This window comes from Bubalus bubalis, chromosome 2 (genome assembly GCF_019923935.1).
Source record: "Bubalus bubalis isolate 160015118507 breed Murrah chromosome 2, NDDB_SH_1, whole genome shotgun sequence".
Lineage (NCBI taxonomy): Eukaryota > Metazoa > Chordata > Mammalia > Artiodactyla > Bovidae > Bubalus > Bubalus bubalis.
This window is the reverse complement of record NC_059158.1, coordinates 176497590-176779940: the sequence shown is the minus strand read 5'-3', so window position 1 is coordinate 176779940 and position 282351 is coordinate 176497590. Positions and strand designations below refer to the sequence as shown.

Sequence of the window (282351 nt, the reverse complement as noted above, 5' to 3'; positions counted from 1 at the left end):
AAAAGGACAGTGTCCTGCTTAGACCATGTCCCAGTCATGGCCTCGGCACATGGCAGCCTGAGGGACAGGCAAAGCAGCCCCCTTTCCTGAGGTCTTAAAACGTTCAGGATCATACCACACTCCAGTTCTGAGACTGTCTTCTTCCCTAGATGCTAAAGTTTTTTGAGGTCAGGAACTGCATTTGTCTTGTTCACCAGTATACTTAGAGCCTGGCATAGACGTGATGAGAAGGAAATGGCAACCTACTCCAGTGTTCTTGCCTGGAGAATCCCAGGGACGGGGGAGCCTGGTGGGCCGCCGTTTATGGGGTCGCACAGAGTCCGACACGACTGAAGCGACTTAGCAGCAGCAGCAGCAGCATAGACGTGATGAAAGAATGAATGAGAGAACAATTTGCGTGGAAAGCCCACGATCAGGAGCTGTCATTTCCCATCTAGCCAGGAGGTGGCGTCAGAGGAGCATTTTCTAAATTGTCGGTTCCCTCCAGTCTTGAGAGTAGAACTGTATTTTGACCAGGGACCTGGCGGAGGCGGCAGGTACCTGATTTTTTGACAAACTTACTAAGCAGCTCTACTAGGCATTGAGGGTTGTAAGAAGAGATATAGATGGCAGACAGAAGCCTCACACGGAAATCAACACTATGTAGGAAGAGAAAAACTATTTCTGGCCCTTAGGAACTCTGAGAATGGAGGATTAAGTTTGAGGCATTTGGGGAAAGTTCACAGAGGAAGTGACATCTGAACTGGGCCTTGAAAAGGAGGGTTTAGGCAGTTGGAGGGCATTATGGGTAGAAGGAATGGTTTCATGAGAAATTGTGAGACTGGTGAATTGCCAAGAATAGCTGAGTTATCCCAATTTGGTGGGAGACATTCTGCTCTGAGAATTTACCCTTTTGTTGAAAGGACAAAAGACTCGTGGAATTAATGCGATGCATGCCCTAGTAGCTCAAGAAATAGTCAATGGACTGAGATCTTTGTGTCAGGTAAGTAGTAGACTCAATACATGTGTTGTTGAATGAATGAATCATGGGGCTCTGGTTTTTTCCATGCTATGTCACATGTCCTTGCTGATGCGTTATGAGTGTGTTTTCCAAGGCTCTTTCCTCCTGTATCTGAAGCTCCTCACGGACAGCTTTTCTTTCTCTCAAAGACAGAAAGCCTGACCCCAAAGGGGAAAGAATTACAATTAACCTGTGAGGTTCCCAGTGTCCAGAGCCTCCCTTATTAGAGGGTTCCCAAGTCCTGTTTCTGGAACATAGTCTCCTTCCGTGTGTGTGCGTGTGTGCGTGTGTTAGTCGCTCAGTCCTATCCAACTCTTTGGACTGTAGCCATGTAGACCCCATGGACTGTAGCCCACCAGGCTTCTCTGTCCATGGAATTGTCCAGGCTAGAATACTGGAGTGGGTTGCCATTTCCTTCTCCAAGTCTCCTTCCTTAGGACTGAGATAAAAGTAATCATCACTTACATTTTTATAGAAACTGATGTCTTCCATAGCTTTCCTATTGATACACCCACTGGAAACATTTCAATCCTCATTCTTAATTCAGAAGACTGCTTCTTTCTTAAAACATTCTCCTTCCAACTTGTGTGACCCCGTGCTCTCTAGTTTACTACCTGCCTCTCTCCCCTTTTCGTTTCATCGACTGACTTCTCTTCCCGTGTGTAGCTACTTCAGGCTGAGTTCTAGGTCCTAGCCTCCTCTTGCTTTGTTCTCTGCGTGGGTGATATTCTTGCCTGTGGTTTCAGCTATCTAGATGTCAGCCATCCTCTGGGAACCAGCCCACACATCCCACAGCCTACTTGACTTTTTTGTTTGGATGTTTCTTGGGCATCTTAATTTCAGTATGTATAAAAACTCCTCATTTTCTCTACCTGTTCCCCTACCAGGGTGAGTGGCCGCATCACCCAGCCTGCTGAGCCAGCCAGAAGCATGTGTGTGTGTGTGAGTCATCCTTGTGTCAAGTCCTGATCATTCCACCCCTCACTCTCCTGAGTCTTTCCACGTTCTTCCCTTCCCATCATCACTACTGTCACCTCCAGCTACCTGCTCTGCCAGGCCATCCTCTCCTCAGTAGCCAATGCGACTGTTTAAAAATGCCATTAAGATCATGCCACAACTCAGCATCATTCGTATCCCTTCCCATCTCTTTGAGGTCATTATTGTTGTTCTTCCATTTCCCTTCTATAAAGTCCTAGTTAACCATGACCTTCAAGACCCTGCATGATCTGGCTGATGCCCACCTCTCAGACTCCTTCTCAGGCTGATGCCCACGTCTCAGACTCCTCCTTCTCAGACTCCTCCTCCACTCTACTTCAGCTAGGAGGAATTTCATATAAGCATTCACTTTATCATTCATTCAGGCAGCCAGGTATTTATAGAGCGCCTCATTGGTGCCAGGTGTGGTACTATGTGTTTGGATGTGAACAAGGTGAATATCTCTGCCCTTGTGACCCCTCCCGAGGTTCCTCTTCCTGCTTCAGGCTGTTTTCATACACCGCTCCCTCCGCCTCAACTGCCTCCTCCAACATACACACTCTACTTCCCTCAACTACTAACCCCAGCTCATCACTCAGGTCAAAATTGAACATCACTTCCTCTCTGAAGCTCTCCTGGGGCTGCCAGGCTCCGTTAGGACTCCTGTTACAGATCCCAGGGGTCCTGACCTTGCCTTCATTGCACATTCTGTTTCCCCTGCTGGACCAGAGGCTCCATGAGAATGAAAACCAGACCTCCGGTGTTCACCAGTGCCTGGCACGATGCCTGGCTCACGTCATGATTTCAATACAGAAGAATGAAAGGGCACAGGCATTTCCTTTGGGTGTGCTCTTTTAGAATATTTGAGGATGACACCTTAAAGGCTCATAGACAGGCCCACCCTAGTCGCAGCCTCGCACAGTCCAGTCTACCAGGTGCCAACGCTGTGCTTTAAAGGAGGCCTCTGACTGCGATATCACCTTGGTTCAAGGAAGCAAACACCCAGGCTGCACAGAGATTAGCTGCTAAAGCCTTTCATGTAGTCAGCCTGTCCTGCAGAAAGGCAGTCAGCGGTGTCAGACAAAGGACCAGGGCTTTCCAGGGGGAGGCATTCTAGCTTCCAGTCTTGGCCACTTGTTAGTTTCTGCCCCACAGCCTTCCCACCTGTGGGAAAGACAGGCATAATCATGTGTGTTGCTGGGCTGATGGGAGGAGTTTGTGAGCTGTCACAGAGGACTTGGGAGCCATTCATGTCAGTCTCCTTCGTAACTTCAGGGCAGTGCAGGTTATTTGTTAGCATCTTGGTTCTGGGTCAGACAGACCAGAGTCTGAGACCTGGCTCTGTCACTTCTTAGTGATCTGACCTTGGGGAAGTCATGTCACATCTCTTAATCTTAGTCTGCATGCATGGAAAATGCAGACAAAGTTGTACCTACATCCAGTGAGTGCTTATGCGAAGAGCATGTATATAAAGAGCTCAGCCCAGAGCCTGGTAGTGCTCCATAGATGCATACAGCATCAAGACGGTGATGGTCAAGGAGACAGAAAGCGCACCTGAAGTTCTGATCCTCACTGGTGAGTTCATTTCAGAACTGTTTACCAAGCATCTAACTTGTGGAGCATCTTATGGAAGGGTATCATTCAATATAGACCCCCTCTCTCCCAAGTCTAGGATGGGAGAGAGGACATAAATAAGAAAGCGTGCGCCAAGTGATAAATGTTATTTTATCAAAGGTTATTAAGGGAGTTCCCTGGTGGTCCAGTGGTTAGGACTCCTGGTCCTATTGAATTGGATTACTGGTCAGGGAACTGAGTGAGATGCCACAAGCTGTATGGTGTGGCCAAAAAAAAAAAAAAAAAAATACTAAACTAAACCAAACCAAACCAAGAGACTCAAAAACTTGTTGAATGAAAGAAGCTAGAAGCAAAGGAGTCCATACCACATGATTCCACTTTTATGAAGTTCTAGATCTGGTGATGGAGAGAAGTGTGATTCCCACTGGGGCACTGGCTGGGAGAAGCATGAGGGAACTTTCTGGAAATGTTCTGTCTTGATCTGGGTAGTGGACCCCTGGTCGTATGCAAAATATGCAAAAATTCCACGATTCAGACTTGTGGAAATCTTATATACAGTAAGCTGTATATAAATTATATTTTTAAAAATTGCACCTGAGTAGTTTAGAGAAGGGAGCAACTTCTTCCAGACATATGGGAAGGAAGGCTGCATGGACTGGAGACGGAATAGCAGAGAGGAAATGACCCTTTTGTCTCTCTTCGTGGCTCAATAACAAAGCATCTAAACAAAGCACTTAAATGGAGTCAGAAATCACCAGTAAGTGGTTTTGGAGATTATTTGCTCTCTGTTTACATTGGAAAAAAAAAAGTTTGAGATTATGTAATTGCCAAAGTTAAAGTCAGGGAGGTAATTATCAAGTGTAACATGAGTGCTCTATTTTTGGCCTCACTGCTAGCTCTTCTGGCCCTTCATTCCCTTCAGCTAATGTGATTGCAAGTTGTTTTGCTGGTTCTCTTCTGTCGGAGGCGGCTGGATGATGGGAGGCAGTGGATGGGGAAACACAGAGTGGAATGATAAATCACGTCTCTGCCAGGCTTCGCTGTTCACAAAGCACCTGTGTGTACAGCGTCTCACTTGATGATAGCGATCTAGGAGAGGGGCGGGGGTATCAGTCAGGGTTATCGATTGCAAGCAACAGAAACCAATTCTGGGTAGCTTAAGCAGAGAACGAGTGTATTGGGAGGTCATTAAATAGCTCACAGAATCACAGGAAAACTGGAAAACTAGGGTCAGAAAATAGGCAGAATCAAAGGAAGCTTACTTAAGTCTGGGTATTTGAGGCTGTCTTTGCTTCAGCAGCTTAACTATCATGGTTACATTTGGAAATCATCGAGACAGATCTTCATGTAAGTGGTAGTGTGGACATCGCTGATGGAAAGTAATTTGACCAGCAAAGAAGGGAGTTTCCAGGACAGACTCATTGGATGAGCAGAGGCAGGGAGGTAGGAAGAATGTTGAAGGTGTGCTTGGGGAACTGAGTTTGTTGCAAGGTAGCAGAGAGCTAAAGCTGGGAAGGGAAGTGGAGGCTGTACCATGAAGAGCCTTGTGTGTCTGGGTGATGAGTTGGTACTTGAGCCAGTGGGCAGTAAGGATCCTTGGAGGTTTTTATTTACTTATTTATTGGGCTGCATCAGGATTTATTTGGGGCTTCCCCAGTAGCTTGACTTCCCTGGTGGCTCAGATGGTAAAGCATCTGCCTACAATGCAGGAGACCTGGGTTCAATCCCTGGGTCAGGAAGATCCCCTGGAGAAGGCAATGGCAACCCACTCCAGTACTCTTGCCTGGAAAATCCCATGGACAGAAGAGCCTGGTAGGCTACAGTCCATGGGGTTGCAAAGAGTTGGACACCACTGAGTGACTTCCCTTTCCCTTTCCCCAGTGGCTCAGCTGGTAAAGAACCCACCTGCCAATGTAGGAAATGTGGGTTTGATCTCTGGGAAGATCCCCTGGAGGAGGAAATGGCACCCCACTCCAGCATCCTTGCCTGGAAAATTCCATGGACAGAGGAGTCTGGTGGGCTACAGTCCCTGGGGTCATGAAGAGTCAGACACGACTGAGCATGCACACATGCACACAGGGGTCTTATTTGCGATGTGTGGGCTTGGTTGCCCCGTGGCATGTGGGATCTGAGTTCCTCAACCAGGGATCAAACCCACATCCCCTGCATTAGAAGGTGGATTCTTAACCACTGGACCACCCGGGAAGTTCCCCCTTGGAGGTTTTTGAACAAAGGAATAAGAGTTTCTATTCCACTTTAGGAGGAATAACCTGGTACCCACAAGAGGACTGTGTGAAGCAGGAAGAGTCTGGACCTGGGCCCGCTGACATAGGAAGTGACACTCTCCCCCACTCCTGAGATGCTGAGGCTGAGGACCCTAGAGGGCTTCAGTGCCTGGGTCACTGGAACCACGAGAAAGCAGTTTCAGGAGTGCGCTGAGGCCAGTGTGCAATGTTAGAGGCTGAGTTGAGGTGAGGATGCGGGGTTTCAGGCAGATGAGAACACAGGCCCTAAGTCCAAGCTTTCCACCAACTACCCCCCCAGCCCACCACTGTCCTCAGCTCCTTCTGGGCTCCCCGTATCTCCCCCTACCCCACACTCTTCCCCAGTCTCAGGGTTGAGTCCCTCTGGATTTTGCTCTTTCATCCTGTTTCCCCAGCTTGATGGAGAATCTTAGCGTCTGGGCCACCTAAAGACTTTAGATGGACCAGCGGAGGCTTGGGGAAGGGACCGGACTAGCCAAGGACACAGTCAGGGAGAGGCAGAGCCAAGAGTGAAGCTTCGTCTCTTCTGCCCTGTTCAGGGCCCCGACTAGACACTTCTCTTCTGAGACACTGTCCCCGACTGAGCCCTGTCATTGGGTTATATCATAGCGTCATGGTGGCATGCATTCAGTTTGATTGCATATTCCGTGAGTAACTTAAAATTCCTGATTTGATGTGTCTTCCAATGAGATGCGGCAGAGGCCTATTTCTTCGTCCTTGGTGTTGCCTCCAGAACTAGAGTCCAGGGCTCTTCACGGGGAGCTCTTGGGCCCGGGGTTGAGGCCGGCTCTCCATCTCAACCTGGGGAAATTTCTGAGCACAGACCCTGCAACCTTCAGACTGATTCCCAAAGGCAGTGCCCCGTGAGAGAACATGAAGCTAGGAGGTGCCCTGGTAGAAGGCTTGAGCCAGCCTTCTGCTCCTTGGAAGTCCCTCTAGAGACCACTTCACCTTCCAGGGAATAGTCTAGCACTGCCCCCAGGCTGTACAGGCCTGGTATGCTGTGTCTTTCTAGAGTATCCTTAGGGGCCCAGGACACATTTTATGTTCATCCTTCAGCTTGTGCTTCCAAGATCATGTGAGGAGTGTCAAGTCAAGCCAAAAACCTGACCCTGAGGAGTTTCCTGGTGGTCCAGTGGTTAGGACTTGTCACTTTCACTGCCAAGGGCCTGGGTTCAATCCCTACTCGGGGAACAAAGATCCCACAAGCCACAGGTGTGTCCAAAAAACAAACATACAAACCAAAGACCAAAAAACAAGCCTGAGCTTGGATTAGAAATTCCCAGGGCAATACCCACCCTCCACTCTATTGCAGGCCAAGACATACCCATTTCCTTGTTTTTCCCTGTGCCAGACGAGAGATTTTTTTCCCCTAATCTCCTCTTCTGCCAAGGATGTAGTCCTGGGAGGGTCCTGTCTCATTTCTAACTCCTCATCCTGTATCATTAGAACCTGGACTCAGCTACCCCTTGTCATCTCTCCACTCAATTCCCTACCCTGAGAATCTTCCCCTGCTGTTCCTCAACTTCACCCTGGAGGAATCTCAGCATGGCTCTGATCATGCTCAAGAACCTTCAGCGGCTCCCCATGGATTAGAAACGTAGCACATCATTAAGTAGCGTTTCAGACCTCTCATCACCAGTGATCCCCCACAGAGAGGCCACTGGGCAGGTAGAGCAGTAACCCAGGGGGTATCAGGGAGAAGTGCCTGCCACCTGCTGGCCCTTGCTTGGCAAAACGATGCCCCCTTCTCTGTCACTCACATTCTCCTCAGATTTCTTGTGCCTATTTTATTCATAACATAGAAGGGATGAGAAAAAATCCTATTTTAAAAAAGCTGCCCCAAATGGTAAATTTTATGTAATGTATATTCAACAAGGGAAATAGTGGGGGAAATGGAAAGGGGAAAAGTGGAAGCAGTGATGGATTTTCTTTTCTTGGGCTCCAAAATCACTGCGATGGCAACTGCAGCCGTGAAATTAGAAGACGCTTGCTTCTTTGAAGAAAAGCTTATGACAAACCTAGACAACATATTAAAAAGCAAAGATAGCACTTTGCCAACAAAGATCCGTCTAGTCAAAGCTATGGTCTTTCCAGTAGTCATGTATCCATAAAGAAGGCTGGGTACCGAAGAATTGATGCTTTTGAACTGTGGTGTTGGAGAGGCTCTTGAGAGTCCCTTGAACAGCAAGGAGATCAAACCAGTCAACCCTAAAGGAAATCAAACCCTGAATATTCATTGGAAGGACTGGTGCTGAAGCTGAAATTCCAATACTTTGGCCACATGATGCAAAGAGCCAACTCATTGGAAAAGACCTTGATGCTGGGAAAGATTATGGGCAGGAGGAGAAGGGGTCAACAGAGGAGAAGGGGTCAACAGAGGAGAAGGGGTTGGATGGTATCACCAACTCAATGGACATGAACTTTGGCAAACTCTGGGAGATAGTGAGGCACAGGGAGGCCTGGCCTTCTGCAGTTCATGGGGTTTCAAAGAGTTGGACACAACTTAGTGACTGAACAACTATGACAGTATTCAACAAGAAAAAAAATCTGCCAGGTTTCATTTCATCTTGGTGTAAGACTACCTTTAAAAATTTTTTTTAATGTTCTATTCACATTTGCTTTTTCATTTTTAGTGTGCTCACAGAAAATTGGGACACCTTAAGCAGTTTAACAGCAATTTTTGTAAGCAAAGTTACATTCCATCTTTATGTCAAATTAGTCAAAGCTTCTCCAGTATTTACAAAACATGATAGACAAGATGCTACACAAAACCACTGCATCTGAAGATCTTTTCCTTTGTTCTGAAAGATCACTGGAAAAGAAAGCATTGTCTGCAGAAAACTGCCTTTTGGGGGACAATATTCCTACTCTGCCTCCCGTGATGCCAAGCAAGTCTCAGGATTCAAGTGCAGAAGGAAGCTGAGACCAAAAGACCAAAACGTGTCCCACCAGGAGATAAATGGTCAGCCTCTGGCTGATTGTTTCGTCGTTACTGTTTGTTTTTGTTTGATTATAGATGCTGTTCTGGTTCTTTCTCTGGAGGACCCAAGAAATGGGTGTGCGGCAGTTTGGACACAGTAAAGTAGGGGCAGGCACCGAAGAAGGTCTTGATTCGAGCAGGGAAGTCCCCTCTCCTGTGGCAGAGGCTGGAGTGGGTGGGCTGAAGGACCGGAGGGGCGTGGCCGAGGGGCCTGGTGACGGCTGTACTGAGTTATCTAGCAGGGCATCAGTTTCCAGCTTTCATTAACTGAATTGCAATTTCCTCACGACGTACCCAAGCTGTCAGCAAGGCTTGTGAGCGCCACAATTAGCTTGGGGCTGGCGCTGTCTTGGGGAATGAAGGGAAGAACCGAGGCTCTCTCTGGGTGGAGGTGATTGGGAGGGCGGCAGCAGCCTGCAAAAGTGATTACAAGGCAGCCTGGAATGATCGGGAAGCAGCGAAAGCAGCTGTGCAGGTTACATGGCAACAAGACATAACTGTAATCTATGAGTGTTTTTTTCGGCCATACTGCATGTCTTGTGGGATCTTAGTTCCCCAATGAGGGATCGAACCTGGGTCTCCTTTTCACAGTGAGAGCACCGAGTCCTAACCACTGGGGTGCCAGGGAATTCCCAACCTATGACTTTTGGATTCAGGCAGCTGGTTTTGATTCATGGTTGTACCTTACAAGCTTTGTGACCTTGAGCAAGTTAACTAACCTCCCCGAGCCTCCATGGTATCCTCTGTTAAATGAGAATAACAATCCCGACCTCACAGGGCTGTCATGAGGCTGAAATGAGATACAGCACTCCCCACCTCATCTCTGGTTCTGCTTTCTGAAGTTTCAGTTACCCATGGTCAATCACAGTCCGAAAATATTAAATGGAAAGTTCCAGAAATAAACAATACAGACGTTGTAAATTGTGCCATGTTTTGAGTTTGAGATGAGGTCTCATGTGGTCCTGGAGAAGGAAATGGCAACCCACTCCAGTATTCTTGCCGCCACCCCACCCCCGGAAAAAAAAAAAAATCGGCTCAGAGATCTCAAGTGGTCTAGCTCAGCCTATCCAGTCGTGAATCATCCCTTTGTCTAGCGTATCCTGCCTGTTACTCGCTCAATAACTGCCTCCGTTATCAGACTGACTGTCGAGGCGTCTCAGTGCTTGTGTTAAGTAACCTTTATTTTACTTAATAATGGCCCCAAAGCTCAAGAGTAGCGATGCTGGCAATTCAGATATGCCAAAGAGAAGCCATGACGTGCTTCTTTTAAGTGAAAGTTCTAAACTTAATAAGGAAAGAAATCATATGCTGAGATGGCTGTGACCTACAGGAGGAACAAACCTTCTGCCTATGAAGTTGTGAAGAAGGAAGAGGAAATCTGTGCTACCTGTGGTGTCCACCTCAAATAGCAAAGGTTGTGGCCACAGTGTGTGATAAGTACTTAGGAAAGATGAAAAAAGTATTAAATTTGTAGGTAAGATATTTTGAGAGAGAGTTATGTGCATTCACATAACTTTTATTATAGTATATCATTATAATTGTTCTATTTTATTATTTTTGTTAATTTCTTACTATGCCTTATTTATTTATATTTACTGTGTATAATTTATAAATTAAAATTGATCATAGGTAAGTATATATAAGGGAAAAAAATATCATAGTGTATATCTGGTTTGTACTATCCTGTTTCAGACATCCACTGAGTGTCTTGGAACATATTCCCCGAGGACAAGGTGGGGACTGCTATGCTGTATGTATAATTCATGTCACGTAGACCTCAATTCAACCATATAATATCCCTTTTTTGTGTTCAAATGGGGTTAAGAGGCAAATTGATATTGTTAGGCCTAACAAGGACCTGAGGGGCATCCCAGGTGAGTCAGTGGTAAAGAATCCGCCTGCAATGCAGCAGACGAAGTTCCGATCCCTGGTTCGGGAAGATCCCTTGGAGAAGGAAATGGCAACTGACTCCAGTATTCTTGCCTGGAGAATCCCATGGACAGAGGAACCTGGTGGGTCCATTGGGTCCATGGGGTCACAAAGAGTCAGACATGACAGAGCAACTACACAATAAGGACCCAACAAGCACAGGACATTATTTTTATTGTTGTTGATATTAAGTATCTCCTCTCCGGAAACCCTCAGAAATATTGGCAAGAAGACTGGACTCCCTGCAGTTGTTCAGAGGGAAACTGGAGCGGTTTGGTTCTGATAGTAAAGGGAAGGGGAAGCCGGGGAGCTCAGGAAACAGGGGACTCTCAGGTGACAATTGTTACCCTCTTGAAAATAACTTATCTTACTTGGACCACATACTAAATGTACCTTGACCTTTAATTCTAGGTATTTCCCTTTCATGGCCCCTCTAACTCCGTCACCCAGTCCCACCCTCATGCAGATTTTACCTGGCCCATAGTTATTTTTAAAAGTAATTTATTATTTTCTTTTATTTTTGGATGTGCTAGGTCTTTGTTGCTGCACTTGCAATTTCTCTAGTCGTGATCAGCGGGGGCTACTCTTCGTTGAGGTGCATGGGCTTCTCATTGCTGTGGCTTCTCTTGTTGCGGCCTGTGGGCTCTAGATCTTGGGGTCAGTAGTCGTGGCGCCGGGCTTCGTTGCTTTGAGACATGTGGGATCTTCCCGTACCAGGGATTGAACCCATGTCCCCTGCACTGGCAGGTGTATATCTATCCACTGTACCATCAGGGAGGTCCCTGGACCATAACTGGAGGGGGAGGCTGGTCCTATGGAAGCAGGTGAGGCAGAGCCTGGGCTGCAGAGAGGAAGCGTGGGTGGGGGGGTGGGAGGGCAGGGTTGGCGAGGGGGGTTTCCAGAAGGAGGGAGGTGGGGGAGGCCTGGCTCCCTCTTGGCAGCATGTTCTGACAGCAGGGTCTGCGGGCAGGAAGGGCTGGGGCCTTCAGGAGGGCACTGGAAGCTGCAGAGAAAGGGGGCCTTCTCCAGAACACAGACCTCGGCATGAAGCTGGGAGGGGAAAAGATGGAAATGAACACCCCCTCCCCCAGCCCGCATTAACTTTCCTGGCCTTGAGGGCAGGTGGGAGGTGTCTCTGGGGCTGGTGGGCAAAGGGCCAGGAGCTGGCTCTCTGGAGAGAGCCGGACACTTGGGTTCCCCTCACTCTCCCTGTGGAAAGAGACAAGGGAGAGATGGGCAACTTGCAAGTCCTTGGGATCTCTGTGCTCATTTCACAGACGCTTGAAGAGCAGTCTGAGTCACGTTGCCAAGTGCAGTGAAGGCAGGACACCCAGCCTCTGTCTCCAGGCCACCCCCCCCCCCCCCACCCTCTCTGCTGTCTCTGCCACTTCAGCCAGACTGGCAGCAGGAGGAGATTCACTGATTTCTAAGAAGAGGAAAATAGCTTTGTTGGATTTTTTTTTCTGTTTATTATAAAAGATTTAGACAGTGACATAAAGATATCTGTCTTTCTTTCCTGCCTTCCCTCCTTCCTTCCTTCCTTTCTTTCTACCTACCTATTTATCCATCTATCTATAAGTAAACAAAATCACGTGGTCCCTCCAGCCTCCAGACGTAGCTCCCATTAGCATTTTGGTGGCAAGCTTTCCACACTTTGTTTTCTTATGCATTTATATGCAGGTCACCCAGAAGTCTGTTGGGGTCTTAAGATGAAGAAAAGGCGGGCTTGAACCCTTCATCCCATGCCCATTGGAAATCTAATTCCCTCCTCGAAACGGAGTTTCCCCAGGGAGAAACATGAGCTCAGTCACCTCTGTCTCTATCTTCCCAGCTCCACCAAATGGCTTCCGTGGTGGTTTAGGAGTAAAGAATCTGCCTATAATGCAGAAGACACAGGAAACCCAGGTTTGATCCCTGGGTCTGGAAGATCCCCTGGAGGAGGGCATGGCAACCCACTCCAGTATTCTTCCCTGGAGAATCCCATGGACAGGGGAGCCTGGTGGGCTACAGTCCATGAGATCGCAAAGAATCAGACACGCTGAAGCGACTGAGCACACAGCACATGAGTAACATATCCAGGTGGTAGCTGAGACTTGGAATTTAGCTCCTTTACTCCATTTCCAGAAAAGTTCCCTTCACAAGAAGCCATGTGTATCCATGTTGCAAACATTTCTAAGGTAGGAGGGATAATGGTGGGGAGTAGAAGCCACTGAAGACTGAAGGTTGACATGCTGTTAAGTCCTTGGTGCCCATTCCGCCCTCCTTCCTTTTCTTGTTCCTTCCGCCCCAGTTCACGTTCTTCTTAATGCATCTCTCTCATAGGCTGGTCTGAGAGTGAATGCCCTTGGGTACACGCTTCCTCCTCAAGTGGTTTACCAAAGTGTTATCTTAAAGAGTGACAATTCTCTCTCCAAGGAGCCGACTGCCATCTGTTAAGATGACAAGTCTTTCCATCCTGCTAGACATATCTTTTTTTTTTTCAAATGAGCTCATTCTACGCATCCTCTATGACAACAAAACTGATATTTCCCCCCCTCCATTTTACAAAAGAGGAAACTGAAATGAATCTTGGCTCTTGCCTAAAGGCTGCTTTGCCCAGCTCTTCACGTGGCCAGGACTCTGGGTCAGGCAGCTCTATCCCTGGGGTTGCACACACTTCTGAAAATATCTCTCATTAGTGTGTTTAATATTGTGTTTCTTTTTCCTCCTTCCTCCAGAAGGTAAACTCACCGAGGCCACAGACTGTCCATTTTGTTCACTGCTCTGTCTTCAGAATTAATCACGTAGTAGATTGTTTCTTCAGAGAAACGGAGTCAATAGGATGTATATATGCAGAGAGACTCAGTTATTTTAAGGAATTAGCTCAGGTAATTATGAAAGCTGGCAAGTTGAAACCTGTAGGGTGGGCTGGCAGACTGGAGGCCCAGGGAAGAGCAGTTCAAGTCTGAAGGCTGTCAAGCTGGGGAATTTCTTCTTGCTTGAGGGTGTTTAGACTTTGTTCAATTCAGTCCTTCAACTGATTGGATGAGACACCCCCCACCCCCCGCCCCAGCATTATAGTGATTCCAGATGGCACAGTGGTAAAAATCTCCCTGCCAATGCAGGAGATGCAAGAGACACAGTTTCGATCCCTGGGTCAGGAAGATCCCTTGGAGTAAGTTAATGGCAACCTACTCCAGTATTCTTGCTTGGAAAATCCCATGGACAGAGGAGCCTGGCAGGCCACAGTCCATGGGGTGGCAAAGAGTTGGACACTACTGAGCGACTAAGCATGTATGCACACTCACATTACGGAGGGCAATCGACTTTATGCGAAGCCTACCAACGTACATGTTAATCTCATCCAGAAACGCCCTCAGAGAAACATTCAGAATGATGTTTGACCAAATATCTTTGCACAGTGCCCAGCCAAGCTGACACATTTTATGTGTCACAATAGGGCACATGGTAACTATTGGTTGAATGAGTGACAGACTGAATGAATGAATGAATGAATGAACTTAAGGAGGGTGAGAGTCTTCCCAGGTTCACACAGCTGGTAAAAAAGAAGGCCCAGGTCTTCAGAACTCAGTGCAGGCAGCTGTTCTTTCCATCCTACCGCAAGGCGTCTAGGGATGCTGACCAGAGCCAGCCCTGTGTGGTTCCCAGGACTGCTTGTCAGGGCATACAAGACATTCTCCTTTCACGTCCCACAAAGGTCTTCGCTCCTGTCTGCTGTTATTACAAAATGACTCTTTTGATGGAAATTTTCACTACCTGTGTGACCTGAAGGGCTTCCCAGGTGGCGCTAGTGGTAAAGAACCCACCTAGCAATCCAGGAGATACCTTAGAAAAGGGTTCGATCCCTGGGTCGGGAAGATCCCCTGGAGGAGAGCATGGCAACCCACTCCACTATTCTTGCCTGGAGAATTCCATGGACAAAGGAGCCTGGTGGGCTATAGTCCATAGAGTCATAAAGAGTCCGACACGACTGAAACAACTTCGCACGCATGCATGCGTGTGACCTGAAGCAATCAAGAACTTATTCTTTTACAAATAGGAGAGCCTCACCTAAAACCTTCTCCTGCAGGTATGAATAAGCTAAGAGCTAGATGCTCTGGTGTGGAGATCTCACTCTAACCCACTAACCTACTCACTGGATCCTTGCCTACTTCCCTTCCTGCTCTCTCCTCTCCAGTCAAAATAAGCTACTTCCTGTGTGAGGTACAGGCCCTGCAGTTAATTCTCTCTGCTCTTGTGTTTCACCTGGTGCTGTTATTGCACCTGGAATGTATCTTCCCCTCCTCTATATTTTATCCATTTATTTATTCATTCAACAAAAATTTCTTTAGCATCTACAACAGGTTGGGTAGTAGGACTTAGCACTGGGGACACAGAGATGAATAGAGAGATAAAGTGCCTGCCTTTCTGGAGCACTTACATGCTCGTACTGGGAAAACAGACACAACTCAATCGAGGAAGCAAGCAAGATAATTTCATGTGGTCATCAGTGCTGGGAAGAAAACCGGGAAGTAATAACAGGTGACAAACAGGCTGATGTGAAAGATGGTGCTAGGAATGTAATTTAGATGGAGCTTAGGGCTGGTGTTTGAGGTGAGACCCCAGCCACGTGTGGAGTGGGGGAAGAACACTCTAGGTGGAAGGAACAGTAAGTGCCAAGGTATAAGGTAGAACAAATTTGATGTGTTAGAGAAGAGAGAAAAAACTCATACCTATTACACAGTTTCTGTTAAACATGTGCTAGGCTCTGGAATACAAAGATAAATAGGCCATGGTCACCGGCGGGGGCGGGGCGGTGGGGGGTACTTCCTGGTGGTCTAGTGGTTAAGACTCTGAGCTCTCAATGCAAGAAACACAGGTTCAATCCCTGGTTAGGGAACTAAGATCCCCTATGGCAGGACCAAAGAAAACAAAACCCAAAAAAGTAGGGCATGGTCCTTTCCCCTAAAGAGTTCATTATTGGGGGAAAGACAAACATGACAGCTGCCACCCTTTGAGAGATCTACCCACGCCATGAACCAATGACCGCATCCCTGGCAGCCATATTTGTACTCTGTGGCCACGGCTGATTGGTTGGGAAGGGTGGTCACCTGACTTAAGCAGGACCAATCAGAATTCTTTCCCTTAGGATCCCTGAATAGGGGGTCAGATACTACCCTTGCTTGCAGGGTAGTGCTAGCTGGTATTAGTTATGTCTTGAGCAGGTATTGTCGGGGTGACTCAGCCTCCTGACTTTCCCAGGACTGAGAGGTTGCTGTGGAAAAACTTAAGAGCATCCCAAGATGGTCGGTCCATCATCCTATCTTCAGTGTGCCGGGTTGACTGTTAAACCTGAGAATTGAGGAGCTGGTGAGGAGGGGGTGTCAGACCCGTCACTGTGGCTGGAGCAGCAGAGGATGCTTGTCTGTAGAGGGAGGAGAAAGGAGGAGTGATGAGAAGCAGAGATCGAGTTCCTGGGATTCTATTCTTGGACCAGGGTCTTTCCAGGGACCATCTACATCCCTGACTAGGGATTCTCAGACACCCTTGTTCCCCTACAGAAAATCTCCTATGTCTGCTTGAGTCAGTTGCAGTGGGTTTCTGTTCCTTGCAACCGCAGACTTCTAACTGATAGAGACAATGACTATAAACAACTATAACCCAGGAGGTGTATGTTTGATGGAGGTGTCTGCAGCCTGGGGTACACTGAGGATGTGGCCTGCCTACTTGGCTAATCCCCAGGAAAGCCTTTCCCGACTCAATCTATGGTCTCTGTCTCTCACCTCCCAACAGCCTCATCTGACCCTCACTCATAACACTCACTCCTCCCCTATATCTTCTGTCACCTTCTAGCCTGTAAAGACTCGTGTGAAAAATCTTTGTACTTTCTTCCAAACACAGTGTCTTATGTGGCTAATATCTTGTGCTTTTGCAATGCTGCATATATAAAGCATTTTTTTTTTTTTTGGCCAAGCAGTGCGGGTTGTGGGATCTTTGTTCCTCCACCAGGGATTGAATCTGGGCTCTCAGCAGTGAGGGCACAGAGTCTTAGCTGCTGGATTGCAAGGGGATTCCCTACAAAGCATTTTTAAGTTCATTATCTGATGCGCATCCAACTCTTCAAAAATGTGAATATTAGCATTAATAATAGCAGCTGCTGTTTATTTTGTGCATACTCTATGTGCTAGGTGGAGGAAAAAAAACTTGAGACTTAGAGAGGATACGTGGTTTGCCCAAGATCTCTAAATTTATGTGTCACAGATCTGGCCATAGAACGTTATTTTCAGGCTATAAACCCATGCTGTCTCTGCCCTGCCAGCATCTTGGGGGCAGAGTGCAGGCTGCGGATCCCTTCCCTGGACCCTCTGACTCAAATCATTTGGGCTGGCCCCGACTCTGCCTTGACGTTTTCCAGTAGGGCAGGTCTCAGGTCACTCAGTTTGCCAGTCTGGCCAAGTCAGGCGAATTCGGCTCCCTGGAGCCGCTGTGGTTGCCATGGCACCTTCCTGGGCTCCTCTCAGTGTAAACCTGGGGGCGAGCTGTTTTGCAGCAAATAGGGGTGAACACAGAAATTCTCCCATGAACATGGGCAACTAGCGAACAGCCTGCCTCTCCTTGGAATTCCTTTTGATGCCTTGCAGGTGGGTTTTTAGGGCCATGAACTCTAATTCCTCCATTTCACAGGTGAGGAAACTGAGGCCCAGGGGCTTGGTGTTTCACAAAGAGATTTTGTGCTGTGGCTAGGAGGTCTCTGGAGTCAGAGAGACCTGGGTTCCAATCTAGCCTCTGCCTGACATTGGGCAAGCTCCTGAACGGCTCTGAGCCCTGCACTCCTCATCTGTAAACTGGGGCTCATGACACTCCTTCTCTGAATGAGTTAGGGGAAGGGTTAAATCATATTTTTTCATATGTATACATAAAAGTGCTTCCCAAGTGCCCGGTATGTGAATAGATGCAACTGCCCAAGGTCACCCTGCCAGGAGTGGGGGAAAGTATGTTGCTACAAGATTCAGGAGATGTAGATTCTGGTCTTGACGTTGCTGCTAACTTGCTGTGTGTAAGTCTCTTCACCACCTTGAACCTCAGCAACTTTTTCTGTAAGCGAAAGGTGGGTTGGATGAGATGATGCCTCAGTTTTCATTTCCCCAGCCCTACAGTTCTGTGCATCTGCTGACAGAATGCTGGTTCCCGGGGCTCCTAAAGCTGTGCTTGTTCACCACACCACCCTGCCTCACCACCAGAGTGGCCCTGGGATCCAGTCAAGAGCCCCAGAGTCTTTGGCGGGAGAGGAAGGGATGCTCCTGAAGGTAGGAACTCTCCATGAGTGCCGGGGCTGCACTCATTCTGACTCCCCAGCGTCCTCCTCCAGTTCAGAGTCCTGCCCAGGCGTTATGGGGAGGACAGGGCTGAGTGGAAGGGAGAAGAAGGAGGCTGGGGACTTGCTGGTGAGGGAAGCCCATCTGATGAGGTCAGCTGAAAGCAATTTAAAATGCTGTCAGCATTAGTGGGTGGAGATGAGAGGTGGGCAGTGTGGAAGCTTGAAGCTCTGCTCAGATAGCAGCAACGACTGAGGAAAGAGGAGGAGAAACGGGAGGGGGTGGCATTAGGGATCCAGTGGAGGAAACAGGAATCCACATTCGGGGGAGGAGGAGGTGAGCAGTGGGATGGGGAGCTGGAGGGAATGAATGGAGGAGAAGTAGAGACAGGAAAGGGAAGAACTGCTTTTTGTCTAAGGAAAAGGATGGCTTGATAGGAAAAACTGGAGACAGAGCACGCTCGCTCCCACCACGGCGCTTGCTCACTGTCACCAGGAGCCAGGCTGGGAGGCATTGAGCACCGTCCTCGGAGGGGAAGTCCGGTGGCCCTTCTCCCCCACTGGGCTGCCCTGGATGGGCTGGCCTGCTGGGGCCCCGGGCCCCTGAGGGGCCTCACCTTCTGCATGTAGCACCAGGCTTCTAATCACGGATGAGCTGGGGGACTCGGAGCCTGTCTTGCACTCTCTTCCCAGCCACCATCCCTCCCCTGCTGCCGCCCAGGGAAAGTCCCTGAGCGGGACTCAGAAGTCCCTTCTAATCCCTTCCTCTCCTCCACTCTAAACAAACACATCCTACAGTTTGACACTTGGGAATGAACTCAGCCCTGGCTCCTTGGGGGGGTGGGCCCGTCTAGATCTGGGATCACTTTGCCTCACAAGATTGAGAAAGGAAGCTTGATATAAGCATGGTCTTCTTGTTATTAGTATTGGGCATGGTTATTGTAACAGTAGTACTAGTTAAGATAAGAACTTATTGAATGTTTTCTGTGTCAGGCACACAAGTTCTGTATTTGCATTACCTCATTTATCTCCTTCATAACCCTAAGAAATATGTATTATTACCATTTCCTCTTCATAGATGAGGACACTGAGACTTGGTGAAGTTGAGAAACTTATCCAAAATCATAAATTAGATGTGACCAACCCAGTGTTCAAACCCAGAGTCCATACTCTTCAAGAATTCTACCTCGCTCAGTCTCCAAACAAAGTTGTAGTCATGCAGTCAGCCATGCCTACTCATTCTTGTGTCATTCTTGGATGTTACCCTTGGATGTTATCCTAAAGGATGTTACATCCTTTAGGAATGCTTTAAGCTACAAGTAAACAAAAAGCCATCATTAAGAATGTCTTAAACAAAAGATCTTGAAGTCCAGAGCCAGTATACTTAGAGTTCAACAACCTCATCAACTATCCAGGCTTATCCTTTCTTTCTATTGACAACCTCATCGTTTTGGCTTTTCATCCTCATGCTTATTGCTTTGTAATTGCAAGATAGCTGCTATAGCTCCAGGCATCACACCAGCATCCCAAGGGGTCTGGGCAAACAGATTTCTTCTGATGCAGCTTAGCTTTTTATCCTGAAAAAAAGGATGTCAGCAGATTTCTCTACACATTTCATTGGTTTCACATCCATCCTTAGACCAAGCACTGAGGTAGGAAGGTATGTATGTACCTATATATCATGATGGCTCCTGCTTAACGGATCATCACAAAACTTAGGGGCTTGAAGAAGCATTCCCTAGGGCTATGAATCTGTGGATGGCTGAATGGTTCTGCTGATTTGAGCCAGGCCAGACTCATCTTGGTTGGGTTTCCTTCTGTGCCTGTGAAAGTTGATGGGTCAGCTGGGAATTGCCTGGTCTAGGACAGCCTTACTTACTCACATGTCTGGTGCTGACTGTTTGCCAGCTGGGGTGATGGAATGACTAGGTCTTTCATCCAGCAGGTTGGCCCAAGCTTGTTTCCATGGCAGCGGTAGGGTTCCAAGAAACTGGGTAGAGTAAGGCAAGGCCTCCTGTGGCCTGGACTCTGGACTGGCACACTCATTTCCATCGCATTCTTTTGGGCAAAGCAAATCACAAGCCAGGTCAGGTGTGGGGGTGGGGAAATGGATTCCGCTGTTTGATGGGCGAGCTGCAAGGTCACGTGGTAAAGGGCTCAAATGCAGAGAGTGATGAAGAATTGTGACTGTTCTGCAGTCTACCACAGATTTGTTGTTTCGTTTAGTTGCTCAGTCGAGTCCAACTCTTTTGCAACCCCATGGACTGTAGCCCACGAGGCTCCTCTGTCCATGGGATTTCCCAGGCAAGAATACTGGAGTGGGCTGCCATTTCTTTCTCCAGGGGATCTTCCCAATCCAGGGATCGAACTGGTGTCTCCTGCATTGACAGGTGGATTCTTTACTGTTGAGCCACCAGGTTCATTTAGGCCAGTTCATCCCCTAAGGGTGGGAAGCGCTCCTTTCCCCCAAATCGAGGGAATACCCCTACCTCCTGATCAGGGTAGAGGTGCAGGGAATAAAGGGAGGACATGGCTGTGGGTAGACTGCGTCTAGACAGGGGCCAATCCCAGGCACAAGGTGGGGAAGGGAGATTTTGCAGCTTCAGTTTCTGCAGGTCACCTTCCTTCTTCTGAAGAGGGTAATTTTCATCTGTCTTTTGTTGATGCTTGGTCTGGGCCTCATGATGCTTCCACTAACAGGCATATGCATTTCCTTGACACTCAGATGCAAAAACCAATTTACAAAACTAAATAAAATGAACTCTGCCGCCATCCACTAGTTGTGGGAAAATCCACTGTCAGTCACTGAGGACAGGCCAGGGGATTGTCTAGTTCTTCTCCCTGAGGTTTGCATGATTTAGGAAACATGAGGCAAAGCCTTTGGTATTTGGTGCATTAAAGTTTCTTGTGAGGTGCTTTTGTCCAAACCCCACCCAGGTGTCCATTCAAAAGCAAGAGACTCTATCTCTGCTCCCTTGATCCTCTCTTGTTGCAGAAAATTTCCAGGTTCATGAAAGTTCCCTGGCAGTCCAGTGGTTATGATCCCACACTTCCATTGCCAGGGGCCTAGGTTTGACCCTTTGTTGGGGAACAAAGATTCTCCCAAACCCCACAGTGTGACCAAAAAAAAAAAGACCTCTAGGCTCTTACTATCCATCAAAATCTTCACAAAAGGAACCTACAAACCTTCTCTGCCCTCCTTTTCTCAAAGAATACAGCTCTCTCCTGCCTCCCTATTCAACTCCATTCCCTCTTTTTCCTAACAGACCCAGGCCTCCCCGACAATGTCTGGGTGGGATTGTTTTCCAGGAACCCAAGACCTGACTGTGCTTCCTGGAAGAAAAAGCACCCCGAGAGAGCAGACAGTATGTGATAGAAATGAGTCTGAGGGATCAGGGAAGGAAGACACATCTCAGCTGAGATGGGCAGGAGTGTAGGAGTGGGTTAGGTGACCAAGGGGCTGGGAAGCCTGCAGTAGAGTGTTCCAGGCAGAGGTGCCATCCTTACCGCAAGAGCCAACATACTGAGCGCTGCCTACATGCCAGGTTCCATGAAGCAGATGCTTCTGTTGTCCCCATTTCATGAAACTGACAGAAGAAGTTAAGGAACTGGCCCAAGAACGTGCAACTAGTAAGGTGCTGAGCTTGGATTTTCAATCCAACCATTTTGATGCTGAAGCCCCACTCTTAATTGTTTGGAGAACCAAAGGGAGTTTATTTTGGCTGGAACATAGCATGTGAAGGGGAAGGTGGTACAAGAGGTTATGGAGGTAGAGAGAGATGCCAGCGTGGCGACTCCTGCTGCCACGTCACCGCTTGGAGGCAGCCAGCCTAGAAGCATTTCAGAGGCTATTTCAATAACTTTAGCAGGAAATGATGGTGGGTCAGTCTAAGCAGATGGTAATAAAAATAGTTTTTAAAAAATAAAGGACTTCCCTGGTGGTCCAGTGGTTCACTGCATGCTCCCAATGCAGGGGGCATGGCTTTGATCCTTGGTCAGGGAACTAAGATCCCACGTGCTGCCAGGCATGGCCCAAAAGTTAAAAAGAAATGGCAGGATTTGTGGGTTATTAGGAAGAATGGACAGCCCTTGGTGATTACGTAGTGGAAGGGGATTTGGGGTGGGGGAAGAGACAGGAGTCAAGAGTGACCCTCAGATTTCTGGGTTGGGAAACTAAATGGATGTCCTGATCCTATTCACTGGCTTGTTTTGAAAGCATCTCTCCCAGGCTCTCTAGCTGTCTGTTTTCCTAGCTCTAAAATGAAGATAATGAAACCTGACCTCCCCATTATCCAGATGGTGTCAAGATAACATGAAGTCATCAATTTGGAAGTGCTTCAGGAAAGTCAGAAGTACTTTGCAAATGCAAGTGGTTATTATTTTATGGTTATCGCTAAGGTCCTGCCCCTCCTGGGGCTTGCAGATGGAGCCAGACTCAAGGCAACCCAGGGGAAATGCCCGCTCGCTCTCTCACTCACTTTCTCTCTCACTTGGAGGCAGTCTCAGCGTTCCTAGCAGGCAGTGCCTCTTTGGCAGGTGGGAGCCACAGTCCTACGTACTAAATTGTTAATAGCTTCCCTGGGGAGTTCCTTTCTGCTCTGACTCCTTCAGTAATTTCTGTTTCTCTACTGCTGACGCCTTCTGATGCCCTGGGTTGGCCCAGGATTCCCCATCCATTTTGGTTTGTGTCTTTGTTCTGACCTGAAGTCAAGGATGCGGTCAAGCAAAATTGAATTGTTTGGCTGTCCAGGCATGGAGGGCTGTGTATTCTGTGCTCCACCAAGAGCAGGGACGGACTTAAGAATCCCCGATGTTCAATGACTCATCGCCCTTCACAGCCCGGGAAAGTCTGCTGAACAGAGACAGCAGCCACCGGTTCTTGTGTTTTGGGGGGACTGACCTTCTAGGTTTCGCTCTGAGCAGCAGGAGTGAGGTGCAGCAGGAGCGAGGTCCATCAGGAGTGGCTTTTGGGGTCACACAGACCTGGCTTGACATCCCTGCTCCGGCATCAGCATATCACCTAAGCTCTGCCAGATGGAACCACAATAGAAAGCTCTCACATTTCTAGGGCTGCTGAGAATTAAATGAGATAATCCATAGAGCACTTGGCCTCGGTGCCTGGCACACAGCCGACTCTCTCTAAATGGGAGCCAATGGGATCATTTATGAGTTATGACCACAGAAATGAGACTGTCTTTTAAAGATAAGTAGACCAGAATGCTCACATCCGAGTAAGAATTGATGTCTTCAAAGTCTTCACTTTGGGAGTTCATTGGGGAAACTCCTTTGAGATGCCATTCAAGTTTCCATGTGTCCTTCCAGTGTCCTCGGGGCGGGGTTGGGGGAGCTCAGTTCACATGCACTGGCATGAGCCTTAGTCATCTAAGGCTGCTGTAACAAAGTACCATAATGGAGTGGCTTATCAGCAACAGACATTCATGTCTCATAGTTCTGGAGGTTGAAAGTCTCGGGGCAAACAGGACTGGGTTCTGATGAGAAACCTCTTCCAGCTTGCAGACTGTTGCTGTCTCATCGTATCCTCCCACGAGAAAACAGATGGCAAGCAAACTCTGCAAAGGTACAGCCCATCACAGCACGTGTGGTGTCTTAGCAATCATGTCCCTCATGTACTTGGTCATTTACTTATCTGTCACAGCTTCTTGACTGCGAGCTCCTTTAGGAGGGCAATGGTCTGACTCATGCTCTTGGTTTCATAACTGGTACTCATGCAGCCCTTTCTCAGTTGGCACAGCATCTGTTGTTTCACCAGATCCTCACACCAATCCTGCCTCTCTCTACTTTCTGGATGAGAAAACTAAGGCTCAGAGAACTGAAGGGAAACTTTCTGTCTTTTGCCTCTACCATAGCTGTGACTTTCCTCCATAGCATTTCCTTACCCAAGAGGGACTCAAAAAACATGGTGGAATGCAATGTTTAAAAAGTCCCTCCAGCCCAGTATGGAGAGGGGGTGGAGTCAGAAGAGGGGAACAGTAAACCCTGGGTAGGACCAGACTGGTCCCTGTGTCGTTCACTCATGTCAGATTCTTTTGCAACCCTTTTGGATCGAAGCCCACCAGGCTTCTCTGTCCATGGGATTTTCCAGGCAAGAATACTGGAGTGAGTTGCCATGTCCTCCTCCAAGGGAGCTTCCCGACCCAGGGATCAAACCCATGTCTCCTGTGTCTCCTGGATTGCAGGCGGATTCTTTACCCCCGAGCCATCTGACTAGGAAGGGCCTCAAATGCAGTGCCTAGGGGTGAGGGTAGACCTGCTTGGTGACAGTCAAAAGCCAAGGAGGCGATGGAGTTGGGAACTAGTACAGATGTTCTCTGCTTTGCAATGGTTTGATTTAAGATTTTTTGACTTCACAGTAGTGCAAAACTGCTACACATTTAGTAAAAACTGTGGTTTGGATTTTGAATTTTGATCCTGTCCAGGCTTGTGCTATGCAGTGTGGACAGCATCAGTGAACCACAGCTCCCACTCAGCCAGGAGATCACGACAAACAGCTGGTATACTTACAACATCCTGTGCCCACACAGCCGTTTGCTTTCAGTAGAGTATCCAATAAATTAGTGAGACAGTCAACACTTTATTATCCAATAGGCTTTATGTTGGCTATGCCTGACTGTAAGGAGTACGTCAAGGCTGTATATTGTCACCCTGCTTATTTAACTTATATGCAGAGTACATCATGAGAAATGCTGGGCTGGAGGAAGCACAAGCTGGAATCAAGATTGCCGGGAGAAATATCAATAATCTCAGATATGCAGATGACACCACCCTTATGGCAGAAAGTGAAGAGGAACTAAAAAGCCTCTTGATGAAAGTGAAAGAGGAGAGTGAAAAAGTTGGCTTAAAGCTCAACATTCAGAAAACTAAGATCATGGCCTCTGGTCCCATCACTTCATGGGAAATAGATGGGGAAACAGTGGAAATAGTGGCTGACTTTATTTTTCTGGGCTCCAAAATCACTGCAGATGGTGATTTCAGCCATGAAATTAAAAGACGTTTGCTCCTTGGAAGAAAACTTATGTTCAACCTAGACAGCATATTAAAAAGCAGAGACATTACTTTGCCAACAAAGGTCTGCCTAGTCAAGGCTATGGTTTTCCCCGTGGTCATGTATGGATGTGAGAGTTGGACTATAAAGAAAGCTGAGTGCCTAGGAATCGATGCTTTTGACCTGTGGTGTTGGAGAAGACTCTTGAGAGTCCCTTGGACTGCAAGGAGATCCAACCAGTCCATCCTAAAGGAGATCAGTCCTGGGTGTTCATTGGAAGGACTGATGTTGAAGCTGAAACTCCAATACTTTGGCCACCTGATGCAAAGAGCTGACTCATTGGAAAAGACCCTGATGCTGGGAAAGATTGAGGGCAGGAGGAGAAGGGGACGACAGAGGATGAGATGGTTGGATGGCATCATCGACCCGATGGACATGGGTTTGGGTGGATTCTGGGAGTTGGTGATGGACAGGGAGGCCTGGCTTGCTATGTGGTTCATGGGGTCACAAAGAGTCAGACACGACTGAGCGACTGAACTGAACTGAAGCTAATGTAAGTGTTCTGAGCATGTTTAAGGTAGGTTAGGCTAAGCTATAATGTTCGGTAGGTTGGTTGTATTAAATACATTTTTATTTATTTATTTTTTGGTTGTGCTGGGTCTTGGTTGCCATGTGGGCTTTTCTCTAGTTGCAGTGAGCAAGGGCTACTCTTGGCTGTGGTGCACAGGCTTCTCATTGCAGTGGCTTCTCTGATTGCAGAGCACAGGCTCCAGGATGTGAGGGCTTCAGTAGTTGTGGTGCGTGGACTCAGTAGTTGCGGCTCACGGGCTCTAGAGCAGTGGCTCAGTAGTCATGGTGCATGGGCTTAGTTGCTTGTGGCATGTGGGATCCTCTCGGACCAGGGATCGAACCTGTGTCTCTTGCATTGGTTGGCAGATTCTTTACCACTGAGTCACCAGGGAAGCTCTTAAATGCATTTTTTAGTTACCATGATATTTTCAACTGACAATAGACTTATTGGGACATAATCCCATTGTGAGCCTTAGTTCAGGGCTGAGATTAAAGCCCTGGAGGTGCTGGGATGTGCTGGGCGTTCAGGGCCAATACTATGGGCACCTGATGCAAAGAGCTGACTCACTGGAAAAGACCCTGATGCTGGGAAAGATCGGGGGCAACAGAAGGGGGCGACAGAGGATGAGATGGTCGGATAGCATCACCGACTCACTGGATATGAGTTTGAGCAAACTCTGGGAAATAGTGAAGGACAGGGAAGCCTGGCGTGCTGTAGTCCATGGAATCACAAAGAGTTGGACATGACTGAGTGACTGAACAACAACAATCCCATTGTAATTGAGGGAGATCTGTACTTAAGTTCCAAATAAGATGTGACTGCAGAGTTTATGCAAAGGGTTTTGAGTTGCTTAAGAGAATTCATAGGTCCTGTATTAAGCTGTAAATGCTCTGTCTCCCTTATCAAAGGGGGAGCTCACCAAAGGTGGAATTGAGCTTTCTAGTCAATCACACACCAAGCACTAAGGAGGAGGTGCAGAAGATCTATTGTAGAGGCGATGCACACAAATCCCGTGATTATCCAGATGAATTTCTGTGAGAAGAGGTGCATGATGCTGTGAGAACAAACGATAAGGACAGCTTGATCTAATTGCATGGGGCAGTGGAGGAGGGCAGTCAGTGAAGGTTTCGTGGAGGAAGTGATATTTAAGCTGAAACTTGAAGGATGAATAGCATTTAGCCTAAGGAGGTGGCGGAGCCCTTCCCAGTGGAAGAAATAGAATATGCAAATGTCCTGAAGTGGGAAAAAATTTGGCTTGTTGGAGGAGTTGGGAGGGGGCTGGAACTCTAGTAAAACAGCCCTCCTGCGTCCTGTCCCAATTTCTTTCCTCTGGCACCAGAAAAGTCTCTGAGTATACCAGGCCTTTTGGGACAAGGGAGAGAGTTTTGGCAGCAGACATGACCATAGAGTAAAAAAATCACCTGTCTGATGAGTCCTTAGATGGTTGGGTGGGAAAGCCTTGAGGAGTGGGGAGTCTGCTGTAGCTAGTAGGGGGACTTGGACGGCAGCTGAGAGGGACAAAAACAGAGAGGAGAGCTTCGCTGGTTCCCCTTCCAGTGGTTAAGAATCTGCCTGCCAATGCAGGGGACACAAGTTTGATCCCTGGTCTGGGAGGATCCCACATGCCATGGAGCAGCTGAGCCTGAAAGCCGCAACTACTGAAGCCGTTGCGCCTAGAATCCATGCTCTGCAATAAGAGAAGTCACCTCAATCAGAAGCTGTGCATTGCAAGAAAGAGTAGCCCCCACTCAGAAGAACTAGAGAAAGCCTCTATGCAGCAACAAAGACCCAGCACAGCCATAAACACACAAACAAATAAAGCTGTTCTTAAAAAAGAAAAGAATGGAGAGGAGGATGATCTTGGGAATTCCGGCTTTGTTCTTTCTGGGAAAGGGTAAGAGTCTTGTGCATAGATGGATGACTCAAGCCAGAGAGTGAGGGGACCTTACCCAGCCACTCACAGGGCCAAGAGTATCACAGCAGAGTCCAGAGCTCAGGAACTCCAGTATTGTCCCATTCAAACCACCCCTCACCCCCACTCCAACCCGGGTCCTTTATTCATCCAACAAGTATTTCCTGAGCACCCACTGTGACCCCAGCCCTCCATTGGGTTCAGGGATCAATCAAGCCTGGTCTTCCCAAGGAGGAAACAAACTTGGCTAGAAATAATTACCACATGGGGGTCCAGTGATTTAAGACTTCTTGCTTCCACTGCAGGGGGCATGGGTTTGATGCCTGGTTGGGGAACCAACTGAGGCCAAATACAAATTATCATATGAGAATATTAGTCTTCTTGTCTGTAAACTGTGTGTGTGACTTCTTTGACTGAAATGCTCCTCCCCAGTCTCTTTCCTGAGTCAGTTCCTCCTCACACTTCACATCTTACCTTAAGCGTCATTTCCTCAGGGAAGCTGTCCTGACCCCTGGCTTTTGTAAGTCCCGCCAAAGCAATGCCCTGCTTTCCTTCCCTCTCCCCCATGTGTGACCAGATCTTCTTCAGTGTGATCTTGGGATTGATGTCTCTCTCCTCCACTGGGCTGTAAGGAGGCAGGGCTTTATGCTCCAGCGGCCTCTCAGTTGGGCTTCCCTGATGGTTCAAATGGTAAAGAATCTGCCTGCAGTGCAGGAGACCCAGGTTCGATCCCTGGGTCTGGAAGATCACTTGGAGGGAATGGCAATTCACTCCAATATTCTTGCCTGGAGAATTCACCTCAATAGTAACTGGCTCTTATAGTCAGCACCCAAAAAAGATCTGTTGAGCAGATGAATGGGCCGCAAAAAAAAAAAAAAAAAAAAGGATAATAATGGTTATTTATGAACTGTGTACCCGGCACTGAGCTAAATTCTTTAACCGCATCATGTTAATCTCCCCAACAACCCTCCGAAGGAGGTGGTGTGATTATTCTCACTTTACAGAAAAGGAAAATGAAGTCGAGGGATGTTAAGTGACTTGCTCAAGGTCACTCTGCTTGTTAGCACAGGGCTGAGGGGCGGGATTCATATACAGGTCCTTCCCACCCCCAAAGCAGTGAAAGATGCGGAGGTGAGTCCCGGCTGCGGTCCGCGCGGACGCACCCGAGCCTGCGGAGCATCCCTAGGGAGGGAGTGGGCAGTTTCCCCCGGCTCCACTCCGAGCCTGTGGTGCAGCGCCCGCCCCCGGTCGCGGGTGCAGACTGGCGGCCGCCTCCGGGCCACGTGGTGCGCGCGGCGGGCGCGTCCGAGGAGCCCGCAGCGGCTCTGGGCTCAGAGCTCTCCCGGCTTGGAGAGCGGGCGGGAGCCGGGGGCCGGGCCGGTGCGGACGGCGAGGCGGCTGAGGAGGCGCGGAGGTAGCAGGGAGGCCGGGGCTTAGCGTCCGGCGGCGTCGGGGCCGCGGCCTCGTCCCGGCCGCAGCCTCTTCCCTTGCCGCGTTGCTGGCACCGGGTCTCTGCGCCCAGGGCGCACGGCGGGCAGGGACGCAGCCCGGCCGCTTGGCCGCCATGGATCCGGCCCCCTCCCGCGACCCCGAGCTGCAGTCCCAGCTCCTCGCCAACGCGTCGGACGCCTTCCCCAGCGCGGGTGCCAACGCGTCGGGGCCGCCAGGAGCACGGAGCGCCTCGTCCCTTGCCCTGGCTATCGCCATCACCGCGCTCTACTCGGCGGTGTGCGCCGTGGGGCTCCTGGGCAACGTGCTCGTCATGTTCGGGATCGTCCGGTGAGTCCGCTGCGGGTTGGAGCGCGCGGCAGGGCCCCAAGGTTGAGGGTGGGGACCGCGGACCTGGGACCCTGACCTCGGACTCCGCACACCCGGGGCCTCTGGGCTTCCTGAAGGGGGCGCCCGGGGGCCCAGCAGAAAGAGCGCTTCCATGGCAAGGGGGACCGTGGCGTGTGTGTGTGTGTGTGTGTGTGTGTGTATGTGTGTGTGTGTGCGCGCGCGCGCGTTTAACTAACATTGGATAATCTGTTGGCCTCCCCCTATTTCTGTGTCAGACTGTGTGGGACAGTTTGGTGACAGTTGTGTGTCTGTCACAGTTTGTGAGTGCGTGATTCTGTGTTTGTGACAGTACCGATGCGTGTTTGGACCTCCACAATCCTGGTAGTGGTGGGCAGAGATGCCCGAGGTGCGCTGGGCCTCGGGCGAGACAGCGGTGTGTGGGCTGAATATGCAGGTGAGGGTACAGGAGCGCTTGTGTATCTGCATCATGCTGACAGGCGCTTACCAAGTCACATTTGGGGACCATCTGTTGGGGTTCCAGTGTTGGTGTATGTGCTTGTCTCACACTGTCAGTTGGTGATTCTCTCTGTAAGAGCGAGTGACAACGTGACTGTTGTTTCTTGTCGGACCCTGAAGCCCCCATGGGAGGAGAGCATCCAGAGTGGCTCTGGACACTTGTGTGTGCATCTGCTGAGGGGTCGCCATGGTTCCCGGGTACAGTGGGCCAGCCAGTCGCTCTCTGCTTCCTTCCCCGGGGCCATCTGGTTCTGAGCTCTGGACGTGATTCAGAGAGGCCACAGATCCTCCTCACAAATGTCCCCTCTCTCACCTTCTCCTCTTCTCCAACAGTCTTTATTTATTTTTTTTCCTGGCAAAAGCAAAAGTGATGTGGTTGGGCTGGACTGGAGTTTGTACTTTCATCTCAGGAAGTCAAGTTCTCTTCTATGTGTCTCTGTTCAGTGCAGGGACCTTCTCAGAGAGTCTAAAGCATCATGGGCTTGCCCAGAAGCAGTCTTCCTGACCCAACCCTACCAATGCAGACACAGGCAAAAGGGCTTGAAAGGAAACTCCCATCCTGGTTAACTGGAAATGGGTCATCTGTGCTGGCTGACCAAGGGACAACCCTAAACCTCTCTGGGGCCTGGTGCCACCAGACAGGGCGGAGGGCAGGGGCAGATGTGGATTCACATCTGGAGATGTGAACTGTGGTCTTGGCCCAATTGCTGATGCCTATCACACTGGGGGCCCTTTCCTCTCACCCACCTGCCTCAGTTTCCCTGTCTAGAGGATAGAGACCCAGTCTCTGCAGCTGGGACCATGAGTTCCAGAATGAGAGGTCTCTGTTGGACAGAGCACAGTACACTGGAGTGTTGTGTGGTGTTGGGGTGTTGTGGGAGCTTTGGCTTGGATGATTCCGGGGGAAGCTTTGCTCCCCCAGGAGGAGTGGAGGGCACAAGAATTTCCTGTTCTTTCAGTGACTCATCACCAGCTCCAGTGGGAAAATTCCCCCAAGCACAGGCAGGAGCAATCTTTGCTTTGTCAGTGGTTCTCCCCACTTTACCTTGGGAAGTAGTCCATGAACTGGCTCTGCCACTGGGGTAAACTGCTTGGCCTCTTTGAGCCTCAGTTTCTTCATCTATAGAATGGGGAAGTAATAGAGTCTTGACAGTGTTTTTGTGAGGTGGCACTCAGAGAGCATTATAAATGCAGCTGGCATGGTGTCTGGACCCAGTAAGTGTGAGGAGGAGGAGTAAGATTCCTCAGAAGGAGAGTGAGGGGGTGCTTTTCCTAAGGTGGGCCTGGGAGTAGCTCTGATTCCAGGAGTCCCAGGTTCCTGCACTTGCGCTCTCGGGGGCTGGGGCGGAGGTCTCAGTGCTCTGATCCGGGGAAAGCCAAGTGTCAGTGTGCTCACTTCCACCTCCAGTCTCTTTCCTGGGGCCTCTGACTGGTCGGCTGATGAGTGAACCACCCCGCCCCCGCCCCGCCCTGCTGAGCCAGGGGAGGGCCTCTCACTTCTGAGGGTCCACTGAGGGTAGGCTCTGGGCTCCATGTGCTAGGGTGCTGCCCATCAACCTTCCCCAAATCACCCTGTGTCAAGTGCATCTTGCAAGCAGCATAGCGGGTCCCTTAGGTCCCTGTGTCGCGCACACATTTCCCGGAGCAGCCATCTATGTGATCACTGGGCCTGACTGACTGAATCCTCTCCTGCAGCCTGGTAGGATAGGCATTAACATCCCCATCATTGTCACTTCCAGTGTACAGGTGAAGAAGCTGCAATTCAGAGGGAGGCAAGGTGGCTTGTTCCCCTAGGTCCAGAACTTTTTCCAGAGCTGCCTGGGGTAGGGGACAAAGAATTGCATAGAAGGAGGGGGCGGAATCCTATCCCTCCTCTTGTCCTAGGGTTCTCAGAGAATGATGGAGACAAAAGCACGGTGACTACACACGTTATTCAGCACATGTGCTTTAGGCGGCCATCCTTGGGGAGGGGAATGACAGGCCCTGGCACTTAGTCCTCCCCCACTGAAAGGGAGGCTAGGGACAGGGCAACTGTCTGGGGCTCAACTTCTGCTGGCAAAGTCCCAAGAGCAGTGTGTATACAGTGGGGAGCCAGGATGAAGAAAACCTCCGGTGTATCCATGGTTCTCTGAGCATGCAGAGCTCAGCCCCACCAGTGAGTGAGTCAGTTGATTGGCTGAATGAATGAGTGAGTGAATGGATGAATTCTGCCTGTGAGTCCTGAGCTCAGCCTACTTGGAGAGCAGGGGAGGGTTTGCAAAAATGATCCAGAAGGCCGTTGGGACAAAGAAGGAGGGAGGTGAGCGGCAGAGCTGGGGCTCTGAAGCCAGACACTGCTGCTGCTAAGTCACTTCAGTCGTGTCCGACTCTGTGTGACCCCATAGACGGCAGCCCACCAGGCTCCCCCGTCCCTGGGATTCTCCAGGCAAGAACACTGGAGTGGGTTGCCATTTCCTTCTCCAATGCATGAAAGTGAAAAGTGAAAGTGAAGTCGCTCAGTCGTGCCCGACTCTAGCGACCCCATGGACTGCAGCCTACCAGGCTCCTCCATCTATGGGATTTTCCAGGCAAGAGTACTGGAGTGGGGTGCCATTGCCTTCTCCAGAAGCCAGACACATCAATGTGCAAATCCAGAGTTCAAAGCCACTTACTTGCTGTGTATTTGGACTAGTGACTTCACCTTTCCGAAGCTCGTTTCTTCGCGTGTAAAGTGAATGTAACAGCAGCGCATCTGGGCTGGTGGCGAGGATTAAAGGAGACATGTTGTGTCTGAGCCCTTTAAGCCCTTTGAGAACAGGGAGGGTTTCTATGTGAAGGAATGAAAAGAAATAACTCATTCAATAAAAATCCATGCTAGATGCTGAGATGTGATGGTGGGGAAGAAAATCCACCATCCCTGCCCTCGTGGAGCTTAGGTCTGGGAGAAATAGACATTCATCCACTAGTCATCCAACAGCTAGAAGTTTGCAGCTGTGCTGAGGGCCATGGAAGAGTGAGCTGTGAGACCCAGGATCGGGGAGGGTCTCACCTGGTCTGGAAATTCCAGGAAGGCCTCTGAGGAGCTGAAGGGTATGGAGAGGGTAACTAAGTAAAAAGGTGAGGAACAAGGCTGACATACATGAGGGGCTGGGAAAAAAAAGATCACAGGAATCTCAGAATCCCAGAGCACAAAGCACTCCCTGTTCCCCCATCCCAACTTCCAAGGATATGCTTGGGAAGCCTGTTCACCCTCTGGATACACAAGAGGGGCCTCTGGGAATTGCACTCTTAGCCAACAGCCTGTGGTTTCTGAAGTTTCCATGAAATGTGAGCAGGAGTTTGGGGATATGTGGTCCCCAGGCAGATGCTCCCTCCCTCCCCTTGCTGGGTGAGTTCAGCCAGTGCGGGGACTTGGGGAGTCTTTACAGCAGATGCCCGACAACCCCTCCTTCCGGGTCGAGTCATGCCCTGAGCAGGGCTGGCATCTCAGAGTTCCCATCCCAGCTCTCTAGGTGGAGTGGAGTGTGAAGGGCTTAAGGATCCCTGCATCTCTGATGACTCTGTCTTTAGAAGTCATCAGTGATGATGCCATCTTCCCTGTACGTGGCCCAGAACTTCCTGGTTTGCCTACCCCAAATTCAGGGAGGAGAATGGAGTCGATGCTTCTCCGGTGTGGCTGCTCGTCCGCCTGCCCTGTCTGCTGCCTCCTCCTCTCCCTGACTCTGGTTTGGGCGTGTTTATACCTTGCTGTGTCTCTCACCAACCCCCCACCAGGCCTCCCTGTCTCTTCATGACTCTGTCTCTTGAGCTCTTCCTGGGCTGGTGTCTCTTCTGACTCTTCTCCTTGTATCAGGTGCCAACTCTGCCACCTGCCCAGATCTTTAGCAGGCCGGATGGCTGCTCTGCCCTGCGGTTTCATCATTTATAAAATGTGGATCGTAGCACCTGCCTAAGAGGCAGCTTTGTCCTAAAGATGACAAGATGGTGTTGCTAGAGCATTGTGTTTTGCCTCCCATCCCAGGGAGCTGCAGCACAGAGCAAGCAGGGAGGGGAGGTTGGGCCTGGCAGCCTGGTGTGGGGCAGGGTCACGACAGATGAGTGAGGCATTCTGGTTGTCCCCTCTGTCTACTGCCCAGGTGCCAGGCGTGGCTGGGACAAGTGCTTGGTGGGGGGAGCCCTGAGTTCCTGTCTTGCTCTTGGAGACCCAGTGTGAACCTCTTGCCTTCTGGTCTCCCTCCCCTCTCTTGCCTGGATTGAGGTCTTGCAGACCCTGGGGCCCTTGGACCAGGAGAGATCCCAGTGAGGTGAGACGGTGCAATGGAGAAGGTCACACCAGGAGGTCAGGTGGTGCTGGTCTACCATCCCTGCTCTACCATGTCCAGTGGTGTGGCTTTGGGAAACGGCTTAACTCTCCTGAGCCCCCTTTCTGCATTTGCAAAATTGTGGTGATCAGGATAGGCTCTTGGGAGGTCTAATTGAGATCATGCATGTAAAGGTCATAGCACAGCACTGGGCACAGAGTAGGCCTTCAGCACATGGCAGATGCTGAGATTAACTGGCACCCCAGTGGCTGTTCCAGGCAGGCAGAGCTGGTGGCCATGAGATTGTCTACACTTTCCACCTTGGGTCCTTTCCTGCTTCCTGCATCATCTGCACATTTACTCATTCAACAAGCATTTGCTGATACTGATCCTGCTGGGCTGGTCCAGCTGCAGCCCCCACGGCCCAGATGCTCAGCTGAAGCCGCATCGTGGGCCCTGGCTTCTGACACAGCCATGCGCCCTGGACCCCCTAGTAAGTTACAGTTCCAGGGACAATTGCAAATTTTCAGAGCTGACGGAGTCTGGAGGCACCCAGCCAGGGCAGGTGGTGTCTGTGCTGAGTCGTGATGTGGGTGGGAGCAGTGGGTTGGCTCCACAGAGAGGTGAGGATGGAGCATTCCAGGCAGGGGGAACAGCATGAGCAAAGAAATCTTCAGGAGATGATCAGAAGGCAGCACTGCAGAGGGCAGGGAAGTTCACCGTGGCTGAACGAGGAGTGCTAGGGGGCAGGGCTGGCAGCCAGGTGCCAAAGCGGGAAAGGTCTTGCAAGCGGGTGTCCGCCTCAACAGGGTTGTCAGGCACGCCTGCTGAGTGCTGAGCTTCAGCCAGGCCCTGGGACTGGTGATGAACCACCGACTACAGTCTCTGCCTTCCAAAATTCCTGGGGGAGTGGGATGCACATATTAGAGGAACTCCATGAGCCAGCCCCTGGGAATTGGAGGGAGTCATTCTGGTGGGGGCTTCGCTGGTGGCTCAGATGGTAAAGAATCCGCCTGCAATACTGGAGTTGTTAAGTGTGCCCATTCGTGTCTGACTGTTTGGACTGCAGCATGCCAGCTTCCCTGTCCTTCACCATCTCCCGGAGTTTGCTCAGACTCATGTCCGTTGAGTTGGTGATGCCATCCAACCATCTCATCTTCTGTCACCCCCTTCTCTTCCTGCCTTCAGTTTTTCTCAGCATCAGAGTCTTTTCCAGTGAGTCAACCCTTTGCATCAGGTGGCCAAGGAATTGGAGCTTCAGCTTTAACATCAGTCCTTCCAATGAATCTTCAGAGTTAATTTCCTTTAGGATTGACTGGTTTGATCTCCTTGCAGTCCAAAGGACTCTCAAGAGTATTCTCCAACACCACAGTTCGAAAGCATCAATTCTTCGGCACTCAGCTTTCTTTATGGTCCAACTTTCACATCCATACATGACTACTGGAAAGACCATAGCTTTGACTATACAGACCTTTGTTGTCAAAGTGATGCCTCTGCTTTTTTAATACACTGTCTAGGTTTTGTCTTACCTTTCCTTCCAAGAAGCAAGCATCTTCTACTTTCAAGGCTGCAGTCACCGTCCACAATGATTTTGGAGCCCCATTTTTTCTCCCATCTATTTGCCATGTGATGGGACTGGAACCCATGATCTCAGTTTTTTGAATATTGAGTTTTAAGCCAGCTTTTTCATTCTCCTCTTTCACCTTTCTGGGGTCAATCCCTAGGTCAGAAAGATACCCTGGAGTAGGAAATTGCAGCGCATTCTGGTTTTCTTGCCTGGAGAATTCCATGGACAGAGAAGCCTGGCAGGCTGCAGTCCAGGGCGGGTCTCAAAGAGTCGTACAGGACTGAGCGACTAACACTGTTACTACTATTCTGGTGGGGAGAGGGGAGGGAGAACTTAAGAGAAGCCTGGATTCAGGCCCAGCATGGCTGTATGAGGGGCTGGAGGCTGTGCTGAGGCTCGAGTTTTGAGACTGGACAGGTTCTTGGGCCCACGGTAAGGCAGCCATGCTGGGAAATGCGGGAACTTGGAGTCACAGGACATGGGGAAGAGGACTTTGGAGCAGTCTGTGCAGAATGGAGTTTAAGAGGATGAATTTGGTGTAGCAGGGCATGGGGCGGATGGAAGGGGTTGGATCAGGGCAATGGAGAGCTGGATGACCTTGGGCAGGCCCCGGAAATCCTAGCCTTGGTTGTCCCTTTCAAACTGCAGTGTTGTGGGACCTGAAGAAGGCAGGAGGCTGGGCCAGATGAGCCCTGGTGAGGCTGAGCAGGGAGGGCAGCTGCAGTCCTGGCCAGTGTCCCTGTGCCTCCTGGCCCTGCCCCGGGGCCCGGCTTCCTAGCCTGTTGGGTTTACTTTCTGGGGAGTGTGTATGACTCATAGGCACACCAGGGAGAAGCCAGAGGAGTCAACTTCCACATTCCTGCCACAGGCCAGAGGCTCCTCTGAGCCACAGTGGGCCTGCAAGGGAGTGAGAGATGAGGACCAGAAGGCTCAGATGGAGCAGGTGGCTCTCACAGCCAGAAAGGGGCAAACCCAGATCTTCCTGGCTCCCAAACCCCTCCAGACCCACTCTACCACTGCTGTCCGTGAGACACATGGGCAGTGGAGGCGAAGGCTGGGCCTGCCTAGTTAGAGGAGGGAGGACCAGGGCTGGGGCGGAAGGCAGATTACTGTCTGCAAACCTCTCAGGCCTCTGTGTGAGGTAACAGCACTTGAGAGCCTGGATGTCAGAGCCAGACTGATCTGGGAATCACATTTACTAAGAGAGGGAGCTTGGGAGATACATGCATGACCTTTCTTGGCCTCAGTTTTCTCATCTGTAAAATGGGAGTAGAAATAGACCCCTCTGAGACCCCAACCCTCACAGGGTGGTTATGAGAAGCTCATGAGGCTGGATGTGAAGGAATTCAGTACAGAGCCGGAACTTGTTAAGTATGGTATACATATTTTCCATGATTTTATCTATTTAGAAGAAGAGTGAGACTTGCATCTCATTCATTTGATTGACATTTCTTGAGCCCCAGAGGAACTAGAATTTTGGGGTGGATACTACAGGGAAACTATCAACTCAATACTAAACATTTTCTTTTACAATAAACACAGTAACACATGTTGCTATAAGTAACACTAGTTATTTCAGAAAATACTGAGGCAGTTAAGCAGAGACAAATGTTACCAATGATCCTACCGTAAAGAGAAATGCTTTGTCATTTTGATGTATTTGCTTCCCATCTCTTTCTGTGTCTCTCACTGTGTGTGTGTGTTTTAATGACATTGGAGTCATACTGTATTGAAATAATGGGCACATCATATGTAATATTTTGCTAGCAGCCTTCTCACATCGTTCAGTTCAGTCGTTCAGTCATGTCTGACTCTTTGCCACCCCTATGGATTGCAGCACGCCAGGCTTCCCTGTCCATCACCAACTCCTGGAGCTTACTCAAACTCATGTCCATTGTGTCAGTGATGCCATCCAACCATCTCATCTTCTGTTGTCCCCTTCTCCTGCCTTCAATCTTTCTCAGCATCAGGGTCTTTCCCAATGAGTCAGTTCTTTGCATCAGGTGGCCAAAGTATTGGAGTTTCAGCATCAGTCCTTCCAATGAATATTCAGGACTGATTTCCTTTAGGATGGACTGGTTGGATCTCCTTGCAGTCCAAGGGACCGTCAGGAGTCTTCTCCAACACCACAGTTCAAAGCATCAATTCTTCAGTGCTCAGCTTTCTTTATAGTCCAACTCTCACATCCGTACATGACTACTGGAAAAACCATAGCTTTGACTAGAGAGACCTTTGTCGGCAAAATAATATGTCTGCTTTTTAATATGCTGTCTAGGTTGGTCATAGCTTTTCTTCCAAGGAGCAAGCATTTTTTAATTTCATGGTCGTAGTCACCATCTGCAGTGATTTTGGAGCCCCTCAAAAAACAAAGTCTCACTGTTTCCATTGTTTCTCTATCTATTTGCCATGAAGTGATGGGACCGGATGCCATGATCTTAGTTTTCTGAATGTTGAGTTTTAAGCCAACTTTTTCACTGTCTTCTTTCACTTTCATCAAGAGGCTCTTTAAGTCTTCTTCACTTCCTACCTTAAGGGTAGTATCATCTGCATATCTGAAGTTATTGATATTTCTCCCAGCAATCTTGATTCCAGCTTGTGCTTCATCCAGCCCAGTGTTTCCCTTGATGTTCTCTGCATTTAAGTTAAATAAACAGGGTGACAATATATAGCCTTGACATACTCCTTTCCTGATTTGGAACCAGTCTGTTGTTCCATGTCCAGTTCTAACTGTTGCTTCTTGACCTGCATACAGATTTCTCAGGAGGCAGGTCAGATGGTCTGGTGTTCCCATCTCTTGAAGAATTTTCCACAGTTTGTTGTGATCCACACAGTCAAAGGCTTTGGTATAGTCAATAAAGTAGAAGTAGATGTTTTTCTGGAACTTTCTTGCTTTTTCTATGATTCAGTGGATGTTGGCAATTTGATCTCTGGTTCCTCTGCCTTTCCTAAATTCAGCTTGAACATCTGCAAGTTCATGGTTCACATACTGTTGAAGCCTGGCTTGGAGAATTTTAAGCATTACTTTGCTAGCGTGTAAGATGAGTGCAATTGTGTGGTAGTTTGAACGTTCTTTGGCATTGCCTTTCTTTGGAATTGGAATGAAAACTGACCTTTTCCAGTCCTGTGGCCACTGCTGAGTTTTCCAAATTTGCTTCTTTGAAGACATGATTTTATTTGGCTGTGCTGGGTCTTAGTTGAAGTACGTGGGGTCTTCCATTTTCATCAGGGCATGTGGAATCTTCAGTTGCAGCACTCAAATTCCTAGTTGCAGCGTGTGGGATCTAGTTCCTTGACCAGGGATGGAACCTGGGCCCCCTGCAGTGGGATGGCGGACCCTCAGCTCCTAGACCACCAGGGAAGTCCCTGCAGACATGATTTTTGATAGCTGTGTTGTATGAATGTCTTTTATATGGGGGTACTTATGCTATTTCCCATATTATGCCAATCTGAATAATGTGTCTGTGAATGTTCTTAAATCCATATCTTTGTGCACATCTCATATTATTTCCTTAAGGAATTTTCTGATAGAGCTCTTCAGGGAGGTATGGGCCACTGTGTAATACAGGGAGTTTCCTGTCCATGAAGCTGTGCAAGAGGGTTCTGGCAAACCATCGTGTGGAGGCTTGGCACTGGAGATTCAGGTAGAGAAAAGATAGACAGACATAATTTCAGGCTCCTCTTCCCGCAGCTGGGACTGGAGGAAGAATGCTTCTCAGATTTCCCTTCTCCCCTTCCTGGAGGATGATGCCTGAACTTTAGAGGAAGAGGGCTGTGCAAGGGCAAGACATGATTTTATTAACGTCAGAGTCCTGGGACCTCTAAATCTAATTGGCTACCCGGAACATCATAACATGCACAGGAAGAGGGATAATCGAGGGGTAGAGCAGAAGCCAGGCTTAAATTAGCAATTTACCATCATGCAAGCTGCAGCGGCCCCATTACCAGCTGAGGGGCATGGAGTAGGATGGGGTGTCTGGGTTGTGTTCTATTGATTCAGAGCTCCCAGTGCAGCTGCAGAAATCAGCAGCTTTGTCTCTGGCCTGGGTGGGTGTGTACAGCAAGAATTTTTTCTTCTGTAGCTTCCCAAGTCCTTCTTGATAAGTGGAAGGAACTCAAACTTCAGAGTCCTTTGAAGTCAAAAAGTCCCATTCAGGGGACTTCCCTGGTGGTCAGTGGCTAAGACTCCATGCTCCCAATGCAGCTGGCCCAGGTAAGCCCCATTCAACAAACATGACACAGGGAGAGGTGGAAATGGCCTCGCTGTCCTCCCCTGCAGAAGTAACCTTTTCACCAGGGCATAGAATTTTGAATCACGGATGATGATTCTCTTTATTGAATATTTATTTTGTGCCAGGCGCTCTGCTTAGAGATGTGTATATATTATCCTGTTTAATCCTCACCCTATTAGTGAGTACTGTTTACCCCGTTTTCTAGATGGGGAAACTCAAGGCTCAGAGAATGTTTGATATAATAACATCCTCAAAGTCCTGGAGTCGGATTGAAGTCAGGTCATTCTGATTGCAGAGCCCACGCTCTTTTTGTAAATTGAAGATTAGTTGGTTTACAATGTTGTGTTAATTTCTGCTATTCAGTAAAGAGATTCAGTTATATATATGTAACTGAATATATACATATGTTCTTTTTTATATTCTTTTCCATTGTGGTTTATCTTAGGATATTGAATGTAGCGCCCTGTACTATGCAGTACAGTAGGACCTTGTTTATCTATCCTATTTATAATGGTAATAATTTGCATATGCTAATCTCGAGTTCCCACTCCATCCTTCCCCCACGGCAGTCACAAGTCTGTTTTGTCTGTGAGTCTGTTTCTGTTTGGTAGATATGTTCATTTGTTTCATATTTTAGATTCCACAGAGAAGTGGTATCCTATGGTATTTGTCTTTCTCTTTCTGATTTGTTGCACTTAGTATCATAGTCTCTAGGTCCATTTGAGTTGCTTCAAGTGGCATTATTTCATTCCTTTTTTATGGCTGAGTACCATTCCATTGTATATATGTACCACATCTTCTTTATCCATTCATCTGTCGATGGATATTTGGAGTTTCCATGTCTTGGCTGTTGTGAATAGTAGAGCTACATGCTTAGCCACTGCCTTGTCCTCTGCCATCTTGTGTGTCAAGTTCAGCCCCTCCGATTTACCAGTGAGTAAACTGAAGCCTGGAGAGGTTCTGTGTCTTTTGAATCAGAGGCCAGTGCAGGACTGGAACTTTGCTTTCCCTCACTTACATCTCTTTCCATGCTTGGGATTATCTGAGCCAAAGGGTGTCTGGAAACAGGAGTAGCTGGGAACGTTACAAGTGAGTTCCTACACAGGGCAGCCCAGCCTGGGGGCCACTGACAACACAAAATGGGCCCAATGAACCCAGTTCCCCCAGGGGCAAGGCCAGCAGCTGGTGAAGCAGCCTATCCTTTAGAGATGGGATTCAAATCCAGGTCTGCTTCTTGTTGGCCTTCCACCCTTGGGCTCACCTCACTGAGCCTGTTTTCTCCTCTGAGAAATGGGGATGATAGAAAAACACCTGCGTGGCAGGTAAACATATATTTGGCAGCTTGTCCTAAGTACCACGCAGGGTTCTAGGTGCTAGGTGTGCAACAATGATCAAGACGCAGTCCCTGTCCTCATGGAGCTGACATTCTAGTGGCAAAAAGTTAGATGATAAAGAAATAGATGTAAGGCCAATGGCATAGGCAATGAAACCAACTCAAGCAGGCTCAAGGAGAGAGAATGGCGGGGCTGCTGGTAAAGATGGGGAGGATGGTGGGGGACAGGGGAGGAGACCATTGAGTAGAGGCCAGTTGCTGGGAGGAGGTGTTTTAGCAGAGACAACAGTGAGAGCAAGCTTTAGGGGAGATGATGCAGGGCCTAGCGCAGGGCCTGGCCGGTATCAGGAGGTTATTGGTGAGAACGATGCCTTTTGGCTGGTTGCCTGGGACTTGGGAGCAGGGGTAGGGATTAAGCCAAGGGAAAGAAGCTGCTTCTCCCAGCCAGGCCAGATGCCCCTGCAGGACAGATGGAGGTAATCTGTTTCCCTTGGTTACAAAAACTCATCCTCCTGAAGTGCCGGGAAATGCCCCACATTTAGTGATTTTCCATTCCTCTCGGTGAGGAGGGCAGGAGCTCACACGTGGTCACAGGGCTGCCCTGTTGGGAGGGGCAGGTGGCCCCAAGACATTTCTTCCATGGGCTCAGGCCTGGTCATTCTGGATAAGCGAGAGGTCTACAGCAAAGCATGGCATATCGACTTGTCGGACTTAACATCAAAGATACCACTGTTGACCTTTCTCGAGGGCTGACACAGTGGGCAGCTCTGTACCGAGTGCCTCACATACATGGTCTCTTTTAATTCTCCCAACTTTTTGACATACATGGTCCCTTGTTTCTTTCCATTTGACAGATGAGGCCACTGAGCCTCAGAGGTGGTAATTTGCTTGCTGAGGGCATCAGTGGGTAAATGGCAAAGTCAGCCTTTGAACCGAGGCCTGAGATTCCTGAAGGTCAGTCATGCAGTGCCCATGAAGGAATGTCCGTGAAGGAGGTCAAATTCAGGATACTCTCTGGTCCCAATTGTGGAAAAATGACTCTTTTGTACAGCAAGGGATTACAAGAGGCTGTGGAACGGGGTAGGTTGATTTATAGTTACGAAAATACTGAATTGTTGGGGACTTTTCTGGTGGCCCAGTGGCTAAGATGCTGCTCTCCCAATGCAGGGGCCTGGGTGTGATCCCTGGTCAGGGAACTAGATCCCACAGGCTGCAACTAAGAGTTCTGCAACAAAGATCCCACAACTAAGACCTGGCACAGCCAAATAAAGAAAGAAATAAAAATAAATATTAAAACAATAAGAATAAAATAAAAGACTGAACTTTTAATAAATAAAACAAAAGTGAGACTGCTGTGTGTCAGGCAGAAGGAGGTATATATAATAAGGAATGCTCAGCATGGCCAAGGGCCTGGAGTGGGGAAGCCTGGGCTTTTCAGAACATGTGACTTTAGACCCTGGTTCTGTTCCCTCTGTGCTTCTTGACAAGCACCTCTCTGTGCTACAGTTTCCTTCTGTGAATGAAATGTATTGATACCCACTTCCTAGGGTGGGTGTGAGTCAGAGGAGACTGAGTGTGAAGTGCTCTGCACGAGGCCTGCCTTGTCCATCGTCCTCCAGGAGTGGCCCTGGGTGTGAGGTCAGTGGAGGGACAGATCAGGCAAGGTGTGTAGCATTCATATAAGATCACTAGGGATAATAAAGTTATGGGCATTTTTTACACTGAATTATGGGATGGGAACATTCACTTGGCAATGGCAACAACTCAAAATAATTAAGAATCCAACCAGTTAAAACTGTGGTAAAAACGAGCTTGTGCTTTGGCCGTATTACAAGGTGCCATGCTGGAAACCTTCCATGCAAAATCTCACTTAATCTTCATAGCACTTTTATGAGAGAGGAACCACTGAATATGCCTTTACAGATAGTGAAGTTGAGGCTCAGAGATGTAAGACTTTTGCCCGAGGACGCCAAGGTTAGAAAGTGTTTGCCTGGCCAGGCCTGCCCTCTCTCCACTGACCACTGCCCTTCATCACACTCGACCCCCTAAACAGCCTAGCACTCTGGTGGTTGTCATTGTCCTTTTCGGGGTGAGGAGATGGTGGCTTCCTGGCACCAGCCTTAGCCTACATCATGATTTTCAGGTCTGTGTCAGTCAGAACCCTACCAGAAAAAAAAAAAACCAGTGAGATATAGTTCAAGGAATTGGCTTATGCAACTGGGGGGTATGGCTAGGCAAGTTTGAAATTTGTGGGCAGGTTGGCAGGATGGCAACTCTCAGGCAAGAGCTGATGCTGTGATCCACAGGCAGAATTTCTTCTTCTTCTGGGAAGCCTTAGTTTTGCTCTTCAGGCAAAACTCATTATCATGGATAACCTCCTCAAAGTCAACTGATTGTAGATGTTAATCATATCTACAAAATCCCTTCACAGCAACAACTGGATTAGGGTTTGATTAAATTTGTTGTTTAGTCGCTAAGTAGCGTCTGACTCTTTGCGACCCCATGGACTGCAGCATGCCAGGCTTCCCTGTCCTTCACTATTTCCCAGAATATGCTTAAACTCATGTCCTCTGGGTCGGTGATGCCATCCAACCATCTCATCCTCTGTCACCCTCTATTCCTCCCGCCCTCAATCTTTCCCAGCATCAGGGTTTTTCCAATGAGTTGGCTCTTTGCATCAGGTGGTCAAAGAATTGGAGCTTTGACTTCAGCATCAGTCCTTCCAATGAATCTTCAGGGTTGATTTCCTTTAGTATTGACTAGTTTGATCTTCTTGCTGTCCAAGGGACTCTCAAGAGTCTTCTCCAACACCACAGTTTGAAAGCATCAATTCTTCACTGCTCAGCCTTCTTTATGGTCCAACTCTCACATCCACACGTGATTACTGGAAAAACCATAGCTTTGGCTCTATGGACCTTTGTCAGCAAAATGATGTCTCTGCCTAGATATGCTGTCTAGGTTTGTCATAGCTTTTCTTCCAAGTTGCAAACATCTTTTAATTTCATGGCTACAGTCACCAGTCTGCAGTGATTTTGGAGCCCAAGAAAATAAAATCTGTCACTGTTTCAATTTCTCCCCCATCTATTTGCCATGAAGTGATGGGGCCAGAAGCCATGATCTTAGTTTTTGAATGTTGAGTTTTAAGCCAGCTTTTTCACTCTCCTCTTTCATCTTCATCAAAAGGCTCTTCAGTTCCTCTTTGGTTTCTGCCATTAGGGTAGTATCATCTGCCTATCTGAGGTTGTTGATACTTCTCTTGGCAATCTTGATTCCAGCTTGTGATTCATCCAACCCAGCATTTTGCATGATGTGCATATAAGTTATATAAGCAGGGTGACAATATATAGCCTTGTTGTACTCCTTTTCCAATTTTGAACCAGTCTGATTTTCCATGTCCAGTTCTAATCATTGCTTCTTGACTTGCCTACAGGTTTCTCAGGAGGTAAAGTGGTCTGGTGTTCCTCTCTCTTTAAGAATTTTCCAGTTTGTTGTGATCCACACAGTCAGTGTTTAGTGTAGTCAGTGAAGCACAAGTAGTGAGTTTTTCTGGAACTCCCTTGCTTTTTCTATGGTCCAATGGATGTTGGCAATTTGATCTCTGGTTCCTCCGCAATATTGATTAAGTAACTGGGCACTGTAGCCTAGCCACATAGACACATAAAATTAATGACCATCACAGGGTCAAACAGACCTGGGATTGAGTCCTGGTCATATAGCCTACTGGCTCTATGATCTTGGGCAAGTTTCTCTGCCTCTTTGAGCCTCAGAGTCCCCTGGTCTGCTAAATGCAGTGATAATGCTCACCAGAGTAATTTGTCATGAGGACTAAGTGCAATGATGGAAATCAAGTACCTTCATCCAGTGCCTGTCATATAGGAAGAGGGGAGACACACACAAACATCAGTGGTCTTGAATTGGGCATTTTCTGGCTGTAGTGTAATCGCACGTTCCAGCGCTTGTCTTCCCTTTTATACTGGTGGCTCTTGGAGGGCAGGGACTGCATCCCATTCATCTTCTATCCTGTTTCCTAGCTCAATCCCTGGCTCTGAGGAGGCTTCACTGAGTGTTTCTTAAATATCTAGTTGGCATTTTGTTAATGAGATTCCCTCTGAGGGGCTGGGATGTATAAGAAAACTCTCCCAACGACAAGACAAGAGGGAAAAAAGATGTGCAGGAACCTCAGACTTCTGTTTGCTCTACAGTAACACCCCTTCCTTTTCAGCTTCGTAGGGCTTCCCTTGTGGCTCAGCTGGTAAAGAATCCGCCTGCAATGCAGGAGACCTGGGTTTGATCCCTGGGTTGGGAAGATCCCCTGGAGAAGGGAACAGCTACCCGCTTCTGTATTCTGACCTGGAGAATTCCATGGACTGTATAGTCCTTGGGGTTGAAAAGAATCGGACTCGACTGAGCGACTTTCACTTTCACTTTTCACTTTCTGCTTAGTAAGTCTTTTCTCCAGGGAGCCTTCTCTGATGCCTCCTCCGTGTTCCCACAGGGTCCAGTGCATGCCGCATCGGAGACCCATACAGTTTTCAAACCCCTGATCACTCATTCCTCTCTCCCCAGATGAGGGGGTGCAGTGAGCATCCTTTGGAGCCCCAGTCTAGGGTCTGATACTCAGGTAGCATATCAGTAGGTGTTTGGAGGAGGGACATGTTCTATTTCCAGAGACCCATGGGCTGATACGTCACATCTAAGGAAATCTGCCTCTGGGGCAGTGTCCAGCTGCCTCATCCGCTGGTCCAGTCATCCTTACACTAGAAGCCAGGATGGAGAAGAGTTTCTCTTCCCTGCCTCCCATGGGTGTGTTGTGGTTCTTGAACTGAACCGAACAAGGTGCCTGCCCTGTTTATTGCTGAGTGCGCTCTGGAGGCCACCCCACCCCCCTCACTCATGTGCAGCTCAGGAGCCTTGTATTTCTACGTTTCAGCCTTTAATCTTCTCTTTCTACACGCTTGCTGGGCCTCGTTGTCATTAACCACTTTCCTTCTTCAGGCTTTGCCAAAACTGAGATAGCTAATTAGTTTCTGGCTACTCGCCACTAAGATGGTGGGCAGGGTCGTAGCTCGCTGCCCTCCCTGCCCACCACGACTTGTTTTGCCAGTGAGAAGAGCAAGCATCCTTTGTTTACAAATACAGGGAGCCTCAGCTGGACTGCTGGGTGGCCGTTACTTTATTTAAGCTGTTCACCCCTGTAGCTATGCCTTGGTTTCCTCATTTGTAAAACAAAGGGATTGAACTTGACCAACTGAGAGAAGATGGGGTAGAGGTCAGGACTCTGGGTTCTGGAATTAACCCAAGACTTACCCAGGCCCTGCCACTCCTAGCTCCAGGATTTTGGGTGAGTCACTTCAGCCCTCTGAGCCTCAACCTTTCTCACCTGTAAATGGGGAGAATAATGGTCACCTCCTGTGGTGGTTATGCCCCTTCAGTGGGATGGTGAACACACATATGGCCCTTAGCAAGGCAACTGGCACATAGTAAATGCCCAGTAAATACTCTTATCATCTTTCTTTCCAGTGCTAGCATTCTATATTTCTGATGAAAAAAGTCTTTTTGCCAGGCTTGCAGGGGAGTGGATGTTGCTTCTGTGTTTTAGGCCACTGCTGGCAAGACGGTTATCCTTATGTGTTCATTCCCTAGGGCTGCCGTAACAAATCACCATAAACAGGGTGGTTTATTTTTACTTTCTAAAAAATATTTATTTTTATTTGGCTGTGCTGGGTTGCAGCAGGCAGGATCTTAGACATTCCGTGTGGCATTCAGGATCTTTAGTTTTGGCCTGTGGACTCTAGTTCCCTGACCAGGGATTGAATCCAGTCCCCTTGTCTGGGGAGCATGTAGTCTTAGTCATTGGACCACCAGGCAGTCCATAAACTGGGTGGTTTAAAACAATAGAAATACTTTCTTTATAGTTCAGGAGGCTCGAAGTCTGAAATCAACAGGACTCTGCTCCCTGTGAAGGCTCTGGGGAAGAGTCCTTGGTCCCTGAGCTTCTGGTGGTGGCCGGCACTCGCTGTTATCCTCTGGGCTTGTAGCTGTGTCCCTCTAATTCTTGGCTGTGTTGTCGCTCTGTGTGTGTCTCTGTTCTCCTCTTACAAGGACACCAGTCATATTGGATTTAGGGCCCACCTTAATCTACTCAATAGTACAACCATTTCTTTTTTTAAAAAATAACTTTGTTGTATTCATTGCAGTGGTTTCTCTTGTGTAGCGCGGCTCTAGGGCACGGGCTCAGTAGTTGCAGGGCATGGGCTCAACAGTTGTGGTGAATGGATATAATTGCTCCATGGCATGTGAGATCATCCTGGACCAGGGATTGAACCCGTGTCCCCTGCATTGGAAAGTGGATTTTTAACCACTGAACCACCAGGGAACTCCTTAGATGTGAATTTTGAGGGCAACTATTCAACCCAGTATGCTCTCCAGGGCTCACTTTCCTCCTCTGTTATGAGGATGATAATAGTAGCAATTTCATAGGGTTGTTGGAGTGATTGAATGAGATAATCTATATAAATGTCATGGTAGGATGCAATGTAATACATCAGACTCGTGTTAAGTACTGAGTCTGTGTAGCTGCTGTGTTGGAGATGGTGGCAAAGATGCTGGCAGTGATGGGGACAGTTGCATCCATGGACCCCCCCCCTACACTGGTTAACCACTGGACACAGGGACAGACAGTGTAGGCAGCAATCTTGTCAGGAACTCTGAAGCCGTGGACAGGAGCATGTTTCCCTTTGGCCTCTTACCTTGAACCCTCATCTGAGATTTAGCTCCTGGGAGGGCGGCTTCAAGAAGTAGAAAGAACTTGGGCTCCTAGAAGTCGGGGGAACTGCTATTCTGTGTGACCTTGCACAATTGTCTTTCCCTCTCCAGGCCTCAGTTTTCCCATCTGCAAAGTGGGTGAGGAAGTTTGAACTCAGTGTTCCAGATCAGAGCCTCTTCTAGGGAGGAAGTTCCAGAACAGGGCTCTGTGTTTCATCTTGATGGTGGTAGGTTACCAAAGGGCCAGAAAAGGAGTCAGGAGCCTGGGACCCCAGGGATCATTCTGGGCCCGTCTTCCTCATCTGGACAAGAAGAGAAGCCATATGATACGAATGTGCCAGGAGTGTGCTAGGGAGATCATAGGCATGAACTCATCCCACACTCACCACACCCTCAAGAGGAAGGATGGTTATACCCAGTTCACAGAGGAGCAAACTGAGGCTCAGAGAAGTTAGACCTCACCCCGGGTCTTACGGTTAGAAGTATCTGTTGTTGTTCAGTCGCTCAGTCGTGTCTGACTCTTTGCAACCCCATGGATTACAGCACGCCAGGCTTCCCTGTCCTTCATCATCTCCTGGAGTTTGCTCAAACTCATGGCCATTGAGTTGGTGATGCCATCCAGTCATCTCATCCTCTGTCATCCCCTTCTCCTCCTGCCTTCAATCTTCCACAGAATCAGGGTCTTTTCTAAATCTGACTTTCTGATGTGAAGTCAGCTCTTTGCATCAGATGGACAAAGTATTGGAGCTTCACCTTCAGCATCAGTCCTTCCAGTGAATCTTCAGGGTTGATTTCCTTTAGGATTGACTGGTTAGAAGCAGAGCTGGGGCTTAAATCTAGGTGTGTCTGGCGCCAAAGTCCATGCTTCTCCTTGGCTGCACTTTTACTGTATCATTTCCCAGAGGTGCTGTAATGCATTGCTGCAAACCCAATGGCTTAAGACAACAGAAATGTAGTCTTTTATATTCTTGGAGGCCAGAAGTCCAGAAAGTGTCTCCAGGACTTCATTCCCTCTGAAGGCTTTTGGGGAAAAATCTTCCTTAGCTCTTCAGCTTCTGGTGGCTCCAACAGTCTGTGGCTTGTGGCCACATCAGTGTAATCTCTGCTCCCATCTTCACATGGCCTTCATTCTTCCTGTGTGCTGTGCGTCTCTTAAAGGGACACTTGTCATTAGAGCTAGGGGCCCACCCCAATAATCCAGGATGGTCTCAAGATCCTTAACTTCCATGGTGGTCCAGTGGTTAAGATGCACTCCCAATGCAGGGGGTTCTATCTCTAGTCAGGGAACTAAGATCTTACTTGCACAACTAAAAAAAAAAAAGTATAAATTAAAAAAAAAAACAAAAAAAACCCGTAATTACATGTGTAAAGACCCCTTTTCTAAATAAGGCCACTTTCACAAGTTCTGGGTGTTGGGATGTGGACTTGTCTTTTTAGGGGCTGCCGTTTAACCCACTATGGTTGTGACTGAAACTTTGGTAGTGACCCTACCTGCTGGAGGTGCAAGGAGCTCAGGGAGAAGTAGAAGGAGAGGAACAAAGTTGTGAGCTGGAACAAAGTTGCCCGTCTGGGGTGCATGATGTGATGGGAGCATGGCTTAAGCTGATGTTCCACCAGCAGTGATGTCAGTGAAGTAAGAAATACACAAAAAACACATCTGGGGGAAAAATAAAAAGTAAAAAAATAAATAAAAGGAGAGACCCCACCACGTCTATGTATGGTGGATGCAGCCAGCCAAGGGGCAGAAACTTGAAAATGTATCCACAGAGGCCACCCTTCCTGGTGTGGCCTGTGTCCACGTTAATGGCTTTGGGGTTATAGATCCCACTGAAAGGAGATTCAGCCTCCCTTACCTGCCTGGAGAGATGGGAGAAGGCCTGAGTGTCTGTGATGTGGTTTACCTGCATCGTCTTGGCCCTCCCTTAACCCAGAGGGTGGTACCATCTTTACTCGGATCATTCCATTTTTAAAAAGATTTTCTTTGTTTCTTTTTGGCTGCGCTGGGTCTTCATTAATTATGGGCCTTTCTGCAGTTGCAGCGAGCCGGGGCTGCTCTTCCTTGAGGCGCACAGGCTTCTCATTGTGGTGGCTTCTCTTGTTGCAGAGCGTGGGCCCTAGGCACGGGCTTAGCAGTTGTGGCACACAGGCTTAGTTGCCTGGAGGCGCGTGAAACCCTCCTGGACCAGGTATTGAACCCATGTCTCTTGCATTGGCAGGTGGATTCTTAAGCACTGGATCACCAAGTTAGATAATAATATTCTTGAATGCCTGAGGCCCAACTGAGATGGGGGCTCCAAGGAATGGCTACTCGGTGTGAGAAGGCAGCTTACCAACCAGCCATACCGAGCACTTACTCTTCTTCATATTAACTCAGGTCTCACCAAGCTGGGTGAAGGGAGTACCATTAACATCTTTATTTTCCAACACGTGGACAAGAGAAGGGTTAGGTTTAGAACCTGTGATTTGTGAGTGGAACCAGGAAAAATGGTGCCAGGTGACAAGGAGGGAGTTTTCAGCTCAGATAAAACCAAGAACTTGTTTTCCTGTGAGTTGTCCCCAATGGGAAGGACTGTGCTGCAGGTGGTGAGTTCCCCATCTCTGGATGTACACAAGCAGAAACTGCGTAGTCATTTGTCTGGAGTGCCACAGAGGGAATGCCCTCACTGGGAAGTTTCCTTCTAGCTCTGAGATCCTAGGAATTTCCCAAGGAGACCATCAGATATCTTTGTGCACAAAGTCATTTATCACAATACTGTTTATAATACCAAAAGAGCAGAAGCAACCTATGTGTCTTTTAATCGGAGATTTATTAAGTAACTATCTTTGGGAGCATTAGTGTCTGTAAGTGAGACTAGCTCCAGCTTGTAGTCTGTTCTTTTATAGTCCTGGAGCTAAAAATGTTTTTTTTTACACTTTTCAGTTCAGTTCAGTCGCTCAGTCGTGTCCGACTCTTCGCGACCCAACAGGAATTCCCTGGTAGTCTAGTTGTTAGGACTCCACACTTTTACTGTTAAGGGCTGGAGTTCAATCCTTGTTCAGGAAACTAAGACCTCCACAAGCCCTGAGACCAAAAAAAAAAAAAAAACAACCCGAAACACACAAACACACACACATTAAACAAAAAGCAGAAGAATATGCATCAGAGACCTTAAGGGACCAGCTAAGTCACTTCAGTCGTGTCCAACTCTGTGCGACCCCATAGGCGGCAGCCCACCAGGCTCCCCCGTCCCTGGGATTCTCCAGGCAAGAACACTGGAGTGGGTTGCCATTTCCTTCTCCAATGCATGAAAGTGAAAAGTGAAAGGGAAGTCGCTCAGTCGTGTCCGACTCTTTGCAACCCCATGGACTGCAGCCCACCAGGCTCCTCCGTCCATGGGATTTTCCAGGCAAGAGTACTGGAGTGGGTGGCCATTGCCTTCTCCATTAAGGGGCCTACAGAGCCTAAAATAATTACTTTTTGGCTCTTTACAGAAAAAGTCTGTTGACCTCTGGATTAGAATAACAATCAGTCCCCCCAAATTATATTAATTTGTGTCTGTGGATATGGAAAGATGATTACAGCATATTTTTGAGAAGAAACAGGTTATATAATAGTATTAGAGCCAGATCCCATTTATTTAAAACAGGGCCTGTATATTTGCCTGTTATCTGTCAATGATAGTCTGTCCTACTGATGGTTTTTAAATTTTCTTTATGAAATGATTCTGTATTATTTGGACCTTTTATAGTGAGCAGCTGTTATTTCTGAGATCTGACAAAGCACTGGGGAAGAAAATTAACTCTGAATACTTCCAACAGTCCATGCTGTTTGGGACCCACTGAGTTTTGATCTAGGCTGAAGCATTTTGTTTGATTTGGTTCCTAAGGTGCCATAAGGTCGATCAGCCTGATTGGTGCCCTTACTTTGTTGCTGTTATTGTTTTTAGGTCTCTTGCCCCGTGAGCTCTTATGCATGAGAGGTAAAAGAAAATAGCCCTCAGCTCAGATAAAAACAAATTCGCTCCTTTCGGTAAATGATTTGACAAGATTTCCTTTTGCCGAGGCATAGCTGAGTCACTGCAGATTCAGGGCAGGTAGGGTCAGGCCCAGATGTCCTTCAGGGACCCTGGGTTGGCCTGGGTGGAGGAGAGAAGGGATGAAGGGAGCACCGTGGTCTATCTCAGAGCTCTTGGGTCTGTGGTTGGTTACTTCCAAGGATCAGGGTGCTGACCCTCCGTCCTCCCGGGAATCCCCCAGTAAATGCGATGTTTATGACACGGTTCCTGCCTAAAGGCTGCACTGTCTAGTGTGGCGGACAGATGCAGCGACATTCATTCATTCAACAGATGTGCTTTGAGCACCTGCTTGGAGCTGGGAAGTCCCAGGCTTAGTGGTGACCGAGACAATGCCATGCCTTTGGGACTTAATGTTTTCCTTGTCAAAGAGAGTATGTGAAGGGTGCGCACTCTGGGTTTGCAGGGGAGAAGCTGAAATGGAAGTCCAGAGGAAGGCACCAGGGACTTGGAGATGCCCACAGGGGTGGAATCTCTGCTCAGCCTCTTTCTGCCTCCGCAGCCTTGGGCAAGTTCCTTTATTGCTCCCCATAAATCAGGAATGATAAATCCTATCTACCCCATAGGGTACTGGGAAAATTAAATGATGTAAAATGCTTTCCCAGTGCCTGACACAGAGTCAGTGTCCAACAAATGCTTGTTATCTATTAAAGAATAAAATGAAGCACAGGTGTAAGAAGTACCTAAAATCATGCCTGAGAAAAACCTTGGATGTAGCTGTAATGCCACAAATTCTGGCTGCCACCCTTGTGACCAGAAGTGGACATATTGTTCTGAACTGACCTCTTTTCCTTGCCCCACCGGGCCCCATCATGACATCTGTGCCATTGTTCTGAGGTGTATAAGTCTCTCTCCCCTACCCTACCTGGATTGTGAACAGGTGGTCTCCAAACTCCAGATCATAGCAGAGTTGAGGAATGTGTGAGGGCAAGTGAAGGCTCTGGAACCAACCCACCTCTGGACCAGTTCCCTCCCTTTGGTCCCTGCCTCCAGACTTGGCCCCTCTGCCATGGCTGATGTGTGATAAGCTAGGTCTTAACACTCAGGGTTGCAATGAGGTTGAAATGAAATCATGCATTCAGTGCATTTGGCATACTGCCTGGTACATGCGGGCTTTCCTGATAGCGCAGTTGATTCCTGGGTCGGAAAGATCCCCTGGAGAAGGGATAGGCTATCCACTCCAGGATTCTTGGGCTTCCCTGGTGGCTCAGCTGGTAAAGAATCCACCTGCAATGCGGGAGACCTGGGTTTGATCCCTGGGTTGGGAAGATCCCCTGAAGAAGGGAAATGCTACCCACTCCAGTATTCTGGCCTGCAGAATTCCGTGGACTGTATAGTCCATGGGGTCACAAAGAGTCGGGTACAACTGAGTGACTTTCACTTTTACTGGTACAGGAGAGAAAAGACACTTAGAGAATATTGCTTTAAAAAAAAAAAATGAGCCACCCAAAGCTGTCAGACCCATCCCCTTGGGGCCTTGTACATAGGAGGGAATGTTTTAGTCTTCTTCTGGGCACTGGGCATTAAGATGTCAACCAGTCTAACCAACCGCTCTGGGTTTCCCTGGGGAAGGAAATTCTTACCAGGAGCTTACTTGTCATGAAGAAGCCCAGCTCTCCAGAGACCCAGGAGCGTGTGTGGATTTCCTGTGGCCCTGGCTGTGCGTTAGACACTGAGCAAGGCCAGTCTGTATCAAGTTAAAGGGAAATGGATAGAGGTGGTGCCTGTTCTTCCCTGCCTGGGGCCGGTGGGGAGCGGGGCTTGTCTGACAGATGGTGGAATGGGTTTAGGGCTCTGAAATCAACATGGTCAGGCACTCAGTACTTCCTATAAGGGAAGCCTCCCTGAGGTCTGAGGATTGTTGTTGTTTAGTCAGTCGTATCTGACTCTTGTGACCCCATGCACTGTAGCCCACCAGGCTACTCTGTCCATGAGGTTTCCCAGGCAAGAACACTGGAGTGGGTTGCCATTTCCTTCTCCAGGGATCTTCCCCACCCAGGGATCTTCCCCACCCAGGGATCGAACTCACGTCTCCTGCATTGGCAGGCAGATTCTTTGCCACTGAACCACCAAGGAAGCCCCTGAGAAGGATGGTTGGGAGGAAATTCCCTAGCAGCTGTGTAATTCAAGATGCACTAAAGGGGATTTTGACCTAGAAAAAAAGAAAAGCAATGAGTTTCCCAAGGCATCTTAGAGTCAATAGAGTTCATCCCCAGGGTTGGGCCCAATTCAGAGAGGATTGAATTCTATGAGAAAAATAAGCATAAAAATATCAGGGAAAATAAACCCTTAAAGGCTGCTAATTCTTACCTCTGTGCTGGCTAGTAAGCTAGAGGCTTTCACATGTGTTGGCTCCAAAAGTGTGATAACTCTGAAATTACCAATGAGGAAACGGCTTCAGAGAGGTGAAGTAATTTATTCAAGATCACACAGCTAAGTGTGTTGAGGAGCTAGGATCTGAATGGCATTAAAGAACTTCCTCATCAGACTCTCTAGCTCAGAAAACGGGCACAGTGAGAGCACTTGATTAGCCACAACTTATTTATTGCAGTAAAATACACGTAAAATTTAACCATTCTTAAGTGCACGGTTCACTGACGTCACGTATATTCACATTGTCATGCAGCCATCACCAGCATCCATCTCTAGAACTTTTTTTCATCTTCCCAAACTGACACTTTGTACCCATTAAATAATAACCCCTCAATTCTCTCTTGCTTCCGTCCCTGGAAAGCACCATTCTACTTTCTGTCTCTGTGCATCTGACTACTCTAAGTACCTCATATGAGTGGAATCACAGAGGTCTTTGTCTTCTTGTGACTAGCTTATTTCACTTGGTGCATGTCCTCAAGGTTCATCTGTGTTGGAGCATGTGTCCGAATTTCCTCTCCTCTTAAGGTTTGATGATGTTCCATTGTATGTATAGACCACATTTTGTTTATCCATTCATTCATCTGTGGGTACCTTCGGCTGTCGTGGATGATGCTACTATGAGCATGCGTGTACTGATTTCTCTTCATGACCCTGCTTTTTTTTTTTTTGTCTTTTTTTAGAATTTATTTTTAATTGGAAGATAATTGCTTTACAATGTCGTGTTGGTTTCTGCCATACAGGTATACATATGTACCTTCCGTCTTGAACCCCTCTCCCACCTTCCACCCCATCCCACTCCTCTCTAGGTTGTCACAGAGCCCCAGGCCGAGCTCCCTGGGTCATACAGCAAATTCCCACAGGCTGTCTATTTACACTTGGTAATGTATATGTTTCAGTGCTGCTCTCTCAGTTCATCCCACCCTTTCCTTCCCCCGCTGTGTCCACAACTCTGTCCTCTATGTCTGCATGTCTATTTCTGTCCTACAAATAGGTTCATCAGTACCATTTTCCTAGATTCCATGTATATGTGTTAATATATGATATTTTTCTCTTCCTGACTTACTTCAGTCTGTAAAACAGGCTCCAGCTTCATCTACCTCATTAGAACTGACTCAAATGCATTCCTTTTTATGGCTGAGAAATATTCCATAATATATATGTACCACAACTTCTTTATCCATCCTCTATAATGGACATCTAGATTGCTTCCATGTCCTGGCTATTGTAAATAGTGCTGCAATGAACACTGGGGTACACGTGTCTTTTAGAATGGTTTTCTCAGGGTATATGGCCAGTAGTGGTATTGCTCATTACATGGTAGTTTTATTCCTGTTTTTAAAGAAATCTCCATATTGTTCCCCATAGTGGCTGTATCAACTTACGTTCCCACCAACAATGCAAGAGGGTTCCTTCCCTTTTCTCCACATCCTCTCCAGCATTTATTGTTTGTAGATTTTTTGATGATGGCCATTCTGACCCATGTGAGGTGATACCTCATTGTAGTTTTGATTTGCATTTCTCTAATAATAAGTGATGTTTAGCATTTTTTTTTTTTTTTTTTTAGTCATCTGTATGTCTTCTTTGGAGAAATGTCTGTTCAGGTCTTCTGCCCATTTTTTGATTGGGTTGTTTTTTTCTAACATTGAGCTGCCTGAGCTGCTTGTATATTTTGGAGACTAATCCTTTGTCAGTTGCTTCATTTGCAATTATTTTCTCCCATTCTGAGTATTGTCTTTTCATTTTGTTTATGGTTTCCTTTGCTGTGCAAAAACTTTTAAATTTAATTAGCTCCTATTTGTTTATTTTTGTTTTTATTTCCATAACAACGCTGCTTCTAATTCTTTTGGGTATATACCCAAAAGTGGAATTGTTGGATCATATGGCAATTCTGTTTTCAATTTTTTGAGGAATCACCATGCTATTTTTCACAGTGGCTGCACCATTTTACATCCCCACCAATAGGGCACAAGGACTCCAATTTCTTCACATCTTCATCAGCACTTGTTACTCTCTGGTTTTGTTTTGATTTTTGATAGTAGCCATTCTAATAGGTATGAAGTGGTATCTCATTGTGGTTTTGATTTGCATTTCTCTAATTATTAATGATGTTGATCATCTCTTCATGAGCTTATTGGTCCTTTGTATATCTTCAGAGAAATGTCTGTTTGAGTCCTTTAGCCATATTTTAAAGCTGGTTGTTTGCTTTTTTATTGTTGAGTTGTAGGAATTCTTTAAATATTCTGGATATTAACCCCTTGTCAGATATGTGATTTGCAAATATTTTCTCCCATTCTGTGGGTGGCCGTTTCACTCTGTTGATCATGTCCTTTGATGCATAAAAGCTTTGAATTTTGATGTAGTCCAGTTTATCTGTTTTTTAATTTGTTGCTTTTGGTATCGTGTCCCAGATTTTGTTGCCAAATCTAGTGTCATGAAACTTTCCCCCTGTTTTCTTCTAAGAGTTTTATAGTTTTAGTTCTTACATCTAGGTCTTTCATCCATTTTGAGTCAATTTTTAAATCAGGTATGATATAAGGGTCCAATGTCATATCTACAACTTTTTGAAATAGGAAAAAAAAAAGAATTAGAAACCAACAGTAGGATTTTGAGATGTGGGGAGATAAAATTTATCTTCCTAGGAAGTTCATTTTCTCAACCACTTTTGCTCTGCCCTCCAACTAGCCCCCACACGGTCGTCAGAATGATCTTTTGAAAAACACCTAAGTCAAACCCCATCACTCCCCTGCTTAAAAAGTGCAGCAATTTGTTCAGTGTCTGCCCCCTCCCTAAGATCATAAGTTTCAAGAAGTCAGACTGCCATCTTCACTCCTATAGCCCTTCCTCAGTGCCTGCACGTACCAGCTGCTCCATTGATACCTGTTGGATGAGTGAACAAACTTCAGCTTATAATAATAAGCTCACATTCTTTGACTTTTTCAAGGAATGTGGGGGAGGAAGGAAGTGGAGGAGGAAGGAAGGTAACAAGCACTGAGGGGCAGAACAGCAAAGTCATTACCAGCTGTTGGCACTAGACTTCCTGATTTAAATACCAGCCCTGCCGTTTCATGGCCATGTGACCTTGGCAAATCGCTTCACCTCTTAGGTCTCAGGTTAAGGGATGGCAGCACCTATTTGGGTGATGAAAAGCAATTTGAACAGGAGGAACAGGCCGAGCAAGGGTGAGATGTGGGGCTGAAAACAGGGGTAGGGAATCAATTACCTATAGACGGAACAGTGAGACCCTTAGTTCCCCATCCCTTGTACCCTGCACAGCCAGGTGGCCGCCCCTCCACTCTGCAGGAGGGTTTTTTCCTTGGAGAAGGTAACCTAGGGGGACTGAATTTGCAGCTGCAGACACAGGAAGGGTCACAGCGAGATACCAAAGGAAACAAAAATGGCTTTCCAGACCCCTTCTGCTACAAGGGGTAGCTCTGCTACCAGAATCCTGACAGCCAGAAGTGTGCTCTCCAGGGAGGAAATGGCAGGATTCTTTTCTGAAGCCCCCAAAGAAGGGAGCTACAGTCACTGATATTTAAGTGTTCCTAGAATAAAAGCCAGATCTCCATTCAGTCCACCTAGAATGAAGCACACCAGTTAACAGCCACTCCCCAGCCCCCAGTGTTGTCAATTAATTAATTAGTGCTTCACTCAAATGCCAACCTTTAGGGACTTCTCTGGTGGTCCGGTGGCTAAGACTTCACACTCCCAATGCAGGGGGCCCAGATTCAAACCCTGGTCAGAGAACTAAACTCCACATGCTGCAACTAAAGAGCTGGCATACTGCAACGAAGATTGAGGATCCCGCATTCTACAACTAAGACGTGACACAGCCACATAAATAAACACTAAAAAGAAAAGGGCAACCTTTGATCACATATCACCAGATATCCAAGTCTCCGGGATAAAAGAGGGAGGCCAAAGCAGACAAATAAACAAAAATGTGTGAAGCAGATAGACCATGCAGAGAGCAGAAAAAAATATAAGACAAAAATTGTCAGTATCCTTAGAGACAAAAGAGAAGATATTACGTTCTTGAAATAAGATGCTATAAATGCTATATAAAAAGGAATAATAAGAGAAGAAGAGGCACTGGGAAATAAAAATGAGAGACAAAATAACGTTTTAAAAAAGTCAATAGAAAGGTTGAGAGGTAATGAAAAGGAAAATTCTCAGAAGATGTACTGCAAAGACAGCAAATAAAAAAGAAGAAAAGGAGACAATCAATCTAGGAGGCCCAATATCTGACTACCGGATTGTCCAGGGATTCCAGAGAAAGCAGAGGGGAGGAAAGGACTGAAGAACTGATGAGGGGACATTTTATACTGAAGGGCATAAACCTTTGGACTGAGAGGGCCCAATAAAAATGAAAAAGAGCTGTCTTACGGCATATCATCACAAATGTCAGAAATCTAGGAGTAAAGAGAAGGTCCTAGGACTTCCCCAGTGGTCCAGATGTGCTCCCAATGCAGGGAACCCTGAGGTTCGATCCCTGGTCAGGGAACCAAGATTCCCCCATGCCACGTGGTGTGGCCTACAGCGATAAAAAGAATTAAATTTTAAAAAGAGAGAGAGAGAGAAGCTCCTAAAAGTTTCAGAGGTGGGAAGCATATACTACACACAAAACATCAGAAATTAAAATGGTTTCAGACACCTCAGTGGCAACACTGGAAACTAGAAGACGAGGGAGCCATGCCATCAATTTTCTGATGGAAATGATTTCCAATCTACTATTTTATGTAGAGTCAAAGAAATCAGATGTGAGGCTAGAAGAAAGACATTTGCTGGCTTGCCAGGGTGTAAATTTTTTCCTTCCTATGTACCCTTTCTTTAGGAAGTGACTAGAGGATGTGCTCCACCAAAACAAGGGCATAAACCATGATAAACAAGACTTGTAATCCAGGAAACAGGGGCTCTAACACAGGAGGACAGGTGTTCAGCGCTCTGAAAAGCAACCAGTTCCAGATTGAGAGAGGAGGAGGGAAGCTCCGGGAAGTGGATTCACTAGAAAAGCAAAAGGAACTTGATAGATTATGTGAGTGCACGGAAAAGGCTTTTTGTGGGTCTGCTGGAGTGTTTGAAGAGATTTATCAATGTGTACACAGAAGTAAGCAAATTTAAAAAAGAAGCAATTGTTTTTTTATTGAGATACCGTTGTTTTACAACGTTGTATTGGTTTCTGCTGTACAACAAAGTGAACCAGCTTCGAGTATACCTATATTCCCTCTTGTCCCTCCCTCCCGTCTCCCCATACCCCACCCATCTCGGTCATCACAGAGCACCGAGCTGAGCTTCTTGCATTATACAGCAGGTTCCCACTCTCTGTTTCACACAGGGTAGTGTATTCATGTCAGTCCCCATCTCCCAGTTCATCCCACCCCCCTCCCCCCAGCGTGTCCACATGTCTGTACTCTATGTCTGTGTTTCTATTCCTGCCTTGCAAATAGGTTCATCTGTACCATTTTTCCAGATTCCACATATGTGCATTAATATATGATATTCCGTTTTCAAAAAGAGGCAGTTTTTAACTCCACAAAAAACAAAAATTAGTACCAAAAAACAAATACAATTATAGTATACCATTTGGCTCAGCAGTGGACAGTACCAGAAAGTCATAAGAATGTAAGCCCTGGGGACTTCCCTGGTGGTCCGGCGGCTCTGACTCTGTGCTCCCAACACAGCATGCCCAGGCTCGATCCCTGGTCAAGGCACTAGATCCCATATGCCACAACTAAAGAACTCACATGCCACGACAAAGACTGAAGATCCTGTGTGCCACAACTAAGACCTTGGCACAGCCAAAGAAATATACATAAATAATTTTTTTTTAAACCATGAATGTAAACCCTGGAAAAAAAAATAAACTCTGGATATCAACTTGACTAAACAATTTTAAATTGTGGTAGAACTATATTGGGAGGATGGAGAGGAAGCTGGGTAGATGAAGAGAGTTCATCCTTATTGTGTTGTGGGCCTTAGTGGGGGTTTCCCTGGCGGCTCAATAGTAAAGAATCCACCTGTAATGCAGGAGATTCAGGTTCGATCCCTGGGTGGGGAAGATCCCCTGGAGAAGGAAATGGCAACCCACTCCAGTGTTCTTGCTTGGGAAATCCCATGGACAAAGGAGTCTACAGTCCTTGGGGTCGCAAAAGAGTGACACGATTCAGCAGCTAAACAACAACAAGGAGGAATTAGTAGTATTCACCAATACTTGGTTCTCCCTCCTTCTGGGCGCACAAAAGATTACTTTTCAGTCCCTTGCAATTGGATGGGGCCAATATAACTACTTCTGGACAGTCAGCTTCAAGAGAAAGTGCTGTGTTGCAGCTAGACTGAAGCTTAGATGACTCTGTGTCTGTCCCCTCTCCCTCTGTGGTGGCCAAGGCAGCCTTGGGTTAAGATAGCAGAGCCACAAGATTGAAGCAGGCTGGAACTGCCTCACGGAATATCGATGTCCTGGAGACACTGAATGGATTCTGCAAGGGTAAGAAATAAAGCTTCTTCATGTGTTAAGCCATCAAGATTTTGGGATTGTCTGTTACTGGTGCATACCCTGACTTTGTTATTTTGTTTAGTCACTAGGTCATGTCCAACTCTTAAAGCTCTATGGATTGTAGTCCCCCCAGGCTTCCCTGTCCATGGGATTTCTCAGGCAAGAATAGTGGACTGGGTCGCCATTTCCTTCTCCACTGGATCTTCCCACCCAGGGATCGAACCCACGTCTCCTGCTCTGGTAGGCGGATTCTTTACCACTGAGGCACCAGGGAAGCCCATAACCTGACTTAACTGAATACAAACTTCAACAGCTACTGTCTAAAATAGATACATCAAGAAATAGACATTTAAACATATTATTTAGAATTATGGAGATAATCACTAGAAGAATAACTAAAAACATTAGAAGTGGTTGCTCTGGGGAGCAGGGCTGAGAAGTAGAGACGAGGTGGGGCAGCAGGGCAGCTGTTTTCATTACAGTGCTTTGACACTAGGGTGTTGTATTACACTGGCAGAAACCGCGTGTATGCAGTCGGGAGGATTCCTGCCAAACCAACACAGCGGCCGGCTCTTCAGAGGGAGGGCACGCTAGAACGAACAAACGTCTGAGGCAACCACAGATGGGATTGGACAGGGTGGGCGGGCGCAGTGGGGAGGGAGGCCACCCAGATGAAATGCCAGTGTGAGGAGTTTGGTTTTTATCCCCATGGCCATGGGGAGCCATGGAAGGATCATAAGGGATAGAGTTGAATCTGCCTGAGCAAACTCACCTTTACTGTGGGCATCCTAACTCACGTGGAGGATGAATGGTGGGGCAGGAGGCTGCTGTGATGGTCCCCGTGAGAGCTGAGGAGGCCTGGACTGAGACATCTGTACCACAGATGTTGATGGAGAAGCTGCTATTCGTCTGGCAGGCCTGATGATACAGCAGGGTAGGAGATGGGCAACGTGCCCTACCTTCAGGGAGCTTATGTGGGTGAGAGAGACAAAGGGGGAGAAAAGAAGATAAAAGACAGGCGGTGGTTTGTACTTCAGTCTTCGTAAAGAAGACTGAAGCAGTGTAAGGAGATAGAGGGGTTTCCCTGGTGGCTCAGCAGTAAAGGAGTCGTGGGTTTGATCCCTGGGTCGGGAAGATCCCCTGGAGGAGGGCATGGCAACCCACCCCAGTATTCTTGCCTGGGAAATCCCATGGACAGAGGAACCTGGCAGGCTACAGTCCATGGAGTCGCAGAGTCAGACACGACTGAGTGACTTAGCATGCACGCACGCAAGGCGATGGAGGGGAGAGAGGGTACCAAGATATTGGGGCAGCAGCTCCGAGGAGGAGATATTTGAATAGAACCCTGGATTCAGTGAAGGAATGGAGGACTTCCCTGGTGGTCCAGTGGTTAAGACTCCGAGGTCCCAGTGCAGGGGCCTGGGTTCCATCCCTGCTCAGGGATCCCAGGTGCTGCAACTAAGACTTCTCGTGCTGCAACCAAAAATAAAGATTCTGCATGCTGCAACTAAGACCCAACACAGCCGCAAAAAAAAAAAAAAAAGAAGAAGAAGAAGAAGGAACAAGCCATGCAAAATTTGGAAGATGAGGGTTCCGGGCTGAGTGAACTGCAGTCCGGTGGCCCTGAGGTGGGATGGGCTTGATGTGGCCAAGGCACAGCAAAGAGGCTGTTTGTGGTGGGTAGGGGGTGGGGGCGGGGGCGGTGGGGAGCAGAGAAGGGACACCCACCAAGAGGAAGATTCTGGGAGCTGAGGCCTGAGAGGTGGTAGGGGCCAGTCTGTGGAATGTGGAGAGGACTTTGAGGAACTCCTAGGGGACTGAGAATCCCATGGTCAGAGGAGCCCGGCGGGCTACAGTCCATGTGGTTGCAAGAGTCGGACACGACTTAGAGGCTAAACCACCGTCCCTAGGGGGCTGAGAGCCGTCAAGTGGCAGGACTGGTACTGAGGAGGCAAGGAGGACCCGGCTTGGCAGCCAGTGGGCCTCCCCCTCCCTCTACTAGGCCCCACCGACCCCCCGAGTCGGCCGTGCCTCAGCCCTGTCTGGGCCAGCTACAGCAGCTTCATCACCCACTCCCCTTATCCCAGCCCCCTCTGGGAATTGAAGGATCCTTCACAAATCAAAATAGCAGGCAGAGAACAGCCTCTAATTGTTCTGCGTAAAAGAAGTGAAATTAGACGAGTCAGCTGCGGGGTTGGGACCGCCTCCCACACAGCTGTGATCCCGCACCCGCTGAAGGCAGACTTCCCGAGACTTGAAATTCTGCTGTCTCCGAGCAAAACTTTTTGCTTCTCCAGCCCCAGGGCAAATGACAGCTATTTTGGGAGGAAGGAGACAGATGCTGGCCCTGGAGGACAATGAAAGAGTCCTTTTTATTTTTTAGCCAAAAAAGAAAAAAAGAAAATCAGTCACTTTGTGAAGGAGCAGCCTTAGGTGATGTGAGTTCGTTCAGTCATTCAAAACAGTGGGCGCGCTCATGCTGGGGGCACCAGACTCGGCCGCTGTCAGGCAGGTTCGGCCCAGAAGAGCAGAGGTGCGCGGTGTGGCTCCAGCCTTGGTGGAGCGGGGAGAGAGCACTATCTGGGCCCCAGGAGGGCCAAGTTCTCCCCTGGTCTGCCACCGTCGCTCTGTGGCCTCGGATCACTTTCTCACCTCTCTCCAGTGTGGGCTTTAGGTTGCATTGTGGCTGCTTAGTCTTTCAGTTATGTCCGACTCTTTGTGACCCCATGGACTGTAGCCCACCAGGCTCCTCTGTCCATGGGGTTTCCCAGGCAAGAATATTGGAGTGGGTTGTCATTTTTTCCTCCAAGGAAACTTCCTGAAGCAGGGATCAAACCCGTGTCTCCTGCATTGGCAGGTATTCTTTACCACTGAGCCACCAGGGAAGCCCTTTAGGCTACATAGTGTTTCTCAAGCATTAGAGTCCATGAGAAGCTCGCGCACGTGTGTGTGTGTGTGTGTGTGTGTGTGTGTGTGTGTGTGTGTGTGGTGTCTGGTTGAAGATGAAGATTCTCCAGGCCCAATTTCCAGAGATTAAGATTGAGAAGATCTGGGGTGCAGTCTAAGAATCTGTACTTCTCACAGACTCTTCTGGTAATTCCCTCCAGAGTCCCTGGACCACAGGTAGTAAAAACTTTCCCTCAATCTCTCTGGGCTCTTCTTGCTGTGAAATTTGAAGAGTTGCTCATGCCTGGGTTTCTCAGATCATTCCAGGATCATGGAAGTATCCTAATCCCTGCCTTGGTGTCTGTGTGTTTCTGTGATGATCACGCTGCATGGGGATGGTCTGTTTCAGTGTATTTCGCCTCCTCCAGGCTACCTGGTGCCCAGCCTGGGCCTCCCCAGGAGAGGTCATGACTGTAAACGTTGGCCCAACAAGAGGCCAGCTGTAGGGCTGGCAGCTGGGCAGCAAGTAGACCAAGGAAGGATGCTGCCGAGCTCTGGGTGCCCGGCGTGGCTGCAGACATCTGGTTTGGACACCTGGACTCATGCCCTGGGTCAGGTGTGTGACTCTGTCACCTGCTTCCCTTGCCCGCAGCTGGGGAAGTCCAGCCACCTGGGGCTAAGGTGGCCTGGATAGGCCCACCGACTGGGAGCCCTGGTCAACCCTGGAGAACACCCAGGCAGTCTGAGGCCCCAGCCAGTTTGTCTCGGCTTCCTCAGAGTTGGCTAATCATATTCCCCAAAGGCCAGGTCAGTGGCAGAGGCCAGAGGGTCAGGTCACTCTGGTCTAGCCCCCAGCTTCATTTTTATATATGGAGAATAATAACAAATGTCATATACTGAGCACTTACCATGCTCTGAGCTCAAGGCTAAATGCTTTATCATCTGTTATTAAATTTTATAACAGCCCTATGAGGTTGGTAAAAGTATCACTCTTTTTTTTTTTCTTAACAATATGAACACCAGGGCTTAGAGAGGTCAAGTTACTAGCCCAGAGTCACTCAGCTAATAAATAGTAGAGGCAGTATTAGAACTGAGACCTGTTTTCCTCTGGAGCCAAGTTTTATCTTTAAGCATATTGCTTAGAACCCCCGAGAAGATAAGGGTTTTTCCTTGAGTAACTTCCTACTAAAATTACTCCCTGTTGGAGAACTCCTTTTGAATGTGTTATAGTGGAAAGGAGTGATGCTGAATCAGATAGGTCAGGGTTCTAGTCCGACCTCTGCCCCTGACCTTTCCCGTCACTTTGGGTCAGTCATTTCCCTCCGTAAGTTTCATGTGAAACTGAAATCCGTGAAATGGAACAATTATATATGCACTTCCTTTTAAGGTACACTAAGATGAAGACGGCCACCAACATCTACATTTTCAACCTGGCCTTGGCAGACGCCCTGGCCACCAGCACACTGCCCTTCCAGAGCGCCAAGTACCTGATGGAGACATGGCCCTTTGGGGAACTGCTCTGCAAGGTCGTGCTCTCCATTGACTACTACAATATGTTCACCAGCATCTTCACACTCACCATGATGAGCGTTGACCGCTACATTGCCGTCTGCCACCCCGTCAAGGCCCTGGACTTCCGCACCCCTGCCAAGGCCAAGCTGATCAACATCTGCATCTGGGTTCTGGCCTCCGGTGTCGGTGTACCCATCATGGTCATGGCTGTGACCCGCCCCCGGGGTGAGTGAGGAAGGGAGCCTTGGTACAGATCACTGACCACAGGAGGCAGCACACAGGCTTCTGTGGGTTTGTAGACCTTTTAACAGGGTGGGTGTAGGTGGATCACCAATGGAGTATGGGTTGCTGATCAATGAAAGGGTGGATGGCTGGCCAGTGGGAGTGTGAATAATCAACCAATGGGAATGTGAGTAATGGACTGATGGGAGAATGAATGACTGGTCAGTGGTCATATGGGTGGTTGGCCAAAGAAATTTTATGAATGGGATTATGGATGGCCAGATGTGTGGATGGATAGCCAGTGGGGTAAGGGTGACCAGTGAGCAGTGGGGGCCATAAGATCTGCAATCCCATCCCAAAGTCCCTTCCACCCCATTGGCCCAGATGACCAAAGCAGGGCCTAGAGAATGGCCTGCATGGAATGACAGGCGCATTTCCTCAGAGTGAAATGCTGTACCAATTAGTGTAGTATAGTAACTACCTGTATCAGTCAGGGTGGCTGCTGTAACAGCCATAGCTTAACGCAGTAGAAGTTTATTTCTCACTCACATCACAGTCCAGTGTGAGTAAGAGGAGGAGGAGCTCTACTCCACACAGTCAGTCAGCGATCCAGCCTCCAGATGATGGTTGGGGCTACAGTGTGCTGGCATCTGGGCTTCCATGGTGGCTCAATGAGTAAAGAACCCATCTGCAACGCAGGACGTGAGGGTTTGATCTCGGGGTCAGGCAGATCCCTTGGAGGTGGGCATGGCAACCCACTCCAGTATTCTTGCTTGGAGAATCCTATGGACAGAGGAGCCTGGCAGGCTACAGTCCATGGGGTCACAAAGAGTCAGACATGACTGAAGCGACTTAGCACACACACACGTACTAGCCTCTGGCCAGCAGATGAATATGGGAGTGGTGAGAAAGCACAATTACTTGAAATGCAGGGTCCATCACTTCCTAGTGATAGCTGGTTAGTTGTTGCTTTAGTCATGTCTGACTCTTTTGTGATCCCATGGATTGTAGTCCTGCCAGGATCCTCTGTCCATGGGATTTCCCAGGCAATAATACTGGAGTAGGTTGCCATTTCCTTCTCCAGGGGATCCTGCATTGGCAGGCAAATTACCAGTGAGCCACACTGGAAGTCCAGTGATAGCTGGTTACATGACCCCAACTTGATACAAATGGGAGAAGTAATTTAGCAGGTGTCAGAGACACTGGTCACTAACCTCTCTTGAGCCACGCTCTGTCATGGGGTGTTGAAAAGATTAAATGAGATGATAGGTTGTAAAACATTTAGGACAAGGCCTGGCTCATTGTCAAGGCCCAATAAGTAGCAGCTATTAGAATAACTGAGCCTGTGAGATAGACAAGGCAGGGACGCCTGCTTCCATTGGGCTGAAAGCAAACTGAGAGTCAGAGAGGTCAGGTGGTTTGTTTAGCAGGCATCTGGGAGAATCTGGCCTAGAGCCCAGGGTTCCTGTCCCCATAACTGTTGCTCCTTTTTGCCGCCAGGGTGAAGGTTTGCATTGTCGTAGGAGAGGGAACAGGCCTGGTGGGGAGTTTCTTGGCCACCCTCGACCCTCACAAGGGTAGAGTTCCCCGTGCCCTTATATAGTCTCTGAGTGATTTGTCTTGACTCAGCAGCTGGACCTCATTCCTCACTGTCAGCCTTCAGTTTACAGGCCATTAACTTCAGCCCTCCTGGGGGCTGGGCCAGATGGGCCTCCTCATCCCCTGCCCCCTACTCACTTTCTCTCTCATACACACACACACACACACACACACACACACACACACTCCCTAAGTGTGTGCCATTGGCACTCAGTTCTATAAGCCACTTGCTGTGTGACCTTGGACAAGTGCTGTTCCTCTCTGGGCCTGCTTCTGCCACCTGTACCATGAAAGTCCTTGGGTCCAGTTGTGGCTGGTGGTCTGCCAGCCTGATGTCCTGTGGACCCACTCTGTCTGTGGACCCCAGCCCCTTTCTCACAGCTCTCAGGCTCCAAGTCCGCTGGATGGGTCCTCAGATTCCAGGATCCCAAGAGGTCCTGGGAGTCCCCTGGGCCAGCCTCAGCCCTGTATCTGAATCCTATAACATCCCCAAGGTGCTCATGCAGCCTGAGCCCACACTCCAGGAGAAGGGAGCTTATTCCATCCCCTCTTATCTGTGCACAAGAGTGGCAGTCAGAACGTTCTTGACATGAAGGTGAGATCTGCCTCCTTGGCCCTAGCTCTGACCCCTGGACTCCCGTGTTTCTGCCCTGTGAGTGCACTTAGTGTTTGAACCATTCTGTGCTAAATGCTTTCCACACCATGGCCCATTTGATCCTCACAACAACCCTATGAGTTTAGGTACTGTTGTTAGTCCCACTTTATGGAAACTCTGGTAGAGGTTGAACAATTTGCCCAGGCCACATCACACAGTTAGCAGGGCCTGAGTCCTACTCTTAACACGTGCTTTCAAGTCAATCTTAGCAGTACTGTCCCCACTGGAGCTACTTTGTAAATGTGTGCAGTGTTTTCAGTTATCATCATGATAGACATTTAGTGGGCTTGAGCTAAATTCTATCATTATATCACTGCTCCCCACGGGCACAGAGGCTGATAAAGGGACTGGGAGAGACTATATAGAAAACAGACCTCCTTGGTTAGGGCCAGTTTGCTGGGGTCTTGAAGGATGAGTAGGAGTTCACCAAGTGCAGAAGTGATGGAGGACATTGCAGGGAGGAGAATCGAAAAGGCCAGGAGGAGGCAGCGGGGCTTGGCTAAGCCTAGAAGGGTGGGTGAGCAGGGAGACAAAGTCCTTAGGCCCACCAGCCCCTCACCCAGTGTCTTTCCTTGTTCTCTGGCTCAGACGGAGCAGTGGTGTGCATGCTCCAGTTCCCCAACCCAAGCTGGTACTGGGACACGGTGACCAAGATCTGCGTGTTCCTCTTCGCCTTCGTCGTGCCCATCCTGGTCATCACCGTGTGCTACGGCCTCATGCTGCTGCGCCTGCGCAGCGTGCGCCTGCTGTCGGGCTCCAAGGAGAAGGACCGCAGTCTGCGGCGCATCACCCGCATGGTGCTGGTGGTGGTGGGCGCCTTCGTGGTGTGCTGGGCCCCCATCCACATCTTCGTCATCGTCTGGACGCTGGTGGACATCAACCGCCGCGACCCACTCGTGGTGGCCGCGCTGCACCTGTGCATCGCGCTCGGCTACGCCAACAGCAGCCTCAACCCCGTGCTCTACGCCTTCCTCGACGAGAACTTCAAGCGCTGCTTCCGCCAGCTCTGCCGCATGCCCTGCGGCCGCCGGGAGCCCAGCAGCTTCAGCCGCGCCCGCGAAGCCACGGCCCGCGAGCGGGTCACCGCCTGCACCCCGTCCGACGGCCCCGGCGGTGGCGCAGCCGCCTGACCCTGGGCCGGCCGGCCCGCCGCGCGCCCCTCCGGAGGGACCCGGCGGTTAGGCGGAGTCCTAGTTGGGGCGGGGGCCACGACGCGGGGTGGGGCGGGCGGCGGCCCTGCCGTGGGGTGGTCTGGGGCCGGCTGGGAGTGGGCTGGTCGGCGGGGCGATGCCTCTAGGCCGAGCTCAAGGTCAAAGGCTTTGGGTTGGGGCAGGGGGAGCTCGCTAGCCCCAGGGAGTGGACCTGTGGCTCTGGGATTGGGCGGCTAAATGGGGGCCCCTTCGTTCTAGCTGGAGCTGGGTTGGCGGGAGTGAGAGCCTGGTCTGAGACCCGGCCCAGGACCAAGGAGGGCCGGTGCTGCGGAAGGTGGAATCGAGCTTCAAGATCGGGCCCGGTATGATGGGGAGGGGCCTCCTGTGGGGGTGAGTTGAAGGACGGGACGGTGAGGCTGACGGTCCAGCTCTGGACGGGGCTGGGAGAGAGGGCCTGTGTACAAACAGTGGGGCTGCAGCTTGGAGTCCGGTCCCAGCCCGGAGTTCCAGAAAGGGGAGGGGCTCGCCGAGGTCCAGGCCCAATTTGCCATTTTTATGAACGAAGAGAAAATAAACTAGAAACGATACACCTTTTCTCTCCTCGACAGTCGTTTCCCTGGAAGGGGCAGGGAGGCGCAGCATCGAAGTGGAGCTTGAGATGGGACAGTGGAGTTGCAGGACAGGGTAGCAAGCAAGACAGGCCTCAGCTGGGGCGGGGTCCCCACGGGGAGGAGTCAGGAGGGCTTGCAAATCCCAAACCAGAGCCTCCAGTCGGCCTCTGTGCCAAAGGCTGGTGAGGGGGGCTGAGGCAGAGGGAGGGGGCTTCTACTTTGAAGTTAGGTCCTCAAGCCACAGGGAGGACACTTTGGGGGTCCCCACGGCTGTGGCTTCTCTGGCCCAGATGCTGGAGGACAGAGGGCCACGCTAATAGCTCCCTGAGTGTAGGAGGCCCCTGGCTCTGGGTGTGTGTGTGGGGGGGGGGGGTTGGTTTCTAAAGCACCAGGGTGGCATTTTCCTCCTATCAGACACTGGCACCCTATAAGAACCTCCAAGAAATCCTCTCTCCCTTCTCCCAACATCTGGCTACTACACCCAGTATGTCTGATGAACTGCATCCCGGCCCTGGGACCTGACTTGGAAGGGACTGGGGAGAAGAAGGCTTTTATAACCGCAGTGCCAGCATCAGTCTGTGTCCCCAGGTCCCCAATCCCTGCGCGAGCTGCCCCATTCAAGCTGCTGAGGGCCAGGTCCACCAGACTTAGGCATAGAAGTTTTCCTTTTCGTTTGGCATTTTATTCCGGCATCCCCAGATCTTTGCTTCCCCCTATATGAGGGTCTGGTCTGTTCTCTGTGTCCCCCACCCCAAACTTCATCTCCACCACCCCCCCACCTCTCTCCTCTCCCCACAACACTGCCTCTGTCACATACACCCTGACTCCCTATTGAAGCTGTGTGCTGACATCTTTGTAAAAACAAATTTAATTTTCTTCCCTTTTTGGGACAGATGGAAAGAAATTGACGTCTTTGTCTCAAACAGGGGGAAAAAAAAAAGCGATATACCTCTTCTCTCTTTGACAGTCATTTCCTTGGAACAAAAGCCTTTCTCCTCTCTGGGAGGCTGTCACTCCAGCAGGGGCTGAACTAGCATTCTGGGGGTTGGGGCTCAGGCACCAAGGTGGGCTTTGGGCACCTTGAGGGGCAGGGATGCCCTTAGTGGGCAAAACATAGTCACCTTCTCAGGATGAGAAGCCCCAGACCTGGGAATGTCCTTCCTTCAGGAAGTGGCTCCACTAGTGTTCTGGAAGATGTGGGATCATAGCCAGCACTCCGATCAGGCTGCTAAGCTACCAAGGCCTGGGGTCCCAGTCCACCTGGATCGCTGTCACCATCCAAATGGAGCTTGTGACTATAAAGATCTCTGTGTCTGAATAGGGTGGGGGGTTCAGCAAGGCAGGGGACACACTCCAGGACACTTGGTATCATCACTTGGGACCCCCTCCTGCTAGTGCCTTCTGGAGATGTCATAGAAAGGGGACAATTTAGGAACCAGGGAAGACTCTTGAAGGCGGTGATTTGGAGCCAGGGCTGTTTATTCTCCTTGCAAACACTGGGTCCCCTTCAACCCCTCTGGGACAGGTCTGTCTTGAGGCTGCTCTAGACCCAGTCACTGCCATTTCCTGTGGCTGTCTGGATCTGCCTGCTTGTTACCAATCCTGGTATATAATTTTGTCTTGGAGTCAGCAGGGGCTGGGTCCTGACCACGTGCATTTAAGGTAAAGCAAACATGTTGAAATCTACTTCCTGTGCACACTGGGCTCTGGGACTCAGAAGTGAGTCCAATATGGCCCCATCCTCAGAAGGTTCGAGCCAATGCTTGGACCAAAGCATAAATGAATCTTTGCATCTCAGTGTGATGCATGTGAGGTGATAGGGAGCCCCAGGATGGGCGGGGGTGTCACAGGGAAGTGCCTTTTCTAGCTTTTTACTGAAACCCATATTTGTAGCAATTTTGAGAAGGGTGGAAAGGGTCAGAGGGCCTTAAAAGATGACTAGGAGCTAGCCACCAAGAAGAGAGAACAGTGTGTACAAAAGCATAGAATGATCAAGCGCTTGGTAAACCCAAGAAGTTGTGTGCAGCTGACGCGTGGGGCTCAGTCGAATGCTTCCGTGTGCTAGCCCCCATGCCATGAGCTTGATGCCCATCATTTCTCTGGTCCATGACAGCCCAGTGGAGCAAGTAATACTGCCTTTATTTTAAACAAGAAGTCAGGCTCAGAGAGGTCAAGCCACTTACCCCTAATTCACAGAGCCCATTTGTGGTCGCAGAACTCAAGTCCGTGGAACTCCAGGGTCCAAGTTTTCAGTAAATTCCAGGCATCATTGAAGTAGAAGAGCCTTAGTAGCCGGTATCCTGGGGTGACATTTTTGAAAACTTAAAACTAAATGGAAAAATCTGAGGGAAAGGGGCAATTTTCCATGAACTTTTGTTCCTCCTGAAGCTCTCCAAATCTTCAAGTTTCAAAGTGTATTGTGCATGATGCATTTTAAAGCTGCAAATTGACAATGTAATTCTAGATCATCACCGGGCTCTCAAAGCGGTGGAGTAGGTCTGATTTCCTACAAAATTTCCACTCCTCTCTTTTCAAGAGGTGGGAGGAAAGTTTTCGCTTCTGGTTTCAAAATGTCCTACAATTTCATATCTCTTCTTGTAATAGAAGTAGTGGTTAAAGCTGGGGTCAGAGCTTGGTTTTCCCTCTCTGTGTCTGTTTCCTCATCTGAAGAATGGACTTCCTTCATGGGATTGTTGTGAGAATTTAATGAATTAATGTATGTACAGGGCCCAGCACATGAGCTATTAACATGTGTAAAGTATCCATTATTACTCAAAAGTAGAGTTGCTGTGTAAGGTCAGAGCTGGAGACCCAGATGGAAAAGGAGGTGAGCTTTCAGGGGAAGTGATGAAGAGAGAAGAGGTGGAGGACCCAGCCTGGGGATCCCCTGCTTTTTAGGCTCAGGCACCACTATGGAGAGTGAGAAGCTGCCAGAAAGGCAGGAGGAGGATGGGGAGAATGTGCTACCATGGAAACCGGAGGAGGAGGGCGTTCCCAGGGGGAGGGAGTGATGGATAATGTCAAGTGTCATGTAAGACAGGTTGGGTGGGGAGGGCAGGAGAGTGAAGGGAGTAAACTGGAGCCTTCAGGTTCCGTCTTCGGTGTGGCCTGGAAGCCTCGACAGTGGATTCAGAAATCAGCTCTGACGTTAACTGTCTGGCTGTGTGACCTCTGTAAGGAATTTGCCCGCTCTGTGCTTCTGCTTCCTCCTAGACGTAAGACAAGGGAATGAGTCAGCCTCTAATATGATGCTCCGTTTCTAGTAAGTGTCCTGATTTTGACGGATTCTTGACCACTTCTAGCATTAGGATCTTAAGCAAGTCACTTCACTTCCAAGTGCCCTCTCTGAAGGTCGGACAGGGCACATGAAAAGTGAAAGTGTTAGTCGCTCAGTCGTGCCCAACTCTTTTCGACCCCATGGACTGCAGCCTACCAGGCTCCTCTGTTCATGGGGTTTTCCAGGCAAGGATACTGAAGTGGGTTGCCATTTCCTTCTCCAGGGGATCTTCCCGACCCAGGGATCGAACCTGGGTCTCCTGCACTGCAGGCAGATTCTTTACTGACTGAGCCACCAGGGTGCATAGTAGGCCTCCAAGCCAGGGTTCTTCTGTAATAAGAATGGGGGTGCCAGAAGCTGCTGTCTAGGGAGGTTTGCTTGGCTTGGAATTTGAGATGTTCCCCAAGATGAAGAGGGGTCACCATGTCCTAAGAGAGGAGGAGCAACAGTCCAGGTTGGGCCTCCGCTGGGCCCCTGACCCAAGACCAGCCCCTTGGTTGTCAGCAGCAGATCCTCAGCCTGGCCTCTGCCTGCCTTCCTGCCTGGCAACTACCGCAGATCCAGGCTGGGAGTCAGCTCAGGGACTCCAAAACCCCTAGGAAGTGCTCCCCGTGGATCCTGACTCCAGCACTCACACACACACACCCTTTTCTCTTATCATTTATTTACTCATGATCATCTCTTCCTTTATTTCATTTCTGGGCACTGCGCACATAGTATGGAGTCAGGGGAGGTGATGGGTGAGGAGTCTCTAGCAGGGGCTCGAATTGCAGGCCGGGTGGTTCTCGGGGAGGGCAGCTTGGAAATTCAAAATGGTAGCTGGAGGGGAGCTGATGCGGTTAGGATGGACCTCCTGATGGAGCAGAGCGCTAGGCTTGGGGCTTGCTCAGTCTCTGGTTCACCGGCGGCACCTGCCACGAGCCCCACCTGTGTGCAGCTCTTCCTGGACACGGAGTGCCTTCGCATCCCCTTCTCGGTGAGAGGCCAGTGTCATCACTCCAGGGAATACAGACAGCACGTAGGGCCCTTCGTTGTTCTAGGCACTAGACGTGGGGTAACACTTCATCTTCACAGCATAACTATGAATAGGCATTACTGTTACCCCTATTTTATAGGTGAGAAAACTGAGGCTCAGAGAGGGCAATGACTTGCCTAAGGGCACACAGCTGGTCCATGGCTGATCCGGCTAGAATGCTGTCTTGGGTCTGTCAAGTCCACTTCCTCTGCATGCCTGACTCCCAAGCGGACACTCTGTGATTACACAAAGGGGTACTAGGGAGACCCTCGCGTCCAGGTCACAAGTGTGAATGGAGCACCCTCCCTGGCAGGCTCTGTGTCTCATCACCTGGGCGGCAGGGGTACTGGCTGGGCCGCCCGAGAAACTGCTGTGACTTTGGCAGTTGCTTCTCTCCCATCCAGTCACCCTCTGCCTCGGAAGACTGCTTTGCTCTGTGAATTTGTGGACTGCCTACCATGTCTGTGCTGTGTGACCTCAGGAAGTCACTTCACTCCTTGAGCCCATTTTGTCCATCATGGACAATGATGCTCCCCTGGTAAGAAGTTGTGGGGATTTACAAAGAAGCTATGAGTGAAGGACCTGTCTGTGTGGGTCACACAAGCGTTCCTGGCAACTGAACTGCAGTGACACACAGTAGTTGTTCTACTGAGTGGAGGAGAGAGGTGCTTGGCATGCAGTGAGTCCTCAACAAATGGAGCTTTTTTTTAACATTATCTAATGTTCTTGTTTATCCCTGCTCCGACCCCGTCTCTGAATGCTGTAGGTTGGTCAGGAGCAAAGAACTTTCCTTTTTAGCCATCTGCTTGAGTTTGAGTTTCAGAAGGTGGGACAGCACACATTGGAGAAGCAAACTTCAAGAGGATATCTTCTCCCCAAGTACCTTCTACAGAGCTGTCTCCTTTGATCCTTGCCAGGTCTCCGAGACCCTAGATTGGGGCACAGCCTGGGAGGGAAGAAAGGTCCCCAGGTGGCACTGGCCTGGGCCTCCTGGCTTGCATGGTTGAGTCACGGGGATGGAGTCCCCGGGCAGGTGTCAGTGCAGGCGACATCCATCCAATGGGCTCATCTTCTAGAATCTCCTCTTGAAACGAGTCCCAAGCCAGTAGACAGGGAACGTGTTTGACTCTCCATCTCCCACTTGCTGTGTGCCCCTGGGCAGGGCTTTTGTCCCTCTCTGAGCCTCTGCACCATGGACATGGGTTGATGGATTCTGAGGGCACTGCCTTCCTGGGAGAGAAAGAGATGGTTCCCTCATGTTCCTCGATCCCAGAAACAGACATCTATTGGTAAAATGCCCTGGGCATTTGGCAGAGACTGGGAGAACCAGAGGCCCTCTAGGGGTCCAGTGTGTGTCATTGGAGTTGGCCCCCTTTGTGGGTGAGGGAGGCAGGCATGTCAGAAACGAAGCTTGACTCAGACACCTGGCTTTTGCCTCTCCCAGGTTCCATCTGGGGACCAAGGACCCGACTTTCTGTTTTCCCAATAAAGTGAGCCCTGTTCTCAGTGTCTGCAATCTCTGGCTGTTTCTTTTGCACACCCACTGTGGTCCTCTCATGAGGGGAGCCCAGTTTGTGGGGGGATGACCTAGACCTGCCTGCTCACAGAGCGAGAAGTATAGCCCCACCCTCAGGACCTGACTCAGAGGGTGATGTGACACTGTCCTGAAGAACCCCGTCTGGGACTTCCGTGGTGGTCCAGTGGTTAAGAATGCAGGGGACGTGGGTTCCATCCCTGGTCAGGGAAATAAGATCCCACATAACTTAGGGCAACTAAGCCCACTGCAATTACTGAGCCCGTGTCATAAACCGATCTGATGGGAGAAGGGGACACAAGAGACAGCTGTAGCCACTTCCTAGCATGTGCCCCACCCCTTCCCTCCAGATTGACTCCGCCTTCTTCCCTGTGGCCCACCCCCCTAATCTAAGGCCCACATGCTCACAAGCCTGTTGGGGCTCCCACTAATCCCCTTTCCCTCCCTCCCCCTCCCACCTGCTCTACAAGGGCCCTGCCTTTGGTCATGAAAGTGAAAGTCTCTCAGTCGTGTCCGACTCTTTGCGACCCCATGGACTACACAGTCCATCGAATTCTCCAGGCCAGAATACTGGAGTGGGTAGCCTTTCCCTTCTCCAGGGGATCTTCCCAACCCAGGGATCGAACCCAGGTCTCCAGCATTGCAGGCAGATATCTTTACCAGCTGAGCCACCAGGGAAGCCTTTGGTCATAAAAGACCCAAATCTCCTCTGTGCGCGTTCAAGGGCACCCTAGGAGCGGGAGTCAGAGCCTGAAGCCTCAGAGAGCATCCCCACCTCCTCAGGGTTTTCTCCTCAAATAGATGCTGGCCCCGAGGTTACTGTAACTTTGGAAGGTGGACTTCCGGTCCCAGGACCTGCCTCCCCGCCGTGTGAGACCAGGTCCTGAAGAAGGCATCGGGGCACAGAGCCCCTCTTCCCCTCGAGACAGCCTCCCTTCTGAGCCCGGAGCCCTAGTCCTGGGCTGCCCACCTGGGGCCTGCTGTGTCGAGGGGGTGAGGTCCAACACGGGGGAGACTCGGAGCTCAACCGCGACCCCCAGCGGCAGTGTGGGCGGCAATGGCAGCGGGGCTACCAGGCTGCTCCGGGGAGGAAGGGGGCCTGACTGCTTGGCCTCACCCTCCTCAAAGAACCGCCCAGAGGCTGGAAAGAACAGCTCTGAGGGTGTGTGTGGGGGGAGGGAAGAGGAGAGGGAAGCGCGCACCAGAGCTTTAGGCGTTTGAGTTTGTGCACGCTAGAGATTTTCTTTCTTCACCGCTGTATGTATGCCCCGAGGAAAAGCATATCTGCGGGACCACTCCGGGCATCTCTTTCCTTATTTGTAAAACAGGAGAGCAGTTACTGTAACCAGGATTCTCTTCAGGACCCCACAAGACAGCAGCTGTCTTGTAACGAGGGCGCATTATTATTGATGGGGAAACACACTCTGCTTTTCACCTTCAATAGCTTCCAGTTGCCTCAAAAGTCCAGATGACTTCTCCGTGCTCCTTCCCAGTGGAGGATGCTAGGAGCCTGAGCTCAGTCTTGCCTGTCCACCACCTCAAAAGCCCTTGGAGAGAGAAGGGGACCCTCTACAGGGACGGGGCTGCCGAGGCCCAGCCCAAGGGCGGGCAGTTCTCAGAAAAATGGGGCAGGTGGTGCAGGCTCCTCTCAGGTGCCAACGTCATCACACTTCCAGGTCAGCGCCGCTTCCTCTGCCTCCAGGGAGCCTTCCTGGATTGCTCTGTGCTGACTCTTGGCCCTGCTGGGATATCTTGCAGCTGCTATCAGACCCCCACCCCACCCCCATGCTGAGCAAGACCTGCCCTTTCTCAGAAGGTGGCTGGGCCCCCACAGCACTGCCCAGACTCGGAAACCTAGCTGTTTCCTAACGGGGGCGTGGGGAGGGGGAAGGAAATATGGTGGAAGGGAACACAGGTTTTTTTTTTTTTTTTTCCCCTTCAGTGATGTTTATAGTCATTATAGAATGCTCATTATAGAGACTGAGAATAAGCTTAAAAAGAAGGGGAAAACATCACCCATAGTTCCCCATTCTGTTGACATTTGAAAGTACTCCCTTTACCCAGGGGAGCCCCTGGAGGTCCACCATGATTCTAGAACCCTCTGAAATGGGGTCCGCACTCTGTGTCATTAAAAGACGCTTGCTCCTTGGAAAAAAAGCTGTGGCAACAGCGTATTAAAAAGCAGAGACATTACTTTGCCGACAAAGGTGCGTATAGTCAAAGCTATGGTTTTTCCAGCAGTCATGTATGGATGTGAGAGTTGGACTATAAAGAAAGCTGAGTGCCGAAGAATTAATGCTTTTGAACTGTGGTGTTGGAGAAGACTCTTGAGAGTCCCTTGGACTGCAAGGAGATCCAACCAGTCCATCCTAAAGGAGATCAGTCCTGGGTGTTCATTGGAAGGACTGATGTTGAAGCTGAAACTCCAATATTTTGGCCACCTGATGAGAAGAACTGACTCTTGAAAATACCCTGATGCTGCGAAAGATTGAGGGCAGGAGGAGAAGGGGATGACAGAGGATGAGATGGTTGGATGGCATCACTGACTCAATGGACATGAATTTGAGTGAACTCCAGGAGTTGGTGATGGACAGGGAGGCCTGGCGTGCTGCAGTCCTTGGGGTCGCAAGGAGTCAGACTCGGCTGGGCACGACTGATCCACTGAACTGAACAAGGAGACAAGCTCATTTCCCAGACGCTTCTGCCACCTACTGGTCTTGTGTGGCATTAGCACCCTTATTTGGTCCCCACTTTCCCCTGTTCTTGGAGAAGGCAGTGGCACCCCCACTACAGTACTCTTGCCTGGAAAATCCCATGGATGGAGGATCCTGGTGGGCTGCAGTCCATGGGGTCGCTGAGAGTCGGACAAGACTGAGCGACTTCACTTTCACTTTTCACTTTCATGCACTGGAGAAGGAAATGGCACCCCACTCCAGTGTTCTTGCCTGGAGAATCCCAGGGACAGGGGGGCCTGGTGGGCTGCCATCTATGGGGTCACACAGAGTCGGACACGACTTAAGTGACTTAGCAGTTCCCCTGTTCTGCTGTCCACAGCTGATCCACCTGGCAAGCTCTCTCATCCCTGGAAGCTGTGGACTGGAACTGGTTCCTGAAAGAGGGTCTTGAACGAGGTGGGGCATTCTGTTGGGAATATTGGATGAGCATGGAGAACTATGACTGACCATCCATTATGTACCAGGCACTCTTATCCTTTCAAGTTATTACCTCTTTTATTCTTTCTACCCCATGGGCCTTATGCAGTGCCTGGCACATGAAAAGTCATAATAAATATTTAAAGTGAATAATTAAAAACACTTTAAAGTGAGTATTTTTGACAAAAATTTCTGAGCTGGTGGCTCAGAGAGGGGAAGTGACTTGCCCAAAGTCACACAACAGCTTCCTCTGATAGGACATTGCTCCAGAGAGAAAGAGAAGGAAGACACAACGAAGCTGAAATATTTACTAGGACCTACAGGAAGTCCAGGCCAGATTCCAACCCCCAGAGGACCAGAGGAAACACCCAGAGATGGATGAGGTCAACCTGGAGGGATGATTTCCCCACCCAAGAAGAATCCCCTGAGCTGCTAACTCAAATCCATTCATTCAACTAATAATGCCAACAGAGTGGCAGGCTCTGTGCTATGACAGAGGATAAGCAGTGAGCAAACAGACAAAAGTCCAGTCTTTCCCCTTATTCAGCATGGGCTCCAAAAGGGCCCCTCTTCCTTGCTGTCCCACTCCCATGGCCCCTGGGACCACTTTGAGCCTCTCTTCACCGTTCTGGCTTTGCTGAGTGGATACAGAATCCAGAATGAGACTGGAGGGAGATGTGAATCAGGGGTGGGAAGGATGTTTCAGCCCTGACTGTCCAGTACTGAGGCTGAGCAAAGACAGCCTGAAACCTGGGCAGGCAGACTTAGTGCTACTGAACCAGGTTCATCTGCTTGACATGCAGCATGTCAGATGCTGAGATGCAGAAGTTTGCAGCAGTTATTGCTGTTCAGCTGCTAAGTCATGTCTGAATCTTTGCAACCCCATGGACTGCAGCACATCAGGTTTCCCTGTCCTTCACTGTCTCCTGGAGTTTGCTCAAACTGGTCCATTGAGTCAGTGATGCCATCCAACCATCTCATTCCCTGTCATCCCCTTCTCCTCCTGCCCTCAGTCTTTCCCAGAATCAGGGTCTTTTCCAGTGAGTCAGTCCTTTGCATCAGGTGGCCAAAGTATTGGAGTTTCATCTTCAGCATCAGTCCTTCCAATGAATATTCAGGGTTGATTTCCTTTAGGATTGACTGGTTTGATCTCCTTGCCATCCAAGGGACTCTCAAGAGTCTTTTCCAGCACCACAGTTCGAAAGCATCAATTCTTTGGCACTCAGCCTTCTTTATGGTCCAACCCTCACATCCATACATGACTACTGGAAAAACCATAGCTTTGATGGACCTTTGTCAGCAAGGTAATGTCTCTGCTTTTTAATATGCTCTTTGTCATAGCTTTTCTTCCAAGGAGCAACGTCTTTTAATTTCATGGCACAGTCACCATCCATAGTGATTTTGGAGCTCAAAAAATACAAAATCTGCCACTATTTGCAGCAGAGAAAGGGTTTATTAATAAGGCAGCCAAGTGAGGAGACAGGAGAAGAAATCTCAGATCTGCCTCCCTGAAGGTGAAGGGCTGGGGATGTTTATGGGATAAAGAAGCAGAGTCTCAGCATTGGGAAAGGCGGTTGGAGGTGGGGAAAAGGTGAGGTAATCGGGGTTCTGTGCAGGTGCATCTGAATGACATGGCTTCTTTCTAGGATGTATGCTCAACAATGGAGGTGCTTAGCATGATCTGCGGAGAAGGCAATGGTAACCCACTCCAGTACTCTTGCCTGGAAAATCCCAAGGACGGAGGAGCCTGGTAGGCTGCAGTCTGTGGGGTCACTAGGAGTCGGACACAACTCAGTGACTTCACTTTCACTTTTCACTTTTATGCACTGGAGAAGGAAATGGCAACCCACTCCGATGTTCTTGCCTGGAGAATCCCAGGGACGGGGGAGCCTGGTGGGCAGCCATCTATGGGGTCGCACAGAGTCGGACACGACTGAAGCGACTTAGCAGCAGCAGCAGCAGCAACATGATCTGAGGGTGGAGTTTTTGGCCTCTGTTGTCCAAAGGTCATTCATCTGACTTCTGTGCAGGCCCAGTTTTAGGGTGAGTGGTCTGATCCAGTCCTAGCCAGCTTGAACTGGACGGGAGCTGACTCCAATCTCCTGGAAAATAACATAAGCTCCTGTTACCGTAGTGACCCATATCTCAGAGGTGTTATCTATAGGGGTGATTAAGGAGTCAGAAAATAATTAAGTGAGCTTGGTCAGTGGAGGCAGGTTACAAGCAGAGGGTTGTTGTTGTTGTTTTTTTTTTTCAAACCATTCCTTTACCTGCTGTTCTGTAAGACAAGCCCAAGAATTTCTAATAGTTACCTGTTTCTGTTAACCCTATGTGGCATGGTTTCAGGATTTTTTTAATCCTATGGGGTACAGTTTCACTAGGTTTGACTACATCCTTGGCTACTAACTTGTTCTGTGACCTTGGTCACATCCGTTATCCTTGCTGCTGCTGCTGCTAAGTCATTTCAGTCATGTCCGACTCTGTGCGACCCCATAGATGGCAGCCCACCAGGCTCCCCCGTCCCTGGGATTCTCCGGGCAAGAACACTGGAGTGGGTTGCCATTTCCTTTTCCAATGCATGCAAGTGAAAAGTGAAAGTGAAGTCGCTCAGTCGTGTCCGACTCCTAGCGTTATCCTTGCTAGGCCTCTGTTAAAACAACTTGATCTTAGTGGTTTCAACTCTCAGTTTCTTAGAAGGGCTGGGGGAGGCCAAGCAAATAGAATTTCCATATCCTCTTACACCCATCGCTTCACTCAGCATAGTCCTGCTTCTCTCTGTTTCTTACACTGAGCTTCTGTGGCTAAATGAGTTTGATATCACTTGGACTCGTCCGTCTTAAGGTTACTGCCAGGCCTGAAAATTTTAAGACTCAGTCTCCATCTTACCTGACCACCAGATTATGAGCTAGAGGAGGGCTAGAACTGGGTCTGAGTCCTTTCTTTGTCTCTCACCCTCCACCCCTTAGGCCTCGCTGAAGAGGAGGGCCTTAGGATGTCCATCTAGGCTGACCACACGTGGATGACACCCTACAGACAGCACTTCAGGGATTCAGACAACGACTCTGTGTGGACCAAAGTGCCAAGCACAGTGCTGGCACTGCCTGGGGAGGTGAGGGCAGGCAGAGAAGGCTTCCTGGGGCTTATGGCCTGGGACCTCCAAGTCTGGAAAGCAAATGAGGGTCGGACTGGATGGAACAAGATCCCCGAGCAGTCCTGGCTGGAGCAACCTAGCTGTTAGGATGTGGCCACACACAAGGTCCAGGTCAGCAGCTCTGGAGGACATGGGTGAAGAGCCTGGCTGTGGGGTATGGCAGTGGGGCTGGGGTGAAGGGGATTGGTTGGGAGACACGAACCCAGCTCCTGCTCTGGATTCAGAATTCCCACATCTCCCATGTGTACCTAATACTTGACCCTGCCAGGCCTAGGGGTGGACTCACCATGAGGTTTATGTGTCAGTCAAGGCTTCACACTTGCATAGGTCCTTCGGCCTTGTGTTCACAAGGTCGTAAATGTCTATAAAACTTGCAAAAGTGAAATACATTAACTTCAGTTGGTTAAGAGCACCGTCTCTTTCCATTCTGACTTTCCCTTCTTCCCACTTGTGTCCTGCATCCTTGAGTGGCTACATGCATGCGTACTAAGTCGCTTCAGTTGTGTTTGACTCTTTGCAACCCTATGGACTGTAGCCCGCCAAGCTCCTCTGTCCATGGGATTCTCCAGGCAAGAATACTGGAGAAGGTTGCCATGCACTCCTTCAGAGGATCTTCCTGGCCCAGGGATTGAACCCATGTCTCTTATGTCTCCTGTATTGGCAGGCTGGTTCTTTACCACTAGCGCCACCTGGGAAGCCCTAAGTGCTACAGGCATTTTTTATTTCTTTGTTGTTCAGTCACTAAGTTATGTCAGATTCTGTGATCTCATGGACTGTATCATGCCAGGTTAGAGCTTCCTCAGATTCATGTCCACTGAGTTGGTGATGCTATCTAACCATCTCATCCTCTGTTGCCCCCTTCTCCACCTGCCCTCAATCTTTCCCATCATCAGGGTCTTTTCCAATGAGTCTGCTCTTTGCATCAGGTGGCCAAAGTATTGGAGCTTCAGCAACAGACCTTCCAATGAATATTCAGTGTTAATTTCCTTTAGGACTGACTGATTTGATCTTCTTGCTGTTCAAGGCACTCAAGAGTCTTTCTCCAGCACCACTGTTCGAAAGCATCAATTCTTCATCACTTAGGCTTCTTTATGAACCAACTCTCATATCTGTACATGACTATTGGAAAAACCATAGCTTTGACTCTATGCACCTTTGTTGGCAATGTGATGTCCCTGCTTTTTAATACACTGTCTAGGTTTGTCATAGTTTTCTTTCCAAGGAGGAAGCATCTTTTAATTTCATGGCTTCAGTCACTGTCTACAGTGATTTTGGAGCCCAAGAAAATAAAATCTGTCACTGCTTCCACTTTTTTCCCTTCTATTTGCCATGAAGTGATGGGACCAGATGCCATGATCTTAGTTTTTTTTTTTTTTTAATGATCTTAGTTTTTTAACGTTGAGTTTCAAGCCCGGTTTTTCACTTTCCTCTTTCACCTTCATCAAGAGGCTCTTTAGTTCCTCTTCACTTTTTGCTATAGAGTGGTATCATCTGCATATGTTAGGTTGGTGATATTTCTCCCAGCAAACTTGATTATAGCTTGTGATGCATTCAGCCCAGCATTTCACATGATGTACTCTGCATATAGACCCAGGGTTCGATCCTTCGGTCAAGAAGATTCCCTGGGGTAGGAAATGGCAAACCACTCCAGTGTTCTTGCCAGGGTATCCCATGGACAGAGGAGCCTGGTGTGCTACAGTCCATGGGGTTGCAAAGAGTCAGACATGACTGAGCAACAGCACACACTCTGCATATAAGTTAAATAAGCAGGGCAACAATATACAGCCTTGTCGTACTCGTTTCCCAATTTTGAACAAGTCAGTTGTTCCATGTCTGGTTCTAAATGTTGCTTCTTGACCCACATACAGGTTTCTCAGGAGATAGGTAAGGTGGTCTGGTATTCCCATCTCTTTAAGAATTTTCCAATTTTTTGTGATGCATACAGTCAAAGGCTTTAGGGTAGTCAATGAAGCAGAAGTTGATGTCTTTCTGGAACTCCTCTGCTTTCTCCATGATCCAACTAATGTTAGCTGCTTGATCTCTGCTTCCTTTGCCTCTTTGAAGTCTAGCTTATGAATCTGGAATTTCTCAGTTCACATACTGCTGAAGCCTAGCTTAAAGGATTTTGAGCATTACCTTGCTAGTATGTTAAATGAGTGCAGTTGTACCATAGTTTGAACATTCTTTGGCATTGCCCTTCTTTGGCATTGGAATGAAAACTGATTTTTCCAGTCCTGTGGCCACTGCTGAGTTTTTCAAATTTGCTGGCATGTTGAGTGCAGCACTTTCACAGAATCATCTTTTAGGATTTGAAATAGCTCAGCTGGAATTCTGTCACCTCCTAGTACACAATTTTGTTCCTAGTACTACTTCCTAAAGCCCACTTGACTTCACAGTCCAGGATGTCTGGCTCTAGGTGAGTGATCACACCATTGTGGTTATCTGGGTCATTAAGAGTTTTTTCATGTAGTTCCTCTATTCTCGCCACCTCTTTTTAATCCCTTCTGCTTCTGTTAGGTCGTTACCGTTTCTCTCCTTTATCGTGTCCATCCTTGCATGAAATGTTTCCTTGATATTTCCAATTTTCTTGAAGAGATCTCTAGTCTTTCCCATTCTATCGTTTTCCTCTATCCCTTTGCATTGTTCATTTACTCTTTACATTCACTTAAAAAAAAAAGAGAGACCCCCAAAGAAGCCCCCAAAGAAGCCCCCCAATCCTGGACCTGCCCACTAGGTCCTGAGTTTTTCCAACTTCAAAGATGAGTAAAAGCTGTGAGGGTCTTCACAGGAGTAAAGAGGATCTCTTTTCATCCTCTCAAAGGCAGTGAGAGAAACTGAGGAATGAGAGTAAGAGACGTGTCAAGGGCCTCACACATCACAGTGAGTTGGGCTTGCAATCTGGAAGACTCTCATTCGAATGCCCACCCTCTCATGACAACCCCTGCCTTGGAGCTGACCCTCAGGCACCCAAAGCAGCCTCAGTCCCAGGCCGAGCTCCCTCTGGCAGCCCGGGTGGCGGGCTCCACACTTCCACTGCAGCAGCTCTATGGACCACAAGGTGGCAGCAGACACCATCTTTCCTCCTCGCTCCTCCCAGATTCCTGGCCCCAACTAGCCAAATCTTAAGCCTTGCCCACAAATATCCCATCAGCTCTTTCCTTCCCTCTCAGGAAACAGGGAATGCTGCTTTCAAGTCCTGGCCTTGTCATTGACTAGTTGTGTGATTGCAAGTAGATCATTTCACCTCTCCCAGCCTCAGCTATAAAATAAGGGGAACTCACGGGAATGGGTTAGTGACATACCTGGCAGATATACAATAAACCAATCGCTGGCAACCACTGCTGTTTGAAAAGGGGCTTCTGGAGATGGCACCTTGCTTGGGAAGGGGTTCTCCTGGTGGGATTGGCCCCCTCCCCACACCTTAGCAAAGCAGAGGCCCTCTGGGGGCAGCGGGGCCTTCAGAGACCTTCCGTGTTTATTGGTGGGCACCCTCTCTGCCCCTGCATGCATCTTTCCCCAGACTGGGGCATCTGACTCGGCTTTTTCTGCATCCCCGCCAACACCCATCTCTCCCTTGGAGGGGGCTCTGCAGCCTCTTGCCCACCTTAATGTTATCCTGGGGATCAGCCGTGGGCTTCGGTTGGATAGGAACAGGGTCCCTGAACCACTGCTCATCAATTTTCTCTCTCTCCACTTCAGGTGCCCCCAGGTGACTGCCAAAGGCAAGCCAGCACATGGCTGTCTCTACCTCCAAGACTCCCTGGCTGACCCAAATGTCAGCATCTCTTCTCCCCCACCACCTGCCCAGCTCTTAACCTGGCATTCAAGGCCTTCCACTATTCGGTCACACGATGCACTCTGTGCTCCACATATACTGGACCATTTTCTGTTCCCAGAGCACACCTTCACTATTCTATTTCCAGGCCTTGTGCAGGCTGTCCTCCCCTGGAAGGCCCTCTTCCATTTCCATGCAGTAAAGTCACCCTTAAAAGTCTAGCTGGAAGGTCCCTTCTCCAGGCAATCTTCCCTACTCCTGCAGATGGAATCCTTTTCCCTTCCCTGGGCTCTGGGTACACAGCTGCTTTAGGGCCTTCATCACAGGAGGCCATGAATCTCAACAGGAATGAATGTCCATTATGTATGGAGAGCAACTTTCAATTTACAAATGGCTTTCCATCTAATTATCTTAGAGTCTTAATGTCCCGGAGTCAGGAAAGGATGACAGGATGAGTGCCATGACCTCATTTGACTGGTGAGGAGACAGTCAGGCTAGGAGAGAAATATGACTGGCTGGGTCCTATGCCCACCCCTGAGAATGGTGAGATCGGGATTCAAACCTGCAACAGATTCCAACCCCTGCCTCCTGCCTGAGCTTCCCATGCTGTCTCCACTGTTCCTTGTGACCTGGTCTTGTGACACCCTTCCTCACTTAGACTGGGCATTGGTCAGTTTTGAATAAAGAGCTCAATTAAGTTTTGTTGATGCAACAGACGCTCTCCTACTGGCCCTGCCTCCCACCCTCTACCCTCTAAGCCCCTAGCCCATTCCTTGGCCTCTTAATCACCCAACTCAAGACCCAATCACCCAGTGGAGGCTGATGGCAGAGCCCAGGCTCTGGCAGGATAAGGAGTTGGCTGGAGGCCCAGGCAACTCAGAGGAGGAGGGGGAGACAAAAACAGGTTCGTTCCCTGCCCCCCAAGCTTATCAGTCCCCCCCAGGCCCCAGGCACACTTGGTGCTCAGCTCGGGGGGCAGAGATCTGTTGCCTGCTTATAACCCTTAAAAGCTGTGTGACCTTGGCTATCTTCTGCTCTCAGACCCTCTTTATTTTTTTATTTTTATTTTTTAATTTGCCAGATATTCTTTTAATGAGAATTATAATCTCAGACCCTCTTTAGAACACTTTAGGCTATAAGGATTCACAGGAATCAAATGAAAGAATACAGGTAAAATAACAGTGATCACCTCCTCTGGAGGACTCCCCCAGAGGGAGCATCTCAGGAGGCAAATAACACCAAGTCTGGGGAGGGAGGTGGAGACTTCACTGGCAGAGGCAGGGGGGGGCAGAGGGCTTGAAGTCCACTCAGGGACAGCATCCACCCATCCCACTGGCCCCCCCAATCCAGCGAGTTTCACCCACACAAGTGCACATGTCACTTCAACAAGAAACCCAGGCTGTGTCCTGAGAGAGGGTCCTGGGCAAGGGCTCCAGGGCCCCAGGGCCTGGCGGGAGGTGGGGGAGGCACCAGTTTATATGACAACACAGAGAGACACAAACAGAGGCACACCCTCTGTGCAAACTCACCATCAAGGGCACACTGTCACACCCATAAATGCATCTGCCCCACTCCACAATACACAGAGATGAGAGACACACACTAGGTCAAGGTCACAAGAACACTCCCACGTGGACATCCCAGGCACAAACTCAGAAATACAGAGCCCTCCCTGGCCACCCTCACCACACACACATTCCCAGGCACACACACCTATCAGGCCGGGGCAGGCGCAGGCGCTGCTGAGTCACCCACAGGCAGCTCCAGCCTAAGAGAGGAGGAGCCAAGTGCTCGCCCCCATCAGGAGGGGGTGGGGCCTGCGGCAGTTCCTTAGAATAGCCGCGTCTGGGCCGCTGCGGGATTCTCCGCGCCCCGCCCTTTCGATAGAGGAGGAGAGTCAGAAAAGGGGAAGGAAACCCCTTTTGCGGAGGCTAAATCAAGGCATTCACAGCCTGCTCTCTCCAGGGTGCGCGAATACACGTGGGAGCAATTAAAAAAATAACACGGGAACCATTACCGGGTATTTGCATATGTATTTTCACATGTTTATTTAATTTTCCCAACAGCTCTATGTGAAGTTGGGGCTATTATTAATCCAGAGGGAAAGGGATTTACCCAGAGGTACGGAGCGGCTAAGTGGAAGAGCCTAGACTCCATCATCTGCAAATCCCAAACTCTTTACCACTGGGCTGAGCCATACCACCTGGTGGGCAGGTGAGAATGTGGACAAGTGAAAGGTGTGTCGGTAGGCTTGGGAACCTGGGTGTGTGTCAGCTTTCCCTATGGGGTCCACTGGGCGAGGGACTGCAAGGGTCTCAAGGGTCCAGATTTCTGGTTAAAGAAACTGTAGCCCCTGTGGTGTGCACTGGAGACTGTGCACCTTTATCAGAAGGTGTGGGGGGCTCAGACCTTCCTCTGCTAGACTGTGAGCTTCTTGAAGGCAGGGACCGGGGCCTGAAAACTAAAGACTAAGACTTGACCCAAAGGGGGCTTCGGTGAATTTGGGGGGCAAAACATGAATTTCTATAATAAAGGCTAACACTTCGGGAATGCTTACCCTGAGACTGGCACTGTTCTTATTAGTACTTTACATGGGTTATTTCACTTAACGGCCCACAGCTTGTAAGTAGTAGCAGGTTCTGACTCTCGGCAATCTGATTCCTGAGTCCATCTAATAGAAAGACCATTGAAGTCACAGGAAGTCACTTGTCAGTGACCTTCTCTATGTCCCATTTGCCCCCAAAAGGGATTCATGGGTCTCCAACTTGAAGTAGCCTATGATTTTGTGATTCTCTAAGTCCTTAGCAAGAAGAGGGATTAGATTTGTTCTCTGTGGGCAGGACTCCTAAAGGGCAGAGTTCGGACGGGTTTAAAGTGAAGGAGGCCTGACTGGGAAGTGATAAGCTTCCCATCACTGAAAGTGTGTGCGTTCATGCGTGCTCAGTCATGTCCATGGCCCTATGGGCTGTACTCCTCCAGGCTCCTCTGTCCATGGGATTTCCCAATAAGAATACTGGAGTGGATTGCTATTTCCTTCTCCAGGGGATCTTCCTGCCCCAGGGATTGAACCCTCGTCTCCTGCATTGGTAAGCAGATGCTTTTACCAGTGAGCCACCTGGAAGTCTGTGAGCACAGCTCTGGAATGTGATACAGAGGGGAGGGGATTTGGACAAGTGACTATGTAAGCCCCTTCCAGCGCTGATGGGACAGACGATAAGGAAGGCAAAGTCTCTTAGTGGGAAGATGCGAATAAAGGGGACCAGAGTCCACATTTTCTGAAGACCACCCACCGTGCCCCAGCCCTGCGCTTGGTACTTAACATATATTGCTAATTCTCAGGAAAATATTCTTCAAGATTTATAGTTGAAGAAACTCAGCTTCAAAGTACTGACTCTGACACAGATGGCACAGGTCATCCAGGTGTCCTCTTTAGGATTACTTCCCTAGTCCCCTGTGACCAAGTCCGTGTCTCCCTTCCAGCCTTAGGGGGTAGCACCACGTGGCAAATTGCATCATACTTTTGCCATACGACGTTAGACACCGCACCAGCCAATTCAGGAGCTCCCAGTTCGAGCCTCCGCAGACCCAGCGGGTCAGCAACCCTACCGGCCATCGCTGGGCGTCCCGTCAGGCCGCACCTGCAGCCCTCTCCCCTTCCCGGTTGCGACGCTCTCTCTGCCCCGCCCAGTTCCTCCCCCATCCTCCCCGCCGCCCTGCTGACTGGCAGTTTCCTGCACCAATCCTAAGGCACCCCGGGTCGGGGGCGGGGCCTCACGCCAGAGTTGCCCTGTCAGTGCAGGTGGAGGCCCCCGAAGGGGCAAAGTGGCAGGAACCTCTTAAAGGGCGAGAGCGGCGGAGGGCGAGAACGCGGCCCGGCCCGGCCCGGCCAGGTCCCCGCCCTGTCCAGCCCAGGTGAGCCTGGACCTCCTGGCGGACGAGCCCGGGTCCCGGGAGGGACGGGGTGAGAGACAGACGGACGCACTCCCCAAGGGCCTGGGGCGTCCCGCGGGGAGCGGGGAGAGGTCTGGTTCTCAGGGTCGTGGGCGCTATAGAGGTCCCGGGTCCCCAGTTCCGAACTGGGGGTCCAGTGGGAGGGGTCTGGGATTCCCGAAGTTCAGAGTGCGGGGAGGGGCAGGGGAGGCAGGAAGGGGGTCCGAGAGCTCGCGTCCGGAGCTGGGTGCTTGGCGCGCGGTCCCAGCCGGTTCCGGGCCTGTCTGGGGCGGGGGTCCGGGGTGAGGCGCGGGCGGGCGGGTCTCTGCGGAGGGCTGCAGCCCAGGCTTCCCCCACCACCACCCCCTCAACCCCGCCCTGTCGGCCCTGCGTGCTCCTGCCGGGCGGGCTGCAGCGCGGCTGGAGCGGGCGGGAGGGCGGCGCGCGCAGTGAGCGGGCAGCTGGGTCCCGGCCCCCGCGCCCCGCTCCGGCCCTTACGTAACTGACTTTGAGTTTCCGGACTAAGGGACCCGCGAGCTGGGGCGCCGGCTCTGCCGGTCAGGGTGGCTCTGCTGTCGCCGCCCCGGCCGCACAGCTCCCTTTCCAGGCTGGGTTTAGGGGACTTCTCTCTGCCTCCGGTCGGCCGGGTCTCCCTGTCGGACTCTGGTTCCGGCTAGATCTCATCTCCGGTTCCCTGTGTCTCTCGTCTCCTCTGTGTGTGGCCCGGCCTCTCCCTGTCCTGCCCTCATCTACACTTTCTAGCAGACCCCACCTCTGTGGGTTGGGATAGGACTTCTTCTCTCCAGCAAATTGGAGGCCAGGACGTGTCCAGACCAACCTCAGCCCAAGCTTGCCCCAGAAGGAGGGCGGGGAGGACTACCTGGTAGGATTAGGGGAGGTTACTCCGGAGGCCCACAGATTCTTCTGGGAAAGGAGTGACTGACTGTGACCCCTTAAATTCCCAGATTAGAACTGAAGGCAGCTCCTCTCCCCCCCCCCCCCCACCCCCACTTTGCTTCTGAGCCCTTTTCTCTAGGAGGAGGTTTTCTCCAGGCTCAGGGAGAGCCTGACCTGGGTTGGGGCTTCGGGCAGCCGAAGTCCCTGGAAGAACTGCTCAGCTACTGAAGGATGAGGGTGGGGCCCCGGGGCGCCCAGAGCACTGGCAGCAGAGTCCCAAAGGCTACTTACTGCATGCTCCCACCTTCACCCCAGTTACAAGCTGGGGACTGGCCTTGGCAGGAGGCTGGGGTGGGGAGGGGATCAACAGGAGGCCACCAGAAGACTTTTCATGGGGGGGTGCGGGAGAGTGGAGGTATAAGTGACAGACTCTCAGGACTAAGGGGCACTTAGTGGGGTCACTCTCTGCCTTCAGGGTCCTTCTGAGTGTCAGAGAAACAGACACCTCAGAAATAACTCCTGCACCGCAGCTGTCCAGAGCCTGTAAACAAGGTGTTAAGAGCACCGGTGAGGTGGGAGTTGTTCATTCTGACCAGGGGTGGGGAGGAGAGACTTGGCAGAGGAGGTGGGAGTTAGGGGAAGAAGGGCATTCCGAAGCTGTAGGGAGCAGAGAGGAGGGACAGAAGGGGACTTCGGGGATCCTATAGGCTTTTCGTGCAGCAGAACTGGGTTCGAAGCCTGGTCCTGCCATTTCCTTGCTATGTGACCTTGCATGAGTCACTTCACCTCTCTGAGCCCCAGGTTCCTCCTTCGTCAATAATCCAGATCTTACAGGCATTAGCAGAATCAAATGAGCACTGAGTGTGCAGTGACTGGAATGGTAGCTGGTCTGGGAACAGGCCAGCCGGAGTGCGTTAAGAAGGGAATGGAGTGAGGAAGCCCTGAGGTTTCCTCTGTGTATACAGAAGAGTCAGGCAGGACCTGCCAGGTCCCTGGCGGTGTGGGATACGGGTGGAGTGTCTTGTGTGGGTGACACCCATCTGTTTTCTGATCAGCCCATCCCTGAACTGCCTAGACCAGGCTAGTCTCCCTCCTGAAGGCCCCAGGTACCAACAGAAGCTCTCAGGCTGCCCCGGTCCCTAGGCCAGTGGGAATGGGGCCGTGGCAGGGCAAAGCCAGCACCCTGTTTGCAGAATGGACACTGGCCGGGAGCCTGGCTGGCTGCACTGGGCAGGAACATCCCAGCCTGGCTGGGAAGATGCTGACACTGTAGAGACCTCTGGAGGCCCAGAGTGCTGCTGGCTGGAGTTGGGTGCTGCTGATAGGATCTGAGACAGAGGCTGGCCAGGGTGGAATCGAGGAAGGGAGATGCAAGGAGAGACCCCCTGGAGGGGGAGCCTGAGCAGAGCTATGGAACCAGAGAGGAATTTCATGTGGTTATTCCCCAAGCCTTCCCGGAGCACCTCCTGTGTGACTTGTATGGCTCTGCTAGCCAAAGGGCTGAATGTGCTGTGCTGTGCTTAGTCACTCAGTCATGTCTGACTCTCTGCAACCCCATGGACAATAGCCCACCAGAATCCTCATGGGGATTCTCCAGGCAAGAATACTGGAGTGGGTTGTCATGTCCTCCTCCAGGGGATCTTCCCAACCCAGGGATCGAACCCAGGTCTCCCACATTGCAGGCTGATTCTTTACTGTCTGAGCCACCAGGACCGAAAAGGATACCCATGAAAGGCTCACCGTAGAGGTCATGGTGGCCTGAGACTTGTTGGGGGTTTGCGGAGTAGACCTTTATGACAGTCCCCTGGGGGATGGGTCACTCAGAGTTTCTCCAGGGCCTAAGATTCTGATGTTGGTTAACAGGGCAGGATTCTACTGCCTGATCATCTGTGGGCAGTCACTTGTCTCTCCGGGGTCTCAGTTTTCTTTCTGTGAAGGAACATAGAGTCTCTAAGACCTTCCAGCACTCGTTACTGCAGCCCCCAGGACCTAGTTTGGGACTATCCTCACCCCACGTGAGGGGAGGGGAGAGAATGGGGATAAAGGGCAAAGTTGAGTGTAATGGGCACTCAAGTCCTGTTCTTGGCCTGTGTTCTCGAATCATAGAACTGTAGCCTCTTGAGCACTTAGGCAGGGTGCGTTGTGCCAAGCCTTTCATATGCAACATTATGTATTTCTCATAATCCCAACATCCTCGTGGGGGAATAGGTATTATCCCTATTCAGGGAGGTGAATTGACTTGAGCAGAGTCACATAACTAGGAAGTGACTGGGGATTCTAAGCCAGGTCTGTCTGACTCCAAAGCCCAGATTCAGCTACAAGAGGGCGACTCCACCCAGTAGGTACTGAGGTGCCCGCATTACTTAACCCTTACTTGCAGAACCTGCCTGACCCCTGCTGGGTGAGCTCACAGCTCTGAGATGTTCAGGCTAGGGAGGTGGGGGACAGGCTGTGTGGGTGCACTCTGGGCCCAATGAGCGGGGGTGGGGGCGGGGGTAAGGAACAGAAAGAGCAGCTGTGGGTCAGGGCCTCACAGGGAACTTCTCCAAAGGGCCAGCCCCACCTGACTGTGCTCAGTGCAAGAGCTGGGCATGAAAGGCACCCTGGGGTATGTGGCCAACTTGGACCTCAGTTTCTCCATTAGTAAAGCATGGGTTTGGAGTCGTTGAGTGCAGACATTCCTTGGCCTGTGGGTGAGTGGCTGAAGTTGGCGATGGGGTCAAGGGTTAGAGGAGGGGTCAGGTAGCAGTGACTGAGCCTGTGGAGGGAGAGCTTGGATCCTGGGCTGGCTGTTTGACATTTGAAAGGCTTGGCACAGAGTGCCATGCACAGTAAGTGCTCAGGAGGCTGCAATTCTAATTATGATTCAAGATTTCAGATGAAGGGACTGAAGCTGGAGATGTTCAAAGGCTTGTCTGGGACTGGACACATAGTATTGCAGAGACTGAAGGGGAAAATGGAAGGGAGAGCAAAATCCAGTCAGGTGCCAGCTGGAATCTTGGCTCAACCACTTAACTCGGTTTGGAGATGTGAAATGAGGGCCCAAGAACACACAGAGAAGGGTTCCATCACCTCACTGTCTTCATCTGTAAAATGGGAATAGTAATAATTCTGTCTTTGTCCACTTCCTTGGTCACTGGGAAGGTCAAAGGAGAAGAGGCGTTTGTGGAATCAGGTGAGAAGGCTGGTTATTTTTCAGTTCAAAGCTGCAGTTCTAGGTGCATGTTTGTGGGGAGGGAGCGTTTCTGACAGCAGCTCTGCAGGGATGCTGTATCCTGGGCTTGCACTGGAGAACAGCCCTATTTATGTCACCGATAAATGTCACCACTATTTATTGAGGAATTAGTTACCATACACCAGGCACTGGGCTCAGAGCGTCACCTCTCATCTCCTTTCATCTCTACCTTCTCAGGTCAGTGGTGGCCTGACCCACACTAGAGGTCTCTGAAACCCACGCCTACAGCTCCCTATGGTAACAGTAGCTAACATTTCTGAAGAGTTTCCTCTGTTACTGTGTGCCAAGCATTCTTTAGAGTGTTTTACATATATTAACTCAATCTTCACAACAGCCCTGGAGGTGGGTACTAATACTTTCCCCATTTTACAGAAGAATAACTGAGGTGCAGAGAAATGAAGAAATGGGCCTGGTATCACAAAGCTAGTATGTCGTAGAGCCAGGGTACGGAGCCAAGTTCTCAAATCTCCTCCTTGAAGCGCTCATTACAATTGCAATTCAGTCATTATAAGATTGCCTCCTCACTGACTGTAGGTTCCATGAGGGCAAGGACTGATACCTGGCACACAGTAGGTGCTCAGCTAATGTTTGTGCACAGGGATCCTGCTGCTTCCAATGGACTGGGTCCTGGGAGAGCTCATGAGCTCAGGGTGGATTATCAGATTGCTGACTAAGGGGGTATCTGTCTCAAAGAGCCCCTGAGTCAGAGGGAGGGCGGGGTTCCCCTGGGCCCACACTCAGGCCGAGGAGGGACCCCGAAGACGCGTTTGCTGGCTGTGCTGTGTCTCACTGCTGTTTTTTCCTTCCATGTGTCACCGTGGCGATGGCTCCACGGCTTCTCCCTGACGGCTGCGGGATCCTGTGGCTGCTTCTGGGTGAGTACTGGTTCTGCTAAGGAATGGCCACTGGGAAGTATAAAGGGAGGCCTGGGGTGGGGGAGGAAGAGACGAGGGAGGGTCCTAACTCTGAAGTTAGGATCCTGTCGCAACCAGCTGACTTCTCAACGGATGCCTGGCATGCTGATGTGGTGATTTTGGGGTCATGTGACACAATGCAAAGGTCTCCGGGGCAGATTGGCCTGGACTAGAATCCTCATTCTGCCATGTACGAGCTAGGTGGCTCTTTGCGTCTCAGTTTTGCCTCTGTGACGTGGGAATATTAACACCTGCCTGATACAAGCATGTTTGTTGTTTTATTCGTGTGAACCCCACAAGGGGCCGGGATGTTTGTTCTCCTGCTCACTGCTGTCCCCCAGCACTGAGGATAGAATGGCTCGTAGTAGATGTGCAGTGAATATTTCTGAATGAAAGCACATATAAATTCGGAGTCACGGTGCACCCATTGACATGCTTTGTATTGGATTAAAAGGCTAACACATGTGAAGTGCCCAGCATTAAAGGGGCTCAGTGAACATGAGTCCTCGCTTTGCTCCCAAGATGGTGAATTACTTGGGGTCAGGTCTCTGTTAAGTGAGCCCTGAGTCCACTGAACTGAGTGTGGGGTCAAGTACCAAGCAGGCATCAGGGAGCAGAGAGAGTGGCCTAGGCAGCTAGACTCAGGGCCTCTGCTTAGGTCTGGGGAAGGAGTGATGGAGCTTCTGGATTTCATCAGAAGGGTGGGGCTGCTTGCTGGGGAGGTCTAGGGCTGAAGGCGGGAGGGATGAGGAGGGACTCTGCCTCCCAAGACTGCCAGTTTCCTAGCTGTGTGACCTCGGACAAGACACAACCCTCTCTGAGTCCTGGAGACTTCATCAGACACATGCATATCCTAACACCTGCCCCACGTGGGCAGCGGGAGGAGCTAGTGAGAAGTGCTGGGCACAGGGCCCTGCTTGGTAACTGCTGGTTTCCTCCCCACCCTGGGCTCATTCTGGGAGGGGACAAAGTAAAGGGTTCCTCTTTTTGGCTCCTTTCTCCTACTTTTAATTTCACACCCAGGAGGAACTAGAATCTAGGAGTCAGGAGCCCCAGACTCCCCAGCAGGCTGGCCAGGGTCCAGGGATAAGGGCTGGCTTCTGCCCAGTGTGGAAGTGGCTGAACGGAGGACTCAGCTTTGCCATTTTTTTTTGGTTGTGTGACTTGATTCAATAACCCACCATCTCTGGGCATTGGTTACCTCACCTGTTAAAATAGGGTGAGTAAAACATACTTCCCTCAAAGGATTATTCAATGAGCAAACGGGTGGAGCAGGGACTATCCTCACTGTTAGTGTTTGGCCCTGGCTGAGCAGCAGCAGCAGAGAAGGCTCCAGTGAGGGAGCCTGGAGAATTGCATCCTACCTTGGCCTGGGGATTCTGAGATTTGAGTCCTCATATATACTATTGCTGCTTATTGGACTTTTTTATATGCTGGGCTGGTTGTTATATGCTATTTCAGACACATTATTTCATCTAGTCCTCCCAGTGACCCTATGAGGTAGGCATTATGGCCCCTACTTTATGGATGATGTAATTGGTGCTGAGTAAAGCAAGTGAGTTACAGAGTCACAGAGTTATTTGGGGGTAGAGTTGGGGCTCAGACCCAAGTCTGCTCACCCCACGGCCACAGTTCTTTGTGTGAAACTCACCTGCCCCACGAAGGTAGAGGCTGGGTCTGAGTCTTTTCTGTCTGTCTCCATCGCCCAGCACAGGGTTGGTGGGGGCTGCTGGACTCTTTGCTGCATGCACGCGTGCGCACACACACAAACACACACGGCACCCCCACCCAGTCTGGTGCTCCAAAAGTACTGAAAGGAGAGAACAGAAAGCCAAAGCCCTGATAGCGTGGTAGTCGAGAGTCAGATAGACCTGGCTTTGAATCCTGGATCTGTTGCTTTCTAGTTGTGTGACCTTGGGCAAGACATTTAACCCTTTAGAACCATACTGTCCTTATCTGTAAAATGAGAATAAAGAAATAACATGCCTACCTTTTAAGAATTCTTATGAGGATTAAATAATGCACGTAAGGCACACGATGAGTACTCAATGATAGCAATTATTGTTATTATAGTTATAATTATGAGTGTTATTTTGGGATTACAAAAACATCCCTCTTGAGACAGTGGAGACCAGGCCTGGGAGGAGCCAGCTGGGGATGGGTGGGTAGTCACCAATCTAACAGGTTCTGAAAGGCGCCCACATGTGGGAAGGGAGGAGGCCTCTTGGAAGTAAGAATGTCCCTTCCTTTCCTATCTGTCTGCTTTCACTCACACCCACTCTGTGCCTGGCCCCGTGCTGGGCATGGGGCACAGAGGTGAGTCTGTGTCATCTCTGCCCCCGCTGTCTCCTGCCCTGAGGATCTCAGAGTCTGGCTGGGGAGGAGGAAATGGGAACTACCAGCTCCACCTCTGATAGATGCAAAGTGTGGCCTGCGACTGTCTCTTCAGGCAAAGACAAGGAGAAAGAGCCATCCTAGTGGAAGGAATTGCTTGGCTATGTACAGAGCCGTGACCTGCACTTGGGGAACACGGCTGGGGAGACAGGTTCAGGGGAGTTAGGGGACTTGATGTGGAGGCCATGGGGGCCATTGGACATGAAGCTGGGGAAGGGGGTGGTCAGGCTTGTATTGCACTTGGATCACTGGGTGTGGACGCAGACAGGAGGGAAGGGGCAGGGCAACTCTCCAGGTGAGCGGTGCTGAGATATGGGGCCTGGGACTGAGCTGGGGAGCGGGGAACACGCACCATGGGTGGTTGTGAGCTCTGTCCAGGAAGCAGAACCAGAGCCTGCAGGGCATGTCAAGGGACCCCTGTGGGCAGGCAGGAGGGGACAGAGGTGAGAGTGATGTCTTAGGTCTGGGGGTGATGGGACCTGCTGGAGTCTCTGCTGAGGGACACAGCTGAGTCAGGGGGTAAAAGCCCCTTGTCTGCTTCTTGCACCTTCTGCCTCAGTTCCCCAGGGCCCATGCCCCTCCTCCTGCCTTAGGGGTCCCCTGTGGTGACTCTGGCAGGGATGTGAGCTCTTTGGGGGTGGAGGCCGGGTGGGGCTGTGAGATGCAGACAAGCCTTGGGTTCTAGCCCTGCCAATGCCATTGATGTCTGTGTGGCCCCTGGAAATCACCCCCTCTCTTGCCCTGTTGTCCTCGCCTTGGAAGTATGGATGAGAAAACCTGTTTTGGGGGCTTCCCTGGTGGTCCAGCGGTTAAGATTCTGTGCTTCCACTGCAGAAGGCATGGTTTGATCCCCGGTCAGTTGGTTGGGGAAGTTCCGCATGCTGTGAGGTGAGGCCAAAGGGGAAAAAAAAAGTGAAAAGTAATAAACTTTTTAAGAAAAGGAAACCTGTTTTGCTTGCCTCAACGTTTCAATGAGAAAATACAAGCAGAGACAACAAACATCTATGGAGCATAGACTGTGTACCAGGTTCTGGCAGGGCACAAAGATGATGCAGAGAGGAGGTTCCTCGCCTTCAGGAAGCGTGAAGTGACTGAGCCCAGACCAGCAGGTGGTTAACACTGGCATCAGGGGAAGAGATAGCTCAGCTGGGATTTGAAGGATGAATAAGAGCTCTCTAGGTAGGCAGTGGCGGAGAAGGCAATGGCACCCCACTGCAGTACTCTTGCCTGGAAAATCCCATGGATGGAGGAGCCTGGTGGGTTGCCGTCCATGGGGTTGCTAAGAGTCAGACACGACTGAGCGACTTCACTTTCACTTTTTCACTTTCATGCATTGGAGAAGGAAATGGCAACCCACTCCAGTGTTCTTGCCTGGAGAATCCCAGGGACGGGGGAGCCTGGTGGGCTGACGTCTATGGGGTCACACAGAGTCGGACATGACTGAAATGACTTAGCAGCAGCAGTAGTAGGTAGGCAGTGGAGGGAACAGACTCCTAGGCATAGGGAACAGCATGTGTGAAGGCTCAAACCTACCCCACGTGCTCAGGTCCTAAGTACCTAGTTTGGTATGGCCGGAGCAGGAAGGGAGAGGTCGGTGCTGATTTCAATGAGGCTGGACAGGGAGGCAGGCCCAGATCCCACACTTGGTACCCTTTTCTTCCTGCGCCTTCGTAACTGCTGCCCCCCTCCTCCCCCGAGACTGCCAGGGCCCTTTCCACCGTGCCCTCTCCCCACCCACCCTCCCGCTTCCCTCCTTGTTCCTCTCACCCCAACTCTTGTCACACCCAGAGGCTGCCTCTCTCAGGAGTCAACAAACTGGGGTCCCTGCTGGCTCTGCCACTTATGGGTTGTGTGGCCTTCGGTCGTTTTGCCCTCCCTGAACCTCAGTTTCCACTTCAGTGAAATGGGGACAGTGGTCTTCCTCACAGGAAAGGGTGGAGGCTTCAATGAGGTAAGCCCCACAAATGGCCTTGTATGGTGTCAGAATGTCATAGGCCCCCGTCAAAGGCAGCTTTGCTGAAATCATGATGATTTGGACTTCTTGGTCTCCCTGGTTCTGCCCACTGCTTCCCCTGCCTCTCCTGGCAGCCAGCGCTGGCCAACAAAGGAAGGAAAGGATTAAGAAACAGCCCCATATCTCCAGAGGGGTCCTGGCCCACAGCCGAGCTTGTTCCCTCCTGTCCCTTGCCCCCCTTGGCCTCAGGCTCTAGGACATGTGGCCTTAAGGCCTGGACTCTTCCCAGGTCCCCACCCAGGAAGCTCCTCCCAGACTAGAGGCCAAAACCAGCAGCAGCCCTGAAAAAGGGACTGAAATTTTGAAAATATGTAGCTTGATTTTTTTCCCCTGCAAGCTGATAATCAGCCCCCCCCCCTTTTTTTTTTCTGGGTGGTTGGGAGAGGAGCAAATGTCATGTCCTGTTATCTGTGGGTGGCCCCGTAGTCTGGGTGGAACTGGATCCCTGAGTCTCTTGGATTTTACAGCAGAGGCTGGTGACCATGTCTCTTTTGGTACAGATGTGGGAAACTCAGATCAGAGTAGGTGGCTGATGGCACAAGGTCACACAGCAGGAACGTAGGTCTCCGGACCCGTTTTTCACTGTCCTGTGAATGCTTGTGATGCTGGCTCTTATGGCACCTCCCTGAGCCTCGCTTTCCTCTGCTGTGGAATGGGGCGACTTTACTGTGAGGATTGGCAGTAAGGTGAATAGAGCACTTAGTCCGGGGCTCAGCACAGTGAGGCCTCAATGGTAGGTTGTTGTTTAGTCGCTCACTGATAGGGGACCATTGTATATGTGTGTGTGTGTGTGTGTGTGTGTGTGTGTGTGTGTGTGTGCGTGCATGCTCAGATGCTTAGTCATGTCTGACTCTTGCGACCCCATGGACTATAGTCCCTGAGTCTCCTCTGTCCATGGGATTTCCTAGGCAAGAATACTGGAGTGGGTTGCCATTTCCTTCTCCAGGGGATCTTCCCCACCCAGGGATCGAACCCGCATCTCCTGCATCAGCAGGTGGATTCTTTGCCACCGAGCCACCTGGGAATTCCCAGGCGTAGGGAGCAACTGTGATTGCTGCCGTGATAGCTGCTATAGCAACCGTGATAACTGCTGCCTCTGAGAACGTCTCAGTCTAGGGACTTGGAGTATTTGATAGTTTCTTGTTGAACAGATGACATCCAGTAGACTGGTTTCAAAGTCAGAGGCTCAGCATCCCCCCCCAACCCCCACCCCCTCTTCCCCCTTCCTGGTTGGCTGGAACACTCGAGCCTCACCCTTGGCCTGATTTTGGCCTCTGCCCCTGGCCCGTCTCTGCCCTCCTGGCACCATGCCTTGCACGGCCTCTTTTCCAGGAGTCACACGAGGACAGAGTTGCCCTTCTGCAGCCTCCTCTGCTCCATCGCCACTGCAAGTGCTTGGGAAAAGCAGAGTCGGGAGCGTCTTGCGTCACCCAGGCCTTGGCTGATTTTATTACTGTGGGGACAGTTGAGGGCTCAGGGGCAGAGGTGGCTTCTGAGCTCTCTGGCACTGTCCTCAGGGAGCTAAGGCGACATGAAGACTTTCGCAGAGGCTGCAAGATAGGTCTCGAAGGGCAAACTTGGTCCAGACCCCTAATCTGGTGGAGTGGAAGGACCGCTACACTGGGGGCTGGAGGGCTGCGTCCCTCCCCTGTGCCCTCTCAGAGCCTTTTTTCTGATTTGTAAAAGGAAGGGAATGGATTGATGTCAGAGGTTTCTACTAACACTACAGGATTAAAAGAAGGGATTTGGGAGCCAAGAGAGAGTTCCGTTTAGATTGCAGCTTCACCACTGACCAGCCATGGGGCCCCTAGCAAGGTGTTCTCCCTCAGTTTTCTCACCTGTAAAATGGGAAAAATATTAGCAGCTTCTTATGGGTACTTAAGGGCTAAATTAGATAATTCAGGCAGAGTACTCCTTCCATAGCAGGCACACTGAAATGACTGTTATTGTTGTCATTCTGAGATTAGCAGAGGCAAGAAGAAATCAGCCAAGGCCAGTTAGGGAGCAGTTCATGAAGAAGGCAGGGCTTGAGAATGTGCAGGATTCACCCATCCGTTCATTCACTCAACACAGACATACTTAGATTCGCACAGGCGGGGCACAGAGAAGAGCAGCAGGGAGGCTGGAGAAAACCGGAGGCAAGCAGACCTGCCTGTTCTAGCGGTGTGACGTGGGCTCACTGTGTGCGTGTGTGCTTGTCGTGTCCGACTCTTGTGACCCCCATGGACCGTAGCCCGCCAGGCTCCTGGGACCATGGAATTTTCCAGGCAAGAATACTGGAGTGGGCTGCCATTTCCTATTCCAGGGGATCTTCCCAACCCAGGGATCGAACCCACGTCTCTTGCCTCTCCTGCACGGGCTGGTGGATCCTTTACCACTGCACCGCCTGGGAAGCCTCTGTGGGATCATTACCTCTCTTCTTTGGGTCTTGTTTCCTCAACCATAAAGCAGTGAGACAAGTGAGCATTATCCTTACCTCCAGAACTGTCCTAAGGTGTAAGAGAGCTCAAGTATACAGTGGGTGATCAGTCAAGCTGATGCCTTTTCTTTCCTATTTCTGTTAACAACTTGGAGGTTTGATCTCAGGTGGCAAGTCCTTGAATCTACCAGCCACACCGCCAACCCCAGGGCCTTCGCACTTGCAGGTCCTTCAACCTGGAACACCTACCCCAGATCCTTCCATAACTTGTTCGCTCATCTTCTTAATTTTTTTGTTTAAATGTCACCTGCTCAGTAAGGCCTTTCCAGAAAGCTCTGTTTAACAGTGCGACACTGCAACGCCAACACTCCCCCTCCTCCCTCCCGGCTTATTTTTCTCCATCTCTTACCATTCTTTGACCTACAATATTTTATGGAGTATCTGCTTACTGTTTGACTCCCCTCACTGGCATGAAGCTCAGAGATGATGGTGATATTTGTCTGTCTTGTTCAATGTCATATCTCCTGTACCCAGAAGAGTCTGTGGTACATAGTAGGTGCTCAACAAATACTTGTGGAGCAAATTTTTAAAAATTAATTAAGTTATTTTTGACTGTGCTGGGTCCTTGTTGCTGTTCACAGGCTTTCTCTACTTGCGGCAAGCAGGGACTGGATGCGGTGCACGGGTTTCTCTTTGTGACGGCTTCTCTTGTTGCAGAGCACGGGGTTGAGAACCCGGGCTCAGTAGCTGTGGCACATGGGCTTAGTTGGTCTGTGGTATATGGACTCTTCCCAGATCAGGGATCAAACCCCTGAGTGGAAGGTGGACTCTCAACCACTAGCCCACCAGGGAGGTCCTTGTGGAGTGAATTAATGAATAAATGAAGCTTTCTTCTCTAGCACTAATCTGAGCATGCACACATACACACAAACACAATAAATTAATAAATAATTGCGTGAGTGGTCATCATTCTCTCCATTTGCCAGATAATACTTTGGTTGGGTCAATCCTGAAGCCCTTTAGCTTCTGACATTTTCTGCCAGGGCATCAGTTTCCGTTGGAGTGTCCAGATCTTTTGTTCCTAAGTCTGAGCTATGCAGAATTTCTAGTTGGGACTGTTTGGCTGTTGGGCCCACATGGTTATTATGTCATTATTGGTAATTAGCACTTAGGCCCAGAGGATTGAGCTTTTTGTTTCTCAGCAGAAATCACAGCAGACAGCTGTGCTGGCCAGTGGGGCCCCAGGCCTGGAGCGGCTTCCTCTATAACCCTCCACTTCCAGCTATGGGTCCATGGCTTAGAGAGACCAAGGCAGAGGTGCCCAAAGCTAAGGGCAGCTGCATAACCAGTTTAATTGCTGTCTTTTCCAAACAGTGTTCTGGAAAGTTTCTTCTCCCTTACACCCTTGGTTCTCCATGCCTGGCTTGGTTCAGAAGGGATCCCCATGCTCCTGGAGAAGCTAGGTGTGGTTTCCAAAGGTTTAGCTCATAGGGGGGTTTTCTTTCTTTAAAAAAAATTAAAAAAATTTTTTTTAAAGTTCCTTTTGACTGTTCTGGGTCTTTGTTGCTACACACAGGCTTTCTCTAGTTCTGGCAAGCGGGGGCTACGCTCTAGTTTCGGTGCTCGGGCTTCTCATTGCAGTGGCTTCTCTTGTTGGAGCACAGGTTCCAGGGCATGTGGGCTCAGTAGTTGTGGTACATGGACTTAGTTGCCCTGAAGTATGTGGAATCTTCCTGGACCACGGATCAAACCCATGTCCCCTGCATTGGCAGGTAGATTCCTAACCACTGGACCACCAGGGAAGTCCCATAGAGGCATTTTCTGATGCCCAGGATTCAGGTATTATGGGTGAAGGAAATAACCCAGTGTTTAAGACTCAGGAGCCTGAGTTCAAGTCCCTGCTTGCTGAGTTGTTGGATCCCCATAGGCTTTTTGTTAACTTTTGCTGGGCTTCAGCTTTCTCGTCCAGAGATAAACAGATAAAGACACCTACATGGCTTCACTGGGGAAGAGAGGCAGGATAGTGTAGTGGGCAAGGATAGGGTTCTAGAATCAGACATACTTGGCTTCCCCACTATACCCCTTCTTAGTTGTGTGAAAGTGAAGGTGGCTCAGTCATGTCCGACTCTTTGTGACCCCATGGACTATACAGTCCATGGAATTCTCCAGGCCAGAATACTGGAGTGGATAGCCTATCCCTTCTCCAGGGGATCTTCCCAACCCAGGGATCAAACCCAGGTCTCCCACATTGGGGGCACGTTCTCTACCAGCTGAGACACAAGGGAAGCCCAAGAATACTGGAGTGGGTAGCCTATCCCTTTTCCAGGGGTCTCCCCAACCCAGGAATCAAACCACCCAGGAATCGAACTGGGGTCTCCTGCATTGCAGGCAGATTCTTTGCAAACTGAGCTATCAGGGAAGCTTGTATGACACTAGGCAAATTGCTTCACCTCTCTGACTTTGGTTCCCAAAGCTAAAGAATGGGGTTAAAATAGTACCCACTCCATAGGGTTGTGAGAACTACCTAGAGAATGCAGGTAAAGGATCTGGGCACACAGAGAGTGCTCTGTACACTGGTATTATTGTAATGACCATTACAGAAATGCAAACAATCTGTAAGCTGTAAGAGCACCAGCAATAAAGCCAAGCAGATGTGGGTCTGAATCCTAATTCTGATCCTTACTACCTGGGTGATCTTGGGGAAGTTTTTCACTTCTGAGACTCTTATTTCCTTATCTGTAAAATGGGCATTATAGTCATACCTTCCTCAAGGGGCTGTTGTAAGGGTTCAGTGACATGTTGCATAAAAAGTACTTGGTACAATGGTTGGCACATGTCATCCCCATTTTATAGATAAGGAAGAGGAGTGGTGACTCGCCTGAACTCACATAGCATCTTAGTGGTGGAGCGATTGTTTTGTTTTTTAATAAGGATTAAATATATATATTTAAATTTGGCTGCACCAGATCTTAGTTGTGGCATGGGGGATCTGTAGTTGCAGCATGTGGGATTTAATTCCCTGACCAGGGATCAAACCTGAGCCCCTTGTACTGGGAGTGTGGAGTCCTAGCCACTGGGCCACCAGGGAAGTCCCTGGTGGAGCCTTGATTTAAACCCAGGTCTGCCTACCTCAAAAGCCCCCGATCCTTTTACCTCTTCTTGCCATCAGCCAAATATGGGATGAGGAGGAGGATGTCTGTTCTTGGGGCCGCTGGACTCATCTCCTTCATTCCACGGTCCCCAGTGCCCACACACAGGAGGTGCTCATAAATGTCTGCTGGCTGAGGAAAGGGGGACCAGTGTGTCCTCAGTTCCAGGGAGGCTTTTGCCTTGGGATTGAGAGTTTTTTCCCTGCTTGGTTGACAGCAGAATAAAATAAAAATAAACAATATAACTCATACTCAGTGCAGATGTGGGCCTGTCATCTGAAAAACCCTTTGCACCTCCTACATAATCGATCCTTCTTGCTACCCTGTGACATCCTGGATAGGCACCTCTGTTTGATTGGTGTGGAAATGGGAGCCCAGAGAAGGTGTAATGGATGAATATTTGTGTCCTGTCCAAAATTCACGTTGAAGCCTTAATCCCAATGTGATGGTATTTGGAGACAGGGCCTTTGGGAGGCGATTAGGGTTAGATGAGGTCATGAGGAGGGGCCCTCATGATGAGATTAGTGTCCCTGTGAGAAGAGACACCAGCAAGCTCCCCGTCTCTCTGCCATGTGGGGGGCTGAGAAGAGGTGGCTGTCTACAAACCAGGAAGAAAGCTCTTACTGGAATCTAACCAGGGTGGCACCCTGATCTTGGACTTCAGACTCCAGAACTGTGAGAATATAAATTTCTATTGCTTAAGCCACCCAGTCTATGGCATTTTGTTAAGGCGGCCTGAGCTAAGAGAGAGGGTGAGTGACTTGCCCAGAGCCACACGGTGAACTTACCGCAGAGCTAAGGCTGGAGCTTATTTGTAGTGATTTCTCTCTTTTTTACCCCACGGAAAAACTTCAGTCACTGGAAGGCTTAGAAATGGAGACTAGCTGAATGCAGGACAGACAGTTCAGGAACTGTCCTGCTTCAGCAACTTTGGAGGATCTTAGGGCAAGTCAAGCCTGGCCCCTAGTTCCTTCCTGCTTCATCATAGCTCCTCCTCTGCCCTCTCCCAAGGGAGGGTTGGGGCAGGCTGACTTCAGCAGGTTTAGAAGGGGCTCAGCTAGCTGGTGGCACTGAGCCTGTCCCCATGTTTCTTGGGAAACCCTCTGGGCCTGGAGGGTTCCCTGCCTGAGAGAGAGAGAATTAGTGGGTTAAGCTTGAGTGAGCTGGAAGCTTGGCTGGATCAGGGCCATTAGGCTCAGTCCAGCTGGTGAGAGAAGGGGGTTGGAAGGGTCGTGGGAGGTCAGATCCCTGGGTCCCTCTTTAAATGTCCCAGGGTGCCAGTCAGAAGCAGCCGCAGCAGCCTTTCCCTGGGGTTTTGGGACAGACGTTGATGTTGCTCCTTCATCTAATTTCCAAAGTGCTTTCTTGAGAGTGACATGAAAGCCGTGTGTAGCAGAGGACAGTGGTAGAAGACAGATTTATTTAAAGCTGTGTGACATGGTGCAAATCATCTAATGTTTCTAGACTGTAGTTTCTTAGACTATAATGAGGCTAATAACACTTTGCAGGGGTGCTATGAGGCTAAGTGCATCAATACATAGAAAGTACTCAGTATGTGCCTGGCATGTAGTGAATATCTAATAGATATAATAGTCGTTATTTTTAATAATAAGTTATTTCCCTTCTGGCTCAGATAGTCCTGGGTTTTATGGCTGTACAGTTTATTGTGGCCTCCAACTTCAGAAGAGGAATGAGCTGGACTTAAAAGAAGGAAGTGAACAGAATCTGTAGTAGGGGTCAGAAAACTTGAGTTCAGGTTTGGACTCTGCCACCCCTGTGCTGTGTGACCTCAGGCAAGCCTCTTACAGTTTCTGGACTCCTTTTCCAAATTGTTTAAATGTAGCCTGAGCTTGCTGATCTCTGAGGGCCTATCTAGTTCTACATTTTGTGAATCTGGAGGCCTAAAGAATACCTCAGTGACTGTCCACTGGAATCTCTTTTACAATTTCAATTTCCTTCCCTTTTGCCCCTTGTTTCTTGGAGTGTCTTCATAGAAGAAAGGACATAACTTGCCAACTCCAATATATGTATTTTAATCATATTTACTGTTTTGTTTTGTTTTTTGCTTTTACTATGCACAGAGAACTCTCTAAAACAGAGCTTAACACAGTTTTTGTAAGCAAAGTGCATTCTATCAGAGGGGTCAAAACATGCTCTGTGTTTTCAAATATGAAAGAGTATTCATTTAAGATATTGTCTTTCATTGCATTTGCTGATTTCTTTTGCTTTTATCTTGAAAAAGGCTAGCACAGGCAGCCTTGTATGCTGTAACTAAAAAATATATACACATATGTTGCAGTCAATGCATTCTAAAAAATAATAATGGGTATAATTTAGATATAAAAAGGATATTTGTCAAGTATTAAGAGAGAAAAATGGGAAAACAGAAAAAAGAGAAAGAAGAAAAAATGAGAAAAGAAAAAAGAGAAAAAAGAAAAAAGTAAAAAGAGAGAAAAAGGGGAAATAACCTAAATGATTAACATTTAAATTTAATTAAATTACGGTACATCCACTTGAGGGCACTGTGGGTGTCATAATATATTATTAGGAGGAAAAAAAGTTGGTTCTGAAACAATATGATCTAAATTTTAAAAAAGCATTAGGCCGAACCATATGCAATTGCTAATAACTTATAAAATCAGCAATTTCATGTGACTTAATATATATATACAAAAAAGTATATGATAGGAGAGGTACTAGAAGGGAAATCTTTCACTAAGATATTGATGGTAGTTATTTCTGATTGATGGCTTTATGCTGATTAAAATTTTTAAATTATTTGACTATTTTTTTGTGAACAATGCAAGTACTACTAAAAGTAATCCCCTAGAAAGGCATACCATTGTAAAAATAGCAATTTTTCTGCCTTGTTATAGCTTATTTATCGTTTGTGTTTAAAAGCTATAAAATGACTTAAATTCTATTACCAGGGGCCGTATGGAAAGCTCTACTCTTCATGTACACTCGGTACCAGGGTTGGTTTTTATTCAGTAGTGACTGTTCAGAACACTTTGCTGGTGGGCCCAGCTTTTCAAAGCCCTCTTCATCTCTTGCTACCCCCACAACCAACAAATGCTTTCCATGAGCCCCGTCACTGGGGCTTCAGGCCAGCTGTGTCCCTAATCCACCCACGTCCCAGATTTGGGAATGGCTCAGTCTCCAACTGTTCCCCCACCTACCCCTGCTTTCTTCCAGTCTCATCTCTTCCAGGTCATCGGAGGGCCCATCTCTGCTGCCTGGCCTTCCTCAGTGGTCACCACCTAATTTCACCACCTAACTTCACTCTCTTCTGTGCAGCTGGTGTTGCTTTTTTGCTGGAGCTCAGTTTGTAATGGGGAAGGATTAGGACCCTTTCATGCCGTCTTTTTTCTTTTTTTTCCCTTGGTGCCCTTGACCACTCAGGGGCTGAGAGGCAGCTTGCAGGGCCTGTATTCCCTAGGAAGAAACAGGAGGGATGGTGGGGGAGGCAGCAACGGGCTCAGCTGGCAGGCGGCATAGAGATGGCCGCTAGAGACCCCGTCTTGGGGCTTGGAGCATGGCACAGCCGCCACCCCGGTGTGAGTATAGGACAGGGAGGGAGGGAGGGAGCTGAGTTTCTTCCTAGGAAATTAGCTTCAGAGATGGTGCTTGGGACCTTTTACCCTGTACTCAAGGGCAGCCTCTGCGGGGTGAGCTGGGACCAGATGTCTGGTTTGCAGAGGCCTCTTCTGAGAGGGCAGACGGGCACAGGAGTTAGAGTAGTTTCTCTGCCTTTGATTGGGCATGATTTTTCCTCTCATTCTCTACTATGTGTTAGGCCCAGTTATGCCCAAGGATCTGGCACTTAGCCTAACAAGCTATGGTGTATACCTAACTAATTAACAAAAATCCCTCATGTGTGGATAGTACTTTACAGTTTACAAAGCCCTTTCATCTCCAGTCTAAGAATTAAAAGCCAGGACTGGATTTTAAATATTTTAAGATTCTAAAGCCTGCGCCAACAGTTTTTGATGTGGTGTTACACGGCAGTCTAAATTTGAGTGGTTTACATCTGCCTTATGTTCGGCTGTTTTCTTCTAGTCTGAGACCCCCACTTTTTTTTTCAGGGTGATGATTATTAAATATTACCCACTCCAACCAAGCCTCTTTAAATAGAAGCTATTATCCTTGCCTAGCAGTTCATGGCATAGAGAATATTGGTTTTCATGAATCTGTATTTGCTGGATAACACGGGGATGGTAGTGGTGAGCTGTCTTGTGATTGATCTTCAGGATTTATCCTTCATGGCACCAGATTTCCAGGTCTGACAGGTGAAGGGAACCTCTGAGGCACATAGGTGGTAGAGCTAGAGCTCCCTGAACCTGAGGACCTGAGGCAGGGGACCAGAATATTCAAGCACAGGTGCTTCACCCTAGTACACAGAATGACCTTGGCCAAGCCACCTAAGCCTCAGCTTCCTTTTATATAACATGGGGATAACTCATTCACTCATTCAGCAAATATTGAGTATGCACTGTTCTGGGAGATGAACAAAAAGACAAAGTCCCTGCCCTCCCAGAGTTTGTGATCTAGTGAGTCTAAACTGCAGCAATTTATTGAGAGGGACAAACAGATAAGTATACAGTAGAAAGTCAGGTAGAAGTGCCATGAAGCAAAATTAAAGCATGGCGAGGGTGTGCTGCTGCTGCTACTAAGTCACATCAGTCGTGTCCGACTCTGTGCGACCCCACAGATGGCAGCCCACCAGGCTCCTCTGTCCCTGGGATTCTCCAGGCAAGAACACTGGAGTGGGTTGCCATTTCCTTCTCCAATAAGGGTGTGTTAGTGGAGGCTGTTTTAGATAGGGTAGTCAGGTGATCCTAAAGGGTCTCTTAGGATGTTTCAAACAGATAACCATGTAAAGTGCTCAGCTCAGTGCTGACAATTTAGTGCTTACCAAATATATTATTGTTATGTCAGCGAGCCCCACACCTCTCAGTCCATATTTTAGTCTCCAAACAGCAGGAATAATTAACACTTAGGTAGATCTTACTGTGAGCTAAGCCATTTACATATTTTAACTCATTTACTTTTTACAGTAACTCTTATGAGGTAGGTAGGAGTTTGTTACTATCCCCTTTTATGGGTTGGGAACAAGCACAGAGTAGGCCAAACAATCAGGGAGACTGAGAATTGAACTCAAGTAGTCTGTTTCTCGGAGAAGGCAATGGCACCCCACTCCAGTACTCTTGCCTGGAAAATCCCATGGATGGAGGAGCCTAGTAGGCTGCAGTCCATGGGGTCTCTAAGAGTTGGACACGACTGAGCAACTTCACTTTCACTTTTCACTTTCATCCACTGGAGAAGGAAATGGCAACCCACTCCAGTGTTCTTGCCTGGAGAATCCCAGGGATGGGGGAGCCTGGTGGGCTGCCGTCTATGGGGTCGCACAGAGTCGGACACGACTGAAGCGACTTAGCAGCAGTCTGTTTCTAGAGGCCAAGCTTAGTTGTGAGGGGTCTAGGATTAGATACAAGGAGACAGCCTAGCTGGCATATACAGGCTCCCATGTCAGATTGCCTGGCTTCTTATCCTGGCAAGTCTAAGCCTCTCTGCTTGGGTTTCTTCATCTCTAAAATGGGAATACCAGAACTATCTTACCTCTTACCATGCTTAAAACTGAGCCTTCTTTCTGCTCGCTGGTTTAGACACCAGCCTGGCAGGGAGTGTGGAAGGTTCAAGTGGCCTCTGAAGCTAATGAAAGGAAATAACGGGCACATCAGGCAATTGTGGGAGCTATTTTAAGCTCAGCTGGAGACCAGATTTCCGAAGCTAAGTTCTCACGATTTTGAGGGTGCCACAGCAGAATTAGGAGACCCGTAAATGCAGAAGACAGCTAAAATCTTGGCGTGGCCGCAACACTCAGCATCCATTTCAGGTCTTACACAGCTACCAGGAGAGGTAAAGTCTCATCGATTGTCAGGGTTCGAATGGCGCCTAGAGATGTCAAGTTAGTAGATGGGGAAACCGAGGCCCGGAAAAACTGAATGACTTATCTAAGGTCAGTAGGTGCATTTGGGGGACAGCCAGCGAGCGTGGTTAGTTTGGGAGCAACTTCCAAATCTCAGACCCTTATCTGGCCCTCCTAGGGGGTAAAGGGGTGGGGAGAGGAGGGGGGAAAGGGCCTCACCTTCGTCTCGGGCACTAGCTACTCTGTTCCCCACGTGGGTAGCGCGGGGCCCCCGGGAACTTAAGGACCTGAGAGCGGGTTCGACCTGCGCTTGCGCACACGCGGCTAGCCCCTGGCCTTTTCCCCTTCTTTTCCCTTCCGCTCCCCTCTCTTTACCGGCCTAGGGGAGGGCGGGGGGAAACGTGAGGAGCGCGAACTCGGCCTTAGCCAATGGGCTGGCGGGCCGCGGGCCCGGCCCCCTCCTTCCCTCCGGCGCCGTCCAATAGAAATTTACTACAATGTTGTGGCGAACAGAGGGGGAGGGGCTCGCGGGGCGGGCTGGCTGCGGGCCGGGCCAGCCCTCGCCTCGCGGTGGGAAGGCGGGAGGGCGCGCGCCGGGGCCGCCCGCTCGCTCCCTTTGCTCGTTCGCTCGTTCCCTCCCTCCGGCCGGCGGGTTAGTAGTCAGTCAGTCAGTCCGCCTGCAGCCCGCAGGGCCAGCGAGCCGCAGAGGGCCGAGCCTCGGACGCCCGCGCCTTCTCCTGCCATTGTTCGTCTGGCGGCTGCGGCGGCGGGCGCGAGGAGCCCGGGCCCCAGAACCACCGGTGAGGCTAGGCTGTGGCGGCGCGCGAGCGGAGCTGGGGTAGGGGGGTGGGGGGCGCGGAGCTGTCCCCGAGGGGACGGTCCTGGAGGCCGCGGCGGCGCCGCTGCCTCTTTGTCTCCAGCCCCTCCGCAGGCCCGGGCCGGGGGGCGCGGGCTGCACGGCCTCCGCAAAGCCCTCTCTGCAAGCCGGCGACCGAAGGCTTGGAGCCGGGACGCGGTCGGCCTGAGGGGGAAATAAGGCCGGGGTGGCGCTGGAGGGGAGCGTTTAAAAGTTAGGCTCCGGGTGCGTTTTTGACGAGGGGGCGATCGGTACCGTCTGATCAGGCAGTCATGGTACAGTGGGCAGGAGCCCTTGAAGGAAAGCCGGTGGGGGTCGAGTTGCAGGTTTCGGGTGGTGAAGGTGTGGGGTGCAGCCGCAGAGCGATTTCTTGGTGACGAGGTAGCTGGGCGGTCTGAAGTCAGGCTCAGTTGTGAGGGGTGGAGGGAGCCTGCAAGGATTTGAAGGCCTTCCCGCCACAGATACCCATATCATTAAAAAAAAAAAAAATCCCCCCCCCCCCCCCCCACACCAAGACTCTATGCTTTCCAACTGAGTCTTCCCGGGTCCCAGAGACCAAGGGGTTAAACCGATTCTCCCAGCTTCGTGACCTCCTTTTTCAGTTTGTGCATCTGTCGGCTTGGACGTATTTCCTCCTGCTCGCTGGGCTGCCTTTACCTGTGGAGAGGGTAGGATCTAGGCTTGTCCGCCGAGATGTATCGCCAGGCTGTTATTCCTGGTGGGGGTTTGCCAAAACAGGTTTGTTCTTCCCAGAAACCAGCGTTCTCTGGAGAGTGAAAGTGATCTCACGTGAAACAAATTGCCGAGGGATTGATTTCTGGCCACATGAAGAGCGACTCTCATCCTGTTTTTTTCTCTAGCTGTACCCAATCGTAAATGACTAGTTTGTGGAGACTTGTCGTTTTTTGGCATGTATTGCTGATTAGGAGTTAGTTTTTTTCTTTTTAAGAGATGCCGAGCTTTTCTTTTCCTTTTTTTTTTTCAGTAGTCTGTGATATCACAGCTGCTATTCTATTCTGTTTTTAGGGAAGATTGGAAGAAATGGTGATGTCTTCTATCTTGGATATTATTATAGTGAATTTATACTCTCGAGGATGTACACTGTACCCAGTGCTGTTAATACAATTCTCATCTCAGTTTTGTTATGCAGCATCAACTCTTACTTTTTAGGGAAACTTGACGTACTCTTCATTTTCCTGTTCTGTAAGTTGGAAACAATAAGTTCTTTGCCAGCTGACCAATTTTGGTTATATAAAATAGTTTCTTGAGGTGTTATTAATATAATCCATATGGAGTACATAACAATATATGGTACACAATAAGCTCTCAATAAATGACAGATTAAAAAGTGAATATAAACACTGAGCATCACATTGCCTTGGTATCAAGGTGCTAATTCAGAATGCGTTCTACAGCAAGGTTATAATTAAGGTAAAGATAAGCATTATTTATATCCCTGGGGAAACTGAAGTATGGTATATCTTTGTTACTATTAAAAGTGAACTTACCTGCAGCATGCTAACCTTCTGATTCCTCTTTCTTCTAGAAAAAAACTACACTTTTTTCCCCTTGTATAATTGAATTCAGGCTTAGAAATATCCATAAATGATCTGACTCTTTAGACCTCACCAAAATTCTCCCAACATGTATACCAGTGTTTTATAACCAAATGTCTTTTAGGTAAGTCTGTACATAGTGTGGCCCCGGTCTACCTTTCTACCTTTATTCTCTTTATTACTTGTATTTTCCAGTCAAAAAGAACTAACTACTCAGTCATAACCCACGCTTTCTCATTTGTACCTTTGGCCATGAGCTTCCATCGGTGCTTGTCGTTTATCAGTATATTCCTTCTGTTTTCAGTTCTCTTTAGGAATGTTCCATATTAATAATTTGAAGTGTGAGGGAAATGTCCCTTTGTGAAAGGAACTTGATGGAACTTTTGGTTTTGTTTTGAGTTTTCTTTGAGCTTCATTAATATGGCCAGCTGGTTGAATTTGAAGTGGTGTTTATTAAAAGGATTAGGTCCTAAATGCCCATCAGTATGCGCAACCCTTGTGGTAGAAGGTGGCTGGTGGTATATTAAGAAAACCTCTTAGGGTTCCATTCTGCTCAGAGCTAAGAACTCCACCAGTTGACCGGTTGGACACTTGAAAACTCTGGCTGTCAACAAACAGACTAAACTAATAGAAGAAAGTTTTATCTCTTAAGTGGGCTTCTCTACATCTCTTCCGTTTCTTGGTGGTCTAAGAGCTGACATTGCCTTAATGTTTGTTAAACACTCAAATCATATTTATTGTGTCGAAGTAGTAGATATGGTCTGGAGAAGGAAATGGCACCCCATTCTTGCCTGGAGAATCCCAGGGACAGAGGCGCCTAGTGGGCTGCCGTCTATGGGGTCGCACAGAGTCGGACACGACTGAAGCGACTTAGCAGCAGCAGCAGCAGTAGATATGGTAAACAAGCCTATATTTTAAAGTAAGCTTGTGTGCCTGCTCAGTTGCTTCAGTTGTGTCAGACTCGTTGCAACCCCATGGAGCCCACCAGGCTCCTCTTTCTATGGGGTTTCTCCAGAATACTAGAGTAGGTTGCTATTTCCTTCTTTTCCAGGGGACCTTCCTGACCCAGGGATTGTCTCCTACTTTGGCAGGTGGGTTCTTTACCACTAGCGTCACCTGAAAAGGCTTAATAAAGTAGTTCTGTTCAGTCGCTCAGTCGTGTCTGACTCTTTGTGACCCCATGGACTGCAGCATGCCAGGCCTCCCTGTCCATCACCAACTCCTGGAGTTTACTCAAACTCATGTCCATTGAGTCAGTGATGCTATCCAACCACCTCATGCTCTGTTGTCCCCTTCTCCTCCTGCCTTCAATCTTTCCCAGCATCAGAGTCTTTTCAAATGAGTCAGTTCTTTGCATCAGGTGGCCAAAGTATGGGAGTTTCAGTTTCAACGTCAGTCCTTCCAATGAATATTCAGGACTGATTTCCTTTAGAATGGACTGGTTAGATCTCCTTGCATTCCAAGGGACTTACCAAGTAGGCTTATCATCAATATAATATATAAAATAATGTGATATGATAATTTATATATTAACAGAATAGCACACAAATCTTCCTCTTTTCATTTTAAAGGTACTTGTATCTCCTTTCTCTTTTTAGAAACATTTCTAAGCTAATATCTAAATTTAAAAATGATTTTAAATGATTCCTGTCTCTAAAAAAAAATAGTTGTGGCATTTTGTTGAGATATGACCTATGTATTTTTCTTGTTTTTCTCTTTGGTCAGGTTTGCACCTCACATTTAGAATTCAGCAGAGTATTGTTTTGTATGCAGCTTGACTTTAACATTTTTGGAAATTACAGAGCCAGCCTTCCATTTCATTCCTTAGCTTATGGACTTAATTTTAAACAGATTCATTTTATGGGCGATAGTGTGCTTACAGTGCTGTTTGGTTTCCTAAAAAAAAGCTTCAGAGTTAAGCTTGTCAGAAGAGTTCCCTACAAGTCATAGGATTCTTGAATTCTCTAGGTGCTTTGATATGCTTATCAGTAGATTGTGATTTAAAATACGAAGTCTGTGATTTGTGACACGAGTGATAGGGCTTGCTTATATTGTTTTCTGAATGTCCAAATCTAATTTAATATTGGTGATCTGATTTTATAACTTGGGAATGTTGGCAGCTATCAGGCGCTGAATGTGGTTCTGAAATCAAGAGGTGCATACGTTAGATCACAATCTGTTTCCTTATTATCTAAGAAGATCAGAGCAAATGCTGCCAGTGTATTTTTCCAAGAGTCCCATCAAATTTGTGATTGGTCACATGCCTATTCAGATACAGATTCATTGCTACCTCTAAAGGATTTTTTTTTCCCCACCTACTGCTTAAGCGTAGAATCATCTAATTTTATTTGTGAGCTAAACAAGAATAATTCTAGCAAGTTTTTTTCTTATGAACAACTTTGCTTTCTTTCTCTGAATAAAGCCCCCAAAGATTAAATTTTTAAAAACTTTTAAAAGGGCCCTCCGAATTGATAAGTTACGAGTCTTATTTATGTAGAGAATCTAGAATTACTGGAAGGTAATTGGTTCATTGTGTTTGTAATAGCTTTTAGTTAGAGAAGAGCCAGATTCTAAATAGATATGTTAATTTTTGTTGTTTAGGTTTGTTGGTACGTCACTGGTGACTCTTTTTATGAGTGGCTTCATAATGTGCGCAGTAAATGCACTGTAACAACCTGCCTGGTATACACACTGCATTAGATTAGTATTTTGATTTACTACTTTTTTGATTTACTGTGCTGTTATTTAATGAATACACAGGGAGGAGGATAAAAGAGGTTTAGCAGTGAACACTATTTAGAAATTGGAGGTGTTGGAAAAGAGAACTTTGATGTTTTGAGTGCCGGTCTTAGAATTAACTTCCTCACTGACACTACTTCAAATGTTGGTTTTAGGGAAGTTATAGTGGGAAAATCTGATTATGATAAAAGCCTGTTTACACTTATTTTTGCTAATTATTTTTATTTAAGTGGGATTGTACCCACCTTGAAGTATTTGAAAATAATTTGACTGCTTTTTGAACTTTAAAGAAAAGCAACATTCCATGGTTGTGGCCAGAACAATTCAAGGAATGACTTGGAGAGATTTTAATATACCCCACCTCCTAATTTTCATCAGTTTCCCCCAAGTCACCCTAAGTAAATATGCCCCCCTAAAAAAGTCCTTTCCAAAGAGAAATTCCAGAGCCATTCTGGTATCATGTTTATTGTTTATTTCATTCTTTGTTGTTTTATTATTGTATTTATTAAGACCAGTCCTGATTCTGCAGGTACCTCTTGATTATCTCCAACCTAAATCCACGTGGATTAAATGGTGATTTGTGTATTGGATTGCTGTTGTCTTCCTTCCATGGTTGAGGGCTCTTTCGGTCGTTTCCTCCCAATTAATCTAGGCTGTCTTCTTTCTCACCTCTCAGGGCAATGTCTGCTTATAGAAATTAATGTTGTTTCTGAACTATGTAGAGTAGAGCTTGGATAGGGTTAGTGTAATCTTGGCAGAGTGGGGAGGAAGAGGCAAGATTATCTGATAAAATAGAAACTATGATTAAATATAATGATAAAATTGGAAGAAGCAACAGACGCTCTATTAATATTATCTAATTCTGTTCTATCTACATTCAATGTATGTCCATAATTCTGCATTGTAGTTGATCCTTAATGCAGGGGTTGGGGTGCTAACGTTCTGCACAGTTGGAAATCCATGTGTAACTTCTAGTCGGACCTCTGTATGTGTGGTTCTTCCATGTATGTGATTCTGCCTCTGAGGATTCAACCAACCTTGGATGATGTAGTGCTGTAGAGTTTACGCATGAAAAAAATCTAAGTATAAGTGAACTCACACAGTTCAAACCCCTGTTATTCAAGGATTAGCTGTATTATCTAAAAATATTATCTATTAATAGGGACAGGAACACCTCAATTTCTTTTGGAACTAGGTGGAAATAATAAGATAAAAAATTGGGTATAGTATATATTCCTATAGTTTATTGTGATTTATAAATGCAATCTGTCTCTCCTTGTGTCTTCCATCCCCTATAAAAATCCAAATAAACTTTTTGGTAGGCCCTTTATTTGTCTGAATTGTGACATTGGACACAGTATAGACTAAGGTTTAGTTACTTTCTGCCTTAATAGTCACTCAGACACTTTAATATTATATTTTGATAGCATCACCATTATAAAGTTATAAAAGTTTTGAGTGACAAATTCTGTAATTTAGCAACAATAGAGCATAGCAGTATTTTGAATTGGTTGCATTTAAGCCTGTTACCCATAAGTGTAACAAAATGTATACTTTTGCTAATTTGTGACTAGGGAGTACTATGCCAAAGTTCAGTTGTGATTGTGTTTCAGCTATTAATACTTGTGTAAATTAATAACACTATTATAATCATTTTAATGCAATGGGATTTTAACAGTACATCATCTTATAAAGAAATGCTGTTTTAATTTATATGTCAGGCATGTATTTCAGTTAACCAGTTTGAAATTCTACATATATTCAAGTTAAAAGTGTTTCACCTTGATAATACACTTGGTACAGATTTTTGAAATTCATTTCCCCTGGTTGTTTTGACCATATGGACACAGGCAGAACTGTCAAGAGCTCCAAGGATTTAAGCTCTCAAATTTTACCTGCCAACCATTTCATCATGTAGTGGAGACACATGGAAGGCAGCTTAAAGTGAAGGCTCTTTGTTTTTTTTTTTTTTTTGCTACCACCCACTTGCAATTTCTTGCCCTTTTGTGATTTTTAATGATTCAGAGAATCGACACTGTTGCTAACTTACTACCTGCAGAGTCCTGCGAATCTTGATGGTATTACATAATTATATAAACCTTTTGCATGGTGTCATATGATGTGGTATTGTATATATGTCCTCCCACACGTGTGTCTTTAGAGTAATTTCTTTCCATCTGGTGTTGGAAACAAGCTCTTTGTGAGGTTATTTTTAAATCTTCAAGCTTTCTGGCATCCTCAACACTTGAAATAACACAATTGCTTTTGAAGGCAAGAAAATTCACACAGTATATTTAGTGCTTTTTTCCAGTGAAAATGTGAATAGTATTTTATTTTTAAAAATCATATCTTGCATTCCAAACAGGCAAAATATGTGCTTTATGTTTAGGTCATCTCAAGATAGTTTTGTTAGTAGGAAATAATCACTCAGTTGTTGCCAAGTAGATAAAGTAAAGGAGAAGTGGTTAAAGGAAAGGATGCCAAGAATAAGAGAACTGTTAGAAGAAAGAGGTTTCAAAGGTATTTTGTTCTCTGAGAGTTTATTGATATCCTTTTCTGAGCTCTTGCGGCATTTGTTACAAACCCGATTTGTCACGTGTTGCTTTGTATTGCACTTGAAGCTGGTGCTTCCCAGTAAGACTGTCAGCTTCTGGAGAGCAGAGGGTCAATATCCTGTCTTTTATTGCCCTCCTCAGCCCCCCAGACACAGACACTGCTTAGAACGGTAGTTAGATACATAACACTGGGGACATCCTAGACATTTAGAAGTGTAGTGAGAATGTGAATTCGAGGATAATTAAGATTTAAGACCGGGTTATGAATCTGACTGCTTCTGATTCCCTTTCTGTATGTGTGTTTTCTTGGAAAGTAAGTTGCAGATATGAAAATTTACCCCTAAAAGACTTCATTATGTGTCTTCTAAGAATAAAACTTTATTCTACATAATCATAGTACCATTATCGCACCTAAGAAAATGAACAATATTTACATAATAACAATCAATATCCAATCCATTTTTAAAAAGATGTATGTCATCTACTCAGAAAGAGTCATCCAATAGTATCCTTTTTCTCCAGATGCTATTTTTGTTGACATCTCTTTGCTAGTTGTATTATCTCTAACATGACTGTTAAGGTACACTGGTTAACTAGAAATGTTTAATAGTTTATGTACTCCCTTTGGTGTTTTATAAGATTGAAAAAACTAGCATTAGGGCTATGATTGCATAGTGACCATAGCATCATATTTAAATGCATATCTTAAAGGATATACCGGGTTTTCAAAGGTCAAGGTGTTTTTTTGTTTTGTTTTCATTCATGCAACAAAGATTTAGTGTGGTTCTGTTTCCTGGGGATACAGCAGTGAACAAACTCCCAGCCCGCCTGAGATTCACATCTGGTCTAGTTTGAAATTCTACTGCACAGTTGAGGATATCCACTGATGAGGATAAAAGCTGGTCTTCCAAAGGGCAGGGTGTTTTTGGATTTTTGTTATCTGTACTATGGTAAGCAGCCTTTGAGATGGCCCAGTGATTCCTGTCTCCTGGTATTTATGCCTTGCGTAATCCCTTCCCTTTGAGTGTGCCCTGGACCTGGTGACTTACTTCTGATGAATAGAATATAGCACAGTGGTGGGATGTCACTTCCAAGATTAGGTTACAAAAGGCTGTGGTTTCTCCCTCGGGCTCTCTCATCTCTCATCTCTGGCTCTCTTCCTGTCACTCGGATCACCAGCTGCTATATCCTAAGAACATTCAGGCAGCCTATGGAGAGGCCCACATGGTGAGAAACCAAGTCTGTTAGTAACTACCATGAAAGTGAGCTTGGAAGCAGATTCTTCCGGCAGAGTTGAACTTTGAGAGTAGCGTAAACCTGGTTGACAGCTTGACTGCAACTTCACCAGAGACCCTGAATCAAAGGTGTTGGGCTAAGCAATGCACTTGAATTCTTGATCCATAGAAATGGAGATAATAAATGTTTGTTGTTTTAAATCACTAAATTTCAGAGGTAATTTGTTATATGACAAGAGACAACTAATACATCTGTGCGTGCTCAGTCGTGTCCAACTCTTTGCAACCCCAAGGACTGTAGCCTGCCAGGCTCCTCTATCCATGGGATTTCCCAGGCAAGAATACTAGAGTGGGTTGCTGCTTCCTCCTCCAGGGGATCTTCCTGACTCAGGAGTCAAACCTGTATCTCCTACGTTTCCTGCATTGCAGGTGAATTCTTTACCCACTGAGCCCTTGGGGAAGCCCCAATACATCTACCATTTATTAATTTAATAAAAATGTATGAATCATCTGCTATTTACCAGGTCCTATCCTAAGCACACTGGGACATAACAGTGAAGAAAGTAGATTAGAAATGTCTGTTCTTGTGGAGTTTACATTTAGTGGGAGAGGACAAATAACAAAGTATACAAATCAGGGATAAAATGTAAGGTTTTAGTGAGGATCAGAGAAAGCAGGACAAGGGAGTGAAGAGGGAGGGAAGGAGGGTGGATATTTTGGGTACAGTGGTCAGAAACAACCTCTCGGGTAAGGTAACTTTTGAGCAGAGTCCTGAATGCTATCTGGAGAAGAGCATTCCAGGCGCAACAGGTGCAAAGGTGAAGGATGTTTGGTGTGTTTGAGAAGCATTAAGTAAGCCAGCATGGCAAGATCAAGATCATCTAGGGGCAAATGGTAGGAGCTGAGTTCAGAGAGGCTGCAAGTGGGAGGAACAGTTGGTGTGGTGCCCTGGTGGCTATGCTACAGACTTTGCACTTTTTTCTGAGATGAGAATTTTTGCAAAGGTTTTGAGCAGAGGAGTGGCATGATCATTTAATTAATATGTATTAATTGGTTGTCTGGGCTTCCCAGGTGGCTCAGTGGTAAAGAATCTGTCTGCCAGTGCTGGAGATGCAGGAGATGTGGGTTCAGCCCCTGGGTCTGGAAGATCCCCTGGAGAAGGAAGTGGCAACCCACTCCAGTATTCTTGGTGGAAAATCCCATAGACAGAGGAGCCTGGCAGGCTGTAGTCCATGGGGTCACAAAGAGCTGGACATGACTGAGCAATGGGGCACACACACACAGTTGATGATCTACAGTGAGCAGGACCTTGTGGTGTATGTGATCACAAAAATGTAGAGGACATGACTTCTTTCCTAAGGAAGTTTAGTGATCCAGTATTAGAAATGCCTGGGCAGGTCTTCACTGGTGGTCCAGTAGCTAAGACTCTGTGCTCCCAATGCAGGAGGCCTGGGTTCGATCCCTGGTCAGGGAACTAGATCCCACATGCCACAACTAAGAGTTCTCATGCCTCAACCAGAAATCCTGCATGCTGCAGCTAAGACCTGGCACAGTCACATTAATTAATTAATTAAAGAAATGACTGAGTGTATGCATAAAGCTTAGGAATAGAGGCATTAGGTCCAAAAGACATATGGTTATGGGACGAGCATGGAGTATAACCTGGGTTAAAGTTCTGCCTCTTTGTTTTAACACCTTCAGCCACAATTTACTGGGGCGTTGTATGTGCTTGATAAAGTAATAATGCTAGTATTTAATGATGACTTATTATGAGCCATGCTCTGGACTGTGTTCTTTATAGGGATGACATAGGTATTGAAGGTTTGAGCTTGAGGGCTTGAATGCCTGGTTTTAATTTCTTGGTGTGTCACTTTTAAACTGGTGGTGACCTTGGGCAAGTTACTTCTGTACCTCGGTTTGCTCATTGTATAACGTGTGGATGATAAAAAATACCTTTTAAGGTTGTTATGATGATTAAATGAGTTAATATATGCGAGGTATGTGGGACAGTGTCTGGCACCAGATAAATGTTAGCCATTATTTTTACACTTAAGCCTCACCACAGCCCTGTGAAGTAGGTGTGAGTCATCCCATTTTATATTTTAAGTAGCAGGTTAAAAGTTAAGTAACTTGTCCAAAGTTTTATAATTAGGAAGTGAAAATTGGCCTCAAAATCGAATTCTTAGCTCCCTGAGCAGGGATCAAACCTATGCCCCGTGCAGTGGTTAAGACCACTGGACCTCCAAGGAAGACCCCCAGATTCCTTACTGCTGCAGCTTTACTTAGTACAACCACAAACTTGTTAGGAGAGATGCAAGCTTTCTGTCTGAGATGATTTCTTAATGATGTGATCTTGTGAAAGTACTTTACTATGCCTCAGTTTACTCTTCTATAAAATAAGGATGATACGTTATGCAGAATACATAATAATGACAAAAACAAACCTCGCAGTGTGCCTGTCATCTACAAATAATCAGTGAACGTTAGTTCCCTTTTACCCTTGATAAAATCTGACTTGTGAACGTGGGGAAAATAATCTTTGGTTAAGAAGAAGAATTTTTATATCTTGCCCCTTACGTTTTCCATACTTCAATTGGGCATCTATGGCGCTCAGTTGGTAAAGAATCTGCCTGCAGTGCTGGAGACCTGGGTTTGATCCCTGGATCAGGAAGGTCCCCTGGAGCAGGAAATGGCAGCCCACTCCAATATTCTTGCCTGGAGAATCCCACGGATAGAGGAGGCTGGTGGGCTACAGTTCATGGGGTCGCAAAGAGTCGGACATGACTGAGCAATTAACTCTTCCACTTTCTTTCAAATACAATATAGCTCTTGAGAAACATATATGGTTTTGTCTACCTTTGGATTTGATTCAGACCTACGCTGTAAGAGTTTTAAGCCTGCGGGTGAGTTTTCTAAAGACCCATTTCACAGCACCTCTGGCTTTAGAGCTTCATTTCCGGGTTGGTAGGACGCAGTCATGTGGTTGATGTCCCCATTGTTGCTTTTATCTTTCACAGCAGATGTGAAAGTAAACATACCAGGTTGAAAAACAGGAAGAGGTCTGGCTGGTGTTCGTTGGGAGGGTGTTTTCGCAGGGGAACTGTACACAAGCCACCTGAAATTTGAAGTGCCTTGAATCTTTCTGACTTTTAGAAGATACAAAAGATGTTCTACCTTATTGCTGTAGACTAATAAAACAGTAAATGATTGTGCAGTTAATGAATTCGCGAATTTGTGTTTCTGTGTTTAAACATACTGGAGAAGTGAGATAATGTGTTCCTCTTTTTGTTTGAAACAGAAGACTGATCAATGGCTTTATAGTCAGCCCCATTCTGTTTTTTTTTTTCACTTGAGGAGTATTTTTTCAAGAAGGAGATACAGAGTTTTTGTCATCGTTGTTGTTGGGTATCTGTTCTAATGTCATCACACTTTAACTTCTTTAAAATCCAAAACTTGAGACGGCATTTTTCTACTATGCTCTTGTCTTTGTTCTTAAGGAAAGGAATTAACACATGTTAAATGTTAGCTGTATAGTAGGTACTGCTCTTCATATATGCTAAGTGCATACATTACTATTAACTATTTCCATTTTTGACATTCAGTCTGCAATGAGTTGTTTTCATTGCTTTGGAGAAATCTCTCCCTCTTTCCCTTTTTCTCCTCCTTCCCTTTCCTCTCTGCTTCCCTTCCTCCTCCTCCTAAATCATTCTTTCCCATATTTTTGCTAAACAGTTTTCTGTTAATATTATTTCGGAGGCAGTGTGATGTAGCAGCCAGTAACAATATGGATTTTGGAATCAGATAGACCTGAGTTTACAGTTAGGCTGTTTTGATAGGAAAAAAACTACTTTCTCTCTCGGTAAATAAGAGCCAGGCTCCTCCAGAGTTGGCTTTTGAAGGAGATTCTGCACATGGGCTGGGATAATTGGAGCTCCCAGCAAGGACTTTTGTTCCTAAAGGTTCACCTTTCCCTGGGAAATCCTTTGCTGGCCTCAGGGAGTGTTGCTTTCTTTTTAATTTTCAGCCCCAGAGGTGAGTCTTCTCTTAATACTCTTGTAGCTTAATACTCTTGTAGTACACAGCTGAGACCAGGCTGGAACATTTAGGGCTTTGCTAAAGGCTGCTGCTGCTGCTGCTGCTGCTGCTAAGTCGCTTCAGTCGTGTCCGACTCTGTGCGACCCCATAGACGGCCTCCTACCAGGCTCCTCTGTCTAGGAGATACAAAAGAGAAATGAGCACTGAGTTACTGGAATGTTTCTGTATAATCTGTTTCACAAGATAAAACTCCTCTTTAATTGGTGGTTTTCTTTTGGGATGCCTCGCCTTTTAACTGCAACGCACATGTCTGCCTTCCCATGGCAGAAGCTGTCTTAACTAATATTTCTACCTGGGAGTGCCTACAGCATATACAGAGTGCTCTACCCAGGGAAGGCCAAGAGGTGAAAAGGGGTTCTCTGTTTTGCCAGCCCTTGGTTATATTTGAGAGAGGAGCCACTTCTTGCTTGTGATCAACACTAGGTATATACAACCCTTGAGGGAGACCACTGTTACTCATAGCTTATTAATTAGCATTCGTAGAAAAAAAAAAGACAGTAGAGGAGTTTGGGAATAGAGGTGGGAGGGGGAGCTTCTTTTTGACCATTTATCTCAGATAATATAATCTCTGATTGTAACTCAAAAATTTGGCTCAAAATCGCTCTCAGTAAGTATTCCCTCCCCATGTTTTGATTCTTAACATCGTTGGATGCCTAAGGAGCTATCCTTTGCGTTTGTTGTAATTTTATCTCAGGGTTTGCTTGAAGAGATCCTAGTCTTTAATCAGGTCCAGAGTTGGGCTGAGGACAGTGGCGATAAATGTAACTTGTTGTGATCCAGATGGAACACCTGGTGCTCTGAGCAGTCTAAGTTTAAATATTAAAGGAAGTGTCTCTCGTATCACAGACTATTATTTCCAGAGGGGGACATATAACTAGGCTATTGATACAAGGTTTCTGGCTTGTTTTAATATAGAAAAAGTACAACAGAGTCAAAGACCTTTGGAGTCACAAACTTGCTTTATAATCCTGGCTCTGATACTGTTTAGCTGTGTATGGCAATGGCACCCCATCCAGTACTCTTGCCTGGAAAATCCCATGGATGGAGGAGCCTGGCAGGCTGCAGTCCATGGGGTCGCGAAGAGTCGGACACGACTGTGCGACTTCACTTTCACTTTTCACTTTCATGCATTGGAGAAGGAAATGGCACCCCACTCCAGTGTTCTTGCCTGGAGAATCCCAGGGACGGGGGAGCCTGGTGGGCTGCCGTCTACGGGGTCGCACAGAGTCGGATACGACTAAAGCGACTTAGCAGCAGCAGCAGCAGCAGCAGCAGCTGTGTATAAGTAACTTAGCCTCCCTGTTTTTCAGTCTCTCTTTGTTAAATTTATATAAGTTTAACATGACCTACCTTTTAGAACTGCTGAAAAGACGCAATAATACATAATATGGTGGCACTAGTGGTAAAGAATCCACCTGCTGATACAGGAGACTCGAGAGACACAGGTTCAGGCCTTGGGTCAGGAAGATCCCCTGGAGCAGGAAATGGTAACCCACTCTAGTATTCTTGCCTGGAAAATTCTGTGGACAGAGGAGCCTGGTGGGCTATAGACCACGGGGCGGCAAAGAGTTGGACACAACTGAGTGCACACACACACACACACATATACACACACCTGATGCCAGGACACAGTGGACACTTAATGAATAAAAAATAATTATTATTTTCAGTGACATTTCTGTAAAATCCATCTTCTCTGATTTATACATATTCTGCCCTTGTCATTTTTGATAGCTTTATTGAGATATAATTAACAGTTGCTATTGCTATTGCTAAATCACTTCAGTTGTGTCTGACTCTGTGTGACCCCATAGATGGCAGCCCACCAGGCTTCCCCATCCCTGGGATTCTCCAGGCAAGAACACTGGAGTGGGGTGCCATTTCCTTCTCCAATGCATGAAAGTGAAAAGGGAAAGGGAAGTCGCTCAGTCGTGTCTGACCCTCAGCGACCCCATGGACCGCAGCCTGCCAGGCTCCTCCATCCATGGGATTTTCCAGGCAAGAGTACTGGGGGGGGGGTGCCATTATACTCATTTAAATATTATACAACTCAGTGTTTTCTAGTGTGTGCAGCTGTCACCTCAGTCTAATTTTAGGTTATTTTTCTCCCCCAAGAAAGAAGTCCGTACCCATTGGCAGTCAATACCCATTCCCCAACCTGTAATAATCCTAGCACTAGGCACCACTAACTACTGTGTGTCTCTGTAAGTTGGTCTGTTGTGAACTTTTCCTGTACATGGAGTCATACACTATCTGGCCCTTGTGCTTAGCATCTTTCGGTTAGCATAGCGTTTTTAGGGTTTGTCCGTGCAGTACTGTGTCAGTAGCTCACACCTTTTAATCGCTGAGTGATATTCCATTGTATGGCCGTGCTACATTTTATTTATTCATGTTATCAGCTGATGGACATTTGGGGTGTTTTCACTTTTTGACCGTTATGAATAATGCTGCTGTGACCAATCACGTACAGTGTTTTGTGTAAACATATGTTTTCATTTTTCCTGAGTATGTACGTAGGAATGGAATTCCAGGCCTTATGGTAATTCTATGTTAACATCTTGTAGAACTGTCCTTGATGGGTTTTAATCATGTTTTCCTCTTTGCATGATTTTCTGTTTTTTGCTATGGCTGACAGCCATAGCCATCTTCACTGTTAGTTACCAACAGCTTACTGAATTTCTTTTTATTATCTTCTTACTGTTCAACTGTACCATTTTGCTCAACTCGATAGTCATTGCAAATGAATCTCTTGTGTTTTTTTTTTAATAGATTATACTACCTATCCATGAAATGTTCTTTTCTATTTCATCACCCTTGTTACTTGTAGTCTCTCCCTGGCTGAAGATGGGTTTAGAAATAACAGTTCTAAATAAGTTCTATTGAAATCTGATCCATACTTCGGTTTACTTTACCTGGTTATGAATAATACTGAAGATCTATGATAGGAGGAGAGATACTTAAATGAATATTTGGTACTAAATGTATGAGGCAGGCTAAATTATTCCACCCATATTCAAAATGCTTAACAACAGGGGCTTTTAAAAGAAAAAGAATACAAAATTAGAGATAAAAACAAATGTTTATTCAGAATGAGAAAATAAACCACAACAAATTATATATTTTATTTATTTTTCTGTTGGTTGTGCCAAGTGGCTTGTAAGATGTTAGTTCCCCAACCAGAGATTGAACTGGGCCCCTGGCAGTGAGAGCACTGAATCCTGACCACTGGACCACCAGGGAATTCCCTAAACTATATCTTTTAAAAGCTGAAAAACCCAAACATCACAAAATTCAGAAAAACAGCATAATATTTTTTAACTACCTGATACACTGCTATAATTTCCCCTATATTCATGCTACTAAAGATTTTCATATTATGACTTTGTAATATCATTTTTATAGAGACCATAGAAAGATAATTCAGTCTTTTTTCTACCACTTGGCCTTGGCAGGGACCAATACAAATGAGGACCTTGAAACTTAAGCTTCTTTAGCTTTATAGTAAACCTACCTCTGCATAGTAAATAAGCTTAAGATATTATCCAGGAGATTGTAAAATGCTTATTCTGTGTTCTAATCATTGATTACAATTATTTGTTAAAAGATACTTCCTGTGAATCATTCTTGGATTTAATGTTTACTTATCCATTTATCTTTGTAAATTTTTATAATATCTTTTCTTTCAGGAGTGTACAGTACTAATGAATCATCCTAAACTGTAAAGGGTATTTTTTTAACTCCTTCGCCCATCCCAGATGCAGATACTAGCTGGGTATTTGGTTGAATGCCCTTTATTTTAAGTTTGCCAGTTGTTTTTTTTTTTTTTTTTTCATGGTTAGATAGGTTGTGCATTTTTGCGGAGAATACCACAGAGGTAATGTGTCCTTATCACATCATGTCAGGAGATATATGGTATCAGTAGTTATTATTCCTGGTTAAGGTAAAGTCTGGGCTTCTCTGGTAGCTCAGCTGGTAAAGAATCCACCTGCAATGCAGGAGATCCTGGTTCGATTGCTGGGTTGGAAAGATCTCCTGGAGAAGGGATAGGATACCCACTCCAGTATTCTTGGGCTTCCCTGGTAGCTCAGCTGCTAAAGAGTACGCCTGCAATGTGGGAGACATGGGTTCAATCCCTGGGTTGGGAAGATCCCCTGGAGAAGGGAATGGCTGTCCACTTAAGTATGTTGGCCGGGAGAATTCTATGGACTGTATAGTCCATGGGGTTGCAAAGAGTCAGACATGACTGAGTGACTTTCAGTTTCACTAAGGTAAATCTGCTAGGTTTCTCCACTGTAAGTTACTAATTTTTGTGTCTTTTCTAAATATCTACTTTTCCTAAAAAGTGAGTCCCTAAGTCCAGCCTAGATTCAAGGTGGCAGGAATCAAGCCCCATCTCCTGAAGGGGAGAATCTGAAAAAATTTGTGGGCGTATGTTAAAACTGCCACAGGAATTAATAAATATTTTGGGGGAGATACTTTGAAGCTATGCAAATATCATGTGTGTGCGCACGCTCAGTCGTGTCCGACTCTTTGCGACCCCATGAACTGTAGCCTTCCAGGCTCCTCTGTCCGTGGAATTCTCCAGGCAAGAATACTGGAGCGGGTTGCCCTTTCCTTCTTCAGGGCATCATTCCGACCTGCGTCACTTGCATCTCCTGCATTGGCAGGATTCTTTACCAGCTGAGCCATGGAGGAGGCCCTGTAAGTATCATGTTTCTCTGTAAAGTTTTGCTGGCTACTTTTAGTTTTTATCAGGGATGTTGCCTGCAGTGACCGTTGCTGTGGTGTTCTAATAGTGATTTTCTATTTTGGGAGGGCTTCTAAAAACTAATTACAGGGCCCTATCCTGAGAGTTTTTGATTCTATAGGTCTGAGTGGGGCCTGAGAATTTGCATTTCTAGCAAGTCCCCAGTGACACATTGATGCTGTTCTGGGAATCTGAGAATCACTAATAGAAAGTATTATCATAATCTCAACAAGTTCCCTTCCCAGCTAATCCCTGCCTCCCTACCCCCTTTAGGAGGCAATCTCTGTTCTGTTTTTTAGGTAGTTCCATTCTAAACACAATGAATCTCTTTAGGAAAGCTCAATTGATGAAAATCCAAATTAAAAAAAAAGGTAAATTAGGGAGAGTTGATTGTTTGCTAAATTTATTATTATTATTTATTTATTGGCTGTGCTGGGTCTTCTTTGCTGTACAGGGGCTTTCTTTAGTTCTGGTGAGCAGGGGCCACTCTTGACTTGCGGTGCGTGGGCTTTTTGCTGGGGCTTCTCTTGTTGCCAAGCGCAGGCCCTAGGCACTCGGACTTCAGTAGTTGCAGCCCGCGGGCTCAGTGGTCTCGGCTCTCGGACCCTAGAGCATGGGCTTAGTAGTTGTAGTGCATGATCTTAGTTGCTCCACAGCATGTGGAACCCAGACCAGGGGTCCAGCCAGTGTCCTCTGCATTGCAAGCAGATTCTTAACCACTGGACCACCAGGGAAGCCCCAGGGAGAATTGATTCTCATCAAAGAAGGATTTCTTTCATTTTCTTCTGAAAACTTGCAGATATATGTGACATATGCTGCCTTGTATCATTTTTCCTGTATGTGACAAGATTGTAAGTGGGGGACTTAGTCTTGTACTTTTTCACATTCCCTGTGGCATCTAGAAATCTTAGACATGGTCAATACACATTCTTTTTTTTTGGCTGTGCTGCCTGGCATGTGAGGGATCTTAGTTCCCCCACCAGGATTAAAACCTATGGCCCTTGTGTTGCAAGTGGAGAGTCTTAACTACTGGACTGCCAAGGAAGTCCATATTGATTTTTTAAGTCTTTTTTGTTTCCCTTGCTCCCTTTTTACTAAACTTTAAAATAGCAAATGATTTCTCATTTAGGTTTCTCTTCTTCATTTTAAATTATCTAGAAAAACAGGTATGACAAATGATAGATCATTGACTCTCATTAGAGACCATGTTCTATGACCAAGACAGACTGGGTTCACTGTAGTATATAAAAGTAACCCTTCACACATTGAAAAACTTTGCCTTTTTCTCCATATTTCATCATCTGTTTTTCTAAGATTTTATGTATTCTTAGAGGTTCTATTGGGCCTTCCCAGGTGGCGCTGGTGGTAAAGAATCCACCTGCCAATGCAGGAGATGCAAGAGATGAGGGTACGATTCTTGGCTGAAGCAGTTGAAGATCTGTATTTTCCAATCTTGACACCCATATTCCATATTCCATTTCTGTCTTTTCACTGTCTCTGGGATAACTCCGTTTGGATATTTTGTGCCATCACCTCTCTGCACCATTCATCTATCCAATATTTTATTCTTTGCTAGTCACTGTACTAGAAATAAGAATTTCAGAGATGAAAATGGCACAATTGCTACCTTCAAGGATACTACCAGTAAAAGTGGGAATAGCTCCATAAGGAGATATGCACAGGACATTATGGGATTACAGAGGAGGAAAACCAAGGAAGAAAAGAAAATTCTACTAGGCACAAGGGAGTGGCCAAGGGAAGGCCTTCCAAGAAGTGACTGACTAAATTCTTGAAGGACACATGAAAATAGCGTTGTTCTGATTCTATTATAAATGGAATTGTTTTCCTAATTTCATTTTTGCATTGTTTATTGCTTATGTATAGAAATGGAATTATTTTTTAAAAAAATATTTATTTGTTTTCGGCTGCACTGGATCTTTGTTACTGTACATCAGCCTTTTCTAGTTGCGGCAAGCGGAAGCTACTCTCGAGTTGCAGTGCGTGAGCTTCTCATTCCGGTGGCTTCTCTTGTTGCAGAGCATGGGTTCTAGAGTGTGTGGGCTCAGTAGCTCCCAGGCTCTAGAATGTGGGCTCATTGTGGCCCATGGGCTTCGTTGCCCCATGGCATGTGGCATCTTTCCAGAGCAGGGATCAAACCTGTGTCCCCTTCATTGGTTAACCACTGGACCACCATGGAAGTCTGAAATACAATTGATTTTTGAATGTTGATCTTGTATCCTGCAATCTTGCTAAACTTGCTTCTTGTAGTAGGTTTGTGTGTGTGTGTGTGTGTGTGTGTGTATGAATTCCATAGAATTTTCAATATACAAGATTGTGTCATCTGTAAATTGATATAATCTACTTCTCCCTTTCTAATCATTTTTATATCTTTTTCTTGCTTAATGGCCCTGGCTAGAACCTTAAGTACAATGTCAAATAGAAGTGGTAAGAGCAAACATCCTGGTTTTGTTCCTGATACTAGGGAGAAAGCTTTTCCCTGTGTGTGGTATGTGTTGATGTTAGTTGTAAGTTTTTCATACTCTTCATCAGATTGAGGAAGTTTCCATCTCTTCCTTGTTTGTGTGTTTTTTTTCAATCATGAAAGGGTGTTGGGTTTTGTCAGATGTTTTTTCTGCATCTGTTGAGATGATCATGAAGAACTTTTATTGATATGGTATATTACATTGATTGATTTTTGTATATTGATCCAAACTTTCAAAGAAAAAAATGTAATTTCATTGGTTTTCTCTATTGGTTTTCTGTTCTCCATGTTGTCTATTTCTACTCTTACCTTTTCTCCCCACTCTTAAATTTTTTTTTTTCTTTTTTAGTTAGCTTACTCTTCTTTTTTCCAATTTCTTAAGGTGGAAGTTTAGGTTATTGATTTGGTATGTTTTTTCTTTTTTAGTGTGCTTGTTTATAGCTGTAAGTTTCCCTCAGAGCATTGGTTTCTCTGCATACCATAAGTATGTTGTATTTTCATTTTCATTTATTTCAAAGTCTTTTCTAATTTCTTTTGTGATCTCTTATTTGATCCATTAGTTATTTAGGAGTGTATTTAATTTTTACGTTCGTGAATTCTCCAAATTTCATCCCATTATTAATTTCTAATTTTATTCCATGTGATCAGAGAATATTCTTTGTATGAGTTTGATCATTTCAAATGTATTAAAGCTTGTTTTATGATCTAATTTATGTCTTTTTTGGAGAATGCTCTGTGTGCACTTGAGAAGAATATGTAGTTTTCTGTTGTTGAGTGGAGTTTTCTATAGATGTCTGTGAGGCATAGTTGGTTGGTTGATTCTGGTCCGAAACTCTTCTTTTTCCTTGTTGGTCTTCTGTCTAGTTGTTCTGTCCGTCACTGAAAGTACTTTTAAGACCTTGATATTTTAAAATTTTAAAGGCCTACCGCAGTATTCTTGCCTGAAAACTTCCAGGGATGGACGAGCCTGACAGGCTTTGGGCAGGGCTTTGTGAAAGTGGTTCGTTTCTGCTCCATGTGGTGTGAGCTCGGGCAGCTTGTCTCTGTTTCATGCGGTGTAAGCACCAGTGGCGGGGCTGGAGCTGGAGGGCACAAGATGGGCTTAGGTTCATGTCTGATGCTTCAGCTGGGGTGGTGCATCATCTGGAGGCTGGCTGGAAAACGGGGCCTCATGTTGTGACTCTAATACTTGATAGGAAGAGTTGGTGGCTGTCTTTGTAAGCAAACTACCGTAGCTCTTAAACAAATGTTAAGTTGGGTTGAGAGCTTAAATCTTTGAGCTGCTATTTTTTTTTTGGCCGGGGCGGGGGAGGGGGGCGGCGGGGCGGGGGTGGCGGCGGCAAGAATACTGGAGTGAGTTGCCATTTCCTTCTCCGGGAGATCTCCCTGACCCAGGGATTGAACTGAGAGCTTAAATCTTGAATTTAACTGTTCTTTCCTTTTCTGTACACTACTTTCAAAATAATTCTTGCTAATGCTCTGATGAAACTTAGGTAACTAACATTAAAATATGTCACCTGAAATCAGATAGCAAAATATTTCTTGGGAAATGATTGAAATAACCAGTTTTGATGTTATGTTTGGTTGGTTCAAAGATTGGTTTTTAAATCAAGTCTGTTGGGGAAACTGTTCTAGTCTGGTTCCAATTACATTAAATTATGAGATGAGTTACTCTAGTCCTAAGTAGGGAAACCAAAATATTCAGAGGTTGGTTGTATGTTGTGTGACTAAAAGAAAATGTTTACAACTGTCTGACCTGTGATGTGCCAGGAAATATGTATTAGGATATTCAATGTGTTGCTTGATAAGAAAATGAAAGCATGACATTTACTTTTTTTTTTTTTACTGGGGACTTTTCATGTCTCAACGTCTTAACGAATGAATTACCCATTACCCAGAGGTATGGGATATGAAAAGCACACAAGAAGGCCTCAAGGAAAATCACTAGATGGTGATTTTGTCTTTGAGACATATTTCTTAGTATTTGAGAGTATATCAGATTATAATAACTTTTGTTGTGGAGACAAATGATGAGGAAGAATGAGTTGTAGGTAGTTGTAGGCAGGTTTTATTAAATGAATATTCTTTGGAGGAAGAGCTTTTTTATTGAGTCTACACCGAGTTTTAAGACATATTTTTCAAAAATTACCTATACCATGGTATTAATTTATCAGCAGAGATAGTTTTCTGCAAAGAAGATCCATAGAAATAAATGACTTAAATGTCTGTTTAAATTTTAAAAGTAATAACTGGAATTTTAGAAATTTGGAGCAAAAAAGAAAAGTATGAATGCAAAATTAAAAATTACCCATAATCATCAAATATCAGTAGCACTGTAAACATATTGATGGTATTTCTCTCTGGCCTTTTATATTTTCACTTTTTGAGATAATATGGAACCTTATGGATTTCATCCCTCCAGCCCCTCTCATTCTGATTTCTTTGGGAAGTCTTACTTGGTTCTTTTAATTATAATAGGAATAATAATAGGAAACTCAGTTTATTAGAAAAAAGAGAAAAGAAAAATTCCTTCCCTACATACATGCTAGGAGTATAGCTTTCAACCCTGGTCTGTGGAACAAACAAAGAAAATCTAATGTTAGTTTGGTAAAAGCCTTTGAAGATAACAGTTCATTTGGTTCTAAGGGAGAAAATCAAGATTTCAAAATGAATTTGTAGAAGCAGAATATAATTCTATTTATAACATCTATAAATTTGGGAGTAATAAAAGTAGTTTTTAATAGTGATATGAACTGAATTATCTCTGATTATGCTATAATTGGCTTTATGTCCATGCAACCCCTACTGTTGTTACTTGGTTAGTTATCAGGCGATAATTACATGCAGACCATTCTTTGTATAATATATGTTGCTAAGGAGAACCTCACCTAGGACGTAAGTTGTCATCTTTTCCTCCTTCTCTTTCTTCTCCTTCCTCCTCCCTTTGTCCTTCTTCCTCCTTTGCTCCCTCCCTCTCCCCCTCCCTCTTCTCCTTCTTCATGTTGATAAAGATGGTTGTGTACATCTTTAAGGATGTACCTGTTACATAATATGAGTTCAGTTAATGTTTGTTTATGATAAGGACTACTTGGCAGTTTTTAAACTGATGATTTTTAAAGGAGTTGTTTCCCCACCCAGAATATTGTAAAGGAGAATAGATAGAAGAATATCTTACATGGTAACATAGTGACACTCTAAAGGAAACAAAAGGAGTTTAAAAGAAGAAAGTAATGTGCACCAGTAGAATGTACTGGGTGTAGGTATTTAATGTTCTTTTTCTTTTATTTTCTTTAAGTTAAACGATGAGCTATACTTATTGTGTTGATGTGTGTTATGAAGTTATCATTCGATCTGTTAACAGCTGCGTAGACTTGCACTTGCAATAGTGACTCCGCTTTTCCTTTCGTTCTGGTAGCGACTGTGTTTTGTTTCATGCCTCCTCCTGTACGCCTTCCTCTCCCCAATACTCAGCATAAAGCTCTGACCAATAAAAATCAAGTAATGAAGAAGATGGCTAGCTGGTTCAACTCTCAAAGGGCTCTCCAAGGGTTCACTGGCCTCATTTGTGCTCCTGATCTATTAAAGACATTTATAAGGGCAAGTTGGGGCTCAGTGAATACCTCAGGTGTTTGACGTTTTTAATGTGGAATGAAGTAACACGCACAAAAAGAGAGAGGTGGAGAAGCCTGCATCACGGCTGGAAGGAAAGCTCCTGTATATGGCGAGGATAGGCAGAGGGAGGCAAAACCAGAAGAAGTGAGGCAAGGGAGAATGCGTGCTTATTCAGAAGTGGGCATGCAGCAGCTGTGGGCATGTGCGAAAGGGGAGACCACATTCAGGGATGCGTGTAACTTTAAATTTTTTGCTTAATTATGAATTTTAAATAGGCCTCTTAATCCCTGGAGGATGAATGGCTTTCTTTTTGTTAGGTACAGCTAGGGACTCTTCCAGTGTTTAGATGCTATTAAAAATGCAGCTAATTTTAGATATTCTACAGAATAGGTTGGAGATCTTAATGTTTACTTTTTAGGGTATTTTGTATTAATTCTGGTTAACTAAATTGCTTAAATTATTTTAGTATATTGACTAGAGGGCATTTTGGTTTGCCACAAATTGAAGTTACTTAATTACAAATGTGTGTTTTTCATGTTCTCTTTAAACATTCCCCTGATTCCTTATAAAACATCCTTGTGGAGATGGTCACACCCTAGCTTTAATACTATTCATACTATAGAAGCTATACTTTATATGTCTCAGATCATGTGGAAATTTTGTTTCCTTTAATTAAGTAATTTATAGCTGTGCTGGGTCTTCACTGCTGCCCTGGCTTTTCTCTAGTTGCTGCAAAAGGGGGCTGCCCTGTATGGTGGTGCTTGGGCTTCTCGCTGCGGTGGCCTCTCGTTGGGGAGCACAGGCTCTAGAGGGCGCGGGTTTCAGTGGTTGCGGTTCCTGGGCTCTATCTAGAGCACAGGCTCAGTCGTTGTGGTTCAGGAGCTTAGTTGCTCTGTGGCATGTGGGATCTTTCTGGACCAGGAATCGAACCCGTGTCTCCTGCATTGGCAGGTGGATTCTTTACTACTGAGCCACTGGGGAAGCCCAGAAATTTTGTTTCTTCAAGTGAAATTTGTCATGACTTTGAGAGAAAACAAAGCATATCAACAGTTCTTGGAAAGCCAGGAAGGACAATACTATGGTAAAAATTGGCTGTTGAGGCTCTGAAATGGCAACTATGTGAGTGGAACAAGAATGGAATATTTTTTTTTTTCCCTAAAGTGTCTTTTTTTTAATGATTTAAATCAGCACTCAGTATTCTTTCACACTATTTTTATATGCCTAACATGTGACATTTGATACATTAAAAGAATATGTGAAACAAAATGTAATTTAGGAAGTATAATAATAAAAGGAATGCTTGTGAACCTACTATCAACTTAAGAACAAGAACATTACCAATACTACTCCTCTCCCCTATCTATTCTCCTGTCTTCCCCTCAGAGATAACTGCTGCTGTGCATTTTGTATTTTACAGTAATTAAAAAAATAATCTATTAATATGTATCCTTAAAATTCTAGCATTTAGTTTTGCTTCTTTGGAGATTTATGAAAATGGTGTGTTTTGAGTCCTTCTGCTATTTGGTTTTTTCACTCTACGTTGCTTCTAAGAGGGCCATGTATGTTACTTCATGTGATTGTAGTTGACTTACGTTTACCATGGTATAATATTCCATTGTGTAACTACTCAATTAATGTGTTCATTTTCCCGAGGACAGACATTGCCATACACATTCTTCTACATATCTACTTGTATTTGTGGGTGTTGGATGAGTAGCCGTGGATGAGCACCTCAGAGTTTCTCTAGGGTAGATACTTAGGAGTAGAACTGCTGCCTGGAAAAATTTCATGGGCAGAGGAGCCTGGTGGGCGATAGTCCATGAGGTGGCAAAGAGTCAGACATGATAGCACACAAGTGAGAGAGCATACATGTTTGGCTTTGCAAGATTATACCAGGCATGGCACTAAGAGCTAGTATTTAATCATCAGAATAGCTCATGACTTAGCAACAGTTTAATAAAGAAACAGTGGCTTAGAGATGTTATGTGTCCAAGAAGCCACATGGTAGCCAGTTGGCTGAAGAGGTTCAGATTCATGTTTGTCTAATTTAGAACCAGACTCTTAAAAATCAGTCAATTGTTTTGCCTGTCTATGGTAAGTGTCCATAGCCAGATTTTTGATATGGTGTATCAGAATGTTTTTTCATGTGAATGTTTAAGTCATGAATCTATTTTAGAGAGAAAAACCTATGTGTATTGTTGTTGTCCAGTTGCTAAGTCATGTCTGACTCTTTGCGACCCCATGGACTGCAGCATGCCAGGCTCCCCTGTCCTTCACTATCTCCTGGAGTTTGCTCAAATTTGTGTCTGTTGAGTTGGTGATTCTATCTAACCATCTCATCCTCTGCTGCCCTGTTCACCTTTTGCCTATGTGTATATTTGAAAAAAAAAAAAAAAAAAAAAAGGCTTTCTCGGTCCCATGAAATTAGAGACCTGGTCTTCTAAATTTATGCTCTAGCAGCCTCAACATATGGCTTCTATTCTGAAGGTCGTAAGATGATTACTTATACTGTAGCCAGCCATCTGTGTTCTAGGCTAGAAGGCAGTGGGGGGAGGGGTAGAAGGCCAAAGGGCAGTGCCTTCCATTTATATCCTACGGGTGCCTCTGTCTGTGAGGAGAGCTGGGAAATGTAGCCTTTTAGTTGAGCACATTCTGCCCTTAATTATATGGGGATTTTGTTAATAAGAAAGAAGAGTGACATAAAGGATAGGCGCCCAGCAGTTTCCACACAAGCATATCAAGGCCAAGTGAAGAGACACAGCCTTCCTCCGTTTACTAAGGATGGTTTATAGGTGTGGCTTTTAATTATTGAGAAAAATGTGCTTATAAAAACCTACTTCTACATGTGATTAATAATCAGATTGAATCAGATAATCAGATTGAACCCAGCATCAGGTTGAACATTGTAGGTAGACTCATGAAATTTTAGTTTATTTTTGCATTATCCCATTGTATATTAGTGCTTAGAAGTAGGGCAGGTTTTAAGCAAAAAAGATACCGAAAAATGAAGTGATCTGATACATTTTGGAGACTGTGAAGCAAGAGACTGACAGGAGAACAATAATAGAGCAGAAGCAAATCAGTTAGAAAAGCCTTGAAATGAGAGGGATAGCTATATGGCCCAGAATTGGTCTAGAAAAAGATTCTAGGTTCTGAATATTTCTTGAAACCAGGAGATTTCAAATTCGGAAATTATTTGAAGATTAATGTTACCTACCCTTTGAAATCAACCTACGGAGAAACAGAGATGACTCTGTCTTCTTACTCATGAGGAGAATGAAGAAAAAGATGTCTAGTTCACACTGGGACTATGAGCAAGGGTAGGACTAAAAGAAAAACAAGATTGTAGCCTATGTATTAAACTGGGCCAAATTGAGTTGTGCAATGGGACTTATAATTCACTACATAATGTGGTAATTTAAGTTTTCTTCTGTTCCTGAACTGTAGGGACCCTTTTTTCCCCCGGTTATCAATGTGATAATACTCATCATTGTAAATCTGGAAGATACAAGAAAGGGGAAAGGAAAAACATCCCTTTACAGAAAGATAAGCACCATTTATTCAAGAGACTATTTTAAAATATGCTATATCCATAATGTTGGTGTTAGGTTACCAATTTTGTATGTTATACATATTTCAAAAGAAAAGCATTTATAGATAGTGGCTGCTCTCTAGAAGTTTCTCTCTTTTTTTAACCCATTTCTTTTTGTTAATAAATTACTTGTATAAATTAGACTAAAGATAAAGATGTAACTTGTCGTTTCCTGGAAACAGTGTGACAGATTTCATGCAGGACCTCAGCTGTGGTTTCTCCATCTCCCCATTTGGGGAGAAGTTGATAGAGTGGCTCAAGGGAAGAACCAACATATGTCTACACACTACAACCACTTAATAACGCCCTGGGCAGCTGAGGTCATCAGCGTAATTATCTGTGTGGACCTAGACCCTGGGATGGTAAAATACTGGTCATATTGTTTGCTAGAGAATTATGAAGACTTTGGAAGGCTGATCTCGTCACAAGAATATACTTTAGCCATTTCTTCCCTTAAATTGCAAAGTACAGTGCTCAGATTTGTGTTTTTAAGTTCTAAAAGTCCTAAATAGACATAAATGTTGAGTCTTTTCCTGATTGCAGTATTTCAGGTAATACTTGGGACAAACGTTACTGTCATAGCTTTGCCAATCTCTTTAAACTTGATTTAGTTAAAAACTTACATTAAAATTTTGAATGATTTTAAACATATATAATAGAACAGTTGACAGTATACTGTAATGAACCCCAGGTACTCATCACCCAGCTTCAACAGCTATCGACTCACAATCTTATTTCATCTCTATCATCCACCTGCTTCTCTTCCCTGTGTTATTGTGAAGCAAATCCAAGACATATAATTTTATATGTAATAATTTGGTTTTTCTTTAGAGATAATCTACTTTAAAAAGCTTTAGATCCTGAACTTTCATTATCCAGTGTGTGTTGTGTGTGTGTGTTGTGTGAGCCCGTCGTGAGTGATGTCATTTCAATCACATTTGCAGTAGAATCGTAACAGATTAGACATGCCAGTTAGTGTGGTAAGAAAATTTCAATACCTGAGTAACATTTTTCTAAGGAAAGGCTCTAGCTTCATATGATACCCTAATATTTCTATTTTACATTTCACAGATCTCCCACTTTTATGGCTGAAAAATTCTTTCACCAACTTGAAAAAACATGCAGAAGGGTGATTTCAGAGTTCACATATTTAAGGCCATGTTCAGTTTAGTTCAAGAACTAATTTATTAAATAACTCCTTTGTGTCACCAGCAACAAAAAGGACATGCACAGTTCTAATTCAAGGAGCCCAGTCTCATAAAATGATTTTCTACCTAAGGTTAAGATAGTCAACTCTTATTTTCAATCTCAATAACCATTAATTTTGTAGACTCCTCTTTAGATGAAACATTTTAGTAGATCTTCATGGGATTGTAGCTATAATTTTAGTAATTCTTGATTAACAAAATATATGACAAAGCTATTAAAAATCAGTACATCTTTTAAGTATATTTTGATTTTATTAAGCGTAACAACATCTGTATACATTTGAGAAACAGTAATATATATCGGGGGCTTCCCAGGTGGCTCAGATGCAGGAGACCTGGGTTCGATCCCTAACTTGGAAAGATCCCCTGGAGAAGGAATGGCAACCCACTCCAGTATTCTTGCCTGAAGAATTCCGTAGGCAGAGGAGCCTGGTGGGCTACAGTCCATGGGTCGCAAAGAGTCAGACACAACTGAGCAACTACCAAGTATATATGGGACTCATTATTTAGTCTACAGGCAATAGTGGCTTTTTGAACATCTTATGAACTTCAAAGCCTCCAACAGCCCATGGGGCCTTTACTTTCAATAAAATTGGTTATTATTTTTATTATTAACAGCACTTGCTAGTGCAAGCTCGCAGACCAGTTAAAATGGGAGTTTGTACAAGAATGAAGGAATTTTCATTCCTATTGCCATAAGGGAGAAAGGGGCAAATCTTTTCTTCCTATTTCTAATTGTAAAGTAAATGTTAAGAAGTGAGTTGTTGTTTTGTTCTTTAAAATCTGATGATTTATTTTGCTGCTTGGCTCTCCTCCATTTTCTGAATGGGTGTGGCTCGGAATTTGACAAGGTTAATGACAAGCTGCAGAGAAGACTGAACAGTGATGCTGGGTGGGAGTCAGGAGACTGAGCAGTGATGGGACTGTAAACAAGGTCCAGAGATCCTGCTTGTATATGTTGTCTGTGTAACTGTCTTAAGCACCGATCAATCAGATTGACTGAAAACTATGACTTTGCAGGAAAATCACAGGAAACTGGTAAGTAACAAATACTATAACTTTTGTTGTAACTTGAGAAGCAATTTTCTCAACAAATCTTAGTTAACTTTATTAAGGATTGCTTTAGGACCTGAATTCATACTTTTGCTTTGTCTCAAGTGAAATGAGTCCCTCCTTGAAATTAGATGTGTATAGGGTAAGAGAAAGGGATGCATCAATCTGCTGTCAGTGTTGTGAGTCAGTTGCAGCTGCTGTGTAAAACGTTCCCATTCAGCTACTGAAGTCTTGCATGTGCAAAATATTCCTAATTTGTTAGGAACACACATGGTTGTGTGTGTATACAATGTCATTGTGCTGTAGGCTGTTCTTTATTAGAAAAGTATAGATCTCTGTGGGGTACTAATTACAGCTTTGGCTAGCAAGCCGCAGAAAGGCAAATAACAAAGGCGAGGGAAAATATGAAGAGAAAAGAGGGAGCAATCTGGGCTTTGCTGTTTTACACCTCTCGCATAAATGAGCCATGGTGTGAGTAAACACAGCTGTATGGAAAAACTAGTTTTGAGGAACTGAAAGTAAATAACTGCCGGCTTATTCAGCAGATCTAAGAACAAGAACTTTTCCTTGAAACTATAGAACTGTCACAGATTGATCTCTTTGTCTCTTGGGAAGCTGCTTGACATTAATCTTTGTGTTGGGTTGCAATCAGTATTACTACTACGGCCTTTATGCAACACATAACTACAAATACCCTTTAGGAGTTCCACGATTAGAGAATTACATGTGAAGGTTTACTATTTATGTGGCTATAAGGTAACTCACAGTAAGAATCATCTAAAAATACTGAGCGCCTACTGTACAGTTCCCCTGATTAGGTTCTATGGGATGTAATGACATTTAGGATATAAACCCCACCATCAAGGAGTTTGCAGTCTAGTAATATACATGAAATAAAGAGGGCAAAGCAGAATTTAATAAAATGCTGGATAATGTGACATAAACAAGCTCTCTAAATTCCAAAAAGAGGAAGAGCAATTACAGAGGGCTTGCCTGGAAAATCCCATGGACGGAGGAGCCTGGTAGGCTGCAGTCCATGGGGTCGCTAAGAGTCGGGCAGGACTGAGCGACTTCACTTTCACTTTTCGCTTTCATGCATTGGAGAAGGAAATGGCAGCCCACTCCAGTGTTCTTGCCTGGAGAATCCCAGGGACGGGGGAGCCTGGTGGGCTTCCGTCTATGGGGTCACACAGAGTCGGACACGACTGAAGCGATTTAGCAGCAGTAGCAGCAGCAGAGTTTAGGGAAGGCTTCCTGAAAGAGCTGCAACTTGAGTTTGGCCTTGAAATAAGCAGTGAGAATTCTATCAGCAAGACATGGAGAAAGCTTTACTTAAGAAAGACTAGATCATATGTAGTGTGAAGAATGGGTTGGAGTGTGGTTGAATCTGGAGTGTCAGTCCTATTAGGAGACTTTTGCACTGAAGCTCGAGTTGGTGTGAGCAATGTACCCTGTATGCGCACCTTAGGTCTGTCATACCTGTTTTGATGGGGTAGAACCACACTATGTAGTAAAAGCCTTTTCCATGAGGGATGCTGTGCAGGGGAAGTTAGAGAACGTTTGAAGTAGTTTTAGATGTCATCATGGCATATGGAGAGACTGTCAGAAAAAAAAGCAAAAGAAGAAAAGAATGCTCAATCTGCCTGACAGAAACATAGCAAGAACATTTTTATGACAGGCTGTTGGTTTTAAGAATGGGTCTTTAAAAATAGCCAGTTTCACTATGAGGAAAAAAAAAAAAATCAATTTCAGTGAACAGTTAATGAACCTGTGCTATTCCCTCAATTCTTCATACCCTTTTCTTTCTATGGTTTGATTACCTTAACCTTTTATATAGTGGAAGTAACTGTTATAGTTCTAGCAGATTTCTTTCTGTGCTGTTTGAGTTTTCGAGTATTACTTTTTTTTTTTTTTTTTTTTTAAGGATCAACAGGTATTATCCAGCCAGTGGGATTATAGAACTTTTTTCTTCATATAAAAAAAGTAATGCTTTAAAAAAGGGCTTTCCAGGTGGTGCAGTGGTAAAGAATCCGCCTGCTGATGCAGGAGACACAAGAGACATGGGTTCGATCCCTGGGTTGGGAAGATCCTCTGGAATAGGAAATGGCAACCCACTCTAGTAATTCTTGCCTGGGAAGTCCCATGGACAGAGGAGCCTGGTGGGCTGCAGTCCATGGGGTCTCTAAGAATCAGAGATGACTGAGCAACTGAAAATGCATCCTCGCTTTTTTTTTTTTTTTTTTTTTGCATCCTCGCTTTTAGAAAAAGTGTATGGCACTTTTTGAGTAAAACCTGTGACATTTATACAGTGGAATACTGTGCAGTTATTAAAAACAATGAGCTGGGGCTTCCCTGGTGGTTCAGTAGTAAAGAATCCACCTGTCAGTGCAGGAGACACAGATTCGATCCCTGATCCAGGGGAGATCCCATATGCTGTGGAGCAACTAAGCCTGTGCACAAGTATTGAGCCTCTGCTCTAGAGCCTGGGAGCGGCAACTACCGAAGCCCATGGGCCCGAGAGCCTGTGCTCCATAATGAGAGGCCACTGCGGTGAGAAGCCTGTCCGGGACAACTAGACCAAGTAGCTCCTGCCACTAGAGAAAAACCTGTGTGCACAGCAATGAAGATCCAGCGCAGCCAAAATAAATAAAGAAAAGAACGTGGAGATTAGTTCTGTTTCCCCATAAACAATGTATTGAATTGGTTGAGTGGTTTGTTTAATGAAGGAGAGAGTAGCGCACTAAAGCTAAAGAACATTAGTTTAATGAATGTAAGTGAAAGTTTCTCAGTCGTGTCCGACTCTTTGTGACCCCCATGGACTATACAGTCCATTGAATTCTTCAGGCCAGAATACTGGAATGGGTAGCCGTTCCCTTCTCCAGGGGATCTTCCCAACCCAGGGGTTGAACCTAGGTCTCCCACATTGCAGGCGGATTCTTTATCAGCTGAGCCACCTGGAAGCCCTAATGAATGTAAACCAGGCTAGGAATCAGAGCACCTGGTTTACAGTCCCAGCTTTAACATCCTAGGATCTTGAATAGATTGTGTTATACTCTAAGATTATATTTTTTTATAAAATGGGGATAATATCTGTTCTGTCTACTTCATAGGATGAAGTGAGGTAACATTGTTGACTGCTGAAGTTGTGTCCTTCCATGTGTGTGTTAACGTGTAATACAATTTTCAAAGCTATGTATATGAATGTTTATCTCAACTCATACTTTCATGAAGGAAAAATAAAAAATTCAGCTTTATAATCGTGCAAATTACTGTCATAACTCAAGTTTGAGTCTTCCTTTCCAGATCCAGATCCAGGAGTTCCGTATGTCTTGAGAGTGCTTTTAAATTTTTAGAGGAAACTGTTATCAATTTGCTCTTCTTATACAAAAGAAGATATACAATGTCTTTCATTAATAGAGAGATATATCATACTTTAGTTAAAAGGCCCAATAGTGTAAAAGTGTCATTTTCCAAACTTGATTTACAAATTTAACATTATGAGAAATATATAAGTGGAATTTTGATAACTTGAAAAAATTTTAGGGTTCATCTAAAGGAATAAACAGACTAGCCAGGAAAGGTTAGAAACTGAGAAATAATAAATGAGGAACTTCTGCTATATTAATACTTAAAGTTTATTGTAACAATATAATGCTTTTACAACAATACAGACACATATCAGTAGACTAGAATACCATAGAATAGGAAAAAATAGGAAGAAATATACCAGAATGTTAGCAATGGTTATATGTGGTGAGGGTTTATATAATTTAAATTATTGTTTTTCATGCTTTTCATTGTTTTAAATTCTCTGTATTACATATTATTTTTAGCAAGGAAAGCTTACTTTACCTCAAATAAAAAATATTGAAGAAAAAATATAATTTTATTGAAATATTTTTGATTTACAATGTGTGACTTTGTGTACAGCAAAGTGACTCAGTTTTATATATATATATATATATATTTTGTATACTTTTCCATTTTATGGATTATCACAGGATATTGAATATAGTTCCCTGTGCTATACACTAGGCCCTTTTTATTTATCAATCTTATGTATAATGGGCTTCCCAGGTGGTACAGTGGAAAAGAATCCGCCTGCCAATGCAGGAGACACAAGAAATGTGGGTTCAGTCCCTGGGTCGAAAAGATCCCCTGGAGTAGGAACTGGCAACTCATTCCAGTATTCTTACCTGGAAAATTCCATGGACAGAGGAGCCTGGTGGGCTACAGTCCACGGGGCTGCAAAGAGTCAGACATGACCGAGCATACATGCTATGCCTATATACAACAGTTTACATCTGCTAATCCCAAAGGCCCAATCCTTTCCTCCTCCACCTCCTACCTTGGCAATCACAAGTCTGTTCTCTGTGTCTGTGAATCTGTTTCTGTTTTGTAGATAGATTCATTTGTATTATATTTTAGATTCCACATATAAATGATATCCTACGGTATTTGTATTTCTCTTTCTGACTTACTTCACTGATAATCTCTGGTATAATCTCTAGGTCCATCCATGTTGCTTTATTTAATGGCTTTATTTAATTCTGCTTTATGGCTGAGTAGTATTCCATTGTGTGTGTGTATTCTTTATGGTTAAATGTATATATACACACATTTATGTCATATATGTCATATAGACATGTATAGATATACACACACATTTTCTTTATGGTTTTTGCTCTTAAAGTATTATATTTTGTGGGTTTTAATATGGTCAAAAGTTGTACAACCATCACTGCCATCTAGTCCCAGCATATTTTCATCACCTCAAGAAATATCTTAACATATTAGTGATCACTTCCTATTCTCCCCCCAGGCCCCTGGCAACCATTAATCTACTTTCTTTCTCTACTAATTTGCTGGTCTGGACATTCATGTAAATTGAATCATCAATGTGTTGCCTTTGTGTCTGGCTTCTTTCACTGGTACCTCAGTTGGTAAAGAATCCACCTGCAATGCGGGAGACCTGGGTTCAATGCCTGGGTTGGGAAGATCCCCTGGAGGAGTGCATGGCAACCCACTGTAGTATCCTTGTCTGGAGAATCCCCATGGGCAGAGAAGCTTGGGGGCTACAGTCCATGGGGTCGCAGAGTCGGACATGACTGAGCGACTTTCACTTCACTTAACATGATGTTTTCAAGGGTCACCCATGTGATAGCATGTATCAGTACTTCATTTCTTTGTATTGCTGAATAATATTTCACTGTATAGATATATACATACCATGTTCTGTTTGTCCATTCCTCAGCTGATGCACATTTGGAATGCTTCTACTTTTTGGCTGTTGTGAGTAATGCTGCTGTGAACATTCATGTACAGGTTTTTGTGTGAACATGTTTTCGGTCTCTTGGGTTCATATACAGAAGAGCTGAGTTATGGTAACGGTGTTTATAGGGAACTTCCGCACTGCTTTCCGCAGTGGCCCCACCACTTTACGTTTTGCACCGTTTTCCACAGTGGCTATACCACTTTACCTTCCCGCCAGCAAAGTATGCGAGTACCAGTTTCTCCACATCCTCAACAACATTTGGTGTTTTCTGTTTATTTATTTTATTGTTTTTATTGTAGCTGTCCCCGTGGGTATGAAATGTTATCTCATTGTGGTTTTGACTTGCATTGCCTTACTGGTTAGTGATGTTGAACATCTTTTCATGTACTTGGTGGTTATTTGTATACCTTCTTTGGAGACTTGTCTATTCACATCCTTTGCCCGTAATTAAAATTGGTTTATTTTTCTTTTCATTGTTGAGTTGTAAGAGTTCTTTATATATTCTTAGGGAAAACCCTAATAGCTCAGTTGGTAAAGAAACCACCTGCAGTGCAGGAGACCTGGGTTCAATCCCTGGGTCAGGAAGATCCCCTGGAAAAGGAAATGGCAACACACTCCAGTATTCTTGCCTGGAAAATCCCATGGACAGAGGAGCCTGGCAGGCTACAGTCCACGGGGTCTCAAGAGTCAGATACAACTTAGCAACTAAACCATCACTAGAAATGTGCTGTAAGAGAAATGGCTATTCGCTTTTGCATGCCATTAACTTCTGTTCAGCTTTTCTCTCTGTTAACAATACTGATATAGTTAAAAATTCAGTGTTTTATTTGATATAAATGATTAACCAAAGGCAAAACAGAAGTCTCTGTGTTGTATTCTCATGTAAAGGAAAGAACGGTGTGTTACTGATACCTAATAAAATATATTGACTAGTCCTGAGAGAATTAGGCCCCCGCTGTTCCACTGGCCTGTCATTGTTTAACTCCAAATATAAATATTATGCTATGTTTATCAGTAACTGGAATTGATAATCTTTTGAAATCTTATCTCTTTTTATTTGGTATTATATGTTTTTATGTTATTTTGATATCTGCTTAATCTGTTCATGCTAGCCTGTATTAAAGTGTACTGAATTCTGAAGCAGTATATTTTTAAGAGAGAGTATACTTTTGATTTTATACTTTTGGGCTTCCCTGGTGGCTCAGACGGTAAAGTGTCTGCCTGCAGTGTGGGAGAACTGGTTTCGATCCCTGGATTGGGAAGATCCCCTGGAGAAGGAAATGGTAACCCACTCCAGTACTCTTGCCTGGAAAATTCCATGGATGGAGGAGCCTGGGTAGGCTACAGTTCATGGGGTCGCAAAGAGTTAGACATGACTGAACAACTTCACTCACTCATACTTTTGACAATATCATAAAACCTATCTACTATAGATACATTAAAGTGTATACATATAAAATGGGTAATATAGTATAGATACAAAAGCAGATTCCACTTTAATGAAGCAGAATGAATTTATCAGCTAAAATAGACACCTGTCGGGAGAAGGCAATGGCACCCCACTCCAGTACTCTTGCCTGGAAAATCCCATGGATGGAGGAGCCTGGCAGGCTGCAGTCCATGGGGTTGCTAGAGTTGGACACGACTGAGCGACTTCACTTTCACTGTTCACTCTCATGCATGGCAACCCACTCCAGTGTTCTTGCCTAGAGAATCCCAGGGATGGGGAAGCCTGGTGGGCTGCCATCTATGGGGTCGCACAGAGTCGGACACGACTGAAGCGACTTAGCAGCAGCAGCAGCAGCAGCAGCATAGACACCTGTCATTTATATAACTTACAAATGTAATATATAAAAGTTAATATAATTTTCTATCAGAATGATAGCTTACTATAATGTATATGTTTTTCAAATGAGATGACATGTTTAGAGAAGGTAATTTTCTCAAGTTCCCAGGTTAGAGGAAACAGAACTGGGATTAGAGCTCAGATTTGTCAAAATTCAGAGCCATTGCTCCTCAGTCAAGGTCTTTATGGCTGAGCTCACAGACTATGTTGAACTGTCAGTGGGTGAGTATGGGACTCTCTTTTGCCACATATCTTATTTTTTTTTTAATTAGGCAAAATTAAATAAATGTTGGCACAAATAAAGGTGTTTTTTATTCCTTCACTTAAAGTTTTAGGCATTTATTTATTTTGCTTTTAATGGATGACCTTGGGATTCTTATATATCTTTGTGTTCTTAGTACCTTCTTGGTAGGTGGTAGTAGCATTTATTGAATTAAATTGTAATAGGATTCTCTTACATGGAAATAATCAGTTCTCATTAGGAAGAAAAATTTCAGAAGTAAAAACAGCTTTTCATTTTTTTAGAAAAGGGAAATAGCAAAAACAACCCACAACCAATGCTTCTACTTCTTTTGATGTGGTAATACCTATTCTCTTAGCACAAATGGGAAACAATTGACTATTGGGAAATGCCGATGAATCTAGAAAGCCTGATGAAGGCTACCAGCTGTAGTCAGTAAAATCTAAATTTGTGCTTGTGTGTGGTTTTAACTTTGCATAACTGATTTGTTGTTGTTCAGTTGCTAAGTCATGTTTCATTCTTTGCGATTCCATGAACTGCAGCATGCCAGGTTTCCCTGTCCTTCAGTTTGCTCAAACTCATGTCCATTGAGTCGGTGATGCCATCCAACTATCTCATTTTCTGTTGCCTCCTTCTCCTCCTGCCTCAATCTTTCCCAGCATCAGGGTCTTTTCCAGTGAGTTGGTTCTTTGCATCAGGTGGCCAAAGTATTGGAGCTTCAGCATCAGTCCTTCCAGTGAATATTCAGAGTTGATTTTCTTTAGGACTGACTGGTTTGATCTTGCAGTTCAAGGGACTATCAAGATCTTCTCCAGCACCACAGTTCGAAAACATCAATTCTTCGGCGTTCAGCCTTCTTTAACGTCCAACTGTCACATCCAGCTCTCACATACGTGACTACTGGAAAAATCATAGCTCTGCCTGTATACACCTTTGTCAGCAAAGTGATGTCTCTGCTTTTTAATATGCTGTCTAGGTTTGTCATAGCTTGCAAGAATCATGTCAGTTTGCTGGAATAGTGGAGAAAAAACATATGGAATTGAGAACCTGGGTTTGGGTTTGGACTTTGCTTTTGTTTGCAGTGAAAGTGAACACAGCCAAATTGTATTTCCATGTTCCCTGAGGAGAATAGACCAGGAGGTTCTTAACCAATTATTGGGAAGTTTTATTTTTGAAGATTTCTTAGGAGAAGGTCTTTAGCTTTCATCAGATTCTCATGACAACAAAAAGATTAAGAATCACTCAACTATATGATTTATGAGTTCTGATTGAGGTTTAGCATTCTCTGATGTTTCATTATAATCCTGGTTAGATCAGTTTACATACCCAAGGTTAAGCATGTATACTTGTCGTGTTTACACTCAGGATTGTTTTTGAAAACTCAGAACAGCTTCAACTATTTTGGATAGACTCCTTAGCATGTCTAAAAACAGAATAACCACCTTTCACTTTAAACCTGTTTCTTCTTTTAAATTTGTACTTTTCTCATCTATTGCTTTGGTAAACACCTGTGCATCAACCCTAATTTCCTCTCTCTCATGACTTATATTCAGTCATCAAGGCTTGGTCGTATTACTTTATGAATAATAATTGCTACCATAAAGTTAGTGTTTACCAAGAGCAATTACTGAACTAAGTGATTTACATTTTCTCATTTAATCCTTGTAAAACACTGTGAAGCTTTTACATATGGAGAAACTGAGGCTTAGAAAAGTTAATTTGCCAAAGGCCATGTTGCCAGTGAGTAGTTTTTCTGACTCTCAGCTGGTTGTAGCCCACTCTGTCATGCCGTCTTTTTTTTCAGTAGTTTTAGAATCCATCTTCTTTTTCTGTCTCAACAATCTTGGCTCAATCTTGGCTTGTTTTGAGAGTTTCCAACCAGTCTCTTTGTTTCTGTTTTCTCCCATCTTCTGTACTCACTCACCAAAGAAGATTCTCTTAAAGCAGTTTTTCCTGTGGTACTTCCATGTTTAAAATCTTTTAATGGCTCCCTGTATTACAGAGAGTAAAGTATAGACTTTTGAAGTTGCAAAGGAGGGTCTACCCTAATCTACCCCTTTCTAATAGTTGCAAGCTTGTCATATCCTCTATGGTAGTCTCCCTTTCTCTACCGTTTGCTTTCTGTGGTTTCAATTATCTTCAGTCAACTGCTTCCTGAAAATACCTGCATAAGGTATTTTGAGAGAGAGAGAGAGATCACATTCACCTAACTTTTATTTTATAATTATCTACTTTATTATTAGTTATTGATGTTCATCTCTTACTGTGCCTAATTTATAAATTAATCTTTATCATAGGTTTGTATAGGAAAAACCTAGTGTGTATGTGTGTATGTATGTGTATGTACATATAGGTTTATATGTATATATAGGTTTTGGTTCTATCTGGTTTGGGTACTGTCTACAGTTTCAGGCATCCATCGAGGTCTTGGAAGGTATCCCTGTGGATAAGGGAGGATAAGGGAGGACTGCTGTACTATTTTCTGTCATCCTAAATTTTACACTCCAGTTGTAGGAAACCGCTGATTGTTCCCCATTCAGGTATTCATGCCCTTTCTAGGTGCTCATCCAGATGACTGTGCATTTTCCTCTTTTCTTCACCTCTTCCTACTCATCCTTTAAGACTTAGCACGGATTGTCTCTAAAAGGACTTCCCTGATAGCTGGTTTAAATGACTTTTTTCTGCCCTACTTAGTTTCTGCATATATTACTACATTAGTGCTTATTCTTGCCTGTCTTTTTAAAAACAGATTGTGCATTGTTTAAGGATAGCAGCCACATCTAGGAGCTTTTAGCTTCGTGCCTACAATATTAGTTAGTTACTTAAGGAAGGGGGAAAATCCTGTTTTCGATACTATAATTTTCTTGGCATCCAATGAGAGTTTTATGATACTGCTTAAAAATGTTCATAGAAGCTAAATAATGCAGGGAAGCACTTTATAGTTACTTATTTATTTTTTTATATAATTACCTTTTAAAGAATTTTTTCGAAAGTGATTTCCTGATAGGGTTTCTTACAGGGTAATTACTTAAAAGAATCAATTTTAGTTCTGAGACTGTATTCAAGAGAAGAAGATGAATGAATCAGAATAGATACAGAATGAGTTAACGGTGTTTCTAGTTTGGTTCACGATTCTCTCAGCAGCACTGAAACACAACCTCGTTTTTTTTTCAGAACACGTATGAATGAAGAATGACCTAGAGGTTAGTTAGGAATGGCTAGACCTGCTTCTTTTTGGACTCAGACTCCTGGGAGCTGACCCAGAACTCTATACCCTTAGGGAATCTGAGGTCATCACCACTCGTGTTGACCCTCATCATTCTGATTTCCTTTACGTGCTACCTTTGTTATAGACTAGCTGGATGACCCAAGAAATATTTAGAATGAACAAGCATTTTCAAGGTTTTGGCACATTGATTTCATTTTGCTGCTAGGCAACACAGTAATTTAGCTAATTGTTTTGTAATTATATAACAAAAACATTTTCCTGTGAGCAAATGTTTTTCTTTCAGATAGTATTTGTAAGTTAAAAAAAAAAACCCAAAACTTTAGAAGAGTAACACAAAGTTTCTAATATATTGCCCATCCTCAATTTATCCTGAAAGAAGGAGTTAACATGTCCACATCTGTAGTATCTGAGTATCTTGTTAATGTAAATAAACCTTTTGTATTCTTCTCGAGTGTCTGGAGTATCTTCATTTCTTTATCCTTCACCAAATGATGTACGATATCTCTTATCATGAGGAAGATAGTTTCTGGCCTTTAAGCCTATCAGTATCAGTTTCTTTCATTTGCTCATTTATTTCTTCAACTGATATTTATTGGCTCCGCATTCTAGGTACCAGGGATGTAGTAATGAACAAAACAGGCAAAATTCTTTTTTCCAGTGGAGTTTCAGCTGGTAAAGAATCCGCCTGCAATGCGGGAGACCTTGGTTCAATCCCTGGGTTGGGAAGATCCCCTGGAGAAGGGAAAGGCTACCCACTCCAGTATTCTGGCCTGGAGAATTCCATGGCCTGCATAGTCCATGGGGTGGCAAAGAGTCAGACACGGCTGAGTGACTTTCACTTTCATTTTGTATATTCTAGTGGGGTAGACAGACAAAAAACAAACTAGTAAAGACTATATAGTATGTCCTTGCTGCTGCTGCTGCTGCTAAGTAGCTTCAGTCGTGTCCGACTGTGCAACCCCCTAGACGGCAGCAGGAGTAGTAATTGCTATGGAGAAAACGAAAGTAGAAAAAGGAGAAGTACAGTGGGGACTCCAGTTTAGGTAGGCTGGTTGAGTAGAGCCTCACTGAGAAAGTGGTATTTGAGTAAAAACCCAAAGGAAGCAAGCCTTGTGGCTACCCGGGAAGCAACTTTCCAGGCAGAGAGAACAGCATGTACAAAGGCTGCGTGCAGAGTGCCTAGCGTGTTTCAGGAACAGTGCGAAGACCAGTGTGGGTGGAGCAGGGGAGGTGGTGGGAAAGACGGGCTATTTTTCTGAATGATATGAAATGTCCTGGAGGGTTTGGGGGCAGTGGGTAGGATTTCCCGTTCCATTTGGGTAGACTGTGCTGTTTGGATTAAAAGCATCGTTCAGGGTATTTGGTGTTAACTTGAGATCATTGTAGCTAAGAAGGAGATTCATTTTCCTTAACTCTGTCTTGGGCATTGTTACCCTGAGTTCCAGGGGAACTCTGATTTAGTTCATAGGGATAAAGCCTTATGTTGAGGTAATGAAAGTAGCATTGGTCTGAAGGTTTCAAGGCCTGCATTCCTACCACCCAGACTTAATTATTAGCTGAGTTAATAGTTATTAAGTTATTTGTTATTTAAGTTGCTATTAGCTGAGTGACCTTAGGTAAATGACTTTACTTATCTTTTTTTGAACCATAGTGACCTTGTATTTCAATGAAAGATAGTTGATAATTAAGGCATTTTTCAGTTATACATTTATTAATACATGATTTTAATAGTGATACCAAACTAAAATGAAGGAATAGCCATTTCAACACTGGGTTATCAGTCAGAAAACAAAAAATGTATTCCTCTACTGGATTGTAAATTCCTTGAAGACATGAATAAACTGTATCTTTTTCATTTTTGTATCCCCTCACGTATCTAGAAAGTGTTTTTATTTATTCGGCAATAACCTGAGTGTCAATGATTGTGATAAACACAAATGATGTAAAGATTAGCAAGAGAGATACAATTGCTGCCTTTGTAAAACATTTTAAATAAGCAATTGCTATATAGGACAGTGTAATATATATGAAAATATTAGAACTGCAAGGGCACATGTGAGTGAGGATTTGAAAAGTTAGAAGGGATGTACTCTCCCCTTTAAAAAAAAAGGGAAAGCACACATAAAGTTTACCATCTTAAGTGTACAGTTCAGTGGCATTAAGTATACTGACATCGTTGCACAGTCATTACCACTGTCCATCTCCAGAACTTCTTTATCCCAAGCTGAAACTCTCCCATTAAACCATAACTTTCCATTCCTCCCTCCCCCCAGCTCCTGCTAACCACTATTCTACTTGCCCTCTCCATGAATTTAACTACTCTGGGAGCCTTATGTAGGTGGAATCATATAATATTTGTCCCTTTGTGTCTGCCTTATTTTACTTAGAATAATGTTTTCAAGGTTCAGCCATTTCATACTAGTATATGTTAGAATTTCATTTTTTTTTTAAGACTGAGTAGTGTTCCATTGCATATATACTCCATATTTTATCCATTCATCTTACTCTTGCTTTTATATTTAGATAACTATAGTTTCTCCCTTCAGTCTCGTAGCCTCCTGGAAAAAAAAATGAGAAAAAAATCCTCACCTCTTTTGATGGATTATCTGCAGTTATGGTTTCGAGACTGCTCATTATTCTGGTCATTGGATATTCTCGGTTTGGTTAATGTCCTGCTTAAATTGTAGTGCTCAGAATGAAATAATACTCTGTGGTTAACTATAAGGAATGCAACAGTTCAGTTAATTCCATAATCTGGATACCACACTTTCATCAAGATTATGTTAATCTTTCTAGAAACCACACTGCATTTTTGGCTCATAAGAAATCTTTTAAAAATAATGCTACCAAGTTGTCTTTCCCATAATATAATTATGTAATTCTTAAAAAAATTTTTTTGTAAAATATTTAAGAAATAGAAGGAGATAAACATTCCCCAGTTTACAAAATAGAACATAATTGATAAAGCTGAGTTCCTGCGGTACCTCTCTCCATTCTCATTACTCTCCCTCTCTTCAAAAATAACCACTCTTTTACATTTTGTGACTGTGCATTTTTTCATACTTTTGTTACCTATGTGTTTCTAAGCAGTTTATATGATATTGCATGTTTTTCAATTCTGTATAGATAGTATTACACAAAATATATTCTTCAATATGCTTTTTCCCTCAAACATGACATTCCACTATGTTCATATGTATAGTTATAGTCCATTTTCACTGCTATAGTTTCCATCTTATGAATTTATTATTAATAACTTCATCTGTTTTCTGATTTTTTTTTATTAAAAAAATGTTTGGGGGGGTTGCACCACACACCATGTGGAACCTTAATCCCTTGGCCAGGGATCAAACTTGTGTCCCCCGGATTAAAAGTACAGAGTCTTAATTACTGGACCACCAAGGAAGTCCCCATCTGTTCCCTGATTGATGGACATTTGTTTCCACTTTTTTTCTTTGTCGTTATTTTTCAAGCTTCAGTGTGGAAACCTTACATTGTTTTTAAATTCCTTCTTGTTGGTTTTGATGCATCTTTCCAGCTTGAGATATTTTTGAACTCTGATTCAGTCATACTAACTGTGAATTTGGTAAAGACTCAGGTTTATTAGTGAATCTTAGATCAAATTTGGCAAGTCACTTCTGAACTTTGAAATAAGGTTTTTCTGGGATTGGAGAACTAAAGACATTTTAACATCTAAGGTTACGTATAATAGCCTAAATTATCTTTGATTATAAACCCTCCTTTATGTTGTTTGGTTTCAAAGAGCACAGTTAATTTTGTCTCTGGTACACGTTAACACTATTCTGTTTTTCTCTCAAAGCTATAGTCTGAATTTGACCTTCCTTTTTTCCTCTCTTTCCTCCCCTCTCCTTTCTTTTTTGCCATTTTTAGAAGTTTTGTTTTGTTTGTTCTTTTTTTTTTTTTTTTTTGCCTTCGGGTGTGGGGGAATCGCACTAGCCTTTGTTAGGGTTCAGATTGTTGATCATTTTTGTAAGTAGTCCTTTGGAATGCTATTTTTAAAACTTCATTATATATTTCTATAATCTCCCTGCTGTTCATGACTGTGTCTCTAATACTTTCTTCATGTTTTCTAAAAATTTCTGATCGTGTAGAGAAAATTTCACTGCCATATCCCCAGGGCCTAGAAAAGAATCTGGCACTTAATGTATATCTGTGAAATGTAATGAATGAACTTTACTTTCCAGAATTGCCTTATCCTGACAAATTCTATATGCATGTAGATTCCTTGGCCATGCAGTCATGCCTTACTTTTCTTTAAGTGTTTACAGATTGGTTTATGGGGACTTCCCTGGTGGTCCAGTGGTTAAGAATCTGCCCTCCAATGCAGGGAAACAGGTTCAATCCATGGTGGGGGAACTAAGATCCCACATGCTATGGGGCAATTAAGCCAGCCAGTAGCCACAACTAAGACCCAATGCAGCTAAATAAAATAAGTTTAAAAAAATTAAAAATTTGTTTATAATAAGCTCACATATTTGACTATGACCTACCTCTTTTCTCGTATAAAAACTTTGTGAGGAATTCCCTGGCAGTCCGGTGTTTAGGACTCCATGCTTCCACTTCAGGGGCCTGAGTTCTATCCCTGGTAGGGGAACTAGGATCCTACAAGCCACTTGGGGTGGCCAAAAAAAAAAAACTTTATGAAATTATTTTTTCTGCCAAGTTTCCTGATACATTCATGTCACCAACAAATTATTCTGTATTGCTCAGAATTAAGAACACAATAATAGGACATCTCCTTTTTGAGAGAGAAAAACGTCATCAAGCTTAGTCAATAATTTTACTGAATGCTTTTAGCAAATAGTGGGTTGTTTGAAATACTCCATCATTATTGAATCTTGTTTCTGTGCCAGTGTTAACACTGTATGAGAAAGCATTTTATCTTCTGATAGACTGTAGTGTATTTTTCACATTTAACAATACTGAATGACAGCCACAGCACATTTTCCAGTCTTCACAATATCTGCTAATGCAAGCTATGATCCAATGTTTTATTCATACGTACACTCTAATCAGATGACAGTTGATATTTAATTATTTTACTGTAGTTTTCTGGCTAAAGTGAAGTTTGCCAGTATAATAAATCTTAGGGAATTTCTTGAGTTTAAAATTAGTAAGTATTATTAGATTGAATTCTCTAAGATAATAAAATAAAAACAAGAGTGTAAGAAAAGTTCCATAGTCTTAGCCAAACCCCCTTTGCAGCTAGAAATTTTCATGTTTTGTTTGTATCTGCCTTGAGATTTTTGATACTATTAAGTAGTTCTCCTCCTTTTCTGTTACATTTTCAGGCTAAACTGTTACTTTGTTTTTGGTTTTCCAAAAGAGTTTATATGAAATGTAACACTTTATATAAATAATACTATTAAAGACTCTTGATCTCTACTTGTAAAGAAAGAGAATGTCATTATATTGGAGTGATTTATCTGAAAGTCATCCAACAGTCTCAACTAGTCACAGTATAATGGGAACCTCAAAGGTTTATATTTGAAGGGCTAAGTAGATACCACAAAATCCATGGGACTAAATTATTTCAGTGAATAATGTGAAGCATTAATCTTACTCTTCCTTTGCACTTCTTTTATTTTTTACACAATTTTAACACATTTGTCAATTTGACCTCCTATTCAATGGTAGACTAACAGCAGATTAGAAAAGGAAATGTCGGAAGCTATTCAAAGCTATGGTTTTTCCAGTAGTCATGTATGAATGTGAGAGCTGGACCATGAGGAAGGCTGAGTGCCGAAGAATTGATGCTTTTGAACAGTGGTGTTGGAGAAGACTCTTGAGAGTCCCTTGGACTGTAAGGAGATCAAACCAGTCAATCCTAAAGGAAATCAGCCCTGAATATTCATTGGAAAGACTGATGCTGAAGCTTCAATACTTTGGCCACCTGATGTGAGGATTGGAAAAGACCCTGATGCTGGGAAAGATTGAAGGCAGGAGGAGAAGGAGATGACAGAGGGATGAGATGGTTGGATAGCATCACCAACTCAATGGACATGAGTTTGAGCAGGCTCCGGGAGATGGTGATGGACAGGGAAGCCTGGCGTGCTGCAGTCCGTGGGGTCGCAAAGAGTCAGACACAACTAAGCAACTGAACAACAACAACTCATTGGCAGACTATCTTGACATCAGCAAGAAATACAAGTTAATTCTGCAAATGAACAAACAGGAAAACTGTTAAAGGCAGATACATACATAACCTGCCCCCCAACCCCAGTCCTCAGGTATCCATATGGCAGAGTTCACCATCCTTATAAACCCAACTAGTCCTTGAGGACATTAGCTTTGCATAGTAATTGAGGTTCATAATGATGACTAAGTCAATAAAGATTTAGTATGTTCTCTGGGCTTTTTTTTTAATGAAACAAGGGGCATATAATCCATTTAATAAAGATCTCCGTTCAGAATGGCTAACACATTTTGACAATGAAAGGGAGTAAAACTCAGTTCTGTGAGAAATGAATGTTTTGGTGTCACATCTTCAGTGATTCCTATTATGATTGCACTTATCATGAGGGTAGTGCACTCTTCTGGGAGGGCCCAGGTGTTATACTTTTAGGATATGTCTGCTGCCGCTAAGTCGCTTCAGTCGTGTCCGACTCTGTGTGACCCCAGAGATGGCAACCTACCAGGCTCTTCTGTCCCCGGGATTCTCCAGGCAAGAACACTGGAGTGGGTTGCCATTTCCTTCTCCAATGCATGAGAGTGAAAAGTGGAAGTGAAGTCGCTCAGCCGTGTCCTACTCTTCGAGGTCCCATGGACTGCAGCCCGCCAGGTTCCTCCATCCATGGGATTTTCCAAGCAAGAATACTGGAGTGGGGTGCCATTGCCTTCTCTGAGAATATGTCTAGACATCATCTAAGTACAAGCTTGAATTCTGTGGGGAACTAAAGAGTATATTTTGGTCTTCTTAGAAGGAGATGAGTAAGAGTTTGTTTATTTAAAAATATCTTTGAATGAGTTGGTTCAATGGTGTTAGTCACCATGGATATGACTTAAATTAAAAATAAAGTTGTTGAAAACAGCATGTTCATGCTGAGTGACATTCCTGATTCACTCAATATGGCAAGAAAAGTTCACATAAGGAGTACTTTAAGGTCCAAATAATTTGGGGAGGATGAAAGAAGAATCACAAAGAACTTCTTTTGTATATTTTAAGCTACCATTTTAATATTTTACATAAATAGTTTTCCTATTTTTCTAAAAGTGCTAATTAGCTTACTTAAATTGAGTTACAAATGAAAGACACTTTCCCTGTGGTTTTGAGGAGAGTGACTTTATTGGGAAACAAACTATTGATTTTATTGGGAAACAAACTTTTATAGCATGACACTTAAGTACTTGAACATTGTTTTCTTTCTGTGTGAAGGAATGTTACTGAATTCTGTTTTCTGACCAGAGAAGTAAAATGGCCTTTTATCCTTTTTTTACTTTTGGTTTTTCCCCTCTTATTTTAACCCAAATAGGAACTCGGACTTTATAATATAGTCTTTTAAAAAACAACCCAATTGCACCACTATTCTAATGTTCCTTTGTTTTTTTCCTTACCTTCCTTCCTATCTGTAAAATCTTAGCATTGGATGGAACCTTGTTTTTCCGTCGCTAATTTATGTCTCACTCTTTGCAGTCCCATGGACTGTGGCACACCAGGCTTCCCTGTCCTTCACTATCTCCCAGAGTTTGCTCAAACCCATGTCCATTGAATTGGTGAGCCATCCAACCATCTCATCCTCTGTTGCCTCTTCTCTTTCCTTCAATCTTTCCCAGCATCAGGGTCCCTTCAGTTCAGTTCAGTCGCTCAGTCGTGTCTGACTGTTTGCGACCCCATGAATCGCAGCACGCCAGGCCTCCCTGTCCATCACCAACTCCCGGAGTTCACTCAGACTCATGTCCATCGAGTCGGTGATGCCATCCAGCCATCTCATCCTCTGTCGTCCCCTTCTCCTCCTGCCCCCAATCCCTCCCAGCATCAGAGTCTTTTCCAATGAGTCAACTCTTCACATGAGGTGGCCAAAGTACTGGAGTTTCAGCTTTAGCATCTTTCCTTCCAAAGAACACCCAGGGTCCCTTAGAGGTCATTTAATGCAAGAACCCACTTTAGTGGAAGAATTCTTTCTCTGGCATCCATGACAGACGGTCATTCAGCTTTTATGTGAATATTTCCAGTGATAATAAGCTCACTATTCCCAAGCAAGTCATTTAATTATTAGGTATCTCTAATTATTAGAAATCTCTTCCTTTTATATTGAGGTGAAAACTGTGTCTTTGTAATTTCCACTGACTAGTTTGAGTTTTCTTTTAGGAATCACATAGAATTTGGCAACTCTGGAAATTTGTGAGGGCTGCAATCACTTCCCTGTTCTCTGTTCTCTTTTTCTAGGCTAAGTATCCCAGTTTCTTTCAATTATTTACCTTATGACATGTTTTCAAATTCCATCATCATTTTATATCTCTTCTTTGGACAGACTCTGGCTTCTTTAAACTGTCCAGAGCTGAATGGAAAGTTTAAGATGTAATATATATGACAAGAACTGAGACATTGTTACTTTCCATGATCTTGTGATTGGAGATTGTGGGCCAGGAGGTCAGGAATTACGTTTGTCTTTCTCACTGTTGTAGCCCACTGCTTACCATATTGCCTAGAATACTGTAACATTCTCAGAAAATATATGTTGAAGAATCAAATGAGTGTTTTGGCTAGTGTAAATCTAGAAATGTAGCTAAAGATTGTTAGCTCCTTTAGGATTTTATCTCTGTTGGAGTGTGTACAATCAAAACCTTAAAATTCTTATGAACTATTGTTAAATTGGACTTCCCTGGTGGCTCAGCTGGTAAAGAATCCGCCTGCAATGTGGGAGACCTGGGTCCGATCCCTGGGTTGGGAAGATGCCCTGGAGAAGGGAATGGCTACCCACTCGAGTGGGCTTCCCTTGTGGCTCAGTTAGTAAAGAATCTGCCTGCAATGCAGGAGACCTGGGTTCGATCCCTGGGCTGGGAAGATCCCCTGGAGATGGGAAAGGCTACCCACTCCAGTATTCTGGCCTGGAGAATTCCATGGACTATAGTCCATGAGGTTGAAAAGAGTCTGCCACAACTGAGTGACTTTCACTTTCATTGTTAAATTGGACAACCTCCATCCTGTATATGTATAATTAATATGGTTAAACCTAAGTTTAACCTGATGCTGAAGCTCCAATACCATGGCCACCTGATGAGAAGAGCCGACTCACTGGAAAAGATCCTGATGCTTGAAAAGATTGAAGGCAAAAGGAGAAGGAGGTGCCAGAGTATGAGATGGTTAGCTAGCATTACTGACTCAATGGACGTGAATCTGAGCAAACTCCAGGAGATAGTAAAGAACAGGGAAGCCTGGCATCCTACAGTCCATGGGGTCACAAAGAGTCAGACATGACTTAACAACTGAACAACAACAAACTTATGTTATTATTTTTCCTATTTATTTATCCATTTGCTGAACAAATGTTTATTGCGTATCTGCAGTGTTGTGCTAGGTATTAGGTTCTGTTCAAAGTCCTAGGTTCTATGCTGAGTAGCAGCACCAGTTCTATTTTAGGTACTAAGTATACCATGGAAGAGAAAACAGCCCTTCTCTCAGGGCTATTACAGTGTGGCTGGAGGTGCTGGAGTGGGGCAGACAGACATTAAACAGGTAAATGACAAGTATGATTTATACATTGAGAAGAGGACTGTGAAGGAAGGAAGTAGGTACTGGGATAGAGAACTAGGGAAGGGACTTATGGACAGACTTATGTAGACATTGGGGTTGTCAAGGTAGATTGCTTTGAGGAGGAATTATTCAAGCTGAATTGCAAGGTATAAGAAGAAACCAGATTTATTGCAGGGGGTGGGGTGTATTCCAGTCCAAGGAAATGGCACGCACAAACGACTTTAGCCAGGAAAGCACTTGGCTAGCATGACCATAGAATAGAGGCCAGGAGGAAAACGGAACAAGGTGAGGTTGTTGAGATCGTACAAGGAGAAGTGAAGGAGGCTTGCACTAATGGGATAGTGGTGCAGAAGGTGGAAAATGGACTGGTTCTGAATCTATTTGGGAGGTTATAGGACTAACAGATGGACTTGATTGGGAAGGGAAATGGAGGAGGCTGAGCCAAGGATGGCACTTAGGTTTTCTGGTTAGAGCGTCTGGATGGTATGTTTGAACCTGGTATAGGAAAAAGAATACAAGAGTTTAATTTTGGACATGTATTGAAGATGCCTGTGAGATATCCATCTCACTTCTTTTCTCTTTTCTCTTTTGGTTCTAATGCTAGACCTCTTCTGTTAAGCCATTTATCAGAGTGGGTTAATGAAGTGTTATAAAAATGCCTTCAGGCTCAGACATGAAATTGCCTGTGTTGTTGAGAAACATGCTAATGAGAACAAGCTAGAAAAACTAAGGGCAGTTGCAGGGCTTTTCAAGTTTATCTGCTCAGGATTGGTTTCATCTTCCCCAGGGATACCCACTGTGAATTTATTCACTGATAACCTGAATTTACCCAGTCATTTGTTGAGCTTCTCTCTGCATCTAGGTCTGTCCTGCTTCCACTTTGTTTACCCGCTTCCCTGTTTAAAAATGCCCAGTGGTTCTCCACTGCCTTCAGAATAAACTCTGAACTATTTAGCCTTTCTTTCATAATCTTTCTTTCATAATCTTTCATAACATTCTTTCATAATCTGTTTTCTTTGTCTGTCTTTCCTTGTCTCCCCATTCCACCTTCACATACACTCCATGGGAAGAGAAATATGTACGTAAATTGTGAACTTGAAATTGGTGGCAATAGGGGTAGTCTTGGCCAGATTGAAAGCCTGTCCATAAATTCTTAACAGATAGGAATTTCCTCCTTTCTTCCTCCTCCTCCTTCTTGAAGTGTACTTGAATTACAATATTGTGTTAGTTTCAGGTATACAACAAAGTGATTCAATTATATATATATATTTTTTCTTCAGCTTATTTTCCATTTTGGGTTATTAAAAGGAACTGAATATAGTTCCCAGTGTTATATAGTTGCTTATCTAATTTTTTGCATAGGAGTTTGTGTCTTTTAATCCAGTTCAGTTCAGTCACACAGTCATGTCTGCCTCTTTGCCACCACACGGACTGCAGCATGCCAGGCTTCCCTGTCCATCACTAACTCCCGGAGCTTACTCAAACTCATGTCCATTGAGTTGGTGATGCCATCCAAACATCTCATCCTCTGTCGCCCCCTTCTCCTCTTGCTTTCAATCTTTCCCAGCATCAGGGTCTTTTCAAATGAGTCAGTTCTTTGTATCAGGTGGCCAAAGTTTTGGAGTTTCAGCTTTAGCATAAGTCCTTCCAATGAATATTCAGGGCTGATTTCCTTTAGGATGGACTGGTTGGAACTCCAAGCGACTCTCAAAAGTCTTTTCCAACACCACAGTTTAAAAGCATCAATTCTTTGACACTCAGCTTTCTTTATAGTCCAATTCTCACATCCATACATAATCACTTGAAAAACCATAGCCTTGACTAGATGGATCTTTGTTGGCCAAGTAATGTCTCTGTTTTTTTAATATGCTGTCTAGGTTGGTCATAACTTTTCTTCCAAGGAGCAAGCGTCTTTTAAATTCATGGCTGCAGTCACCATCTGTAGTGATTTTGGAGCCCCAAAAAATAAAGTCTCTCACTGTTTCCATTGTTTGCTCATCTATTTGCCATGAAATGATGGGACCGGATGCCATGATTTTAGTTTTCTGAATGTTGAGTTTTAAGCCAACTTTTTCACTCTCCTCTTTCACTTTCATCAAGAGGCTCTTTAGTTCTTCTTCGCTTTCTGCCATAAGGGTGGTGTCATCTGCATATCTGAGGTTATTGATATTTCTCCCAGCAATCTTGATTCCAGCTTGTGCTTCATCCAGCCCAGCATTTCTCATGATATACTCTGCATATCAGTTAAATAAGCAGGGTAGCAATATACAGCCTTGATGTACTCCTTTCCTGATTTGGAACTAGTCTGTTGTTCCATGTCCAGTTCTAACTATTGCTTCTTGACCTGCGTACAGATTTCTCAGGAGGCAGGTCAGGTGATCTGGTATTCCCATCTCTTTCAGAATTTTCCACAGTTTGTTGTGATCCACACAGTCAAAGGCTTTGGTAGAGTCACTAAAGCAGAAGTAGATGTTTTTCTGGAACTCTCTTGCTTTTTTGATGATTCAGTGAATGTTGGCAATTTGATCTCTAGTTCCTCTGCCTTTTGTAAAACCAGCTTGAACATCTGGAAATTCACGGTTCACATACTGTTGAAGCCTGGCTTGGAGGATTTTGAGCATTACTTTGCTAGCATGTGAGATGAGTGCAGTTGTGTGGTAGTTGTGTGGTAGTTGTGTGGTTGTGTGGTAGTTTGAACATTCTTTGGCTTTGCCTTTCTTTGGGGTTGGAATGAAAACTGACCTTTTCTAGTCCTGTGGCCACTGCTGAGTTTTCCAAATTTGCTGGTATGTTGAGTGCAACACTTTCACAGCATCATCTTTTAGGATTTGAAATAGCTCAACTGGAATTCCATCACCTCCACTAGCTTTGTTCATAGTGATGCTTCCTAAGGCCCACTTGACCTCACATTCCAGGATGTCTAGCTCTAGGTTAGTGATCACACCATCGTGTTATCTGTATCATGAAAATATTTTTTGTGTAGTTCTTCTGTGTATTCTTGCCCCCTCTTCCTAATATCTTCTGCTTCTGGTTAACCCAGTACTCCTGATTTATCCCTCCCCACACTTCCCTTTTCTCCTTTGGTAACAAGTTTGTTTTCTGTGTCTGTGAGTCTGTTTCTATTTTGTGTATGGATTTATTTGTATTAGTTTTTGCTTCCACATATGGGTGATATAATATTTGTCTTTTTCTGATTTACTTCACTTAGTGTGATATTCTCTAGGACCATCCATGTTGTACAAATGGCAATGTTTTATTCGTTTAGTGACTGAGTAATATTCCATTATACATACACACACAACCCCCCACGTTTCCTTAAATCAGTCGCCTGTTGCTGGGTGCTTGTGTCGTTTCCATGTCTTGGCTATTGTAAATAGTGCTGCTGTGAACATTGAGGTACATGTATCTTTTCGGATTAGAGTTTTTGTCTTTTCTGGATAGATGCCCAAGAGTAGGATTGCTGGATCATATGGTGGCTGTATTTTTAGTTTTTTAAGGAACATCCATACTGTTTTCTATAGTGACTGTGCCAATTTACATTCCCACCAACAGCGTAGGTGGGTTCCAGATAGGGGTTTCTTTAGCAGAGAACAGTGGGATAGAAGTACCCAGATTTGGAAAGATAGACATTATTCTGGGAATTTACAATAGAACCACCAGCTTGTAGTATATTAATAGTTTCATTAAAACATGGTTTAATTCTGTGATCTGTGACAAAAAATTTAACCTCCCAGAACCAGTTTATATTTATCTGGGCAATGAAAACACCTACTGTTTAGAGTGATTCTAGGATAACGTGGTAAATTGTGTAATGTATGGTATTTCATAGGTACTCAATAAATGGTAGCTACTATTATTAGTATTTCAGTTGTGATTCATTTTAACTTGTACCTGTTCTCACCTTGTGTCCTTGTAGCCCCATATCACCTAGTCTGGACTACGTAACTAGTTCTTGGATCTCTACAGTATTCTACTAGTGCTGGTTCAGTTCCTCATCTGGAATTTCGTCTGTTCTTCGCACTTCAGGTTGCTTTCTATTGACATCTTGTGCTCACCCTCCAAAGCACAGCTTAAAACACGGTTTCTACGAGACTTTTTGTGATCACTCTAGTCGAAAGTACTTTGTACCTCTCTGGTGCTTAATTGGTTCCACGCATGAAGCCTTGCCTGATTAAGCGCCAAGGACTACCTGTGTCTTGGTTATTTGTGAATATGTCTTATCTCCTTGAGAATTGTATATTATCCTTTTTGTTTCCCTCTCAGCTGAGCCAAAACCTTATATATGATTAGCACCCAGTAAACACTGATAGATGTTCAGTGAACTAAGTTGAGGAGTATTACCAATAATTAAATTTTAGCATTAAATGGTGCCTGTAAGGGAAATTTTCTTAGTCATTTCAAACTGGTGTGTTTTTACCAAGTTTTCCACCTAAAAAGCATTAGTGGGGCACTGACTGTACTGTTAGAAAGAGATACCAAAAAACGAAAGATGTCGTCCGGCCCTTGCAGTCTGCTCAGGATCAGGTTTGTGAAGATCTGATTTGCCTGAAGTCAACAGATGTACACTATTAAAGTAAGTGTATCTTTGAGAACAGATGGAGTATAATTCCTCGGGTTTGAAGGATTAGGATCACGATGGAATGGGACCACTCATCCCTGTCTTCTTGGCTATGCTAATCTTTTATTCCCTTTTTTAAAATCAGAAAACGTTTTTCTGACATTAAATAAACAGATAACTCCTTTTTGTTTTGAATCCAGAATAAAAATAGTGTCATTTACACAGGAAGAGCCTGTTTATGGAGCATTTATCCTGTCTTTGCTGCTTGACTTTTTTGTATCTCTGTTCCTGGTTACCCATCCTACCTATTGTAATGTGAAGAACCTGGCTGTGTGTGTAACAGATTTGTCAGGATGAGTTTATTTGAGCTTTTAGGAAATGGCCTGTAGGACTTTTTTTGTGTGTTTTTTATTTTTTGTTTAATTCTCATCAGTCTCAGAGTTAACTGGAGATACTTGCCTGACTTACTGGTTTCGGTTGTTATATTCCCCATCCTCCCTACCTCCTTTTGCTCTTGTGACTCTTACTAAATGCATTGCTACCCACATGTGCATGGCTGGAAAGGACATATATGAAAACTGTTGTTAATAATTAATTTTATTCCATTTTTCCTTCTATAGACTGAATTGTAGCGTCTCTGCTGAAGATGTGTTGTCTGATTCCCTGGTTGTTTTCTTGCATTTATGATATTACCTGAGGTTGGTTTCTGTATGTTCTAAGAGAATTCTTTTACGCTTCTGCTTGTGTACCTGTTCTTTATAATGTGTTCTCATCTCTTTTTTACTTGTATTTAGCTTTTTTTAAAAAACATGAGTGTAATTATGTGTGGCAAAGTATATTGGTTTTATATTGATAGATATTGTTTTCTAATTCTTTATTCATATGTCTTGATCATTCCTTCCTAAATGTGGCAAAGAGGTTCATATCAATGGAGCTGTCTAACCACCCAGGAATTGAACCCATGTCTCCTGCATTGGAAGCAGAGTCTTAACCTGCTGAGCCACCAGGGAAGCCTCACAAGAGATCATATCGATGGAGAAAGTCAGGTGTCAGGGCTGCATGGACAACTTGAAATTGCCACAGATCTGTGGTAGAAGGATTCGATTAACTTTTGATTAAATACCAAATGAGTTGTAAAAACATGTTAGTGGTCAGCTTCCACATGTAATAATATACTGCATTCTTTGCTGATTCATTCATTAATTCAGCGAGCATTTGTTGGGCATTTATTGTGTCAATTATTTCTCGCTGTTCACATTCTACTTTCTGAAGATAGCTTTCTCCCGTCTTTGTTTCTGAGACATTTTGAGTATGTTTCCAAAGAGATGATAGTTTTCCCTGCCTTGCTGCTCAGAGTGTGCTCAGCGGGCCAGCAGCACTGGCAGTATCTGGGAGCGCGTTAAAAATGTAGAGTCTTAGGCTCTGTTCCAGACCTGCTGAATCAGAATCTGTATTTTAAGATTACTGGGTGATTCAGCACACATTAAAATTTAACAAGCACACATATAGCATACAAATTGTAACCATGTGTGTGTTTTAAACAATTGAGTACTCATACTCATTCAACTACTTTGAGATGACATCTTTTCATGGGAAAGAAATCATAGGAATATCCTTAGAAGATCTTTTCTGTTTTTTTAATGATAAAAAATTGAAAACACAAGAAAAATACTCTTTATTTATTGAAAAATACAAGTAAAATATTGTTAGAATTGAATTTAAGCGATTTTCATGTCTGCTAAAATGTTCACGAAAGATTTATAATTTTTTATGGATCTTGGTGAGAGACCTTGTTGTAAAGTCTGTTGTGTAGGGACATTTCAATGTTGAAGTGGTTTCTGTGTCTTTTCAGTAAGATGAACGAAAAAAATCATATCCAAAATCCGTGGAAAATAGCGCTCAATCCTCAGCCTGTCCTCTTGTTTATTTTTGTGAAGGAAGTTTGAAGTAAATTGGTGCTCTTAAATCATAACTCTTTAAGAGTAACTGGTGGTTTGATATTCATGTTTTCTTTCTGGGTCAAGTTTGCTTATTTAGAGATTAAAGAAAAAGAAACTTGGAAAAATCAGTTGCCTACTCCTAATATAAGGAGGAATTAAGACAAGTGTACCTCACTCAAGGGTAGCAAATTCAGAATATACATTGGTTGGTAGATGTTTAAGTAGTGTTTATAAAGGCCTTATTGTGTTTTTTATTAGCACAGACTAGTTTTGGTGACTTAGTAGATGAAACTGGAGAACATGCTTCTGTGAATATTTTGATTATTTAAAAATATTTTTAATGCTCAAAATAGAATAATTTGAGTAGATCAGCAGTAAGAACTCATCTAAAGGCTTTTCCTTTTATTAATACGCCTTTATTTATTTCAGTATCACTTACAGTGGTTTGTCACCTACTATCAGTGTGACCTTGGGCCAGTTTTACTCTGAGTTAGTTTCTTCAACGATGAGATTAAGCAGTTCCACTTTCCCTTTCAGAGTTATTGAAAGGCTTACTTTAAATAATGTAGATAATGTCCCTGACCCCGGGGCCTGACACAGAAATAGTGCTTGATGCCATTAGCTTCCTTCCCTTTTCACTACTTTGTTCCACTTATACAAAATCATTTAGATTTATGGCACCTCACTCCAGTACTCTTGCCTGGAAAATCCCATGGACAGAGGAGCCTGGTGGGCTGCAGTCCATGGGGTCACTAAGAGTCAGATGTGACTGAGTGACATCACTCTCACTTTTCACTTTCCTGCATTGGAGAAGGAAATGGCAACCCACTCCAGTGTTCTTGCCTGGAGAATCCCAGGGACAAAGGAGCCTGGTGGGCTGCCGTCTATGGGGTTGCACAGAGTCGGACACGACTGAAGTGACTTAGCAGCAGCAGCAGCATATTGTAAATAAGAATTCTCTTAAATATTCTTTCATTATACTGATTAAAGTTGAATCAAGACTATAAACTCCATGATGACATAGACCTACTTGTTTTGTTTACTGTTGTATCCCTAGCATAGGACCTGTGCATTTGAAGTAGATTTACTTAAATAATTTAGAGAAGACCTTTGCAGTTTTTGTCAGGTGTATTCAATTGAAATTAGTTTATTCAACAGACTTTTTAAATACCTGTAATGTGCCAGGTACTATTCTGTCCTCATGGAACTTAAATTTTAGCTGGGGGGAAAGAAGACAAAAACCAGTTAACAGGATAATTGTAAATAGTAATAAATGCTATGAGACCATCTGGAGGGCCATTATTTTAGATAAGATGTGATTGGGAAGCCTTTGTAAAGAGGTGACATCTGAGCAGAGGCAGTAATGATGAGGAGGGACCTGCTTTCAAATATCCAGGAGTGGAAAATCAGAGAGAGAACAGCAAGTGTAAAGGGTCTGAGGATGGAATGGGCCAAATATGGTTCATCAGTTCAGATTTTTGGCATCCAAACTAAATTACTTCATCTAAACAGCATGGAGCAGAAGCAAAGACAATGTAAACACTGCTTTTTGAGTGGAGTACTTTTAGGTATAGCAGTGAATCAAAATGTAAGGTCATTATTTAGTTCAGTTCAGTTCAGTCACTCAGTCGTGTCCGACTCTTTGCAACCCCATGAATTACAGCACGCCAGGCCTGCTTGTCCATCACCAACTCCCGGAGTTAGTACTCAAACTCATGTCCATCGAGTCGGTGATGCCATCCAACCATCTCATCCTCTGTTGTCCCCTTTTCCTCCTGCCCCCAATTCCTCCCAGCATCAGAGTCTTTTTCCAATGAGTCAACTCTTCGCATGAGGTGGCCAGAGTAGTGGGGTTTCAGCTTTAGCATCATTCCTTCCAAAGAACACCCAGGACTGATCTCCTTTAGGATGGGCTGGTTGGATCTCCTTGCAGTCCATGGGACTCTCAAGAGTCTTCTCCAACACCACAGTTCAAAAGCATCAAGTCTTTGGCGCTCAGCTTTCTTCACAGTCCATACATGTGAAGAAACTCACACATCCATACATGACTACTGGAAAGACCATAGCCTTGACTAGACGGACCTTTGTTGGCAAAGTAATTAGTCAATTTCATTACTCAGTGGTTCCCTGGTATGGTGCTTACCCTTTAGTGACATTACTCTTTGGCATTATTATGCAACTTGACTAATAGCACTGGGAGTTTTGAGAGAAAGAAACTAGAAATCAACAAGTTTTTGAATATGTGAGGCCTACAGCTTGCTCTCTCTTCTCTTACAGTTGAATCAGTATTTGTTTTCTAATCAATATTTTTCTTCTCTATTTTGCATCTTTATTTTTCTCTATTATCTATTTTCCTCTCTTGTAATAGTTACCTGCTGCTCTTAAAAATGATGAGTATTCTAAATCATATTTGTCAGAAGGAAAAAAGATCTTAAAAAACTTCAAGTCAGAGACTATGGCGATTTAATGTTGTAACACGAAATCCTAAGGATTTGTTTTGTGATTATTTTAACTGTATACTTGTCATTGCCGTTGTCAAGCCTGATAAATGATCAAAATTCTACATTTCTGTTCTTAATATGCATTCTGAGAAATATAAACAATAAGACTGAAGAGCTGGGGAATCTTAATCCCATCATCTCTTGGGATGTAGAGAATTTTGCAGATAATTTCTACAAACCTTGTACCCGCAGATCGATGCTGTCAAAGAACAGTGTATAAATAAGATCTTTTTTTAGGAGGGATAAAACTGTGCTATACATAGTTTTGAGCTTTGAATTTAAAATATGCATTTCACTAAGCTGGCTTTCAGGGGGTCCTATTTTAAGCTAATTTCTCTATGTCATAACTTTAGCAAGTCAAGCATTAATAATTTATCCAGGGTGTATAGGTAAGATATTTTTGTGCTTTAATGGAAAGTCTCATGTTTAATGGATGAGAGCACTGTCTGTTGGTGGTTAAATACCTAAAGATACTAACTCTGTCACACTTGACCTGATTGAGGGTTTTGCCTTCAGTAATGCATTCTGTTTCTAAGAGACCCCCTTTGCCATCTTCTTTTTAATAGCAACATCATGACAACAGAGAAGAGTTTAGTGGCTGAGGCTGAAAATCCACAGCACCAACCGCAGAAGGAAGAGGGTGAGGGAGCCACAAGCTCCGGTCAACAGGAAACTCAGTTGGAAGAGGCTTCTCAAGCAGCAGCTGAGGGAGATAATCAGTGTGAGCAGAAGCTGAAAACATCTAATGGAGACACTCCAACACATGAAGACTTGACCAAGAACAAGGAGCGGACATCAGAAAACAGGGGCCTGTCACGGCTGTTCTCCTCATTTCTCAAAAGGCCTAAATCTCAGGTGTCTGAGGAGGAAGGCAAAGAAGTCGAGTCAGCTAAAGAGAAAGGTGAAGGAGGCCAGAAGGAGATAGAATTAGGAGCCAGTCTTGATGAAGAAATCATTTTAAAGGCCCCAATTGCAGCTCCTGAACCTGAGCTCAAAACAGACCCATCCTTGGATCTCCATTCATTAAGCAGTGCAGAAACACAGGTAAGGGGATGCGATTGAGTGGGAGGTGAAGGATTTCTTACTAGCTAGTTGATTGAGGTATTGTTAGTAATAAGTAACATAATGCTTTGGAGTTTCTGCTCTAAAGAAATTCATGTGGTCAAGATACTTTTGTTACTTCCCTGGCAGTCCAGTGGTTAAGACTTCACCTTCAGTGCTGGGGTCGCAGGTTCAATCCCTGGTGGGGAAACTAAGATCCCAGGTGCCTCCTGGCCAAAAAATGAAAACATGAAACAGAAGCAGTACTTTAACAAATTCAATAAAGACTTAAAAAAAGATACTTATACTGTCTAAATCAAAAAAGAAAATGAAAGAAATGTATCAAATGAATTTACATTTTGCTGTAATAATGGAACAAGTCCAGGAGTTTTAATGGTGAGGGGGAAGGAAGTGAAGTGGTTTAGAGTTCATTTTGGTGGAATTATTAGAAATGGGTTAATTTATCAACAAACATAGTTCTTTTATGGAAATCTTTATAAAAGCCTTGGGATAGATTCAGGCCACCCAGAAGTAGGTAATAAGTTTGAACTATGTCTACCTTATCTTTTTGTTTTCTACAACTAGATCGTATTTCCACAGAGTGTAAGATATAGATGCAGAAATTTAGCTCTTTTATATCACCTTTGTAATATATAGTAGTTGTGGGGAGGCTTAATTGTTAGTGTAGTTAAACTGAGAATGAGTTGTGAGCCTGGTCATTGGTCCAAAACACTTGGGAAAATATTAGTACTGCAACTCAAACTATTTTCTAGGCATGTCATTTGTTTTCAGGCTTAATAAATTACAAATTAAGAGTTGTTTTCAAAGTATTTTATTTTTGAAACATGTGGGCATTATGTACATTGTAAAATGTGTAAGTCCTATATGTTTCTATTATAGGTTTCAGACTTGGGCTATATAGTTTTATTAGATTTAAAAAATAATATATGTATTTATGAAAATATTGCATGTATATTAAAAGTTCTAAGTAAAATTTAGGATAAAGTTGTTATTATGTATTTGTTATTAGTTAAAGTAGGCGGAAGACAAAGTTTTATTTATAGTATATGACTAGAAGATTCAGTCACAGACAAGTGACACTTTTGCTTTATTAATTTTCTCCTCCGTACAATGAGGATAATAATATTCACCATACTTGGGCATTATGAGGATTAAAAAAGATACATATGTAAAGCTCTTGAGACATTGTCTGACATACTATAAGCACTGAGTAAATGTTAGTTATTATTACTTAGTTAATAAAATATATAAACAGTAAAGGCAGAGAAACCACATATTTTAATGTCATTAATTTAATTTAATTTTAGGAATACCAAAGGAGTTAAATTATGTTATGTTTCAGGAAGCCTGGTAGTTTCAAGAGGTTTTTAGCTGCCCTTTTCCCCCTTTGCTTTATGTACTGAAAAATCTCTATCTTGTTTTAGTTAGCATTTGAATCAGGATTAGTCTGTTTTGTCTAAAGATCATAACATTTGTACTAAAGTTGAAACAAATGACAAATATTAGATTTAACTAAAATCTCATTCATTGATTTCATAGTAGAATTTCATTTGAATGGTCCTTTTCTATACAGGATTTTTTAAAATTGAGTTTGCATTGTAGGATTGCACTGGCCTTCATCTAGGGTACTTTGGGTTTTTTGGAAACCATGCGTCATTTTTTAATACTTTTTAATTTATTCACTCAACAAATTTACTGAAAACCTACTGTGTGTGCCAGGCCCTAAGCTGGACAGACATTGGTAAATAAAAAACTACAATACAGCAAAGAGATCATGAATTCTGGAGTCTGACTGGTATGTGACTTGTTGACTGTATGATCCTTCCTAATTAACTTTTCTGCCTTCAATTTTTTATTTGTCAAGGGGAGATAACAATAGTACACTCCCCACAGGGTTAAATGAGTTCATATAAGTAATGCTTTTAGAACAGTAATGACCCATTGTAATTTCTATATAAATGTTTGTTGTTGTTATTGAACAAACATGATCCCTACTCTTGATAACTTTATTGTCTAATGGAAGAGACAAAAAAAGTAGTAAATACAAAATAATTATTTATCATAAATGTTACGAAGGCAACAAACAGGGTACTGACATGAAGAGTACTAGTAGAGCGGGGATAGGCCAGATAGGATATTCCACGGACAGAGGAGCCTGGGGGGCTACAGTCCATGGGGTCGCAAAGAGTTGGAGACGACTGAGCGACTTCACTTCACTAGTATCTAATGCAGGAGGAGCAGGATCCAAATAATTAAATCCTCCTTCTCAAATGTCAACTATGTTTTCTTTTGAAAGAAAAGGATTAGTGAGGTTCAGTTAAGAATCTTTCAGCAGTTTTATTGTGTAAAAAGTAAGTAGGGGTATGCCAAAATGTTGTCTCACTTACCTGTATTACTTTGGAATGACTTAATGATTGCCCTAGGGGATCCAGATTTCAGTGGGTCTCTTGCTTCTTTGAATCTTCTTTGCATTTGTCATGGTTGATACCTGGTAAAAATTTAGATCACTGGTATTTGCAATTGTTAGCCTACTACATCTGTTGCCTTTTGCTCTAAATTGGTCAGGAACCCCTCTTAGCCATTCATAAAATTTAGACTGCATGACAAATAACAGCCTGTTTTGCAATTCATAAGGCTACCTCATTAGAATTGAGGAGCAAGGGGCAAAGATGTTTAAATTTTGATAGAATTTAAGAATAGATAATGGTATAGCCAGTAAAAATGTATAGTGCTGAGAGCAACAGATTGGTATGCACTAGTTTACCTGAAACCTTCATTTATTGATTTGAAAAATGACATTCCGCCTGAAGATAGAATTTTACCTTGTATCAGGGGCCTTCCGTGGTGGCTCAGCTGGTAAAGAATCTGCCTGCAATGCAGGAGATCCAGATTCGATCCCTCAGTCGGGAAGATCCCCTGGAGAAGGGAATGGCTACCCACTTCAGTTTTAGGAAAAAAAGAGCAAATTTTACTTTATATTATAAAGTTTTGAGACTAGCAGAGTCTGTGGATCTTTGGGGAGATCGTATCTCTTATAGAAAAAAATTATTTAATCTTCTTATCACTTGTATTTGTTTTAACAGTTAGTGCTTTTATTGGTAGCCACATTATAAGCAAACGTGTGTACAGCATGTTGTGTGAAGTGTCTTTATTACTGACTTGGTAATGTCATGGCTATGTAGCCTGCTCAGGAAGAACACAGAGAAGATCCAGATTTTGAGACTAAGGAAGAAGGAGGACTTGAGGAGTGCTCTAAAATAGAAGTAAAAGAAGAAGGTCCTGAATCAAAAGCAGAGAGAGAATTAAAAGCTCCCCAGAAATCCATCAGAAGGCACGGAAGCATGCACTGCAAGGTTTCTCTGTTGGATGACACAGTTTACGAATGTGTGGTGGAGGTGAGTGCGTTTTGTTTTCCAGTAGTTAGAACGCGTACAGATTGTTTCATGTAGGACTGGATAAAGCGGTGCTGTGGTCTGAGGTAAGACCCTGTATAATGACTGTTTCTATGGACTGAAATGTTAATAGTGATTTTCTAGGGGTGGAGGTGTGGAAGGATTATGAGTGAGTCTTATTTTCATCTCCAGTTTTTTCTGTATCTGCCAAATATATGTATTGTGAATTGAGTATGTGTTACTTTTATAACCCAAAATAATTTTAAGAAAAGGTTATTTATAGAGTGACCTTCCATGACTAGATTTCCCAGGATAGCCTCAGTTTCTAGGTCTAGCAGTCCCCATAATTGTATTTGTCAAAAAAAAAAAAAAAAAAAAAAATTACTACCTATTCATTTTTGCTCTCCCAGATCTAAACTTTAATAAGCTTTAGTTTATTGAATGTATTTCTTTAGCTCCATGAGATAGGATATAAAAAGCTTACATCAAGTAATGCCATTTGTTAAAATTCTCTTATTTCCAGGAAGAATAAATAATTGAATCAAGAATAGAAATGTCAGAGTTATTAATATTTTAATTATTCTTTTGCTTCAAGACAAGTTAAAATCCTTGAAAATCTATCAGCTATTTTTTTAATTAGAGCAGTAATTATCAATTATAATATGCTTGATAAAAAGCAATTATTGAAATTATTTCTAATACATATAACTCATATATACTTGTATCTTAGGTATATAACATTATTTTGAATTTGATTGATTTATATGCACATATATCAAAGCACAAATAAGTAGTCTAAAATATTATATTGTATTTATTAATAGAAATTTCCCTTTGAAGTTTTGAAAAACAAGAAAAATACACTGTTGCATTTAAAAAATGGCTACTATTCCTGGTAACTAGAGGAGATCTAGGGTCTGCTCTTTCTGCTTCTCACTACTAACTAGTCTAGAGATGGAGAAAGCTATTCCGCATTCATTCTTCACACTCAGATCAAGATCTAGATAGGAATCCCTTTATCTGAAGCACGTGGGGGCAGATGTGTTTCGGTATTCAAGATATTTGAGGCTTTAGAAAAGCAGTAAGTACATACTGTGGGAATTTTCGGGCTTCCCTGGTGGCATGGAAATTTTATAATACACCCAGTCAAGTGTGTAGCAGTAGGCACATGACCAAGCATGTTATTTCTATGGTAAAATACATGAAGACTCTAAGTTGGATAAATAAAAATGAAAAGTAGCCCATAATGGATCAGGTTAGAATTTCCCTTCAGATGAGCTTTGAACAAAAACAAAATAAATGTCACCTTTTACTTTTTAGGACTTCTGAATTTTGGAAGTATAAAGAAGAGAGTAGGGACCTGTATGTGAAGAATTCTCAAATCATCTCTGTCCTTTAGAAACATAGAAGGGAGAAAATGAAGAAAATGATGTAATGATATGGGATAAGTCTAAAAATGAATTAGCAACTATGTGAATTACTAATAGTCATTAAAAATAACAGCTCATTGAGAGAAGGGTATGTGTCATGTAGATGTGCCAATGATTTCTAATTTTTTGAAATGTTAAACCTATATTTCTCAGAAGGTATTGTCATGTTTAAGTTTTTCAACATTTCCAGCTGTTAGGTAGAGCAGATATAAATAATCTTATCTTACAGATGAGAAAGTAATGTTCAGAAATATTAATTGAATCAACTCACATTGTTTAGCTAGTAAATGAAAAGGCTGGGACTTTTTGACTCTAAATCTCAGTCCCTAAGTTATGGCATTTCCTCCCTATAAACCGGAGGAGGCGATGGCACCCCACTCCAGTACTCTTGCCTGGAAAATCCCATGGATGGAGGAGCTTGGTGGGCTGCAGTCCATGGGGTCGCGAAGAGTTGGACACTGAGTGACTTCACTTTCACTTTTCTGTTCATGCATTGGAGAAGGAAATGGCAACCCACTCCAGTGTTCTTGCCTGGAGAATCCCAGGGACGGGGGAGCCTGGTGGGCTGCCGTCTATGGGGTCGCACAGAGTCGGACATGACTGAAGCGACTTAGCAGCAGCAGCAGCCCTATAAACAGGAATATAAGTATCTCAAATTGGTGGTGGTTTGATTTTCTAGGTAGAAGAATGTTAAGAAATTATTTGGAGCACAATTGTAGGAGTAATGTCTATAGAGCATCTAAAATCTTATACTTTATGCATTTTTCTGAAAGAGATGGCCATGAGTTGAGACACAGCTCATTGACTTGAGACTTTTGATCTGGGAATGATAGTCTGCTGATTTCCATAGCCACTGTTAACTATCAGTGTCAACAGCTGATTTAGCTATTTCAGGTGCTCACAGTGACTGACAGCAGCCCATAGCAAGCTTCAGGAAATATCGCACCAAAAATAAAGAATGTAATGTTTAAGATGGAGGATGGGGGATGCTTGATGCAGGGAATGTGGGATTTTGCTTTGAATTGCAGCACCATTTCCAAGCAACCATCTCTGTGATGCATATTTAAACTGACAAGTTAAGAAACAGGACTTTTGTTACATTGTTCTATTTACACTGGGTAGCCATCTGAAAGTGTTAGTAACCAAGGAGAAAAGAGGAAATTGGAACCTGATGTTTTATGTTATTTCATAATAAATAAAAGAATAAGTGGAAACCTCAACCAAAATATGTATATCTTTGCAGAAACATGCTAAGGGACAAGATTTACTTAAACGAGTATGTGAACACCTCAATCTTTTGGAAGAAGACTACTTTGGTCTAGCCATTTGGGATAATGCAACCTCAAAGGTGAGAAGACTGCTTGTAATATAAGAAACTGACCTCCCCAACTTGCTTTTTTTTTCTTATCAGGAAGTATTTATTAAACATATATTTGTATTTCTTCCTATGCTGATTTTGAAGCAGATAACTACAACAACTAGGTTGGTCCTCGTTGCCAAAATTGTTTTAATTCATTTATTGTTGTTAAGAATGTATTTATGCCTGCCTGCCTCTCCAAGATATAGTGTAACTTAGTAAGGGAAGATCGAAGGTAACTCAATGTCTCTAAAACCACAGGGAAAAGCTTTCTGCCGCTGTGAGTTAGCAAATTCTCCCATGAACTGAGAAAAATATTCTGAGAAGTACTTTGTGTTATACAGTCTCAATGAGATAAAATCGAATGTTTTTATATTATGTGTGTGTACCCCATTCAGGTGTATGTTACAGTATCTGAGAACACTTGAATTTGGCATATAAATAAAGTCACTAAGTACTGGTACCTACTTTTTTAAAAAAAAAATCACTGTTATAATTTTTCTATGAACCCAATATTCTTAAATTGCTGGGAACTGGCTCATCTGAAGGCATTCAGCAGTGAAAATTCTTTCAGTTTGCAGTTGAACTTCCAGGGCTTACATTGGTACAAAACTGTTAGTTGCATTGAAAACTTTTCGCCTTTGTTAGTGTCATCTGCCCTCTGTCGTATCAGCAAGTTTTATTTCCTTATAGTAGCTCTTACTAGCCTATTTATTTTTTAATGAGAAAACATTAAATTGCTTTATTTATATTCATTGATGTATTTATGTATAAAGTCATGTTAAAAGTGTCCAATAAAAAAGCTGAATTTGTTTGTTTATACAGCAAAGTACAAACCTGGCTGTGTAAAAAAGGGCTTATTGTCCCCCTTCCTTAGATAAAATATTTCTGGGCAAAAAAGTTGATGTCTCTGAATCATAATCTAGTTTCAGCTTCTCTCATGTTTGCAAAAACCCCTTCTGGGGAAGCCAGTGGACTAGTGAATCCTGGGAAACATAGGGCCTTTCCCCCCTAAACATTCTTTTGAGAAACATTTTCTAACTGTCTCTAAGAATTAAAGACGTATTGATTGTTCACTATTAACCTTTTCTATGGGCTTCCCTGGTGGCTGAAATGGTAAAGAAATCTGCCTGCAATGCAGGAGACCCGGGTTTGATCCCTGGGTCGGGAAGATCCCCTGGAGAAGGAAATGGCAACCCACTCCAGCATTCTTGTCTGGAGATCCCACGGACAGAGGAGCCTGGCAGGCTACAGTCCTGCTACTACTAAGTCGCTTCAGTCGTGTCCGACTCTGTGCAACCCCAGAGACGGAAGCCCACCAGGTTCCCCCGTCCCTGGGATTCTCCAGGCAAGAACACTGGAGTGGGTTGCCATTTCCTTCTCCAATGCATGAAAGCAAAAAGTGAAAGTGAAGTCGCTCAGTCGTGTCCGACTCTCCACAGCCCCATGGACTGCAGCCTACCAGGCTCCTCCATCCATGGGATTTTCCAGGCAAGAGTACTGGAGTGGGGTGCCATTGCTTTCTCTGATATTCCTCTCCAGGAGCCCGGGGGTCATAAAGAGTGAGACATGACTGAGTGGCTAACACACACACACACACACACACACACACACACACCCCTCTTCCATTAGACTGACAGCTCCTTGAGGACAATCACTGTTTTTAAATTCTTGTTTGTAACTTTAGTGCCTAGCACATGGAGGTATTCTACAAATACCTTTTGGCTAAATAAAATGCTCTGAATTGAATAATTGAACCTGGGTCCCCTGCCATTGCAGGCAGATTCTTTACCATCTGAGCCACCAAAGGAGCCCTCAAAGTAATATAATATATAATCAAATGTAAGATTGTGGTGATCAAGCCCACTCCTTGGGTAGAGCAGGGATGGCCACCTTGGACTTTGCCCTGGGTGGTACAGGGTGAGGAAGAGATACCTAACTCTTCTAAATACAACTGAAATTCCATTCTAAACTTTTGGAAGAGGGAATAGTGAGGGGGCGGGGATTGGGAGGAAGCATGGAATGGGCTCCTGGGGTGCCTATAATGATGTATGTTCACTTTGATAATTTATTGATCTGTACGTATGTTGTATGTACTTTTTTGTATATGTCTTATGTCAATAAAAAATCTCTTAGACAATTCAATTTAGAAATCTCTGTTTTTAAACATTTCTCAAGTTGCCTATGAAATGGTGAGGCTCTTTTTAAGTGCTGTTAATTTTGCATGGTCCACGATGGGTTGAGGAGTCCTGCCTTCGTGGTGTGCAGACTTTAACTGTGGTTGGAGAACAGGGAAGGGAGAATTTAGTGTGGGAAAGAGTAGTCAGAGAAAGCAAAATAGTTATTCATTCAGTAAACGTTAACTGAGCAGGAACCGTGTGCCAGGTACTGTGCTGACATGGAGAACTTGAATGATACTGGAGGTTAAAGTTGAAGTGAAAATTAAGGTCTGGGTGATATCAATAATCCTGATTGTAGAGCTTTACAGAATAATAAAAATAGCAAGTGCTTATTTAACATTTCTTATTTACTAAAAACTTTATATATTAACTCTTTTAATCTTCACAATAACTCTGAGGTAGGCACTACCTCTAATATCGCATTTTATTTCCTCTAATAGATGAGGAAACTGAGGTACAGAGATGCTTAAAATCACTAAGCCAGGAAGTAGTAGACCTAGGATTCAAGCCCAATTGTCTGACTCCTTGTTTCTCTGATCAGAAGCCCTATACTATGTGAAACAAACGCAAAGAATGTTGGAAATGTAGGTTGACCTGGAGACACTATTGGAGATGGTTCGTAACCCTGCTTCTGGTACTCTGTGGTTAATGTATTTTGGAGTTCTATGTGAATGCCTTTTCTTCTTTTTACAGACATGGCTGGATTCTGCCAAAGAAATAAAAAAGCAAGTTCGTGGTAAGTGAATATAGCCATTTTATGGCTCTCTCTCTTTTTTTTAAAGTAGGTCAGAGGATTTCCAACCTTTTTCTAGTGGTGAGTCACTTTAGAATCCTGGCTATGGCATATGGCTTTGAAATTGAGATAAAGCCTTCCTTTGAAAGGTAGAGATTCCATAATAGAAAGGCACAGCAGAGGTAGACACTATTGAGATGTAGGTCAGATCTTGATTTTTTTTTTTTTTTTACAACTAGGCAAAGTAGGGGAAGATAGGAATGACAGAGAGAAACAGAAGATGGAGACGAACAAAGAATAGAAAAGAAAAGGATATGGAGTCAGTTCTCAAAATGGTAGCGATTGAAACTGTAGCAGCCTACAGTTGAGAGTTGCTGCCTGATCCTGTTCCATTTGAATTGTCCTGGACTATTGAGTTCTAACCTTCTCCATGTTTTCCTCTCTGTCGTTCTTTTTTGTTCCCTTTCAGCAGTCTTCTTTCAAATCAAAGTATGTAAGGAACTGTGGAAGGAACAAAAAGGATCGAAGAATGGAAATCCTTTGCCAGTGACCCTTTGTCGTTGTGGCTTTCTCTTTGCCCTGAGCCCATTGACACAAAATACTGCTAAACACCATGCTCAGACTTGCGCCTTGGGATAGATTTTTCTAGGTTGAAAATGTCTAGATTAGTATTTTGTGAGCTTCCCAGGTGGCACTAGTGGCAAAGAATCTGCCTGCCAATGCAGGAAACGTGAGTTCGATCCCTGGGTGGGGAAGATCCCTGGGAATAGCAAATGGAAACCCGCTCCAGTATTCTTGCCTAAAAAATTTCATGGACAGAGGAGCCTAGCAGGCTACAGTGAGGTCAGAAAGAATCAGACATAACTAAGCCCATACATGGTATTTTGTAGCCCCTGGTCCAGTATCTAAAGGGGTAGAGACTTTTCCCCTCCTTTATGACTAGATGTCCTTTTATTTTATTTTATATTTATTTTTTAACCACAGCATGCAGGATCTTAGTTCCCTGACCAGGGACTGAACCCATGCCCCCTGCAATGGAAATGTGGATTCTTAACCACTGGACCACCAAGGAAGTCCTTCAGTTCAGTTCAGTTCAGTTCAGTCGCTCAGTCGTGTCCGACTCTTTGCGACCCCATGAATTGCAGCATGCCAGGCCTTCCTTAGTTTTGTTTATTTTTCAGTAAACTTGTAGGAACTGCAGTAAATGTTATTAATCATGATTAGTAAATTTTAACTGTATCACCTGAAAACAAATTTTGTTTTTCATTTGTTTTTGAAAGAAAACACTTTTGTTATGGTAAAATGTTTCCCTTTAGACCCTGTTTATTTATATTTCTTAATTTGGACTGGCAACTCTCCATATTTGTTCCCTGCCTGTAAAATCTCATTTTAAAATGAAAGTCAGAGTAAAAAATATTTAGAATAGTTGAGACATGACAAGAAAAAACTTGATTCCAAGCCCCTTTCAATGAGCATACTTTTTATATTCAATATTACTCAGGAGTAAATGATTGTACTAGAAAACTCTTTAGGGAGAAAAGTTAAAACAGAATTTATGATGAGTAGAGAAGACTATCTAGTAGATTTTCAGGCTATTGGGGGAAAAAACTCTTACTAAGAAAAATAACCTAAGTGTTTGTCATTTTTTAAAAAAGAACTTTACAAAATAATAAACCTCTTTCCTTCAATATGGGAAAGAAAAACCATATCTGTAACAAAAACCTTAATATCAAACTGTAAATATTTCATTGCTCCAAAGAGAAGATTGATATTTACCGATTGCAAAGATTTTCAGTTCAGTTCAGTCACTCAGTCGTGCCTGACTCTTTGCAACCCCATGGACTGCAGCACGCCAGGCTTCCCTGTCCATTACCAACTCCCAGAGATTACTCAAACTCATATCCATTGAGTCGGTGATGCCATCCAACCATCTCATCCTCTGTTGTTCCCTTCTCCTCCTGCCTTCAATCTTTCCCAGCATCAGGGTCTTTTCCAACGAGTCAGTTCTTTTCGTCAGGTGGCGCAAGTATTGGAGCTTCAGCTCCAGCATCAGTCCTTCCAATGAATATTCAGGACTGATTTCCTTTAGGACTGACTGGTTTGATCTCCTTCCTGTCCAAGGGACTCTCAAGAGTCTTCTCTAACACCACAGTTCAAAGGTATCAATTCTTCTGCGCTGAGCTTTCCTTTATGGTCTGACTCTCATATCTATACATGACTACTGGAAAAACCATAGCTTTGATTAGATAGCTTTTGTTGGCAAAGTAATGTCTCTGCCTTTTAATATGCTGTCTAAGTTAGTCATAGCTTTTCTTCCAAGGAGCAAGAGTCTTTTAATTTCATGGCTGCAATCACCATCTGCAGTCATTTTGGAGCCCAAGAAAATAAAGTCTGTCACTGTTTACATTGTTTCCCCATCTATTTGCCAGGCAGTGATGGGACTGGCTGTCATTATCTTAGTTTTCTGAATGTTGAGTTTTAAGCCAACTTTTTCACTCTCCTCTTTCACTTTCATCTAGAGGTTCTTTAGTTCCGCTTTGCTTTCTGCCTTAAGGGTGGTGTCATCTGCATATCTGAGGTTATTGATATTTCTCCCGGCAATCTTGATTCCAGCTTACTCTTTATCCAGCCAAGCATTTCACATGATATATTCTGCATATAAGTTAAATAAGCAGGGTGACAATATACAGCCTTGATGTATTCCTTTCCCAGTTTGGAACCAGTCCACTGTTGATGTCCATGGAAAGATTTTGGGTTTTTAAAAAGATAATTTTATCCTATAAGTAATATATACTCATTGTGAAAAATTGAAACATAATGAAAATATATCATGAAGAAAGTAAAAGACCTCTAAATCCTACCCTCCAGATAGGATCACTATTAAATTGGTATAATCTGTAAGATTTTTCTAGGCATATATAAATTTTGCTTTTTAAAAATACAGTTATGTTGTACATTGTTTTATATTGTGTCTTCTGTGTATTATGTCATATGTATTAATAGTTTAAAATTTTAAAATATGAAGTATGAAATTAAAAGACCCAGATGAATATGAAACAAGATAAATTTCCCTTCTTCCCCTGTCCTTTAACTAACTTCTTGTGTTCTTTCCAGAGATTTTCTGAGTGTATATAGACAATACATTTTAATATAAATATGCATTTAATGTGTATATTATATTTTATATATAATGTACTTTACAAGTATATTTTGAGATAAATATGTATATTCTATATGTATTTAATATGCATATGCAAGCAGTCTTTAATATAATTTGGGTACTCTTTATATTAACATATATAAATTCATTTCATTTGTTAAAATTTTTTTTAATGATTATAAAGTTTTAGCACCATATATATATTTTGGGTTGCAGTGAATATATATAAAGGGCTTCCCTGGTGGTGCAGTGGTAAAGAATCTGCCAGCCAGTGCAGGAGACCCATGTTTGATCCCTGGGTTGGGAAGATCTGGAGAAGGGAATGGCAACCCACTCCAGTATTATTGCCTGGAAAATCCCATGGACAGAGGAGCCTGACAGGTTACAGTCCCATGGGGTTGCAAGGAGTTGGGCACAAGTGAGTGACTAATACTTTCATTTTTCAAGTTCAGTTCAGTTCAGTTCAGTCACTCAGTTGTGTCCGACTCTTTGCGACCCCATGAATTGCAGCACGCCAGGCCTCCCTGTCCATCACCAACTCCCGGAGTTCACTCAAACTCATGTCCATCGAGTCGGTGATGCCATCCAGCCATCTCATCCTCTGTCATCCCCTTCTCCTCCTGCTCCCAACCCTTCCCAGCATCAGAGTCTTTTCCAATGAGTCAACTCTTCGCATCAGGTGGCCAAAGTACTGGAGTTTCAGCTTCAACATCAGTCCTTCCAATGAACACCCAGGACTGATCTCCTTTAGGATGGACTCTCAAGAGTCTTCTCCAACACCACAGTTCAAAAGCATCAATTCTTTGGCACTCAGCCTTCTTCACAGTCCAACTCTCACATCCATACATGACCATAGGAAAAACCATAGCCTTGACTAGACGAACCTTTGTTGGCAAAGTAATGTCTCTGCTTTTGAATATGCTTATCTAGGTTGGTCATAACTTTCCTTCCAAGGACTAAGCGTCTTTTAATCTCATGGCTGCAGTCACCATCTGCAGTGATTTTGGAGCCCAAAAAAATAAAGTCTGATACTGTTCCACTGTTTCCCCATCTATTTCCCATGAAGTGATGATGGGACCAGATGCCATGATCTTAGTTTTCTGAATGTTGAGCATTAAGCCAACTTTTTCACTCTCCTCTTTCACTTTCATCAAGAGGCTTTTTAGTTCCTCTTCACTTTCTGCCATAAGGGTGGAGTCATCTGCATATCTGAGGTTATTGATATTTTCCCGGCAATCTTGATTCAAGCTTGTGCTTCTTCCAGCCCAGCGTTTCTCATGATGTACTCTGCATATAAGTTAAGTAAGCAGGGTGACAGTATACAGCCTTGACATACTCCTTTTCCTATTTGGAACCAGTCTGTTGTTCCATGTACATATATATATATATATATATATATATATGTATAGTATGTGTGTATGTGCAACATATATATGTATATGTGCATCTAGATGTGGGGACTTGCCCAGTGGCTCAGTGGTAAAGAATCTGCCTGCAGTGCAGGAGCCATGGGAGATGCGGGTTTGATCCCTGGGTCAGGAAGAGCCCTTGGAGGAGGGCATGGTGACCCACACCGGTATTCTTGCCTGGAGAATCCCATGGACAGAGGAGCCTTATGTGCTACAGTCCATTCAGTCACAAAGAGTCAGACATGACTGAAGCGACTTAGCACGTGGCACTCATTCACCTAGATGTATCTGTAGTAAATTCCTAGAAGTAGAATAAAAAAGTATGAATATTTAAACTTGTAATAGATATTCACCAAGATTTTTTTCTGTATTTCAGAAAATATATAGAGAAGTATTGAGTTAATGTAGCATATACCCATGTACCCATCCCCCAGAATTAACATGGGTTAACATTTTACATTTAAAATAGAACAGTACAGGTAAGGTTTATCTCTTTTGTTTTCCTCTGCAAAATCTGTTCATGGAAATGTATTTTAATGAATTTGGGGTGATTCAATCCATGTTATATTTTTCCTTCATATATACATACCCATATACAATAGACAGTATTGCTTTGGCTGTGTTTTTGAAATTTCCCTCCAACCTAATTTTTTCCATTTGAACTTTCTTCTAAGGTCAGTCAGTCTCTCTCCCTTCTCCCAGCTTAAATTTTAGCTTTCTTTAACTTCCTTGGTTGTGAATGAGAGCAATCTTACCTGCTGAGTTGGGCTAGCTACTTCCATCTCTTTCTGACATAGCACAGAGCAAAAGCAAGAAATCCTTATACCTCTGAAAATAGTGATTTATAAAAGAACACAAATTATGTTTAAGAAATTCTATAGACCAGAGTTTGCTCTTTCTAAATGCACCCCCTTCTCCTTCCCCTGCAGAGGTCCTGAATTTTGTGTTAATGATTCCATTGTATTTTTTAAATGTTTTTTTAGTACCTGATGTTTGAGTGTTTCATACAATACATATTGAAATATTAAAATTTATGTTTTACCTTTTTGAACATCCTGTGCTGTGTGCTCAAGTAGCTCAGTCGTGTCAGACTCTTTGCGACCCCATGGACAGGAGGCTGCCAGGCTCCTCTGTCTGTGGGATTCTCCAGGCAAGAATACTGGATTGAATTGCCATGCCCTCCTTCAGGGGATCTTCCTACTTCAGGGATTGAACCTGCATTTCTTATGTATATAAATTAAATTATATAGCAATCATAGTGGCTAGCTTTTCTTATGAACATGATTTTGAAATTCATCTCAGTTGAAAAGAAAATTTCACAAAACAGTTCTTATTCTTTACTATAAGTGATATCCTCTGACTTTTTCCTTTTCTGGCTGTGCCATGTGGCTTGCGGGGTCTTAGTTCCCCGCCTAGGGATTGAACCTGGGCCCTGGCAGTGGAAGCACCAAGTTCTAACCACTGGACCACCAGGGAATTCCTCTTCTGAATTGTTTTCTTTTATACTCTTTCATTTTTTAAAATGCTTATTTTGACTCACTAAACTGATTTCACAATGGATCATGAGTTCACAGTTTAAAACAGCCCTGATTTAACCTATATACCTTGAGGTGGAATTGCTAGATTATAGAGTATGTTTGTTTTTAGTTTTATCAGATACAGCCAAATTGCTTTCCTTTAAATTGATTGTAATAGCTTACATCTCTACCAATAGTGTATGAGATAGTTCCTGTTTTCCTGTGTACTTAGAAGGCCGAAATTTTAAAAATGTTTGGCTATAATTTCAGACTTAAAAGTTGAAAGAGTGGTACAAAGAACTCCTGGATACCCTTCAGGAATACATTCGATTCCTCAGATGTTGGTATTTTACTACATTCATTTTATCTTTTTTTCTCTTATACACACACATGACCTTTTTTCTGAGCCAGTTAAGAGTAAGTTGCATCATAGCAGCACTATTCACAATAGCGAAAAGGAGAAAATAACCCAAATGTCCACCAATGAATGATGGATAAAAATATGTTATATATATTCCATATATACCATGGAATATTGTTTATTCTCAAAAAGGAATGGAGCACTGATACATGCTGCAGCATAGATAAGCTTCAAACATGATGCTAAATGAGAGAAGCCAGACATAAAAGGCCACATATTGTTTGATTCCATTCATATGAAGTATAGCTCTATAGAGACAGAAAGCAGACTAGAGGTTTCCAGGGGCTAGGAGGAGGATGGCAAGGGAGTAGCGATTGCTTAATGGCTACAGAGTCTCCTTTGTGGGTGATGAAAACCTTTTGAAATAGAGGTGATGGTTATACAACATTGTGAATATACTAAATGTCAGTGAATTGTATCATTAAATGTACTAAATTGTATACTTTAAAATGGTTAATATTATGTGATTTCTACCTCAGTTAAAAAGAAAAAAGAGTAAATTGCTGTTGCAATAGCTTTCTACCCATAAATACTTCAGTTTGCATATCCTAAAAGCTAGGATTTTTCTCTCATAGCCATAATACAATTACTAAAAGCTGGAAGTTAGCATTGAAACAATACTATAAATTATGGACCTTGTTTGTTAGTTGTGTCAATAATATTCTTTATAGCGAAAATGCAAGGTGATGCTTTGCATTCGGTTGTCACATTGCTCTAGTTTTCTTTAATCTGAAACAATTCCTTAGTCTTTAAAATATTTCATAACATTGATAGTTTTACAGAGTCCAGACTAGTTATTTTGTGAGTGGTCAACTTTGAGTTTGTCTGATGTTTCCTCATGGTATATGAATCTTCAGGTTACGCACTTTTGTCAGGAACGTCATTAAAATTTTGCTGAGGTAGAAGGCAGAAATTTTAGTGTTAAAAAATATTAGAGCTTTTCCAGTCCCCATTTTTTTCTAGTTCAAAATTGGGAAAGGAGTACAACAAGGCTGTATATTGTCACCCTGCTTATTTAACTTATATGCAGAGTATATCATGTGAAATGCCAGGCTGGATGAATCACAAGCTGGAATCAAGATTGCCAGGAGAAATACCAACGACCTCAGATATGCAGATGACACCACTCTAATGGCAGAAAGCGAAGGGAAGCTAAAGAGCCTCTTGATGAGGATGAAAGAGGAGAGTGAAAAAGCTGGCTTGAAACTCAACAATCAGAAAACTAAGATCATAGCATCCAGTCCCATTACTTCATGGCAAATAGAGGAGAAAAAGTGGAAGCAGCAGTAGATTTTCTTTTCTTGGGCTCCAGAATCACTGGGGATGGTCACTGCACCCACATAATTAAAAGACACTTGCTTCTTGGAAGAAAAGGCTTAACAAACCTAGACAGCATATTAAAAAGCAGACACATCACTTTGCCAACAAAGGTCTTTATAGTCAAAGCGATGGTTTTTCCAGTAGTCATGCACAGATGTGAGTTGGACCATAAAGAAAGCTGAGCACCAAAGAATTGATGCTTTCAAATTGTGGTGCTGGAGAAGACTCTTTAGAGTCCCTTGGCCTGCAAGGAGATCCAACCAGTCAATCCTAAAGGAAATCTGTCCTGATGAAGCTCTAATACTTTGGCCACCTGATGTGAACAACTGACTCATTGGAAAACACCCTGTTTCTGGGAAAAATTGAAGGCAAAAGGAGAAGAGGGTGACAGAGGATGAGATGGTTAGATAGCATCACTGACTTTATGGGCATGAATTTGAGCAAACTGCAGGAGATAGGGAGGACAGAGGAACCTGGCGAACTACAGTCCTTGGGGGTCACAAAGAGTCAGAGACAACTTAGTGACTCACCAACAGCAGCAGCGTTCTCGTATGACCTTCACAAGAAAGCTGTGAGATCAGTTACTTTATGTCATTTGTTCACTCAACAAATATTTCTTGAGCATCTGTGATATGCCAAGCACTGTTACAGGTGCTCGGGGTATATACCATATATAAAACAGAAAAAAAAAAATCTTACCTTCAGGAATTTCCTTTATAGTGGGAGACAAAGATTACCCTTTAGAAAATGTGTGTGCGTGCACACACACACAAAGTGTGTTCAGGTGGTATAAAAGAGTATATAGTGAAAATGGGTCTCTCTCTTGCCACTTGCCCCTCACCTCTCAGTTTCTCTCCCCAGGAGTTCCCCTTTCTAGTTTTGTAGCTACCATACCCAGTTTACTGTGTAACCTCATAGGGAAAATCTTTGCCTAGATAATCATTCCTGTAATATGTACATTTTTCTACCCCCAACTTTTACAGTTGTTTTCTATGTGTACTGTTCTTTGCCTTGATTTTTTTTTTCACTCAACAGCATGTCATGGTGATGTAACCTTTTCTTGCTAAATAAGTACATTTAGGTTGTTTCCAGACCTTGGCTGTTACAATGTCTTACACGTGTATCACTTGACCACTTTTAAGTGTGTGTTTAGATACATTTATGGAAGTGGAACTGCGGGGTGAAAGGGCACATACATTTTATATTTCCATAGACATTCTCAGTTGTTCTCTGCAGTGTTGTACCATTTTATATTCACATCAGCAATAGAAGAAAGTACTTATTTTCCCTACCAACTGTGGGTGATATCAAGCTTTTTATATCAGTTAGCTCAAAGAGGGGGAAAAAAAAAATCACACTTTGTAAACTATTGCTTATTTGGTTTCCTTAATGTTAGTCTTCCTACCCTATTAAAAAATTGCCATTTATGTATGCTGTGAAACAACTAAATTTATGTTTAAAATTCTTAAATGCTGAATTGACATTTATTGAACATTTTTTTAGCTATATTGTTTCCCATATTGATTTCCTTTAGCCAATACATTTTTTTATAGGTAGCATAGAAGTCACCTTTTTTAAAAGCCTATGTGGGAATTATGAGTTAACAGTGATTAGATTGATGTTTTTATCATATCAGAAAATGAAACAATAGACAATGTTTTACAGTATTTCAACTGTAAATACTGCCCCCCTATCCGTTTGCCCCTTTTTTGAGAAACAATTATGTGGTTGCTTTTCTAATCTAAGTTCCATTTTAAGTTTTGGGGATATGAAGCATTAAAAGTGAGCTGATGGTAGACATTAAGAGTGACTAGATTTGAGACAGGTTTGTTGTACTGTCTGGAATTTGCCTTTTAGCTCAATTTTTGAAGGAAAATTTCAGCCATTTCCAAGAGACTCTTGTATTAAATGTTTCAGATGTTTAAAACTACATATTCATTAAGACATTCAAACTACTTCAGGTTGTAATTTGCATTTTGTCATTGCAACCAATAGTAATAAAAATGATATTTGGAGATTAAATACTATGGACGTAAAACATAACAATGTTTGAAACAGATGTATGTTAAAGGGTATAGAGTCCAGTGGTTAAAAGCATGGGGTTTGGAGTAAGAGAACCCTGAATTCATTAGCTATGTATTTTCTTAAGCCTCTATTTCTTCATAAATAAAATGAAGTATAAGAGAGCTAGCTTAGTGCCTGGTAATGCAGTAAGTACTGAACAAAATGCAGCTCTTAGCATCATAACCAATCATACTAGGATCAGGCACTACTGTTTGGGAAGCTAACAGTCATGTTAGAAAAACCTAGAACTGGTAGCACATAGCTGGAGAAATTGAAATGTATTCTCCATTTAATTTTTACTCATAATCCCTGATTTTCATTGTATATTAAAAGTATAAAACAGTTGTATGAGTTTTAGGATTGAACTCTTGTAGTTTTCATACCCAAAATATTTTATTAGAGCTATAGTTTCTAAGAGCCATGTATATTGCCTCTTCCTTCCTATTTCTAAAGTAATCTCCTAATCTCACCCATATGACTGGGAAGAATGTTTTTTGTTTATTTGACATAATATTGAGAGATGTCACAAATAAATAATACCAATACCAAAAGAAAACATCCATGAATCACTTGAAGGACTTTTAAGGACCCAGAGTGGTATATAGATCACATTTTGAAAACCATTGCTACAAACATGTTGATCTAGAGGATAGTTTCATGTTATTTTGCTTATATTATTTTATAAGCAAAACTATTAAGTCTGGTAATAAAAAATGAGATAATCTCTTAGATGGTCTCTGAACAACTTTCTTATTTTTCTTTTTAAATAAGGGTAGTATTTTATCCACAGAGCAAAGAAGTATCAATATTAGAAGACCTCAGGGGAAAAAAAGATTAAAAAAAAAAAAAATACTTTTAGGTAATTCTAACAACCAGAAACTTGGACATAAGTATAAAATTCTTTGCTTATTTTTACAGGTGTCCCCTGGAATTTCACATTTAATGTAAAGTTTTACCCACCTGACCCAGCACAGTTAACAGAAGATATAACAAGGTAAATAATGTATTAAGTTAAATATGTAATAAGTAATTTCATTATCATAAGGTCCGGGGAGTTCTTCATTTAGAATTAAAGAAAAATGATGAATTATTAAACCTAAGATAAAAAGTTTCTAGTTACTTCAAGGCAGGCTTACAAATAAGTGAGGCTAAAAACTTCAAATATCTGTGACTCACCTGGAAGAAATTGGCAGGGAATTAACCTTGCTTAGCAAGGATATTATGCTATGCTGTGGACAGGGACTCTATAAACCATGCCATCCTCCAAAGAACAGGACACAAATAGAGTGGCAAAATAGCTCTGCTGTTTTTTTGTTTTAAATACTCTTCTCTCGTAATGTTCTTTTTTAAGGGATCAAAAAAACTAAAGTCTCAGTGTTCTTATTTTTTCTTCCTATTCCTCTTTTAAATTGTAGGATTAAATACATGAACTGAATCTTTCTCAGTAATTTTTGAGCCTGCTTAATTTATGAAATAAATCTTGTACTGTTTAAAAACAGCTAACTGATTGCTTTTAAGAAAGTGTCCTTTATTGGATTCTATGTAAATATTAGCAAAAAAGGAAAATGGAAGAACAATATCTAATAAAAAGTACTACAGGAAATATTTCTATTCATAGCATCTTATGTAGAGCCTTATATATACATAGTAGGTATTTGGCAGTGTTTGTTCAATCAAATTGTTGTTGAGAAACTACTTTCTAATTCTGATTTTGCTGTCAGCCATCTGATTTCAGACAAATATACTCTCTCAAATAAGAGAATAACCTAAGACTCCTAAAAAGTCTGGTTGTTAAGTACTGTGAAGTGTCTATACCATTAAAAAAGTTATCTAGTTATTCTTCGTACATTCTTGAAGTTGAGATGCCATATCTCTGCCTGAAAAAGTTATCTTGGTTATTTCTGTTTCACAAGTAATACTTTCTCTTAGAGTTGCTACTTACTCATCTTTCTTTGTTAAGGTTTATTATATATACAAATAACAAATCCCTAAAATTCTGTACTAGCTACCTGTGTTTTAGAGGAGTTGAAGATTCTTAATGATTTGATTGGAGAAGGCAATGGCACCCCACTCCAGTACTCTTGCCTGGAAAATCCCATGGACAGAAGAGCCTGGTAGGCTGCAGTCCATGGGGTCGCTAAGAGTCAGACAGGACTGAGCGACTTCACTTTCACTTTCCACTTTCATGATTGGAGAAGGAAATGGCAACCCACTCCAGTGTTCTTGCCTGGAGAATCCCATGGACGGAGAAGCCTGGTGGGCTGCAGTCCATGGAGTCGCACAGTCGGACACGACTGAAGCGAAGCAGCAATGATTTGATTGGCATTGCTCTGACTTTTAAAAAACATGTATGTAGTGACTAATCATAGACAGCAAAAATGATTGCTGATGCATATGTTATTCAATATCTTATTATAGTCAAAGCCAAGATATGATTCTAATTAATCATGGCCCTGACCTCCTTAGCCCTTGTTCTGACTGAGTTAACCAATTCACACTCTTTTACAAAACAGGAAAACTGGAAGGTATGATTAAATTGAAAGAACCCAGTTTGGGCTATCTGACACTGAAACAGTACAATGAACAACCATATACCTTCTGCTTAGATTGAACAGTTTGTTAATATTAACTCATCTTTACTTAGTCGCTCTTTTTCTTTCTCCCTCCCTCCCTGTCTTTGCCATTTTCTTCCTTTCTCTCTCTATATTTTGTTATTGTTTCTGTCACTGATATAGTAACGTCTTTTCTCTTTTGGCTATAGGTATTACCTATGTCTTCAGCTTCGACAGGACATAGTTTCTGGACGTCTGCCCTGTTCCTTTGCAACCTTAGCGTTACTAGGTTCTTATACTATCCAGTCTGAGCTGGGAGACTATGATCCAGAACTCCATGGCGCAGATTATGTTAGTGATTTTAAACTGGCCCCAAATCAGACCAAGGAACTTGAAGAGAAGGTCATGGAACTGCATAAGTCATACAGGTAAGTATGTCTCCAGGGTTTGAGCTGTCTTTACTTTGACAGTAAGTTTAAATCCTTGACCTGGGATGATTTTAGTGTTCGCCTCAGTGGGAACTGGTGACAGAGAAAGAGTCAGCTTGAGCTCAGTCCCCTCCCAGTTCTTTGGGATTCTAAGCCTTCTGAACCTAAGTTTTCAGAGTAATGGTGCTGCATTGTTGGATGAAAACTAAATGAGGTAATATATGTAAAGCCCTAAGCACAGTGGCTGGCACACAGTAGGTGCTCAATAAATGGAAACTATTATTACTATTGCCTTTTATCTTTTTTTTTAGATTTAAATGTATTATACTATACTAGATGCCTTGAGATCTTTAGAGCAGAGGTTCTTAACTTGGGGTCTTTGTGCAAGAATAGACTTAAGAGGGCTCATAAAACCCCTGAAGATATTTTAAAATTCTTTCTTGAATTCACTAATTTTTTTTTTTTTCTTGAAAATAACTGGTAATGTGAGAGGTATAACACAGTGATCAAGGGAACAAGGGCTTTAGTCAGACTGAGCTGGGTTGAATTCTTGTTCTGCTTGGTCCTAGCCTTGTGCCCTCAGGTAATTCACTTAATCTCTCTGAACCTCAGATTCCTTATATGTCTGATAGAGATCATTACCTCAGAGGAAGTAGGGTGAGCCATAGGATTAGAAAAGGTCATAGGTGTAAAAACTCAATACAACATCTTACACATAGTAAAAATTTAATGAACATTAGCTAATATTAATATCCCAGAAAAATGTGTTTCTTCCTACAATATATCCCATTGTTATATGAGTGACTTCTCCGAGCTAAATTTTACCAGCTGCCTAGGCATATCTTGGAGAATGTCTGTCCTGGCCTTGAGTTGGCACCTTGAATTATGTTAGCATGAATTAGGCTAGGATGCCCCAGAAGGTCACACTGCTGAGAAATCCTGAGTGGTCGTACAGTAGTCTAGCTGTTGAAACATCTTATTTTCCTTAGAGTGGTTCCAGTAGGATTGCATGGATTAAGATGCTTCAGATAAGAGAGTGTTAACTCAAGGTCCCCCAGTTCTAGTTGCCTTATTCCCGTTGTAGGTTCCAGTCCCTCAGTCATGAGAACCATAATAAGAACTTTAAAGTCTTTCATCTATGTAACAATAGTCTTATAACAATCACCCCACTCTAATGAGATCACGCTGTTTCTACAGATAATTGCCAAGGTTTGTTTTTCAAGTTTGGGTATATACATTACAATACTTTGATATCTAAGAGCAGTAATGAATCACTTTCAACTAGTTGATGATTCTAACTTAAAGGATGTTGTATTGTCCTTAAATATGTGTTTGGTGATGGTAGTTTAGTCACTACATTGTATCCAGCTCTTGTGACCCCCATGGACTATAGCCCACCAGGTTCCTCTGTCAATTAGATTTCCCAGGCAAGAATACTGCAGTGGGTAGCCATTCCCTTCTCCAGGAGATCTTCTCAACCTAGGGACTGAACCTATGTCTTCTGCACTGTAGGCGGATTCTTTACTGCTGAGCCACCAGGGAAGCACAAAATATGTGTTTAAGATACTTATTAATATTCTGATTATAATTCTAGAAATTTATATGTATATGTAAAATATGTAATTATGCACACAAATACATGTATGCAAAAGTAAGTGGTAGAAAGAAGCAGTCAATTAAAATTATTTGTTAGAATGTCAGGATTGTAGGGAAGTGTTCTTTTTATCTAACAATTTTAAAATAATTTTTATTAGTAGTGTAATCTTTGAGCAATCAATAAAATGGTTGCTCAAAGTAAAAAGAAAATATTTTACTGCTGCTGTGGAGCACAACAGCAGAAAATAGTGGTGTTAGATTATGATTGATGCCTTACTTCTGTCGCTGATGATTTTGACGTATATTTGATCGTAATAGAATTTCAGGTTTGGGAGGACTTTGCAGTCTAAATTTCATGCAATGCTTGATTCTCCTTTATGCATTGTTAACATAGTCATCATCATATCATAAGCAGCTAATTATTATGTGTGTGTTATTATGTGCCAGATACCATGCTAAGCACTTTATGTGTAATATCATATTCAATCTTTATAACCACTGTTTGAATTAAGCCGTGTATGCTCAGTCACTTCAATCATGTCTGACTCTTTGTGACCCTATGGCCTGTAGCCTGCCATGCTCCTCTGTCCATGGAATTTTCCAGACAAGAATGGGTTGCCATTTCCTACTCCAGGGGATATTCCTGACCAGGGATTGAACCTGTGTCTCCTGTGTCTTCTGTACTGGCAGGTAGATTCTTTACCGCTGCGCCACCTGGGAAGCCCTTTGTTGAAATGGTGGAGCACAAATCAAGGCAGTTGGCACCAAACTGTACTACTGGTCATTGTATGCTTCACTAGGGTGCACTTTTATTTTTTAACTTGCAGTTGAAAGGTGAAATATTTTAAAATCTGCCTGTTCACTTAAAAATTTTCATGATGAAGTAGTAAAAAGTATTGATTATTTTAAATCTTAAATACATTCTGTTTAATATTCTGTGTGATTTAATAGGAAGTACCCAGAAAGCACTTGTGCTGCATACTGAGGTACAACAGTTATCTTGAGGAAAAACACTTGTATAATTGTTTTACATTCTCAGCTGAATTAGTCACTTTTTTTTGGTGCAACACCTTTTTCGTTTGAAAAAAAATAACTATGATTAATGACTATGATTATTCAGACTTGGTTGTTTGGCATACATTTTCTCAAAAAAAAAAGAAATGAGCCAGTCCTTTAAGGGTTGGTAAACAACCAACTGTTTGTTGCTAATGATAAAATTCAAGCTTTTAAGAGAAAATTAGAATTTTGTAAAACTTATATTTGCCATCATGGTCTTGACAGGCTCCAAATACTTAAAAGACTTTTCTGATGGAGTTGGTGATGACTTTAATGCATGTGATTATCTTCTTTTAATACTGTACAATGAAATGTGTCAGCATTTGGAGGACTTGGATTATTCAGTCAACCAATATTTTTCAGATATGAAATGCATGATGTTACAAAATCATGCATAACTATAAAAAGTCCATTCAAAATGCAAGATAGGCCAATGGATTTTAATATAACAGGTTACAAAAGTTCACCATTATGTCTTCAGATTTCACATTGGAAACCCCCTTAGAAAATTGCCATTGTTGAGTTTTAGTGTAGTAAGTATCAAAGAAGATTTTTAATCATCAATTCTTCATTTTCCAACTACATATCTGTATGAGCTCAGGTTTCTTCATATACTACAACCAAATTCAACTATTGCAATAGATTGAATTCAGAAGTAGTTAGACAGGAGAATCCAGCTGTCTTCTAAGTCACACATTAAAAAAATTTTATAAATATGGAAAACAATGCCGCTCCTTAACAACAGTTTGGGAAAATGTTGTTATTTTAAAAAAAAGTTGTTAAAATATGAGTTTTTTTATTGTTATTCTTTAAAGATTTAATCAGTAGTTCCAAATTTTATTAGTTTTACCTTCCATTATAGTGAATATTGATAGAAATAACCCACATTTAATAAAAGCTCTTTAGAGTCCTCAGTAATTATTGAGAGGTAAGGGATCCTGAGGTCAAAATTTTGAGAACCACTGAGCTAGGCACTAAGGCAAAAGCCTGGGCTCAGGAGTCAGCCTGTCTTACTTTGAATTCAGTCTCCATTCCTTATTAGCTTTATGATTCTTAGTAAGTTACTTAAGGGCTTCCCTGGTGGTTTAGATGGTAACGAATCTGCCTGAAATGCGGGAGACCCAGGTTCAGTCCTTGAGTTGGGAAGATCCCCTGGAGGAGGGCATGGCAACCCACTCCCAGTGCTCTTGCCTGGAGAATCCCCTGGACAGAGGAGCTTGGTGGGCTAGAGTCTACAGGATCAAAAAGAGCTGGACACAACTGCAGCAACCGTAACACACATGCATGCTAGTTACCTAAGCTCTCCAAGTTTCCATTTTTCCATCTGAAACAAAAGGATGATACTGTGAATTTTGTGATTATTTAATCAGAAATTCATGTGAAGTGCTTTGCACAATGATTAGTATATAGTAAAATTTCCAATATTTGTTAGGAAAATAAATATTCTTATTCCATTTTGCCAGTAATGAGTGTGAGTCTGGGTTTAGACAACTGCTTTTGGGAACTGACTTTAAATCCAAATAGGTGAAATGATCTCAGAGGACAGATGGATATGTTCCAGTTGATGTTCTGTGAGGTGTATGGATAGAAATTGAGCAGTAATGTATCTCCATGATCAGAAAATTTAGAGGTCTGTCATCTTGGAATTTACTTGCTCCTTTTTGGAAAGATTGGCAGTCCTCACAAACAGAAAGCCAAATGGGAATTTTAATTATGTCCCAACAATGTGACATTTTAATCAGTCCAAAGAGACTTCTGCTTAGGCAGAAGCATTTACTATGCATTGATCCCATTCCTCAGATAAATAGAAGACAGACTACATACATGGAATCCTTAGTAGTGGCTCTTTGTTTGCCTAGACAGAAACTGTGAAGCTATAATTCACATTAAACATACACTAGCAAATCAAGGCTTAAAATTAATTGTCCTCCATTTATGGGGACTAGAAAGATAATGTAAAGTTGTCAGTTGTCCCCTACTTAATTATTTGAAACCACAGTCTTTAATCTGGAGATGCAACAATGTTATTAAAAGGATGTCACATCCCCCACCAGATGAAAACTGTTGACTTGCAAGCATGTGGACCCCAAATTGGTTGATATCCAGAAGATGGGTGATGCTTGAAACTTTGCCTTTATGCCAACCAACCTGAGAATTGTACACGAGCTGACGCTGCAAACTGTACCCCCTCCCTCACAATGCCTTAAAAACCTTTGTCTCCTAACGAGCAACTTGGAGATGATTTTAGGACATTAGTCCACCATCTTCCTAGGTTGCTGGCTTCCTGAATAAAGCAGCTTTTCCCATTTAAAAAAAAAAAAGGAAAAAAAGCTGTCATTTAACACTGGAACTCACCGAGTGGCTCTGTATCCTGACTCTGCTTGCTCAAAATAAATACAGGGAAACTTTGTTATAACTTCTCTTTTTATTGAGCGAAAATTAACCTGTGCCAAACTCTCTGGTTAGGTACTTCTTGTAAGCTGCAATAATTTCAAATAGTAAAAAAATAAATAAATAAATAAATAAAAAAGTAAAAAAAAAAAAATTTTCAAATAGTAAATTATTAAGTGGTACTGAATAAATTCAAAACAGTACTCCTAATAGTTTAGAGCTGTCTAATCTCTTTCCAGCTAGTTTGTTACTATTTTCAAGAGTCTTGGAAAATATAGGAAAAAACACAATCTTTAAAACATTAAGTCAAAAATAATTAAGTTTAATTTGTGGTTTAATTGTAAAATATGATTGCATTTACATGCACAGGTATCTGTGGTTGGTGGGATTATGGGAAACTTTCTTCTGGGTTTTTTTTTTTTATGCTCTTAAAGATATTTTCCAAATTTTATACAATGAATGTATGATTTTTATAATCAGAAAAAGCTTCCTGAAACAATTGTGTTCTAAAGCCGTTAGGTGGGATAGAGCAAGATAGTCATCCATGCTGGGAGGCAGTCTGGTTGGGGATACTGGGGCCTAAGCAGGGTGAGGAGAGTGTTTGTTGTGGGGGGCCAGCCTTGCAGGAGAAGTCAGAGCTCAAATAGGATGAAAAGGGAGTCATGGGTGGGCACATGGTTGTGGTTATCAGAGGCAGAACAGAGTGAGAAGGGCGTCCATGTAAGGGTAAGGCCTGCAGAGGACATCCGTATGGAGTGGTACCTGATACAAGTGTTGAATCCTGAGCAGGGTGAAGATGTCTATGGAAGGGGTAGCCTAACCCCAGGGGTCAGAATCTGAGTGAGGACACGTGTGGGGAGCAGCCTAGCATGGGGAATTCAGAGTCTAAGCCAGTGAAGAGGGCATCCATGTCAGGGAGGAGTCAGTGGCAGGAAGTAGAGATTGGTTCTGTATGGAGGAGCAGTGGGGGGTTGATCAAATTAGTGTATTAAGGATAATGGGAGTCAAGTTTCTGTCAGTAAACGGAGATAGAAATTACAGTGAAAAGGAAACTAAAATGACTCCTATGGTATTGCGTTAAAACTGCAGGTTTCAGCAAAAACTGTTTCTGATGGATAGATGGATGGATAGATAGAGATGTAAGTAAGTACACACACATGCTCCAGCTACATCCAAAGATTAAAAAAAAATCATTTCTGATACTAGTCTCAGGAAGTAGGTATTATTACAGTTCTTACTTTATAGGAGATTGATGTCATACTCTTAAGTGCAGGAGCCAGCTCTAATGATGTGACTTGGGTCCTGGCTAAAGCCTGCTGCCTTAAACTAAGACTTATAACTTGCCCATGATCATGTAATCCCTTGAGCCCTATTTCTTTATCAGCAGAATGAAAGTGTTGGACTCTATAATCTTCTAGCCCCATTCCAGCTTCAAATTCTAAACTTCAAGCTATCAATAATACTAACAACAACAAAATGCCCCAAATCTGAAAAGTGGGAGTAACCTTAACTAGAAACTAAAAGTGAGAGAAAAAAATATAAAACTTTCCTGAGACGTTCTTAATGAGTTGAACATGCAAAATTGCTTGTTCAAGTGCTTATTTCCCCGTTCTTTTTGTGTGTATGTTCAATTTTAGTCATTAATAGCATTCAGGTGTGATATTTTTGCGCTTGCAGAAGTTTTTATTCAGGGATGCTGAGTCATTAACAAGTATGCAGTTTCTTTCCAGATTTTTTATTTTTTTAAATTGGGGAGGGGGTTTGTTATTCCAAGGAACCCTTTGTTCTTCTTGTCTTTTTTGGCTGCACCAGGCAGCATGTGGGATCTTAGGTCCCCAACCAGGAATTCCATGCATTGGAAGCATGGTGTCTTAACCACTGAACCACCAGGGAAGTCCTCCTTTGTTGTTTTTAATGAGGATAAAGACAGATGGCTTTGAAAGAGACTTTCTCTTGTTAAATGAATAGGTCACTGCTGCTTTTTTATAGCTTGAGGCAGGCAGTCTTTTGGGAAACAGGCATTTACAGGGGTTTTTCTTCGGGGGTGTGGCTGCATTATTGTTACTATGAAGTTCTATTTGATTGGTTCTGAATTGTGCAGCACTAAGAGTAATATCTTTTTCTTTAAAGCTCAACCTAGCTCATGAGCACTTTTCAAAAGAGAAAAAAGTTATAAAGAAGAAGGAAAGACTGTCATAGTGAGTGTTTAGACTATGAGGCTGATTGTTTTCAAACAAATTTGATTCATTATATGCTTTGTAATGAAGACATCTTAATAACAGAGAGAGCAGCCCTTTTATCTACATGCTTCTATTAACCAATTTATTTTGTTTAGATCAGTGGGCAGGACACCATCTGTTACCAGAAATTTTCTTTTCATCAAGCCTGCCCCCATTAAGAATCCCCAGTTAAGCAACTTCAGCTGCCCTCCTGTTTAATTTCCATAATAACTCAATTCAGGGATATGGAGAGAAAAGGGCAGCTAAGAGGATATTGTAAACTGTATCATGCCCTCAGAGGATTTAATTTGGTCACCTCCTTGGCAAGATAAATTAGTGGGAGGAGTTTATGTGTGTTGAAGAAAAGGGCTAAGGAGAGGGAGGAGCAGAACTGATGGTGGATGAGGCAGCTTTAAAGAATTTTAGTAGGATTAAAAAAAAACTTTTCTTCTAATAGCTTTTTGGTAACTTTTTGTTTCTCCAAGAGCTCTTTTTCTAAGGCATATTTCAATTATTTAGACACAGGTAGGGATGAGTCCTTTTCCATATATAATATTCTATTTTTAGGAACATGAAATACATCTACGTATCTATTGGTATGTATACATTTATATGTTTATGTAAAGTAAAAGTGATATACAAATGCTATTATTATAAACATTGACACTGTGACACTGAAAGCTTTTTTTTTCCTTCTATCAAAGGTCCATGACTCCAGCTCAGGCTGACCTGGAATTTCTTGAGAATGCCAAAAAGTTGTCTATGTATGGTGTTGACCTTCATAAAGCAAAGGTAATGGTAACTTATTAATATGCATGTATCAGACCTGTGTCATATAGTACATCGTACCAACCTTTACCTAGGGTATTATGAAACATTCAGAGGAGATAGTAATTCTTGTTATAATGTTGTCTGTCAGTTGAATCAGTCAAGTGTATTAAGTATATGAGTTGAGTTGCCCGTTTGCAATTCCACCAGCAGAACGAGGTTTCACACCTAAGCAACTGTAAAGATCAAAAGATACAGTGCCAAGAGCAGAAGAAATGGTCACTTCCTAAAATGCAGATACATTTACAAATGCAGAGTGACAGCGAGGCTTGTTTCATAGCCAGTTACCTACCTCAGAATCACCTGGGCTATTTGTTAAGTATACAGATTCCTGAGCTCCTCCCAGGTATTCTGATTGACTGTGGAAGAGAGGCTTAGTCTCCAGATTTAATGAATATCCCTTCATGCTTGAATCTGAGAATCACTTAGCATTGTCTAGGAACTTGTTTGAAATGCTCATCTCAGTTCCCATCCCAGAGTTACTGAATCAGAAACTCTGGGGGTAGGGCCCAGCTCTCTGTTTTAACAAGCTCTCCAGGTGATTCTGATGCACACAGGAGGAACACAGATGGCTCACTTGAGAACCACTGGGTTAGGTAACTGGAAACTTGAGCTTTCATCCCCATTCAACCCAAGACAGTCTAACACAATGAATAATGCCAGGATGTCGCTTGACTTCTCTCACCTTCAGCTACTGAAATGGCTGGGGAGGTTGAGGAGTTTGTGAGGGAAAAGGCTCAAGGGATGATCGGAGGTTCATTCAGTGAAATTTAACTAGGATATACGATGAATCAAACCCATGTCCAGTGAGAAACAGGCAAAAGAATAGGGATACTTAACCCACAGAAGGGAAAGTTTAGGGAAGATATAATAGCAGTCTTTATGGGTTTCAAGGATTAGTGTGTGAAGCAAAGGTTTTACTGTGCCTCTAAGATGTAACACTGGAGCAGGTAAACTGGGAACTGCAGGGAGATACTGTTTGACTCAGTTGGGCAGTTTGTCTAACAGAGCTATTTCAAAGGTGGGATGCGCTACCTCAGAAGGGACAGAGTTCTCTGGAGATATTCCAGGTTAGGCAGAATAATCACTTGGTAGCAATTTAGAAAAGGACCTTCAAACATTTTGTGGTAATTGGACTAAAGTGACCTTTCAGGCTTTTCCCAACTTGAATATCTGTATCTGAAGTCTCTTCCTTATTTGGATTTCTAATAACCCTAATAAGATTCCTTTGTATGTTAGTGAGTTTTCTTGATGTTGCTCTGGATTGTTTGGGCTGGGTGTTGTAACTTCTGTGACTCTCAGAAGTAGATGGTAGGAAGATCAGGTCAGGTCCAGAACTGAACTGGTGAGGTTTTGCGTCTCAATTTCTGCTGGAGGCTTGTGTTAATTCAGTAGTTATCAGGAATGCATGAGGAATCAGGCAGCATATTCCTTTGCCAAATGCTGTAAAGCAAATTATTTCTTCAAAACGTCTAGTTAAAAGAGGGATGTAATTGTACCCACAGGCTTTAAGACCTTAAGGGGGCATCTTCTGGGAAATTGTGTTATGTAGTCATTGAGTTGAAGCTGAATATTATTTCTTTTTCTCTCTGTTGTGCTTGTACATAGCACATGTAGACACTAATATGTTTCTCTGTACTCATTTTGGGGAAGGGAGTCATTTAGAAGCATGTAACGTTGGGTTTTTATTACTTATCTAAATAAATAGTCAGCTGTAGAGATGAACTCAGGTGAAATTTATTTTCCTTGAATCAATTGTGATTGATAATATGGGCAGGTAATAAACTCAATGTAAACACTTACCAAGCATATTGTCAATAACAGGATTTGGGATGATACAGAAATGAGTTAGATATAGTTTCCACCCTCAAGGACTGAATTTTAATTTTTTTCTAGTTGTTTTCCTCATTATAAAGGTGCTGCTGCTGCTAAGTCACTTCAGTCGTGTCCAACTCTGTACGACCCCATAGACGGCAGCCCACCAGGCTTCCCGTCCCTGGGATTCTCCAGGCAAGAACACTGGAGTGGGTTGCCATTTCCTTCTCCAATGCATGAAAGTGAAAAGTCAAAGTGAAGTCGCTCAGTCGTGCCCGACTCTAGCGACCCTATGGACTGCAGCCTACCAGGCTCCTCCGTCCATGGGATTTTCCAGGCAAAAGTACTGGAGTGGGGTGCCACTGCCTTCTCCGTTATAAGGGTGACATATATATAAGTAATATATTTACATGTATGTATGTATATATTGGGGTTTCCCATGTGGTGCTAGTGGTAAAGAGCCCACCTGCCAATGCAGGAGACATAAGAGACATGGGTTCGATCCCTGGGTTGGGAAGATCCCTTGGAGCAGGAAATGGCAACCCACTCCAGTATTCTTGCCAGGAGAATCCTTTGACAGAGGACCCTGGCAGCCTACAGTCAATAAGGTCACAGAGAGTTGGACACAACTGAAGTAACTTAGCACACACACAGCACACACATATGTATTATGCACACATAATTGTATGTGCCTAGAAAATAGGATAATTCAGGAAATTTTCAAATTAGTACTGGTTACTATTAAAGAGTATGGAAGGATGAGGGTAGATTTTTAAAATTTTACACATTTCTGTATTATTTGAATTTTTTTACATACATGTGTTAGTTTTTTGACATTTGAATGCTTTTTAAAAGACAATACATGTCTATTGTAATTAAAGTATAGAAAACTAAAATAAAAAATTTCTCGTAATTGTACCACCTAAAGAATGGCATTAATAACATTTTGGTGTACACATCTTTCTTCTATGAAAATCTTTTATATTGTTGGAATTAAATTATATATGCAATTTTGTCCTGCTTTATTTCACTTAATGTTAACAACATAGTTATTTTCCCATTTATCTTCCAAAATCTAATCTAACTATTTTAACAGCTACATCATATTTCACTATATGGATAGGCAAAATTTAAGCCTAATGCTTGGATATTTAGGTTATATACAGTTTTTCACTCTTAAAACATTCTGAACATTATCATGTATAAAGCTTCTTCTGTGATTTGAATTATTTCCTTAGAGCAGATTATAGAAATAGTATTAAAGAGTGTCATTTGGAATTTTAAAGATAGTTATGATAGGTAATAATGATGATTTTTTAAAATGTGGTATAGTAACAACATTTTGACGTAGACCAAGTAATTCCATGGGTTACAGTTGTTAGGGTAACTATTTTGGGTTGTTGATAGCTTCAGATTGTCTAATAAAAGTGAGCTATGTTGAGCATTTGGCTCAAGACTGACATTCTAACTCTTTTTTCCTCAGGACTTGGAGGGCGTGGATATCATCCTAGGTGTCTGCTCTAGTGGCCTTCTGGTTTACAAAGAAAAGCTGAGAATTAACCGCTTTCCTTGGCCCAAAGTGCTGAAGATTTCTTACAAACGTAGCAGCTTTTTCATTAAGATTCGACCTGGAGAGGTACAGAGCTCGTGATTCCCTTTCCTCCTGAATCAAACACAGATCATGTCTAAAACAGCTCTTCACGCCTGTTTCCCATGTGATCATCTCTGAGGTCTCTCTACAGCCAACTGTTTAGGCGCTGGTATTTTGTTTCCTAAAGTAATCAGTCCCATGATGCTTCTTCCTTCCTTTACTGTTGTTGGTTTTCTGGACAGTTCTCTTCATATAAGCAAATACACCAAGGCCAGCAGTGAAATTTGGATTAATAAACTTGTTCCTTGTTTGCTCCAGGTAAAAACTTGATGGAAAATATTTTTAAATTAAATAGCATGAGATATTTAACCTGTGAGTTTAAATTCCTTTCATTTTGCACCACACATCCCTTATCTTATATAAATAAATGTATTTGTAGTGACTGGAAATGTGTTCCAGGGTCAAGTTCTAGATTTGTAGTCGAGTTGGATGTTCAACTTTGTACCAGATAACTCAGTGGTTAGTTGGTAGTCAATTTTCAGGATATACCAATGCTGGCTAAGTCTAACTTTTATATTAAAGCCCTGTCATGGTATAGCAGAAACTTGTTCACGTAGGAATTAAATTTTAAAAAAAAGTTCCAATACCTATTCTGCCACCTACTAAGTAAAAGACCCTTGACAGATCTCAGGCATTCTTTATCACTCAAGGGGGATAGTACCTTCTTCTGTCAAGGTTGATGTGAAGATCACATGAGACGACAGCTCTAAAATCTCTCAGCAGAAGAGCGCCCACTAATGTAAAGAAGCTTTTCTGCGTGTGTATCGCCATCTGCTGGTGAAAACCACTCATTGTTTCAGCATGGAAATACTGAATGTGCAGCCTTAACATTTCGGATAAGGGTTATCGCTGAAGCATTTGCTTAGGACCGTAATAATTTACCTGTGCCTAGTTAAAGAGTTCCAGATACAAGAGTCATTCAGTCAACAAATGTTTTTTGACAGCTTTCTTTGTGTCAGACACTATTTTAGGGGCTAGGAACAGTGAATAGAAGAGTCTCTCCCTCTGCAGGCTTCCTTTTTTTGTGTTGGAAGGCAGAAAAAGACCACACCATATATATATATATATGTACACACACATACTTCCCATCATGGGAAGTCCTTTGTTTCTTTAAATGTTAACTATATAATATATACTAAAAATGCAAAAGTCTTACTTTAGAAAGCACTAAGGAACAACAGGAGGATTTTGAGAAGTGTAATGTAATATTATGACTACAATAGATGATTTAGAAGTAGTGTGGTGTAGGGGAAACCATGAAATTCCGGTTCTGCCAGTTAATAGCTGTGAGACTGAGCAAGTAACTTCTCTAATCTCAGTTACACATGAAGAAACTCGTGTATAAAAATATAGATGATACTATCCAATCACAGTGCTATTGGCCATAATAGGCACTAGAAGTTAATGTCAGTTTCCTTCCATCGTATAAAGCATGCTTAAGGCAGAAACAGAGGCAAGAGAAGCAGGACAGTGTTTCCAGTAGCCCTGCAGGATGTGGTTTGGTTTAGTCAAAGAGATTATCTAGATAAATTAACGAACAATCAAAGAAAAAAAAGATATTTAATATTTCAAGAATCTGGTTTGAACCACAATCTTTAGTTTCTATTTCTAAAAATGACTGCATAATAATATTAGTTGATTGGAAGAATCATCTGTTATCCCAGTCCCTGATTATTGAGTAGCCTAGTATCCTAAATGCAGGAAGAACAGTGTCTGGATCATCAAAACATGATTTATTTATGTCTCAGAAAATGTACGGTGTATGTATGCGTGTGTGTTTCTGAACAAAATAAGATGTGTAAATAGTATAAGATGAAAAACCACCTTCAGTGTATAAATTTCTTTTGTTAAGTTGGAAAAATTTTCAAGTGCTATTTTACGTCCTTAGATTAGTAACATTCTTTTTATTTGCAGCCGTCTCCTCTGTAGCACCGTGTTTCTCTGGTCCTGTTTCAGTAGTTGACTAATACTTTGTGTTCCATGTTTATCTGTACACTTACAGCAAGAACAGTACGAAAGTACCATCGGATTCAAACTTCCCAGTTACCGAGCAGCTAAGAAATTATGGAAAGTCTGTGTAGAGCATCACACGTTTTTCAGGTATTGTTCTCACTTCAGTATTTTTCAAGATTAAATTATTTATGCGTGTTTCTATTTTAAACCTGCTGTTGAAATTCCCTTCTTTGTATGGTTGGCAGTCTTTTCTTTAGCTGAGGTGAGATCATCTTAAGCAAGACAAAATGAATCTAGTTCCCCTCCTTCGGGTTGAAAAACACGGCCTCCACACGCCCAGAGCATCTTACTGTGTGTGGTGGGAGGAGGAGGGAGTGAGGAATAGGAGCCTGTGTTTAAAAGAGGCTCTGGGATTGCCCTAGGGGGCTAAATCCAGCCCTACCAGGAAGAGGGACTCTGACTGACCTCCATGTGGAATTTTTCTAAGGAGTGCCTAACTACCTGCTGTGGGTCTCTTACTCTACAAGGTTAAAGATTTGAAGCTGATCATTATCCTGGTTCTAATCAACCCCAGAAAGGGAGCACAGAGACCACCTTTGAAGCCCAATTGTATCAGATAAACAGAAGACAGAAGAAAGTTTCATCTCCTTTACTTTTCCTGAGGCCACATACTTAACCCCTCTGTTCATTTGCCAAGCATTTCCTGTGTGCTTTCCCTTCATATAGACATTGGGAATAACCACTAGTAGCTCTGGTCCCAGTCCTAATGGAACTTAAAATCCAGCAGACAAATCATTACGTACATTGAAAGGAGAGCCAACTAGTTGTTGTCCTTTAGCCTTTTTAAGAAAATGAAAATTGCATGTATAGCACAGTGAAGAGAATAATATAATGGGCTCTCCTTGTACCAAACCCCGGCTTCAATAATTATCACCCCAGTGCCAATCTTGTTTCCTCTGTATCCCCACCCACTCTTTCCTACTACTTCCCAGATTATTTTGAAGCAAATGCCAGACCTTATGCCATGTCATTCATAAATAAACTTGACTCTTTATAAATGGCTCTCAAGAGAGAGAACCATGATATCTTTTTCTTCTATTTGTATTTTTTATGTCATACTTCGCACTAAAGAACAATGTACAGAAAAATAAGTCAGGGAAAATAACATTTCAATTCTCATTTCAAATAAACCATCAGGTTACACGTTACACTCAATTAAAAAATCTTAATTATTGACATTAAGATATTTCTTTATGCTTCCATCATCTACTTTAAAACCAAGAAAATAGTTTTAAATGAAGGTGAGGAAGAATAAAAAGAACTTTTTTCTTTTTTTTTAAAAAATTGAATGATAGTTGCTTTACAATGTTTTGTTAGTTTCAGGTGTTCAGCAAAGTGATTCAGTTATATATATATATATATATATATATATATATATATATATATATATATATTTATTTTCAGATTCTTTTCCCTTATACTGCTACTGCTACTGCTAAGTCGCTTCAGTCGTGTCCGACTCTGTGCAGCCCCATAGACGGCAGCCCACCAGGCTCCCCCGTCCCTGGGATTCTCCAGGCAAGAACACTTGAGTGGGTTGCCGTTTCCTTCTCCAATGCATGAAAGTGAAAAGTGAAAGTGAAGTTTCTCAGTCGTGTCCGACTCCTAGTGACCCCATGGACTGCAGCCTACCAGGCTCCTCCATCCATGAGATTTTCCAGGCAAGAGTACTGGAGTGGGGTGCCATTGCCTTCTCCGCTTTTCCCTTATAATGACTACCAAATACTGAGTATCCTTCCCTGTGCTATATAATAGATCCTTGTTGGTTATCTGTTTAATATAGTAGTGTGTATATGTTGATCCCAAACTCCTAGTTTATCCCCCCACCAAAAAAAAAAAAAAGAGTTATTTTGAATGTTTAATATCTATGGTATAGATTTCAGTTGCATCTGGTGTATTTACTTGTAGGATAGCATATTTATATCCACTGCATCAAAATAAGAGGATATATTGACATGTAATGCTTCATTGGGCTTCCCTTATGGCTCAATTGGAGAAGACAGTGGCACCCTACTCCAGTACTCTTGCTTGGAAAATCCCATGGATGGAGGAGCCTGGTGGGCTGCAGTCCATGGGGTCGCTATGAGTCGGACACGACTGAGCAACTTCACTTTCACTTTTCACTTTCATGCATTGGAGAAGGAAATGGCAACCCATTCCAGAATTCTTGCCTGGAGAATCCCAGGGATGGGGGAGCCTGGTGGGCTGCCATCTATGGGGCTGCACAGAGTCGGACACGACTGAAGCAACTTAGCAGCAGCAGCAGCAGCAGATGGCTCAGTGGTAAAAAAAATCCACCTGCCAGTGGAGGAGACTCAGGTTTAATCTGTGGGTCGAGAAGATTCCCTGGAAAAGAAAATAGCAACCCACTCCAGTATTCTTGCATAGGAAATCCCATGGACAGAGGAGCCTGGTGGGCTACAATCCATGGGCTTGCAAAAAAGTTGGACATAACTTGTGACTAAACAACAATGCTTCATTACATAAAAGAAAGTGTTTGCTGAATTAAAATAAGCTACCCCAAAGAGGGGCGGGGAGGACTGTCTTTTTGGTAGTATTTGATGTAGCAATGTATGTATACATTTATTCAGCAAACATTCACTGAATGCCAGATTCATGCCAGGCACTATGCCAGAAGTTAAAACACAAAGATGAATAAGTCAGTCTTTATTCTTTACCCTTAGAGAGCTCACAGTCTCATAGTGGAGACTAGAACATAGATTGTTTCAATTCAGTGAAGTAAATGCCATGACAAAAGAGAGCAGAGAGTACTGTGTAGAAAGAAGATGAGGTTTCTGAGTTGAAAATACACCAAAAAACCTATTAAATAGATTACCAGGCATTGAGTTTGGAGTGCGTTTGACAAAATTATTCTAGGAGTGTAGAACAAGAGCTCTGGGCTTGAATTCTGTGACTACCCTATTTCTTAATAGCTATGTGACCTTAAGCAAGTAGCCTTTTTTGAGGTTCAGTTTCTTTTATATATAAAATGATGAAAATGTTACAGGGGTATAGTGATAATTCTTCAAGAGATGGGAATACCAGACCACCTTACCTGCCTCTTGAGAAATCTGTATGCAGGTCAAGAAGCAGCAGTTAGAACCAGACATGGAACAACAGACTGGTTCCAGATTGGGAAAGGAGTATGTCACGGCTGTATATTGTCACCCTACTTATATATGAAATGTCGGGCTGGATGAAGCACAAGCTCGAATCAAGATTGCCAGGAGAAATATCAATAACCTCAGATATGCAGATGACACCACCATTATGGCAGAAAGCGAAGAAGAACTAAAGAGCCTCTTGATGAAAGTGAAAGATGAGAGTGAAAAAGCTGGCTTAAAACTCAAGTTCAAAAAATGAAGATCATGGTATCCGGTCCTATCACTTTATGGCAAATAGATGGGGAAACAATGGAAACAGTGACAGATTTTATTTTCTTGGGCTCCAAAATCACTGCCAGTGGTGATTGCAGCCTTGAAATTAAAAGACAGTTGCTCCTTGGAAGAAAAGCCATGACCAACCTAGATAGCATGTTAAAAAGCAGAGGCATTACTTTGCCTACAAAGGTCTCGCTAGTGAAAGCTATGGTTTTTCCAGTAGTCATGTATGGATGTAAGAGCCGGACTATAGAGAAAGCTGAGCGCCGAAGAATTGATGCTTTTGAACTGTGGTGTTGGAGAAGACTCTTAAGAGTACGTTGGACTGCAAGGAGATCCAACCAGTCCATCCTAAAGGAAATCAGTCCTGAATATTCATTGGAAGGACTGATGCTGAAGCTGAAGCTCCAATACTTTGGCCACCTGATACGAAGAACTGACTCATTGGAAAAGACCCTGATGCTGGGGAAGATTGAAGGCGAGAGGAGAAGGGGACAACAGAGGATGAGATAGTTGGATGGCATCACTGACTCGATGGACATGAGTTTGAGTAAACTCTGGGAGTTGGTGATAGGGAAGCCTGGCACGCTACAGTCCATGGGGTCGCAAAGAGTCGAACGCGACTGAGCGACTGAACTGAACTGATGAGAGTTATGGAGCTTTTTAATTCTTGATTTTGGCTTTAATTTCAGCCTCATTAGAGTAAGATAATGTATATAATATATGATTATTATGTTTTTTCCCTCCAGACTGACATCTACAGACACCATTCCTAAAAGCAAATTTCTTGCCCTGGGATCCAAATTCCGATACAGTGGCCGAACTCAGGCTCAGACCAGGCAAGCTAGTGCTCTGATTGACAGGCCTGCCCCACACTTTGAGCGCACAGCAAGCAAACGGGCATCCCGAAGCCTTGATGGAGGTTTGTACTGAGAATTAATGATTTCTTGTCATCCTAACTCTTTAGAGAGAGAGAAAGGAAATGTGGTTATCGGATGTGATCAGGTGCAAAGAAAGTACCGTTATCTATAAAAGAATCAAAGGTGGTCAGTGGAAAATGAAAAGGATCTTACTAGTTGTATACTTTAGTGAAATCACCTTAAGAAAAGGAGAAAAAAGGCCCAGAGAGAGGAGTAGCTAGACCAGGGTCCAGTGCCAGGTAGTGTGGGTTAAATACCACTAGAATCAGAATTCAAAATTCTCTGCCACAGGGAGAAACCTACTGTAAAATACTGCACTAACACCCTCTTGGACATTCTTAAATAGTTATTTTTGAAGTAGAAAAGAAGGAGAGGGTCTGCCTCACTCTAGTGCTGTGGCAATCATTGAAAAAGTTTAGACTATTTGTCATGTGTCAATTATAGACAGAAAAAACAATCATATTATTGGAGTCTCCAAATTTTGTTTAAATAAAAGGAGGAGGAAATAAATGTTTCATGGTTGTATATACTGACAGAAGATCTGTTTCAGTTGTTCTAAGTTTAGTCTTAAGGATTTTAGAGCATTAACATTAATGAAATGAAGTAATAAGCCATATTCAGTTCTTTTTTTTCTCCCTGGCTGTGCCGCATGGCATGCAGGATCTTAGTTCCCTGACCAGGGATTGAACCCAGGCCCCAGCAGTGAAAGTGCCGAGTCCTAACCACTGAACATCCAGGGAGTTCCCAAGCCATATTCAGTTCTTTATGCCACTAAAAAGAGGTGGCTAATAAATAAAAGTTCAGAAGGCAGTAAGCAAAACAGAGTATCGCTGATTGCAGCTCTGTGTTGTCTACTGTAAAAGCAAGGTGCGTGTTACGGTAGTTAAAGGTTTGGGTTACAGAATCAGACCTGGTTCCCAGTCTCGGCCACTACATTTATGATCTATCTTGAATGAGTTACTTCATCCGTTTGAGTTTTCTCATTCATACCTCGAATTTTCATGAGAACTAAATGAGATGATATGCTTAGCACAGTGGTTGGCACTTAATAATTGATACTAAAATATCAAGTATCATTAAGATATTGTTAATGTTCTGGCCACAGAATTATTATTTTGTTAATTATTATCCAGAACTATGCCACTGTATTCTGGTTTGTCGCATTGTGGGAGCATATATCAGAAACGCCTAACTCACTTTAAAGGAATCAGGAATGGGTTAGCCACGCCGGGAAATTATCCAAGCAGCAGAACTTCTGTTTCTGTACTGCACATCAGGTTTCTTTCTTTCTGGTTTTTCTCTACAAGGCAGATTGTAGTCTTTGATTTATTTATTCTTCATGATAGCACTAAGAATTAAGTTCCCTGGTGGCTCAGATGGTAAGGAATCCACCTGCAATGCAGGAGACCCAGGTTCGATCCCTGTGTCAGGAAGATTCTCTGGAGAAGGAAATGGCAACCCACTCCAGTATTCTTGCCTGGAGAATCCCAGGGACAGAGGCGCCTGGCGGGCTATAGTCTATGGAGTCACAAAGAGTTGGAGACAACTGAGTGGATAACACACACACACAAATTAAGCTCAGAGATTAAATAATTTTTCTCAAGATATGATAGCAGGTAAGTGGATTGGAGTACATGTTGGTTGTTGGATACTTAACTCATTTATTTGTTCAGCAATTTGTTGTACATTTCTGTGTGTCAGGTATTATTCTAGTTACTGGGGATACAGGTGTGAACATGCAAACGTGGCCCTGCTCTCATGGGGCTTATGTTTATGGGTAGAAACAGAAGCAGAATAAAACACGTTCAGATAGTGGTGAGCGCTGTAAAGAAAACAGCCAGAGTGGTGGGAGGGACAGTGTCTGGGGATGGGGCAGCTGAGAAGCTGCTTCAGGCTGAAGTGTTGTTCAGTCGCTCAGTTGTGTCCAACTCTTTGTGACCCCGTGGACTGCAGCACGCCAGGCTTCCCTGACCTTCACCATCTCCCAGAATTTGCTTAAAACTCATGTCCATCGAGTCAGTGATGCCATCCAACCATCTCATCCTCTGTCGTCCCCTTTTCCTCCTGCCCTCTATCTTTCCCAGCTTCGGGGTCTTTTCTAATAAGTCAGACTGAGTGGTCCAATCTGAATTCAGAAGGTTTCTCTGAGGAGCTTCATCTGAACTGAAACCTGAATTATGAGGTTAAATAAATAAATCTGGGGGAAGAACATTCCTGAAGAGAGAGCAGTGAGTATGAAGCCCTGGAGGTAGGAGTGAGCTTGGCAGGTGTCTAGATCAGTGCCGTCCCATAGAACTTTCTTCTATTTTGTGATGTCCAATTTGATAGCCAGTAGCCACCTGTGGCCATTATGAACCTGAAATATGGCTATGAAACTGAGAAACTCATTTTTAACTAAATATAAATAGACACATGTGGCTAGTGCAAAGATCTACTCCACTCCAGGGGTAGAAAAGCAGAATAATGGTGAAGTCTGTTGCTGGATTTGCATGAGAGATGGCAGCAGCTAGGACTTGAATATTGGCATTAAAGATAGTGCAAACTGATCAGGGATATAATTCAGAAGCCAGGTCTGACAAGATTACTGGTAAATTAAGTGTTGGAGATGGTAAGGAAAAGAAAATCAAGGTTTTTCCTAGGCTTGATCATTTAGTCCAGTGCGAAAGTCTGAGAGAGGAGCAGAGTTGGACAAGTTAAGTCTAAGGTATGAAGACTCAGTCCTCATGTCTGCCATATTCTTATTTAAAAATAAGAATTCATTTAATTTTTGGTTGCACTTGGTCTTCGTGGCTCTGCATGGGCTTTCTGTGGTTGTGGTGAGTGGGGCTTACTCTTCATTGCCGTGCACGGCCTTTTCGCTGCAGTAGCTTCTCTCGTTGCTGAGCACAGGCTCTAGTTTCAAAGGCTTCAGTAGTTGTAGCATGCGGGCTCGGTAATCGTGGCACACGTTCAGTTGCCCCGTGGCGTGTGGAATCTTTCTGGACCAGGGATCAAACCCATGTCCCCTGCATCAGCGATTGGATTCTCAACCAGATTCTTCCCTTAACAAGGGAAGTCCTGCCATATTCTTATAACAGCATCAGGCATCACCTTCTTGTCCAATAAGTCACCCTACCTCCAGTTTAGTTTTGGAGAGCTATCATTCCCATTATTTTATCCCCATTTTTTAGTGAGAAAACTGTAATTGGAAATTTTAAGCAGCTTATTCAAGATCTCACAGATAGCTTAAACAAAAACCCACGTCTATCCAATACCATATTCCATGGCATTTTCCACTTAATGAAATTTCCTTGTTATATAGATATTATGCCTGATGTATCTTTTCTAATAGCAAAATAATCAACAGTTCAAGGGTTATTGAGCTTTGGTACTTTGACCAATTTAGAAAGTTTTACTTAGAAAGACTCTTCTATTACTTGTAGAAATCATATGTTTACTGTTTCTCTTTTTCCGGCTGTAGAAACCTCATAGTTCAAGATTTTAAAAAACCTTGATGTCTCTGTCTATTGACTAATATTGGCCAGTTCTTATTAAGTTATACACTGTGTTCTTAGGGGGGAAATCTGTAAGATATTATAGAAAAACCCGAATGAACTTTTTTGACCATAAAAAAGTTTTCAGTCATATCCTGATGACTAATGAACTTAAGTACCTTTTCATAATTTATAGCTACTTGCATATCATTATTTCTGAAGTGCCTGTTCAAATCTTTTGCTCGTATTTTTATTGGGCTGTCTGTCTTATTAATTTGTGGGTATTCTTTATATACTCTTGTCTTACTCTCAATCTCAGGGAGAAAGCATCAGTATTTCATCATTAAGTGTGATGTTTGCTCTGGGTTTTACATAGCTACCTCTTATCAGAGAAAGAAACTTCTGAGAGTTTTTATCATGAATGAATGGTGATTTTTATCAAATGCTTTTCACTTCATTAGTTGATATAGTAATAGGATTTTTCTCCTTCTTTATGTTACATGATGGCTTAAACTGATTGACTTTCCATTGTTAAGCCTTCTTGGCATTCTTGAAGTAAACTCAATTTGATCATAATATATTCTTCTTATGTCATTTAAAGCTTTCTGCAATGATATTCATGAGAGAGATAGGCCTGTAATTTTCCTTTCTTGTAAATGTTGTCAGGTTTTAGTATCAAGTTTATGCAGGCCTCAAAGTAAATTGAGAAATATCCCCTCTTTCTGCTCTCTGGAAGAGTTTGGGTAAGATTGGTATTATTTCTTCCTTAATGTTTGGAAAGAATTCACCTATAAATTCTAGCCAGCTGGTTCTAAAGATCCCTTTGTGGCAGGGTTCTTTGCTTCCAGATTCAATGTCTTTATTAGAAAGGACTATTAAGATGTTCTAGTTCTTGTTTCAGTTTTGGTAATTGTGCTTTTTCTAGGAAATGCCCAGTCCATCTAAATTTTCAAGTTTATTGCAGTAAAATTGTATATCTTTTTAATATTTGTAAGATCTACAGCAGTGTCCCCTTCTGTGTTCCTCATATTGGTGTTATACACATATCCCTATTTTTTTTTTTTTAACAAGCTTGCAACTGATATGTTCATTTTATTAATCTTTCCAAAGAACCAGTTTTGGGTTTTGTTTTCTTCCTGTAATATATTTTTAATTTAATTTTTGCCAGCTAGTATTTTTATTATTTTCTTTTTACTTTTTTGAGCTGTCCTTTTTCTAATTTCTTAAAAGAATATCCATTGATGTTTATTATTTCATCATTATTAAATTCTAAACCTTAGAATTTAAGTGACTTGCCCAATGTCACATAGTCAGTGACAGAGTTAAGAATATCTAAAACTGTTCTGCCAGTGCCATGTTTTTTATCCTTCACCAGGATAACTTCTTTTCTGTAGAAGAGGAAGGATAAAAGAGTTCATTAGGCAGTTCATTGAGCACTTAGCATGCTCTAGGTACTGTTCTAAATGTTTTTTATATATTATTTTTTAAACATCTAAATTGCATATAAACTGAGTAGGACATTTTTTGTAGTTCTGTTTTCAAACATCTTCTGTTTCTCTGTGTACTGTCTGCTCAGTATAAGAATTTGAAAACGTGTCTATAAAAACTATTTTCCTCCTTTTCCTGGATCCTTTTCCATTCTTCTTAACAGAGAAACTTTCCCCTCTTAGGCCTCCTTTTTTTTTTAATTAATATAAGCCTCTAAGCTCAAGATGGTGTATTAGGGAAACTTAGTAAGTATTACTTATAAGAGACCTCATTTTAATCAACATTCCCTTTCTCTTTTGTTATATCTGGTGCTCAGAGCATCTGCTTCACCAGCTAAAGAACTAAAACTGATTCAGATCCCAATTTATATGATAGAGTAGGAGGTCACAAGAATATGCTTAATAATGATGACAAGGATTTTTCAGCTTATATTTTTGTTGCATTTTTTTTATTTTCAAATCATTTCTATATATTCTTATTAGTGCCAACAATCGAGTGGACAAAAAGCATTTAGGAATTCTTGTTTTACGATTGAGGAAACTGGGGCACAAAGCAGTCATATAACTTCCCAGGCTCACACGCCAAGCCGTATCCGCCCTGTGAGTAGTGGCTGCAGTGGCTCTTGCCGGGGAGCATGTCCATGTCACCTTTGGAGCTTTAAAACAGAGCAAATGCCCGAGCTTCACTCTGAGATACCACATCTGTCTGTGGTGGAGATGAGCGTCAGCTGGGTTTTTTTGTTCATTTTTTCAAGATCCAAAGATGAATCATGCTCCTCTGATAATGGAACCACTGACCCATTGCATACCCATTGTACCTATGCCATCCTAGCAGAAATTGTGCTAGTAACAGAGCTAGAACTAGAATTTAAGACTCCTTTTACTCAATATGATCGCTTTGAGCTTTACTCTTCACTACTCTAATAAATAATTTGATTCTATTGTTGTCAGATAAGAGCAATATAATACTGGAGTTAATGGGCCCACAAACTGATCACAGCCAGGACTCTTCTTTGTCTAGACCTTCAGAAATGGGAAATAATTCAAATTTTTAGAGTTAAGTGTTCTCTATATATGCACCAAAATCTTTTAATAGCTAACAAATGAACTCATAAAACTGAAAAGCCAGAATATCTTAAAAAGTAATCACTACCTCCAACACTGAATATATGAAAAAGCATTGAATTATACAGTTTAAATGGGTGAATTTTATAGTATGTGACTTATATCTCAAGTTGCTTAAAAATACAAGAAAAGTAAAAAGTTAAAAAGACAAGAACCACAGTCACTACCATGATTCTCTGTTGTGATCCATACTTTTTATACCTTTTTATGGAGAAAAGGAATTTGCTTCTCTCCAGAGGTCCTAGGTGATATTTTATGCTTGAATTGCATATCAATGTGTACATAGTTAAGTTTTTGCTCAACATACTCTTGGAATAATATTAACCTGTAAGAAAAAAATACAAAGATCTAGGTATGACTTTAAAGTTACTAATACTTAGGATTTGTAATGTATTTTTATATCCAACTTTCCCATAGAGTTGGGGAAACAGATGGGGAAACAATGAAAACAGTGAGAGACTTTATTTTCTTGGGCTCCAAAATCACTGCAGCTGGTGACTGCAGCCATGAAGTTAAAAGATGCTTGCTCCCTGGACAAAAAGTTATGACCAATGTAGATAGCATATTAAAAAGCAGAGACATTACTTTGCCAACAAAGGTCCGTCTAGTCAAAGCTATGGTTTTTCCAGTAGTCTTGTATGTATGTGAGAGTTGGACCATAAAGAAAGCTAAGCACTAAAGAATTGATGCTTTTGAACTGTGATGTTGGAGAAGACTCTTGAGAGTCCCTTGGACTGCAAGGAGATCCAACCAGTCCATCCTAAAGGAAATCAGTCCTGAATATTCATTGAAATGACTGAAGCGCCAATACTTTGGCCACCTGATGCAAAGAACTGACTCATTGGAAAAGATGCTGATGCTGAGAAAGATTGAAGGTGGGAGGAGAAGGGGAGGACAGAGGATGAGATGGTTGGATGGCATCACTGACTCAATAGACATGAGTTTGAGCCAGCTCCGGGAGTTGGTGATGGACAGGGAAGCCTGGCGTGCTGCCGTCCATGGGGTCGCAGAGTCGGACACGACTGAGCAGCTGAGCTGAACTTCCCATAGAGTTAATATCTTCCATACTTTGCAAATGTTGCAACTTTCTGCCTCTGTTTCTAACTGCCAGTTACCACACTTATACCTACTTTTCCACATATAGCACAGATTGCCAGGGCTAGGAATACTGAAAACTTAAATCATTTGGCTCTGCAATATTAGTGTTGGATTAAAACCAAATGCAAGTGACAAAATAACACATGGTGAAAGAATGAATGGGCTGTGCTTCTCTGATGCCAGACAGAGTCAAATTAATTCTTTGAGAGGAGGTGTGAATACACATGTATAATGATACTTTGACACAACTGTGAGCAAAATATTTTGTCACATTCCCCTGTGTTGTTAGATTTGGTCTGCCATCTGCCATTCTTGCGTTGAAGGGCTTAGAGCACCCACGAGGAGCAGGGACTTGCAAGAGGCTACAGAGTTTCTACTGAAAGATAAATTAGATCCTTGGGTTTCTGTTGTTTTTTCCTGTGTATGCCCTGAGGAGTGATTTCTTTCTCTAGAGCTCATTACAGCACATCAAGCATTTCTTCTTTGGTGTTGTGTATATGACATACTTGTGAATCTCAATTTTTTAATCTGTCCTGATTCATGGAATTCCTTTTATTTTACCTAATTTTTATTGCTTATGAGTCTAAATTTATTAGGAAAAGTTAAATTCAGTATACTTAATTTAAGAATGCTGGAAAGTGTGTAATAAAAAATTATACAGATTTCTATGTAATTTAATTAAGATTTTAAAGTCTCAGCACATGAAGGTTAATGATCAGAACTATTAAATCATATGGAAACACACTGCATTTCTAAACATTGCCAGCGAGCTCTTACTACAAAGTGTATGGATGTCCTCTTTTAGTTCCTGAAAGAAGGAAGATAAAAATCATAAAAAGAGTATGAGTGATTGTTTTAAAGTGAGTGATGTGAAACTTAGATGCCCAGTAATCCAAACCAAAACAGCTCTTAACTCTGTGAGATCAAGCTTTTGTCATAAGCATATATTGTATATTCCCTCTAAAGCAATCTATATATAGTCTTTGCCCTAAATTAGGGTTGATTAACCTAGCGATCAGTGCAAAGAAATAGAGGAAAACAATAGAATAGGAAAGACTAGAGCTCTCTTCAAGAAAATTAGAGATACCAAGGGAACATTTCATGCAAAGATGGGCTCGATAAAGGACAGAATTGGTATGGACCCAACAGAAGCAGAAGATATTAAGAAGAGGTGGCAAGAATACACAGGAAAACTATACAAAAAAGATCTTCACACACACACACACAAAGATCTTCATGACCCAGATAATCATGATGGTGTGGTCACTGACCTAGAGCCAGACATCCTGGAATGTGAAGTCAAGTGGGCCTTAGGAAGCATCACTACGAACAAAGCTAGTGGAGGTGATGGAATTCCAGCTGAGCTATTTCAAATCCTGAAAGATGATGCTGTGAAAGTGCTGCACTCAATATGCCAGCAAATTTGGAAAACTCAGCAGTGGCCACAGGACTGGAAAAGGTCAGTTTTCATTCCAATCCCAAAGAAAAGCAATGCCATAGAATCCTCAAACTACCACACAATTGCACTCATCTCACACGCTGGTAAAGTAATGCTAAAAATTCTCCAAGCCAGGCTTCAGCAATACATGAACCGTGAACTTCCAGATGTTCAAGCTGGTTTTAGAAAAGGCAGAGGAACCAGAGATCAAATTGCCAACATCCGCTGGATCATCGAAAAAGCAAGAGAGTTCCAGAAAAACATCTATTTCTGCTTTATTGCCAAAGCCTTTGACTGTGTGGATTACAATAAACTGGAAAATTCTGAAATAGATGGGAATACCAGACCACCTGACCTGCCTCTTGAGAAACCTATATGCAGATCAGGAAGCAACAGCTAGAACTGGACATGGAACAACAGACTGGTTCCAAATAGGAAAAGGAGTACGTCAAGGCTGTATACTGTCACCCTGCTTATTTAACTTATATGCAGAGTACATCATGAGAAACACTAGGCTGGAGGAAGCACAAGCTGGAATCAAGATTGCCGGGAGAAATATCAATAACCTCAGATATGCAGATGACAGCACCCTTATGGCAGAAAGTGAAGAAGAACTAAAGAGCCTCTTGATGAAAGTGAAAGAGTAAAATTAAAAAATTGGCTTAAAGCTCAACATTCAGAAAACAAAGATCATGGCATCTGGTCCCATCACTTCACGTGAAATAGATGGGGAAAGAGTGGAACCAGCGTCTGACTTTATTTTTTGGGGCTCCAAAATCAGTGCAGATGGTGATTGCAGCCATGAAATTAAAAGACGCTTACTCCTTGGAAGGAAAGTTATGACCAATCTAGACAGTGTATTAAAAAGCAGAGACATTACTTTGTCAACAACGGTCCATCTAGTCAAGGCTATGGTTTTTCGGTAGTCATATATGGATGTGAGAGTTGGACTAAAGAAAGCTGAGCACAGAAGAATTGATGCTTTTGAACTGTGGTGTTGGAGAAGACTCTTGAGAGTCCCTTTTACTGCAAAGAGATCCAACCAGTCCATCCTAAGGGAAATCAATCCTGAGTGTTCTTTGGAAGACTGAAGTTGAAGCTGAAGGCCCAGTATTTTGGCCACCTGATGTGAAGAGCTGACTCATTTGAAAAGACCCTGATGTTGGGAAAGATTGAAGGCAGGAGGAAAAGGAGACAACAGAGGATGAGATGGTTAGATGGCATCACCGACTCAATGGACGTGAGTTTGGATAAACTCTGGGAGTTGGTGATGGACAGGGAGGCCTGGCGTGCTGCGGTTCATGGGGTCGCAGAGTCAGATACGACTAAGCGACTGAACTGAACTGAACTGAACCAGCAAGCTTATACTGTACACACTAGAGCCAGTACCCCTTCCTACTTCTCTCCTCAGTTGTGACAACCAAAAGTGTCTCCAGATATTGCCAAATGTTCATGGAGTGGGGGGCAAAATCACCCCTGGTTGAGAACTGCTGCTCTGAATATATTAGAGAATGGGAGTGATGATGCAGATTGATAAGACTCTGGGAGAGAGTAGGGTAGAACTCAAAGTGTTGTTTTGATTATTTTAAGGACTAAAGACCAAAGGTTTTGAATTTATTTTATTTTTTAAATTAATTTTTATTGGAGTGTAGTTGATTTACAATGTGTTAGTTTCTGATGTACAGCACAGTGAATTAGGTGCATATATACACCTGATATATATATAATATATATATATATAATATATATGTATCTCCATTCTTTTCAGATTGCTTTCCCAATAGGTCATTACAGCTTATTGAGTAGAATTCCCTGTGCTATACAGTAGGTTCTTATTAGTTATCTATTTTATAGTAGTAGTATGTATATGTCAGTCCCAATCTCCCAATTTATTCCTCTCCACCCCTTTCCCCTTTGGTAGCCGTAAGTTTGTTTTCTACATCTGTCAATCTATTTCTGTTTTGTAAATAAGCTCATTTGTATTGGATTGGCCAAAAAGCATCTTTTCACGTGTTGAGGAAAAACCTCAACAAACTTTTTGGCCAACCCAATAACACTGTTTTTTTTAATATTCCGCATATGAGTGGTAATATATGATATTTGTCTTTTCTGTCTGACTTAATTCACACAGTATGACAATCTCTAGGTCCATCTGTGTCCTTGCAAGTGGCATTTTCTTGTTCTTTTCTATGGATGAGTAATATTCCATTGTATATACATACCACATCTTCTTTATTTATTCATTCATCCATCGATGGACATGTAGGTTGCTTCCATGCCCTGGCTGTTGTAAATAATGGGGCAATGAGTATTAGGGTGCATGTAACTTTTTGAATTATGATTTTCTCCAGATATATGGCCAGGACTGGAATGGCTGGATCATATGATAGCTCCGTTTTTAGTGTTTTAAGGGACATGCATACTGTTCTCCATAGTGGCTGTACCAATTTACATTCCCACCAGCAGTGTAGAAGGGTTCCCTTTCTCCACACTCTCTGTAGCATTTATTGTTTGTAGACTTTTTTGATGATGGCTGTTCTGACTGATGTGATACCTCATTGTAGTTTTGATTTACATTTCTCTAATAATTAGTGATGTTGAGCATCTTTTCATGGGCCTCTTGGTCATCTGCATGTCTTCTTTGGAGAAATGCCTATTTAGATCTTCCACTCATTTTTTTATTGGGTTTTTTGTTTTTTGATATCGAGCTACATGAGCTGTTTGTGTATTTTGGAAATTAATCCCTTGTTGGTCACTTTGCTTGCAAATATTCTCTCCCATTCTGTGGATTGTCTTTTCGTTTTGTTCATGGATTTCTTTGCTGCACAGAAGCTTTAAGTTTAATTAGGTTCCCTTGGTTTATTTTTGTTTTTATTTTCATTATTCTAGGAAGTGGATCAAAAAATATCTTGTTTCAATTTATGTCAGAGAGTATTCTACAAATGGATTAAATGCCCCAGCCAAAAGGCATAAACTAGCTGAATGGATTGAATTTTACTTTTTAATGAAAAAGTTAAAAAGGAAAGTGTCTGGTTCAAAGATTTGCTCTTAAATAACCATCAAAAAGTGTACATGTCTTATAAGAAGATTCCTTTATCCCAAGTTATTTTGTAATCATTCCAAGGAGGCTTAACAGAAAAATCAGACTTAATCCTCTTTTCTAGAATATATTTTTAGGTTACTGAAATCACCTATTAATAAATGCATCTTTATTTCAAAAAGTCTTCCTGGAAGAAATCAGACTTAATTAACCCTTTTTCTCCTTCATAGACTACCTTGCAAGTTCCTGAAGCTAATAGATTACAAGGTTAAACAATCTTGCCAACTTTTTAATAAAATGAGCTTTTCATTTTTTTTTTTTTTATATTTTGTTGTCCACATTCACCCCCGTCCTGCCTCCCATCTCACCCTTTATAGAATATGATCATCATCATGAGTTTTTAGCTTTTCTGTCAGGGTTCTTCTAACTTTTTTGTCCATTATAGCCATTGGTCTCCTGCCAGAACACTGATAATTCATTTTTTACCTTCTGTATGTTAACCACTGGACACGGTAACACTCATATGTGTCCTGAAGCCACAGTTCTTTCACCTGGTGGCTGTGAAGGTGGTACAGTGACTCTCGCCTTCACTTCTCTTTCACTTTTGTCTCTTTCATGCAGCAGCGGCCGTTGAGTCAGCAGACCGAAGTCCTCGGCCCACCTCTGCACCTGCCATTGCTCCGAGTCAAGCCGCAGAAGGCGGTGTCCCAGGTGCGCCTGTCAAGAAAGCGCAGAAGGAAACAGTGCAGGTTGAAGTGAAACAGGAAGAGGCACTTTCTGAGGATGCTGAGCCAGAGCCCACAGAAGCATGGAAGGTATGTCATAAGCCCAGAGGTCCAGCTCACTCACTTTTGGTTCAGAGGTGTTGACTCCTTTAGCAGGAGGGTTCTCAAAGCACTGGTTTTTGTTAAATCCTAATGAAGTTATTTCTTCCTTACTCTTTCTGAAACCTGTAAAATATTTTCAAAGAATTATGTCATGAAGACTGTAAGCTCTCCCAGATGTTTTCAGGTGACACACAGCTTTACCCAACTTAAATTTTAAAAACTGAGTCTGTAAAACTCACCAGCACTGTGATCATCTGCTTTTAAAAATAATTTTTACTCATCCAGAAGGAATCTCCACATTCCTTTCTAAGAGTAAGCTCAGCTAGTAATGATTAAAATATAATTTGATCTCCTAAAATGGATATATATGTAACGTGCCCAGAGACTATCCAGATACTATATGAAGCACATATATGTGGTTGCTCAAATCTCAAGTAACTTTATAAAAAGAAGATCCATTCTGGAAGGAAAGTTATGCTACTGAATTGTTTATAGTTCTGAGTTGATTGTACCACAGTCACTGAACTTTGTTGAAAAATCGCAAGTTTCATTAGTAGATTTCCCAGGAGTAACTGTACCTGAACTAATCTTTTATATGTTGATGAGCTTTTAAAAATACATTTAAGCAGCGATGGAGTTGAGGTGTCAGTTCAGATTTATTAAAGTAAATACAAGTCTCACTGTTGACAACAGAAATTAATAGAAACAATCTTTATAAGAAAAGCTACATTTTTATATGTCTGTTAAGAAATGTAAAACTGTGTAAGACCTTAGTAAGTGCTCTCACCTTGGCAGATAGATTGATTAATTCTGTTCTTTTGGAGCCAGTTCAATATCTAGTTCATCTATAAAGCGTGGCCAGTCTGGCTCTGTTTTGATTGTATTAAAAAAGTATTCAGTGTGACATAGTTCTCACTGTCCTTTGAGACCAACTCGAGTCCAGAGGTAGGGGGAGATTGAATGAATGGTAAGTGTTTGCATTTTTGTTTCTAGCCAAATGTGCTTGACATTGGCCACAAGGTTCAGTATCAACAGTGCCTTTTTGATGCTAGACTACTTCAGTTTTTAATGTTAGGGTAGCTCACCTGGCACTTTGACTATCTTTTCATTTATATTGCTAACTGAAAATGTTGAATAACCGGAAGTGGCAAGGGAATCTTTCTGGTGGCTAAGATTCCTTTGGCTTTGTGCTAACTTCCTTGTTCTTTCACCTATCTGGCAGACAAAAGTATCTTCATGAATAGGTTCCCTCCCTTTGCTCTTGGGACCTCAGCAGAGTGGAGAGATCACTTCCTGTTATATGCTCACCATTTAGGTGCCAGTAGGGGGCCTTCTTGCTGGTTAATTCTATATAAATACATTTTCAGATACTTGTATTGAGATCAGACTGAAAGCCACTTCTGATAACCTTCTACTACCACTGACAGAGCTAACAGTGACTTGAGTTAATTTTATTTGTAGCAGTTAGAAACTAATTATGGCATTTGCCTGAAGCTGTATTTACTATATAAAGCAGCAGTAGTAATAAAGTAGCCCTGTAATTGTGGAAATCTTATTACCTAACAGTAATTTGGTGCCAGATAGAGAGAGCTTTTTGGCATCTTGAGTCATTTGACAAGACCTATTTTGCAGGTGTGGAGACAGTACCTTTCCTCGTGTGCATATTTATCTCAGTTAATATTCTCTATAGGAGCATATGCAGAACTACTTGGTCTCCATTCTTAAACTGTAGAGGCTCTCAACTTCTTGCTGTTGGATTGCTAAGGACCCAAAGCAAGAAGTCATTATTCATTTAAACAAGTAATTTAAGCTTTACCAAATAATTCAAAACTTATATTTGCTAAGCATTCACAACTCTATGAAGATATTGTCTCCATTCTATCAATAAAAAACTTGAAACTCAGAGAGGTGAAATAACTTGTGAACAGCCACACAGCAGGTGGGATTCAGAGCAGAAGTAACCCAAGTTGTGACTTACCTCCACAGTTAAAAGGGCTGCAGCCAGATGTGCTTATGATTTGACAGTGTCACAAAGTTCGCTGTCATCTTATGTTCCTTATATTCAGTCCCAGAGAAAACAGCACAATGACATAATATTCTGAGGTAAGGCTGCCAGATGTGATCAAGAAGAAGATGTCAAGGAAATTCCCTGACAGTCCAGCGGTTAAGACTGCGCTTTCACTGCTGAGGACCCAGGTTTCCATCCCTGTTTGGGGAACTAGGATCCAGCAAGCTGCTTGGAAGCCAAAAACAAAGAATATGTCAAAATCACAAATTAATGAAGTTCTGTGAAGAATGTAAAGATGCAGAGTGATTGATTTGACCCTTAATAAAAACATTTTTCTCATTTTGATATATCCAGTGCTTTAGGCATTGCTTACTATTATGCTTTCTCTTAACAGTCTTGTTTTTTAAATTTATGCTTACTCCACTTGGGGCATATACAATGACTGCTACTAAAGGTATTTCAAAGCTAAGCAGGAGGCCTTAGTTACTATCTTCCTACTACTGAGGATGAATCTTTCACACCCACCAAACACATGGGCCCCCACTCCCTGGAGAGGGGAGTACAGTGTGTTGAATGTTGCAGCTGAGCCCTGTGTGTGCTTATTTATAAATCGGCCTTGGAAGTAACTGCATGCGTCAGTAACATTTGCATTGAGTTTATTGTGATATGTTGTTGCCTAATAAACTCAAGGGTTAAACCGCTTCCTTAAGTAGATTGATCAACTAACAGAATTCTTTTGTATTTACCTGTTTGGTGTCATATGTGATTTATTTTATGTGTCCTGTAAGTGTAAAGACTTTCTTTTTGTTTCTGTCATATATGTCACACATGAGTATCTTCATTTGTAAATTTGTTTTTAACTGTCATTTAAAATACTTCTACATCATTTTTTAAAAAGGAAAACATGACTTTTTAAAGCCTAAATTATTGTTTTTAGTAAATACTTTTTAAGAAACAAGTAGAAACATGTTTTCTTCATCAATAGAATAATTACCTTAATTTTTTTTTTTTTTTTTTGATCCTTTGGCTGTCCATATTACCTCTTCAGCCTTGAGAATGTGATGGTGAATCTGTCAGTTTGTTATTGAGAACAGCGTCCTTCCCTGTAACACCCCCTGTACAATTGCATCATATCAGTTTATTTTATAACCACCTAAAGATGTGGCTGTTTTGGAAATAGTGCCATTCATAGAAACCTACTAACCTGAAATGTTTTTACCACTTTATTTCTTAAATGTAGGTGGAAAAAACCCACATCGAGGTCACAGTACCCACCCCAAACGGTGACCAAACGCAGGTTTGTGCCAGCAGGCCACTTGTTCCTTTTTCCCTCCCTCCCTAATTTTTTCTTCTCCCGTCTTCCCTGCTCCTTAAAAAAAAAAAAATTATATATATATATAAAATGAAGGTTCAAACAAACTTCAATGAGCCAATATTTTTATCATTTTTCTTTCTTTTTTTTTAATAATGGCAAAACAGAAGCTTGCAGAGAAACCTGAAGATCTGATAAGAATGAGGAAGGTTAGCCATTTTTCACTTTCACAAAATCACATTACCATCACCCCTGCTGACTTTCATATTGCATTAAAAAGACAGTGATCCATTCTTTTCATTGATTTCTCTTAAGCTGGGAGTACTTTCAAGTAGCAGATGTATACACACACACACATATATACACACAAAAGTGTGTGTGTGTGTATATATATATATATACACACACACACACATATGTATACTAAAGAAATTATAATCCTGTACTGTATATTGAAAAATGTCATTAAAATAAACTTTTTCAGTATGAAAACACCTTCTTAAATACAATGAAATAAGTGAAGGCCAAATCTGTCCTTTAAACTATATAAGAAATATTTCACAGTGGCGCCATATGCTTGGAATCAACAGTATGCCTTCAGTATTTATGCTTGGTGGACTTGAGTTTGAGTCAACTCTGGGGGTCTGTGAAGGACGGGGAAGCCTGGCGTGCTTCTGTCTATGGGATCATAAAGAGTCAGACATGACTTAGCAACTAAACAACAGCATTATGGAAACCATCATAGCAGCAACTCCCAGTATTGCTAATAATTATGGGTTTGGCTGTTCTGTGTCTCACTCTTCTTAGCCAGGGAGTGGGATGAATGTTTTTACTGAATAGAATATTGACTGACTCTGTATAAAATGTCCTTAGATCTTTCTTATGGAAGGTATTAGAGATGTATGTACTGCAGTATTACTAAATACGAAACAATGTCAAAAAGCTAAATAATGTTTTAAAGCATTTGCCTACTCCATGGAACACAGAGATTCAAGACTTCTTAAAGTCATGCGTTTTAAGATAACCCTCAAACAGCTTAGCTTCAAAAAGCAACATAAAACAGCTTTTTATGTAAGAAGCCAATGAAGCCAGGAGCACTGTCTGTTTAAATATCATCATCGCATTCTCCCATCATTCATGAACAAGGCCATCCATTTTCTGCTGGTAATTGTGTCCTCTGTATGTCCTTGTGGTTCTGTGACCATTTCATGTTGGCATATGCTTCGCTGTGGACATTTAATTTTAAATATTTTTTTGGTTTGCCAATTTGCAGTTTTTTCCCGCAAGAACAATGTTTTAATTTTTTATGCTTTTCTGTTTTTCCCTCTTTCATTTTCACAGAAAAAGAGAGAGAGACTAGATGGTGAAAACATTTATATCAGACATAGCAATTTAATGTTGGAGGTTTGTATGAACTTGAAGCTTATTTCAGTTGGTTGCCTGTAACCTGCATTCTTCGCTGATCCCCTTTCTTCTTTCTGTGCTGCATTTGGTTTTGCATGCCATTGCATGAGAGAACTTTAGGTTTAAGATGCTTTTGCATGTTGGTAAACATGAAGATATGCAACCATCTCTACTTGTGAATCTTTAGTTTCCATTTCTCATACTTATCCAAAATATATGATTGGGACTACCTCTCTGCATCCCATGGTTCCATTGTTTTACCCACTTTTAGAAAGAACTGTATCACTGTTTAAAAGTTTCTTGAATTGTCCAAGAGTATAAATTCCTATATGTCTCAAGCATCAAATTTGTATGGTTTTTTAATCTTCTGAACCTAGAGAGTGTGGAAAAGTATGATCACAATTCAAAATGGACGTGTGAAAATGACAAAAGAATAGTCAGGGAAAAGTAAAATACAGGAAGGAAAGAAGGGAGGCTGGCATTTAATGAGTAGTTCGTATGATATAAGATAGTTTAATTATAAAACAAGTCTGAAAGTGAAAGTCGCTCAGTTGTGTCCAACTCTTTGCAACCCTATGGACTGTATAGTCCATGGAATTCTCTAGGCCAGAATATTGGAGTGGATAGCCTTTCCCTTCTCCATGGCATCTTCCCAACCCAGGGATCGAACCCGGGTCTCCTGCATTGCAGGCGGATTCTTTACCAGTTGAGCCACAAGGGAAGCCCAAAACAAGTCTATGGGTATGGAATTTTTATTTTAAAGAGAAAATTGAGGTTTAGAGAAATTAAGTAATTTCTTTGTGGTTATTATAGACTAGTAAATTGGTAAAGCTCGGATTTGTGTTGGGATCCATATAATTATTAAATACACTTTTCTCCCATTCAGAAATAGCAACATACTATCTGCTATAGGAATTGTAAGGTCATTATATTCAATATTGATCAGATTTTCACCAAACTTATATTAGTATACTTTATCTAGTTTCAGACTCCACACTGGATAAGGAAATATAAAACTAACTAGAAGATTGGAGGAACTCTATGAGGAAAAATGAAGGAAATTGGAGTCATTCTGTGAAAAAACAGATCATGTTTACACATCAGAAACTCTTCTCTGATGACCTAATTATGACTCCACTCAAGACAGAACCACAAGAAACAAATATAAATTCTGACATCATGGATTTAACTCAAGTACAAAGGAAATATAACTGTGTAGGAAGATGATAATGGCACCCCACCCCAGTACTCTTGCCTGGAGACTCCCATGGATGGAGGAGCCTGGTGGGCTGCAGTCCATGGGGTCGCTAAGAGTCGGACACAACTGAGTGACTTCACTTTCACTTTTCACTTTCATGCATTGGAGAAGGAAATGGCAACCCACTCCAGTGTTCTTACCTGGAGAATCCCAGGGACGGGGGAGCCTGGTGGGCTGCCATCTATGGGGTCGCACAGAGTCGGACACGACTGAAGCGACTTAGCAGCAGCAGCAGCAGCAGGAAGATGATAAATGGCTCTTGCCTTCAGGAAGCATACAATGTAGGGACAAGTGGAAGAGAGAAACAGTGAATAAATAAACTGATAAAATGATTGTAGTTATTATAAAAGCTATGAAGAAAATAGTATGCCATGCTAATAAAAAGGATCTGCTCCAAATAAGGTGGACAGGGAAGTTGTCTCTGATGAGGTAACACTTCGCTGAGACCTGAAAGATGAACATATGTAACAGAAAGTATTATTAAAGTGAAAGTTTGAAGAAATTTTTTTAGATAGAACTTAGCCTCCAGGAATTAGTTAACCTCGTCTTATTCTTTATCAATACATATATTTTGAGTGCCTGCTAGGTATAATATACTTTGATAAAAATAAACTATGGCCAGTTTTCATTAACCATGTACTGCGTGGTGGGCACAATATCAAGTGCTTTATATATATTTACCTCATGTAACATGGAGTTTCTTAGGCTGGATCCTAAGACATTTTAAACTTGGTAGCTAGATCTCTTTGCTTTAGCACGTAACTGAAACTAGACCTGAATGGTTCCACTACTGAGATTAGGAAGAATAACAGATGTCAGTTGATCTCCTTATTCTCAAGCAGTGTAACGTCTCCCAATTCCAAACATGCCTGTTTCTTGGCTTGCCCATCTTTGATCCCTCCTCTTAACTGGAACCTGCAGTACCAATCATATATTTGTCCTTTGTTCCGTGAGGTGTGTTATGGCTTCTGAGACTCACAGAGTCCCTGTGTGTGATGTGTTTTTCCCAGCATTTCATTGACAGCCATGAGAGGGGATTTCTAAACAAGTGTGTGTGTGAAAATTAAAGCTACTAACAACCTTTTCAGAATATTTTCTATTTAATGACGTGTTTGGTTTGATTGCTGCTCAAGTTGTAGGATGATAGGCATCAAAAAGTGTCTCACCTGAAAACAGCCAAAACAGTTTGGCTAACTATCATTCTCTATATTGTAAAAGTTCCCCCCTACACTGCCCCCCCGCCACTTAAGGAAGTTCTCTCAAGTTATCTGTCATACTAGCAGATTTTTACAAGTATTCTCTCCTCCCCCTACTCCTACCCCACCCCCACTAATGCTTTGTTCTGGCACAAATAAGGTCGAGTTCATTTTTAGATCTGCCGCCGCCTCCTCCATCTCCCAAAGAGAACCTGTAGCAAGTGTCTATGACAATTTCTATTTGGAACAGGTCCCTTTGAAATCTTAATTTTCCTCCGTGCCCCCACAGGTTTCCAACAGAGCCAGCTAAAAAGGTTGGAGAAAGCTCCCTCAGAAGCTACTGATTTTATTGAAACATTTATTTTCTTAGATGCCAAGCCAAACAAAAGCTAAGCAGGCCAAGTAACAAATCACCAGCCTCTCATAAGTAAGAGGCTAATAACCCAGAGAGTTATGGTTTTATCATAGCATCTCTTGATCATTTTTGTTTTGCTCCATTCCCACCTTTAACCCTCCCAAATCTGTTTAGTTGTTCTTGGCCCGAGCAGATTTGATTTTTGTCAGAAGCTAGGTCAAGAGCCGGACATGTCTGGTGGGTCTCAGTTGTTCAGCCAACTACGGAGTCGTTGACAGAGCTTGTTTCTGCTTTTCTTTAGCTAGTAATCATGATTTTCTTGCTTTCAGCTAGAACAAAAGTGCAAACTGTGGTTTCCCCATGGTGATGCCCATTTTCATGAGCTATACTCACATGTCACCCCAGCAGGCAATGGGGGAGCTACAGGATTGCCCTTTTGGGGTTAGTTTTCTCTTGGATCTCAGATCACGTAAACCTCTTTCAGTCTTGCAAAAATAAAAAGAATAGACTACTAAATGAATTTTCTGAATGAATATCTCCTGAATCAAAATTGTGTCATATGCTTCACTGATTCTTTTTCTTCTATTGTATTCTCTTTGACATTGCTTTTGAAGAAAATTTACTTAATTGAAGCCTCTATTGCCCCAGGAGAAACTTTTTAAGCAACTTTTTGTTTAAACAATTTCCTTCCCCACCCCACCCCCCAAATGAGGCTGTTTCCCATGGAGCCAAAAAAAAAAAAAAAAAAAAGACTAATCCTCAAAATTCACAGAGCGTATTAAGAGATATATTTAGTATTGTGCTTTTCTTGGATACAGAACTGCCTTGATATATAATAAACACAGAATTTTTAGCAGTCATCAAGTGACAGGCTCCCACATGTTTTGATTTCAAGCACAGATCTTTTGAGTTTTTTTGAAGAAATATGTTGGACAAAGAACATTTGAGGTTTTGTCTTCACATTTATTTCCCAGGTTATTTCTGGCCTAGTCTGTCTTTTGAAAGTTGGTTTCTGCCTCCTGTTACATAAACTTGAATGTTATTTATTATATCATTTCTAGCTTTATTTGTCCAGTTTTGATCATTTCTCCTTGGAATATCCCCCATGAGAGTTTTCCCCTAGTTGTCCGGTAGTCACATCTGCTCGAATAGTTATTTTAAGTTGTCAGTGAGACATAATAAGGTATTTGACAAGTTCTTATTAAATTGCTCCCTATCCATTGACAGTTACTAGAAGACAGTTCCTATTTTGAATGGTACTAAGGGATGAAGTAAAGCTGTCAGAAGGTAGAAAACATAAGGCTTTTAGTGTGTGTGGATACTATTGACAAAGAAAAAAATTCCATTATACTGTATATCCTGAGTAATTACTCAGAGATAGAAACAATCTGCTCTGGAGGCTTGAGCCAGGAATTTCAACAATACATTTCTGTATCGAGAAGGGGTTATTCCTGTTTACCGAAACCCAGCAACAGCCACCAGGTATTAAGAAAGCAAAACTCTCTCCAGGTAGAGATAGAGGGATACTGTGCAGTAACAGTTCATTAAGGCAAGGCAGCCAGTGGTGGGAGTCAAATCTTTCGCCATGTCCTTCCTTTAACAGTTTCTCCTTATCTATTGCTATCTCCATCCTGCCTGAGCTGAGCCTTAATCAGTTCCTATCAAGCTGAGGCTGATTGGGCTGTAGGATTACCTGTTTGGGATGAGGAGTTGGAGATCCAGTGCTGTGACATGATGAGAAGAAGAGTTGTAACATTAAGGAGTGAGCTCTTTATAGGTTCTATAACTGCTAAGAGCTATAGAGTGATGATGCTTTACTGCTTCCAAGAAAAGCACCATGTTTAAAAAAAAAAAAAAAAACAAACAAGAAAATATACCATATTGTATATTTACAATTTGAATGCAATTTATGGATTAATAACATCTATGCTGGATGTGGAGTTATTTTCTACCAGCGCCCATAGTATTCTGTGGGCTTCCATTGGTGTGGTCTTTTCCCTGAGTATTCATTGTTTTGCATCTTTGTCCTTTCAACTATAGGATTTAGACAAAAGTCAAGAAGAGATCAAAAAACATCATGCCAGCATCAGTGAGCTGAAAAAGAACTTCATGGAATCCGTACCAGAACCACGGCCTAGTGAATGGGATAAACGCTTATCCACTCACTCTCCCTTTCGAACACTTAACATCAATGGGCAGATCCCTACAGGAGAAGGAGTGAGTACTTTGTGTGATGAATTGTGAGATTGAGTGAAATAAATGCTTTTGTATATTGATAATCTGTACCTGAAAGTTTAGAGCTGAAATTTAGCTTTGGTGTCTCATCAGTTCATTCCAGCTTTATAGCATTCGTGATCAGACACTTAACTTTTTAAGTCACGTGGACCACCCAGTCCAGTTATGGGAGCCATTTAGAGCGACCAGTTGATGATTAGGCCCTGAGATCTGTCTCTGCAGCTGCATGCTTCTGGCTAGTGTATGTTTACAAATTGACCATAAGCCAGTAGAACTTTATGTCCAAACTGTGCCTTCAAGGGCCAGAGAGTTTACTAAATTTAGTAAGATCAAAATTGGAAAGGGATAAGCATTTTTTAAAAACTCTGTTTGAACACTTGCACAACTTAGAAATGTCTGGAATGGTTGACCACAATTATATAATAAACTGAGGCGGCCTCTAAGCCAGAAAATGGAGGATACCAAGTCTTAATGATTGTATTTCAGTTTTAGAAGAACTATTGATGATTTATTTTATGAGTAACATCAAATTTAATAATACTACTTTTTTTAAGATAGTCATAGTTAGAGGTGGTGGTACCTTTTAGAGGCTGTCCTTTTTCTATTGTTGTTGTCATTCCCTATTTTAGAAATCCTACACCTGAATAAATGAATCTGTGTAATGAGAACATATTGAAAGTTACTTTGAGCACATATTCAAAAATCCTTTACTTAATCTTTACCCTGTACAGGTTAAGTATGTATGTGTGTGTATGTATATATATAGTCACAGTCACAGTGTAATGATTTTAAAGTTATATGCTTATTTTCCCTAAAAACAATAGCGGTTCTATTTAAGAAAGGTAAAGTGATATCTTAATAATTTTTCAAAATTTAGTTTTTATATTCAGAGTTCATAGTAAACTATTCCAACTTACTGTTTAGTTTCTGGAACTGGAGAAGATAGTAAAAGTTTGTTCACAAAGGATACATTTTATATTTTTCAAAATGTGATTAAAATTGGCTAACAGCTGTCTGAAGAGAGTTGAACCCACTTCACCAAGAAGGGTGGAGAATTCCTGAATGATGGGCAGTGAAAATGTTACCAGGGATGATAGGATGCAATTTTTCCTATTCTCTGTCCTCTCAGCCTCCACTCCCTGGTCCTTAGTTCCGTATCCCAAATCTGGGGCATGAGACAGTGACTACCTTCTATAAGCCCATGACCTCATGAGAAAGCACTTGTTGCTCCCTCACCTGGCTAACCCTGCAACCCATAACTGCATATTTTCTAAATATGTTTTCTTTTTGACTCGTTGCAGGTAATAAAAGATGCTCAAATACTTTGAAAAAGTAACTTAGTACTCTCTTGGATGAAGTTTGGTAAATTCAAACCAGTCTCCATTTCCAGAAAATAATCTTGTGTCTTAATAGAAACCCTTCAGAAACCATCTCAGGGCTGGTTTAGGGAATATCTGTTTCATTCTGTGGATTTTGAAGAAATGACTTTTACAAATTAAATTAGATCAATATAGAGTACTTTAGCTCTAGGGTTATGGTATTACCCCTCTAAATGAATAATGTAATAAATAAGGACTATACTGTGATAACCTTTTATATAGGTTAATTCCACTTTCTGGCATATCTTACTTTCTCTTTGATAATTAGGGCAGTATTTCTGTTCTCTGGGGATACCTCTTCCACCTTTGACAGCATTGTTGTTGCATTGCAAGGCAACTGAATTTTATATAATTTGTGTGTGACCAGGTGAAGAAAACCTCTGTCCTTCCCTCGGAAAGAAAGGTTGGTGGGCCAGAGGTAAAGCTGCTGTTATGACTTGTGCTTCTCAATCAGAATTTGCTCTTGTCATGGCACTAAGCAGATAATCCCCTCAAAACTGAACAGCAGCTGCTCAGTGATTTTTTTTTCTTTTGGCTATACTAGTAAATTCATATCCACCGCCTTTGGACCTAACACATGTAACATTTTCACTGCTGCATTTTGCAGCTTTCAATTTGCTTATTTCGGCGCATGGCTGGTTGAAAAGCTGCATGAAGATGTAAATATGTATTCAGAGAGAAAAACGAATTTAATTGTACCCTATTCTTTTTATGTTGTCTTTCTTCTCCCTCTTATGTTCTTTTAAAAATCATTATAATTTTGCATCCTTTATTTTCCTTTTCTTCCTTTTTTTGCTGACCAGTCCCCCAGCTACTTTCTCCCTGATACATATCACTTAGGGGTGTGCAAAGAACCAGTGTCAAACTTCCGAACAGATCAGAGAAGGCTGGCTCAACTGAGAGAACTTAGAGCCAAGTTTTTCCTTTCATAGAAAACATCTGTCTTGACTGGATGGCAGAGTACAGGAATTGCTGGGGGAGAAAAATTTCTCAATTGGGAAAAAATAATTTTCCTTAAAAGTATCAAAAACATTTGCTTAATGTGATGTATAAACCTTTGTGATGGTCCTTATTATTATTTTAAATCATGATTCTGAGTGGGTGGGGAGGGAGTTTATAACTATTGAGATTTGTGAGGGTTTGGGTTAGGGTTTTTTTTCTGGTAGATCTTGGAGGCTCATATAAACTTTTATACTTTTGTTTTTCTTTTGCAATCTTTGAAATGTATAGGATTAAGATTTTTATTCCCTTGAGCAAAAGCTAATTGCCATACTGAATGAACTATTGCAGTTTTTTTAAGCCTATATGAAGAGATATGAGGATAACATTTTATATTCTGCCATTCTATTTGTAATAAAAGTAACTTTTTTGATGGCAAGAAGAATGCTTGATTATTGGCTTTGCCCAGTTGATCTAAGAAAAATTGACAGCACCAAAGCAATGAAAAATGACTGAAAATTGGTGTGAATATCCTTAAAAGAGGAATAAATACTGTAACTAATGAAGTCCAGTGATTCCTTGAACTTTGAGGATTTCTGATCTTCATTCATTCACTCAAAAAATTACCTATTGAGTACCCTACTGTGTTATAGAAACTTTGCTAGGATAATTGCCAAAGCAAAGTAAAATACAGTGTCCAAAAGATCTTCCCAAATCCTTTGCACATCCCCAAGTATCATTTTTGAGCATTTTCCATCTGTCATTTTGTTCATCTTTCTCTGTCTTTCTTGATCTTCTACCGTGAAAGCAGACACAGGAACGTGCTCTGTTAGTGCAGGACGAAGAGAAAGTTAAAAGGCAAGAGAGATCTACTGAAAGAGCCTTGCCCCAGCAAGAAAATGAAGAAACTCTTCCCAAGGTTTCTATTCCAATCCCTGAGGATCACAAGTTTCTCAAAAAGTGCCACCTCTACTCTAGTACTTTTTCATCTCCTCGTGTTCCTTTCGTGATGTCTTTTCTCGTGGTTCTTGCATTGGCTGTCTGGTGGTTGGTCTTTCTGTGATCGGAAAACAGGGGGCTCGTCTGAAATGTCAAGACTAAAACCATTGAACTTTGTCGTTCGCTTCTACTGTGTTACCTCCTGTGTGTTACCCTCTGATCTTGATAGTTCCTGTCCCAGGGGAGCGCTTGTGATCATGTTCTGTCAATACAATGTTACTCTTTATAGATGATATGTCATGGGGTACAAAGGAGTAGCCATGGATTGCCAAAGCCAGTTTTCCTCACTGAAGTTTAACAAGTTTAGGCAAATTGGATTTAAGCATGCAGCAGGTTGGTACTTTCCCCAGAAGCTTTAATTCTCTTATCCTGCATGTTCTTACTGTTTACCGTTGCTCAGTACTCCTTTCCAGTGCTTCTCACAAAGCAGGGTATCCTGTAGACACGTTTGATGAAATGTCTTCCCAATCCTTGATAGTTACTCGTGTGGCATGGGCTTTGTAGTTTAAGAAAAAATTCAACTTGCTAACCTTTCCAAAGCCTTAAAATGGTACATTTTAATCTATGAATCCATAACCACTCCTTTTCTTGAGATATCAAGTCAATACATACAAAAGCCTTTTTCTGAAAAGGGCTTTTGACTTTCGTGGCCTTCTTATGTATGTTTCTGAGGTGTACAGGGACAAACAACTTTTATCCTGCCCAATGTACAGAAGAGGTCTGCAAAAGTTAAATGCATTTTCCACAAATGTAATGTTGATGGTATAAGGAAAATGGTGCTGGTGCCCTTTAACCTCCAGCCAGGGCTGAATTTTCCAGACTACTCTGCCCATCTTCAAAAGTCCTGGAATAACAAATTTCTTGAAGATCTGGACATATGCATACCCTTCTCTGAATTAGAATACTGTGTTACTTCTTTATTGAATTAAGTAATTATATTGCTAAAAGCAATATTTAGCCATTATGATAACGTTAAAGTGTATATTGATATATTTTGTTTTTCTGATAGACTTCAGACTTGTTTATTCTTACATGTGCGTTGAAATTAATTGTCTTTAATCCATGGTCTTGTGAGCTAAGGCTCTGTTGTGACAAGTACGTGTCTTCTGTTTGCATGTTGATTTTTAAGGCTTCCCTGAAGTAAAAATGAGTGTGCTGTCTCTTTACAACCCAACTCGGATGCCTAACCTGTTTTTCTCCCCTCAGTATTAATGAAATCTTGCATGTAGCCTGTTTTTTATGGCACTTGAATGTACCAATGTGGATGATTTGGTTAATGTCTCAAATATTGTTTTGAAATCTGAGTTCATAGAGTTGTCAAACTAAGATTATTGCACTTTACTTCTCAACACTTTGCAGCTGATGAAACTTCTAAACAAGACTTTTTAAGGTGGTAGCTTCTTAGAGTTAAAAAAAAAAAAAAAGAGAACAGTAGAGCCAAGACTCTTTAGTCCTTCAGTACCCACCACTGTTATTCTATTTTTTCTGGAGACATGTAGAAATAATACTATGGCATTTCCTGAAAACTGTGACTAGGTTATTATAGGCTCTCCAAAAAGATGGGAAAGAAGTGAGAAGCAAGTTAAAATTTAAAATCTGGTATAAGTGTATATCTTTCATGTCACAGGCTATGTCTGTTTATAAGAAATATTTTGTAATTAAGCATATTTGTTTATACTCATAATAAAGAGAGAGAGACCTCGAATCAACCTGAGATATTGCAGAGCTGTTCTGTAAGACAGAAAGTGATGGTAATAATACTCCTCTTTATCTGAAATAGACATGGGAACTTTCCTTATGAAATAACAAAACTATAGTTATCGGTTAGATTCTTTTAAATTTTTTTCAAGAAACAAGGAAATAACCTTAGGATTTTATTGATGCTTTTATAACTGTTTCAGATTATATTTCCAGTTTTCATCCTTGTACATAGCTTTTTACTCATTATTGTAAGCAGCACCTTGAGTTGTGTTTCCCTTTGTATTGGAGTTGATTTCAAGTCCATTAAAATTCTAGTGTAAGCCAGCAATACTTTTCGGTTTTCTGAAGTGCAGCAGGAGTTCTCAGATGGTCAAAGGAGAGGCCTTTTCTTCTGTTAATAGAGTAAGAACGGTTGAGAAGAGAAGGGCCAGCCCTTTGACTAATAAGCTGGCTGGTGCAGTCTCAAAAGGTACGCCTGTCACAGTTATCTTAGGGAAAATAGTTTACACTGCTGTCCATATGTATAACATAAAGCTGTAAATAGTCTTGGTTTTCCTCTCACATCTCATTTCATTCTTGATACCAGAGACAGATCCGAAGAACTGTGTGTTGGTTTTAGCTTGATTCAATCTTCTTTTTTTTTTTTCCTTCAACCTTCTTAACAACAGGTTGATGAGTGAAAAACAATTGGGACTAAGTAAAAAGTCTTGGGTTTTTGCCTTGGTTTTGCTAGTAGTTTATTCCTAGGGTGACCTGAGAAGCTGACTTAACTCCTTGGTGCCCAGAGTTCCACCTAATAAAGTAGAGACAAACCTACCTCTTGAGAATGTTCCAGGAACCAGGAGCTCTGGTGGGCATGGAATGCTTGGTCTTTTGGGGACTAGAAATTAAAAAAAAAAGCAAAGACACATTTGCTTCCTGGATTTTTTAAAAATAAAAGTAAGCAATTAGATAGCTATATTTATTTCCATCTACTCCTTATTGATATTTGAGCAAACACTTAAAACAACTAAAGTTAAGAATTCCTCTTACTCTTAAGCAATTCATCTTACCTCTGTGGTATACTTTGAGTGGACCATACTTGAAAATAAATCCCGCATCTATATTTTGGACCTGTCTTTTAGCCATCTTCTTATGCTAGACATATGGATTATTAGACATGTGGATTATGAAGGAGCTTCAGTTTTCATGGGTCAGTTCTATTACTTCTTTGTATCTTTAGCAAAAGTTTTGAAGGGAGAAGATACCACTTCTGTTGAGTAACATGAGACTAGGGATTATCTGTGGACTAGATTTTGTTGTCATCTTAGATCCTAGTACATTTCTTCCTATTAAATACTACTTAAATTCCTGTGGATGTAAGACAATTCACCTTTTCCTACATTCCTAAGTCACTATTGTAATATTTCCTACAGAAGAGAATATAAGACATTTTTTGCATCAGAGGTTTGGTTATTTTTTGAAGGCTTAACCAGTCAAAATTTATATTTAGCCTTTACCAGTGACCATGTAATTATGAAAGGAAGACAGAAAATTCAAAAATAGTATGAAACACTAGGAAGTTGCTTTTTTCTTGCCTAGAGTATTGAGCAGAGTAAAGCTATATAGAACTTTTCTACCAAGTTTTCTTCACTTTTGTTCTTCTTCATAGAAATTTTAAAATCCCAAAGTTCTTTGCAGCATTCTCTGTCATACTGAGAGAGATTATTGTTATGTTGCTTCTATTACGTATAGAAATTCTGCTTTTTCCCATTGCACTCAAATGAGCCCTGTTGTTTGTAGTTTTGGTAGTAGAAGCAGAGACAACTCTTTATCTGTGGGATGACTCCATCTGCCTCCACTACACTGTAGGGAAGAGTATCCATAAGTCTGGTTCATTTCTGCTGCTTTAACCCCTCATGCCTTGGGATCTTCTTTTTTCTGCGTCAGAACATGATGCAAAAAGAAACAGGTCGGTGTGGACCTTAGGATTGGATGCCTGAAACGGTTAAGAAGTTGTTTAAGTGAGGAAGCCATAGAAAGTTAGGTTGGAAAAGGAAGGTGGGGGGTAGCTATGATTCATGGAGTATTTCATTTTGTAAATGAAATTCCTGCCATACTAGAACTTGAAAGATAAAAAGAAGAGAAAGTAGAGTGGTTTATTACTCCCACAGATCAGAAATAAAGGTTGAAAGCTAAATAACTTTAATAATAGTCTAACCAAACATACAGATGACAAATTGCCAGGGAAACATCTGCATTGAGAATGCTTTTCTAATCTTTTGTGATTGGTATCCTAGAAGGGGGCCCTCCAGTTTATCATAGTCAGAATCCCATTTGGGGTAAATAACAGGATTGAATCTACTCTTAAAGATTAAAGGAGGTGGAGAGGCATAGAGTCCCAACTCTCTTTTCAGGTCCCCCAAATCATTAGAAGATGCAGTTAAATCTCTCATTTTCACCTCTGCTGTCTCGTTAAAGAAGAGTTTCCCTATGTACAGAATCCCGTCTCAACTGCAACACAGGGGATTAGAATTAAAGGCAAAGTCCCTGGTGGCTCAGACGGTAAAGCGTCTGCCTGCAATGCGGGAGACCTGGGTTGGATTCCTGGATCAGGGAAGATACCCTGGAGAAGGAAATGGCAATCCACTCCAGCACTCTTGCCTGGAAAATCCCATGGACGGAGGAGCCTGATAGGCTACAGTCCATGGGGTCACAAAGAGTTGGACACGACTGAGTGACTTCACTTTCACTGTTTACTGATATCCATTCTTCAATCACTGCCCTCTAGGCAATGTATTGCAGGGATGGGAAGCAAAGAGGCAGCATTATCAGAATTTTAGGATTGGATAGGTCCCCAGTCCAACTCCTCTCCCTTCCAGTGTTTGATTCTTCTGTGCTGTATCATTTAGAGATTCAGAGACCAAGTAGTCTCCCAGCCTGTGATTAATTATCTCCCAGGATATAACACATTATGTCTTTGGACATCCCAGATCTTTGGGTATTAATCACTAATGTATTCAGTCAAAGTCTGTTTCCCTGTAGCTTTCAAAAGTCTGGGTCCTAAATGGAGGCATTCTGAAGAATTTTCCATCTCCCACGTTATAAGCTCTTCACAGAGCTAAAAGTAAGTTGTGCTGGAACGAGTCACAGTTCTTGCCCTCAGATAACTTGCCATCTGATATCCAGGTCTGTCCCAGTTTTCCCCCTAGTAGGTTATCCTTCTGCTTTCTTCCTCTAGCTTTTCTTGTTTTATTGGCTCTTTTTCCTTCTGGCTCCATTGTCCTTTGGTTAATTCCCAGTGGTTTATTCAGTCTTATGTCCCTACCCATTGACTCTCCCTCTCTAAAAGAACATTGTGAAGTTCCTGGAGATCTCAGCCTCACCATAGATCACAAGGCACAAGGGGGTGTTTGTCTGTCTGTTAGATGAAGGAGTTGGGGCTGGGGTGGGATAGTTTTTGTGGCTTTGGAAGCTTTTTGTAGCCCAGAACCTGTTGACAAGATTGTATTGATGTTATTATATTTATACCCTCATGAAGCATATCCCCAGAGGGTGCATTCTAAGTTTGCTTGCCTTCTCTGGTTTGCATCCTGTAATACCCCCACGTGCTTTGATGTATTCCACTTTGATATGATACAGTTACAGAAACTTATAACATTCTGATGATGATGTAGAGCCCCACCAGAGAAAGTGATACTAAAATTTTGAAATGTTAATCTCTCTCTTTTAGTTTTGCCTGTCTCCTCAAAGCCATGAGGTTCTCAGAGGTGTGAAACCTTGTTTCATCTCTTTGCCAAAGATACCTCTGTATCCCAGATACATAACAAATAATTAATATTTGTTCAATTGAATTAAATAGTTCTACAGTAACGGATAAAGTCTAACTTTTCACTTAGAATCTCTTGTACTGGGGCACAAATTTGTACCAAGTGATCCCCACACATGCAGTCAGTACATGCAGGTAGCCCAAACAATCCCTATTCAGCCTAGAAGCCTCTCTCCTTCCTGTTAATCCTGTAGCACAGTCCTTGGTTTATTCACAGAATCTACATATACTTCTATGATGTTGTCAGTCTCTCTTGTTAATGTCTTATAATTTGATTCAGTTAAAAGTTCTTGTCCATTTATCATGGTAATAATCAACTATTTTCATTACAGAATGTCAATATTATCGAGACCAGGGTACTTGTTTATGTGTGTAAATTCATCCCGGGGTGTGATGTCGTTAAGAGTACCTGTTATTTGACATTTTGTTTATCTAAAATACATTTCCAAGAGCAGTTTGGTACATTTGTCTTGTGTTTTACATGCTATAAAAACACCAAAGGTATCAAACTGTTGAGCTGTCAAGAGTTTTTGTGTATCAGATAGGCCAGGGGATCACAAACTTTTTCTGTAAAGGACCAGATGACATTTTAGGCTTTGCAGGCCATAGCGTCTCGGTCAAAACTGCTCAATGTTGCCGTTGTAGAGTAAAAACAGCATTGACAAGAATAAACCAAGAAACATGAATGTGTTCCCATCAAACTTTACTTGTGGACACTGAAATCTGAATTTCTTGTCATTTGTGTCACTAAATATTTTTTCTGTGTTTTTCCTAGCCACTTAAAAACGTAAAACCATTCTTGGCTCATAGCTGTACAGAAACAAGCCGAGGGCTGGCTTTGGCTGCGAGCTGTAGTCTGCTGACCCCCCAGCATAGGTCTACAGAAACAAAACTGATTAGTTAGACGTTATGCCTTTGTATTGTTTCAAAGAGCTGTAGTCACGACCTTAGCATCTTCATTCAGTGTTGAAGTATTTTTGGTCTTGTTTATGATTAAAAATGGAAAACAAAAGAAGAGGCACTCATTCCTATTTATCTGGCAGCCAGGATACACGTGAACTCTAAGCTAAAATATCATCACTCCCGCAGCACCCCTGCCTCTGGCAGTTTCTAGACTTTTCTCTATTAACTGTGCCCTTAATATATTCAGTGACAAATTCAGTTAACCCGTCTGTTCTGTTGGATTTTTAAGGTTCCCAAATTCACCTTCTCTTTAGCCAGGTTTTAAAGATATCTAGTGAACATGGTAAGAAGATGACATGATTTTCACTCTGAACTTTTGGTACACCAAAAGTGTATAAATTTAAGGTTGGGTGACTAAAGGAGATATTTGAAAGGTTTCCCTTTCAAAAGAAAGAGATTTATCTGAGAGGAATTCCTTAATTCAGGGCCTACTTGGGCAGTATTTATCAAAAAGTTAAAAGGAAGTTATATCCTTTAGGAGGCATCTTTGTGCCCTAGTCAACATGGTTGTTTTCTAAAGGATTTCTTCATATCTGTGACTAGCTTTGGGAGGTGCTCTGTAATACATTCCTAAAACTATGTTCCTTTGAGTCCCCTGGTCCAGGATCCTTCAGCTATGACACTCAGTGGAATAAATTGTTTATCCATTAGCAGTTGAGCAAGATATACTTCTCTTTGGGGGATATTTTCTTTGATGTTTTTTCACGTTATTTGCTCTGTTATTATGTAAATTGATCATGAATAAATCTTATTGCAAGTCTGATTCTGGTTGATACTAATCATTAAAGAAACAGGAGTCAGCGATACTGCACATATATAGACCCACTACCCAAAAGCGGGGTGAGGAGGAACCTCTGCTTCAGCAGATCAGCAAGAGAGACTGTCAGCCAGTCTTTGTAGAACAATTCTCTTGTTTTCCCCATATTTTCACTCTTTTCTGTGGCCCAGTAATTGTCTTACTCTCAGTCCTAAAACAGAGATAATTTATTGACATGCATTCAGTTCTGAGAATATTAATGTTTTAAATCTGCTTTGGAACGATTTGACTTATTTATACCAAGTTTTAAAAATAACTTTTTTCTAACCCACATAATCAGTCACTACAACACATGTAATTATCACATCTGTTAGAAGCATTTTTAATGTGCTGAATTTGTCTTTTTTTTTAAGAAGCACTCTACAAATTAGTAGTTATTAATACCTCTCTGATCATATTGAGAAACGAAGATATGTTGCAGGAAAAAGAGAGATTTTTTTCCTTTTCTCTCTTTTACTGCAGCAGATGGACAGGTATGGACATATGGGTGTGAAGGGAGCTTGCTTTTATAATTAACAGAAGGCTCACTGCTCAGTCTCTTATTTAACCATGGGCAAACCTTACCTCTTATCTTACTCTCACAGTCCTAGGGTCTATTGTATTACGCAGGTGGTTTCTTAAAACCAACATTACACACTTTGAAGTGGTCTGTTTCCTTGCACAAAGCATGTACCTTGTGGCCATGTCAGAGTAATATACAATTTTGTAGTGTTTCTCTACATTCCTCTTGGGAATTGATTGAAAGTGTTAACATGGAAAGCCATTTTCATTGTTATAGGATTTTTCAGGAAAAGAAGACACAGCTAATTAATATCTGATCCTTGTTTTCTGTTGTATGTAGTTCTGTGGAACCAAGATGCTGTTTTCTAGATATCAGATCGGAGTATCATGTTTTTTTTAAGTGCTTGTTATTGGCTTTAATCATTTTTGGAATTGGGACTTCTGAGAAATCCTGCCAAATATGTTTGTGTTCCATACTAAGTGATCAGAGTTTTTATGCTGATTATAGCTTCTTGCTTTCCATCTCTTCAACTCAACCCTTCTTAGTATAATGAAATAAAATTGGCTGACCAAAGGCTTCTGGTCTCCTAGACGTGTGTAGTATAACCTTTAATGTACGCTCAATCACTTTGATTTCTGTAGCTCTATTCAGGTTTGAGAGCCCTCATTTGATCTGTGGAGTCCTTGCTGGTGAGTGCAGTGTTAAGGCAAAATTTTCTATTATGTAATAGTTAAAATTTTGCATCAGGCACTGATATTTTACAGCAATTTGCTTTTGCATTCACCTATTCTGGGGATAATCTAATAACAGCTTTATTTAGGAAATGATAAAAACTATTTTTGAAGGGTAATTGTCATTGGCAAATTCCATTTGCTGGCATTCATGAAAGGCTGCATTCGAGTGATTTTCCTGCAATAGGCAGTTCTACCAACTGTAATTTAATAAAGGCCAGCGTCTTCCTAAAAAAGCTCCTTTATCCAGATGTAGTTTTTATATGACAGAGAATAGTAGTGGACCATGAAAATGACTCAAATTTTGTGGAGAAGCTAGCGAGCACCCCAAGGATGTGTTTCTAGCCAAGGACCACCAGTAGCACACTAGCTTTATTTAAAAAAAAAAAGTAGGAGAGGATATAGACAAGAAAGAAAATGTAGGATGAAGATAAACATATTGTATGATTAGGAATGACACCATAGAGGGGAAATCCTTGACAATCCAGTGGTTACGACCCTGCGCTTCACTGTCAGGGGTCCGGGTTCCATTCCTGTTCGCTGTGTGGTGTGGCCAAAAAAAAAAAACACAACACACTAGAGAGGAAAGATGGAATTTTAGAATCATCTTTTGCTAGCTGCTTGGTCACTCTGTTGTTAGTTTATCCCCATCTTGAGTGTTTGTGATCCTAATATCCTTTTCTAAACTGCCAGTTGGTCTGAGTTTTCCACCAAAAGTGTATCAAAACTATTATTTATGAAGCTTTTGGGAGTGGAGGGGCCAGGGGGCGTTTTTCTTTTGGGTGATTTCTGTTCTCCTTTCTTCATTTGTTTCCTTTTTTGGCTGAAGAATGGGCTACTGCTGCTTGACCTGTCATCTTTATGTGCTGTTTACACATGGCTTTTACAAAAGAAGCCATTACCACATCTGATTTATCTCTTATTGCAAGTGCCCCTTTAAAAGCATTTGTTTTAACAAATTAAAAAAAAAAATCACCAAGTTAGCATTGTTATACAACCAAGGGAAATACTGATATTATTAATTTTTCAAAATAGGGTAAGATTATAAATATTAATAATATAGTAAATGTATAAAGACATATGTTCTGTTTTTTAGAGCTTTTTCCCAAGGCATTTAAAGCCATTCTTTGCTAAGACACAAACTTGCAGTATTTTGTTAGAAGTATGTGGAAAGAAAGCACTCGCAATTAACTGATTTTATCAGGATTGGAGTCTACATTTTTTAGTTTGCATGTTGTAGACCTTTTGGGGGTGTTATTTAAATACATTTTGATCATTTAAGTGACTGTAATATTTATTGTTTACTTTAGTTCAGAACCAGGAGCTGGACTCTTCTGCTGGGTATCTTCCTTCTGTGCTTTAGCAAGATAACCTCGATTCCTGCTGGTTCTGTGGTCATTTGCAGTGCAAAGCATTTCTTACTGGGTTTGCAAAGCAAGGGTAATGTGCTCTGCGGGTGTATGTGTGTCTGTGTACACCCTCCCCCTCAATCCCACTGCCACCTTCTGCTCATTCCCTTTGCCTTATCAAAACTTGTTTTTTAAAATTGTATAAGTAAGTCTAACGAATCCCCCAACCCCCTTTTTTTCTGACATACAGAAAAGCTGATAAACGTTTAATGTATTACCTTTCCCTGAGATATTTGCATTTCAACAGGCCACAAAGTCATTGAAAGATGATGGTGACCTTACAGATCTGATCGTATCATTAAGCATGATTCCCAAGGCCAGTTCTGACTCTCGGTTTACTTGATTGAATGGCAGAATAGAAGGAAGAAAATGGGAAAACCAATGATGGTTTAATAGATGTAGGAGATTTAGGGTTCCTTTGGGTGAAATGATTATAGAGACAGTATGCTGACTCTGAGCCTCTTTTTACAGAAAATTCAGTAATTTCTGGAAGCAGAATCTGTGGGTGGTAACACAAAAAGATATACTTTAGGCTTAGAAACAGCAATAAATCTATGAAGCTTTAAAATAGTACTTTTTGTAACTGATCAGAAATGTTCTTAAAACTATTAAAAACAGCCTATCCAGTGTTCTTCATGAGAATCTTGGCTCAGGAATACTTAAATATCTTCAGAGTGTATCAGTTTTAGCTATTATCTTCTGTCACAATTTCTTTCTTCTAAGTTCTACCTGGTGATATCCTCTAAAATATAACGAGAACCTGACTCAGACCGTGCTAAGCTGCAAGGAAGACCGGCCTCAGTTAAACCCATGGTGTCGTTATTCGGTCACTAAGGAGTGTCTGACTCTTTGCGACCCCGTGGACTGCAGCACTCCAGGCTTCCCTGTCCTTCACTATCTCCTGGAGTTTTCTCAAATTCATGTCCGTTGAGTCAGTGATGCTATCTAACCATCTCATCCTCTGTCGCCCTCTTCTCCTGCCTTCAGTCTTTCCCAGCATGATGGTCTTTTCCAATGAGTTGGCTCTTTGCATCAGGTGGCCAAAGTATTGGAGCTTCAGCTTCAGCATCAGTCCTTCCAGTGAATATTCAGGGTTGCTTTCCTTTACGATTAGTTAAATCCATAGGGTTGGCTAATTTGGATACTTAAGAAACACTCATATAGGGACTAGTTCTGGGTTGTGTTTCTTTGCAAAAAGGCGTATTTTGAGAAATACAACGACAAATAATATCTAGTATTTGCTTAGCACTTCATTTTGAACACAGTACACAGTTAACCCTCACAATACCCATATCAGGTATACAGTGGTGTTCTGGCTTTCTATGATAAAACTGAGTCTCAGAGCAGTTCAAGGACTGCTCAAGAACAGGCAGTTTTTAAGTGAGAGAACTAGAGCTGCAACGCAGGTCTTTGATGTTTCAGTTCAATGGTATTCTGTTATGCCACAGCTATATCCTAAGTCACTTAGTCCCCAGGTAAAAATGTGATGAAAGTTACAGAAAGTAAATTAAGAAGGCTGGAATTTGTGAGACTCTAGTGACTTATAAAACTACATATTAAAAATGGTGCTTTAAGATCCCCAACCACTAATGAGTTGATTTATTAACCCTGGACTGCCCTTAACTTGCCTTAAATCCCTCAGGTTGTTTCACAGAAAGTCTCAGAACCTGAAATAGGATCTTTCAGTCAGTAGGAACCAGCAGATGGGCATGAGAAATGAGGCCTTGGGACTTCCCTGGTGGTCCAACAGTTAAGACGTTGCACTTCCATTGCAGAGGGCGTGGGTTTGATCCATGGTTGGGGAATTAAGATCATGCATGCCATGGTGCAGCCAAAATACAGAAGAAAAAAAGAAAAGAAGCCTTGCCTACTGTTGAGACAGAGAGTCTCACGGCTTTTTTTGGCCTTGGGGGTAATCTGGTTCTTGGCTTTAAAATCATTCAGAAGAAAATAGTTTGTTTGGAAGAAAATAGGTGTTTCATTTACACATTTATTGGAAATATTATTAACAGATAGATTAATAGTTGAAATTCCCAGTAATTAAATCAGACTTCAAGTACCAGTTCTGAGGCAAATCAGATTTGGGTCCAAAAGCAAACAAACTAGAAACACATTGTCATCAAACCAAAAGACATTTTATAACTGTAATAATTATTTGTTCTTCATCAAAGAGTATTTCTGTTTTTTTGTGCTTAAGCCTCTAAGTATATTTATTTAAAAGTGAAACTCTTGTTGATTTGGAAGCGAGTGTTAGAGACTCTTTAAGATGGCACTGGTAAAGTGGGTTAAGACAGGATAGTTATGCATTTAGTGACAGAATTTGTATTTTGGTCTGGCCAGACTAAGGAAATTATTTCGCAGTCATCATTTATGTTTCCTGCTTCTCAATTTAATCAATTTGATAAAACAAAATGTCACCTTATCCTGTTAATTGCCCTTCTCTTAAAATTTGTCCTGTATAATTTCAGCAAGTGCAATATTTATTAATTTGTCTATAATGTCTGCACATGCATGTGTATATTTGATGATAAAATTTTCATTGGTATTCTAAAAATAGATCCTGGAAACCACTGAGTAGAATATGAAGGAGAAGCATTTTTCTGAAAACGTAAGCATACCTTGATTCCAAGGCTCTCTTTAGAAGTTAGCTTTGTAACTGATGTGACTCTATTTTCTTCCTTCTTTTAATATTGTTCTGACATTGTTCTGTTAGCTGTCTAATTCTGCTGATGGTGGACTCAATAACATTGTTGACTGGCTTATTTCAGTGCTTAATGTCATGTTATAATACCTGAAAATGCATGCACACACACACACGACACTGTAATTAAGCTTACTGACCAGCTCTGATAAAAGTTTGCCTTCTCCCCAAGCTTTCATCATTGCCCCAACCACCACATAGCTCCGAGTTTATTATGCAGACATACTTAACTGCTGTTTGTATATATCATTGTTAATATCTTCATCCAGCTAAATCTAAGTTCCCTGGAAATTGGATGACTTCCTTCTTTTATTTATCTCAAAATCTCCTAAAAGAGGATTCTCTTCTGAGGTGACAATTAAACAGCTATTTACTGAATTTGGCCAGTTCATTCTGATGTCTTGTACTTAATTTTAGTAAGAGAAGATTTCAACCTGAGGTATAGAGCACTCAGCCAAAACAAATAAAACCCACACACACAAAAGAAATATAAAGCATTCTGATGTGAAGTATGTGTTTATCCATAGTCAGTATCACTAATCTAGAGTTAGTGTTCAGATTGGGTCTTGGGATACTTTAATATTTTATATTCCTAGTGGCTTTTGTGACTTTGGCAAGTGAATGATCATTTTCCATGTGTCTTCAGATGTCTAATAAGACATTCTCAGAAAATCTGTGACAACTCACAGATACAGCCATATTTTTATTCATATGCCTGAGAATATCACTGCCATCTCTAAATCAGAAAACATTAAACAAAATGTAATTTAAGCTACACTTTAAATTTGAACTATTTTTTCCACTCAAATAGATTAAGTCCATCACCATTGACTTTGACTTTCAAAACCCACTCAAAACACTAAATTACTAGTGTTTTATATTATATTCTCCATATAAAAGAATTTGTATACTATTACCAGTTGCTGACATTTCTTATTATTCTTTCCATTAACTACTTTTTCATTTAGGAAACCATTAAGGTTTATTTTTAACTGTTTTCAAAGGCTTGGAGAATATTAAGGATTTATTAGCACTTCCTTCATAGATTTTTTACCAGACTCCTCAGGATTTACAGATCATTTCATTATGAAACCAGTGTAAAAGCTTGCATAAGAAAAATCATTTAATAGCATTTTTATTATAGAGGTAATGCATATTCATTTTTAAAAGGTTGTGAAATACAGAAAAACACAAAGAAAGAAATTAAATTACTTGCAGTCCTACCTCTATTGATATTTTAGTATACCTTGAGGTCTTTTTCATGTGTATAATTACACATATTAGAAATTATAATTCTTAAATGGATAAGAAATAAAACATAGTATACTATCAAGAGGAAGATTTAGTCTTTGAAGTTAGCATTTTTGCCTTCTTCCCTCATTCCAACAATCTAATCATGGTCCTGAAATCAAAATATATCAATATATCCCTGGAATCATGTGACAAGGTTGACAGTGAAAAAGCTGTTCTTCACTTGGTCCTCAACTGCCTACCCAGGATTTTAATATATACAAAGATAAAGTGAGACAATAGCAGGTTCTTTTTTTTTTTTTTAACAGAGAAAGGAACTATTTTCCCATTGCCAACTAAAGGTAAAATTGGACTTTACTAGGCAAGGAACAAGTGACAAAATGGAGAGAATTACTACATAGACCCTCCAGGAAAAACAAACAAACAAACAAACAGTATATGGCTCTTGCTTATGCAGCAAAATTTTAGAAAGATTTCAGGATTTATCTTCACTGTGATGCTTATAGGATAAGAGAGTCTTGTCAGCATAACTGTACTTATTTCAATAAAATAGATAAATCCCTTCCTTCAAAAATAACCTAAAAAGGAAGACTCTGGTTTGCATTTAATGAAATAACAGCGAAATACATATAAAACACCCATATCCCACTTTTAATAATATCTGTAATCCCTAAGTCAAGAGAGAGGTTATTTATAACTCATAAAGGCACATACATGCTCAGGGCTTGATGATCCTGTGACATAATCTGTTTGAGTAAGTCATTGTCAAGAGAAAGCCTTTAGGAGGAAAAAAAAATTTCCAAAAAAAAAAAAAAAATCAAGAGTTTTTTCTCCCCCAAAGAAAATACTGATTTATCATACTTAGCAGGAACTATTGACTTCTTAAGTAAAACAGAGTTTTCAGTCAAACAATGTTCCTGCTCACTTAAATACTGGTCTAACATTTTCCCTTCTCATATTCTTTAAACCAACTAGACAACCTTGTGACATATCCTTCAGAAGATCTGTTTAAAGTTTCCAGGCCAGTTTGGTATATGGGGCTATGCAGAATCTTATATAATCCAATGGTCCATGCTGATGGTCATAGCCAAAGGCACAGCACTGTCAGTTAAAATTCTTTACTCATGTTAGATGCCAAATTGTGGGTGTCTTATGTCATAAGGATTTTATATCTTCTTTTTGCCCCAATCACTTCTTCTGGCTTTCCAGCCATCTGCTTATGTTTCAAAGTATGGTGTCAGCCACTGACAGACTCCGCTGAGAGGACTTTGGGCAATTTTTGTACTTCCCAAAAGAAAAGTCAGGTTTATTGTATATTCTTTTGAATGTAATAGGATGTGTCCTTTGGGGCTACTAGAAATACTTTCTGTTGCCATGGGAAGAAATGGCCTTTAGAATCAGACACTGACCTTAGGGTTAGGTTAAACTCTAGTTCCATTAGTTCCTAGCTCTCGCCTGCTTACCCTCTCCATTTTTTCATCTATAAAATAGAAATAGTGACTACCTCGTAATGAGGTTGTGAAAAATGAAAAGAGAAAACTTGTTAGAGTAACTGTCACGTGAACATGCCATAATGTTAGTTTTCCTCTTGTTTTACTGATGTAGAACATTGAATGCTGGTCTGGTCAAGTGGGCCACTTTTTATGTTCTTTCTAAACGAGCCTTTTCAGTTTTTGAATAGCTCGAGGCAAAACAGTTCTCAGGGCTCCTGAATTTATCTAGTATAATTTCAGCAAGTTTTTACTGAACATCTATATGTGCCAAAAACTGTGCAAGAGAGATATAGAGCTAGGAACTACAGAAGTCCTTATCCCCCAAGGAGCTCAGTCTAATGGAAAAGACAGATGACTAAACCAATGATGACAGGGTACAGTGGGAATGAAAGTCACGGTATCTAAACATACTTTAGGCATCCAGGAGAAAACTTCCAGAAGAACTAACATGAGTTGAGTAAGGACTTGCAGGCAGAAGGAACAATACAATATTGACAAAGGCACAGAGGCAAAAGGAAGCATGCTCTGTTCTAAGAATTGCAAATTGTCTTGAGTTAGTAGACAGAAGGGTGTGTGTGGAGGTATAGCAGAGTGAAGCTGGAGAGAGAGATAAGAGTCATATTTTAAAGTATTTTCTGTGTGTTAGAGAAGGACCTGAACTTTAACCAAAAGTCGGTGAAGAGTCACTGAAGGACTTTAAGCTGAAAAGTGGAATTTTCAATGTTTCATTTTTAGAAATAAACACTTTCACAGCAGAATAAAGGATGTGTTCAGGAAAGGATTGAGATGAGAAAGGAAGAAGGAAAAGAAAATTTGTTTAGGGCATTAGCAGTAAGTTGGGTGAGGCATTATAAGAGCCTGAATGAAGACGTTAAGTGTGGGAATAGAAAAGAGCAGATAAGGGACACACTAAAGTGGACTGGATGAGTTTAGTTTGGGGCATATTGTATCCCATATGCCTGGGAGAGTGTCCAGTAAGTAGTTGGCTGTGTTGTCCCAGAGATCTCGACAGCGGAGCCAACTGGAGCGGCTGATTCGACCATATGTGAGAGTGCTCTAAGTAGTAATCCAACCCAACTGTTATCAGTTCTCATGACTAATACGTATTTGGTGATCAGTAAATATTTGTTGAATTGATATTACTGTGGCCACAGCTTTTACCCTTGGTCTCCTCTATTCCTGCTTTGAAAAAAAATGATCAATCTATCTAATTTTACTCAGCAGTAGGCAACTTTGGGCCAGGTGGTGCTGGCCTCAGCAATGTTTGATTATCAGTTGGTCAGACTGGTATAAAATTGGCTCTTCCTTGATTATCTTAGGCATTTTCCTGGTTATTAATCAACCTTCTCAGTTGTGACAAAATTATTTGGAGAAGCCTCTCCATGTGACTGGGTTTGGATATGCTGTTCACAGCATTAGAGCTAGCATACAGCAATTTGAGAAAGCCTAGCTGTTTATTACCAGCGAGTCTATTTGGGCAGCTCCGTAACAGCCTGTCTGACTCGAAAGAAATGGTGAGATAAGTGCCTTAGAAAGTAGTACAGAGTGTTAGTAACATAACAACAAACTCATTCTGGTGTCCCCCAGGCCCTAGCCTATTATTGGTGCTCAGATAATGTTGATTGAATTAAGTGAATCTACATGGTAATTGAGAATCTCCATGGTAATTGAGAATTTACAGAGTGCTTTCATATACTATTGTATTTGATCTTTCAGAACCCTGTGAGTCAAACCAAGTATTATTCTCACTTTAAATATGAGGAAATTCATATATGCTTAGCATGAATAGTTTATATATCTCTGATACACCTTCAGACAAAGACAGTTTCTCTTGTCATCTTTCAATTCCGTTTTTCATGTCCTATGTAATATTCATGATCAGTCAATGAAAGACCTACCTAATGTGAGTTCAACTTGTACCACTTTGAAATGCTCTTAAGTTAGACTGTTCTTAGAGGTAAAGTTGGCCTGGAGTTCTGAAGTGCAGTGCCTCTTTTCTTCTCTTACTAGACCACTGGTTTATATTCATCACAGTGTAGACTGGTTTACAACTTAAGGAGCAGCAATGATTTTTTTTTTTAAAAAATATAATACATGTAGAGTGATTTCAGCACTAAAACGTGTAGGCTGGTCCAAGCATGAGTTATCTATTCCAGGAACACCTTTTTAAAAGAGTGCTTTTCTGTTAATTTCCTATATGGCATGTAATAGGTAAACTGATTTTACCAAAATTTCAGGCCTATGTGGCTTATTTATGGCTCTCTGGTGAGCACATGCCAGTTTTCCTAACATTTGGCTTCTGTTAGATTGTTCATTTCTCAAATGCTTCATGTTCTTTTCCTACTACGTGAGTTCCTACTCTTCTTCCAACCACAGCACTTTTCTTTAAACATTAGGAATAGGTCCACATACTGTGATGTTACCTTCTCTTCCACGTTCTCTTGAAAGTTCTTATTTTAGATCTGTTTATCCTTTGATGTGAGACATGTAGCCCAAGAGGGAACTCTGTGTTTCCAGGATTTATTTCTCTCAGGAGTTGGAGACATTGTCATTCATCCATGGAGAAATACTTCTCAACTGCTGATAAATCATGTTTATTCTGTTTAAAAGCATTGTTTCACTATTTCTGATATTATAGTTAATTCTTTGACCATGATTGGATTGTCTGTGCTGGATGTACTCACCTTCCATATCTCTGCCAACCAAAGTCTAGATTTCAGCTTCTCCATCATGGGCCAGCATGATGGTACATATGGCTTGGAGATGTATGGAACATTTTTCAATCTGAGCAGACTCATCCAGCTATGTTTTATCGACTCATAAATTGCACTGTGTCCTGTGCATAGTAATGAGTTAGGTATTTAGGAATAGTTTCCCCTCTGAGTATGAAGAGTATGTTTTACAGAGAAGACCATAGTAACACAAACTGTTTGTTCCTCTGTGAGGCACATCAGAATCATTTCTCAGATTAACCATGCTGTAGAACTATGACTCAAATGGGGTTGGAATTGTTTAAGCTGCTGACATGTTTAGTGAACAGCAAGTAATTCTTCCTTTTGACCACCTTCAGGAGCTAAGATTCCTGGTTTATATTAGTATTAATATTTTCGAGGCCTCTTAGAAATCATTGTTGATTCTCAGAGTTCACTGTGTTCCCCACCTACTCCTAATCTTCTCGCTCTTGTGTGTGTTCATTCATTTGTAGAACATAAATGGCATTCGCACCGAGGAGGTGGCTGCCGTGACCACGGGGCCATCTACCAACCCTGACTCTGAATGGGAGGGCCCCAAGCGTTCAGTAATTCCTAGTAAGAGCCAAATGACCGCTTCACCGGAGTCTCCAAAAATCTTTGACTTTGGCTCCCTCCCCGTAAGCAGCAAGGAGACAGAAGAGAAGGAGCTGGGGGCAGCTGGCTCTCTTGATATTAAGGAAGAGCTGAGAGGTCCCGGTGGGGAGTGTGTAGGAGTGGAGGAACAGGCCAGTGCCTTACGGGCCTCAGTATCACCAGCTTCCTCCCAGCTGCAACTTGGTGAGAAAAAGGCAGAGAGTAGTGAGCAACGTGTTACACCAGGAAAGCCACTTGGAAAGCAAAACGGATCATTTCTTGACTCTCGTGTGGGTAACCAATTCCCCACCCTCATTCGAAGTTTCCAGGTAGTAACTGATTCAGTGATGCAGATCTAACGACTCACTTTGGGAGAGGGCCAGAATCTCTTCTGTGGAGGAGGTGGTGGTGGCAGTGGTGAGGATCGTTGCCTCTTGGCTCTTTTCAAAAATCACAGAGTAAAATTGCAGTCCTTGATTACTACAAGTAAATGTATTCAGAGTCATTAATACTACCCCCAAAACTCTTTCCCTTGTTTGAGAACGGGCTTCGTCAAGAGGCGAATTTCTGAGACTTCTGTGATGAGGGGCCTTCAGTGTTCTGAGACCCTGCCCCCAAAACTCAAATACTCTTAATTAATTAAAAGGGGTAACTGACTTTTTAAATGAGGAGTCAGGCCCCAAATAATGGCTTATGTATTGCAGCCACATAGTGCAGCCCACCACTCCCACTGACCGCACTCACGGGAGCTTCCATGATCGTAGGCACTAATCTCCTCTGCTAAGGTGGATGGCCACTTAACTTTACCACAATCATATGCTAGTTTCAGGGTGATTTATAGTCTTGGGGAAGGTGAGCTGATGGACAGGAAACCTTTGATATTTCGCTGAAGTTCATTCTCTGGAAATTCTGAGATTAATCACCAGGTGGTGGTAAAACTGATTATCTTCTCTCCACTTTTTCCAATATTGTTTTCTTTTCAATAACTCCAAAGTGAATGTCTGACATTGATTTGAAAGAAGTTAATGAATTCCAGGGTAATGTGTTCCAATGCCAGTGCTATGTCATGTACCATTTGTACTAAGGGGAGGAAATGTGGCTGATTTCCTTGATTTTAATGGTACAGTCACAAGGACAAACAGAAGTGACTGCTCTTTGGCAAATAGTTTTATATTCAAATTCTGAAGGTCCATCTGAAGTGTTTTGTTTCACCACGCGTAACTGTCTGATGCCATTGCTTTCCATTAAGCCTGCGAAAGTGAACAGTAGTGCTGTTCTTTAATGTCCTTGGTGATTCGACACCTTGTCAGGGCTACACTGGAATAGTGTCCAAGGCTTGGGCAGAGGTTGAGCTAGCCCTTTGCTTGATCAGAGCAATCACTTTGATCAGATCAATGTCAGAAGATTAGGTAGACACAGCCTCCAGAGGACTCCGGTAACTCTCTCTCTTTACTGCCTCACAGCCTCCCCTGGTGAAGACTCAGACCGTCACGATCTCAGACACTGCCAATGCTGTGAAAAGTGAAATTCCAACCAAAGACGTCCCTATCGTCCACACGGAGACCAAGACCATCACATACGAGGCTGCCCAGGTGGGACACGGTTCAATGTTTCAGAACCAGAGACTATCCAGTAAACATGATAAATCACCTCTCTACACAGGGTTTCTCATCACTTGCTGCAAATAATGCTAGGCTTTTCTGGGGCAGTCCTTTTCCGAAGAGATCACTCATCTCAAGATGTCCCCAGATACTTTATTAAAAGCAAAATTATCTCGGATCTGATGGCTTATATCTACCCAGTTCAGTTAGGGAAGACAATCCAGTGTGATGGTTGAGAACATGGGCTTTGGGTCAAACAAACCTGAGCTCAGGTCCCAGCTTCTCCATATATTAACTTGAACAAGCGGTTGAGCATCTGGGAGCCCTGATGCCCCGCTCCACCCCGCACACCCGCCTGCACCGTGTTAGCATCTACCTCATGATTCTGTCATGAAACTTGTGTAAGATGGTACTTGAACACCACACCTGAAAGTGTAAGTAAGAGAAAGATTAAGTGAAGTCGCTCAGTCGTGTCCGACTCTTTGGGACCCTATGGACCCCATGGAGGACCAGGCTCCTCCATCCATGGGATTTTCCAGGCAAGAATACTGGAGTGGGGTGCCATTTCCTTCTCCAGGAGATTTTCCTGACCCAGGGATTGAACCCGGGTCTCCCACATTGTAGGCAGATGCTTTACCGCCTGAGCCACCAGGGAAGTCTAAGTAAGGAAGTAAGAGCTGAAATATTTATAATCAATTTACTACAATTAAATTTAAAATCATATAAGAATTTAGTGCTTAAAATTTTGTTTACTTCCTACTTTTAGTAAAATTTCTCCTTCCTTGTTAATAATTTGAATGAACTCATCTTGCTTAGGTTGAGTCATTTCCTTTTTCATTCACAGAAACCAAAAGTGCAAAAAACTTTTCCATCTATAAACTGAACTGTTTATTCATTACTGCAGCAAGTATTTGAGCATTTATGTATTAGGCCAAAGCAATGTACAGGGTGGACACAGGCCCTTCTCTCTGGCACTGACATTCCAGTCTGGAGAGACAGGCAATAAAACACAGATGTATACATTTCAGACAGTGCTAAGTGCTTTAAAGGAACTAAAATAGGATCAAGAGTCCGACAATATGCGATAACATGAAGAGTTGCTATTCTGGGCCTGGAATAGTCAAGGAAATCCTCTCTGAAAAGGTGACATTTTAGCTGAAGCCTGCATGATGGGAAGGAGGCGGCCGCGGGGAGCTCTGGCTGGCCGGTTTCACACAGATCCTTTGGGTTAATCGTCACATCACCATAAGCTGGGTGATGACATCCACCTTTGGGTAGCAGTGTCACTTGCCCATTAAAAGCACATTCTTTGCAATTAGACAAGTGGAATTTATATCCCAGCTCAACCATGTACTAGCTGGATAACTTTAAACAAATCACTCACCTCTAAGCCTCTGTTTCCTGCCTGTAAAAAGGGGGTAGTACTACCTACCACTGCACGTTTTGGAGAAGGATGAAGTGAAATGACGTCTGGACAGCGCTTGGTGTGTCCACAGACATTCAGTTAACGTTGTGTGCTTCCGGCTTCTCCCTCTTGTGGTCTCAACTGTGGAATTTGAGTTTGATAAATAATGACTTGCTCCATGGCTTCAGGTTTTCTGGCAGTGGTGATAAAGTAGCCTCATTTAGGCAGTGGTTTTGGAAGATGGTTCCTAAAGCTGTGTGCTGAATCTATTAAAGGAGGGGCTGCCTGGAGACAGGGATACGGCTTCTGGCAGGTTTAGGGGGATGCTTGTGAAGAACTGAAGTGTAGCCTGAGGAAATGAGAAGAAAGAGCTATGTCAGGAGAGACAGAGACGGATGAACAGGACTTGGCAGTGGCGGGGACTGCAGAGGAAGGCAGAGGACGTCCCTTTAAGATTGAGCACAGTGAGCCAGGAGCGTTTTGAAAGAAGCACTTGCATATGGGAGGGAACTCTCTAAGCCGTCACTACCATGGAAACAGCCGTCTGTCAATAGAGAGCAGGTTTGCAATTTATAGTACGTCCAATTAAGGTAATTATGTGCAACCATTAAAAAAAGCTTCTGATGGGAATAATCTATGTGATAAATTGGTAAATGAAGAAAATGCAGTACAATATGATATAAATAATATGCTGTTTATGTGAGGGAAAAGGGTTGTATGTATAGGTATGGATACAAAGGCTTATATGTGAATATACTGTCTCTTGAGTGGGTGCTCAAAAACACAAAAACAAAAACCCACCACTGGATGGCCTGGGATGAAGAGGCCTGGGACTTCAGTCTGTGGTCAGGAGTGGGAGGGACACTGACATTTCATTTCCATTTTGAATATTTTAAATTTTGTAACATGTGCATATCAAAAAAATTTTAATGGTTCAAAATAAATTACTTAAAAAACTGTTAGTGACATTCTGCCCACAGAAGCCCATGTATGGTTTGAGTGTATCCCATACAAAAATTCATTTTAAAATATGCTAGCATGTAAGAGAAATACAGAGGCCCCATGATGTACAAGATAAATTCTGTGGGCCCTGGAGTTAGAGAAACTTGGATCTTCTTTTAAAAAAAAAAAAAAAAATATATATATATATATAGTCATTTATTTATTTAGCTGCGCTGGGTCTTCATTTTGGCATGTGAGATCTTTAGCTGTGGCATGCAAACTTTTAGTTGTGGCATGTGGGATCTAGTTTCCTGACCAGGGATGGAACCCAGGCTCCCTGTGTTGGGAGTACAGAGTCTTAGCCACTGGACCACCAGGGAAGTCCTCAAGAAACCTGGATCTTAATTCCAACACCTGCTAGCTTTGTGACCTTTAGCAAGTCAATCTCCAAGCCTTAGCTTTCTCTTCTGAGAAATACCTTTATAAGGTTATTGAGATAAAGATAATATTTTCCTGGTGCATAGTGGCTATTCCAAAATGGTAGCTATTGTTATATTGTTATGTATCTTCCTTTATTTCACTTTAACCAGGCTTAAGACACTTTAACCAGCTACCAGCTACCTAGTAGCTCAGCTGGTAAAGAATCTGCCTGCAGTGTAAGAGACCCTGGTTTGATTCGTGGGTTGGGAAGATCTCCTGGAGGAGTGATAGGCTACCCACTCCAGTATTCTTGCCTGGAAAATTCCATCGCCAGAGGAACCTGGCAGGCTTTAGTTCACAGGGTGGCAAAGAGTTGGATGCAACTGAGTGAATTTCACTTCCATACATCTACCTTCATTTCACTTTAACCAGGCTTAAGACAAATTTATAGTTTGTCTTACTTCTTACTGACTAGACAGTGAAGTATGGTGGGGAAGTGTTGACTTTGAAATTGGATTTACTGGATTTGAACCTGTTCATCACTTACTAGTATCCAGTCAAGTTACTAAATCACTTTGTGCCTCAGTTTCCTCATTTGTAAAATGGGGCTAATAATAGTTCTGCCTCATAGGGTTGTTGCAAGGAATGACTAAGTTAATGTACATAAAATGTGCATTTCAGATTAAGTTGTCACTACCATAGAAACAACCCAAGTGCCCCTCAACAGGGAACGGGTTACATAGATTATATATAGGACATCCAATTATGGTAATTCTTTATAGTTATTTTTTTAAGCTTCTAGTGGGAATATCTACATGATAAATTGGTAAATGAAAAAGCACAGTGCAGGATGGTATAAGTAATATGTAGAAAAAAGTGACTGGCACATGATAAGCACCAGATAATTATTTGCTCTTGTTACTATTTACTATAATTATTTCTGCTCCTGTTTTTATTATCTTGCCAGACAAGTAAACCTGGGAACCTTATTTCAATTGGTCCATAATTCCTACACTTTGGGATATGGTGAGAGGAGGTGGGGAGCCAGAATAGGTTTTTTTACTTTTTGCATGTATACGTATGTATGTGTACTTGAGGTAATATTTACATACAGAGATATGCACAGTGATAAGAGTTCGGTTTGATTGGTTTTGATAAATGTGTCTATGTGTGTAACCAAGACATTTTGGGGACACAGAACATTTCCATGACCCCTGAAAACTTCTTCATAGCCTTTTCCAGTCTTTGCCTATTCTTGAACTTCATATAAATGGAAGTATACAGTCATACCCTTTTCTGTCTAAAGATTTTTTCAGAGTCACGCATGTTATATGAATCCATAGTCCACTGTTTTGTATCGTTGAGTAGTATTCTGTTGTACAAATATACCACAATTTGTTTATCCTCTCATTTCTTGGTGGACAGTTTAGTTGATTCCAGTTTGGGGGAAATATAAATAAAGCTGCTTTAAACATTCACGTGCAAGTCTTTCTGTGGACACATGTTCTCACTTATCTTGGGTAAACACCTAAGAGGGGAACTGCTGTGTCATAGGATGAGGGAATGGTTAACTTTATAAGCAGCTGTGAGAGCCACAGAACCCTTTTTAGGAAACACCGACAAGAAAAGAGGCCCCACGTGGGAAGAGCGTAAGTCAGAAATCATAACAGTGTCTCCTCCCTCTTCTACCTTCTCAAGGCAGAAAAGGAGGAATAAGGGGGTGGGTGGAGGTAATAGATTCTCAGGTTTAGCAGAGGAGGAGCTCTTCCAGGAGATTTAGACCTCCTGGCACACAAATTCTTTTTTTTTTAATTAAAAATGTTATTGACCTTTGGCTGATTCATGTTGATGTTTGGCAGAAACCAACACAATTCTGTAAAGCAAGTAGCCTTCAATTAAAAAATAAATTAATTGAAATAAATAAATTTAAAATAAAAATATTGAAATATAGTTGATTTACAGTGTTGTGTTTCAGGTATACAGCAAAGTGATTCAGTTATATATATGTGTGTGTGTGTGTGTGTGTGTATGTGTGTGTGTGTATATATATATATATACACACACACACACTCTTTAGATTCTTTTCCATTATTGGTTATTATAAAATATTGAATATAGTTCCCTGTTGGTTATAGATAACCAACAATAAGTCCTTGTTGGTTATCTATTCTATATATAATAGTTTGTATTTTAATCCCAGACTCCTAATGTATCCCTCCCTGCTACATACCCTTTCCTCTTTGGTAATCATAAGCTTGCTTTTGCTGTGTCTGTTATTTTTTTCTGTTATACAAATAAGTTCATTTGTATCATTTTTTTAAGATTCCACATATAAGCGATATCATATAATATTTGTCTTCTTCTGACTTCACTTAGTATGATAATCTCTAGGTTCATCCATGTTGCTGCAAATGGCAAAATTATTTCATTCTTTTTTATGGTTGAGTAATAGTCCATTATGTGTATATTGGGACACAAATTCTTAACAACTTACAATGTACTTTTATTTTTCAAATCTCTTTTGATCTTCACAGCTACAATAGAAGCAGAGCACAAGACTTCCTGTTGTAAAAGTGAGAAAAACTAAAACTCAGAAAAGTCAGAATGACTTGCCAAGATCCCATAGCCAGCCACTGTCTGAGCTGGGACCTGAACCCCAATCTTCAGACAAGATGTCTTTGCCCTCAGTGCTAGTTGAAACACTTACTAGCATAGAACCTTGACAATTTGTTTAACTTCTCTGGACCTCAGTTTTCTTAACTTTCTATATAGTTAAGTTATAGAAAGTTAACTTTCTATATAGTGTAATACTAGAACCTACTTCAGATATCATTGGGTGTGATTGAGGTAACAGTTGCATTATATGCTTGGCATATAGCATGAGTGCAATAAATATTAGTTGAGTCTGAATCTAAGGTAGATCAGTGGGTCTAGGCTGAAGAAGGTGTTAGTGAACTAGTCAATAATATGGTATGAGGGTGGCTGGCATGAGTGAAAGACTTAGGTGACACCATCAAGTTCCCTCTGTTTTATCCAGATTCCTACCCATCTGAGCCACCGTGGCTCAGAGGTTAAAGTGTCTGCCTGCAATGCGGGAGACCGGTGTTTGATCCCTGGGTCGGGAAGATCCCCTGGAGAAGGAAATGGCAACCCACTCCAGTATTCTTGCCTGGAGAATCCCATGGACGGAGGAGCTTGGTGGGCTACAGTCCACGGGGTTGCAAAGAGTCGGACCGACTGAGCAACTTCACTTCACTACCTGGAAGGGAACCCAGCCAGGGACTCTTCCCTAATGCTCTTCCTCTCCTCCTGCCCCTCCCCTCAATGCCTCAAATTTTTGGCTCAATGAAATGTGGTCCTTACTCAAAAGGGTTGGAGGCCTCTACTTATAATACAAATGACTTCTGTAAAGAGGCAGAGAAAGAGAGTAACCAACACATTGCTTGCTGCAGGATACTTCATGAAAACAATTGCAGTTCTCTAAATCCCCCGCTGAGTCAGCAGTTCCGGCCTCGCCTGTCTGAAAAGCGTGTAGCTGTAGGTAGCCTCCATCCTCCTCCCCTCGTTTCTTTTCATCTTGGTCGGGGCTTGTCAGCAGCTCTGAGTCTGCTACTGGCCCAAATGGTTGCTGGTAACTGTTCATCAGGCCGAGTCTGGCTCCTGCCAAACATTTCTCTTCCTTTTTTGCTAATGTCGTTTCTCAGCCTGATCATAATATATTTATCTTGGTCCTAGAAGAGTGAGCTCCAGAGAAACAAGAAGTAGCCCCAGCCCTTGTTCTCTATGTAGACTAGTTGTGTAGCCCAGCATTTTAAATACTTTTAAACCCCTCCTGTAATGAGGAGGACCCATTTCAATGATAGTTTTGGTCTCAATAATTGTCATTGAGATATTCTATGTATTTCCCCCTACTTAGCCTTGAAAGAACATACCTCACGTGCTCCAGTCTTTCATATTGATCTTCAAAGAAGATAGCCCGAGATTCCTTATACCCCATCAGGGACCTTTCCTGGTTCTTTCTGGAAAGTTCTGGCATATGACTCAGAATCTAGCCTTGCTTTAGCAACCAAGAGTTTATACCTTTCCTTCTTGCCTTGGGTGGTGTGTAAAGATCTCTAGATTTGTAGAGAGGATTGGTTTTGAGTCCTTGGGCAAACCATTCACTTTCTCTGAGCCTGAGTCTTACCTCTAGTGGTAAAACAAAAACAAAAACAAAAAAAACCCGCCTGCCAGTGCAGGAGATGTAAGAGATGCGGGTTAGATCCCTGGGTCGGGAAGATCCCCTAGAGGAGGGCATGGCAACCCACTCCAAATCTTGCCTAGAGAATCCCAGGGACAGAGGAGCCTGGCGGGCTACAGTCCATAGGGTTGCAAAGAGTTGGACACAACTGAAGCACGCGCACACACACACCTTACCTGGGAGTGCTATTAAGTTTCTGCCTTTTCTCCTCATATTGATGGGACTCACGTAAGCATCAAAAAAGCTGGAGTTTTGAAGTCATGTGTGAGCTGTCACATGCTCTATACTTACGCATAGTTACTGTCACGGGTTCTGAATCTGGTTACACAGCCTCCTCCAGTCTCTGATCCACTCCTATCCCTGACCCAATGCTGAGGAAACTGGAGTCGTCCAGCTTTTTTGGAAGGAGCTTTGTTCCCAGGAGATTATTTTTATTTATTAAGTAAGAGATCACTGGAAGGGAATTGGGGGTTTGCTTTAGGATGCACAGCTGCAGAGCAAAGCTGCATGTGCAGCATCTGCCCCCAAGGCTTCCTGAAGGCATGCTGATGCGTTGTGTCTCCTTCTGCAGACGGATGACAGCAACAGTGACTTGGACCCGGGAGTTTTGCTGACAGCTCAGACCATCACATCCGAGACCACCAGCAGCACCACCACAACTCAAATTACCAAGGTAACAGACAGCTAGAAATTCCTTATGAAATCGAGTGGCGTGCCAGGCTTGCTGCCTCTCTGCAAGAACCCCAGTCCATACAAGGATTTTCAGCTTTATCCTTACTGAGGCAAGTTATTCCCCATGTTCAGGTGGAAAGGCCCTGGTGCTTTCCCCAGTAATAAACCCAGGGAGACCCTGAGCATCCCTACCTCCTTAGTGGTCTCATAGAGTCACCTGTTTTTCTCTTTACACATTCCTCTTTCTCCCTGGTCAGTGCGTCCTCTGGCTGGGGAGGTCAGTTTAAAGGCAAGTTTTGTTGGGATTATTAAGCAACCGTATTTTCTAAGCCAAAAATCAGAACTTGGGGGTCTCACAAAGAAGGTCTCACAAAGAATTTTTATGCCACATCGAGGATCTAGGCCATGGGAACTATAGTTCAGATGCTGAAATATTGGAATCATTAGACTGTTGTTTATGGGGACAAGAGGGACAAAGTATCTAAAATTGGAACTACTCCCAGAAAATTAGAGAGAATCCATGTTTGCAGTGGCACTAGAGGAAAAAGCATTTTCTTGTAAGTAAGAAATCTAGATTCCTGACCGAACTCCTACATCAACACACAGATGACTGGAAGCCAGTTACTTCGTGTATCTAGACCTTGATTTCCTCATATGTCAAGTAGGGGGCATTATTTGAGGATCTTTTGACATTAGTCATAGGAAACTGTTTTAAAACAAAGAGCTTAGTTTCAAGCTGCATGACATTTTTGTTTATAGTCTTCTGATTTTTTTCCTCTTGAAAATAATCAAAATATACAGGAAAAGAGCAAAAAGAAACACCTGTTTTATTTACTCAGAGAATTATGTTTAGCTTATTAAGAATTTTTAGCAATACAGAGGAACAGAGGTGTGCTCATTTTAGCAGATCCAGTCCAAATTGTGAACAAGTGTGTGAGAAGGCTATTCTATGCAGTACCCCACAGCAGATTAAAATTTGGAGTATAGTTTTCAGACTGATTGCTTGATGTTATTTGTTTTGCTGTTTGGGTTTTTCTTTTCTTCCTTCCTTCCTCCCTTCCTTCTTTCCTCCCTTCCTTTCTTTCTTTCTTTCTTACATGATAACTTTTCTCTTTGGTTGCAGACTGTAAAAGGTGGGATTTCAGAGACTCGGATTGAAAAGAGAATTGTGATCACAGGAGATGCGGATATTGACCACGATCAGGTAGGGATGCCAAGGAGATTCTGAATGTGGGAAGGTTTCCCAGTGGATTGACTGATGGATACCAGAGTTGGCTTGCACAAGACAACGGCTTTATCTCCAAAGAGCCCCCCAGCTTCTCCAGCCCTCAGTTAAGGAGGACAAAGGGAATCAGGTCACAGGACCTGTAGGGGGTGGGGGGCACGCAGATTGAGGAAGCAGCCAAGTGGAATAAAAGGAACATGGGCTCTAGACTCAAAAAGACTTGAGCTCAGATCCTAGTTCTTACCAGATTTTAGCTCTAACACCCTCAGCCTCTGTTTCCTCATCTATAAGCTAGATCTTCCTTCAAGGACGTTGTGAGAATTAAGTGAGATACAGATGTACATCATGTGGCATGCGGTGGACTCCAAGCTAATGGAAAAACTGCCGCTGTTCGGGGAGATCCTGTAACCTGTGCTGGAGGCAGTAGAGGCGATCAGACCAGCCTGTGGTCTCTGTACTGGGAGGGGCTAGCCAGCGGGGACAGCGTGTGAGAGGCTGGGACTCAGGAGACTTGGAACCTGCTTTCTTCCCAGACCTGTCACGAACTTGCTGTGTGACCTTGGGCAAATCACTTTACCTCTGATTTGTTGTTGTTGTTGTTTTGTCTCCTAAAAGAGAGTAGGTTGATCTAGATCATTTCTGGGCCCTTGTGAGTGCTAAAATTCTATGCTTTTATGTTAATTAGGTGCTAATTGTGTGCTTGAAGCAATTAGCGAATAATAAGGTCAGGATTAATGTTCCCAATTCTCTGGGAGCTGAAGTTAGAACAGGAAAGCTGCAGAGAAGAGGGGGTGGAAGACACTGCATGCAAATGCTTCTGGAATCATTGACAGGCGCGCGGAGCCATAGTTTTGTGGCCTTTATGCTGATATGCTGAGTGCCTTAAAAAAAAAAAAACGAACTGAGCTGCAGTGCTGGCCGTTCCCTTGGTAGCAGGGTTGAGACTTACAGCTAAGAACACTGGACTGAGGGTCCCAGCAGCGAGGCTGCAGAAGCCCAGGTGGGAGCCCTGGCAGCCTGTTTGCCCCAGCTCAGGGGATGGTGCTGCATTACCAGCCTGCATCCACCCACGCGGCCTGATGTGTTCTGAGCCCCTGCCACGTGCTTAGTCTGTGCTAGACGGCCTGGGAAGGAGCTTTGGCTTTGCTGTGAGACAGACCCGGCTTGAATCCTGACTCTGTAACTTACTGGTTATATGTCCTTGAGCGAGTTATTTGACTTCTCTTCTGTAGTTTTGCCATCTGTAAAACAAAAATAATCATAGGTTTCTTTCAGGCTATCATGACACAGGGACATGCACAACTTGATGGCTCAGAGCGGTGCTTGATTGTCCTCCAGTCCCTGAGACATGGGGACACGCGGAGGGAACAAGACGCGGTGGGCTCTGGGTGGGGAAGGGGCTCTTGAAGAAGATGCAGGCTGTCACAGAGAGCAGGTGTAGACCGGAGGAACCAGAGAGAGGGCTTGGGCGGGGCCTTGGTTGAGCAAACAGGATGAGGGGGGATGAGCAGGGCTCTGTAGGGGTAGCAGTTCCAGGAATGGCTTTCATGGAGTCAGGAGACCAAAAGAGGGATTTCCCTTCTTACCATCCCTCCTAGGGGTAGTCTTAAGAGCCAGATTCAACAATCAGCCAGTCAAATCTAGCTCGAGCCCTTTCTGATGGAGGAGTGGGGTGGGGCACAGGCTGTCTCTGAGAATCCCATGCCGCCATCCCCCAAAGGCTGTATTGGGCTCTTCCACCTTGGGGTGCTCTGAGCTTGAGGCTCAGAGACTTGCAGCCCGAGGGGAGTAGCGGTGTCATTGTGCGTGCATGCGTGCTCAGTCACTTCTGTCATGTCTGACTCTGCGACCCTGTGGACTGTAGCCCAGGCTCCTCTGTTCATGGGATTCTCCAGGCAAGAATACTGGAGTGGATTGCCATGGCCTCCTCCAGGGGATCTTACTGACTTAGGGACTGAACCTGGTCTCTTGTGTCTTCTGCATCACAGGCGGATTCTTTACCGCTGAGCCTCCAGGGAAGCCCAGTGGTGTCATTACTCTCCTTTAACTTTTCATCTGCTCCTTTTTGCTTTCCTAAAATGATCAAAACTCCTCCAGATACTAAAACAGGGTCATCATGCCCTTCCACCTCCTGCTGAAACTGAAAACCAGTCTGGTAAAGGGGAAAGTCTGATGGATGTAAGTGAAAATCCCCTTTGTATTACTTACTAGGTCTGAAACATTAAGCATTTTAACAATTGAACCTTGGTTCTATAAAATGGAATTAAGGATACTACCTTGATTCATTGAGTTGTGAAGATCAAGAAATAATAATAAGTAATGGCATATCACACACCCACCCACTCTCCCTTCCTTTCTTTTCTCTACTTCAGCCAAAGACATCTCTTCCTTCTTGTAGCATGCTTCATTATCTTCTCCTGTCCTGAGCCTCCGGGTTACCCTGTGCTGAGCACAGATTTTGCTTTGTTCTTTAGATGCCCTGTCTTGAGTGAATTCTCCCAGAGCCACCCAGCCTATCACCTCTGAAGTCCCCCTGACTTCCTGAAGACAGCTTTTAGCCTTCCCCGTGTCCAGCCCTCCCTAAGCAGCCCGGGATGGGTTCAGCCGTCATCAGTGTGGCTCAGCCCGCCCTCGGCCCTGCTTCTACAGACAGCAATGTTGAACTTGCCAGAGAAGTGGTATCCCGTGACCCTTTCCTTCTTCACTAGCCAGCCTGCCTTCTGTCTGATGGGCATCGTTTCTGTCTTCCTCAGGTCCTGGTACAGGCCATCAAGGAGGCAAAGGAGCAGCACCCAGACATGTCAGTGACCAAGGTGGTCGTCCACCAGGAAACCGAAATCTCTGAGGAGTAAGCTCAGGTAGGGGCTGTTCTTGGGGGGCAGACCTATCCCTCCAGAGGGGTCCACATCAGCACGTGATCAACTGAAGGCGGAGGAAGGCTGAGGAGGAGGGTGTGGGTGGTTGTTAAGTCCCTGGTGCCCAACTAAAGCAGCCAGGTGTCCTCCTGCCCCAGCAGTCCCGTCAGTGATGGGTTGGAAGAGATTCCCCACACGTGGATGTAAACCCCACCCACCTCTTGAATCATCCCTCACCCTCTTGCTTCCCCACCTCCTTTTCTCCCTGCTGCTGTGTTCTCTGCTGTCACAGGGCTCTCTGAGTCGAGACCTGGGAGGTCAGAGGAAGAGAACAAAACCATGAAAACCAGGACTAGTTGTCCGGAAATGAGGCTTTTTGGGGGGGTAGGAGAGAGATGGCTGAAGCCCTGGGGCCAGACTAGAGAGTTGGAAGCAGGGTAGCTGACTTTTGGGGAGCCAGGATTCCAAGATAAATCCATGCCTAAAAGTAGTTTACAAATAATTTGAAGAAGCCATCAGTCACCAGGTAGGACGGGGCCCTGTAAAACCCACTCAGGCCCTGATTGTCACCTGTGGCCTCAAGAACTTGGCAGGGGGACAGGGAGGTCTCCTTTGCAAGATTTTAAAACTTTGCTTCTTTCTTCCCTCTAGGAACTCTCCCACTCTCTCCCCCCAACCCCTGACCCCCAGCCCATCTGCCATCCCAGAGAAAAACCAGCGGAATGATAAAGAAGCTAACCAGCAATAGTTAGACTTCAGACTTTTAAGATGATTGATTCTAAACCACCAGAAAATCAATTTCTTTTTCTATTTGGAGTTTATACCAAGAAAGTCTTCTAGACATCACTGATCCTTTTGAATACCTTTTTCTATATTGTGATACCAGAAATTGTGCAACTTTTCACTCTATGGACTGTTTTTAAAGAGCTTTTTTCTTTTTTTTTTTTTTTTAAATGGGGTGGTTTGGAACCCCTTCAGACCAGCCTCTCCCCACTTACACTGACAGGGTCCATAGCATTCTGGAAATCCTCCAATGACACTGTCAGCTGTGCTGGGGGGACAAAGCCAGCTTAACGGGGCCTCCCCGATCCTCCCCTGGTCTATACTCTGTAGGCGACTGCAGAAACTTCATAAACCAGCCCTTCCTCAGAGCCAATGATGTCCCTTTACCAGAATGTCAGGCAGGGCGGCTGCCCTAAGGCGCAGGCCCTAGGCAAGTGCCCCCTATCCCTTTGCGGAGGTGGAGACTCTGCTCAGAATGCAGCGCTGTTTCCCTTCCTCTCCCCCAACTCTTTCTCTTTGGAGCCTCTTTAGATCAAAGACATAAGACGTTGCTTCAGACATATCTGATACTGTGAATGTTTGACTGTATCCGTGGCCTTCACCTTCCTGCCCTCCCTCCCCTCTTACCTCATCAGAAGCAGTGGCTCAGCTAAGAGCTCCCCCCGCCACCTCCCATCTCAGGAGACCAAAACTCACGGGGAAATAGGCACTTTGGGCCAGAAGCACCGATGGCACATTTTTACTGGTGATGTGGACAAAGCAAGCTGACGAGATTTTTTTTTAAGGTTTTCTAGTTCTGGGAATGTGCACTTGACATGAGGGTGTGCTGGGGTTTGCCTCACTCAGCCAGATCTGCTCGGATGTATTTCCAGGAGACCACCCCTGGGCCTCTCTCTCTAATCCTCGGGTGACAGGGAGTGTAACCCAGCAGGCGACTGTGGTCCATGACCTTACTCCTCACCAGTGGCACCTGCTTGCAGATTATCCTTTCTGGAGCAGGGGGATGGCTTTCACGGGCCTCCCTCCCCACAAAACCCCCCTTGACAAAGGGGCACAAACACCAGCTCCGCTCATCCCCACTTGCCATCTGAGGTCTGTCCGGTTTCGTGGCTTGATTTTTGTGATGGGTTTAAGGTTTCTTTTTGTTTGTTTTTGAAAATGAGTAACTGATGTCCCCAATTCCACTATTCCTGGTAAAGATTTGGGGGTGGGGGGCATTTTTATTCAGTAGGCCTTCTCTAATCTTCCAGTAGACAGATCTGCCTACACGGTCTTAGAATCCTAAGTCTAAGACAGAAGGTCAGCTCCCTGAGGTGGACAGTGGGTCACACCCAGCCATTGCTGGGGGATCCGGGGCGGTGAGCAGAGGCGGCTACAAGCCTCTGCTCCCCGCAGTGGGACCCAGCAGCACATGCCTGGAGTCCACTGGCTGAACTTTGTCTCAACAGACACAGTTGGTTTGAACTTATCTCACGTGTGTGCGTTTTTCTCTGAGTCCTTCCTTGAGACTGTTACTAACCCACAGGTAGCTCTCTCTCTGGGCAGGGACAGGGAGGAGCTCAGGTAGGATGTGTCACTGGCCGTGGGGGAAGGAGAGCACCCTGTCTCAGGAACAGACTGACAGCCTGGGAGCGTAGGTCTGGAGCGACGGGGCTTTCTGGGCGGTGCCCAAGCCAAGGGCTTTGTGGCCCAGAGCGGTGGCGAGGTTGGGAATCCAGCTCACATCAAGCAGATGTGCCAGATAAGCTTGCTTGCCAGTGGCCGGCTCTGCTGCTTGGAAGAGCTGCAGGAGCCCAGAGCTGACACCTGTGGAATGGAGATGGGCAAAGGAAGAGGGCAGGGCACGTGCGTCAGGAATCTGATGCCCCTGTATCCCGTGATACCCGCTCAGAGTGGCTGCTTTCACAGCTCTGGACCACACATTGGGGGCCTGAACTTCCCCTTGGTCTGTTACCAGCTCACTTCACTTCTCCTTGCTTCCCTGACTATAAACTGGATCAGAAGATCTCCAATGCCCTGCCAGCACTGTGAAGCCATGATATGGACAAGCCAATGCGAGGGGTATCCTCCCAAGCCTCTTTCATCTTCCTCCCTCTCTGGTTACCGAACTTGGCGTTTGGCAGTTGTTTGAATTTTTTTTTTTTTCCTTATTGCAATTGTGTGCGTGCGTGCGTGAGAAGAAAAACAGACTGTCCAGGTGGAAATGGCGAAGAGGGGAGAAGAGTTCATTTCCAGGGTCAACAACTTAGCAGCCATTTTCCTAAAGTGACTCAGACACACCACAGTACCAACTCTCGCTGCAATTTGATTTTTATTCCACTTGAGAAAGAAAGATTTCCTCCAAGCCACGTGAGGTCTCTGTCACCCACCCACCCACAAAGCAGGACCTGAATTTATCAGCTGAGGCCCCACAGAGCCTGGCTGCAGGGACCTGTCAGGGAATCTTTGCCCGCCCCCAGTCCCCGCCATGTGTTCTTCAGGGCAGCTAAGGGTGGCGAGGCAACAGTCCACCTTTGGAAATGGAGCCAGAGCTACGGCCTGACCAACACCAAGGAATGCTCATGGGAAATACCTGCCCAGTATCTCAGTCCCTGGGCTGGCTGGTTTTACAAATCTCTCTCAAATGTTTTATTTTGGTGACAAAAATGAAGGAGCTTTGTAAATTAAAAAAAAAAAAATTATGAATCATATCAAGTAGTTGTTTTCATTTCTCGACAAAATAGGAGACTATGGCAGCCGAATCAAATTACAACAACCTTAGATTAAATAGGCAATATTTAGGTCTGCCATCTGGGCCTTTTGTAGTAAGAGAAGTGGTGGTAGTGTTTAGATACTACTGTTTAGTTTGGTCTTGCTTCCTCTTGTATTGCATTTTTCAATAAACTCAAAAAAAAAAAAAACAAACAACCTGACTGTGTGAAGATTGATCAACTTTTAAAGTTCTCTTCCCCTACTGGCAACTTAGGAAAAACATGGGTCAGGGAGACCCCAATCCAAGCCATTTTCTAAGGCTATCCACACTGACCAAAAGGGTGCTTTAACATATAAAAGAATTTCTGAGAACTGGCAAATGCTTTTTGCCACCCGGAGAAAGATTTCACGGCATGGGCCACACGACAAAGGAGAGAAGGGGGCTTCTCAGACCTGTTTGGGGAGGGGCCAGAGCCTAGTACAGAGACATCGGCAGTAGTAGAGCCCTTACCGGATGTACCCAGCATGGCTGAGGGCGAAAGAGGTTTAGGTGGTGGGAGTTAAAGGCTCAGTCCCAGATGGCAGTGGAAGGTCTCAACTCTACGGCATTGCCCATCTTCCCAGAGGCCCAAACCCCAGCACCAGTGCCACCTTGGAGGGCGCCTGTCCCAGCCTGTAACACCACAACCTACCTTCCAGGTCTGAGGACCCTCACCCATCACTTGGGGTGTGCCAAGACACCCACCAGATGCATCCCCTGGGCCTCCAGCCCCCTCAGATATCTGTCCAGGGCTAAGGCCACTTTTGGAGGCTGAAGGAATTCCTGAGGCTGAGTCCTGCTGGTCTCCAGAGTCCACATTAAAACACAACCTCTCTAGCTTTTTGAACCCTTGTGCAGTTGGCATTTCTTTGCCGACATGTAAGTCAGGAGGCCTTGGCAGCTGTTGGGGCTGGAGCATCCATCCCCCTCCCCCGCTGGGATGTGACTGAAACCTCTACTAGACATCAGGACTCCTAGGGCTGTACCACGGTCCACGCTGCAGCCTCACAGCAGGCTGTGCCCCTCCTCCTCAGACCCGGGCCCCCAAGTCCCCTCCTGCTCCCAACTTGGCATAACCCCCCAGACTGAGGCGGTCCAGCCGTGGCCAGCTTCGGTGAGCGCAGTCCCGAGCCGCTGGGGCCCCCAGCAGGAGGTCTCCGAGGCCCAGATCCAATGACTTGGAATGTTCGATGCAGGAGCCAGAGGGCTGCACGGTGATGATCACATGGCCGGCCTGGGGCCGCGGACCCCAAGGTGGATGCAGTCCTGAGCCCTTCAGCGGGTAGCTGTTAAGCAGGGCAGGTAACCCCAAGCGAGGATTAGCTGGCTCTGAACGCAGACTCCGCACTGACGGGACGGGTGAGGTACCCCTACGCGGGGACAGGTCCCAGCTTTCTGGTTCCACGCAGCCTACGGCTCGGGGAGTCCTGGGGCCGGGGCTGGGGAGGAGCGCGCAGTCCCACCCTGGGCCGTCCGGGGGCCGCAGCGCCTGAGCCCGCAGCACCCCCTGGCGAAGCCGTCGCGTCTCCAGGTCGCGGTTCTCGTAGAGCAGCGTGTTGGCGCAGATGAACACGAACAGGCCTACGCCCATGACCACCGGCCCAAGGAGTCTCAGCCGCTCGTGCGGGCCGTGAGCTCGGCCGGCGCCGCGACCCTCGCGCCGCAGCTCGCTCAGGGGAGGCGCGCTGGAGTTCGCAGCCCGGGGTCCCGGGACTCCGGCGCGGTGCGGCCAGTAGCCGGCCACCGCGATGCCCATGCCCACCAGGACCACAAGCGCCCCCAGCGCCGCGAACGCCCCCGACGGCGAGCGCAGCCGCAGCCGCGCCCGCACCCGCAGGGGCTCAGGAGGGGAGCGCGCGCGCCGCCGGCGGCCCAGGCGGCGGCCCAGGCGCGAGACGCGGCCCTCGGGGCTCCTCCGCACCTCCCCGCAGTCTCCAGGGCTCCCGGCCGTCATCTCGCCGCCGTCTGGGCGCTCTGCGGAGAGAAGTGGGGAGGCAAGGACTGAACCGACGGGCCTACGGTCGGAGCGCCAGGTCGAGGGCCCCAGTCTGGGAGGGAAGAGGGGGCCGCCTCGCCCAGCACGCTTGGAGATCCTTGGCGGCCACCCCCGGATTTTCCCGGGCTGCGAGGCGGGGAGCCGCCCCCGCTCGGGTTTTCCGCAGCGGAGCTCCGAGCCAGGGACGCGCGGCAGAAGCCGGAGTTGGCCGGACCCGCGGGCGGAGACGAGGGAGGGGGGCGCGGGCTGCTCCTTGGCGCATCCTCGGCTGCGGGGCTCCGGCCGCCGGCGCCCTCTTGGCCAGCTTGCGGGTCCCTGGCTCAGGGAGGTGTGGGGCCCCCGGCAGCGGCGTCTGCAGGGTAAGTCCCGCCCGCGATCGAGCTCACCCCCGCACGTGGCTGCACCATATAGTAAAGGAGGGAGGGGGCACTTGGCCGCCCGGGGCCGCCGGGGTCGCTCGCGGGCCCCCCTTCCCCCTTCTGCGCTACACGTACCGCAGCGGAGGAAGGTGGTGGTGGTGGTGGGGGTTGTCACGGACTCCAGCCTCTTCCTGCCCGCCCCCTCCTTCCAGACCTCCTCAGTCAGCACTGAAGCTGCAGCAAGACAGACTTGAGCTAGACTCTGAGAAGACCGCTCAGACCAAAACCAGCGGCAGACTTTGCGCAGGATTTCTTGAAACTCCGCGAAGAGCCCCCTTCCCCTCCTCCAGCCGCCCATCTACGGTCCGGGCAGGAGGCAGGGGGCCATGGGTGCCAGGCTCCGGGCCTTGCCGGTGAGCTCCTCTCCTGGCCCCCAGGTTGCAGCGTTTCCAATTCGGGCTCCTCCGGATGAATCATCCCCCTTTCCCGCCGCCTGGCCTCCTTTCCGGCCTCCTCAGCCCGAGGCCTTAGTGGCCCGCGTCCCAGCTAGAGCAGCACCGCCCTTGCACCCCAGGGTCTGGGCCGCCAGGCGTAAGCCCTTCCCAGCTGCTGGTGCGACCCGGCCTGCGGCCTGAGGGACTGAATCCAGGCCGGGCGGGAGTAGCCGGGATACGTGTGATGTAGCCCCCACGAAAGACAGGGTGTGGGAGGAAACGGTGCCCCGGCCCAGGAGCTCCGGGCCCCGCAGGAGAGGAGGGTTAGGACCTCGCTGTCCAGTAGTGCGTCCTGACTGCCCCAGTCTGGTTTCCCAACAGCTGCATCGCTGGAACCCGTAGCCGAGGCCCCAGGAAGGAGGTCTTGTTACCCTTCTCTCTCCCCATCCGCACCCCAAAGCTCAAAGCAGGACATCCCATCCCTGCCTCCGACAGAAGCGCTGAAGGCCCAGGCCCTAGCACGGAGCCCGGCGTCTTCCGCGTCCAAGGCTTGGGGTTCACAGAGGGAAACTGCGGCCCGGAGAAGTGGACGGGTCTGCTGGGGTCACGCAGCGCACGCCACGCAGGACGGGGGGGGGCGTCCACACAGGACCCAACCCCGGGCACTTCTCGGCACAGCCCTGGGAGCGTCCTGGGAGGAGGGGAGGCCCGTTCCCCGCCTGGTCTCTGAGTATGGAGCTCTTTCCCCAGCCCCAAACTGGAGAAATGACCACCCCAGCCCCAGCCCAGAGCTGGCGCCCCCGTCCCAACTCTCGAGCCACCCTCGGGTCCCGGCGGGTAGGGAAGGAAACGGAGGCCTGCAGAGAGAGGGATGGGGACAAGCTCAGAGACACTGAGATTTTGGAGGGCGTGAGTCGACGCTGGGGACCCCGGGAGAGGCAGCAACTTGGAGCCACAGTCCGAAGACCCCTGGTCGCAGGAAGTTGCCGGGGGCCGGATTCCTAACACTCCGGGGTTCCGCCTCCACGCGCGTCCACACTCCTGCCGCGGGAAAAAAGGGAACCCCGCTCCCGCTCCCCCCCAACCCCCAGGGCCTTTCTGGAGGTAGCGACCAAACAAAAGTTGGGGAAAGTGGAGAGGCGAGCCTCACCAGGCCCCTAGTTTCGCTCACCTGGCGCTCAGCGCCGGAGTGGGTCTGGGTCCGAGTCCGCACGCCTGGGCTCCAGCCCTGCCGCGGTCTCCGTGGACTCTTGGTGCCCGGCCCCGCCCCCTGGCCCAGTCCCGCCCCGGTCCGGCCCCGCCCCCGCCCCGCCCACCGGGAGCCCCGGGGCCAGTTCGGCCGGTGTCCAGCCAGTGTCCGGCCCGGCCCCACGGCTGGAAGGAGGCAGCGAGTCTCAAGGCCGAGGCTCGAAGGTAAGCGCTGTGTGCGCGCCCGGTGACTCGGAGGATCCGAGGGCCCCAAGTCCCCGGCTGACGTCTTTCAGAAGGCCTGGGAGGGTGCCCTCCCCACGTGGGAAGACTGAGACCCCTGCCTCGCCCCGCAGCCGGAGCGAACAGACCCAGGGCGAGCCGCACGTCCTCCCCCGCCTCGCACAGTCCGTCCCTTCCAGGCGCCCCGGAGAGGACCCTCGGGCAACTGAGAGCCCACAGGTGCCAAGCGCCGTCCGGGGAGCTTCCCGAGGAGGCGGCCAGAGTTCCCGCTCCGCCCGACCTTACTATCTGAACCTTCCTGCATCTGAACCTCAGTCTTCACCTGTAAAATGGGCGTGATGGTCTCTGCATCACAAGATGCCGAGGGGTGAAAATCCGGCGTTAAGGGCGGGGCACACTAGAGGGGCACAGCCCGGGGTACGCCCCCGAGCGCTCGGAAGAGGAATCACTTTGCTGTTTAGTTGCTAAGTAGTGTCTGACTCTTTGGAACCCCCCTGGACTCTAGCCCGCCAGGCTCCTCTATCCTTGGGATTCTCTAGGCAGGAATACTGAAGTGGGTGGCCATGCCCTGCTCCAATCACGTTGGCGGGGAGGTAAATAGAGAAGAACCGGATTCTCAGAGCCGAGGGAATCGGATGGAGCGTCGCCGGCCTCCCTAGCCTCCCCGAAGAAGATGCTGCCTAGCGGGAGTGGGGAGGCGGTGCTGGTCTCAAATGAGGAGGCGGGTTCGGAAATCCGCGGCGCCCCCCGCGGACCGGCCCAAAGGGGGCTGCCAGGCCTTCGTGTCCCGCCCGCCCCCAGAGGCAAGAATGTGGCGCGGAGCCAGGGGGTCGGCCGGCGGCCCAGTTTCCATGATGCGGGGGGCGGACTCGGAGGAGGAGGGGGCGGGGAGGTGCGGGCAGATTGCCAGCCTCCGCGCCGGCCGCCCCCCCCACCCCCACCCCACTCCCGCAGCCCAGCTAGGGCCCCTCGGGAGGAATTTCCGGCCTGGGATTGATTATAACCCGCCCCTCCCCCGGTCGCCGAGACCCCCCGGCCCTCGGGGCGCTCGTGAAGGGGGATGGGCGGTAATGAGACCCGGCTGTGCGCCGGGGGGCCAGGAGGGGAAACTCGGCCCCCCCCCCCAAGCCCGCTGCCGGGTCCCGGAGCCACACTGCACAACTGGGCCTCGAACCCAGGCTCCGGTCCTCTGGCTCGGCCGAGAAGACCAGGGGTGGCGTAGGCGCCCCGGAAGCCGCCTCGCCCCGCCACCGGCGACCAAGCATCCTCGGGAGAGACCGAGGCCACCGCCGGGGGCGGGGCCTCCCCCGTAGGCCGACCGCGCGGAGGCCCGGGTCCCCGAGGAGGCCGCAAGTGGGCAAGGTCTATCCTCGGCCCCCGGAGCCACATCCCTGCGGGTCCGAGACCGCCTTCCTGCCGCCCGCGTGGGCCGCGACGCTGCTGCGGCCCGAGCTCGCGTCTGGGCCGTGGCCGGCGCTCCACTGGGGCCGCAGCCTCCTTCCTGCCTCCTCCCGCTTCTTGCTCCGCTGGAGGACCTTTCCTCTCGCCCTCGGTCCGCTCCTCACATACGGACCCCACCTCCGCCCTCTCAGCGTTTCCCCAAGCCCCACCCGACCCCGTTGCCCCTCTCGGCTCACTGGGTCACCAACTCCAGAGGCCAACCCGGGGTCTCCCGGGCCTCGTCCCGCTGCCCCCTCTGCCCCGCCGTTTACCACCTGTTCCTCCCGCCTTCTGCCCTCCTCAGGACTCTGCCCTCCCCAGTGTTGGGGCTTCTTCCATCCTGGGCCCCAGGAGGATCCCCGCTTCCAGCAGCCAGCCATCTGCCTGGACCCACGGGGAGCAGTCGGTTCCTGCTCTTTCCCTTCTTCTCACTTTGTGAGTGGACCCATCACCCAGCCTAAGGCCAGATACTTCAGGGTCATCTGGGCACCTTCCTCTCCCGGTTCTGTCTAATCCATCAAGCCCCTGTGGACCCTGGTCCAGGGATCTTGAATCAGTGCCCCAGTGCCCCTGTCCTGCTGCAGGCCAGGCCTTGCTCTTCCGCAGGTGGGCACCAAGCATCTTTCTACTCACGATCAGATGAACCCAGGTCTCAGAGGTGGGTGAATCAGAACTCCTCACTCACTCCCTGCTTCAAGCCCTCAGGGGGCTCCCCAGTTTTTTTCCAAGTGTAGTTTGTGTACCGTGTGCTAAGTTGCTTCGGTCGTGTCCGACTCTTTGCAACCGTATGGACTGTAGCCCTCCAGGCTCCTCTGTCCATGGGATTTTCCAGGCAAGAGTATTGGAGTTGAGTTTAGATCCCTCTTCCTTCCACAAACCAGCCCTGCCCCTCTCACTCGTGCCTCCTGGGTAGCTGAGCTTGTTTCTATCCCCAAATCCCCTGCGTTCTGGCACGTGCCTTGCCCCCTGTTGGGAGCTTGCACGCCCCTGGTTGTCCCCTTGCCTCCTACTCATCCTTCAGACCTTCGCAGGGCTTCCCCTGGGCCCCCAGCCCAGCCCAGCCTGTCCTCTACCCTTCTGTTACCTTCCCCCCCACCCCCACCACCTAACCACACACACACAAGACTCCCCGCAGCAGCACTGCACGTAGATGAATTGAAATCAGTGTTTGGGAACTGAGTCTATGTCCTGTCTGTGTCCCCTGTGGCCATGAGCTCTGAGGGGCAGGACTCAGCTTTTCTTGCTCACCCCTGTGCCCAGCTCAGTGCCTGCCCACCACTGGCCCTCAACTGGCCCATCTCCCCCGCCACTGGGCCCCCTCCTAATTTCTACCCCTGGGGCCCATTTCAGGCAACAGGAGGTAAGAAAACAAAACAAAACAAAACTCTCTGTTTCCCCATCTGCAAAAAAGAGGGGAGTAATACTCCCAGTGTTTCGAAGGTTAGAGTCCACATGCTCAGCCCCTGGCACAAAGCGGACATCCACTGAACAGCCGCTCCCCCTTTGCCTGTGGGCTTCAGACCCCAAAGACAGAGTTTGTGGGTCAGAGAAACTTTCTCTGGTCATTTGGGGTGGCTGGGGAGAAAAGGGCCCCTCTTCTTGGACACAACCCTTTTCAATTCTCTTGAGGGCTCAGGGAGGTCAATATTATGCCCACTTTACAGATGAGGCTCAGAGGAGCAAAGAGACCTGCCCACAGACACGCAGTCAGACTGACTGGTGCCCCCCGACCCTCCACAGAGGGAAGTCCATTGATGGTTTAGCCCTGTGGGTGTGCAGGTGTGTAGACAGTCAGTGTCTCAATATTGGGACACTGATCTCAAATTGTGCCTTGGCCTTGTATGGCCTGGACCCCTCCACTTCTGAACCAGGAGGGGCCTGGGTGAGCTGTCCCCTAGGGACCACAGAGGTCAGCGTGCTACCCTGAGCCTTCTTTGTGAAGGCAGAGAAACAGACACGGTGACCCTGAGGTCCCTGCCTAACTGAGGCTCCAGGTGCTTTCCAGAAGCCACCATGGGGAGGAAGCGACTAGTGACGCCTGCATGTCCCAGCCCCACCCTGGGGCCACACATCCGCAGGACCTGGGAATCCATCTTCTCTCATCATCATTTTTAGAACAGTGCATCTGCCTGGGGCTAGTCTGCCCTGGATTTCTTGCCCGAGCCCCAGAGGTTTCTAAAACCTTCACAGCCCTGTGCCAGTGGGCTCCCCTTCCCCTCAACCTGCAACGGAACCACAGGCTCAACTAAGAATCCAGAACCCTGGTTCAGAGTGGAAGCCTGGCTCTGAGCCCCCGGTGTGATTATGCTGCTCAGTCATTTGCTGGGTGCCCTCAGCCAGGTCACAGCCCCTGCCTGTGTAACGTGACCTTCCCAGGGAGGAAAGGGCTGGGGTGCCCATTCAGAGAGAACTGATGGGTAAGTAGAGTCCAGAAGCCCAGTCCCGAGGCCCCCTGTTACAAGGATGGACACCAACAGCCCCAGAGGGGTGGGGCCTCGACCAGGGTGACCCGGCTGGTAAATAGCGAGCTGGGCTTCAAGCCCCAGAGTCACAGGTCCCACTGGGGCTCAAGGCCTTAGAGGGCTCTGGGATATGGACCCCAAAGCCGTCTCCTCCCACCCAGGGAAGCTCTGAGCTTGGCAAGCTAGGCTTCTCACCAGGTGTCTCGGTGCCACAGGCAGAACCAGCTCCCCATCTCCGCTGCCCTCCGCAGTCCAGAGAAGAGCCGATGTGACACTGGAAGGGCAGGGAGCTAAGATCCCTGCCCCGGGGGGACAGGATGAAGCCAGCCCCCTACCTGAGCCCCTAGACAGAGAGACAACAGCAGGAATACCACCACCGCGCAGAGCTCCCTGCTGCCGGGCCCTTCATACCTGTTAACCTCCCTAAGTGTGCCAGGCAGCTGTGAGAGTGAGGCATCGTCGTCACCCCTTGTCACACGTACAGAGACAGGGACAGTGAGGTCCAGGCTTGCCTGCGGTCACACAGCCGGTGGGTGGCACAGCTGGGGACCAGATTTAACCACGATGTTACGCAGCTTGCCACTAGTCCCGTGACTGCGGCCCAATCAGCTCCCCTGCTTTCTGCCTCTCTTCCCTCCTCTGCAAAGTGGGGACAATGGCTGGAACAACCCCAAAGGGCTACGATGAGGATGGAGCCCCATGCTAGAGTTTTTCTGGCCTTTAGCTGGTTCTTACACCAATAAAATGTGAAGCTGAGGCTAGCGATTGTGTCTCCTTAGCCACCTCCTCTGGGCTGACTGTTGGGGGCCAGAGAGACATCAGCCCTGGGCCTCATCCAGATGCTTCGTGTGGGGGTGGTAAAAAGACCAGCCACCAAAAGTTGAGGAAGCAGCAGCTTGACCCCATGTCTGGGGCAGGCAGCAGGGAAGACTTCATGGAGGAGGAGTCCCCCCGCTGGATTTCAGGGTCAGAGTATTTTTCCAGCTGCAGAGCGGGGAGACATTCCAGGTGAGCAGGCAGGCAATCTGGAGGCATGGGTGGGAGTCACGTGCTAGAGGGTAGCAGAGGATGGCATGAAAGGGGGTCAGGGCCAGATTACAGAGCACTTCAAACAGGAGACTCAACATCTGGGGCTCAACCCCCTGGCACTGTGAGCCCTTGGAGGTCTGAAAACAGAGGAGAGGCTGGATCCCTGTGTACCTGGGGAAGGACTTTACAGACTGTCGGTGTGGAACCTGAATTGTTTCTCCGAGAACACGGGAGAGGAGTTGCGTGATACGGAGCCGGGGCTGACCCAGGAGCAGGCAGGGAAACTTACCACCTGCAGAAGGAGAGGAAGCCCCAGGAAGCCATGGGGAAAAGTGTCTGGAAGCAGCAGTCCCCACCTCCCAGGCCGTATGGTTCTGTCTTTGAAGCCAGCTGCTTTGGCCTCCGCCCACCCAGATCCCTCCCAGTTCCCTTGCTTCACCCCTGCCCTGGGACCCTCCCCGCCTCCTTTTTCAGAGACAGGAGTGAAGGAAGGTAGAGAAGGAAGTGATTTAGATTAGGGCCCAGACCTAGTCATCTGAGACTGAGGCTGAAACTATGGCTCAGCCACTTAACAGGCTGTGTGACCCAGGGGAGGCCATTCTGTATTCCCGAGCCTTCCTTTTCACTCTCTGTAAAATGGTGTTGTGATATAAACATAATCCCCCACTCCAAGAGAATGAAGTGGGACAGGCACAAGAGGGCTCAGCACCTGGTGCCCACCCGAAGCGGGCCCTGCCCTTAAGGAGGCCGATCTGCAGGGAAGATGGACATACAAAGGGAGCACCGCTTGTGGTCTCTGGGTTGTGTCCAGCGCTGGGGGCCCAGGGCATCTGCTGTGGAGGAGAGGGATGATGAAGGCTTTCTGGAAGAGGAGGTGTTTAAGCAGGGACTTGGAGATCAGGCAAAAGTCACTGCAAGGGCAGAGGTGTGGAGGCGGGAAGGAAAGGAATTGTGAGTCATTTGGAAAAAACTGGGGGAAGGGCGGGGGATGGGGTAGGAGGGGATCTGGTACCAGGTTTTGAAGATCCTGGAATGCTCTGTTAAAGAAGTTAATCCCAGGGGAGACAGAGGTATGCGTGCCCAGATAACCTCAGGGCAGTCCTTTCCCCTCTCTGAGACTCAGATCACTTCATCTGACTACCGCCAGTTACCAGGATTTCATACTTGTCAAGCGCTCACAGATCCTACCCAGAAGCGCCTGATACACCTTAGCTGCCGTTATTTTCACTGTTACTATTTCTACTGCTATTAACTTAGTTCCAATATTCTATCTCATCTTCTGTGTCCTTTTTCAATTTCTTGAATATTTGGATTGGCTCAGCTTGGATCAGGTGTCTCTCCCTGGTCCAATCAGCTAAGGACTGGAAGTGGGAAACTGGTCAGGAGGTCCAAGTGAGTAGGGGTAGAAATGTAGATTCTCTCTGAAGCCTGGAGGAGGGTTCTAGGTCCTGACTGCCGGGCTGGGGGAAAGAGATGGGACCTTGGGAGTTGAGTGATCTCCTAGCAAGATTTCCTGCTGGCCAGAAATGTGACCTTGGGCACCTATTTGGCACCCATGCCCTCAGCCATGACGTGTGCCCAGCAAAGGAGGGTCCCAGCTGCAGGTTCCCAGCGAAGATCTTTTCCCCCTTTGTTCCCTCTGGAGGGCTCACAGCAGACAGGTCACAGTAGGAACCTCAGAGCAAGAAGCCTCACCCAAGAAAATCACACCTACGTGTTCCCCCTCCTCCCTTGGAAGTTAGGAAGAGCAGCACTGTTCAGGGAGGCATGTCTCTGAGCAGAGCAGGGCTGCAGACAACTCAGGGCCAACA

General features: G+C 44.0%; 3 protein-coding genes across 19 annotated transcripts; 2 read left to right on the top strand and 1 right to left on the bottom strand.

The window, feature by feature from the left end:
* The first annotated feature begins 28772 nt into the window (after positions 1-28772).
* On the top strand, positions 28773-69502 carry OPRD1 (opioid receptor delta 1). The gene is made up of 3 exons (XM_006049493.4): positions 28773-29285; positions 65164-65513; positions 68353-69502. Exons 1-3 carry the CDS (start codon positions 29071-29073, stop codon positions 68892-68894), a joined length of 1107 nt encoding a protein of 368 aa, XP_006049555.1. The 5' UTR covers positions 28773-29070; the 3' UTR covers positions 68895-69502.
* A 19712-nt stretch (positions 69503-89214) lies between these two features.
* Positions 89215-271348, top strand: EPB41 (erythrocyte membrane protein band 4.1). 14 transcript variants are annotated; one of them, XM_044938039.2, is made up of 22 exons: positions 89215-89342; positions 169930-170390; positions 173591-173803; positions 176474-176578; positions 179461-179503; positions 190310-190385; positions 192153-192371; positions 200338-200425; positions 203760-203912; positions 205930-206027; positions 210070-210242; positions 222523-222716; positions 225977-226033; positions 226216-226257; positions 227390-227452; positions 232302-232478; positions 254395-254844; positions 255979-256107; positions 263695-263796; positions 264919-264999; positions 267774-267878; positions 268527-271348. In XM_044938039.2, exons 3-21 carry the CDS (start codon positions 173750-173752, stop codon positions 267870-267872), a joined length of 2403 nt encoding a protein of 800 aa, XP_044793974.2. In that variant the 5' UTR covers positions 89215-89342; positions 169930-170390; positions 173591-173749; the 3' UTR covers positions 267873-267878; positions 268527-271348. The 14 variants fall into 14 exon arrangements, with proteins under 14 accessions (XP_044793974.2, XP_044793971.2, XP_025134376.1 ...); XM_044938036.2 differs by lacking the exon at positions 89215-89342 and adding an exon at positions 93461-94367 and having other exon boundaries at positions 169913-170390; XM_025278582.3 differs by lacking the exon at positions 89215-89342 and adding an exon at positions 110865-111111 and having other exon boundaries at positions 169913-170390.
* TMEM200B (transmembrane protein 200B) lies at positions 270951-275695 on the bottom strand. 4 transcript variants are annotated; one of them, XM_025278598.3, is made up of 3 exons: positions 275350-275695; positions 273880-273978; positions 270951-273363 (listed from the first exon to the last, which is right to left on the bottom strand). In XM_025278598.3, the coding sequence occupies exon 3, from the start codon at positions 273341-273343 to the stop codon at positions 272420-272422; it is 924 nt and encodes a 307-aa protein (XP_025134383.1). In that variant the 5' UTR covers positions 273344-273363; positions 273880-273978; positions 275350-275695; the 3' UTR covers positions 270951-272419. The 4 variants fall into 4 exon arrangements, with proteins under 4 accessions (XP_025134383.1, XP_006049554.1, XP_006049553.2 ...); XM_006049492.4 differs by lacking the exon at positions 273880-273978; XM_006049491.4 differs by lacking the exon at positions 275350-275695 and having other exon boundaries at positions 273880-274105.
* Between the last annotated feature and the right edge of the window lie 6656 nt (positions 275696-282351).

Bases quoted from the DNA above. Each gene is read 5' to 3' on its own strand.
- OPRD1 (XM_006049493.4), top strand. From the start codon at position 29,071: ATGGATCCGGCCCCCTCCCGCGACCCCGAGCTGCAGTCCCAGCTCCTC. The intron at 29,286-65,163 runs GTGAGTCCGCTG...CTTCCTTTTAAG, and splicing joins GTCATGTTCGGGATCGTCCG to GTACACTAAGATGAAGACGG. The intron at 65,514-68,352 runs GTGAGTGAGGAA...TCTCTGGCTCAG, and splicing joins GGCTGTGACCCGCCCCCGGG to ACGGAGCAGTGGTGTGCATG.
- EPB41 (XM_044938036.2), top strand. From the start codon at position 169,920: ATGACAACAGAGAAGAGTTTAGTGGCTGAGGCTGAAAATCCACAGCAC. The intron at 176,579-179,460 runs GTGAGAAGACTG...TTCTTTTTACAG, and splicing joins GGGATAATGCAACCTCAAAG to ACATGGCTGGATTCTGCCAA. The intron at 210,243-222,522 runs GTTTGTACTGAG...TCTTTCATGCAG, and splicing joins ATCCCGAAGCCTTGATGGAG to CAGCGGCCGTTGAGTCAGCA.
- TMEM200B (XM_044938042.2), bottom strand. From the start codon at position 274,102: ATGGGCGGCTGGAGGAGGGGAAGGGGGCTCTTCGCGGAGTTTCAAGAA.